This window comes from Agelaius phoeniceus, chromosome 18 (assembly GCF_051311805.1).
Source record: "Agelaius phoeniceus isolate bAgePho1 chromosome 18, bAgePho1.hap1, whole genome shotgun sequence".
Taxonomy (NCBI): Eukaryota; Metazoa; Chordata; class Aves; order Passeriformes; family Icteridae; genus Agelaius; species Agelaius phoeniceus.
The window spans coordinates 3989974-4243956 of record NC_135282.1 but is presented as its reverse complement, the minus strand read 5'-3'; the positions used below and the strand labels follow the sequence as shown (position 1 = coordinate 4243956).

The following is a 253983-nucleotide window of genomic DNA, read 5'->3' as shown; positions in this document are numbered from 1 at the left end:
AGTACTGCAGAATTTTCCCTGGAAGTTTCCCTAAAATCTGATGAGAGAAACTCATCAGCAGAAACCAAGAAACCTGCAACTTAATTATAATTTGTTATAAACCTTCCCATTTCAGTATCTCCTTGGAAAAAATAAAAATGTAGCTGGATTGATCCTGGAGTTCCATCTGTCATCTCCTCTGTCAAGACTTCATTACCATGCAAGTGAGATGTCATCCCAGTCCCAGCTTCCAAGATATTTCTGTGTTGAAGTCCAAAAATGCCATTAGCCAGCAGAGAAGGAAAGGGAGCCTTTAGCAGCACACAGGAATCGAGGAGAAAAGTTGCTCTTACCCCACATTGTCCAGGATAAACCAAATTATATTTCTGCACCAGGAAGTTTGGGAAATGAGTCCTGATGTTTGTGACTGAATTGCATCAGTTGTGCGCTTTATAAAAGTACAATTTTCAGATCATTACCCCATCATTTAATCTATAGAAATGCACCACTCAAATACACAGTAAAACAGACAATAGAAATCTTAAAATACCAGAGTGATTGGGTTGGAAAAGACCTTAAAAACCCTCCAGTTCCAACCCTCTGCAGGACATACCCCATGGAATAAATCTCTCTGTTAATGCATCTCCCCCTAGAGCCACGATAATTTAAGTTACCTGGGTGTCCATCCTGGCTGCTGTTACCAATTATTCCAGGGAAACCATTCACCGGGGGCTTTGAACCTGGGCAAGGTCCCTCAGAACTCTGGGCAGCTGGGCAGGGACAACGTCCTCACCCCAATTGAGCACCTTTAATAATTTACTGGGACCAGGGACTTGGACCTATGGCACTTGCATCCACTTAGTGGCCACTTTTCCAAGATAAGAACCAGAAACTTTATCTTCCTCCAGGTTAGGTTGCACCTGGGATCCTTGAGGAGTCAGGGTGAGCGTTCTGTGTTAATTACAAACTACCCAAATTAGGGAGGGCATCCTTTGGGTGTGTTGAGCTGGAGCCATCCCAGGTTGATGCCACCTCGTTGCAGGTGGTGGGTGCTCAGCTGCTCCTTCAGAACCCACAGTGGCTGAGGCTGCAGGAGCTGCCTGGAGCTGGGAGCTTTAAGGTTAATAATGTATATTCCCTTGGTTATAGGATCTCCCTTCCCCAGGCTAAGACATGCTTAAAAATTAACAGTGCAGATATCCCACAAAGGAGGAGCAGGTGCTAAGACTCCACATGAATCTTTCATGTGATTCCAACTCACAGAGGCAATTTTAGCAGCTTCCCTGCATTGCTGCAGCCTTTGGCATCTCCCCACCTCACTGGGACAGGGCCTAGGGTGGGTACAGATTACCCTGAAGGAATTGGAATAAAACTCTTGTGGAGGATGAGGGCCCCACTCTCACATGCAGATATTGAATTCTGCCTTTTTTCCTCCCCGGGGTCCTGACGTGCTGTAACCAGATCTGGGGAGAGGCTGCTCCTCCTGCACCTTGCCAGCCTCACTCAGCATCAGCTGCTGAAAAACTACACCCCGAGCTCTGAGCCATTCCTACAGCTGCTTCCACAGGGAAAATATTCATTAAATTCACTCAGGACTTATCCCATTCATTCCTCTGAGGCGTGGGGACGCATTGCTGTGGGTGTTTGAACTCAGAACACAAGGCAGGGAGCATTTACAGGACTGAGCAGCATCAAAGCTTTAGGGTAAAAATCCCAGGGATGAACTGGGAAATGCATGTTAACACTGCCAAGCCACTCAGTTTAGATCCTGGGCACCTTCCAGGAAAAGGGAGAGGAAAATAGAGAAATTAATATAATATGAGATGGTGTAACACAGAGATGGAAAGCATATAAGTGTGTTATTGACTTTGGGGCAGAAACACTGAGGAAAACCCATTAATTCATTTGGGGATGTGTTGGAGCAGAGCTGAGGGTGTCACTGAGAGTTACAAGAAATGGAAAACAAAGGGTGCTCGTGGCCACTCAGACTCTCCAGGCAGGTCCAATTTATCCCTCCCAATCCCTTCTTTTGCTGACAGAAAATCCCAAAGTCCCTGTCTGGTCACAGGAGCAAGGAGAATCTTTTCAGTGAGCTGGCCTGGACTCCTGGATGTGTCATGGACATCCCTTGAACCACCTGGCCTGTTGGACATGCCAAGAAGGTGTTACCCTGTCCACCAGAACAGCTCTGCTCTCTCTTACACGTTATTTCTCACAAATTACAACTGGAAGTTGCCACCAGCTAAAACAAAATCCCGAAGAGATCTTTCCATGCCATCAGTGGAAAGGGGATTACTCAGAGAATTGCAGAATCATTTGGGTTGGGAAAGACATCCAGGATTGAGTCCAACCTAATCCTGACCTTGTCCCCAGCCCAGAGCACTGGGTGCCACATCCAGTCCTCCCTTGGACACCTCCAGGGCTGGGGGCTCCAAACCTCCCTGGGCAGCCCCTTCCAGTCCCTAACCACCCTTTCCATGAAAAAAGTACAGAAAAAACAAATTAAAAGGAATTAAAAGAGAGACAGAAATGTTGTTCTTTGCTGACAAATGCAAAATGACAACTTTGTAGCTGGAGCCAGGGTGTTGTGATGGACACACGGAGCTCTTCAAACACTCCTTGCAGCTCAGAATCCTGCTTTCCTCCAGCAAAATCTTTTGTTTCCAACCCACATTCTTTCTCCAGCTGGCTGAGAGGAAACAAAAACAAAGCAGACAAAAAAAAAACCAAAAAAACCAAAAAAAAAACCAAACCAAACCAAGACCCCAAAACAGCATGGAGGGAACAGGAGATCATTTGATCCTGGTAAAATCCATGAAAACAACAACCTGCTCATTCCTATGGACGGCTCCTGGGATGGCTCCCAGGAAATCATTTCCCTGTGTCCTGCTCTCCCTGGCCTTCACTCCAGCACAGCCCCAGCTCCTGGCCTGCTGGCACAGGGACATTTCAGCAGCTGGCAGTGGCTCCCTGTGGCAGCTCCTTTGTGTGCAGGGATCACCTTCAGCGATTATTTATTGCAGGAGTTCAGATTCCTGCCTTCCTGTGACATGATGAATGACTTTTAAGTAACATAATATCTGGTTTCCTCCTCTTTCACACACCCATTTCATTGCCAGGTGTCTTCAGTGACCAGATCCAAAGGGATTGGTTGCAGTCAAAAGGGAAAGAGAAATCCTTTACCATGTGTCCAGCCTCCTCTTGTTCATATTTAATGGAATTCTTGCTTGGGTTGAAATGATTATCAATTATTCACCCTCGATCTCAGTAATTCCAAACATCACAAGTAATAAATAGCACTCCTCTACTGCTGGTCAAAATCCCCAAATATCTTTGTTTTCGTTTTTTAAGCTCTTCTCCAGGTAACTGCAAGCTGTTCAGTGAATTATAGAATATAAATGTATATATTAATTAAAGAATAAAGCAGGTTAGCAGGCCAGGAGTGTCAGGAGGCAGATCCCTCAGCTCAGGATCCGAGTGTCTCCCATCACTGCTGGGAACAGCACTGGGAACAAAGTCCTGTCCTTTCAAAGCAGCCCTCAGACCTCTCTTTCAGCCTGTTTTAACATTTGAAAAGAGTATTTTTTGTCTGGCTAAATTAAATCCTTGACATCTTTTGTTTCTAACCCACATTCTTTCTCAAGCTGGTTGAGAGGAAACAAAAACAAAGCAGACAAAAAAAAAAAGCAAACCCAAAAAACACCCCAAAATAGCACAGGGGGAACAGGAGATAATTTGATCCTGGTAAAATCCATGAAAACCACAACCTGCTCATTCCATGGGCCTCTCCAAACCCTGCTGCACCTCTGGAACACAACAGCCACATATGAGGAAATTCTGCCATTGTAAGGTTGGAATTTGAGATTTTTACATTGCATTTAAAGCCCAGACAAGGTGGGGAACAATCACAGGTTGGACTCGATGGTCTGGGAGGTCTTTTCCACTCTCAGTGATTCTGGGATTAATCCAGCAAAGCCATAGTAATCCATGAGCTTCATGTAGCACCAAGGTGGTTTTGCACACATAAAATCATGTATTTATCCCATTAAATGTTCATATTCATGAGGCAAATGAGGAATCAGAGAAATGTGAACTTCTCTTCAAATGAACAAATCATTCTCTGCCCTTTAAATTGGGATAAATTTCTCAGGATGAGGATTTAAATTTTCTTCCTAACAGGAAAACTTCATGGAGCCAGCAATGCTGTGTCCTGACTGGGTAGCTGCAACTTATAGAAGTCAATTACTACAACAAATATGGCAGTAATATTTTTGCTAACTCAGCAACAGAAGGGGGGACACTGAAACCCTTTATTGCTGGTGTGAAATTTCCCAAAAAAATGCTGTGGAGAACAAGTACAGGCATAAAACCCAGCATCCAAACCACTCCAGTCTCCCTCACCACAACCTCCCCACAAAAACACACCCCCAAAACTTCAGCTCCACACCCACAACGTGGCTGACCATTGAAGGATGGCAATCCTTCCTCTCCCTGGTGTGGCTGCAGGGAATATTCCCAGCAAAGCCTAAATCCTGATGTGCAAGAGGCTTGAAAATCCCAAATTTAGACCTACGGGATGATGGAAAGATGTGATAAATCCCAAACACTGGTACACAGAGGTGTGGAAAGCTGTAATAAATCCCTTTCAGGCTCACTCCTCACACAGGTCACTAAATCTGGGCTGTGTTTTTGGGAGTGTGCTGCTCACTGGACAAAGGCCTTTTCTCTCCAAGTTCAGTCAAAAGGACAGCAGCACATGACAGAGCCCTTGGGTCTCCTGGGATTTTAGGGTCACAGCAGGGACCTCCTGCAGGGCCAGGGAAGGAGGGGGGTTCTTAGCCAGGATAAACCCAAAAAAACCCCAAAACACCTAATGAGTGGAAAAGCTGGGAAGTTCATGCAGTTGGTGCTGTCTGGCTGGTATAGCACTTCCAGGCTGGCTGTGGGCATGGAAAATCATCCCCAGAGGTGTCACCACATCAAATCTCAAGTGAGTGGTTGGGCTGAAAAAAACAAAAAAAAAAAAAGCAGTTTTGGTGCTATTTTTGGAGCTATTTTTGCTCCCCCAGAAGTGACAGCCTCTGTGTGCAGCAATAGCAATGCCAGGAGAAAAGCTGGAGATCCAGCATGGGCGGGCAGCAAAGGGCTCATCCAGGAGCTTCTCCAGGCTGCAGGAATTCCCTGCTCCAGAAAAGATGCCAGAGGCAGCAGGGGAAGGGAGGCACCACTGAGCTGGGGCTGGGAAGGGTGGCTGACACCAAGGAGAGCAGCTGGGAAGCAGCAGGGACTGGGCAAATATTGGGTGATCCTTGCTCATTTTCTCCAGGACAGTCCCAGCCTCCAGGCCTGATGTCACAGAGTTTCCATGATTAAGTGTTTAAGTTAATTAAGCACACAATATATAATTACTAATGCAAACTGCCCAAACTCCCAAGAGTAGAGATCCCACTGTTCCAAACTGAAGGGTCCTTGTCTTGGATTCCTCAAGACATTTTGGATGTGTTACTTCTCAAGGGAGAAGTGCTGTAGTTTGTTTATTTGACCTTCAAGCAAAGCTGAAGAGGAAAGTACAGAAAACATAAATATATTAAAGGAAATGTCCTTTGAAACGAGTGTTTAACCTCACCTGTGCAAAGGAAAATCCAGTATTTAATCAAAGCCTTGGTTCCATGAGTAATCCAAAGAGTTTTGTGAGGGATTAACTACTCTGAGAACTCTGGCAAAGTTAAAGCTTCAATAACAAATGACTTGGTCTTGCAGCTGACTCAAAGAAAGAGCACAGGGAATGATTTACCAAACTGATTTTTATGGCTGAAAACCACCAGAAGAGTGAGACAACTCCTTCCTCAGCACAGACTGAAATGTTCCTTCCCTAAGAAAATCCAAGACCTGAACATTTATAATATTTACAGCAACAGGATGGTTCAATTCCATCTTTATCCAGAGGTGTCTTCACTGAAAAGCCCCACCTGATAGTGTTAAAAATGTTGCTTTGTGGCAGAAAAAAAAGCTGTGAATGGAACAGTAAAAATGCCCTTGTTGAGGTATTGAGAGGAATCTTCCCTTTAAATTCCGAATAAAACTTCCCAGAGGAATTTGGGGAAAACTTTCAGCAGTTTCTCTGTTTGCATGACACCCCTGCAAATCTGTTTAAAGCTACCTGAACCATGTGAAGCTCTCACAGGCAGCCTGGGCTGATTAAAGAGATTTTTCATCACCACCCTGGGCCCAAGTTTGGATTTTTGGTATAAAAGTGTAGAGAAAAGGTCCAACAGGTGCAGGGCCAGGTCAGGTTCTAATTAACAGGAGTGTCCTCACACCCCAGGCCGGTTTTACACAACACAGAGCTCAAAGCAGCAACACTCAGCAAAAAGCAAAGCCTGCAAACAAACCCTGTTGTTCCACGAAACTTAAAATACAATTTGACTCTGTCATAGCCATGTAGATGAGCTATCTGCATTAAATTGTGTTTAATTTAACTCTAGAACTATAGGGCCCAATTAAAAATAATGAGGCCTGTCTCCAACTGTCAGGCTTAATTAGAGATAATGGGAAGTGATAGTTCCTGGAATAGATTCATTTTTGTCTGATAGACGAACTGGGGCAGGGGTCTTGGCAGGGGTCAGTGGAATAGACCTGCCAACAAAACACGGGTCAGTCAAGCTTAAGGAGTCTTAAGGAACCTGGTTATTAAATAAGGAAGTAGGAAGTAAATCAAATCCAAAGGCACATGAATAACCCCAACAGATTCTTTTTTGTTGTTGTTGTTGTTGTTTTTCCTGTTACATCCCCGTATATCGAAATTCATCTGAGCATTAAAGTGCTCATTCTGAAACCAAATATAGGAAAAATAAAGGTTAAAGCTGTTTGGCAGGGCTGAGGGGAACTCAAAAAAGAAGGGCCCAACTTCATGTCCCAAGGCAAAAAACTGTAGCAAAGCCACTGAGCTTTTATCTATAAAAAACAACCACCAGCAATGATGATTTGCATGTAGAAAGAAACCAAGGTGTTGAAGTAAGAATGTAATAAGAAACCAAGCAAGGTGTTCTGTGGGAAATGGATTTGTAGAGAGTTTTTAGGGTTTGATAGAAAACCCTAAAAACTCTCTACAAATCCATTTTAGGGTTTGATAGAAAACCCTACAAACTCTCTACAAATCCATTTTAGGGTTTGATAGAAAACCCTAAAAACTCTCTACAAATCCATTTTAGGGTTTGATAGAAAACCCTAAAAACTCTTTACAAATCCATTTTAGGGTTTGATAGAAAACTCTAAAAACTCTTTACAAATCCATTTTAGGGTTTGATAGAAAACCCTAAAACCTCTCTACAAATCCATTTTAGGGTTTGATAGAAAACCCTAAAACCTCTCTACAAATCCATTTCCCACAGCATTCTGTGTAATTAATTGATTGCTTCGGGCAACAAAAACCGGAAAAATTTGCCGACTTTTCCTTCCAAAAACGCAGCAGAGCAGTCAGAGCAGCCCAGAAGCAAAACCATTCACCCTTGAGGAAGCTCACATGGGTGACAGCTCTTGGTCACCAGACAGTGGCTGTCATTTTGGATGAGTAATTGATCCTGAGTGGGGAGGCAGCCACAAGCCCAGGGCCCGTGTGGGACATTCCGTGCGTGTCCGCACTCCAGGCACTGCAGGAACAGAACCCCGTCCTTGTCCTCGTCCCAGCAGCGCCTCTGGGGCTCGTGTTGGATAATCCTGATGCTCCCACCCAGCCTCTCCTTTTGTCTGTGTGGGAAGACACTTTTTTAATCTAATGATATCTCTCTCCATGTCCAGCGCCGCTCGTGCACCGTGCCCGCGGCTCCTCATCCCTGCTCCCCTCCCCGCTGTGCAGCCCGGCCTGCAAAGTCATGCTTTGAATTTAAATCTCTGCTCTGGGGCTTCTGAGGAGGGAAAGAACAGCTCAGGGACTGAGCTTCTGCCCAGCTGTTCTGAAAAAAAAAAATGGGCAAATTTCTGATTAGAGCCGTTGGTTTCTCCTCGTCCCTCCCTTCTCGCTCACCAAGAACCTCAGGAGGGGACACAGAATGACAAATGTGTCGCTGCTGAAATACAGCAAAGGGTCACTGGCAATGCACAGGATCAATGTTATTCCCTTCCTGCAGGGTTTTATCAGGTTTGAAGGCTCTGACAGACCCTCACCCCAGGTCTGGGGGAAAACCTTCCTGAGCTGCCCCCGTGGGAATCACCACAGGCAGGAAGAGCTTGGGAGGCTGGGCCACGACTCTGCAGCTGTGCAAAACTCAGAAAAACAGGGAGTCAGCTTCCATCACCATTCTTAGGTGTGATCTAGTTTTAAAAATCCCTATAGAGATGTCTCAGTTTTCTCTGAAGGATATCCAGCTCCTGGCAGGCAGCACTTGGGATTTGGAGAATTCTGAAGTTTGAACGCAGTACAGAAACTGCTCCTGGGATTCAGGGATGAGCTCCTGGTGGGAATTCAGGTGTGTGAGTGCAAGGCCCAACCCCTGGAAGTGTCCAAGGCCAGGCTGGATGAGGCTTGGAGCAAACTGGGATAGTGGAAGGTGTCCCTGCCCATGGGAAGGGGTGGAACTGGAGGAGATTTAAGATCCCTTCCAACCCCAACCATTCTGGGATTCTCCAAGTACAAGAATGTGTGTCCTTAAGAAAACCCTCCTGATTACTTCATATCTTAAAATGTTAAGCTTGGAGCACTACATAAAATCAACTGAAATGTTTTAAACTGTACTAGAGACAGTTCTAGACCCTGACCTTGTGTGTCATGGGTGTGGCAAAAGGAGAAAAGCCAGGAAAATCAGATTTAATGTAGGGATTTGTAAGGTTGACCAGGGAAAACGTTTTGATGATGAGTAGAAAAAAATAAAATCAATTTTTCCATGCAGCTTCTGAAATGGTAGTAAACCCCTGTGTTTACAGAGCAAATAAAGTGTTTTTACTGTTTTTACTGAAGTAAGAGCAAAGAGCAAATTCTCTTCTACATGGAAGAGAATTTTATTTATGGTTAATTCTGCCTCCCTCATGAAGCCAGAGATTGTTTTACCTTCAATGGCCAGGAGCAGACTCTTGTTTCCTTTGGAATCTCACAATAAAATCAACTTCATGGTGAGACCTCTCCAGAAGGCTCAGAAGGTTCCTCCAGCAGGTGCATCCCACTGCTCCAGAGAAAACCCTTAATTTGCTATAAAGACTGAGATGTTGCCATCACTTAAATCTGAAGACTGTCACCACCACAATAATCAGACGTTTATCTTGCGGGGAATTCCAAATACAAAGAAACCCAGCGGGCAGCCAAGGAATCCCCACCCCCGGGGTTCCTCTGATTAAAAAAGAACCTTATGGGGAGGAAGGGAAAGAGACACACCATTCATCCTGAAGATACCGGGGGGTTTTCCTGCTGAGTGGGCCTGGTTTTGCCCAGGAGCCCAGGGAAGCACCAAGGTCGTTCAGTCGCCCCTTGGTCACTTGTTACTGTAGCAGAAAAATCAGTTTATTCTCTTGTGACAGTAACCCAGGGAACAAATCCATGATGACACCGTTCCATGCATTGGTGAACTTCGTGGCCTCGTAGGTCACTGGACAAATCTCTCTAAACTGAACTGTTGACAGTTCTTTGCAGGGCTCCCCCCAGGAAACTGAAGGTTAATTGACCATTCTTTCAAACCATGAAATGCTTTTGAAAATGTTAGTTTTAAGTCTCGTAGCCTAAAAGCTGATGAAGCAGCATGTTCTGTACTGGGGTGTCTTCTAATTACTGGAATGAAGAGTTATGGCCAGGGAAGGTGCAGAAATGGTTTAATTAGACTTGTGTGTCATGGAAGCAGGAAACAATATTCACAAAATCGTGGGGCTGGTCAGGGCAGAAGCTGCTGAGGGAGCAGGAGGAGCTGCTCACAATGGAGCTGAGGATTTCTTGGATACGTTAATTTGGTGATGGCCTTATTAAGAGAAGGGCTCTTAACTTTTCACTCTTAAAAAAAAAAAAAAACTCAGAAAAATACTCACAGGCTTCTCTTTGCTCACTGGCTCCAAGGGAATGGCCACTGCTGGATTCTGATGGATGCTTCCACCCAGGAATAGTTACACAAACCCTCAGAAACAGGGATCCCTGAAAACACCCAACACCCTGGAACATGAGTAGGGATGATATCCCTCTTTTCTGAGGGATGATGCATGGGTAGAACCAACATTCACCCAAGATTTACAGAAACCAGGAAGAAAATGGAAATGGAACCTTCTGTCCCTTCTGAAAGGATTTGGGCTGAATTTGGGCCGTACACACTTGGATGTTACTCTGACATCCTGCGGGTGCTATTTTTTATTTGAGGTAAAATGTGTCTGTGATACACTGAAAATATTGCAGAAACAAAAACCAAGGAGGAAAAAAACAACAAACCTGTGTGTTTGTTACTAACACTTCTCCACAAACCTTGAAGAATGTTCTATTGAGCATCTCCAGTCATGGCTGACAACCCTGATGCCATCGGGAGTTTTGAGCTCTGCAACATTTCCAGTCCCAGACCAGACTTTGGCATTCTCTGCCATCTCCGTGGTTCTGTGTCGGAAATTCCAATTTAACCATGGCCAGACTGGGATCCTCAGAGCACCCCTGTCCCCGTGCCAATGGAATTCCCTTGCTGGGAAGCAGAATGGGCTCTCTGAAAGTTGGGCTCCAGCTCTGGGTGCAGCAGCTGATTGGGTTTTTCATGAGCTGTGCCTGCAGCTGAGGCCACCTGAGCCCTCAGGGATGAACTTCCTAAAATATTTCTGTAATCACTCAACATTCATTGCTTGCATTTGCCCAAAGATGGATGCAAACAGCTCCAAAATCTCCTTTTTTTCCTTCTTTCCTTTTCACCTACTAAGACAAAAAACTTCACGTGAGCACAGAGACAGAAAAAGCACTGATTGCCATTATCTGCATGACACAATCCATGGGGATTTGCTGAAACAAGGAGGGATATTAATTAAGGAAAAGCTCATTAATATGATGAAGGAATAGGTGAGACCTACACAGGATTCTCAGTTCCTCAGCTGTAAATAAACCACTGGCTACAAAAGAGCAATAAAGAGATCAAAAGTGACAATTTTGTGTGCTCTGGGGCTGAAGTTGTCTCCTTCCAATGACAAATTAAATTAGAAATTACATCCATCAGCCAACAGCATATTGATAGCCCTCTGGTTTTGGAGAAAAAAATATAATTTCAGAAGCATTTATTTCATCCCCTAAATGAAAAATAACAGTATTCATTCTATGCTGACATAATACACAGATTTGTTCTAATTTCATTGCTTCATATTATTGTACACAATAACCACTGCACAATTATAGCACCTATAAACCCATTTTGCCCCAGACTGGACATAAATCAGAGCAAAATATTCTTGTAGTGCGCTCACAGAGGTAAAAATTGTGCTAAGCTCAGGTTTAACTGGCTAAATAATAAATATATTGTCAGGCCTTGTGTGTCTTTGTGGGTTGGGTTTGGGGTTCTGCCAGCTCTTAAAGCACAAACAACTCTGGCTCTGCAGGATTTCTGTTGCAGGGGCATTTTAGAAGCCCCAGGCCCATTTTTTCCAGGTAAATCATGGAATCCAAGAGAGGTTTGGGTTGGAAGAGGCTTAAATCTCCTCTTGCTGCACTCCTGCCATGGGCAGGGACACCTTCCACTGTCCCAGGCTGCTCAGAGCCCCATCCAGCCCAGCCTGGGGCACTTCAGGGATGGGGAATTGCACTCACACGCCTGAATCCCCACCAGGAACAAGCAGCACGATGGATTCTGCTCCTAAGAACAATTTCACATCAAAATCAGGCAGTAGCTCGGCTGGCAGTTGGAATTTTCAGGGCTGTGCAGGGCAGCAATGTCATTTCACAAGGATAAAGAATAATTTCTTCCAGGCCAGACTTCCAGCACTTCACAGCATTTTCCCTGTGGGATAGGCAGAATTAATTTTGGGAACAAGAAGCTGCCAGACTCTGAAAGGAATCCCCCATTTGCTGGTGTTCGCAACCTAAAGATGCAAGAAAACAAAACAACGAGGGGGAAAAAAAAAAAAAAAGGAATAAGAAAAGTAGCAACAGCATTAGGGAGCAAAAATGGGATTTTAAAGGGAGTCAGAGCAGGTTTCCCTTTGTTTGGGAAAACTTTTCCAGGGCAGATTTTCCAGGACAGCTCTCCCAGCAGGAGGCAGGCCCCAGCACCTCCGGTGTTTGCCTCACCTTGGCCATGAGGAAAAGCTTTCTGTCCGTTACATCCACGCATCTCATCAGGGACCGTGCCTTTTGTCACACTCCCAGGCACCATCTGTGTGCTCCCAAGTGGCCAGACGAGGGCTAAACCCCCACCCCGGTGGGATTAATCTGCAATTTCACACCAAATGATTTTTAAGGATAATTTGTTAGGATACAGTATCCCGAAATAAAACAAACGGTCGGTGCTTTTGCAGGGGGATAAAAGGAGGGAGCTTGTGGAGTTTCCTGTTTCCAGTGGCTTGGACAGAATCCATTTGCACATTTTTATTCCCGTATGAATGCACAAATCCTGGGAAAAGAGCCTGTGGGTAATGGGAAGAGCTGCTTTTGATTTTGGGGGGTGAGGATAGAACCCCAGATCTGGGCACTGAAAAGGGGATGCAGCGTAACCAAATCCCCATCTCCATCAGGGACTGAGAATCTGAGCCTTATCTGAATATAAGATCTTAATATATTAAGATCTGAATCTTATTTCAGTTCTCCAGAAGTGCCTGATAAAGGCATTGATTCATAGAAGTATTGATTAATCTCCACTTCTATTGAGAGCAATTAACAGAGAGAGATTTGATGCTCATCAAAGTGAACAGTTGCTGTTTAAAATGTGAATAGAATATTTTTACTTCTGTAGGGAGGGGACTGGAAAGATAAATTAAATTTGGTAAATAAAGGAGGAGCTCAAAAACCCAACCTTTCCCATAAAACAAAGCCGGCTTGAAGTGTGCAAGGAAATTATTCCCTTTTAAGAAGCACTAAATGCTTTCAGAGCTGAATTCACATCAGTATGTCCCCCACATGTTTCAGGTACTCTGGAGGAGAGAGGTGAAAACCACAACCAGAAAAAAAAGTGAGGAGTAGGAAGATCCAGGGTTGGGACACCCCAATGTCCTTTCACATAAAACAACAATGAATAAACATGAAGCTGCTTTTCAGCCATTCTGGGTTCACCACAAAAACCACAGGTCCCAGTCCAAACTGCCTGAGGTGGGGGAAAAAAGTTGATTTTCCAGCCTGATGCAGAGGTCACCAAAATTTTCACAGAGTTCTCATCAAACTCTGCTTTTGAAGGTTTCTCAGCTCTCTCTTGCTTTTTCTATTTTCCCCTGTTTTTCTTCTAAAGCAGTGGAGAGTGTGGAAAATAAACCAAACTTGTTTTATGATGACCTCAGCTGGTAGCAAAATGAATTCAGTTTGTCATCCAAAAGAAATTCCTACAGTTTAAAAGAAAATCTATAGAAATTAAAGATATTTCAGAAGAAATTCATACAAAAGAAAGAGAATGGCTTTGAAAAACAAATCCCTATTTTACTTCTGTTGTTGTACTGCATTGTTTGTTTACTACAAAGCTGTTAGTCCAAAAAAAGAAAGAAGTTAATTGCTGAACAATGTTAATTTAAAGGCTATGTGTGATTTTTCATGCCACCAAATGAATCAGACAGAAATTGGATCAATAGAAAAACCTAATGCACATTTCTCTGCTAATATTCACTGTAAAAAATAACATCAGTTGTGACAGGTGAATTTGAACCCTTCCCTAACTGAGATAAGCATAAATACAAATACAACCAGAAATTGTCCTTATCTCGTGTTCTTGCATTTTAAATCACAGAAAGAAACAGAGCTGAAGGATAACCAGGAGAAAATACACCCCAATATTCCTTTCCATGCCATTCCCATGATGGACAGCATCATTTCTCCAGCCTGACAGGAACTGGTGAGAAAAACAACAAAGGGAAAAACTCAATTTTTTTAAAGTCCAACCATCAGCCTGCAGTTCTGCAGCTCCAGCTTGGAGCTGGCCTGATGGAACATGGAACAGCTGGAGCCCCCTGGGCTGTGGAAGGGACTGAAAGAAGCTGAGTTTTTAAGGTCCCTCCCAACCCAAACTGTTGTTCTGTGACTCCATTAACTCCTCAGTTTTGTCCTGTGCAATCCCAGCACCTCCGAGGGCAGGGACCCAAAACCTCCCCAGTGCCCGTTGCAGTGCTGGACTTCCCCCATTGTGAAAAAGCTCCTTGCACCAATTAACTGGAATTTTCCTTGTTGGAACTTGCTCCTGCAGGTTTTGGACAGCTAAGCCCTTGATCCCTCCCCGTGGCAGGTGAGCAAACGGGGCAGGAGCCGCCCTTGGCTCCTCACCTGCTGCAACCCTGCCCGTCCAAGGCTTGCAAATCACCTGAGAGGGGAAACCAGCTCGGGCAGGGAATGTGTCCCTGCAGGAAAGCAGCCAGGGGAGAAGCTCAGCACAATGTCTTGAACAGGCTCCAAGGAGACCTGGAGGGAACCTTGTGTTTTATCCTCACCCCTCCTGCAAATATTCAGGCACGGGAACTCATTCTTTAAAGTGTTCTTTGAGTTGCCAGGTAAGGATCTGAGATGACCTTTTAATAAGTTACAGCCCAACGTTAATTAATGCAGCCTGTAATTAGGGGAACCCTTGCAACTGTGCAAACTCCATGCCTGAGGCTCTGTGACTCCTCTTATTTCAGCTCTCCAGAAGTGCCTGATAAAGGCACTGATTCATAGAGGTATTGATTCATCTCCCCTTCTATTGACAGCAATTAACAGAGAGAGATTTGATGCTCATCAAAGTGAACAGATTCTCATTAAGAGCAGAAAAAAGGATCTGTCTTCACATTTCATCCCCTCCATACTCTGTGGTAAACTGGCAAGCACAAGGAAATACATTTATCATGGATCTTGTGGGTTTTCCTTGTGCAAGGATATTGGGAGTATTTCCACATTTCAGCTTTGCTGTGCAAAGGGGCCAGTGTCATCACAGACTTTAAACTCTTTCCTGACAGAGAAGGTTGGTCCCTGTTTTGATGATGAGTCTATAGGAAATACAATCTGGTCTCAAGAAAAGACCTGGACAGTCCAAGTCAGCATTTCCTGGGCCTGGATCTGTGCTGGTGTGGGATTTGACCTTGGCTCTGATGTTTGATCCATGTCCTCCTGGTCCTTGGAAGTAACACTGTCCCAAATTCATGCCATTATCATCAGACTTCACTCTCTGATGGCTGAACCACGCTTTAAAAGCCTCTGGTGAAAGAGGAGGCAGAATTATGATGCTCAGAATGAATGATTCTCTTTCCAGATTGCTCCAAACCCTGTCCAGCCTGGCTTTGGACACTTCCAGGGATCCAGGGGCAGCCACAGCTTCTCTGGGCATCCTGTGCCAGGGCCTCAGCATTCTCCCATCCTCATCCCTTCCATCCTCATCCCTTCCATCCTCATCCCTTCCGTCCTCATCCCGCACCTCCCGCAGCGCTGAGGCTCAGGCCGGGCGCTGCCTGCCCGGGGCTGTCCCGGCTCCGTTCCCGCGGCCATCCCGGTACCGGGGACAGCCGGGGACACCGGGGACACCGGGGACACGCGGCTCCGGCCTCTGCCTCCGCTCCGCTTCCCGCAGCGCCGAGCGGGGCACCGGGTACCGAGCATCCGCTGAGCATCGGGCACCGAGCACCGGTACCGGGCACCGCGTACCGGGCACTGAGCACCGGTACCGGGCACCGCGCGTTGAGCACCGACTCCCCCGAGCCGCCCCCCCGCCCCAGCTCCGCTCTCCTCCCGCCGGTGCCCGTTTGAGCGGGCGGATCCCTCCCCCTCCTCCCCGCGGAAAGTTGCACAAAGTTCGGTCAATCCGGGCTTCTCCCCCTTTCCCATTCGCCGCTCTCCGCTGGGACGCGCTGCCCGCCCGCGCTGCCCGGTGCGGCGGGGCGGGGGCACCGGGGGCGGGGGCGGCTCTGCCCGGCCCTGCCCCGGCGCTGACCCCGGGCCGGGCCGCGCATGCTCGGGGCTGGACAGCTCCGGAGAGGGAAATTTAAACCGGGGCCGGAGCGCGGCCCCGCCGCCGGCCCCGCGCACCGAGCGCCCGCCGAGCTCCGGGCGGCCCCGGGGCCCCGCCCGACAGGTTGGTGCACGGAGCGGCGGCAGCGCCGGGCGGGGATGGGGGGACGGGGATGGGGACCCCCGGGCTCCCTCCATGCCGGGGCAGCAGGGATGGGGACCCCCGGGTTCCCTGCATCCATCCATGCCCGGGGCAGCGGGGTGGGAATGCCGGGGTTCGCTCCAAACTGAGGCACCAGGGCTCGTCCATCCCCGGGTTTGGGGTGTCCCCCTGATCCCCCCTTCCCGAGGCTGCGGGTCTGGGGTTTTTCTGGGCTCGCTCCATCCCCGTGGGTGCGGGGCTGGGGTTCTCCCCGGCTCCCTCCATCCCTGGGGCAGCGGTTTGGGGATTCTCCCGGATTTGGGATTCCCCTTCCATCCGCGGCGCTGGGAGCCACCAGGCTCCCTCCATCCCTGGGGCAGCGGCGCTGGGATTCCCCCGGGCTCCCCTTCCCTGTCTGGGCTTCCAGGGCTGGGGTCTCCCCTCATCCCCGCGCCCCGGCCGCTGCAGCTCCCGCAGCTTTTTCACCCAAAATGCGACGGATGCTGTTCGGGGGGTAAGAGCGGCTGGCTCGGGGCTCCCGGTCCCCTCAGCCCTGTGGGTCGCTGTCCCTCCCTCAGGGGTCCCTCTCTGGGCTGGGATCATCCCCGGGATGTGTTTTCCTGCCTTTCCCGGTGCCAGCAGCGCACCTGGCGGTGCCGGGGCCCGGGCCGGGCCCGGTGCCGGGGCTCGGGCGGGGTCGGTGGCTCCCGCCGCTGCTGAAGTGCTGGATAGCTACTGCTGCTGACCGCTGCCTTCTGCTGCTTCCCCAGGAGATGATAGAGAGCGATATCCCGTCCATAATGTCAGGAATCATTAGGAATTCAGGGCAAAACCACCACCCCTCGCAGGAGTACAGGTGAGGTTTGATCCGTCTCAAAAACGTGCACTGCACTGGCACAGCTGCCAACTCCTGCTGCTTCCTCCTTGCTTCCTAAAAAATCCTTTTAGTACGTAGAAATCCACTTTTCTTCTTCTTCTTTATTTTTTTTTAAGCTATCTGAATTATTTCTCCTCTCTCAATAAGATTTGTAAAGCTGATGACCAGTTACAATGCATTCCTTATTTAGAAACATTCCTGTTTAAAGTATTCACATTGGTGGGATTTGGATGAAGGCTGGACTTGATAATCTTGGAGGTCTTTTACATCCATAACCATTCTGTCATTCTGTGATTCTCTGATTTTGATACTAACCTATATTTGATAAATACACCTCCAAAACCTTGGGCTGACCTCTCTCTAAATTCTCTGTCCTGTGTGAGCCTTGCCACAGAAGGAGATTCTTGTTAAAATATAATAATTTAAAAGTTCCCTTGCAGATCACTTTTTTGCATTGTTGTGGAGCAGTCATGGAGAGACTAAACAAGAGACACTGGAGGAGTTTTTAATTAAAACAAGCACTTGTGTAGCCCTCCAAAGCACTGACAACCTGTCAAAGGGCTTTTAATATGGGTGGGAACAAACCTGGCTTTGCCAAGAGCCTTTCATGATTTAATTTACCTGCACCACCGTGCTTCCATTTATCATTTCCAAGCATTGTTGGAGGTTACAGGAGGGTTCTGCATGAGTTACAGAGCCCTGGGTTATGTTAGGTTACATTTTGTCACATGATGCAAAGCTCCAACAAATACAGAGCACACACAACACGTCCCAGTTCTCACAACAAAACAGAAAGCAAACCAGAAGAAAATTAATTCCTTTTTTTTAAAAAAAATATATAAAATGAGCATTGAGAGACTCCTTCCTCCCAGCCTGAGGGGTTTGCAACCTCTCCTGGGGCTGCTGCAGGTATTCTTCTCCTGGCCTCTCTCTATTCAAAATGCACAGGCTGCAGCTCAGCCTCTTGCAGCTCAACAAGGGATTTGTTTTAGTCCCTGCAGCCTCTGGGGAAAAGGTTTGTGCCTCTGCTTTTGCTCTGCACCGAGGCACTGTTTGCTCGGGGCATTTTTCTTGGCTACGTAAATATTGGTGAAGAAATTATTGGGGATTTAAGGAAGGGTGTGGGTGAGAGGGACTTGTGGGGACGTGGATTTAAGGCTGGATCTTCAGTGCCCTGCAGAATTCACCACCTTAACAAAGCCCCTTTTTAAAGGAGGGAACTGTTCTTGAACTCAGAGCTGCAGGAAAAAAAAAAGGCTTTTTGGGGGAGAAAGATAGGATTTCTCTTACTGCAGTAAAAAAAAATCATAACTTTCTTCTTTTCCTCTTTTTAAAAACCAGCTTTGGGTCCTCTGTGAAACGTTTTGAACTCAGTTCCCTAAAGTTTTTCACCCACTTGTGATTTTTTTTTTACCACGGCTTTAAAATGAATTATTCAACCTGGTTTAATAGTGGCAAATTCTGATAAAAATGCATAAAATCTGAACTGCACCATAAATGCAGAGCAGTATTTGTCCTACTTCATGAGAAAACACTTTGGATTATGTAAAAGAAAATCTTTTAGACTGAATGATTTTAAGAAAAGAATAGACCTGTCAAATTCTATCAGCTCTGTTTACTCTCCTGCTGTCACCACAGTCCAAGACTGGAACCCACAGTCCTGAGTTCTCCATGGGGGAGCATCAAGGCTCCACAAAATGGGGAATGGCCTCCAATTAGCGAGAGGGAGGCTGGGGCTGTGCTGAGAATACTCTTGTGTCTCATTTGGAATCTTTCAATGGGACAGTTGGACTTGGAGGAGCCCCGGCTCCGCTGGGAAGGGAGGGGATCAAACCCCCAGCCACCCATCAGTTTGCAGGCAGATTATGCTTGCAGCTGGAAAACTTGGGATTTTGGAGCTTTTAACATTTTTAATAATTTTTTTTTTTTTTTTTTTTTTTTTTTTTTTTTTTTTTTTTTTTTTTTGTAAAAGGAATGTGGCAAAAATCTGATTTTAGCAGATCTTTGAACTGTGCAGCTCCAAAGCAGCTGCAGTAAATTTGCTGTGGCTCGGGGTGGTGATGAGGTTTTGGCTGCTTTTGGCTGCTGTGTGAAATCCCAGGACTTTTTGCACCCCAGTAAAATGATTTTAGGCAAACATCTCTCCCAGCAGAGCAGCTCTGGGATATAAAACAGCACGGGGATGATTAAGGGCCATCAGAGCTCCTCCACTGCCTGTTTTTATGGTGCTGTCACTGCCTGGCTGCAATGCAAAGTAATTCGTTATTTTAGCAGGAAACTTTATTTTAGCAGCTGCCTCTCTTAGTTTCCTACAGAAAATGCCACCATATTCAATATATTTACCCTTGCAGAGCTGACAAATATTTCTAATAATTCCATATCACATTTAAGGGAATGAAAATAGAGAGTTGTAACACACCAAGATTTTTTAACCCTTAGCGCTTCATCCTTGTTAATCATAATTAATAATTAACATGTTTTAGTGCCACTACTTTGATTTTTAAATCACAGCACAGGCAGACCACGAGTTTTCTATGCAGTGGGGGGTCATGGTAGCTCCAGCACAAAGCTGTGCCAATTACAGGAGCCAGCTCCAGGCTTTTCCATGGAGTTTATGGGCTGTTTCCTGGGAATGCAGGTTCGTCAGCTCCTGGGTGCTGTGGCCTTCAAGCAATATTTTGAATTGAAATATGGAATCTGTCATTTTGATTTTAAGATCTGATTCAACAATATTTGGTGTGAGGACCACATTTCTATGTTTTTGTTTTATTATGTATTTCCAGTTGACAGAAGCCTTGTGGAGAATTCTGAAGGCCTTGCAATGCATTTTCTATATGTTAAATGGGAATTAAGCTTTAAATTTTTGATCAAAAGGTGTCAATCATTAATAATTCAATATATTAGTAGATTATATTGTCCTTTACCCCATTTTAATTATCTCTTTGATTCTTAAAAAATTGTCTACATTCTACAAAAATCCATTACATTACCTCATTAGTCTGATCAATTTTTTCCTTCATTACTTTATGTTGCCATAGTTTAGTGTAAAATCAGATTAAGAAGCGCAGTACTACTGTACTCCATAAATTCCACATGTGACAGCATTCCAGTGTGGAAAAAGATGGCAAATCTGTAATTTGAGCACATTTGTTGTCCTCTCATGTTTGGGGTTTCTGGAGAGGAAGTGACACCTCTGTCCCCTGGGATGGACGGACGGATGGATGGACGGATGGATGGATGGATGGATGGATGGATGGATGGGAGTGTGCACACAAAAGGTTCCAAATGCATTACTAACAACACCCTAATTGTTCCTGGAGAAAACGCCAGTGTCCATTCCTGTGACACTCCCGTGCTGTCTGATGGGCAGTGAGATAATGACTCCAGAGTGCCCCAGGAATTCCAGCACGGGAGTGGCTTCATTCTTTCCAAAAAAAAAAAAAAGAAAAAAAAAAGTGAGAAACCTCCAAGGAATCAGTCAAACTGGATTGATTTAAGTGGATTAGCACAACTGTTTCCTCAGCACTCCTGAAATGTGCTGATCTGGAGGAATAAAATTTGTGGCCTTTTGCTTCTGCTGGAGCTAGAGGGGCTGGTTTGGGGCAGCACCTCGGGGTCCTGTGAGAGCAGAAGGGGCTCATCCCGTACCTCAGAAAGGCCAAAACAGGGAAAGAGGAAGGGAATTGGGATTTTTCCAGCATTCCTGGGGGATCCCAGAGGCTCATGTGCAGGAAGAGGAGCTGCTGCAGGCCCAGAGGCTGAGGGGGTTCTCAGAGTCCTGCCCAGGGACAGGTTGTAGAGCTGATATCCCCTCCACACTGCTCTGACACCTACACAAGGCTCCAGTGCTAATGAACAGCAATTCCCAAGGAAAAAGCAGCTTCCCAGTCTGACCATGGTCCTGGTTTTAATCTAAAACATCCCTTCAGTGCCTGGTGCTTCAGCACGTTTTGCTTGTTCTGACATCGATCAAAGGGCTGATTTTTGAGTGGTTCGGTTCGAGATTTTTTCCCAAACAGGTTCCAGAGTCAGATCCCAGCTGTATTTGGCAAATCCCAGCCTAGGGATGGTTAGGGCAGAGCAGGGAATGAGTGGCTGGGGGTGCAGCGCTGCTGTCACTCATTTCCTCTTGTGTTTAAGCACTACACATTTCACTGTAATTCAGTTTCCACTGATCCCACAGCAAAGTGGTGTAATGGGGGTTGTGAAATGGGGAGCTGGGATGGATAAAAGGCTCCAGGAGTGCAGCTGTAGCCTGTTCTTAGTGCCAAGTACCTTTGCAGGAGATTTTCAGAGGGTCCAGCATGGAGCGAGGAAAGGAGACCATCACCACCTGCCAGGTTCATGATGATATTTGCTTTTTCCTCACTAGTTTTTGTTCTGATAAGACAATGTTTCTTGAGTTATAGATAAGGAGGGACCCTCTTAAAGCTTAATTTCTGTTCTGATTTCCAGCAAGGCCAGAAATAGCTCAGAGATCTTGAAGACAGAGAGAGGGGTGGGACTGGGTGTGTGTTGTGCCTTCAGGGAGGAATCACAGACCAAAAACTCTGGGAGCTGCTGGTAAAGCAGGAGAGGAGCTGGGGCAGAATCAAGTTGGAAGAGGCAGCTGGTTGTGAGTGTGGAAAGCAGAAAATAGTGGGAGGAAAAGCAGCTGGGAGGCAGGAAAATGGAGGGGAAGGGCTTAAAGGGAAGGGGCAGAGCAGCTGGAATGAGGAGCTGAAGGAGATGGGGAAGTTGAATCCTTCAGTAAAACAGAGGACACTTCACCATGGACACAGCTGGAGAGTCACAATACAAATCTTTTCCTTGTCTTGCACATAAGAACTCTCTGTGCTTGCCCTGAGGGTTTTGTGTAATCCCAGACAAAGGAAAACACCACTTCTAGAAGAGGTTTCCTTTGGACTCTTCCTGTCCAGTTGTCTCTGACTGGATAAACCATTGCAAACAGTTAATTAACAACTCATCACCCAGTTGCTCCTGCCTGTTGAGCAGTTTTGGCACCTCAGCCTGGGCTAAAATTTCAGGTGGCAGTGCTGAAAATGGGAAAAAACCCTGTCCACTGAGTGAGACTCAAAACCCTGGAATATCCCAAATGCAGCTGAGGGGTTTTGGCCTGGCTGTGTTTCAGGTGGAGGTGATGAGTTGTTGAGATGATCCTTACGGTCTCCAGGCCTGAGTTCACCATCCTATGCAATGTGGAGGTGGATAATTCATGGATAATTCCCCTGGCAGTGGTTCCCAAGGGGAGGAACCGCCCTGAGCTCAGCCTGAGGGAAGGTGGCAAAGCCCCACTGGTGAGTTCAGGCTCAGATCCAGCTCTGGTGTTAAACTCCTGCAAGGCCGGGCCAGGAATGACTCCAATTCCACCTTGTGCCAGCAGGATGCCCTTGATGGTGGGGAGAAAAAGGTGAAAATACCTTTAGGTAGCTGTGAGTGAGGGTTTTGTGCTGCTGGCAGGCTCTGGTGAGCTTTGCCACGATCAGATCTGGAAAGGGGTCTCATTCCAAGGCGTTCCTGATCCAATTACGCTGATGGGATAAATACTTTGGGCAGATAACTCCAGAGCAGATTGTAAAGACTAACAGTGCCAAGGAGCATTTCTGTGTCACACCCAGTGTTCCAGGCACTTTTCCCAGGATCAGCATCCTGGGATACACGTGAGAACTGGGCTTTAAACCCTCAGCACCCTCTGGACTCTCATCCTTGCAGGTGCCTCTCTAGGAGAGAAAGAGAAGCACGGGATATTTTACTGCAGAGAGTTGAAAGCAGAGGGGTAAAAGTGGAGTTGCATCATTTTACACACACTGAAAAAAACACCACCACGTTTGCAACACCTCTGGTGGGGCTGCAGCCTCTCCCTCCTGGGCTTCAGTGACTCCCTGGCTGCTCCAGGAGTCCTGGGAATGAGCAGGGGAGGCTCAGCAGTGCATTAATTACAGCCTATCACTATTTATCTCATTTACATGCACTGAAAGGCTGCTTTTACCACAGTGCCCCATTGTGCCAGGGGCTGTGAACACCCAGCCAAAGGCAGGAGCTCTGACTCCTGGAGTTTGTCCTCCTGGAATTTATCCTCCTGGAGTCTATCCTCGTGGAGTTTGTCCTTCTGGATTTTATACTCCTGGGGTTTATCCTCCAAAGTGAGATGAGGTGGGGAACTGAATCCAATCCCACCTGGTATTCCAATTTATGGATCTGCAGCTGTCTTGGCACAGGCAATTCTCAGGTCAGAAAGATTGGACCCCAGGAGATGACAGTGTTGGTTATTCCTGTGCTTGGCTCTCTCTTTTTTTTGCAGTTAAATTAGAATTTCTTCACTGGAAGCAGGGCACACATTGAGCCTGTGGCCTGGAACATGTGCTGGGTTTATGCTACAGAATATCCCCAGACTTTTAAAACTCCTCAGCCAGGCAGCAATGGAAATTCTTTAAAATTTCACATTCTTTAAGACATGAGAGATCTCAACATTGGTTTTGAAGGCAGCCTGAAGAATAATCCTTAAGCTTGAAATCAAATTATCAAATAATGGAGTTACAAAATCATCAAATCATGGAATCACAGAATCCCAGAATGGTTTGGGTTGGAATGGGCCTTAAATATCTTGTTTCAACCCTCTGCCACGGGCAGGGATGTAATTCCGATTGAATTTGCTTTTTCCTTCATTTTTAACAGGATGTTAATCTGATAACTAGCAAATCCATTTTTTTAAAAAAAAAACCGTAGTGAACAGGCTGTGGTGGTTTTAAAAGAACTGGGGAAGGGAAGGGAAGGGAAGGGAAGGGAAGGGAAGGGAAGGGAAGGGAAGGGAAGGGAAGGGAAGGGAAGGGAAGGGAAGGGAAGGGAAGGGAAGGGAAGGGAAAGGAAAGGAAGGGAAAGGAAGGGAAGGGAGACCATTGACTTAGAGAAAGAGCTGTCTTGCACGCTTCTCTAGTTACTAAATCTATTACATCTTCATATCCACTTAAAACAGAGCCTCATACGGTAACTACAATTTCCCAGCCGACACCAGAGCCTTTCCTCGCCGCTATCCGTGTGCCTGGCGCGGATGCTGAGCGGGACACGCTGTCCCACCTCCCCAGGGCTGGGAGCATCCCGGGTGAGGGCCGGGCAGGAGCCGCGGCTGGCCGGGAATGCGGCCCGGCAGGGCTGATCCAGCCCGGGGGAAGGGCTGATCCCGCAGATTCTCCGCGATGCGCAGCGCTGACCCCGTTAGTGCCGGCGGGGCGCGGGGTGCCAGATGGCGAGGGGACGTGTGTTGTGTGTCGCCTGTCACTCGGGGCAGATTAATGGGAGGTTTGTAAAGAGGGAGCGGGTGGGGGGGGGTGGGACAATTAAGCGGGGTCCCCAAAGACAAAGGGGACACGTGCCGCGGGCGGCGGGCGTTGGGCGCACAAAGGGCCCGCGGCTCCCCCTGCGCCGAACCAACTGTTGCGAACGACCCCCGAGCCTGCCCCGTTTTCAAATAATTTCATGCCCCTGTTTTCTTCCAATCCAGCCAATCTCCGAGCCGGGAGAGCCGTCACCTGATGGGGTTTGCTTTTTTTTTTTGGGGGTTTTTTTTTTTTTTTTTTTTAATGGATGGAAGTCCCCAAGCCTGGCGAAATAACGGCGTAACCATGGCAATGCTAATTATTGCCCTATAACTACAGTAGGAGAGAGAACGCGGGGTAGGCTGAGAGGGAGATTTGAAGAGGGTTTTTTTTTTTTTCCTTTGGCTCTTGGTCCCGTGTTGATTTCTTTTCCCCCCCTTTTCTCCTATACAAAATCTTTTTGCAAACAAGTGGCGTTTTGCTTTAAAGATCTCCCCGACAGTGGTTCAGGGAGCCTTGAAAGGTGTTTCTGGAATTCCTGAATAGAGGAGCTGAAAGCTCCAGGGCAGGCAGGCACTGGAGTTCTGCCTTGCTCTTTTAAGCTGATTTAGAGTCGTGTAAAACATAAAAGATGCTTCAGCAAGAGACCAGATTTATTTAAGGTTCCTGCAGCATCACTTGGCAGCAAACACGCATCAGCAGCAGACACCACTTTAACACATCTCTGAGAGCTCTTGAAAGCAAAAGGGTTTGAAAGCAAAATCAGCTGCATCCAACTAAATTACGTTCTTCTGAGAGATAAAGATGTTTTTCTGGATCTGAATCCCTTTAGGTTTACCCTGGGTGTCGAGTGACAACTTCCTGACATGTCCTAATTACTGCTTTACTCCTCAAGGTACCAGTGACTCCTGTAATACTGTTCCACATAAATTAATTAATTTAGCCTTTCATTTGCAAGAGTTCTCTTATCAACTTTAACGGGGATTTGGACCACACAGGAATTTTTGAGTACTGTAAACATATTCCAATATTCCTGTTTTGTACCACATGCTCCATCAGAAGCAAAGCAAAACGGGTGATCTGGAGCATGTAAAAGGTGTCAAAAGCAGAGCTTTAAACCAAAAGCAGCCCGTCACAGCTGTGCCTGCTGTTGTTGCTGGTGCCTGGCAGATATGGTGCCAAAACCTCTCAAACCTTTCATTCTGGTCCTTTGCTCTGTCAAAAACTGCCTAAAAATTGGTTTTTTAAGTACCAATAACTTCATGTATCTGAATGGAAGATATCAGCAGTTCAGGCTGTGGAGTTCTTTTTATGCAACTGCTGATCTGTCACTACTGACAGGATCCAGGGGCTGGGAAAAGTTTTTCCAGGCGTTCCAGCAGCAGCACACACGTTCCCCAGGAGCTGGGCACAGAGCTCCTCCCAAGGCTCTGGATTGCAGGGTTAATGCAGAATGATCAGGTTCTAAGTCCTTGTTTCTCCCCCATCAAAGCCAAACAAGTGCAAATTTCTGACAGATGTGAAAATAAGGAATCAGTGTGGGTTTGTTTCCAGGCAGTTTCTCTGCTGGGTTCCTGGGCCTGCTTCCCCTACAAATGCTCCACAAGAGGTTTTCTCAACCAAAATGTTCCAGACTGGACAAAGGAACACAAGACCAGGTAAAGGGTGTCAGTAACCAGCTGTGAAACCACAGGGCACATCTGGATTTGGATACAGAATTCCAGCCTGGTGGTTCTTCCCCTTGACCTGCAGGATCTTTGGCACCCATCCATCTCTTTCCAGGGACAATGCAGCAATTCCTGCTCCCTGTTAACCTTCCCTGCTGCTTTGCAGGCTCCTGGCCTCAGACCCATCCCAGCTGAGTGAGGATGAGCTCCCAGGGGATTTGCAGTCCCTGTCCTGGCTGACATCCGTGGATGTGCCTCGGCTCCAGCAGATGGCCAGTGGGAGAATGGATTTCAGCCTGGGGGCCCCGAGTGCCCTGCTCCAGCAGACAGGTACTGTGGGATGGGACATGGGGATAACTGCTCCTTGAACAGCACAGCCTGCCCCTGACACCCCCCCTCAGGCTCCCTTTTCCTATCCTTTTACATTTTGCTTCCTGTCCAAGGACCTGGAGCCTGTTGGCTTCTCTTGAGGGCTCTGCTGGTGCCTTCCCCCATTCCAAGAGGGAGAGAGCTCCAGCACTGGTAACACTCAGATCCCACGGGAATTTCTGCTCAGTGCAGCTGCTGGTGCCCTGTTGGGCTGAGGTATTTTAAGTCCTGGCTTTCAGAGGTTTTCAACACCTCTGAAACGAGATAATTAATCTTTTTTGCTTTGTTTCAACACTGATAAAGCAAAGGGCACCTCATTTACCTCACGCCTCTTTGCTTCTTGCAGCCTTGCAGCATGTGTTGGTCAAACTCCTTTCTTTCCCTTGTGAACATTCTTTAGGTAAATACACATCACAGAGCACAGAGTGTCACCCTGCCTGCCTGAGAGCACAAATCCAGCTGATGCTGAATGTGTTGTTTCTCTTTTGTAAGACACAGTGTCTGTGTCACCACCGTGGGCTGTTAAACAGCTGCCGCCTCTCATTCCCTGCCTAACGAGTTTTGGGAGCAGCTGATGTCGTCTGGGCAAGCTGTGAAAAGCCAGAGAGGTTGGATTCTCCACTCCAGAGCTTCCCTGTACTCAGCTGCATCCATTAACCCCCTTCCTTCCTTCCTTCCCTGCGCTGTGCTTCCATGGGAGCATCCCTTGCCTTCCTCTCTCCGCGCCAGGTGCTGTGGGGAACGCGATGCACTCGGCGCCCGGAGCGATGATCCACGTCCAGGCCAGCCTCCCCCAGGGGATCCTGGGCCTCAATTCCATTTCCACACATGGAGCCAATGTAAGAGCAGGCCCTGGTGGCTCGTTATTGCCCCAGCTCCTTGGATAAGGTGGTGGAATTCCTTGACTGTTGTGTTTCTCTCGGCAGATGAGCCCCTACGCCGTGGGTGGGCAGCTGTCCCCTGGTTTGCAAACACAGCAGCAGCTCTTCCCTCCTCCTCCTCCTCATCCTCCTCCTCATCCTCCTCCTCCTCACTCCCAGCAGGTGTTTGCCCTGGCCCAGAACCCCCAGCAGGTACTGGTATGTGCTTGTTGTCTGTCTTGAAGTTCCTGCCAAGAACAAACCTAGATGTCTTTTAATAGAAAACCAAAATATCCCTAAACCCACACACCCACTGGACATTTTGCATCTGTCACTTCCCTTCTTTTCCCTGTGCACACAGTGTAACCCAGCAGCAATCTACAACACATCCTATGGGACACAGCCACACTATTCCCAGCCACGCCTGGCTCCCCACTCTGCCCAGGAACTGCACCCAAAGCATTATCCCAAGCCCATCTACTCCTACAGGTGAGTGGGGAGCAGGAGGCACAGGCCTGCAGCCTGTCCTGGGATAGCTGTGACACTGCAGGGGTGTCTGAGTCCTTTGGGAGGGAACAAAAATCCCCTCATCCATGCAGGAGTTGTGTGGAAGCTGCCTCTGAGGGGTAGCAGGAGTGAACAAGCAAAGTAATTCCTGGAGAGCAGTGAGAGAGTAACAGCACAGAGGAGTAAAATTTGAGGATCATGGGGAAGTGGTCACAGCACCAGGCCTGGCAGAGCCCAAGAAGAAGAGTTTGGACAATCCTTTTGGGAATGTGGTGTGACTCCTGGGGATGGTGCTGTGCAGAGCCGGGAGCTGGACTCGGTGATCTTTGTGGGTCCCTTCTAAATCAGCTCATCCTGTGATTCTGTGACTTCTGAGCCCTTGGGAGCAGAAATCCCAGGATCCCACTGTCTGTGTCTGAAGAGGTGGGTCCAAGGTTGCTAGACCAGAAGGAGGTATGGAGTGACAGGACAAGAGGAGTGAGCTCCCACTGCCAGAGGCAGGGTTAGATGGGATATTGGGAAGGAATTCCGCTGTGGAAGTGCCCAAGGCCAGGCTGGACATGACTTGGAGCAACCTGGGCTAGTGGAAGGTGGCAGGGGGTGGAACTGGATGAGCTTTAAGGTCCCTTCCCACCCAAGCCATTCCATGATTCCAAGCCATTCCTGGGTTTCCTGCCCGCAGCTGTTTGATTGCCATGGCGCTGAAGAACAGCAAGACTGGGAGCCTGCCCGTGAGTGAGATCTACAGCTTCATGAAGGAGCACTTCCCCTACTTCAAGGTACCTGGGCATTCCCCAGCTTGGAAATGCCACATCCCAGCCCCCTTTGCCCCGTGGTGTGGTGTTGTTGGGTCCCCAGGACGAGGTGAGAGATGAGAATTTGACTCCAAGTTCTCAGAAGGCTGATATGATATGATATGATATATGATATATGATATGATATATTAAAAGTAATGATAGACTAAAAAATACTAAAGAAAGAGAAAGGATACATGAGAAGGTTAGACAAGAATGACAATAAAATCCCATGACTGACCAGAGAGTCTGACACAGCCGGACTGAGATTTGTCGTTAAGTAAAAACAATTCACATGGAACCAATCAAAGATGCACCTGCCACATTCCAAAGCAGCAAAACACAGGGAGAGGCGATCAGATAATTATCGTTTACATTTCCTTTCTGAGGCTTCTCAGCTTCTCAGGAGAAAAAACCCCAGCAAAGGGATTTGTTCAGGAAATATCATAGTGACACCTGTGGGCTGCTCCCATTAACCCCTTCCTGCCACTTGCAGACTGCCCCTGATGGGTGGAAGAATTCCGTGCGCCACAACCTGTCCCTGAACAAGTGCTTTGAGAAGGTGGAGAACAAACTGAGCGGGACCTCCCGCAAGGGCTGCCTGTGGGCCCTCAACCCCGCCAAGATCGACAAGATGGAGGAGGAGATGCAGAAGTGGAAGAGGAAGGATTTGGCTGCTATTCACAGGAGCATGGCTAACCCAGGTAGGGCCGACATTCCCCGTCCTGCACATCCGTGGCATTCCCTGCACGGCTCTGCTGCCTCCAGGGTTACTGTTTGGGGGAATATTTTAATATTGAGTCATATTTAATGCACTTTTCAAAGAGAAGCACTTTAATGCTGTTTCTTGCCTGTTCTTCTGCAAAACTCTCCCTTTTCTAAGACATTTTCTTATTTATAAAATAGAATTTAGTATTATTTATACTGTAATATTATAAACATTATGTAGCTATATCTATTATCTATATTATCTAATATATAGATATATATCTAATATATATCTACCAATAAAATATTATATTATATTATATATTATACTTATAAAATCTATATTATCTATGTCTATATCTATAGATATATATTATATATCATATTCTCTATAATATATTTATTATTTAAATCTTATTTATTTATCAATCCCCCCCCTTATTTATGACATTTACTATTTATAAAGAAACACATTTTCGAAGCTTTCAGGAGGTCAGTATTGACAAAATCAACTGGAATTTTTTTGCTACAAAATCAGTAACATGCAGTCAGTAATAAATTACATGTTATTTGTTTAAAAGCAAAAGGGCCACTGCAACAGTCAGGAGTTTTTTGTAGTTATTTGGGAGATAAGCAGAATTTTTTTGTACTTACAGATAAGCAGAATTCTGAGCGTTTCTCTGACCACAGAGTTCTGCAGCTGGGGCTGAGCTGCCATCAGGGGTGGCTGGGCTGCTCTGCAGTTTCATGATCATTTCTTTAGCTCAGTCAGGGATAACCATGGAAGTTATCCCTGACTGAGCTAAAGAAATGATCCTGAAAGCTAAAGAAATGATCCTTGGGGTAGGAATTAGGTGCCGTTTCTTTGCTCCCTGCACAGTCACAGCCTGTGCTGGGTCTCACACTGTGACAATCAGTTCACGCCGTGAACGCAGCTGTTCTTTGGGCAGTCCCCGCTTGAACAAACGTGTTAAAGCATCTCTTTTCCTCCTTGGAATGGGCAGAGGAGCTGGACAAGCTGATCACCGACAGACCCGAGAGCTGCAGGCGGCCCAACAAGCAGGCAGAGCCCGAGGGGCCCCCCCTGGGCCGGATCCCCGTGTCCCAGCTCCAGCCCCAGCCCATCATGACGCTGTCCCTGCAGCCCCTCCCGCTGCACCACCAGCTCCAGACCCAGGCTCGCCTCGCCCCCAACTCTCCAGCACCTGCACAAACCCCTCCTCTGCACACCCTGCCTGACATGAGCCACAGCCCCCTGCCCCACCACCCCATGGGACGCGCCCCGGACTTCCCCAACGTGGCGCTGGACATGAGCACGGAGGTGGACGCTCTGGATCCCAGCATCATGGATTTCGCACTGCAAGGTACAGGGCAAGGCGCTGGGGCAGCAGAGCTGGGGTTTGTGGATGGGTTAACGCTGAATATCCAGCCAGGATCCTCAGTGGGATGTTGTGGAATGGGGTTGGGTGGTGGCATCTGCAGGGTGACTTCCCGGGTGGCCCTTAGTGGATTTTTGTCCCTGTGCCAGGTGGGACAGCTAAGCACATTCCTGGCTCCAGTGGGGGGAAGCAGGGGTGTCCAACCAGCCGGATCTGGGACACCACATCTCTCTGCCCCTGGGAAAGCAGAGCTCTGCTTGTGCTTTGGGGTTCTCCTTCTGTGCAAGTAGAACTTCTCTTGTTTGTGGCAATGCCTGACATGGTCCTGGGTAGAGCACAGGTAGAGAGGTGCTGTCTGGAAAGGTCTGGAAGCAGAGGATTTGGGAGATAGACACACTTGCTTCCCATAAAGATCGGGAATCATGGGAACTGGGGGGGGATCAGACACACTTGCTACCCAGAAAGGTCTGGAATCACAGGATTTGGGGGATCAGGCACTTGCTGCCCAGAAAGGTCTGGAATCACAGGATTTGGGGGATCAGACACTTGCTGGAGAAAGGTCTGAAATCACAGGATTTGGGGGATCAGACTTGCTGCCCCTTGCACCACCGTGGTCCCACCCTCTAGCAGTGAATGAAGCCCTTTAGCCCCAGCCCCAGGGGACCTGGGGATGTGCTGCTGTGAGCTTGATCCCATCTTTTCCAGGGAACATTTGGGAGGAGATGAAAGACGACAGCTTCAGCCTGGACACCCTGGGCGCCTTCAGCAACTCCCCCCTGCATCTCTCCGACTGCGAGCTGGGCACGCCCGGCCTCACGCCCGTGTCCAGCGGCAGCGACCGCTCCTTCTCCGACCTGCAGGTCACTGGCCTTTACACCACCTACACCACCCTGGACAATGTGGCAGCTGCTCAGTACATGAACCCCCAAGGCAACAAACCCATCCCTCTGCTCTGAGCTTGGCACCGTTCCACGGATCCCGAGGGAACGGTTCTTCCCCGTGGTTAAAATTCGACCGGGAAGCTCCAAGGGCTCGTCCAGCTTTGGGATATGTTGGCTGCTTCCAGCGTGTGAGGCCAAAATAAATCAAGCTGGGACTTGTAAAACCACTTTCCCCCATGGCAAGGGCATGGACATTTGTGTTGTGGGACTGGGGAGCTCTCCAGGAGGACCTGGAAGGCAGCAGGAACTTTCACCGGAATGTAGCTGAGCTAAAAATCACCTGGTTAAGGGAATTAAATTTATTCCACACCGTGGTGGAGCTGCTGTGTCACCACTGCCACAGAAGCCACCACAAGCCAAGGGGCTGGCCAGCCCCAAGTGTGTTGATTGTGCCCCCCCTGGTGTGTCATTTTTTCTTAATTTGCCAAATTGGACAAAGACCTCCCCCAGTTCCTGGAGATGTTTGCACCACTAACACTTTCCTGATGTAACTGTTGTTAATTTATTATTAGGAGGTAGGAAAAAGGAGCAAAACCACTAAAAAAAGGAAAACTCACCTCCCTAGCAGACCACTGTTATATCTAGATTTGTAAAAGTCCTCATCCCTGAAGGAAGTGGTACTACTGAACTATTAAACTGATCACTGGCTAGAGGATTTTAGGAATTATGTCAATTTTTAGGATTTTTTTAAAAAAAATAGATTTATAGTCTTGTGTATTGTGCTTCTGTCTATTCTTGTGCTAGGCAGTATTACTATTTGTAAATTTATTTATATTTATTGTTATGAAAAGAAATTATGTGAACTGAGCACTGTTCAATTTGTATAATGCTGCAGTAACCTTTCTTACAGCCACTAAATTATTCATCATCAGAACCACAACCATCTTATCAGTTTTTACACTACATTTCTTTAATAAGCACTTTTGATACTGTGAAACTCATGCTTTTTAAAAAATTCAGAGACCAAATATTGTCACTGTACCTTTCATAATAGTCTTTGCTAATTAACTAAAAAACCTGATTCTAATGTTGCTTTTAAAAAAAACTTCAAACCCTGTTTTGTACTTGTTAACATACATTGAAAATAATGTGATGAAACATCTGAAATATGTTGGAATTTAGCATTTAGTCTACTTATACCTCTGTGAGCAAAAAGTGATATTTATATCTTGGGTTTTGTCTGTTCCTGTGCATTCAGAGAATTTCCCGGTGCCGTATCCAGGTGCTCCCAGGCTTTTCTCTCCCACACCCATCCATGGATGAAAGCTGGAGGGTGCAGGATGCTGGATTGGCCCCACAGGGCACTTCCTTGCTTGAAAAATATGAAGATTGGAAACATCTGTGCTTGTATCCTCCTAGTGCATCCCTCCATGGCAACCTCTTCCAAAGGGCACCGTGATGCTCCACGTCATAATTTATTGCCCAAGGACAAAATGTGATGAATGATCCTTTGCTGTGACTGGTGTCACCTACAATGTCTTTGCTTTTTTAAATAAACATTTCTTAGCACTATGCCTGGGGCATTCTGGATGTGCTGTGTGGTGCCTGCTCTGGTGTCATGCTGGGTTTTCCCCATGCTTCATTCCCTTTACAGACCCTATGGCCAAGTTGAAGGTGGATCCTTGGCTCAAATCCTCCAGGAGAATAAGAGTTTACAGGTGTTTACTGTAAGAGTTTACAGGTGTTTACTGTAAGAGTTTACAGATATTTACTGTAAGAGTTTACAGGTGTTTACTGTAAGAGTTCTTCCTCTGTGGTGTCACCCTGTTCCTGAAACCCTCTGAAATGCCTGGAAAAGCTCTGGAGTGGGGACGGGGGCTGGCAGGAGGGATGTCAGAGCTGCCTCACCCCAAACAGGTCCTGTGCCACAGAAAAGGGGCTGCCCAGTGCCAGAGACACCAGGCCCTGCTCAGGACAATGACAGAAGGCACAGAGATCAGGGAGTTCTTTGGGAGCTGAGCTCAGTTTATTGCCTGTCAGCAGTGACACCTTCCAGCCAGGAAGGGACCCACAAGACCATTCCCATCCCCATCCCAGGACAGGGAGACCTCCTACAGACTCTGTGGGATCCCCCAACCCCAGGAGGTGTCCAACACCTTCACCCCAGGGCAATACCAGCACTGCACTTGAGCCAGGTGTGCCACCTCCCATTGCCATCCCACCTCCTCCTTTTGAGCCCAAGGTAAATCTGTGCTGGGGAAATGACACACCCAGAGGCACCGGAAAACTTCAAATTTCCCCTCCATGACCGAGATGATCAAAGGCTACCTGAGCAGCAGGGTACAGGTCCCAGCAGGTGACAGCTCCCCCTGGCTCTGCTGCTTCCAAGGAGGAACCAGGTCACTGGGGCAGGAGCACCTGGAGCCATCCTCCCTCCTCTCCATGCTCTGCAGGAGCCAGAAGGGACTCGAGATGGGCGAGAGGCACAGCCAGGTCAGCCAAAGCCTGGTGGATCCTTGGACATTCCCATGGGAGCAGCTCCCACATTAGCTCACTGAGGTCTTTCCTGGACCATCAGCTACTCATGGCCACATCTACTCTTTGCCCCCTAGGGAGGGGAAGGATGACAGAAATTGCTCCTCACAGTTTATAAAGCATCACTTGGAGGCTGCTTCTCATTTCCTGGTCTTGGTGCCTGGTCAGCTTGAACCCAGCCAGCTGGACACTGGCCCTGGCCAGGGGTCTGTGCCTCCAGCTCTGTCCAGTCTCATGAAACGTGTCTGACCTGGTGCTTGTCTGAAAGACCAAGGGCTGGCAACTAAAACAGGAAAATATTTTGGATTCTTTTTAAAACCAAGTTCTGCACCAGGTCCAGATTCCAGGCTTGGCTCAGGACAAGTTCATCTTCTGCCAATCTGCCCCTCTGGCAGCACTCCCAGTGCCAGAGGGGACTCTGCATGGATGGCAAGACCATCTCCATGGCTTAAAATACTTTTAAAAGCACTGGTGTCCTTTATTTAGGCACATGAGCAAGAGTCCAAGGCTTCAGTTCAAGGGCTGTGGAGCCAGGTGGGCAGGTGAGGTCTGGCTGTGTCCTGGTGCTTCTCCTACCCTGTGGTGATTGTCCAGCTCAGGAGGGATCATCAGTGTCCACCCTGGACAGGAGATGGGCAACCTGGGCCTTCTGTGGGCCGGTGATGTGCTGAGCCATCTGCACGATGCAGTCCATGGTCAGCTCGGGGTTGGCCTGGAGCAAGCTGCAAGGCACAGGGCAGAGAGAGGTTTCCTGAGAGGCTGCAGTGAGAACTGCCTGGTCTCCACCACCTGCTGTTCCCATGCCAGGGACCCCCTTCTCATCCCAGCTCCCACAGGCTCTCACCTCCGGATGTGTTTGAGGATGTAGTCCCGCTTCAGGTACTTGATGTTCTCCCTGATGGCTGACTGGGTGCCATCCTCCTCCTGCATGTGCTTCTCCAGCCACTCCACCACCACCTGGTTGTTGTCCCAGAGGTAGCCCTGGAGAAAGCAGCCCTGTGGGCAGGGGGTTCTGCTGCCTGCACAGCCCAAGCCCTTCCCCTCCTCCTGGAGCCCCAAATCCAGGCCACAGGATTTTTCTTCCCTGACCTGCACCTATTGGCAAACCACTTAAAAAGCAAAAAGCTAAAACATTGTTCCTTAGCAAGTCCTGCTTCCTGAGGCAGGCACAGCAACCTGAGTGTCATTTGAGAACAGCTCAAATGCTAAAAACACCATTTTTGCCCTGGGAAGCCCTGTCATGGTAAAAAATATTTATCTGGGGACCATTTTGCCATCGCTGAGCACCAGCACCCAACTGGAGTCACCTGATTTGAAGAGCCAGCCCCAGCCTAGGGCTGCTTCACCGCCCATCCTCACATATTCCCATCACACATTGAAACACTCAAACCTCTGAATGGTGGCAGAGCGAGGTGAGATCCCTCGGGATGCCCTGGCTGTGGAGGTGCCTCAGGAAGCCGGGGCTGGGGGTACCTTCTCAGCTCCCTCCGTCTCCATGAACCAGCGCCGCAGCATGGACTGGATGTGGATGTGGCTGAGCTCGCTGTTGGCCTTCAGCACCTCCCCCTTCACCATCTCCTCCAGCAGCAGCCGCCGCAGCCTCCAGTAGAGGAAGGAGCGGGCGCTCTTCCACTCCAGGATGTCCTGCGTAAAGCGGAGCACAGCCCGGGTTTGCCGGCGGTTGCCGGCTCCCGGCTCCGGCGGGATGGAGGGCAGAGGGCAGGGATGTCACAGCGAAGGGACTTTCCCCCCACCTTTGCCTGTCACCTCGGAGCCCCTCCCCGGCGCCCGGCTCACCGTGATGACCCCTTTCTCCTGCATGCGGCCCGGGGTGTCGTGCAGGTCTGCGAAGCGCACGGCCACCTGGTGGTACACGGGCAGCAGCAGCTCCTCCCGCGCCTTCAGCTGCTTCTCCAGCTGCTTGCGCTGCGCCTCCGACAGCTCGGGGGAGCCTGCGGGACACAGCGGGCTGAGCAGCCCCCCGGTGATGCCACCAGGGCGTCGCCTCTGTGCTCCCACATCGGCCACCACGCCCAGTGCCACGGCTCTTTCCTTGGCACACCGACACCACAGCCATACAAGCCATGGCCACAAGGAAGTCACACCACACTCAGTGCTTGCTACATGAGAGGGGAGAGGGCATTTGCCAGGGGGACCACGTTGTAGCAGGCTGGAGGGACATGGGGGAAAGGAACTCTCAATGCAGCAGGAACCAGTTGAATGCAGCCATGGCCATCCTTCATCTCAAAGCATGGGAGAAGACCCCAGCCCCATTTAACCCACTGACAAAGCCCCCAGGAGATACCAGGTGTTCTAAAGTACCACCACATCCTCTCAGCTCCATCCACAGGAAAGACAAAAAGAGTTTTCCCAGGACACTGGTGGTTGCCACCAAAGTGCTTGAGCCTCATGTTTAACTTACCACCCTCAATGTCCACAACCGCAAACCCCCTTTCCTTACCCAGCTGTTCAACAAGCTTGGCATAAACTGTGTCAATCCTTCTCATGGTCTTCACCAAATCCTTCTTTCTGAACTTGATCTCCACTGTTCCTCCAGGCTCCAAAATGCCTCCCCTGGAAGGGAAATTTGGTAAAGCAAGGACTGGTGTGCATAGGAGAATAAATCCTAGGACAAGGTGTCCAGGCAGCTGACACACACGGGTATTTTGGATGACACACAGAGGTGTCCAGGATGCTGACCTGCTCTCCTTGTCAGCGTAGAGCTCCACGTGCAGGGGGTTGATGGTGGAGTCGATGACCACCCAGGAGCCGCCGCGCAGCTCGGCGTGAGGGGGGATGTACACCAGCACCGGCTGCTTGAAGTCCCGCAGGCTGTCCACGATGAAGGCGCCGAACTTCAGCATCTGATCGTACATGTCTGAAAGCCAAAGGGACTCAGGGGATGGGTGTCCCATTGCCACCGTCCCAGCCTCCTCCCAGCTGCCCAAAGCCACCTTGTCTATTGGAGACACAAAGCAGCCTGCAAAACCAGCCAGCAGGAAGCCACCAAGCCCTGGGACCTCTGCCCTGTGATTCATCCCCCATGACCTCCCCAGCCCAACCCAACCCCACATCCCAGAGTGGTGCATACCCTGGTAGGCTGGGCCATCTCAGGACCCTGTGGGGTGGCAGAGGTGACAGAGTTTTGTCACACACCACGGGAATGTGGGCATCCCAAGCACAGGTACCTTTCATGCCGCTGGAGAAGCCTCTCCAGTTGGCAAAGATCATCAGTGGGAGGTGCTCCCGGTTGAAGTCCCGAATGGCCTGGGCTGTTTTAAAAGCAGAGTCTGGGAACCAGACCTGTCCAGCCTGCTGGATTATCTGGAAAAGACAGAGAGCAGCTGAGACTGTGCCAGTTCTTCCTGGCATGCCGCATGAAACAGCTGCAAGAAAACCAACTGCCCTAGCATCCTTGATTTCATCTGAATCAAGGAAAATTATGCCCAAGGATCATGCTGAGCTATTACTCCTCCCTTCCCTCCAGCTCCTCTCAGATGCCACCTGGCCCCAGCTGTACCCCTCTCACCTTTGCCTCTGAGTCCAGGTTGGCAGGGTCAGCAGGTATTGTCACCTCCACGGTGCGGGTCTCAACAGCGATGACACCCACGGGGAGACCTCCCAGCCTGTGGCAGGGCAGGGCGGGCTCAGCAAGGCCAGTTCCCCTCCACCCCAGCCCCACCAGAGAGCTGCTCCATCTCCACCATCCCAAAAGCAGTGCCACAGACAGGGATTGAAGGTGAGGGGCCACACATGCAGGATCCCAGCTCCATCCCCTGCTCCTGGCAGTACCTTGCTCTGCCAACCACCACAGTCTGAGCCCACGGCTTCATGATCTCCATGAAGCTGCCCTGGTCGAAGAAGCCGCTCTGCCAGGTCCCTTTGAGAGCTGCAGAGCACAGGAAAACATGGAGTGGTGCAAGGGCAAGCCCTGAAGGGTTCCTGAGCACCAACCCACAGCCAAGAGCATCTTCTGCACCTAGAGGATCATTTGGGAGCAGTGCTGCACAGGCCTTGGGTTGTTCTCACTTACTTGGATGGGGTCTCCCTGCCAGCATCCACCTGGGGTCATAGGGGACTTTAGAAGGGACAAAACCAATTTCTCTTTCAACAGGGTCAACTATGGCAGTGACAGGCACCGGGCTCTGGTTATCCTGTAAGGGAGACCCCGAGGGCAGGTCACCAGCCAGGTATGGGTGACATCCCCCTCCTCCCCCCCTGCAGCACCCTCCTACCTTGGGTATGTATGAGAGCCACTGCAGGATGGTGTAGACCCCCTCAAAGTCATCTGGGACAGTGACATGAGAAACACCGTTGTTGTGCATGATCTGCACTCCTCCCAGCTGGTTGTTGGATGTGTAAACCTCCCGTCCCAGCACCTAGGGAAACACATGGGGCTCTGCTGACACAGGAGCTGCTCCCTTGCTCTGTTTGTCAGCCCAAACCTCTGCACAGGCAAATTCCCTCTAGGCTGAGGCTGAATTTCCACCTCTATCCAGGCTGATGTTCCATGGGACAGGGAAGGAGCCCACACAGGTAGTGGTGAGAAGGACAGTGCCATGGAGGACATGCAGCCAGAGCTTGGTACCTTGTTGAGAGCTGTGACACCTGTGAGGATGATGTGGGAGTTCTCCACCTGGATGACACGCTGGCCCAGCCTCACCAGGTAGGCACCGATCCCGATGGCACGACAACTCACCTGGGCACACACAAAGGGACACCTGGGGTCACTGGGGCTGCAGCACACACCTGGAGAAGGATGCTGTGAAGGGCTTGTTGCATCCTGTCACCCCTCCCATGGTGACTTTAAGAGCCACAGGAGAGAGGGGAGGAGCAGAGAGGGGAAGGGCCCCACTGTACCATGCTGATGGTCACTATTTCGTCATAGGCACGGGAGGATTCCCCAGCAATGGTACCAGCAGCTCTCAGGTTTTCTACCCCAAATCCATTGTCCTTCCCAATGATGTCCAGCAGGACATACCTGCAGGGAAAGTGGAGCTGTGGTGTGGGAAGCACTCACCTGCATGATGTGCCTGGCAGGATGCTGAGGTGGGAGCTGCATCCTGGTGGGGTGTAGGGCAGAGCTTGGGGTGGCTCTGTGTGTCTCATGGGATACAGGACTCACCTGGACTCTCCACCTTCCTCCACGTGCTCACAGCGCACCGAGTTCATGGCACTGATCCTCGTGTAGTCCTGGGGAGTCAGGTACAGGTACCTGAACCCCTGCAAGGAAAGAGGAGAAGGATGACTTGTGGAGCCCTCTACACACATGCTCACGTGGAACATGGCCCTTTCCCAAACCTATCCCAAACCATGCCGTGCAGCAGCTCAGGGACCAGAGCTGGACAGAGCAGCCATGCCAGCACTGACACCTTCACCTCCACCACGTGGGAGAAGCCAAAGGAACCATCCCCATGGTGCTGGGTGCAGGTATGGCCTCACTCCTGCTCTAATCCCACAACTTGACATCCCAGCTTAACTCTGCTCATCCCTTCCCCAGCTAGACCCTCTGTTGTTTCCTGTGTTGCAGAAGGGGAGGTGCCCACACACCTTGTAGGGCTCGGCTGGGTCCACCCAGGCCACCTGGAACATGTGCTTGATCTCGTCAGCGAAGCCGATGCGGGCGCCACTGTTGGCGGCAATGTAGATGCGGGGGATGCCCTCGGCCCGCGCCAGCTCTGAGGCCCTCAGGAACACCAGGTCCTCCTCAGGCCCAAAGGAGCCAATCTTGTGTGTGATGTCGTTGCAGATGAGCACAATGTCCCGGCCTTTGGGGTACTCGGGGGTCTTGAGATTCATTTTGAAAGCAACCATCCCCACCTGCCTCGAAATGGCACAAGGTTACAAGGAAGAATTTCCAGAGAGTCACAGAGTCACAGAGTCATTTACAGAACCACAGAATTAACCAGGTTGGAAAAGACCTCCAAGATCATTGAGTCCTATGCTTGACTGATCACCACCTTGTCAACCAGACCAGAGCACTGAGTGCCACGTCCAAGAGACACGGGGGCTGAGCTGCAGGTGGCATTTACCAACAGACAAAATGGTTGAGGAGCATCCCGCAAGCTTTAAACACAGCCAGACTAAGCCACCAGCCATCCCCACCTGCTTCCTCTGCCCAATTCCAAATCATTCCCTGCTACCTCATTCCCTCCAGGGACCCTGTTCATCTGCACAAGGTGCCCCTGAGAGTCCAGGACCAGCTCAGTGTAGGTCATGATGTCCTTGGGAAACACGTCCGAGGAGCCCCACAGCTTGAAGAGAGCCTGTGAAAACACAGCACATTGCCTGGAATGGTTTGGCTTGGAAGAGACCTTAAAGACCATCTAGTTTCAGGAATTCCAAGAGCTAGGAATTGGTTTAGAAATGTTTCATACAACCAAAAATGTTGGAGCTTGGGTTCTTTTTGTTTTCTCATTCAACAGCCCGAGGAGAGGGACCTTTTCCTCAGGTGGGAATATTTGGGGATAAAGAGCAGTAATTTGGAGCCTCTTTCTGCTCAGCCAGACTCACCTGCCTGATCATCTCTGGGAAGTCGTACACGTAGGTGGTGCCCAAGGACTGTGCCTGGAAGCGCTTGGCCTGAAGCAGGTCCTTGGTGACATAGGGGGTGTTGATGAGCATCCCATGCTGCGGCCCCTGCTTGTCCCCATATGACTGGAACATGATCTGGGAAGGAGAGCAGAGCATTGGTTGCCTTCCCTGGATGTCATGGTGACTCTTCTTCCAGAGCACTGCTGAGCCCTGCTTGGTCAAGGTGATTTTCCACCCATTTTTTTGCTATTGAGGGGACTGCCACACTGATGTGCTGCCAGTACTAGTGACACCCCAACAGTGACCATCACCTCCAGCATTCAAAACTGCCCAGCTCCACACCAGCATCAACCCAAGGAACCCAACTGGATACAGACAGATGGGATGAAACCAACCCAGCTGTGGGAATGCTGTTGGAAGTCTAGGGTGTCTGGGCAGACCAGCACTGCAGGTTCACAAGGAATTTTGCAGAAGCCTCCCCAAAGCTCTGCTGGAGCTGGCAGCACTCGGGCAGCCATGGCTGGGTTCCTGCAGTCACTGCTGGGGTTACTCACGCTGCCAGTGCCGGGATCCCTCACTTCCTTGTACAGGCTGATGTCCAGGTAATATCCGGACTCGTTGGTGAGGAAGAGGCGGATGGGGATGGCGGTGGCAGTGGGCGTCAGGCGGATGTTGATCTTCACCTCAGCCTGCAGCACCCGCAGCTTCCAGAGGCGGCTGCCGTAGCGCATCACCATGGAGCGCACCGACTCCTCAATCTGCACGGGGATGGCACAAAAAAGGGGTTGGTGACCTCAGGGACAACACTGAGCACACAATGCCAAGGCTGGAGCAGCCCTGTTGCATGTCCACCCCAAACAGCCATTTTGGATTTGCTTTGGGTGAGCCCCTTCTGTCTCTCCATGCCTCCTGGTGGGGCCTGGTGCTGATATTCACCCTCTCCATTGGGGACAGGGAAAGATGGTGGGGGGTGGTTGCCCATCTGTGCAGTGGTCCTGAGCATAGGAGGTGACAGAGCAACTTTTCCAGGACAGAGGAAGCAGGACCCCAAGAAACACACCTTGGACGGGTCCATGATGACGGTGGGCACAAAGTTGAGGAAGATGTGGTTGCAGTCAGTGCGCACGATGGTGTTGTTGAAGGCCACCTCCAGCTCATCCATGGCCTCCAGGAGCAGCCGCTCGCCCTCGTTCTGCAGGTACTCGAAGGAAGCCTCCTGTGATGGAGCAGGTGGCTCAGCAGGGGCCAGGCCACCCCTGCACCCTCACTGTGCCCCCGGGTGCCACCCTGCCTTGGTGATGAGGTCGGAGTGGCGCACGATGGCGCGGATGAAGAAGCGGTAGTCGGTGGCCTCGGTGCCCGCCTGAACCTTGGCAGCCCCCAGGTACAGGTGCATCTTGTGGTTGGCACAGGGGATGGCCGTCAGGTCGAAGTTGCGCATGCGGCTCAGCTCCAGCTGGAAGGCGAGCGCCGGCTCCAGGTGCCGGTAGATCCGATCCTCTGCGAACTGCCAGGCACAGCCGTGAGCCAGGGCCGCGCCGGCGCCGCGCCGGCACCGCTCCCACGGGATCTTACCTCGTCCCTGGCTCTGAACGTGAAGAACTTTGGGAATTCTCTCTGCAGCAAAAGGGAGAGAGAAGCAATGTGAATAGGCCTGGCCCGCAGAGGTTTGTTGATTCTCCAGATTGATTCTCCATTAAAAAAAAAACCTTGCAGGCTTTGTTCTGCCCCAAAGGGAAAAGAGCTGGGAGGGATTGATTAGATTGGATTTTAGGAAGAAATTGTTCCCTGCGAGGGAGGTGAGCCCTTGGCACAGGCTGCCCAGAGAAGCTGTAGCTGCCTCATCCCTGGAAGTGTCCCAGGCAAGGCTGGAAAGGGCTTGGAGAAACCTGGGAAAGTGGAGAGTTCCACCCCATGGCAGAGAGTGGAACAGGATGAACTCTAAGGTCTCTTCCCACCCAAACCACTCTGGGCTTCTATTCTGTGATGGCTTCTAAAGGCAACTCAAAGCTATGGAGTGGCTCTGCAGGAACCACGTTACTGGAAACATGAGCAGGATAAAGGATGATACAGGAATCTCTCATTGAATTGCTCATTAATTAATTCCCAGCTCCTGAAGCACAGTGGGTCCATCCATCACTCAGTGCTGTGCCTGTAAGGTATTTATAGATGCCAGAATCTCGGTTGCACTCACCTGCTGGGCAATGAGGAATGTGATTCTCCGGAGACCACGTTCAACAAGGATATTTTTCTACACAGAAACAGAAAATGCCACCAGTTAAGAGAGCTTAAACATCTCCACCAAGGGAGCAAACAAAACCTAAACTGCAGCATTTTGGGGTGCACTGCGTGGAGAGGAGGCAGTGCCTTAGGTACAGCGTTCTGGCTTGCAGGGTTTACAAAAAGAGGGTCCAGCCCCAGCAACAGACCTTGGACTGGGCAAAGGCTCTGAAGATGGGCACCAGCTTCTCATCTTCCACGTGGTCAGCTGAGCAGAGCGCGATGTTGAGGATGTGGATTGGCTCCTCACGGATGTTCTGGCAACAAAACCCTACAGTCAGCCCTGGCCAGCAGCATCAGTGCTGTCCCAACCCCACCCGGGGGTACCAGCAGCAGCTTCACGCCCACCTTGGTGTCCTCCTCATCGTAGGTAGTGGCCTTTGCATCACTGAGGAGCCCGCTGTCCGACGAGGAGTTGGAGAAGCACGAGATCACTTCATCAAAGTTCCTGCCCAAACAGCAGAGGTGGGGTCACAAGCCAGCACATTGTACCCACCTCCTGCCTGAAGGGACAGCACCAGGGACCCACTGTGACAGTGTGACAGGGACACAGGTACCAGCACAATGGCCCCACCATCCCACAGCAAACCCACAGCTTAAGAAATGCAGCTCTGAGCTCTGCTGCATTAATGTTCAAATGTAAGCTGTGCATGTAAGCTTTCCCCACGTTCCTCATGTCCCCACAAGGTAAGTGGTGTACTGAGAATACCCAGTCTGTAGCTATGCTGGGAACTGGAGCTGCTTCTAGCACGGCCCAGCTTCCCCCTGTTGTGGCTCTTCCACCCCAGTTTGCTCTCCAATGACCCAAAATGCACAAACACTGTGGCCAGGTGTGTCCCTGCACCCCCACCTTGTGAAGTCCTCAAATCTGCGGAAGGCCACCATGACTCCCATCCTCTGGCTCGTGGGGGAAAAGCCACTGTCCATGAAGAGCTCAGTGCTGTGCCGGGCCAGGTCAGGGTTGGTGATGCTGATAGGGACGGATATCCTGCCATGGGGAGCAAGTGTCAGCTCTGGGGAAGGCACCATGTGGGACCACACAGCTCCCAGAGGGGACCTTGACCTGGAGAGGGCTCATCCTGCTCCACTGGCAACAGGACAGTGTGGTGGCAGCACCCACTTTGCACAGAGGGGATGATACAAACCCCAAAGCTTTGTGAAAAGAAAGGCTTTGTGTCCAGGGGAGCAGGACAGGTGTGTGGGAGGGACTCCTGTACCTGTTGGGGTGGGAGGAGGGCAGCATGAACTGGAACTCCACGAGGCAGGTGCCATCAGAGAGCTGCTGGTGCTGCAGGCTGTGCAGCTCGTAGGCGATGTACCCCCGCCGCACGTACACCTGTGAGGGGACACAGGAGGTACCACCTTGCCCCTGCCACCCCTGGGCTCCCCATGCCACCCTCAGGCCCCCTCTGTGCCCCCCAGGCCTCACCTCCAGCGCTGCCATGCGCACCACCTTGTTGGTGTGGTAGAAGAACACGGGGAGCACATCAAAGATGGAGGTTTCTGACAGGATCAGTTTCTGCGGGAAGAAAGCAAAATTTAGAGCAAGGATGAAGTGAGATTTAGGGGGTCCCTCAGTGTGGAGGGACTGGTCACTAGGGTGCCATGGAACACCCAGCCCACCATGGGGGAACCACTAGAGCCAGACATGAATCCACACATCTGTTCCCTCCCAAATGGAACACGGAGCAATGGATAGGGACTGGCAGCACTGGGGTGCACCCCCTCCTCTGCTCAACACAGCCACTACAACAGGGCTTTGAGTGATTTTTAGCTGTTTTTAGGACTAAACCACTTGCAGCCAGACCCCTTCCCCAAAGCCACCCAAATTCCCTCTGGAAAAACACATAATTCCCAACCTTCAGGTTCTCAGGGCAGTACTCATGTCCGTACATGTCGATAGCAGAGATGAAGATGGACTCAACCTGGTTGTGCCGCAGCTCGTAGGAGGGCATGTGAGAGGCAATGAGCACCTGCCAGGGGAGAGAGGAGCTGGGAGCCTGGGGGACAGGGATGGGGACAGGGATGGGGTGGCACTGCATGGTGCTGGCTGACCTGCCGGGCTCTCAGTGCCACTTTGGAGTGCTCGGTCTTGCTGAGCTGTGTCAGCTCATGGAGGATGGTTGTCAGCTCATCTGTCAGCGTGGGGTCACGGCCACACAGCTGGTCCTGCAATGTCACAACCACCATGGCTCAGCTCAGGCTCCTCACGGTGTGGGATGGCTTCGTCCTGCATCCCAGCCCCATGCAGCCAAAGGGGACAAGACCCAAAGCACAAAAATGGGCTCTCTCTGACCCAAGAGTAGCCACACAACACGACAGAGGGAAGATAATTAAAATAAAGCAATAATGAGGCAGGAATGGACACTTAAGCAGTGCAGAGCTGCCTTGACTGTTCCCTGCCACCAGCCTTTGCTCCTGGAGTCTCAGGCATGGGCTGTACTCACAATTAACATGATGACCAGCTGGTTCTTCTTGGCCACCTGGGCATGGGAGAAGATGCTCTCCAGCACAGGGGTCATGTTGGGTTTGCACTGCTCCCTCAGGCTGATGACACACTTGTCGTAGTGAGCTGTGGGGCAGGGTCTGGTGAGCCCTGCAGCTCCTCCAGAGAGCCCTGCAGCTCCCCCAGAGAGCCCCGAGTCCTCACCATGCTGGAATTGGGTCTCCACTTGCAGGTAGCGCCTGAGCAGGTCCAGCACCACTGCCTTCATGTAGCCCCGGATGCCACTGCGGTACCTGGGGAGCAAAGAGCCCATCATGCTGTGAGGAGGTGCCCCTGGGGGGACATGGGGGTCACAGACAGCACGGGGCTCACCTCTGCACCAGCTGCACCAGGCTCTGTGTGTTCATGAAGAAGACCTCCCGCTCAGCCTTCCTCTGCAGCGTGGCTGCATGGGTGTCCAGCACGTTGGCGATCTGTGGGGAGAGGGGACAGGGTCCAGGGTGGCTCAGGGGCATGAGGCTGCCATCTCCCCCTTTGCTTACTCCACCCAGAGTGGGTGGAGTTTAGTTCCCCTGTTTGTTTAGGTTTTTTCCCCCCAAAGTGAAAAATGCAAAGTGACAAATGAATATAAAAAAGAAAGGCACACATAGAAGCAAATACACATACAAAACCAAACACACACACAAAATATAGACCTCCACATATTTCCCTCACTCATTTCATTTGTTATAAAATCCTGGCAGCACAAATTGAGGCAGGAGCTCCCATCTGGCTCCAGTGAGGAGGATGTGAGCCCCCTTTGCCACTCACCTGCTGGCTGGGGAAGCGGCAGAGCACGGAGGTGATGTTGCTGGCGTACTGCGCCATCACCTTCCGGATGGATTTCTCCACAGCCAGCGGGATCCGTCCCGAAATGCTCGTCATGATCTCCTGCAGCTCCAGCAGGGGCAGGGCAGGGTCCCGCAGGGTCTTCATCAGCTGTGCCACCCACTCCTTCACCTGCAGGAGCAGAAGCTGGTGCTGCTGGACTTGCCCTCGTGGCAACTGGGTGGTACCCATGGTGCCTGGCACCCACCTTGGTCTTGAAGTAGGGCTCGGGCAGGCAGTAGCCGTTCATGACGTTGGTCAGGTTGTCCAGAACGTTGCGCAGAACCTGGTGCTGCTTCTCACCAGTGATGGGGAGGGTCTGCTGGGCTGGGAGCCCCCCTGTGAATGGCTGTGCCTGGAGAGGGCAGAGGGAGGTTGGCTGAACTGTTGCTGTTGGCAGAAACAGAGCTCCTGAGAGCTGCAGGTGACCCAGAAACCCAGCACAATCCATGCCTCGGGTCAGATATGAGCAAGCACTTGACATTGAGCATAATGGATCTGCCAGTGTCTTATGATGAAAATAACATGGAAAAACTGGAGATTTTAGTGCTATAAATGCACTTTTTTAGCGCATCTGAGTGCCTGCACATGGAGGAAGCAGAGCAATCCATGTGGAGCAGCACTTGAACCCAAAGACAACCCAAGGACATGGCATGACCTTCACTGTGATGCCCCACCAGAGCATCTCCTCCATTTTGTCCCCTAGGGAGCATTCCCAGGATGCCAGCTGGGAGCTGGCAGGAGGCGATGGCCGCCCCTAGGAGACTCACAGGCTTCACTTTGGAGGGATCATCCAGCTGGAGGCGGGCGATGATACAGCCGGCCTCCAGCAGCGCTCCCGGCCGCTTGACGTAGTGCAGCTGCCCCGCCTCCTCCACCGCCAGCGTCATGATGATCTTCATCACCTGGCGAGGAAGGGACGCGGTCACCAAGCCAGCAGCACCAAAAACGTTGCTCCTCCAGCTCTTCTGCAAAGCTCACCTCGATCTCTGCATAAACCTTCCCCCCGTCCACATGGCCGCCGTCCTCCACCGTGTACTGCAGCAGCTTCCCCGCGCAGGGCGAGCGCAGCACCGTCGGGTCCTTCTCCTTCTCGAAGGTGCACGTTTTGTTGCCGATGGTGATCCGGTACCTAAGGGACAAGGAAAGGTGTCACCAGCCAGCTGGTGGCCACTGGGGAGGGGAGATGGCAGCCCTGGCAGGGGGTACCTGTCGATCTCCTCTTTCATGTAGGTGGTGTAGCTGCAGCCGTCGTAGGAGAGCAGCAGCCCCCCGTCGTTGAGGCGGTGCACGTCGATCTCGATGTGCGTGCGGTTCATGATGACCACATAGGTGGTCAGAGACTGGCGGGCCACCTGTGGGCAGGGGACACCCTCAGTGCAACACCAAAACACTCTGGACAGCAAGGCTGGAGGCTGGGGGCCACCTCCCCATGCTCAGTGCAATGGCTGCTGCCATGGGATGGGGCTGTACTGGGAAGGAAGGAGGCATAACCTCAGGCTGCACCCAGGAGCTGTTCAACTCTGCCCAGAGCTGGTTTAACTCACAGCCCAGAACTGGTTTAACTCAACTCACAGCCCAGAACTGGTTTAACTCACAGCCCAGAACTGGTGAAACACATGGCTCACCGGCCACTTTCATTCTGAGTAAGGAGTTTTGCATGAAGTCCAACTAATTTGGTTTAAAAGCAAGAAAATGAAGTCCCTTAATAAACTCAGGGCAACGGGGTGTATGAAAATGTCTGTCAGGTTAAAATGAGGTTATTAAGGTTATGAGGTTATTAAGCTCATTTTTATGCTGCCCATTTTTAAAAGACAGCTTTGTATTTATTTCAGTTTTCTCCCCTGGGACAGAAGCATGTCCCTGACCCCTTGAGAAGCACTGTGGCTGGTCTGGGGGGAGCACAGCCCTGCCCTCACCTGCAGAATGTACTTCACACCCTCATAGAGGAGCTCCACATCAACGATGTTCAGCAGAGAGGCTGCTGGCAGCACCTGGCCCCTGAAACACAATGGAGGGATCAGGCCCCAGGGCATTCCCAGCCTCTCCAAGCATGTGGGATGTCAGCAGTGCTCCCAGTCCTGGTGGGAGGGCACAATGGTGACCAGAGGGGACAAGTGTCAGCTTTAAGTGACCCACATGAGCACCTTGCACAGCCAGATCTGGAGGGAGGCCAGGCACTGGGAAAACACTCAGATAAGGCACATGGGAGAGCCCTGGGAGTCCTCCAAGGCTGGAGGAATAACCTTGATATTCAAAAACAAAAGCAAACTGCACAGCCAAGCCACTTCCCCTTGAAAACTGTTTTCCCAGCCATGGGAAACCTTTTCTACTGTCCAGACAAACTGATAGCTGAGGATCCAGATACCCCTGTCCCTGCCTGTCACTGAATTTGTAAAGCCAAACTGGAAGGAAGATGTCCCAGAAGAACAACACTCAGGTGTCCATTGTGGCTGCCCCAGTTCTGGAAATCCTCAAGGCCAGGAGGCTTGGAGCAACCTGATCTGGTGGAAGGTGCCTCCCACATGACTGAGCCCCCCCTGGGCGGCCCCCACTCCGCACCTCTCCAGCGTGTGCAGGAAGTCGCTCATGCACGTTCTGAAAGCAGCATCTGCCACGTTCAGGGCACCACAGACAACCCCCAGCATTGTGTCTGGCTTCTCTGCCTGTGGGGGCAAAACCAACAGGGTTTGGGTCCTAGCCCAAGGGAGGGGAGTGGTGACCCCGGGGCATCATCCCCACCTGCACTTTCTCGGCGATCAGGTGGTCCAGCCAGCCCGTGTGTATCTCGTTGTTCTGGAAGCTCTCTGTCTCCAGCAGCTTGATCAGGTACTCCACCGTGGTCCGGAAATCCCCACGGATAGACAGCTCCTTCAGGGCCACCACCATGTTCCTTTCAGGGAGAAAAGTCCTTCATTAATGACTGAGAAGGTGGCACTTGGCTCCCAGCAGAGGGAACTGGGGAGCTTCAGGGCGTAGGCTGATGAGCTCCTGAGCCCCCAGCACCTTTATCACCACTGCATGGTTTGGGTTGAAAGGGACCTTAAAAATTCTCTTAATCCACCCCCTGCCATGGACAGGGACACCTTCCACTGGATCACGTTACTCCAAGCCCCATCAGCTTGTCCATGAAACTGCTGCTCAGTTCCTGATGGACACTGCTGCTTGTGGGCACTAAGCAATGCTCAGCAGATGACTTCAACATGTCCTTGAGGACCAGGGGGATGAAGTGGGACTGTAGCACCACCACAGTCCAAAACATTTTGGCTTTGGCCAGACAGCCAGGTGCTTAGCACAGCAGCACCGTTCTGGTCCTGTCAGATAAAAACCACTTTTCCCAGCTCACACACCAACTGTGACTCCTCCCAAGGCCACATGCCCTCCAGCTCATCCTGCCACACTCACGAGGTGGCCTCCTCCCGGTTCTCTCCCCATGAGAAGCAGTGTCCAAACTGGGAATCAGCAAACTCGTGCAGCCCCCCGGCTGCTGCCACACTGAAATACCCCCAGACGTTCTTGCTGCTGCGGAAGTTCAGCTCCTGCACCGTCCCCGAGCTGGGCTTGAAACCCTGAGCCAAAACAGAGCAGAGATGGAGGAACCAGGATTGAGACTCGTGCAGCAAGACAGGGAAGGGGAACCCCCCATGGACTGCACTGATCCCATTGTCTGGCTGGGGAGGACCATGCCCAGTTCAACCCCACAGGTGGCAGAGTCCCCTTGTCCCCACCCCGAGCCCAGCTCACCTCCTCGGGGTTCTCGCTGGTGATCCGGGCAGCAATGACGTGGCCCCTGGGCACGGGGGGGTTGGAGGGGCTGTGGAAGGAGATGGGGGTGTCCCCCCAGGGGCTCTCCCCATACAGCACCCGGATGTCTTTTATCCTGTGCAAGGGGATGCCCATTGCAATCTGCAGGAGAGACAAAGGCCTGAGCTGCCAGGGAGACACCGCCAGAGTCTGAATGGAGAGTTCCCAATGGGAAGTCAGAGTAGAAGGAAAGCTGCCACACCTCTTTCACCTGCACCCTCCGTGGGATATGGGACAGCTTCCCTCTGCCAGGCTCCAGCCCAATGCCCCTCCCTAAATGCCCAAAGTGCCTCCTCTAACACCCCTGGAGCGAGCCCTGCGTGCAGGTACCTGCAGCTGGGCCGCCGGGAGGTTCACGTCCGCCACCATCTCCGTGCACGGGTGCTCCACCTGCAGCCGGGGGTTCAGCTCCAGGAAGTGGAAGCTCCCGTCCTCTCCGTACAGATACTCCACGGTGCCTGCACTGACGTACCCAACCATCTGCGCCAGGCGGACAGCGCACTGCGGGAGAGGGAAACCCCTGGGTCACGGAATCCTGGCTGGGAAGGGACCCGCAGGATCGGCATCCAGCTCCTGCTTGTGCAGAGGACACCCCCAAAACCCCACCGTGTGCCTGGAAGTCCAAACGCTCCCTGGACTCTGGCACACTTAGGGCTGTGATCGTTCCCTGGGGAGGCCGTTCCTGTACCCGACCACCCTGGACAGGGAGTCCTGCTCAGCTCAGGGGTCCCTCCCCCTCTTAAAACCCCAATAAACCCAGCCCAGTTTCCCATTAAAACCTCATGCTGCCCTTAGATCAGGCCATCCACCTTCTCCATCATCTCGGTGACAGCGGGAGCAGCGATGGTGGCGGGTGCCTCCTCAATGATCTTCTGGTGGCGGCGCTGGATGGAGCAGTCCCGGCTGAAGAGGGAGATGGCGTTGCCGTACTCATCTGCCAGGACCTGCACCTCCAGGTGCCGAGCGTGCTGCGCCAGCTGCATCAGGAAAATGGGGGATCCGGGCGCCTCCGCCTGCACCTGCAGTGGGGGAGAGGGTCCTGCTCTGGCATCACCCCCCAAAATCCATCCCAGGATGGAGGCAGAGCTGCGGCAGGAAGTGGGAGGTGCCCCGGCTGGGAGTAGGACCCTGCCGGGATGGGATGGAACAGAGATGGGGGTTCCAGGCACCTCTCACCTGCCGGAAACAGGCACTAAATTCCTCTGCTGCCTCCACTTTTCGGATGCCTTTTCCCCCACCACCTTCTGCTGCCTTGATCATCAGGGGGTAGCCGATCCTCATGGCCACCTGGGAGGGTCAGGGCTGGGGTGACTGTAGTGTTTTGGACGCCAGCACACCACCCTGACGGCCCACACAACTCCAGGCATCCCTGAGCAGGATTATCCCAAGTGACATTCATTCAGTGGGACAAACTGCTGCTGGCACAGCCTTGTGTCACTGTGGTGTGTGCTGGGAGGCCAGAAGGGCCAGGGCAGGCAGGCTCTAAGGAGGAATCATGGTGGGCAAGAGATAAGCAGCTGCCTACAGGCTCAGCTTTACCTCCAGGCCTTCCTCCACGTCCTTCACGCAGCCCTGCGCGTACGTCTCCAGGGGGATGCTGATGGCCTGCTGATGATTCTGGTCCTCCTCAGACCACTGAGCCACCAGACCTGCAGATATGGCCAGGGCTGTGATCACCACCAGGGTGGCACAACTGGGGTGGCATGCTGGGTGTGCTCAGGGAGCTGAGGCTTCCATCATTTCTCTTGTTTCCTTGCACTCCATCTCCAAAATCCCTCTCCCCAAATCAGCTGCTGCAATGGGGTCCCCAATATGTGTGGCCAGATGGAGCAAGGACCCCAATGCTGGTGCTTGTTTTGGGGGGAAGGAGAAGCAGGGAGGAGGGAAGAGGGGAGCAGGGAGAGTGTGGGGGCTGTGAGGAGGCACTCACCACTCCCACTCCACGGCAGTGTGGGGATCTCCAGGGTCTGAGCCACGATGGTGGAAGCGACTTTGTCCCCCAGCGCCCACATGGCATCACTGGGGGGACCTTTGGAGAGGGAGAGAAGAGCTGAGGAGGTGCCCAATCCACCAGCCCATCCCCACATCACTGAGTCGGCCCCACCAGCCTTCTGCAAGGACTGGGGATGCAGGAAAGGAACCTCCCCAAACCCACTGCTCAGCTCAGGACTGGGAATCCCACAAGGTCTGCTCCCACCCAATGTTCCTCTGTGAACTGCATCAGCCTGAACATTACAGGGAAAACCCAAAAAACAGCAGGATTCCTGGAAATCCTGGGAATTCCAGCCCCAGGAAACCAGCGTGAGGACTGCCACTCCATGGGCTGGGCATGCCAGAGGCACCAAAGGGGCATTCCCAGTGCAGTGTCCCTGGCAGTGACTGTGAGTGCACACACCAGCCCAACAGCCAGCACGGAGAAGCAGTGAGACCTTACCTAGGAAAGCTATCCCATTTTTCTGCAGCAGCTCTGGCAGCTTGTGGTTCTCTGAGGCGTGTCCCCAGCCAGCCCACACCGCCTGGCACAAGGAGAAGCAGCAGTGGGAGCATTACCCCTGTGCTGGCATCTCCCACCATGCCCAACTCCTCAGCACACAGGGACATCACCCCCTTTTGGGGTGTCCCCTCTGCCCAGGAACCGCCCTTGCAAGGAGGTGGGAGACACACAAATGGCCACTACCTGGACTGGGATCCGTTTGGAAATGTCCACGATCAGCTCCACGTTGGCGTAGTTGTTGTTGTTCGTACCTCCAGGGACTGGCACATAGTGATCTGCCATCTTGATGTACTCTGCAAGAGAGCACGGGGAGTGGTAGGAGCCAGATCCCCTGAGCCAGATCCCCTGAGCCAGATCCCCTTCCCAAATCCTCCATCCCGGAGCAGGGAAAAATTATTTACTCCTGCATTTGGCTGTGCGGGAGTAAACTGTGTGACTCCAGGCTGTGCAGAACCCTCACATGCCAGGCAGGAAAGGGCTGCCCCAGCTCAGCTCCAGGTAGGGAACTTCCTTTTTGGGGATATTTTCAGGAATTACCTGCATTAGCCTTGAGGTCCTCGGGGGTGACCATGACCACGAAGCGAATGGCGCGCTCGTTGCGGAACATCTCGTAGGCCCAGCGGCGGATGGAGCGCATGCACTTCACAGCAGCAATGCCATTGTTGGCAATGAGGACCTGGGGGCACAGGGACAGGGGCTGAGGGCAGGGTGAGCCCTGTCCTTGCTACCTCAAGGGATGGCAGTGTGTGGTAATGTTCCTCACTCGAGGTCACCAAATCTGGTAACGTTCCTCACTCGAGGTCACCAAATGTAGGAATTGCGGGCATCCCCGACATGGGAAGAGATGAGAATCTTGACTCCATGTTTCAGAAGGCTGATTTATTATTTTATGATATATATTATATTAAAAGAAAATGACATATTAAAACTGTAATAAAGAATAGAAGAAAGGCTTTCATCAGAATGCTTGAAAGGAATAGAAAAGAATGATAATAAAATATTGTGACTGCTCACAGCCTCGACACAGGTGGCTGTCATTGGTCATCAAGTAAAAACAATTTCACAAGCTGGGTAAACAATTCTCCAAATCACACTCCAAAGCAGCAAAACATGGAGAAGCTGAAGCTTCTCAGCTTCTCAGGAGAAAAGATCCTAAAGAAAGGATTTTTCATAAAATATGTCTGAGACAGCAGTGCAGGGGCAAGGGGTAAGTGTGGAGCAAAGCAGGGGGGTTGTGCTAATCAGGAGATTTCCAACAGCTGGTTGTACATCCCAGCAGAGCATGAGACTCCTCAATAACACTGCTGATGTCTGGCACTGGAGATAACCAAGGATGGGATTTTCACCATCGTTTGTGCCAAGCTGCTGCCTGGGGTTCCCTCTCCCAGCCCATGAGAGCGAGTGAAGCCATGGAACGAACAGCTCTGGGCTGCCATTTCTACAAGCCTGGCAGACACAGGACATTTGGGCAGTGACCCCCTAGCCAGGCACAAGCAGGGATGTGTGGGGACAGACCTTCTCGATGACACGGTTGCCCCCAAAGCGGGTGACGAACTCGGCTGGGGAGGCAACGGAAAAATCCCGCTGCAGGTCCATCTTCCTGTGGCTCCTCTTCGCCAGGCTCAGCCCCGACATGCTGGGCCTGTGGTGGGATGTGGTGGCTGTCACTGAGCCCAGGGCCACCCCAGAGAGCCCAGAGCCACTCCAGCGAGCCCTCCCCCAGCCCCTGCAACCCTGCAAAGCCTGTCCTGAAAAGGTCACCAACCATATCTACAATGTGACTCAAGAAATTCTTTGTGGAAGGATGGAAGAGCAGCACGGATCCTGCTGGCAGCACCACCTCAAACCCTGTGTGGCAAGAGCCACCATCGGGCTGTAGAGTGTCACAACATGTCCCTGCAGCTAAAGGTTTGTTATTTTTAGCCAGAGCAGAGCAGCTGGAGGAGGCAGGCAGCAGCATTTGGCTTCCAAGTCGTTTCTTCTGGATATCATCTGTGCTCCCATGGCAGCTGCCCAGTGCAGCCAGCAGGGAGTCAGCTGCCCCACATCCAAACTACAGATTTTGGAGAGCACCCCCTGCCCTGGTTCTTGCAGGTGGCACTGCTGTCACACAGCCAAGGACACTGGCTCTCCTCCCTCAAAGGGAGCAGGACTGGGGGCATCACCTTGTGGTTCCGAGGAGCACCAGCACATGTGGACCCCAATTTTACCAACAGCAACGTACCCACCACAAGCACCCGCCCTCCCTAACCGGGACATCCCTACCCGACCACGCTCCGACCATCGGGGGTTGCCATCCGTACCTGATGCCAGCACTGGGCTCCACAATGGTGCTCACGGTGGGCGGCTCGGGGACGGTACCCGCCACCCCGGCCAGGCTGCTGCGCCGCCGGCCCACCCTGAAGGCCGTGGCCATGAGCTCATCATCGGAGGAGTTGTCGTCGAAGGAGCCCAGCACGAACTTGGCGAGGGCCGGGCGGCGCAGCGCCGCGGGGTTGTACACGGCGAGCTGCTCCTGCTCCGCGCCTGCCCGCCCGGCCCGCGGCGGCGGCGGCGGCTGCGGCTGCTGGCCCGGGGGGCTCTGCTGGCCCCGGGGGCTCGGCCCGGCGGGGCTTTCCTCCGGCTCCTTCTCCTGCTCGCACCGAGAATTGGACATTTTGGCCCAAAGAAGCAGCAGCAGCAAAGCGAGCAGGAGCAGCGCAGCCGGCAGCATTCACGGGCCCTGGGGGAGACGGAGCACGGCGGTCACGGCTGTGCCGCTGAAAACAACGGCCCCGTCCCAAACGCTCCAGCACCGGCCGCCCTCGGCCGGAGCGGAGCTCCGTGAGGAGCCGGGGGTGACACGGCCTGGCCTGCCCGGCCCTCACAGCACCCTCACGATGGCGGCCCCCAGCCCGGCCCTCACACGGGGGGCGTTGAACGGGACCCCCGAAGCGCGGTAAGTGCGGGCGATTATCCTCGTCAGAGCAGGGCATGGGGGTGAGGGAAAAGCGCCTCCCCTTCCCCTCAGCCCCTCACCTTCCCCTCAGCCCTCGCCCCCTCACCATGGCTACCAGCCCCGAGCCCCCTCCTCGCCAGACCCCGCCGGTCACGCAGGGCTCCCGGGTGGCTGCGGTGTCAGCGCTCAGTCCGTGTGTCCATCTGTCCCTCCCCGCTCTCCCCGGGCCGGAGCCCACGCGGTGCCAGGGCCGCCCCCGAGGGAAGCACGGGCCCCCCCCCTCTGCCCGGCTGTTCCAGTTTGGTCTCGCACGTGACGGTCACGTCAAGCAGAAATATTTCCCTGCTAACGTGTCTGGAAAACTTCTGCTGGAGATGAGGGTGGAGGGAGGGAGGGGGACACCCGATCCTTGGGGGACAAAGGTGCCCTGGCCCCGTGCCTGGTCACGGGGACGGGGACAAGGACATGCTCATGGGTTTGGCTCCTTGGGGGGAACAGGGACTCCCCATTCCAACCCCCCTCCCTGCCCGAGTTAAAATACCAATGCAAGATCACGTAAACAAAGTCATTTTTATTTTAAAAAACACACTGGGGGAAAAAAACCCAAGCAAACATATACAGCAAGGCCACAGCCAGTGTAAATTCACTGGTGATAGTGTCAGCTCAGAGAGAACACCAGAGGAAGGGTTACAAGGACATTCTATAAAAACTGGTGTCATTTCAAAAACAACAAAAGGGCTTTTCACTTCCATTAAAGTAATTACAAAGTCAAAGATGGGCTGGAAACCCAGGAGTAGGAAGTCAACACCTCTCCCTCCTGCAAATCCTAACAGTTCTTGCCAACAGTAGGTGGAAACTTGAATTTGCTCCCAAGGTGGCAAAGCACAAAGTTCCCTCTTTGAAGATCTTAAAAAGATCTGAAGTAATTTGCAGCTCTCAGTCCCTGAATTGGGAGATGTCAATGAACAAACCTTTGCTGCTGCCCTCAGCAAATACCCCCAGGTCCTTGCTCAGCACAGCTCACCTGTCATCCAGGTGATTCCACACCCGGGAAGAACCTAAAACCTTTTGATTTTCCTGTCTAAATGCCAACAAAAAATTCAAAAGCATTACCAAGGGTCTTGGTCACAGCCTCCCTGTGGCCGAACAGAGGATTTATCCCAAATTCTTGAGATCATGGATACACCAAGCAACACTCCAGACCCTGTATTTTCTTTACAGCCTTCAGAAGCCATTTTTGTAATAAATCTGTAGCAAAAAGCTAAAACCAAAAGCCTTTTCCTCCCATGGAGACAGCTCCATTCCCCCTAAATAGGCAAACTGGATTTGTGTGGGATGGAGGAAGCAGAGCATGCACAAAAGCTGAGCAGCTCAGTAAGAACTGACATCCCTTCACCAGAGTCTGAAAATAAATTCCCATTGCCACAAAGACCACAAATTAATACAGAACTCTGGTGTCTGGGGTCTTTTTTTTGGCTTCAAACCAGGCTCTCTCTACTTCTCCTTTCCTTCTCCCCGTATTCGCCTTCTCTCGCTCCCTTTCCCCCATTCCCTCTCCCCCCACAAACCCGGCTCCTTCCTGTCCTGTCCCTACCCCGCTACTCCTTTCTGTTCCCCCCTCTCTCCCTCCTCTGTCCACCCTCCCGGGCTTTCCCTTCCCGTCCCGCTTTCCTGCACAGCCCGAGCTCCCTCGCCGCCCTTTCTCATGCCCTGCTCTCGCTCCTCTCTTCCCGTGCCCCCTTTCCTTCTTTGCCCCGCAGCCGCGGGGCTCGGGCTGCCGGAGAATAAAGCCCCGAGGGCCGGAGGCTCCCCTTGCGGGAGTCCCCGCGCGGGGCCGGAGGCTCTCGGCGGATCCCCCCGTGCCGCTCAAACACCCCCTGCCCGACAGCGCCGGAGCTGCGGCTTTGCCGGCATCGCGCTGAGAGCGGCCCCCGCTCCGTGCCGGGCCGTCCCCGCCGTCTGTGCCGCTCCCTCTCTCGCTGCCCCTGGCCCGTGACAGCGAGGCTGGGCAGGAACCTCAACCCTTCTGGGGGCTGCCCCCCCTTTCTTGTTGCAGCAGAATCCCTTGCTGGGGGGATTCTGTCGAAAGGGCTTGGGGGAAGCGCTGCGCTGCTGTCCAGGGCAGTCGGATTCGTTCTGAGCCTTCTTTGGGGGTCAGGAAAAGGGGGGGTGAAGACTGGGGGCTCTGATGCCGTTGGGGGCACCCCAAGGTACCCAGGAGAGGGAGCCCCACGGCGGTGCAGGAGCAGGTGGGGGGCGGGCGAGGGGCGGGGGTCACGCTGGGGGCCGTCCCCAGAGGGACCCAAAGTTGCCACAAAATTCACAGGGAGGGGTGAGTGAGTGTAGAATGCTAAAACCTGTCAAGTTATTCGGTTTTCTAGGTATTGGTAAAGAATAGGAATTTGTCTCTAAATTCATTTGGGGAGAAACCTTCTCTATCCACTCATTTGTTTACAGGAATGTAGGAAACTCTGACTGGAGATGGGTAGTAGTTTTGAAAATATTGCCCTAGCGTTTTTATCTAAGAATGGACCAAGCTGTGCCCTGAAACCATCAGAACAGCTGCAGGGGCTGAAGGCCATAGAAAGGGCTCTCTGGCACCTTTTGCCTCCGTTCTCTGCCAGTCCCCAAGTCGTGTCGCAGTCCTGGAAGAGGCGCTTGTCATCCAGAGAGCCAAAAGGAAGACCTGTAAAATCCCAGCTCTGCATTGTGGAATCAGACGGACTAAGAAAAGCCAACACGCGTAGCAGATTCTGTTTGCTCTGTGCCTGGGAGAAGCGGGCTGTGTGCTGGACAGGGAGAGGCGCTGTTGGAGAGTGGCATCAGCCCCAGCTGTGAGTGTGAGGATGATGGGGGGCTCAGAGCAGCCCCAGGTGTGAGTGTGAGGATGATGAGGGGCTGGCTCCTGCCGGGGGGAGGCTGTTTTAGGGGGAGGGTTTGCCTCTGCTCCCTTTTGCATGGAACCAATTCCATCACCACTCCAGGTTTATCTCTTGACAAACACTTCCAGCCCAGCAAAACCAACCCTGTAGGGTCAGACCTGTGTCCCTTGGCTTCTCAGGGCCGCCTTGTGCCACCACCAGGTGGCTGCAGGAACCTCCCAGTGCCCACCAGCTGTGCCCAGGCCCTGGGAACTTCCCTGGGACCCACCTGGGTGGGTTGGGCAGGGAAATGCTTCACTGGGAAGGGGGATATGGAGGAGAATACAGCTGGACATAGAAAGGTTGAGGGTGGAAGGGACCAGTGGGGGTCATCCAGGCCACCCTCCTGCCCAAGCAGGGTCTCCAAGAGCTCTGTCCAGGCCCTTCGGGAGGCCTCCCTGGACAGCCCGTGCTGCAGCACGCTCACAGGGCAGGAATATACCTTCGAAATACTCCACCTCCTTCTCCAGCTCCTGGAAGATCTCGTCCGCCTCGGCCTTGCCGAAGAGGATGCGGTAATCACAGCTGAGCCCCTCGGCGCGGATCTCCCGCGGCGGCGGCCGCTCCGGACCAGGCTTCTCCAGCCGCGGCCTCTTCCCGTCGCTGCCGCCGCCATCCCCCGCCGGCCCGCGGGGCAGTTTGACCACGAACGCGTCCATGGGCGGACCCGGGACCGGGAGCGATACCCGGGAGCGAAGGAACGGGAGCCGCGATCCCGCGGGAAATGGGTGCACGCGAAGCCCCGCCCCCTCTCCAGCTGGCCACGCCCCGGAGCGCACGCGCGCGGTTTTAGCGCCAAATCCGAGTCCCGCCCCCCCCCTCCGTTCCGCGCCGCTGCCGCCCCTCACTCAGCCCCGGCCGCCCTCGCTCGCTGCCTGCCCCGCTCCGCCGCAGCCATGATCGGGCAGAGGACGCTGCACTCCTTCTTCAGCCCCGTGCCGGCCAAGAAGCGCGGGCGCTCCCCGGAGCCGGGCGGCGATTCTGAGGTAGCGGTCGGGGGGCTGAGGGGGCCCGCGGCTCCGGAGGAGGGGAGAGCGGAGGGAGGAGAGGGGTCTGGTGGCGGCATGTCCGTGCCTGGCTCTGTGTGGCGCTCTGAGAGGGCTGGGGGCGCTGCCGGCCTTTTCTGAGGGGAGTTCGGGGGGGCGGGGGGGCACAATTTCCAAACTCCCGCGCCTCTCCACGCGTGGCTGAGCTGCCAATCAAGCGGCCATGCTGTATTGCCGCCCAATGGAGGCTGAGTCCCTCCGTGACGTCACAGTTACTAGGTGAAAACCTCCCCTCCAGCCGCTGCGAGCCAGTGGAGAGACGCGAGCTTTTTTCCCCGGTGACCAATAGCGAGCGGGCGTTTGTGCTCTCGGCTGCGGGCGGCCAATGGGGGCACGTTTTGTGTTTTGCCGCGCAACCGCCGCGTACGGCGGGGCCGCCCCTTGGGTGGGGCGTGTCCCGCTATGGCCGCGAGTTGTGCAGCCGTGGCCGTGGCCGCGGCCGCGCGTTCTGCCATGGCTGGTTCCGCCGCCGCCGCTGCCGCACGTTGTGCAGCCGTGGCCGGTGCCGCCGTGGCCGCGCGTTGTGCAGCCGTGGCCGGTGGCGCCGTGGCCGCGCCGCTCTCCCGCCCCGGGCCGCTCCTCCGCCCCAGGCTGCACTCCCGCACCAGGCTGTCCCCGCTGCCCTCCCGCACCCTCCGCAGCCACCCCCCTGCCCGCTGCTTCCAGGTGAGCGCCGCCAAGAAGGCGAAGGAAGCCGGCGGTAACGCGAGCCCAGCGCTGAGCGCGGAGCAGCAGGAGCGCATCCGCAAGAACAAGGAGGCGGCGCGGCAGCTGCTGGCGGAGCGGAACGTGCCCCCGGGCTTCGGCGACAGCTGGCGGCGGCAGCTGGCCGGGGAGTTCTCCAAGCCCTATTTCGTGGAGGTGAGCGGCATTCCCCGACCCCCCCACACCGCCCCGAGCGGCCGCTGAGCCCCCCTGAGCCCCCGCTGCCCCCGCAGCTGATGGCGTTCGTGGCCGAGGAGAGGAAGCGCTACACGGTGTATCCGCCCCCCGAGCAGGTCTTCACCTGGACACAGATGTGCGACATCTGGGATGTGAGTAGGGCCGTGGTGTGGGGGTCTCTGAGCTGGTCAGGGCAGTTTAAAACCCTGGAGGTGCAGGGTGGGTGCACAGACTCGTTCCTTACGTGTTTTGTCCCTTAAACTTGGATTCCATGGGATGGGGACGTTGTTGTTTGGCTCACCTAACTCATAAATCCACCCTTCGCTTTCATGTCTGCTAAGAAACCGTGATTTTATGGTTTTATTACCCTCACAAGCCACTGAACGTCCTCTGGTTCTTTTGATCTTTTTTCTGGTGTTAACAGCTTAACCTAGCTCATAGCTTTTTGATCTTGCACATCTCTTGTTCTTAAGGACTATTAAAGAAAATAAGAGGACACAAGGTAATGTTATTTCCAATAAAAGCTGTCAAAAATATCACAGCAAGTGTGGCATAAAGCTGAAATGGGATGAAACTTACTTGGAAAATAACAAGGTGCTTTTTTGTGACTGTGAAAGTGTTGGTCTTCTGCTCTCAGATTGTACTAGTTGTATTCATTATTTTGGCAGCAAAGCCATAGGAATATTAATCCCTAGTGTTAGGTGGGCTCTGTGCTCTTTAGCAATGAGATATCTGGGGTTTAACTTCAGTTTCTTGGAGGGGTTGGTTTGTGGCAATTTTTGTCTCTATTTTAGGATAAAGCTCATTTATAAACCGTTTTTTCCTCACACTCTGGGGAATAATACTGATTACAATTCAGTGCTAAGCAAGGTCTGCTTTCAGGTGAAGGTTGTTATTTTGGGACAAGATCCATACCATGGACCTAAGCAAGCTCATGGGCTCTGCTTCAGTGTCCAGAAACCTGTTCCACCTCCCCCCAGGTATGAACATTTACAAAATCCCTTTTGTTATTTAATGATTTGCAGTTCTGTGGTGCTCAGGGCTGGGCAAATTGATGTGAAGCGGTTTGCAACTACTTAAATCTGAGTTGTGCATCACCTGGAAGGATAATTCTGTGTAGTTTTGGTGATATTCTGGATGTAAATTTTCATTTCCAGTCTCATTAAAGCTTCCAGGCAGACACACAGAGTCCCTGCCTCTGCAAATGGCTTTATTATCTTAAATAATAAGCTTAAAATCAATGCTCTTCTTGCCTGCTTAGAGCAATAGGTGGTGCTGCTTGCTCTTGTCATATTACAAATCTTCTGCTGGTTTGGTTTGCAGCTTGGAGAATATTTACAAGGAGCTCTCTGAGGACATTGAGGGCTTCACCCACCCTGGCCATGGGGACCTGACGGGCTGGGCCAAGCAAGGTGAGCTCAGAGACACTCAGTGATGTGCCCCCTGTGGAGCAGGAAAGAATCTTATCCAAACACCAGCCCTGTGGCTGGAAATAATCCACCTGTAGGAGAGAAAATCACTTCTGAGCGCCTTAAAATGAAAATTTGCTTCAGCAGGAAAAAAAAGAAGCTTGAATCCCAGAATGGTTTGGGTTGGAAAGGAGCTTCAAGCTTATCCAAGGGACACCTTCCACTCTCCCAGGTTGCTCAGAGCTCCCTCCAGCCCGGCCTTGGGCAGTGCAGGGATGGATTAAGCCTTGTTTCACCCTCTGGGGGTGCTTTGTTTGCCAGGGGTGCTCCTGCTCAACGCGGTGCTGACGGTTCGGGCTCACCAGGCCACGTCCCACAAGGAGAGGGGCTGGGAGCAGTTCACAGATGCTGTGGTGTCCTGGCTCAACAAGAACCTGCACGGGCTCGTCTTCATGCTCTGGGGAGCCTATGCCCAGAGGAAAGGCAGCTCCATCGACAGGGTACACCTCCTTCTCCTCAGCCCTTCCCTCTCCCTGCTTTTCCCCGCGGGTTGGTGGACACTAGAGGGCACTTCCCTTACAGAATTGGGAATTTTTCCTGCCTGAACTCTGTCAGATTGAGCTCTGCTTCTGCTCCAGCTTAGCCTTTGCCAGAATTAAGCAAGAAAAGTGGAGCAAGTGTAAGCTCCTGTTGTCAGCAGTGTCCCACAAGGACAGAGCTGTTTTGTCCTAGCTGAGGGCTCATGAATCAATATGAAATCTGCTGGTGGCTTGACAGCAATTGGGAAATGCCAGGGCTTTTGTGGCTTTGCTTAGTGGGACAGAAGTCTTGGTCCTTGTGGCTGGATCTTTGGGTCTCAGGCTGGAACAGGAGGGCGTGTAAGGGGAGATCCCACCTGCCCAGGAGGAGGAAAAGGAGGAATGGGGATAAATCACACCTGTCCTGGAGCAGGAATGGGGGTAAATCACAGCTGCCCTGGAGCAGGAATGGGGGTAAATCACACCTGTCCTGGAGCAGGGATGGGGATAAATCACCTGTCCTGGAGCAGGAAAAGGAGGAATGGGGCTAAATCACACCTGTCCTGGAGCAGTAGGAAAAGGAATATGGGTAAATCACACCTGCCCTGGATCAGGAATAGGAATGGGGCTAAATTACACCTGTCCTGGAGGAGGAGGAATGGGGCTAAATCACACCTGCCCTGGAGCAGAAAGAGCAGGGCTGGGGGTAAATCACAGCTGCCCTGGAGCAGGAGCAGCCAAAGCTTGCAAATCAAACAAGTGGTTTCCTCTGCTGTCCCCAGAAGCGCCACCACGTCCTGCAGACGGTTCATCCCTCACCCCTCTCTGTCAACAGAGGGTTCTTTGGCTGCCGGCACTTCTCCAAGACCAATGAATTCCTCAGGAAATCTGGGAAGAAGCCCATTGACTGGAAAGCACTCTGAGCAGGGGCTGAGGCTTGGGAGCAGCCCCTGGGCCATTTCTGAGAAACTCCTGCTGACCTGAGAATTGCTCTTTGAGTCTTGATCAATTTCCAGACTTTCTGAGATGGTTCTAGTTTTGTTTGAAATGTTTATTTTCTGAGAGCAAGTGGGAGTGTTTGATGGAACAAATCTTAGCCTGGTTTGAAGCAAAGACCCCAGACACGAGAGTTCTGTATTAATTTGTGGTCTTTGTGGCAATGGGAATTTATTTTCAGACTCTGGTGAAGGGATGTCAGTTCTTACTGAGCTGCTCAGCTTTTGTGCATACTCTGCTTCCTCCATCCCACACAAATCCAGTTTGCCTATTTAGGGGGAATGGAGCTGTCTCCATGGGAGGAAAAGGCTTTTGGTTTTAGCTACAGATTTAATGCAAAAATGGCTTCTGAAGGCTGTAAAGAAAATACAGGGTCAGGAGTGTTGCTTGGTGTATCCATGATCTCAAGAATTTGGGATAAATCCTCTGTTCAGCCACAGGGAGGCTGTGACCAAGACCCTTGGTAATGCTTTTGAATGTTTTGTTGGCATTTAGACAGGAAAATCAAAAGGTTTTAGGTTCTTCCCGGGTGTGGAATCACCTGGATGACAGGTGAGCTGTGCTGAGCAAGGACCTAGGGGTATTTGCTGAGGGCAGCAGCAAAGGTTTGTTCATTGACATCTCCCAATTCAGGGACTGAGAGCTGCAAATTACTTCAGATCTTTTTAAGATCTTCAAAGAGGGAACTTTGTGCTTTGCCACCTTGGGAGCAAATTCAAGTTTCCACCTAGTGTTGGCAAGAACTGTTAGGATTTGCAGGAGGGAGAGGTGTTGACTTCCTACTCCTGGGTTTCCAGCCCATCTTTGACTTTGTAATTACTTTAATGGAAGTGAAAAGCCCTTTTGTTTTTATTGAAATGACACCAGTTTTTATAGAATGTCCTTGTAACCCTTCCTCTGGTGTTCTCTCTGAGCTGACACTATCACCAGTGAATTTACACTGGCTGTGGCCTTGCTGTATATGTTTGCTTGGGTTTTTTCCCCCAGTGTGTTTTTTAAAATAAAAATGACTTTGTTTACATGATCTTGCATTGGTATTTTAACTCGGGCAGGGAGGGGGGTTGGAATGGGGAGTCCCTGTTCCCCCCAAGGAGCCAAACCCATGAGCATGTCCTTGTCCCCGTCCCCGTGACCAGGCACGGGGCCAGGGCACCTTTGTCCCCCAAGGATCGGGTGTCCCCTCCCTCCCTCCCTCCCTTCACCCTCATCTCCAGCAGAAGTTTTCCAGACACGTTAGCAGGGAAATATTTCTGCACAGCTGTCATAAAACTGCCATAAAGCGTGACTGTCGTAAAAAAAATTAAAAATAAAAATGAAATAAAAATAAAATTAGAAAAATAAAATAAATACTTTAAAAATAGAAAAATTAGAAATAAAAATAAAATAAAAAATAAAATTAGAAAAATAAAATTAAAAGCTTTAAAAATAGAAAAATTAACAAAAATTAAATAAAAAATTAAAATTAGAAAAATAAAATGCTTTAAAATTAGAAGAATTAGAAATAAAAATTAAATAAAAAATAAAATTAGAAAAATAAAATGAGAAGCTTTAAAATTAGAAAAATTAGAAAACAAAATTAAAAAAAATAAAATTGAAAAAAAAATGAATGCTTTAAAAATAGAAAAATTAGAAATAAAAATTAAATAAAAAATTAGAAAAATAAAATCAGAAGCTTTAAAATTTGAAAAATTTTGAAAAAATTTTAAATAAAAAATAAAATTAAAGAAACCCCTTTAAAAATAGAAAAAATAAAAATCAAAAATTAAATAAAAAATAAAATTAGACAAATAAAATAAATACTTTAAAAATAGAAAATTTAAAAATAAAAATTAAATAAAAAATAAAATTAAAAAATTAAATGAAAAGCTTTAAAAATAGAAAAATTAAAAATAAAAATTAAATAAAAAATTAAAATTAGAAAAATAAAATGAATGCTTTAAAATTAGAAAAATTAGAAATAAACATTAAATAAAAATTAAAATTAGAAAAATAAAATGAAAAGCTTTAAAAATAGAAAAATTAGAAATAAAAATTAAATAAAAAATGAAATTTAAAAAAAAATGAATGCTTTAAAATTAGAAAAATTGGAAATAAAAATTAAATAAAAAATTAGAAAAATAAAATCAGAAGCTTTAAAATTTGAAAAATTTAAATAAATTTTAAATAAAAAATAAAATTAAAAAACCCCTTTAAAAATAGAAAAAATAAAAATCAAAAATTAAATAAAAAATAAAATTAGACAAATAAAATAAATACTTTAAAAATAGAAAATTTAAAAATAAAAACTAAATAAAAAATAAAAATTAAATGAAAAGCTTTAAAAATACAAAAATTAAAAATAAAAATTAAATAAAAAATTAAAATTAGAAAAATAAAATGAATGCTTTAAAATTAGAAAAATTAGAAATAAACATTAAATAAAAAATAAAATTAGAAAAATAAAATGAAAAGCTTTAAAAATAGAAAAATTAGAAATAAAAATTAAATAAAAAATGAAATTTAAAAAAAATGAATGCTTTAAAATTAGAAAAATTGGAAATAAAAATTAAATAAAAAATTAGAAAAATAAAATCAGAAGCTTTAAAATTTGAAAAATTTAAATAAATTTTAAATAAAAAATAAAATTAAAAAACCCCTTTAAAAATAGAAAAAATAAAAATCAAAAATTAAATGAAAAATAAAATTAGAAAAATAAATACTTTAAAAAGAAAAACTAAAAATAAAAATAAATAAAAATAAAAAATAAAATGAAAAACTTTAAAAATAGAAAAATTAAAAATAAAAATTAAAAAAAATAAAATTAGAAAAATAAAATCAAAAATTTTAAAATTAGATAAATTAGAAATAAAAATTAAATAAAAAATAAAATTAGAAAAATAAAATGCTTTAAAAATAGCAAAATTAGAAATAAAAATTAAATAAAAAATTAAAATTAGAAAAATAAAATCAAAAGCTTTAAAATTAAAAAAAATTTTAAAAAATTTAATTAAAAAAAAAATGAAAACCTTTAAAATTAGAAAAAAAAAAAAAATTAAATAAAAAATGAAATTAAAAAAATAAAAGAAATACTTTAAAAATAGAAAAACTGAAAATAAAAATTAAATAAAAAATAAAATTAGAAAAATAAAATCAAAAGCTTTAAATTAGAAAAATTAAAAATAAATATTAAATTAAAAAAATTTAAAAAATTAAAAATAGAGAAATTAAAAATCAAAAATTAAATAAAAAATAAAATTAGAAAAATAAAAAAAACTGTAAAAATAGAAAAACTAAACATAAAAATTTAATAAAAAGTAAAAAAAAATGAAAAGCTTTAAAAATAGAAAAATTAAAAATAGAAATTAAATAAAAAATAAAATTAGAAAAATAAAATAAATACTTTAAAAATAGAAAAATTAAAAATCAAAAATTAAATAAAAAATATAATTAGAAAAATAAAATAAATACTTTAGAAATAGAAAGACTAAAAAAAAAAAAGAAAAAAAAGAAAAGCTTTAAAAATTGAAAAATTAAAAATAAAAATGAAATAAAAAATAAAATAAATACTTAAAAAATAGAAAAACTAAAAAAACAATTAAATAAGAAATAAAATTAAAAAAATAAAATGAAAAGTTTTAAAAATAAAAAAATTAAAAATAAAAATTAAATAAAAAATAAAATTAAAAAAAAATTAATTAAAAATAAATGAAAAACAAAATAAAAACCGTAAAGCGCGACTGTCGCAAAAGGTGCCGTAAAGCGCGACTGTCGTAAAAGGTGCCGTAAAGCGGGACTGTCGCAAAACTGCCGTAAAGCGCGACTGTCGTAAAACTGCCGTAAAGCGCGACTGTCGTAAAAGGTGCCGTAAAGCGCGACTGTCGCAAAACTGCCGTAAAGCAGAACTGTCGTAAAAGGTGCCGTAAAGCGCGACTGTCGTAAAAGGTGCCGTAAAGCAACACTGTCGTAAAAGGTGCCGTAAAGCAACACTGTCGTAAAAGGTGCCGTAAAGCAACACTGTCGTAAAAGGTGCCGTAAAGCGCGACTGTCGTAAAAGGTGCCGTAAAGCGCGACTGTCGCAAAACTGCCGTAAAGCGCGACTGTCGTAAAAGGTGCCGTAAAGCGCGACTGTCGTAAAAGGTGCCGTAAAGCGGGACTGTCGCAAAACTGCCGTAAAGCGCCACTGTCGTAAAACTGCCGTAAAGCGCGACTGTCGTAAAAGGTGCCGTAAAGCAGAACTGTCGCAAAACTGCCGTAAAGCGCGACTGTCGTAAAAGGTGCCGTAAAGCAACACTGTCGTAAAAGGTGCCGTAAAGCGCGACTGTCGTAAAAGGTGCCGTAAAGCAACACTGTCGTAAAAGGTGCCGTAAAGCGCGACTGTCGTAAAAGGTGCCGTAAAGCAGAACTGTCGTAAAAGGTGCCGTAAGGCGCGACTGTCGTAAAAGGTGCCGTAAAGCAGAACTGTCGTAAAAGGTGCCGTAAAGCGCGACTGTCGTAAAAGGTGCCGTAAAGCAGAACTGTCGTAAAAGGTGCCGTAAAGCGCGACTGTCGTAAAAGGTGCCGTAAAGCGCGACTGTCGTAAAGTGACGTAAAATGAGCTTTTAACGACAGTTTTGCTTCACGGCACCACCATTTATGGAACTTTTATGGTACTTTACAGCACTTTACGGTTTTTAGTTTGTTTTTCATTTACTTTTAATTAATTTTTTTTTTATTCAGTTTTTTTTTAGTTTTTCTATTTTTAAACTATTTTTTTCTAATTTTAGTTTTTATTTAATGTTTATTTTTAATTATTCTATTTTTAAAGATTTTCATTTTATTTTTCTAGTTTTTTTAATTTAAATTTTTTTTTAATTTTTCTATTTTTAAAGCTTTTCATTTTGTTTTTTTAATTTTTTTTAATTTAAATTTTTAATTTTAATTATTCTATTTTTAAAGCTTTTTATTTTATTTTTCTAATATTATTTTTATTTACTTAATTTTTCTAATTTTAAAGCTTTTCATTTTATTTTTTTAATTTTATTTTTTATATAATGTTTATTTTTAATTTTTTCTATTTTTAAAGATTTTCATTTTATTTTTCTAATTTTTTTTAATTTAAATTTTATTTTTAATTTTTCTATTTTTAAAGTATTTTATTTTTTAATTTTTTTTACTTTAATTTTTCTTTTAAATTTTTCTAATTTTAAAGCTTTTCATTTTATTTTTCTAATTTTTATTTTTATTTAATTTTTATTTTTAATTCTTCTATTTTTAAAGCTTTTCATATTATTTTTCTGATTTTATTTTTATTTATTTTTATTTAATTTTTCTATTTTTAAAGATTTTCATATTATTTTTCTAATTTTATTTTTATTTAACTTTTTAAAATTTTTCTAATTTTAAAGCTTTTCATTTTATTTTTTTAATTTTTTTAAATTTTTTTTCTATTTTTAAACCCTTTCATTTCATTTTTCTATTTTTATTTTTTATTTAATTTTTATTTTCAGTTTTTCTATTTTTAAAGTATTTATTTTATTTTTCGAATTTTTATTTTTTATTTAATGTTTTTTTTAGTTTTTCTATTTTAAAGATTTTCATATTATTTTTCTGATTTTATTTTTATTTTTTATTTTTAATTTTTCTGTTTTTAAAGATTTTCATTTTATTTTTCTGATTTTATTTTTAATTTTTATTTTTATTTTTTCTATTTTTAAAACTTTTCATTTTATTTTTCTAATTTTATTTTTATTTAATTTTTTTTAATTTTTCTATTTCTAAAGCTTTTCATTTTATTTTTCTAATTTTATTGTTTATTTAATTTTTATTTCTAATTTTTCTGTTTTTAAAGTATTTATTTTTCTAATTTTTATTATTTATTTTATGTTTTTAAAAAATTTTCTATTTTTAAAGACTTTCATATTATTTTTCTAATTTTATTTTTATTTTTTATTTTTAATTTTTCTACTTTTAAAGCTTTTCATTTTATTTTTCTAATTTCATTTTTTATTTAATTTTTTTTAATTTTTCTGTTTTTAAAGATTTTAATTTTATTTTTTGATTTTATTTTTATTTAGTTTTTATTTTTATTTTTTCTATATTTAAAGATTTTCATTCTATTTTTCTAATTTTATTTATTTAATTTTTATTTTTAATTTTTCTATTTCTTAAGCTTTTCATTTTATTTTTCTAATTTTATTTTTTATTTTATTTTCATTTTTAATTTTTCTATTTCTTAAGGTTTTCATTTTATTTTTCTAATTTTATTTTTTATTTTATTTTCATTTTTAATTTTTCTATTTCTTAAGCTTTTCATTTTATTTTTCTAATTTTATTTTTTATTTTATTTTCATTTTTAATTTTTCTATTTCTTAAGCTTTTCATTTTATTTTTCTAATTTTATTTTTTATTTTCATTTTTAATTTTTCTATTTCTTAAGCTTTTCATTTTATTTTTCTAATTTTATTTTTTATTTTATTTTCATTTTTAATTTTTCTATTTCTTAAGCTTTTGATTTTATTTTTCTAATTTTATTTTTTAGTTAATTTTTATTTTTAAATTTTCTCTTTTTAAAGTATTTATTTTATTTTTCTAATTTTAGTTTTTATTTAATTTTTATTTTTAATTTTTTTTACGACAGTCGCGCTTTACGGCAGTTTTATGACAGCTGTGCAGAAATATTTCCCTGCTAACGTGTCTGGAAAACTTCTGCTGCAGATGAGGGTGGAGGGAGGGAGGGAGGGAGGGGACACCCGATCCTTGGGGGACAAAGGTGCCCTGGCCCCGTGCCTGGTCACGGGGACGGGGACAAGGACATGCTCATGGGTTTGGCTCCTTGGGGGGAACAGGGACTCCCCATTCCAACCCCTCCCTGCCCGAGTTAAAATACCAATGCAAGATCATGTAAACAAAGTCATTTTTATTTTAAAAAACACACTGGGGGAAAAAAACCCAAGCAAACATATACAGCAAGGCCACAGCCAGTGGAAATTCACTGGTGATAGTGTCAGCTCAGAGAGAACACCAGAGGAAGGGTTACAAGGACATTCTATAAAAACTGGTGTCATTTCAAAAACAACAAAAGGGCTTTTCACTTCCATTAAAGTAATTACAAAGTCAAAGATGGGCTGGAAACCCAGGAGTAGGAAGTCAACACCTCTCCCTCCTGCAAATCCTAACAGCTCTTGCCAACAGTAGGTGGAAACTTGAATTTGCTCCCAAGGTGGCAAAGCACAAAGTTCCCTCTTTGAAGATCTTAAAAAGATCTGAAGTAATTTGCAGCTGTCAGTCCCTGAATTGGGAGATGTCAGTGAACAAACCTTTGCTGCTGCCATCAGCAAATACCCCCAGGTCCTTGCTCAGCACAGCTCACCTGTCATCCAGGTGATTCCACACCCGGGAAGAACCTAAAACCTTTTGATTTTCCTGTCTAAATGCCAACAAAACATTCAAAAGCATTACCAAGGGTCTGTGGCTGAACAGAGGATTTATCCCAAATTCTTGAGATCATGGATACACCAAGCAACGCTCCTGACCCTGTATTTTCTTTACAACCTTCAGAAGCCATTTTTGTAATAAATCTGTAGCAAAAAGCTAAAACCAAAAGCTGGAGACAGCTCCATCCCCCCTAAATAGGCAAACTGGATTTGTGTGGGATGGAGGAAGCAGAGCATGCACAAAAGCTGAGCAGCTCAGTAAGAACTGACATCCCTTCACCAGAGTCTGAAAATAAATTCCCATTGCCACAAAGACCACAAATTAATACAGAACTCTGGTGTCTGGGGTCTTTGCTTCAAACCAGGCTAAGATTTGTTCCATCAAACACTCCCACGTGCTCTCAGAAAATAAACATTTCAAACAAAACTAGAACCATCTCAGAAAGTCTGGAAATAGATCAAGACTCAAAGAGCAATTCTCAGGTCAGCAGGAGTTTCTCAGAAATGGCCCAGGGGCTGCTCCCAAGCCTCAGCCCCTGCTCAGAGTGCTTTCCAGTCAATGGGCTTCTTCCCAGATTTCCTGAGGAATTCATTGGTCTTGGAGAAGTGCCGGCAGCCAAAGAACCCTCTGTTGACAGAGAGGGGTGAGGGATGAACCGTCTGCAGGACGTGGTGGCGCTTCTGGGGACAGCAGAGGAAACCACTTGTTGGATTTGCAGGCTTTGGGCTGCTCCTGCTCCAGGACAGCTGTGATTTAGCCCCATTCCTCCTCCTCCAGGACAGGTGTAATTTAGCCCCATTCCTATTCCTGCTCCAGGGCAGCTGTGATTTACCCCCATTCCTGCTCCAGGACAGGTGTGATTTATCCCCATTCCTCCTTTTCCTCCTCCTGGGCAGGTGTGATCTCCCCTTACACGCCCTCCTGCTCCAGCCTGAGACCCATAGATCCAGCCACAAGGACCAAGACTTCTGTCCCACTAAGCAAAGCCACAAATGCCCTGGCATTTCCCAATTGCTGTCAAGCCACCAGCAGATTTCATATTGATTCATGAGCCCTCAGCTAGGACAAAACAGCTCTGTCCTTGTGGGACACTGCTGACAACAGGAGCTTACACTTGCTCCACTTTTCTTGCTTAATTCTGGCAAAGGCTAAGCTGGAGCAGAAGCAGAGCTCGAGCTGACAGAGTTCAGGCAGGAAAAATTCCCAATTCTGTAAGGGAAGTGCCCTCTAGTGTCCACCAACCCGCGGGGAAAAGCAGGGAGAGGGAAGGGCTGAGGAGAAGGAGGTGTACCCTGTTGATGGAGCTGCCTTTCCTCTGGGCATAGGCTCCCCAGAGCATGAAGACGAGCCCGTGCAGGTTCTTGTTGAGCCAGGACACCACAGCATCTGTGAACTGCTCCCAGCCCCTCTCCTTGTGGGACGTGGCCTGGTGAGCCCGAACCGTCAGCACCGCGTTGAGCAGGAGCACCCCTGGCAAACAAAGCACCCCCAGAGGGTGAAACAAGGCTTAATCCATCCCTGCACTGCCCAAGGCCAGGCTGGAGGGAGCCCTGAGCAACCTGGGAGAGTGGAAGGTGTCCCTTGGATAAGCTTGAAGCTCCTTTCCAACCCAAACCATTCTGGGATCCAAACTTCTTTTTTTTCCTGCTGAAGCAAATTTTCATTTTAAGGCGCTCAGAAGTGATTTTCTCTCCTACAGGTGGATTATTTCCAGCCACAGGGCTGGTGTTTGGATAAGATTCTTTCCTGCTCCACAGGGGGCACATCACTGAGTGTCTCTGAGCTCACCTTGCTTGGCCCAGCCCGTCAGGTCCCCATGGCCAGGGTGGGTGAAGCCCTCAATGTCCTCAGAGAGCTCCTTGTAAATATTCTCCAAGCTGCAAACCAAACCAGCAGAAGATTTGTAATATGACAAGAGCAAGCAGCACCACCTATTGCTCTAAGCAGGCAAGAAGAGCATTGATTTTAAGCTTATTATTTAAGATAATAAACCCATTTGCAGAGGCAGGGACTCTGTGTGTCTGCCTGGAAGCTTTAATGAGACTGGAAATGAAAATTTACATCCAGAATATCACCAAAACTACACAGAATTATCCTTCCAGGTGATGCACAACTCAGATTTAAGTAGTTGCAAACCGCTTCACATCAATTTGCCCAGCCCTGAGCACCACAGAACTGCAAATCATTAAATAACAAAAGGGATTTTGTAAATGTTCATACCTGGGGGGAGGTGGAACAGGTTTCTGGACACTGAAGCAGAGCCCATGAGCTTGCTTAGGTCCATGGTATGGATCTTGTCCCAAAATAACAACCTTCACCTGAAAGCAGACCTTGCTTAGCACTGAATTGTAATCAGTATTATTCCCCAGAGAGTGAGGAAAAAAAGGATTATAAACGAGCTTTACCCTAAAATAGAGACAAAAATTGCCACAAACCAACCCCTCCAAGAAACTGAACTTAAACCCCAGATATCTCATTGCTAAAGAGCACAGAGCCCACCTAATACTAGGGATTAATATCCTATGGCTTTGCTGCCAAAATAATGAATATAACTAGTACAATCTGAGAGCAGAAGACCAACACTTTCACAGTCACAAAAAAGCACCTTGTTATTTTCCAAGTAAGTGTCATCCCATTTCAGCTTTATGCCACACTTGCTGTCATATTTTTGACAGCTTTTATTGGAAATAACATTACCTTGTGTCCTCTTATTTTCTTTAATAGTCCTTAAGAACAAGAGATGCACAAGATCAAAAAGCTAGGAGTAGGTTAAGCTGTTAACACCAGAAAAAAGATCAAAAGAACCAGAGGATGTTCAGTGGCTTGTGAGGGTAATAAAACCATAAAATCACGGTTTCTTAGCAGACATGAAAGCGAAGGGTGGATTTATGAGTTAGGTGAGCCAAACAACAACGTCCCCATCCCATGGAATCCAAGTTTAAGGGACAAAACACGTAAGGAACGAGTCTGTGCACCCACCCTGCACCTCCAGGGTTTTAAACTGCCCTGACCAGCTCAGAGACCCCCACACCACGGCCCTACTCACATCCCAGATGTCGCACATCTGCGTCCAGGTGAAGACCTGCTCGGGGGGCGGATACACCGTGTAGCGCTTCCTCTCCTCGGCCACGAACGCCATCAGCTGCGGGGGCAGCGGGGGCTCAGGGGGGCTCAGCGGCCGCTCGGGGCGGTGTGGGGGGGTCGGGGAATGCCGCTCACCTCCACGAAATAGGGCTTGGAGAACTCCCCGGCCAGCTGCCGCCGCCAGCTGTCGCCGAAGCCCGGGGGCACGTTCCGCTCCGCCAGCAGCTGCCGCGCCGCCTCCTTGTTCTTGCGGATGCGCTCCTGCTGCTCCGCGCTCAGCGCTGGGCTCGCGTTACCGCCGGATTCCTTCGCCTTCTTGGCGGCGCTCACCTGGAAGCAGCGGGCAGGGGGGTGGCTGCGGAGGGTGCGGGAGGGCAGCGGGGACAGCCTGGTGCGGGAGTGCAGCCTGGGGCGGAGGAGCGGCCCGGGGCGGGAGAGCGGCGCGGCCACGGCGCCACCGGCCACGGCTGCACAACGTGCGGCCAAGGCGGCGGCGGAACCAGCCATGGCAGAACGCGCGGCCGCGGCCACGGCTGCACAACGCGCGGCCACGGCGGCACCGGCCATGCCTGCACAACGCGCGGCCATAGCGGGACACGCCCCGCCCAAGGGGCGGCCCCACCGTACGCGGCGGTTGCGCGGCAAAACACAAAACGTGCTCCCATTGGCCGCCCGCAGCAGAGAGCACAAACGCCCGCTCGCTATTGGTCACCGGGGAAAAAAGCTCGCGTCTCTCCACTGGCTCGCCGCGGCTCGAGGGGAGGTTTTCACCTAGTAACTGTGACGTCACGGAGGGGCTCAGCCTCCATTGGGCGGCAATGCAGCGTGGCCGCTTGATTGGCAGCTCAGCCACGCGTGGAGAGGCGCGGGAGTTTGGAAATTGTGCCCCCCCCCGCCCCCCCGAACTCCCCTTAGAAAATGCCGGCAGCGCCCCCAGCCCTCTCAGAGCGCCACACAGAGCCAGGCACGGACATGCCGCCACCAGACCCCTCTCCTCCCTCCGCTCTCCCCTCCTCCGGAGCCGCGGCCCCCCTCAGCCCCCCGACCGCTACCTCAGAATCGCCGCCCGGCTCCGGGGAGCGCCCGCGCTTCTTGGCCGGCACGGGGCTGAAGAAGGAGTGCAGCGTCCTCTGCCCGATCATGGCTGCGACGGAGCGGGGCAGGCAGCGAGCGAGGGCGGCCGGGGCTGAGTGAGGGGCGGCAGCGGCGCGGAAGGGAGGGGGGGGTGGGACTCGGATTTGGCGCTAAAACCGCGCGCGTGCGCTCCGGGGCGTGGCCAGCTGGAGAGGGGGCGGGGCTTCGCGTGCACCCATTTCCCGCGGGACCGCGGCTCCCGTTCCTTCGCTCCCGGGGATCGCTCCCGGTCCCGGGTCCGCCCATGGACGCGTTCGTGATCAAACTGCCCCGCGGGCCGGCGGGGGATGGCGGCGGCAGCGGCGGGAAGAGGCCGCGGCTGGAGAAGCCTGGCCCGGAGCGGCCGCCGCCGCGGGAGATCCGCGCCGAGGGGCTCAGCTGTGATTACCGCATCCTCTTCGGCAAGGCCGAGGCGGACGAGATCTTCCAGGAGCTGGAGAAGGAGGTGGAGTATTTCGAAGGTATATTCCTGCCCTGTGAGCGTGCTGCAGCACGGGCTGTCCAGGGAGGCCTCCCGAAGGGCCTGGACAGAGCTCTTGGAGACCCTGCTTGGGCAGGAGGGTGGCCTAGATGACCCCCACTGGTCCCTTCCACCCTCAACCTTTCTATGTCCAGCTGTATTCCCCTCATTATCCCCCTTCCCAGTGAAGCATTTCCCTGCCCAGCCCACCCAGGTGGGTCCCAGGGAAGTTCCCAGGGCCTGGGCACAGCTGGTGGGCACTGGGCGGTTCCTGCAGCCACCTGGTGCTGGCACAAGGCGGCCCTGAGAAGCCAAGGGACACAGGTCTGACCCCGCAGGGTTGGTTTTGCTGGGCTGGAAGTGTTTGTCAAGGGATAAACCTGCAATGGTGACTGGAATTTTCTGGAGATGCAGTGGTTGAGGGATGTGATGGGGGAGGACAAGACAGAGTCCAGCTTTGCTGGGACACAAACCCTGGGAGCAGGGATGACAGCTTTTGGCTTGACATGAGCCTCCTCACTCCTATTTGGAGATTCCCAGAAGCTGCAGATCCAGGAGAATCCTGGACTGTTCAGACACAATACAAACCCCAGGTTTGATCCTTCCCCCAGATGAGATGACAAAGCTGCAGGTGTTTGGCACATGGCACAAGATTCCCAGGAAGAAGGTGACCTATGGAGACCCCGGCCTGTCCTACACTTACTCAGGGGTCACGTTCCACCCCAAGCCCTGGATCCCGGTGCTGACCCGGATCCGGGAGCGCGTCACCTCAGAGACAGGACACACCTTCAACTTCGTCCTCATCAACAGGTACAGCCCCTTCCCAGCTGCACCCAGCGGCTTTTTCTTCAAATATAACAAAATAACCCCCAAATGTATATGTTGGAATCTGAAATGCAGGCAACTCTCAGGGCTTTGGGCCTGTAAGTTAAAGCTAAGAATTAAACATAGAATTTAAGACCTTAGGAAAAGGCTTTCAAACTTAAGTGCTAGAAGCAAGAATGTGGACTTGTGGTTTAAAGCAGAGACACTAATAAAACTAAGTAAAATTAAGTTTAAATTAAGGAAAAGGAAGTTGAGAATTTTAGAGTTTAAAATATAGAAAATATAAAAGTAGAAAGATAAACAAGAAGTTTGGAATGCAGCACTATAAGTTAATTATTCTTAAATAATTAATTTAAGAATTTGGTAATTATTAATGAAATAAATTATTAAAGCAATTTAATTATCTATTATTAAATTAATAACTTATATATAGTATATATTTATATGTTATATAATTAAGTATAAAATTCAATATAAAATGTAAAATTAACATATATAAATATATAAAATATATAAATATAAAATATTTTAAAAAAAATATATTAAAAATATATTAAATATAAATATATATTTAGATATATATATTTAAATATATATATTAAAAATATATTTAAATATTTTTATTTTTAATATATTTAAATCAAATAATTAAAAATAAAAATATATAATTAAGTATAGAGTTAAACTTAAAATATTAAGTTTTTATATTTATAATATATAAATATACAAATATAAGATATAAATATGTAACTATATAAAATTATAAATATAAAATATATTGAAAATAAAAACATAAGTATAAAATTAATATATATTTATAATATAAAATTATATATAGACTAATACGTGTAATACAGAAAGATAAATATTAATTTAATTATAATTATTAAATTAATGATGATAAATTTAATAATTAAAATTAAATCAATGACAAACCCGGAGTTAATTCCCAGGTATAAAGATGGCCTGGACCACATCGGGGAGCACCGTGACGACGAGAAGGAGCTGGTTCCGCTCAGCCCCATCGCCTCGGTTTCCTTCGGGGCCTGCCGGGATTTCGTGTTCCGGCGCCGGGGCCGGGCCGGGGCTCGGGGCCCGGGCAGGATCTGCCTGCAGCTGGCCCACGGCAGCCTGCTCCTCATGAAGCACCCCACCAACGTGCACTGGTACCACAGCCTGCCCCCACGCAGGAGGGTGCTGGCCCCCAGGGTCAACCTCACCTTCAGGAACGTCCTGCCCGTCTCCAGGAGGGGAAATGTTCAGCCAGGGGGGACTCTGGGCTCTGAGAAGTGAATTTAGCTCCTGCTGGAACTGTGGATTCATCTATTCCAGCAGGTGAATTCTGGATTCACCCCTGGTCCATCACCTAATGGACAAAATTTAATAATTTTGCTGCTGAAACCTGTGACCACTGATTTCAATGGCAAGGTTCTTCCCTCTGGGAATTGTTGCTCTGGTCCTGCTGATCCCTATTTTTGCTGATTGTTCCCCTTGTTTTGCTCGGGGAGAAGTTTCTTCTGAGCTGATCTTTATCTAAGCAGTGTTCCAAGAAGATGAAAATGCTCCGTGGCCTGGAGGCAGCAGTTTATAAACACTGTGAGCCACAAGCTGTGGTTATTTAAAGCTGATATTCTACAGGTGGCACTTTCTGTCAATGAGCTCTGGTTTGCTTGGGCTTTTTTTAAATTAAAATAAAAGCAAAATGAGCCTGACATGGAGAAGGGGAGTGCTGGGGTGTGAGGACTGGGTGTGGCTGGATGTTTCACTCCTGTCTGCTTGAATTCCTCTGCTCCTGAGGGAGGCTCCTCTTGCAGAAGAAGCACAAGATTTTCCCTCTCTCAGGTCCTTTAAAAACCAGGCAGCAAAAAATGCCCTTGTGGGGAATAACTGGGTTGGTCCCATCTCCGTTGGAAGGCTGTCACTCTGAGAGTTTATTTTCCTAAATAATTATCCCTAGGGATCTCCTCCTGACTGCCTGAAAGCCACCACCTCCCACACCCACAGGGAATCCTGCTGGAAAGGAGGGAATTCTGTCCAGTCCCCAAGAGATCTTGAACCATCAAGGAATGGTAAGTTCTGGGTGAGAATGGGAACCAGGTTACCAATCCTGTGTAACCTGGCTACAGCCACTGGAATTTGGGCTCTGGCCTTCAGTGGTGGGTCCATTATTCCTATGGAATTAAGGCCTGGTACTTCCCACCCTCTGCCACTCTGAGATGCTCTGTGGAGCTTGGAAATCTTTCTTATCCAGGGCCTGTGAAGTGTTGTTTCAACCCCTTTGGCTCCCAGCTTGGTGTTTGTTTCAAGACATTCCCACACTGATTTTTCTACCAAGTTTGTTCTTTTATTGCTACTGTACAGTTACAAAAATACCCTGAAGTGGAAAAAAAAAAAAAAGCAACTTCAAACAGCAGTGCAGTGCTTGGACTGGAACAGACATTTTTAAATTAACACACAAAATAAGACAAGAATAATCCAAACACAGAAATGTCATCTTGGAGCTCTTAATTCTTTACAATTTATTAACATCTTCTCCACCATGGCAGCTTGGGAGGGACGAGTACCAGAGTTTGAGCCTTGTGGCTGCACAGAGCCCTCCCAGATGGGAAGTTTGGCTGGAAAACAGATCCCAGTGACCTCCAGAGGGGAGGTTTGGCTGGAAAACAGAATTCTGTGACCTCTGGAAAGACAGATCCCAGTGACCTCCAAAGGGAGGCTGGGCTGGCAAACACAGAGCCCTGGGACCTGCAAAGGGGAGGGCTGGTTCCCAAACACCTGCACAAATTCCAGTGACCTCCACAGGTGTGGTTGGCTGGAAAACAGATCCCAGTGACCTCCAGAGGGGAGGATGAGCTCCCAAAGCCCTGCACAGATCCCCAGCTCACAGGGGGCTGGCAGGACCTGGCACAGCTCAGGGCCAGGACTGAGGTGCTGGGCTTTGCTCCCTTCCTCACCTGAGGGTTAAGCCAAGCTCATTTACTCCTCCCCACCAAGCAAAGCCAGAAAAAAGGCTCAACCCTCCCCTTGATAGCCCTTGAGGGAGATTCAGAGTCAGTCCACAGCCCAGGGGAACAGCTCTTGGCAAAGAAAACCTGCTGGTCCCAGCTGCCAGATTTCATTCCATAGTGTGCGTGTCCTCTGCCCCTCCTCCAGCACAACCAAGAGGCTGCTCAGCTGAACCCCCAAATCCAAGAGAAACCCCCCAAATCCAGGAAAAACCCCTAAGCAGAGCATTGAGCCTGGAGAATGCAGGACAGCCACTGCTGGCACTGGGAATGGTTTCAGTTCTGAGGTGCAGGGGCAGATGTGCTGGAGGGAGATGTTGGGGTGATGGTTTTAGATGGGAGGGCTGGCTCCTTCTCCAGCTCTGTCAGCTCTCCCTTCAGTGGCCAGAGCAAATTTTTGGCATTTTGCATCCTTCAAGGTTTTTTTGTTTGTTTTCTTGGTTTTCTGTAAATTAAAGCAGGTTAAAACCAAGCTACTGCTCGTGCAGCACAACCAGGAAACCAGGTCCCAGTCCAGCAGTGGATTTATCAATATTTATGTACTGTGAGCATTACCTGGGCCAGGAATTGTGCTCCAGACTCTGGAATGATGAGTTGTGTAAATAATTTTGCATATCCACCCATTTTACCACTCCTGCTTTGGCTGGTTTGGAGCCTCTCCTGAGGAAGTGTGAACACCCCCGAGCTTTGGGCAGCACTATGAATTCATGAGGTACAAAGTTGCCCTAAAAAAAAAGCTATTTAAGACAGTTGTTCTTTGAAAACTTCACACTGAAAAAAGCTTGTCTGATGAGGGATTTTTCTCCTCCAAGCTTACAAGGACAGAAAAGAGCTAAAAACAACCTACATATTTTATTCCTGGTCATTTAAAAGCAGGTTTTTAAAGGAGGATTTTTGCTGCTTCTCCCTCTGTGATTTGGGATTTTTTTTTTTTTTTTTTTTTTTGCACATCAAACAATCCAGAGCAGCAGAATTCCCCTTATTTCTATTTACAGGGCAGCTGATGCAGGATTCCCAGATTTCTTCATGAGACCAGTAAGTGCCCACCAGTCCTGGCCCTCTTGTTCGTATTCCATTTAACAAGGCCAGGGGCTGCTCTACAGCTGAGCTGCAAGCCAAGAGCATGGATCCCAATGCTGGGAATAGCAGATTCCAGCAATAAAATGGGAAGGGCAAGTCTAGAACAGTTACAGCAGCTTGGAAATCACAGCATTAAAAGTTGTAGTTGATGCTACAAAACAACTGGATTCAACAGTGCTGAAGGAAATGACAACACTGAGCACTAGCAAACACTTCCATGTGCTGATTCCAGCTAGATTCCAAAGGTATGGAGCAATAAATTAAAGTTTCAGCTCTTTATAGATACAAAATTATATCTCCTGGATAAAGCAATTTAGATCAGGAGAAGGACTTTATATTATAAAGTGGGAGGAAAATTGTGTGACCAGGGAAATCTTTTGGATGGGGGCAGTTTGTGGAGATGCCTTGACTTGATGGGTCAGGAGAAATGGGACTCCATGGGTTCATCCCATGGGTGTGAGGCATTCCCAGGACACAGTGGGCATGCAGAGGGCTGGGCCAGTGGCAATGCAGCCGCTCAGGGAAGCTCAAGGCACTTTGTGTCTCAAATCATTGCCAACAGCAGCTTCCCATCACCCCCTCCCAGGGCTCCCCACTGGGAAACATTGGGAATAGAGCCTTGGGATAAAATCCCTGCCTGACAGACAAAGGCTGCTCAACACACACTTGGGGCTGGAACAGCTCTGGGAATTTTGGTACAAAACACAATTCCCAGCCATTGCCACGGGAAGGGAACCTGGAGGGGCTGGTGCATCGTGGAGAGGTGCCAGGGGAGGGATTGGGATGGGGGGGGACTCCTCAACAGCAGCTTGACATCAACCCTTTCCAGGGCTCCCCCTTGGGAAGTGAAATGTGTGGGATAAAGCATCTCCCTGGGAAAAGTGCGGTGTCAGGACATGGAACAGAGCCTTGGCACAGGCAGAAAACACTTCTCAAACACACACCTGGGGCTGCACGGTGCTGGGACAGCAGGATCTGGGTACAAACCACAACTCCCAGCTGCCCCCACCGGCAAGGGAGCCTGGAGAGGGGGAGGTTTGCATAATGGAGAGGCTCCATCCGAGGGCTGGGACCATCCCAGGGGCTGGGACCATCCCGGCAGCGCTGGCTCAGCTCTGGGCCGGGCTCTGGGGCTGGCCCCGGCCGTGCACGCGCTCGTAGAACAGCAGGTAGGCGCTGGCTGCCAGCACCTCGTGCAGGCTGGCCCTGCGCACGGACTCGTCCGAGATCCAGAGCCACTGGCTGCCGCGGGCGCCCGGCGCGCGCCGGAAGGTGACGAAGTGTCCCGAGTGCATGTCCCCGTGGTGCACCACCACGGCCATCAGGCGGTACAGGTACAGCGGGGCCCTGCGGGGACACGAGTCAGCCTGGCCGCACACACACACACAAACGCCAGAGCAGCCACAGTTCCTGCCTGGAGCAAGGGCGTGGCTCCCTGTGCGGCGGCTCTAATGGAAGGTGTCCCTGCCCATGGTAAATGGTGGGATGGGATGATCTCCAAGTTCCCTTCCAACCCAAATCATTTTGTGATCCAAACTGCTTTTTCCTGCTGCTCCATCCCTGGAAGTGTCCAAGCTCAGGCTGGATGGGGTTTGGAGTGACCTGGGATAGTGGAAGGTGTCCTTGCCCATGGTAAGTGGTGGGATGGGATGATCTCAAAGTTCCCTTCCAACCCAAACCATTCTGTGATCCAAACTGCTTTTTCCTGCTGCTCCATATCTGGAAGTGTGTAGGGAAGGCATTTTGTGCTGTTCTTGTGAGCCAGCAAAGGCTTCCTAAAGATAAGGAAAGCCCCATATCTCTCTCGAGGAAGACACCAAGGCTATCCCCATGACAACATGATAGAAGAGAGGAAGTTAAAAGATACAGACTCCAGCTGGCTCACAGAATGACATGGCTCCTTGTTCAACTATTGAGAATTTGTTTCTTTCTTATGACCAATGGGCAGTGAATGTGTCTGTTAAGTAAATGTAAATATCTTGGAAAACTATAAAGGCAACATGTTGCTCTAATAAATGATGGAGTCTTGGTGCTTTGCACCATGTCACGCTCTATAGTGACATAAGTGTCCAAGGCCAGGTTGGACAGGGTTTGGAGCAGCCTGGGATAGTGGAAGGTGTCCCTGCCAATGGCATCTCCAAGTCTCCTTTCAACCCAAGCCATTCTGGGATTATGGGATTCAAACCTGCTGCTCCATGCCTGGAAGTACTCAAGGACAGGCTGGATGGGGTTTGGAGTCATCTGGGATAGTAGAAGGTGTCACTGCCCATGGGAAGGGGCCTGCACTGGATGGTCTCTAAGTCCCCTACCAACCTAAACCATTCTGGAATTCTCCAGAAAAGGGTTATCAGCAGAAGGACAAGGACAGAAGAAAAGGAGACAATTTGAAGGACAGAATTGAACAGACAGGGTACAAATCTCTAACTTACCTGCACTCAGGGAATGCAGCAAGTGGGAAAGTTCCTGGGGACATTAAAAATGAGGGAGAGGAGGAAGAAGAGGAGGCACCATTCATGAAGAGAGGTTTGGTACCAGCTGGTTGTTCTGCATCTGCCAGAAGAAGGAGAAATTCAGGGATTTAATTTGAATGCTGTTGCTAAGAACAGAATCCCTGCTCCTCAACATGGGATATGAAGGTATTTTATTGTTTTTTACATCCAAGGCAATGGATATTTTATTCAAATTCATTTTACAAGACAAATATGGAAATTGCCATGTGTCCAAAATCCCAATTAAAGGAATATTCAGCTGCCTAAGGACAGACTTCTACTGCTGGATTTTCCAACTGTTTTTGAAGAATTCACCATTCCCAGCATTCCCTCTCTGCTTGTCCTGAGGCCTTGGAAGAGATCTCTAACAAGAAAAACCCTGGGACATCCCAAGTTCAACACTACTTTGGACTTAACCTTTTTTAAAATATATATATATATTTAGTAGGATCAAAATGAAATTTTCCAAGCTGAACTGTAAATTTGGGAATGGCAAAGGGATTTCTGTCCCCTTTGCAGAGCCCCGCACCAAGATGCCGCTCATGGCTCGATCCTGCAGAGAATGTTTGATCCCTGACATGCAGAAAGAGTTGCACTATTTTATTGGCAAAGGAGGTACCTGAAGGTTTCCCTGCTCTCCCATCCTTTATTCCAGGCGTTGTCTCCTCAGGGTTTTTCTGGCTGAGCTGCTCCTGGCAGGATTTGGCACCAGGAACTCGATATTTGTAGATGTCCATGACCAGGAACTCGTTGAACTGGACGTGTTCGTGTCTCTTCAGGGGAGTGCCTTGGTTTGACCAGCTCAGCCTTTGCAGGTGGATGCACAAACACTGGGGCAGCTTCAGGAAAGGAAAATCCACATTTTTCATGGAAAGAAACAGCTGGTAAGTCCAGGGAATAAGGAAATGCATTTCCCTTATCTCTGTGTAAGCTCAGTGGCAACACTGTCCTTAAAATGTGACAATAATTCTTGTGATATTCCTGGTATCTCCTAATCCCCCAAAATTAATGGCTTTGCACAGGGGAAAACCAAAAACATTAATTGTTATAAAGAGCTGAAATTCAAAATCATTGCTGTAGCAAGAAGTACATTGTTATTATTATTATTATTATTATTATTATTATTATTATTATTATTAGCACCTAAGGCTCCTAATTGCCCTGGTGGCCTCTGCATGACAGGATTACAGAGCAAAAAAACATGAGTTTTCTCTAAGAAATCACACCTGATGTTTACTCACCAGCTGTATTCAGAATATTTTAATTTCTCTGAAATGGGGAATTGCTAAGATGCTACAAACCCTGTCAATATAAATCAATTTGCTCACTGAAGAGCAAATGTAAAATTAATGTAAAATCTAAGACATGACACAGAGCCAAATTCACATTTAAGTGTTTTTTTCTAAATAACAGGAGAATATTCACATCCTGTAAGTGTTTAATGTGGATGTTTTGCTGAGTTGAAGCCTCAATGCCCACAATTATTTTCCAGGTGAGTTTACTTTGAAAAATAAAACATTTGTGGTCTAGCAGCAAGAAATGGGCACAACCAGCTCCAAGAGAGAAGTTACTGTGACAGGATTTAGGAGATTTGGAGGGGTTTTTTTTTTTGCCTCACCTTTCCTAATTTTAATTGCTTAACAAATGTTGTTCTCTGGTTTTCTATGCTCTGTCCATTCAGAATTCCTTGTGCCTGGATCTGGAATGAAAAGGGGAAAAAAAAATGAAGGCACCTGCAGACAGGAGCAGTCAATTGTCTGGTTTATGCTCAGTGCATTAATCACACCCAGGAATGCTCTTCAGAATTCCTAAAGGGTCAAAATTCTAAACCAAAACCAAGCAGAAATGAGCATTTGGAGAACTCCATCCACTCAGAACTGCACTCATTTGCCTCTTCTGTTGATTTTTAAACAGAATTGATTTTTAATACCAGAGTAAAATAATTATCCCTGGTGATAATTATCCCTGGTGATAATCCCTGGCAACTACAGAATAAAATATTTGTAGATTTTTGTAACAGCAGTAGTAAGTAAAGTAAAGTAGTAAGTAAATAAGTAGTGCCAATACTTCGTGAGGTAAGAACTCCTTGTGAAATATCTGAAATCCCAGAGTCTTTCCCCAAGTCCTGAGGAAAAAAGAGGTGGAAAATGAAGCCAGGGTTTTGTCAGCAGGCCCAAAACTGAGCAGGGAGGTGACAGGAATTAAAGTGACAAGAATCAAAGGGGACCTACTTTGGTGCAGTTGTCACACACAACATCCTTGACAGACTCTGAGGAGATGAAGTGATGGAGGCAATGGTCCAGTGTCATGGGACGACCCTGAGTGCCAAGAAAAACCAGAATTATTTGCAGGAATTTTAGGGTGCAATCCCACTGGATTTTGGGAAGGGATTTTTAATAATTCCTTCCATAGAAAAACTACAGAGCTGCGGATTTATTTCATGAAAGAACTGAATAAATGGCTTTGGGTGATCATGGAACTGTGGGGATTCTACTTTAGCCTGGATTAAACATGAAAAACTTTGCAGCCTTTTGATAACAGCAGCAGTGATTCCCTGTGTGAGCCCTCCAGTGGGGTTTTAAACCACAGATTTCTGTCCTATTCCTATTTATCTCTCATTCCAGCACTTCAGGGGTCACTTCATGCTCTCTGGCCCTCTCCATAGGACAGATACAGCTTTTAATGGGATTTAGGCCTCTTTGCTGCCCTTCCTCATATCCTGCCCTGCCAAGGATTGGATAAAACAAAACACAAAGAGCAGAAGATGTGTCCAGATTTCAATCCTGCCTGTCCAGGAGGGCACTCTGCAAACAGGAATCACAATTTCCATGAGCTGTGGAAAGGAATCACTACCAGACATGAAGTAACAAACTCTTACAGTCCAAAAATATCCTGCAGATGTTGCCCTAAAAACCCACAATGTTTTGTCATTTTGAAGTTTTTCAGAGCCAGAAAGAAACGGAAACAATTCCCAGTTGAATTCAGCCCCTGGAAAAGCCTGGATGGGGTAAGGTGTGAACTGCCAGCTGAAGGTCACCTTCCCAGCCCTTGGGATATGATCTGGGCTCTTCAAATTTGTGGGATTTGTGCAAAAGACCAAATTCTCCACCAGGAGAAACAGAAAGCTCTGGTGGCATCACCAAGTTCTGCTTGTTGGGCTCATCAGAAGCTCTTACACCAGTTAGGGAGAAGGAGCACAGGATTGTAACAGAGCAGGAAAATCAAGTCCTAAAGGAGCTCTGAGTGTTTCCTGCACCTGAGGAAGGGCTGGGAAGGGCAGGGAGGATCAGGAGCAGGGGGATACGTACCCACACAGCTGCTGGAATGCTCAGGGAGAGGCTGTCAAAGGTGTCAAACCTCACAGGGCTCTGCAAAAGAACATTCCAGAGCCAGCATTTATGTCAGTGATGCCTTCACTTTTAGCTTTCATGTTTTCCACATTCTGCACTGCACTAGGATATAACTCTGCAATTCACAGAAAGTGTTAGCAAGTTCTCCTCACAGCTCAGACAAAGCAATCCTTCTCCAGCCCCAGAAGCAAGGACACTGCTGCAGCTTCTAAAAAGTGTAAACAACAAAAAGACCCCAAAAGTTCAAAAAGTGTAAATTGAGGCGAGCAAACTGGGAGGATGGGACTTCATAACCTGAAGTTGTAATTGGACAATTAACCCCAATATGGAAATGGACAAAAACTTATAAAAAAGGGTGAAAACTCCTGACCATCTTGGGTGTAGCCCTGGCCAAGCTCTTGTACTGCCCAAGGCGTATCCTGTCAAGGCCTTTTTAATAAATATCTACTTTATTCTTTAACACTGTGTAGCCTCTGTTCAAAGTAGCCTTCAAGGCATCATCAGTCCCCAAAAAATCCAACCCAGCTCTCCCAAGGTGAGCCTGTGCCCTGTGCTGTCCATAATTCCCTGGAGGAACAGGATCCAAACCCCTCAGTTTCCCAGCCGGGCCAGGGCACATCAGGAATGTTCTGCTCAGCCTCCTCCTCCTCACTCCCATTTGTCTGGGAGGTTTTGAGAAATAAAATGCAAAATTTTTCTTGGTTTGGGCTATAAATGAGGTTTATTTTCTGTATTTTTTTCCATTGTTCAGGTTATCTGCATCTCCTTGTTTGGGATAAGTGGATTTTGCAAAATGTGCTGAACGAGCAGCGAGTCCTAAACTCACCCCGGTTGAGTGGGTTTTCAGGTAATATTATTAATTAATTAATTGTTAATTCAATGATAGAATAAAACAACCATTATTCTGGTTGAAGAAGCAGCTGTTACCCCCACAAGGTGCATCACATGGATTTTTTTTTAGTCTATTTAGGGATAAATCCTTGTTCATCACCAAGGGATGATGGTTCCAGGAAGCACTCTGAGTGTTGGAAATCCCTCCTCACATGACACAGATATTAATAATAATAATAATAATAATAATAATAATAATAATAATAATAATAATAATAATAATAATAATAATAATAATAATAATAATAAAAATATTATCTATTTCCCCACCTGGTGCTCACAGTGTTTGCAGACCATGTTGCTGGTCAGCCTTCCATGGAAAGGGTGCTGAGATTTCCAGTGGTTGGACACAGGGGGAAGTGATCCTGCAACAAAAAAATTGTCCTTGGATTTTCCATTCATCCACTTTCATCACTCCAATCCCACACTTTTGCCCTTCAGTTACAAAATTAATGCATCCAAAGCACATTTTTGTCTCAGTGATTAATAATTAATTGAGGTTTATTTGTATTTTTGATTTCTATTTCAGTTCAGTACAAAGATCAATTAATATTATCCCTTTAATAAATAAAACTACCCTATGAATATTCAGAATATCCAGAAGGGATAAAATCCTACCTCTTGTTCTGCAGCTTATTTGCTTTTGGATTATTTCTGGTTGCTACAGAGGGAGATAAAAACATTTCATTAACCCTACCTCAGCAACATTGAAAAGATTCAGAAATTTAATACATGAAGTATTAAATGTGCTCCTATTTCATCCCTAGTTGGCTTTTCTGCCATTAGAAAAATTGTGGCTCTTTTTTATTTGTAAGAACAAAAAAAAAAAAACTGGTACAAAACGAATTTATAATTGACAATTGTTTGAAAAAGGAATCATTAATCTGCAGAACTCTCTGCCTCAGAGTATTAAAATAGGAGATTTTGTCTTTTTTTTTTTTTGGTCTATATTTTAGGCAAAACCAGATTTTGCCTAAAATTTTCCATCTGCATCAAGTTTATCAGCAAGCTGGAGGATAAGATCTATTTTACCTCCATAAAACTCTTCCAGAAATGCCCTTTTTTACAGTTTTCAACTCTTTTTCAGGTAGGAACTACAGATCAGAGTAACTAAATTAAATCCCTACATCCCATGGATTTAGGGATGCAAAACCCTCAGGAAAGCAGGAACACTGGAAATTCAAAGATATTTTATTTGAAAAACCTGAGAATTCTTTAAATTTGACTTATTGACGAGTCCCTATCAAAGGATTAAAGAACAGCTTTGGGAACAGAATCAAAATATCCTAAATATGCACTTTCTCCTTGGGAATCTGGGCAGGTGACAGGAATTTCTGAGAAGAAAATGAGTGGGATCACCTCCAGGGAATGCACATCAAACAGATGGGCCACACGGGGCTGCCGATCCCGCTCGTCCTCCAGGGAAGAGGTCAGGACATGGAACAGCTCATGGGCATCCTGGAAACGGAGTCAGGGGAAAAAAGACATCAAAAAACCACCCCAGGAAGGCTGGAATTCCACAGGAAATTCAGGAAAAATTACAGCTCAGAGCCTGGATTTGTATTTCTATTTATGCCTATATTTATATTGATACTTCTAATTTTGTATGTATAATTTTATAGAAATATAAAACATAAAATAGAAAAATTTAAGCACATCTAAAATGTTTAATCTAGATTATATCATATATAATATTATATATAAATATATAAGTACATACTAAATATAAATAATCATGAAAAATAAAGTTTCTAAAGAAATGTATTAAATATAGTTATTCAATTATATATATTAAGTATATATTATATTTTATATAAGTTTTATATAGCTACTATATACAATTACTATTGTATATAACTTTTATATAGATATATTATTTATATTATAATATATTGTAATAATTATATATCTCATATATATTATTATTACATATATATTATTATATACAATTACTATTATATATCACTATTATAACTTCTTCTTCTTCTTCTTCTTCTTCTTCTTCTTCTTCTTCTTCTTCTTCTTCTTCTTCTTATTATTATTATTATTATTATTATTATTATTATTATTATTATTATTGTATTTGTGTTTATATTGAATTCATTTTGTTGTGCCCAAAAGCTCCCTAACAGCACAAGGTACTCAAGACATTCTGGGCCATATAAACTCACAAAAAAACTAAAACACTTGGGAGGAAAAAATAGCCCCCAAATGAATTCCCAAATCCCTGTTTTTTCTGGATTCTGAGGGAAGCATAATTGAAATCTATCCTTGGAAATCAGGAATATGTTTTAGGAGTGGGATAACTGATGGAGTGCATTGGAAATACTGACAAAAATTGCAAATAATTAGGATTACTGAAAAAAATGGGAACAGGTCCATTATCCAGAGGGAAATCAGGGATCTGCTCTGCTTAAATCTTCCTGGCCCTGCTGGTAAGGACAAGGTTTGGAATTCCCTGAGGAACTCCCAGCCCACTGAAAGCCCCATTCCCAAGCTGGGGAGTTTCCCATCAGTTTTTGGAGCAGGATCCAGCTCTGACACTCCAGCCCTGGGCGTTTTCCATTTTCTCAGCTTGCTGCACTCAGCTGCTCCTCAAAGGAGGAGATGTGCTAAGGACAAGGTTTGGAATTCCCTGAGGAACTCCCAGCCCACTGAAAGCCCCATTCCCATTCCCAAGATGAGGAGTTTCCCATCAGTTTTTGGAGGAGGATCCAGCTCTGAGAGCCCCAGCCCTGAGGGTTTTCCCAGCTTGCTGCACTCACCTGCTCCTCAAAGGAGGAGATCTGCCACCTGTTCATCCTGAGCACCTCCAGCAGGCAGCTGGCATCCAGGACATCGTCCTCTGGCACCTCCTGGCACGACAGAGCTGGGGAAGGGAAGGCAAGAGTGTCAGGAGGAGCCAAAAATGGGGAAAAATCAGTGGTTTGTGGGGTTAAAGCACCACCAGCCTCACACCACTTCCACAGGAATGTCCCAAGGCAGAAATTTCCTTTAAAAACAACCTGTGAGGGAAGCCAGGGGGTTGCTTGAGGGTGTCAGAGATTAATTTAGACCAAAAATTAATCACCTTGAGCTTAAAATCTTAAATATTTTACAATAATATTTTGTATTTTACATAATATTTATTATATAAATTTATTTATACAGATATTTATTTATTAGTTTATTCATCTAAATAAATAAATTACAGTTAAATTACATAAATGTATATAAAATTCTGTTATTTATTTTATAAGAAAATTTCATATTTATATATTTTATAACAATATTTTGCATATTATATAATATCTATTATATAAGTTTATTTATATAGTTTATTTATCAATTTATTTCTATAATTTATTTATTGTATAAATTTGTTATATAGAATTATATTATTTCTTTTATATTTTATAGTTTATAGTTTATATTTTCTAATAATATTTTGTATGTTATATAATACCTATTATATAAACAGGTATTAATATAAATAATAATTATATATAATTAATACATATAAATTTACTTATATAGTTTATTTACTAATTTATCTATTTGCAGAATGTATTTCTTACATGAATTTATTATATACAAGTATATTATTTATTTTATAATAATATTTCATATTTATATTTTATCTCTTATAATAATTTTTAATATCCAAAACCTTGCAAAGTGAGGTTGAATAGTCCTAGGTTTTTAGGAAAATAGTAAGCTTGGGGAAAACAAAAAAGCTTAAATTATTTGCTAAGATTTTTTAATAGAATTCTAAATTTCTTGAATCCTGTGGAATTCAACCCTTCTGTGAAAGGTGCCCGAGCTTTGCCCAAGGCATTTCAATTAATCTGTAAATTAGAGAGGGAAATAAAACGGGGAATACAACCCCCACGAGCTTCTTTCTTTGGGAAAAGAGCCTAAAAATGACAACACTTCTCCTTAAACATTTAACCCTTGCTTTGCCACAAGAGGAAATGTCCCAGTACCTCTGAGGAGCTGCAGCAGAGTCACTGAGAGGTGCTGGGGCTGCTCCTGGGGCTGCTCCTGCTCCGTCCTGTACTGGGCTGTGAACTCCTCCAGCCACCTGATGAAGGAGGGGCAGGAGGACAAGCCCTGCAGCAGGGAATTCATGAAACACGTGTTGCCCAGGTTCAGGAGGCCTGGCACGAGCCCTGCAAAGAGAATTGTGAGAGTTTCCACCACGAAATCCGGGGCAAACATCCTGGTTTTCAGTAGGAATGCTGTGTAATTACAGAAAAAGGAATTTCAGTTAGTTCCGTTTTCAGTTTGTGGTGTTTCAGTTGATTTTTGGTCCTCCAAAAATTTCACAATTTTTTTCAGTATCCATATAATTAATATATGGTGCATATATAATTAATATGGTGCATGTTTGTATAATATGGTGTATATGTGTAATATGTGTATAATTACTATGGTGTAATATAATTAATATATGGTGGTGTTATATATTAATTAATATATATAATTAATATATATAATAATGTGTGAAATTACTATGGTATATATATAATTAATATATGGTGGTATTATATATTAATTAATATATATAAAAATATGTATAATTAATACATGGTGCATATATAATTAATACAATGTATATGCATATAATATGGTGTATATGTGTAATACGTGTATAATTAATATGGTGTATATATAATTAATATATAGTGTATATATAGTTAATATATGGTGGTATTATGTATTAATTATTATATAACTTATATATATGAATGTATTAATTAATATATAATTAATTAATGTAATATAATTAACCCCAGCCCCCCAGTACCTCTCCGCCGCCGTTTCCTGCCGCTGATGGGGCCCCACAGGACATAAATCCCGGCCGCCAGCGCCGCCGCCGCGCCCCCGAGCACCCCCCAGCTCCGCATGGCTCGGTGCCTGCCTCGGGAAAAACGGGAATAGGGTCAGGAGCTGCGGGAATAACGGGAATAGGGGCAGGAGCTGCGGGAAAAACGGGAATACGGGTCAGGAGCTGCGGGAAAAACGGGAAAGGGAAGGGGTCAGGAGCTGCGGGAACAGCGGGTCAGGCTCAGGAGCTGCGGGAACCCCGAGAGCCCGCAGCCCCCCGGGCCTGCCCCGGGAACCGGAGCGCAAAGAGAATGCGGATATGGGAAAGGGGAAATGGAGCAGGGAAAGGGAAAGGGAGAAGGGAAGAAGGAAAGGAAAGGGAGAAAAGAAGGGGAAAGGGAAATGAAGGAGGTGAGCGAAGAAAGGAGGCGCTCGGCCGAGGCTTCGCCCCGATCAGCCCGAGCCCCCCTCCCCCCGCCAGCCCTGCCCTCGGACCCGGCACCCTCTCGGCTCATTCCGAGCCCCTTCCCGCTCCGTCCCGACCCTCTCCGGTGGCAGCCGCCCCCTCCCCTCGGACCTGGCCCCCTCCCCCGCCCGCAGCAGCCGCCGCACCGGCCCGTCCGCCAGCATGGCCGCGCCGGAACGCGGGCGCGCGGCCGGGCGGAGCCGGGGGACGGCAGCAGCGCGCGGACCGGCCGGGCGGTGGTGCCGGAAGTGGTGCGGGGGGGGCCCATCATGGAGGGGACCGGCCATGGCGGCGGGCGGTACCGGGGGCGGCACCGGGGGCGGGCCCAGAGCGGTGTGGGCGGCCCGGAGCGGGGGTAACCGGCCCGTTCCCGGTGTGACAGCGGCTGTGCTGGGCAGCCCTGTGGGGCTCAGGCCGGTCCCCGTGTGACGGGCCGGATCCCCGCGCTGTCTGGCCCTCACGGGGTGTCTCAGGGCCGGGGCTCAGCGCTCCGGGAGAACAGCGGGACAACACCGCAGTCCCGCCGCTCCCGTGGCTCCCTGGTTGGGATACTGAGGGCAAACCCTCCTGGAAGGGTTGTGCAGCCCTGGCAGCGCTGGGTGCGGTGCCCGGGGATTGCCGGTGCCGCTGGATGTGACCCCCGGGGACACGGCCCGGGCCGGCCCCGGCAGCGCTGGCAGCGCCCGGGCTCGGGGATTTACCCGGTACAGCCCCGCTGGGGCAATGGGGAAACCGCGGCTGAGCCGAGCTCAGCCAAACCGAGCTCAGGCAAACGCTGCAAGCCGAGCCGAGCTGTGCTGAGCTGAGCCGTGCCAAACCCCGCTGAGCTGAGCTAAGCCAGGCCCAGCCATGGCCAGGGCGGGAACCGAGCCGAGCTGAGCTAAACCGAGCCACGCTAAACTGTGCCAAACAGAGCTGAGTTAAACCGAGCTGAGCTGAGCCGAGCCGTGCCAAACCAAGCCACGCTGAGCCGAGCCGAGCCAAACCATGCCGAGCTGAGCTGAGCTGTGCCAAAGCAGCCGAGCCGCGCTGAGCCGTGCCGTGCCAGGCTGAGCCGGGCTAAGCCGAGCCCCGGCGCGGCGGTTCCTGCGGAGCTGTCCAGCCCTTCCAGCCCTTCCAGGCGCTCCAGCCCGCAGCCCGAGCCCGCCATGCGGGAGCGATGAGCGCAGCCGCCGCCCGGCCATGGAGGAGGATTTGTTCCAGCTGAAGCAGCTGCCGTGAGTAGCTCCGGGGGGGCTCCTGCCCCTCCGGCCGCGGGGATCCCGCCGGGGAGCGGCCGATTCCGCCGGGGAGCCGCTCACAGCCCGGCGGGCAAGGCCATTTTCCCGCTGGAGCTGCCCGGGTGGAGCATCCCGAGGGATGCAGGAGCTGTTTGTTACATAAATTCACTCGTCTCGTTTCGTTTTTTGGTTTTTTTTTTCCTGTTTGTTTTGTGGGGTTTTTTTGTTGTTTGTTTGTTTTTGGTTTTTTTCCTCGGCGTGGTTTTTACCACCATTTTTTTGGTGGCAGTAAAAAAATCAGCAAGGGTTGGGATAAAATCGTGGGGATTTTGGGAGAGGAGACGTTGGGATCGCCTCTGCAGGGGGGTTTGGCTGTAAATAACGTTGTGCTTCCTCGCCATCCTCCTCCTCCTCGCCAGGGAGGAATCGCAGAACAGAACCTGCGCTGCCAAGGTGGGGTGGGGGGGAACCCCAAAAACCCCCTTGGGATTGGCAGCGTTTCTGGAAAGCTGCACCAGGAAAATGCTGATTTTTGGGATGTGGTTGCTGGATCTGTGCAAAAAAAAAAAAAGAAAAATTAAAAAAAAAAAAAAAAAAAAAAAAAGGCAAAACCCCAACCCCAAACCTGATAAAATCTTTAACCCCAGGAATTCCTTCCTTTCCCCTCAAATCCTTCCTTTAAAACCAACCTGCTTTTTTCCTAATGCTCCATTCTCAGGTGTTTTGCAACATATTTCCTATTTATAAATCATGGGCTCCGCCAGGCAGGGAAGGAATGTTTCAAGTTGGTGTTAAATATTCATGAGCTCGTGTCAATGACAGAGCACCCTGTCCCAAAACATTCCTGCTAACTTGGACAGGAGCTCCAGCTCTTTTCCAGCCCTTGGTTAGGACTGAGCTTGTCAGGGAAAAGAATCTGAGGTTATTTTATCTGAGGTTATTATTTTGTCAAGAGCTTTTTTTTTTTTTCCATTTTTAAGACCAAAACCTGGGAATACATTCCAAAGTACCTTCCAGTGCAGCTGTTTTGGTGCTGTGAGATTTTGCAAATAAATGCAGCAGCTCCCTGAGATGCCCCAGATGTGAAAAATTTGGTAAATATGGAACAGAAATTTTATCTGTGGAGCTTTTTCCTTTGTTTGTATCAGGTTTTTTTTATCTATCCCTAAACTATACACCTATATTTTTATTTTCTGTGCTGAGGAATGTGGCAGTCTGGATTTGTGATTCTCAGATTTTGTAGGATCCATCACCTCCAAAGCTGGAATGATCTTTAAGGTCCCTCCCTGTGATTCTGGGATAATTTAATTTATTTCCAAAACTATTTCACTTAAATCCAAGGGATTTCCACTTTCCAAAGGGAGAAAGCTCTGCTGTGTTGCAGATAAAGTGAAGGAACTTTGAGGGATCTGTTCCCAAATCTTTGGCCACAGAAAACTTCATAAATGGGAAAAGAACCTTCTCTGTGGGAAGGGAGCAAATCCCTCTGACCAAAACATCAAAGCTGTGTCAATTTAGCAAATTCTGGTCTTAAAATACAGATATTTCATTAATGACATGATATTAAATAATTCTGTTTAAGATGCAAGCAGAGTCACAGAATCATCATCCTGCTGGAAAAAAGAAAATTCCATCCATTCAGCTCATCCAATGAATGAGCTCAGTAATTGTATTTCACTAAATAACATTTCAAATTCTGGTGCATTTCTGGAGTTTCTGATCACAGAAACAACTCAGGAAATGGAATTTGGGCTCTTCCTGCCTGGACAAAACCCCTGAAATTCAATGAGACAGCAATGCCTAATTCCAATTAAATCCAGTTCAATGACACAGCAATGCCTAATTCCAATTAAACCCAGGCACACCAGACATGGATCTCATTAAATATGCATCATTCCATCATATTTTTATGACCTCAGTGGTTTTATAACTTTGTGGATAGCACAATAACAACCTCTGTGTCCAATCCCAAGGATGAGGACACCTCAAACCAGACCCAAACCCAAATCCCAGCATTCCCAGTGGAGAATGGAGACAGGGAATGAGGAGAAGCCTCGATGCAAAAAGGGTTTCAATCCTCCCCAGCTGGAAAATCCTCCTGGAAGGATCCATCCCGGTGTTTTTTTGTGCTTTCAGGGTGGTGAAGTTCCGCCGCACGGGGGAGAGCTCGAGGTCGGAGGAGGATGGAATTTCAGGAGAGCACGAGGTGCAGATCGAGGGGGTGAGGACGGAGCTGGAGCCCGTGGAGCTGGAGGATGGAGCTGCGGTGCCCAAGGAATTTGCCAACCCCACGGATGGTGAGCAGGGCTCGTTTTCCTGCTGGGAGAACCTTGTGGGGTCTCTTCATCCCAGTCAGGCTGGGTGCAGGGGGTTTGGAATTTTCCAACCCCATGGACGGTGAGCAGAGCTCATTTTCCTGCAGGAAGAGCCTTGTGGGGTCTCTTCATCCCAGTCAGGCTGGGTGCAGGGGGTTTGGAATTTTCCAACCTCACCCATGGTGAGCAGGGCTCGTTTTCCTGCAGGAAGAGCCTTGTGGGATCTCTTCATCCCAGTCAGGCTGGATGCAGGAGGTTTGGAATTTTCCAACCCCATGGACGGTGAGCAGAGTTCATTTTCCTGCTGGGAGAACCTTGTGGGGTCTCTTCATCCCAGTCAGGCTGGGTGCAGGGGGTTTGGAGAAGTTAAGGATGCCCAGATATAAATAATAACTCATGGAAATTGTGTTAGAGCTGGAAATGGTGGTTTGATCAGCCCATTCCCTGGGGGGTGCTCTCTGTGCTCCTTTTTGTGTCCCCAGTGCTGGATGCTCCTGTCAGGGAGTTGTGGATGCAGCTGCCACACTGCAATTTGAATTCTGAGTTCCCTCTGGAGCTGGCTCTCCTTCAAGGCTGAGATGAATCTGCAGAGTTCTTGGCTCCTCTTTTCCTAGAGGACATCAGGAATGTCCATCTCAGCCTCTCTTCCTGCCTGGAGGCATCACTGCTTTAGGAGAGAGGAGAAATTTGAGTTTGTCTTAGCACAGTGTGAAAATTTGGTGTTATTATTCTTGTTTTTGTGCTTTGTCCCTTGGATTTTGTTTTATTTTCTCTTGGTTTGTGTTGTTGTTGTGGGGATCTCACAGCTCTGAGCCAAAGCTTTTCCTGAGGAATGTCCTTTCCAAGCTGATGCAAGTGTTAGAACTGTGAGACTGAAATTGATTTAAACAGCTCAAATATCAAAATGTGCTTTTCTTGGTCATTTCATTTTGCATTTGAGCAAAAGAATTTGAGGCACCTCAAATTTGAGACATCTTTGAGCACCTTCAGCTAGGAACAAACTAAAGAGCTTCATGGCAGTGGGTGGGAAACAACCAGCAGCATTTTGAACAGAAGCTGGGTTCAAGATTTGTGTGTTTTGGAGAAATTATTGATTTAAATAATGAGAGGTTGCACTGAAATATTCCCTGCAGCTCCCAGCCCTGCTGTGGGCTGGGGCAGAGCTGTTTCTCTCCACAGAAAGCTGCACTCCAGTGGCTGCAGGAGTCACTCCCAGGAGGAAGAGGCTGAACATGGGCTGGATTTGTGGGTGCCACACTGATTTACCTCCATGTGAATAAAATATTCTAGGAATAATTCAAATTATTTTGGCTTTGGAAGAACACAAAGATTTTCCTGAGTAGGAATTGTATAATTACAACTAAGTAGCTCTGTTATAGATTTGAGATCTCAGCAGATTAGCCAATTAATTAGTAATTAAACCAGAAAATTCTCTCTCAAGGGCTGGCTTTTCTCAGGAAGAAATCCACTGGAATTTTTTTCTTTGCAGATACTTTCATGGTGGAGGATGCAGTGGAAGCCATTGGATTTGGGAAGTTCCAGTGGAAGCTCTCTGTCATTACTGGATTGGCATGGGCAAGTAATTGGGATCAGGATCAATTCCTGATCATCCCTTAGAGAATCTCAGGGATTTCAAATAATGGTGGCAGAGAATCTCCAAGCAGATAAATGCACAGTAAAGCAGGAATTTCACTGGGAATTCTAAACCAGCAGCAGCACCCAGCCTTGCTGTGAGGGGTAATGATGGATTTCTTTGTCTCTGAAGTTCTTAGAAATCAGGGTTTGGAAAACCATTCCAATTCTGCACTTCAGTTTGGTTTCAAATGAAGGAGGTTCCAGGCTGCTCCTGCAGAACCTGAGGTTTCCTGCAGTGATTTTGCTACATTCCTCTCATCAGCTGCCACCTCAGTTGTCTGTAGCAGTCAGGATTGCTGTAATCTCAATTTCAGAGGAGCAGCAACTCAGCACTTCCACTTTTAACTTTGATATCAACAACAAAAAAAAGTCTTGGTTTGCATTTTTCTGCTCTCTCTGAAGCTCTGTGTTCCATCTCCTGTGGTGTGTTTCAGGATCCTGATACCTGGAGCTGTATTAACTGGCTTTTATCCCTGTAAAAGCTGGAATCTGCCATGGTTTAGATCCTAAACCAGCTGTGGAATTTGGTTTGCAGGTGAAAAATGCAAACCCAGGAGTGTTTAAGGGAATAAGTTACAAGATATTAAACACTCTTGACTGAACCCATGTGGGAAGGAGCTGGAAGCTGGAATTTGTACTATGGAAGTGACTGAACTGTGTCACTGACCAGCCAAACCTCCTCAAAACCTTTGCATTCAGCTCTTTGAATCCTCTCTGCCAGAGTTACTAAAAGTGCTGACAATCAGAAATGACTTTAAATGTTAAATATTCAACATTTTCTTCGACCACAAGCTGGGAACATCACGGAAATGTCACCAAGGCTTATGATTGACTCCTAAATCCACCTGATTTGCAGGCACTTGTTGATTTTTGCTTTCTCTTCCCCCTGCAGATGGCAGATGCCATGGAAATGATGATTTTAAGTATCCTTGCTCCTCAGCTGCACTGTGAGTGGCGCTTACCCAGCTGGCAGGTTGCATTGCTCACCTCGGTAGGAAAAATACCTGACAGCTCCTGTCTCCCCTGAGCTTTTGCCATCATTGTTATCCAGACATTTTGCTTTGTGTCCCCCAAAATTAAATCTCCTCGTGGCCTTTGCGGGTTGCCTTCAGCTTGGAAGTTTATAGGAGGTTTTAAAAAAAGATTTATAGGAGTTTTTTTTAAAGATTGACGTAATAAAATTCAGTGAGAACTGAGGGCATTTTGCAGGTTTCAGGCTCAAAGTTTTATGTCATTTCCAGGAAAACCTATGAATTCACTCAGATTCATCCTAAAATTCAAGCCATTTGATGAATTTTTTAAAAATTGGTAAATTTTTAATATCTTGCTTGCAAATCTTTCTCTCTCCTCACATTTAAACTTTCTGACATGCTGAGAGCTGTGAGAGAGAACAAACAGTTGATTTTTGAGGTTGGACTCAATGACATCAGAAATCTTTTCCAGCCTAAATAATTCTGGGATTATCCAGTGATCTTTGGAAGCAGAGATCTTACAACACCACCTCCAAGGATGGTGCTGTGATATTGGAAACCTGCAATGCCTTTAGGGATAAGAAAACAAATTTGGGAACCCTTTTCTGAGCACAGGCCACTGCTGAATGCAGGGACTTTTCCCCCTGAATTTCTCTTTCCTTTAGCTTTTAATGCCCTTTCTTTGATTGTGTAAAATCCTTCAAATGCTCAGCAGATTGAAATGGTGTCCTTGAATCCCATGAATGTCCCATCCCTGAGTGCAGCTCAGCACAAGAGTGTCACCTCTGAAAAGGCTTCAGGGGTATTTTCTTTCACACTTCAGACTTTTGTAAACTTTTAAGGTGTAATTTTATCTCAGTTCAAACCTGGGAGCTGCTGAGGATGGTGGTAGGAGGCTGGAGGAGAGCTCTGTCCTGCAGATCTCAACCAACAGCTCCTCAGTTTTTATTCAGGAATATTTTCCTTGGAGCTGGAGAGCTCTGTGTCTTCCAGGGCCGGACTCACAATGGGACAATACCAGTGTTCCCAGTCCTGCCAGACTGGGATTCTCTGGGTTGTCACTGATGGATTTTTTAATGCAAAGCTGACTTGAGGAGGGACCTTGTTGCTTCCCTGCTCCAGCCCAGAGAGACCTGGATGATCTTTAAGGCCCTTTCCAACCCAAAGCATTGTCTGACCTCCTGCCCATCTCACTCTGTTGTGGGCTGAAATGTTCTGGTTTCATTGGAAATTTGTGTTCTGTGTTTGTCACACTGGAATTTCACTTGTTAAGGGAAAGATTTTTTTTTCCTCCTGTTGTTCCACAGGTGGTGTTTGTGGGAATGATGTCCAGCTCCACACTCTGGGGAAACATTTCAGACCAGTATGGGAGGAAAACAGTAAGTCTGCAGCTCCTGCTGGGACCTATCCCAATATTTCTGCAGCATGGACATTTCAGTGCAACTGGCCCAGAGAAGCTGTGGCTGCCTCATCCCTGCAAGTGTTTGGGGCCAGGTTGGAGCACCCTGGGATAGTGGCAGGTGTTCCTACACCTGGGATGGGATGAGCTTTGAGGTCCCTTCCAACCCAAACCCTCCCAGGATTCCATATTCCCAAATGTGCACGTGTACAAAGCAGCACTAAGCACATCCAGAACTGAGCCCCTACGAAACAGAAGGCATCTGAAGCTCTGTTTTACACTTTATTTTAATTAAATGAATTTGTGTTACAGTGATTTTTAACTCTTGCTGAACACAGGGCCTGAAGATCAGCGTGTTGTGGACACTCTACTATGGGATCCTCAGTGGATTTGCTCCCATTTACAGCTGGATCCTGGTGCTGAGGGGCCTGGTGGGCTTTGGGATTGGAGGAGTGCCTCAGTCGTAAGTAAATACTCACAACTCCAAACTTCCTCATTTCTCTTTCTTTCTTATGAGATTGTCCTGTAGGACTGAAGTCTTGCTTCTGTTCAGCCACCCCAAACCTTGGTCTTGTTGCAGGGCAGGTCATGCCTTGAACAGAGCAGGATTTAGAGGCAGAGCTGAGCCCTGAGTCTGATTGTAAAACCCCAGATTGTTGCTCAGTCAGAGCCTGAACTTCCCCATCTCACCCTGAGCTGGAATTTCAAACCCACACAGCCCAGACCTGAGCACTGGAGATGCTGGGATGGCTCAGAAGGAAAGGGAAGTGCCAGGATATTTCTCTTATCATTGTGTGGTTCCTTTCACTGAAGAGAGGGATCCATAAATTTTCCACCTGCAATAAATAACCCTGCTCTAGGCTTTTAATTATAAATGTAAAGAGAAGGGTGCAGCCATTCTCTCTCTCTCTGTAGTGTTTTATCCTTACCAACAATTGATTTTTTTGCCTTCTGGAGGTGCTATTTTGGAGCAGGAGAGCCTGGCTTGCATTGATGGCTCACAGATTCCTTCCCAGTGGCTTTTCCATGGCCACTCCCAGATAAAAACCCAGAGCTGCAGGTGCAGCCCAGCCAGGGCCACTGGACTGGGCTCACTGAGGTTCTGTGGCTTCATGAGAGAAAAGCCAGAGGCAGTTAAAGATCTCCAGGTGGATCCCATCCTCCCTGAGTCTGTTTCCTGCTCTGACTATAAAAGGGTTTATTTGACAGAGGGGTAAACATGGATGAAGCAGGACAAGTAGCTCCTTTCTAATATCCTTAAGCTGTGTGATTTTGGAGGTGAGTGCCTGGATCTCCATGGAGTGAGAGTCATTCCCTCCTCTGGATTGGCTCCAACAATTCCATGTCCTTCTTTTGCTGGGGTCATTCACCAGCTCCTGTTTTCTCTGCACTGCAGAGGGGCCTGAGCCACACTTCAAGATGTGATTTGAGTTCTCTAAATCTCTGCTTGAATGAAATATTGTGTGAGACTTCCCGCTTTCCACAAACTGGGCAGCTCCTCAGAGATCAATCCACTCTTTAAGCTAGCAGGAATTTTGTCCCAAACCTCAAAGGAAGCAGGAACAGACTGAGTCAATGGAATGCAAACAGAGCAAAGCCAAACCTTTCCAGTTTGAAAGAGATGACAGAGCCTGGACTGGCTGCTGCCTGAATTCCTCCTCAGGAATTCCTCCTGGAGAAGCTTTGCCATCACTCCTTGGCACAGGCATGAAACAAAGCCTCAGTGGTTGCTCTTTGAATCCCACAGTAAAAGAATGCAAATTATTTTATATCAGTGACATGAAAGAGAAGAATTGAGAAGAGAATTGGAGAATTGAACCCTGGCACAGGAGATGGATGGGAATTCTCTGAGCCAGTTGTAAAGCCCTGAAGAAATTCTTTATCCAGCAAGAGTTTGTGTTGAATTCTGATGGACCACACTGAATATACCAGATAAAATGGTATTTCCAATGGGCTGTGAAAACATGGGCATCAAGATCTGCATTTAACTGATGGCCATGGGGTCACAAAACCACACAAAAAGAGCAAACTGTGTCCTCTCTTGCAATGTTGAAGGGTTTGTTCAGGGTGGAAGGGGGATGTGACCCAGTGTCACAGCCTGGCTGGCTCTGGGGACAGGGTTTGAGTTGCTGCTCTGAATTTGGCAGTTTTATTAAAAGGCAAAAGAACTGTTTGAACCTGTGGCATTTCCCTCTTTATGCTGACATTTTCCTCTCTGTTCCCTCTTTTAGGGTAACTTTATATGCTGAGTTCCTTCCAATGAAAGCCAGAGCAAAATGCATTTTATTAATAGAGGTGAGTGGGTGCATCCTGATCCTTGAGGGACAAATCCTCTGGGTGGTCACATCCCTTCCATCCTCCTGCCTGGAAATTCCCTCAGAGCTGCAGCCAGGCCTGGCCTGTCCATCTTGGTGGAGCTCCTGAGCTCTGCTACCAGCCCAGCTCCAAAAGCAGCAAAAACTTTTCCTGTCACACTCCACTCTTGGTGTTGAATTTGCCTTTTTTCCAAATTATTTTGCACCCAGGGCTGTAGAGTGAGCACAAGAGGGGCATTGGGTGTCCATGATTTTGTGGTGAAATGCATCTCAGTGATGGATTTGGAGAGCTGACAGCTCCACAAAGTCAGTGCTAAATCCCACCCCACATCTTCATCCAAACCTGTCAAAGTCACTCAGGGCAGAATTTTGCCCTTGGAATATTTTAAGACAGAATTCGCACCCCTGGAATTTCTCCCTCCAGCCATCCCTGCTGAGCACAGCCTGGAATGTTCCAAAGAAGAGGCTTTGGGAGCACTCCATTCCTCATTTTTTCCTGTTGCTTTTCCCTCTTGCAGGTGTTCTGGGCCCTTGGGACAGTGTTTGAAGTGCTCCTGGCAGTGGTGGTGATGCCCACGCTCGGCTGGCGCTGGCTCCTCATCCTCTCTGCCCTCCCGCTCCTGCTCTTTGCTGGCCTGTGTTTTGTAGGTATTCCTCATGGGTTCATGGAATTCCTGCGATTCCCATTCCTCCACCCCATTCTGTGACCCAGCTGAAGGAAATCAGGGCAGATTTGAGCTCTCTGGTGGTGTCTTCTGTGAAATAACTGAAATAATGACCAAAAAATGCAGTTTCAACAGGGTGGTGGGAAAAACATTCCAGGGAGAGTTGTGTTGATGTGACTGTAATTTCTGCAGGGCTGGAATTGGGGTGAAATCAGACCTGGAACCCTCTCCAATTTAATTATTTTGTTTCAACTAAGCTCAGTGGAATTAACATTTTATCAAAAGCTGTTGCTATTTCCCTAAATTCTCTTTAGATTTTGTCACTTCTAGAATCAATTTCCACTTAAGAATCCTCCCAAATCAGGGATAGAATCTGCAGAGTGCAGGCCAGATTCTAAAATAAGTTAAACCTGAGCTTCAGTGATATATTTTATTATTTATTAGGTGATATCTTTGCCAATCACTCAGTCTCCTCAAAGATAAATGTCCTTGTCAGGTGGTTTAGCAGCCTTTTTTATTCCTTAGTTTTTCAGGAATACTTCCAGTTTTCTAGGTGATCATAAGCTTGTTCTAAATTAAAAGGAGCCTAAACTCATAAATTTTATTCCATTTTATTCCAAAAATTCCATAAATTTTTGGAATGCCAGGAGCATCTTGTTATCTGACTTGGATGCCTTGCCATTCCTGCACAGAAGGGATAATGTAAAAAACCTGCAAAAATTCCCAACAGCTCTCAGGGCTAAACCCAAAGGAATGGAAGGGAAAGAGTCCTGAGTGATGGGAAAAGTGGGGGGTTGCAGTTTTTAAAGCCTGATGAGACGAGTTCTGTAATCCTTTGTTAAGTGAGAATCTGCTGGAGTCGCTGAGATTCCCCCCAAGGAAAATCCCAGATTTCTTTATTTCTGGTTGTGACACCCTCCTGTGTGTGTGACCTGCTCTGCTCCCTTAGTGGCTGCCAGAGAGTGCCAGGTATGATGTGTTATCTGGGAACCAGGAGAAGGCTCTGGCCACTTTGAAGAGGATTGCCACAGAAAACGGAGCTCCAATGCCCTTGGGAAAACTGGTGGTTTCCAGGCAGGTATGTCCAGGTCACAGAGCAGTGAAACTGAGGGGGTTTGTAAGCAAATAATCAATGTGCTGTTCAATTTTAATGTCTCAGGCAGAAAAAAAAATAGTTTGATCATTTAGGCCTCTTTTCCACTGAGGAAGAGTTAATTTCTCATTTGGAAGTGAAAAGCAGCTTTAAAATGGGCATTGAATGTTATTTAACCTCACTGTTATTAAAGAAAACCAAACCTTGAGGTTGTTAAAGAGCTCAGGTTGGAATTCCTGCATGTGAATGCATGAAACAAGATGAAATTTGACACTTCAGCTGTCCCTCATCACCCACCTTCTGCTTGTTTCCAACAGGAGGACCGAGGCAAAATGAGGGATCTTTTCACCCCCCATTTCCGCTGGACCACGTTGTTGCTCTGGTTTATTTGGTAAGAGAAAACCTCAAGGTTCAGTGTCAGCACAGCTCTAAATGGGTTTGACTGAAGGGATTTTACTCAATACAGCAACTTCCTCCTCATAAAAATACCAACCAAACAAAAAAAAACCCCAACTTGTATTGATTTGTAATTTATTCAACCACCCAAGCATTCCAAATCAAATTTCCCTTTAATTTTCTGAATGCTGAAATAACTTTGAGGTAGGACTTTTGATTGGTGGTGTTTCTTTTGAGTTGGACCAGCTGAAACTTCCTCTCTCATTTGCTTCCTTGCAGGTTTTCCAATGCTTTTTCATATTATGGGTTAGTTTTATTAACTACAGAGCTCTTCCAAGCAGGAGATGTTTGCAGCAGTGAGTATTGCTCCATCTTTTCTTTTTGAATATGTCCTGTTAAAACTGCTGGAATATCTTTTATTAGATCACCTTCTGCTGGTGGTTTGGAAAGGGAACATGGCTGAGTTTTAAGTTTATTTTATTTTAAATATTTCCTCATCTCTGCCCAGTGCAGAGAGGTCCTGAAGTGGTTTTGAGCCCAAAATGTCAAACAGGAAGACAACCTTCAAGGCAGACCTGTTATCTGTTCCTCTTGATTAAAAAAAAAAAAAAAAAAGTTATTAAATAAATAGAAGTTTGCAGATTTGACAGGTCTAATTAGTTCTGAGAGAAAGAAACTGCTGCTGTGGAGCTCCTGGGTTCTCAAGATGGGAAAACCTGCTGAGAAAAAAGATAATGGTGGGAAATCAACAACCTTTGTGTTGCAGAAATTTTTTGGGGGAAAAAAAGAAGGTGCTTTGACTGAGTTAAGAAGAGGCTTGAACAGTTTGATTCCCCAGGGGAGAAATGATTGCATTCAGAACATTTGTAATTAGGGAAAACTGCCTGGAAGTTGGGAAATGATAAAAGGTGGATGGGGAGTGTTGGAGCAGCCCCAGAATCCAGGGCTGAACAGCAATGATGAGCTCTGAGAGCTCTGACTCAGGTTTGCCTCCCCAGAGGAGGATGTAGCCCTTAAAAACCCTTGTTTTTATAAGGACATGGGGTTTTTCAGTATTCTCAGAGTGTAGGAAGTGTTGGGATCCCAATTTGTGGTGGGAGAAACTGAATCATTAGAGTTAATTCTGTCCTGAGCCCTGGACTGGAAAATAATTCTGGCTGTGCAGCTGATAAGGAGGTGGAATTTTCACCGAGCTGAGACATCCTGCCACAGAAAATATTACAAATGTTCAGTGTTTTCAGGCAAAATCACCCAGCATTGCTCTTCAATGCCCCTCTGACTCTGAATTTCATCCCAGCAGCACTGCAGGCACTCAGAAGAGGAACAACAATTAAATCAAAAGGGCAGAATCACTTGAATTTCTATCCCTAAACAACTTCCCAGAAGTATTTTAAAGGATGCTGGGTGCAGTGAATCCATACCAGTCCTTCCAGCCCAGCCCTTCCTAAATTTCAGCAGTAAAGATGAGAGACCCAGCAGGAAGGGTAAACAGGGAAAAATTTGCTTAAAATATATTGAATATTTGTGCTTTTTTTTTTTCCCTGCAGTATCCAGCAGAAGGCAGGAAGTAAAAGCCAAATGCAGCCTGACCTGTGAGTACCTGACAGAGGAAGATTACACTGACCTGCTCTGGACAACCCTGTCAGAATTCCCTGGTAAGGAGCAATGGGAAGCTCCAGTTTTTTTCCTTGGAATGGCTCAGGGTGTGGAAATGAGCTCTGGAAGCTGCAGTGGGACTGGGATTTCTGGCCTGATGCTTCCCACAGCACTCAGAGCTCCTTGCTGTAGCTGTGGATTCTCCCTGCCCAGGGATCACTCCAGAAAAAAAATCAGTCATTGCTCTGGAATGGCCCCTCTGTGTGTTCCAACCCAGCAACACTTCAGGAGGAGGAAAACCTCAATCAAAGGGGCAGAAACACTGGAATTTCTATCCATAAGTGACTTTCCAGAAGTATTTTCAAGGGATGATGTGTACAGTGAATCCATGGAGAACTTGCTCCCTAAATCCCTGTGTCCAGCCTCAGTCCTGACCCTGTGATTTTTTCAGGCAATTCCAGCAAATTTCAATGGACAGTCTGGCACAGGACAAGCAAAATAGTGTGAAACAGCCATTGATCCTTCAGATGGAGGGGATCTCCCAGTGTTAATCTGATTGAAACAGCACCAGAAACAGGGATCAGGATATTTCCACTCTCCTGGATCATCATTTCAGGGCTAAAAGCTCAAGGAGAAGCCATTTAATGAATGATAATTTCTGAGAAATATGCACAGTCATTCCCAAGAGGAGTGTGCTGCCAAACAGGAATTTTGGGAGGGATACCCAGGAAAAAAGAATGGGTGCCTGGAGTGGTGCTGTGGCTGCAAGGTCTGGTTTGATCCTCACACACACACACTGAGGTGGGAGTGAGAAATATTGACAGGGTACCTCTGGATGTGACACTGATGCTGGAATAATCCCCACTCCTGCTGGGCATCAGCTTTCAAAAGGATCTGGGAGAATTGCAGTAGAGGGAAGACCTAATAGTGAGATTTACTGAGCTTGATCTATTTCCTATCAAAAATCAGGGGAAAAATGATTTGGTGAAACATCTAAATAACAGAACCGAAAGAAAATACCACATTCTAAAGAGCCTTTAAATCCAACAGGGAGCAATGGCCAGAAGTTGAGCAGAAGTTATTTTCTTCCAGTGAGCCATGAGCAGGTGTTTTAGGCATTCCCATCAGTACTCCTTGGATGGGAGTGGGGATTTGTGGAGCAGCTGGGACACAGAATTCCTGTTTCCACGTGGCACCAGCAGCAATTCATCCCACAGTCTGCCTGGGGCCAGCAAAGGACTGGAAAGAGAGCCCAAAATTTCCAATCTAAACCACCCAGGCTGTGTTAAATCTACTGCAACCCCTCTTTTCTTGATTCCCAAGGGTTTCCTGGTCTCTTCCCACAGGTGTGTTGGTGACTCTGTGGATCATTGACCGCATCGGCCGCAAGAAAACCATGGCCCTGTCCTTCCTTGTCTTCTCCTTCTGCAGCCTCCTGCTCTTTCTCTGTGTTGGAAGGTGAGTCCAGCACAAGGAACAGCTGGAGTAAAGGATTTCTCCATGTCCTCTCTTGGTTGTGGTGGGAGAACTGGTTTGAAAAGCTGTGGGATGGTCGTGCTCAGCTGAGAATTTAAGGCTGGGGTTGGGTTTTGTCACCAGATTTTGGGAGGGAAGTAAAAGTGAAATCCAAGTGAACCCAAGCTCTGCTCTCCTCTTTCTCCTCACAGAAATGTTCTTACTGTGCTGCTCTTCATTGCAAGAGCTTTTATTTCAGGAGGATTTCAGGCTGCCTATGTTTACACTCCTGAGGTAAGGGGGTTGTTGTGGTGATGGGAATATTCAAGGGGAGTGAGAACAGGGTGGGAAAGTCATTTTGATGACCTGTTCCCAATGGACCTCACCCCAGACTGGAGCTGTAGACCCCATTGTCATTGTCTGACAGAACGTGCTGTAGCACCCTTTATTAATTCCCATTGATTTAGGAATGGAAGGAGGAAAACTTCCCACTGGGATTGATGGGATGATTTTTTTTTTTCCACAGGTTTATCCCACAGCCACACGTGCTTTGGGCCTGGGAACGTGCAGTGGAATGGCCAGAGTGGGAGCCCTCATAACCCCGTTCATTGCACAGGTAAATCCCTTCTCCTCTCAGACTGGACACACAGGAAGCTTGGACTGATGATCTGGGAGGTCTTTTCCAGCTTTTGCAATTCCATGATTCTGTGAAGGTGATGTAGAACCTGCTTTTCTTCCATTATCCCAGGTTGCTCCAAGCTCTGTCCTTGGACATTTCCAGGGATGGAGCAGCCACAGCTTCTCTGGGCAACCTGTGCCAGGACCTCCCACCCTCACAGGGAAGAATTCCTTCCTAAAATCCAGTCTAATCCTGCCCTTTGAGAGTTTAAAACAACTGTCCCTTGTCCTGGCACAATCTGTAAAATCTCCCTCCTTTCCAGAAACTTCAAATTGAACTTTATTCCCAATACTACGATTAAAATTCCTGTTGCTCCACCAATGTGTTTCCATGCTGAGGTGCTGTTTTGCACTCCCTGCCTTTCTCCTGCAGGTGATGTTGGAATCTTCAGTCTATCTGACTCTGCTGGTTTACAGTGGCTGCTGCCTGCTGGCTGCCCTGGCCTCCTGCTTCCTGCCCATCGAGACCAAGGGCCGTGGCCTGCAGGAGTCCAGCCACAAGGAATGGGGCCAGGAGATGGTGGGCAGAGGATCTCATTCCCCAGGGGAATCACAGGAATGAGGGGACATGGAAACCTGCTGGAAAAAATGAAGGATAGGAGCAAGATGTCTCACAAAACCTCCGAGCCTGAAGCATGGAAAGCTGACCACCATCACTGCCATCCTCACGTGTCAAACTGCAGGAGTTTGGGGTTGAACCTCAGCAAATTGTGTTTTCTGCTGCTCTTTGCTCACACTCATAAAAACTTTTTTGGATGGAGAGGCCTTTGATCCAGATATCCTTGGAAGTTTAGCAGGAGGGGTTTCTCTTCAGTCTGTCGTGCTTGCATGGTCAGCTCTTCAGCTTAAAATGTCCTGTGCCAAGCAAATGCCAAGTGACTGCAGCCCAGCATAAGCTGTCATTAAAACACTGAGCTCTTGATGCCTAAAACCAAGAGGTTCATCTTTAGTGTGGCCCTGGCCTGGCACAGGGTGGATTCCATCCCTACCACTATGGATTAAATGCCTGCCTTGCACTTTTAGCCATCAAAACCATCACCAAAATGTGATCCTGTCAAACCAACCCAGGCTTTCCAGATGGGTTTTGTTTCTGGAGAGTGGATTGTTTGGAAATTGATTCCTGACTGTTTCTCCCATCCCAGGTGGGTAGTTGGAGCAGGGAGGGTGGTGTTGCTGCAGAGCTGGGGCCTTGTAGCAGAAATGTAAACCACAGAGTCATTAAGGTTGGAAGAGACCTCCAAGCTCATCGAGTCCAATGCATGAATCCTCGTGTTTTGGAGCAGAATTGGACTTCTCTGGTATTGCCAGGGACCTTGAGCTCTCTGTCTGTTGCTTGGAGTGAGGAGGTTCTCACTCCTGGGGTTCTCTGTGTGGATCCAGGTGTGTCCCTGCTCCATTACCTGGGCACATCCTCATGGTGGGGTAGCCCCAACTGCTGTTGGGATGGAGCCACTCCCTGACAGCTGGGCAGGACCTCTCCTGCTGATTGTACTGGTGACAGAGGAATGTAGCTGGAATAAATGAACAAAACCATGGGAAGAGCCCATCTGCAGTGCCCTCGGATGAGGAACATCCCTCCTTCAGGTGTGGCTCCTCAAGGGATGATCCTGCTCTTGTCAGGGAATGTAACAGAGCTCAGGTGAGGACAAGGTGAGGACAAGCTCATCTGGTTTGTCACAAACCTGTCCCTGGGCACAGGTCAGGTGGCAGAGTCTGTGGGAATGTGTAGAGATCTGAGATGTACCTCAGTGGATGTTCAGGATTCCAGACCTTGGGACACACAACTAAATGTGGGTGAGATGGACTTGGTGAGGCTGTGGGAGCAGTGAGGGTTTGTGGTCTGTCTGACAAGTGACTCACCTGAACACAGGTAAATGTGCAGCACATTTTTACACTTGAACATTTTAAGTATCCTGGGAAGCAGGTCCCATTCCTGGGGTCGGGAATGGGTCTCCAAGTCCATGTTTGGTGCAGTACAAGTGAGCACTGTGGGGCACAGCTGTCACTGAGGGTCACAGCTCTGAGGTCACTCAAAGCTCCACCACGTGCCAGGCTGCTTGCTTGGAGACTGAGGGGAAAACAGGAGTGGAAAATTCCTTAAAGAAAGCCAGGAAACTCAGGCTGATGGAAAAGGCCAAAGAGGTTGAAATTGGGTGAGGGGGATTTCTGCTGAGAACTGAGTTTGCCAAGGCACCAAGTGTCCATCCAGTCCCACTGGAGGATGGTGACTCAGTGAAGGATTCCAGGAATGGTTGGTGGAAACAGGCAAACTTGGCTTTTCCCAGCGAGATGAAAATGAATTCAGCTCCCAAGGGATCCCTGGGATCCCTGGGCTCAGCTGTGGGTGGTGGCACAGAACCCTCTGTCCCTTCCAGCTGGGTTGGTTCCCTTTGTGTGCCCTGTCCCTGTGTCCTCATGCTGCACCAAAGTCAAGCTCCAGCTGATCCCAGTAAACAGACAGGGCTCTCGTGTCACTGACACCAACCACAGCTCATCTGTTCCCCTCCTTCTGCCAGGCTGGAGTTGGATCCTTCTCCCTGTGGGCCTGGAGCAGCCTGGAGCAGAGCCAGAGGGATTTGTTCCATGGAATACCAGAATTCCAGAGGGATTTGGCTTGGGAGACACCTTAAAGCTCATCCAGGCGGGGACACTTTCCACTAGACCAGGCTGCTCCAATCCCCATCCACACCTGACCTTGAACACTTCCAGGGATGGGGAACCTCCCTGCTATCACTTGGAGTGGCCTCTGATGTGCTGGATATGGGACACAGCAGTGAGGAAGCAGATCCTGGGTGGGTTTAATCAGATATTACCCCACACGTGTGGCCAGAGAGCTGGAAAAGCTGCTGGAGCTGGGTGTGCCTGTGCACAACCAGGCTGTTCACCCTTCAGTGGCAGCTCTGACATTCCATCCTCACCCTGCTGCTGCTGGAGGCCCTCAGGCCATTCCAGTCCCCCAGGTGTTTCCATGCTTCCTTCCCTGGCCTTGCCATGGGCTGTGTTTGCATCCCAAAACTCTGGAACTGAGCCTGGGGTAGAGGTGACAGAGAATCCAAAGTGCAGGACAGGCCTGGCCCAGTTTGTTAATCAATGCCTTGAGTTAAAATTCTGCTTTCCCAGGGTAATGTTCACATCTCACTCCATTTTTTTTAGGTGAATATTCAGCAGTTTTAAGGAATTGCATTCAACGGCCTTTAGAGAGTTTTAGGTGAAGTTTCTCTGTTCATGCACACCTGGATCCTACAGATAAGCCACTTCCCAGGTAAAGATTTATAGGGGATGCAACATTTTCCATGCTGTTGAATAGATCAGTTTTAACCTGTGAAATTTACAGTGTTAACCAAAAAAATGGAAGGCGTTTTTGCTTTTCACTTTTTATGAATTCTGCACTAAAAAAAAAAAAAATCTATTTAAGGATAGAAATACCAAGATTGGTGTTGCTGGATTTTTGATTTTTTTTTTTTTAAAGCTTGATCCAAAGCTCACTGAAATCTGGGAAAATCTCCTGTGGATTTCCATGGGCTTTGGATCAGCTGAATGAAAGGGAGAGGTAGGAGCCCACCACAGCTGATCCCACCTGGCTGAATTCAGCAGGAGCCCATTGGGCACTGCAGAAACAGAGCTGGAATTGAGGATTTGCAGGAATTTGCATGTAATTAATAACAGAAGGCCATTTTAGCTTGTTCACTGAGAACACTGGGGTCGACACACACCAGTTCTAAACCACCACCTCTAGATTTTATCAGTAGGGCAGCACCATTTAGGTACAAAATAAACTTCCAAAGAATCCTTTTCCACACTGGGTATTTCTCACTGGTAAAGGAATTGCTGCAACTGCTTTGTTTCAAACAGGAAAGTGAGGTCCTTTGGAATTCAAACAGAATTGTGGGATTTGGTTTTGCCAAGCTGGTGTGGGAATGTAATTCCCCAAGTGTGCTTGGATGGGATGATTTGTTATTCCCAAATACTTGCTGAAAGAGCAGTGAATGTTTCCATGTCTGAATGTACAGTTTCTAAGCTGGATTTACATTTTAATGTTGAAAAACTTGGTGTATCTCAAGCTTGTTGTAAAATACTCCTCTGGTTCCTGTTCCTGACATGGCATTGGAGAGTTGAAGTCCACATTAGATATTTTATGTTAAACAAATAAATAGTTTTTTCAGGAAATAAGTTTTTGGCTCTTTTGGGGGATGTTTAGGAGGGGTCATAGCTTTGCTTTCTTTTTGGTTTTTGTGTTCAGAGGTTTGATCTACAGGGCTCAGCACTCTGCAGGTCTGACTCATTTTCTGTCTGTTTTGTGTATTTAGATGTAAAGAAAAGTCACAGGATTCCTGTTCCCATTGTAAGTAACCTCACTACAGCAAAATATTGTGGATGCTGCATCCCTGGAAATGTTCCAGGCAAGGTTGGACAGGGCTTGGAGCAACCTGGGCTAGAGGAAGTTGTCCCTGCCCATGGCAGGGGTTGGACTGGATGAGCTTCAAGATCCCTTCTCACCCAAACCATTCTGGGATTCTATAATTTTTAAAATTTTCTTAAATCTTTAATTGATTTTCATATTTAATTCAGTTTGGACACTAAACCCCAGCCAGTTTGGCCTCTTCCCTGGGTGTGCTGGCATCAGGTGGCTCCACATGTGTCTGGACTTTGGGGCAAGGAGGGTTCCTTCTACTCATTTCCATTTCAGTATAAACCCTTCATTTCCCTATCACTTTTCTAAACCATAATTAAGTGCCCAAGCCTATTTTCCTCCACCCTGTCACTGATATTCTTATTTTGATGCCCGATTATTTACAGGCAGGAGGTGGTTGAAGGATGAGTCAAAATGACTCAGGAGCTGCAAATCCTTCTCATGCTAATGCAGGGTGTTCTCATCCCAGAGTGCTTCCATCTTCCTTCTCCCAGCCTGGGATGCAGAGCCTCCTTCCTGGGAATGGAAATAATTGGGAACTGGAAGGGTTTGTGTGGCTGAAGCAATGCTGGGGGGAATATTCTTTCATCTGTGGTTAATTTTTGGCATCCTCGGGCATTTCTAAAGCTCATACTCAGGATTATGGAATATCCTGAGCTGGAAGGGACTCCAGGGATCATCCAGCCCAACTCCCCAATAGTCCCACCCTGTGCATCCCTGGGAGTGGTGTCCAAACACTCTTTGAGCTCTGGCAGGAGTTTTCCCAAATGCCAGAGCTGCTGTTTGCTGACTCTCCTGATACTTGATGTGCTTCCAGCTTTGTTCTGGGTCACGGGAGATCCTTGTGGAGTTTCTAAAATGTGCTGACACTGGACATGGGAGGTATTGCTTTGTGTGTGTCAGAGGACATGCAGGAATTGTCCAGGTCCCATTCCCTGACCTTCCCTGGCCTCAAAATGAATTTTAATCCCTCTGATCAAAATCGATTTTGATAATTGATTAAAATTGATAAAACTGATAAAAAGTGGGGATTTGCCCAGGGAAGCTGTGGCTGCCCCATCCCTGGAAGTGTCCAAGGCCAGGTTGGAGGAGGCTTGGAGAAACCTGGGATAGTAGAAGGTGTCCCTGCCCTGGACTGGATGATCTTCAAGGTCCCTTCCCATCCAAATCCACGATTCTGTGATTTCTGTGACTTCTTTATGCCCTGGGGACTGTCAGCAACCACAGACCTTCACAGGATGATATTCCAGGTTCCCTGGTCTGCTTGGAATTTGGAGTGATGACTCCTACTCCTCCAGGATGAAATGTTTAGGAAAGATGTGTGTGGAGACATGGAATGGTGATCTCCTGGGACATTTCTGTGGAATTGGCATTTGAGGCCTTTCCTGTGCCATCACTAAGAGGAAGAACCATCATGCACAAGAGATTTGAACATTCCCTTTATTGGTCACACAGATCAAATTGAGGCCTTTAGAAAACAAACAGAGTTAACTTGCAAATAAAATTACAGATCAGCTCGTTCCTGTTTGCCAAGAGGCCACGTGAGATCACAGGGCTCCTGCAGGCTCTGAGATCAAAGAATCAGCTGCTTCTTGTCAGGTGTACAATGATTTCCTACACCCCTCTTTGTCCAGTGGAATTTTCCCAAAATCACCAAAGTGGGGCTGGATTTACAGCAGAGGATGTGCTCCTGAATGTCTCACACTTGGAATAAGTGAAACCAAGGGGATCCAGATCCCCTGAATGGCTTTTCCTGAGGTGGGATCACAGAGCCTTGAGTTCAGCATTAATCAGCAGGGAATTTTCTCCAGCCTTTGTTTTCCTTTTCCTGACTTTACCTAGTGACTGCAACATTTCCAGGGAAGCTGGAAATTCTTTTGGACAGTGGCTCCCAATTTCCCCAGCCCAGCTGTGTCTGCTAAGCCCAGCAGGGAGATGCCCACGCTGCTGAGCTATTCCTGGCACACAGAGTCAGCAGGAGAGAGGAGCTGCACCACGGATGAGTAAGGAACACTTGGCTTATCCACACAGGAGAGTGAGCCAGGCTCTGTGCTGGGCTCACAACAGCCTTTGGATTTGAGGCTTCCTCACCATCCTGTCTGGGATTGGTTTGTAAAGCAGGAAAGACACGTGGCATGGGAAGGTCAGCCAGGCTGTATCTTCAGAACAGTGTGTTGGGTCCCCAGCAGCATCCCTTAACACCCCAAAAAGTCCTGCTCCTCCTCTGAGAAGCACAACCTTCCCCAGGCCAGGCCCTCTCTCTCTGAGAGGGAGAAATGGGAAGCTGAGGGGCCCGTGGGAGTTTTAGGGACAAGAAGAGCTATTTTCTTATGCTCTCTGCTATATATAGAGTCTGGCAAGCCAACAGGGCTGGAACAAGTTGCTTTTGTTGCTAAAACATCGTTTGGAAAGGCCATTTTAGGCAAGTGCTGCTGTCTGGTTCCAGCTACACTAAGCAGGTGCTGTGGCCCGAGCTTTGTCCTGGCAGGAATGTGAGGAAGACTGGAGTAAGCCAGGCACGTGCTCCCAGAGCTGCTGTTACTTCCCTGGGAGCCTCAGAGCTTCTTCCTACTAAGGAGCTTTTACCTCCTGGGGGGGAGCCTGTAAATCTAATTACACACTGGGTGTTGGAGCGGCCAGCAGAGACCTCAGGTGTCCCCAGCTCTGTTTCAGATCCTGTCCCCTGGTGCAGATGAACTGCAGGACTGCCCAGGGTTCAGCTGAACCCAGCCTGCCCTTTGCAGCCTGATCCCAGACAGCCCTTGGTGCACTTTGCCACGGATGATTAGTCCATATTTGAAAGCCCTTCCTCCAGGCAGGTTGTGGAGGGAGTGGAGCCACCTGGAAAATGGCAGCGACCTGGAAATGAGACACTGAGAGCCAGAGCTGGGTCAAGCCCTGTGTGGATCCCTGTGCTGTTCCCATCCTCCTGCTGTGATCCCTAAGCCACTGCTGTCACCCATTCCAGGGGAGCAGTGCTCACAGGCGGGGCCCTGGGGGGGTGGCCAGCTGCTTCTTCTCCTGCAGGATGGTCCCCAAGAGCCGAGCTGCTGCCATGGCACAGCCCCAGTGGATGGTGAGCCCAAAGCCGCCGTGGCCGTAGTTGTGAATCACCTGGGGGAGAAGCACAGAATCCCAGCATGGGCTGGGGGAATCTCAAAGCCCTTCTTGTCCCATCCCCTGCTGTGGGCAGGGACATCTCCCACAAGCCCAGGTTACTCCAACTGATCCCTGAGCCCTTCCAGGGATGGGGCAGCCACATCAATCATTTGTTTCAGTATCTCTGACATTTATCCCTGGACTCAAAGATTCCCTCGCTGTTGGTGGGGAGATGGAGAGAGGGATGATCACAGGAACAGGCCTTGTTTATCACTGCCCCAGGCACAATTAACACGGTGATTAATTACACTCAACCCCGGGGCTGGGCGGGTACCTCTGCCTGGAGATTGCCGAGCCGGATGCTCTCCCTCTCCAGGCGGACCGAGGGCCGTGCTGGTCTCAGGCCGCTCCACTCCCCGACGATCTTTGCCTTCTGGAAGCAAAAGCACGTCAGCACTGCACAGCATTCCTTGGAATCCCACCAGCCAAACCTCACGGCACCTGCTGAGCCCTGAGATGAGCAGGGACAGGGGGCTCCCCATCCTGCAGCAGCTCCAGGCAGAACGGTTTGGGATGGCAGTGCCAGCTTGAAGCTGAAGAAAATCCCTGTGCCCAAGCCCCACACCACCTTTCCTGCTAATCCAGGGAATAACAGCAGCACTGGGAGTGGACACAACCCAGCCTCACCCCACACAACCCTTCTCTAAAGGTGTGGGGACAATGGGCTGGAACCTCCCAAAGCTCTGGTTCTATACATGAGTAATTATTATCCCTACAAACCTTGTCTCAGTACCAGCCCCAGCCCTGCCTGTCCCTCAGCCAGGTGGAAGAGCCCTGGGTGGGCACACAGAAACCCTGATGATGGACACAGAAACCCTGACTCATGGAAACAGCTCCTGTGGTTTGTCCCAGCACTCATTCCTGCATCCTGAGCCCCCCAGCTCCCTGTGCCCCATGCTGGCAGTCAGGTCACCCACCTGGAGAGCTGGCAGCAGCTGGCAGCAGCTGTCCCAGATGGATTTGTGGTCCTTGGCACTGTTCTCCTCGCTCCAGTTTCCGTGCTGGTAAATCCCTCCCAGCACTGTGAACTCGCTCCTGTACCAGGAGCCAAAGGAGACACACGGTGGTGGCTTGTCCCCAGCTGTCCCCTGTGGGGCCACCACGTAGAGGGACACTGTGTGAGTGTGGTGATGGATCCTGCTACACCCTGAGCCTGCAAAACATTCCTGTGGGAGAAACTCCCACATGGAGCAGGCAGAGAGAGGAGCCTGCACATCTGCTCATGAGCAAGTCACTCATTAAATCCTGTCAGCCCTTCTTTGTCTAGGCAAAGCAGACAGATAATTCCATCCTTATCAAACAGGTCTGCCCCTGCCTGGCTCAGGAAGAGCTGGAAGGAGCAGGATGGCTCTGGAGGGAGCACAGAGATTGGTGCAAACTCCTGTGGAATAACAGAGGACAAGAGGCAGGTTAAGGCTGAGGGGGTCCTGGAGGGGTTTGTGCTGGCTGGACCCTTCCAAAACCCTGCTTGATCATTGGGAAGCACGGAAGCAAAAGGAGGGACCCTCCAGGGCTGAGCTGCCCAGCAGGAAAGGGGTGCCCTCCACATGAGAACTGGATCCAGCTCTTCCTTTGGGATGGCCAGCCCTGACAGCTCCAGCTAAAACAAGCACAGGCAGAGGAATTCATCTGGGACTGTGATCAGGAATCACTCAGAATGTGCTGCATGGGGGCTGCGAGCCTGCAAAGCTCCTGTTTGCATCCTGGCTTACTGCCTAAGCCTGAAATGTTAGAGGACAATAGGAAGTGTCAGAGATGCAGCATTCAAATTCCAGCTTAAAGACCCCTCTCCACTGCCAGAGCAGAGTTGCTGCAGGCCCTTGGGAGGAAGCAGAGCTGGGATGAACAGCAGATGGATTTATTTATCCCACAGTGTAGCTCTCTGGGCAGAGCCAGGAGCTGGATTCCATCCTTGTGGTCCCTTTCAGCTCAGGATATTCCATGATAAACCCAATGAGATGCCCCCAGGCTCACCAGCAGCTCAGGGGACAGTGAGGGGAAGGCTGAGCTTTCTCAGGGAGATTTTGTTGAAGTAGAAGAATTCCTGCCTTATTTTTATGGGAGCATGGATCAGCAGTGCCTTTCCCCACCCTGAGCTGCAGCACCAGTTTGGTCCACTGGTTGATGATAAAGATGGCTACAGATGTGAAAACAGAACATCTCCCCCAAAATATCCACTCCACTGTCCGTGTTTGGCTGGTTTGGGGACTTGGCCAGGGTGGAGTTTGCCTTGGTGGGGTTTGGTCCTTGGAAAAGGACAGGACATGGAAGCACTGTGGTGCTGGGTGCTCTCTGTGCTGACTGGGAGCTCCCTGGCTTTGCTGCCCACGTCCTCCTCCCACACAGCCAAGAACAGCACCAGGGATGAAGCCAGGCCTGGCAGACACAGCAGGAGCCATGTCCCAGGCCAGGCTTTGGGGACAGTGACAGAGGAATGCCACTGGTGCCAGCCAGGCCTGGTCACCTACCCCGGGATGACGTAGGGCGAGTTGTAGATCCCGGATTTCAGGTCGTGAGTGATGATGAAATGCTTCACCCACGGGGCCAGCACCTGGGACATGAAGGGAGGAAGTCAGAGCTGGAGAGTGGGTGCCAGGCTCAGGGGACAGCAGGAGGGACATGAGGATGCAGATATGGGACCCTCCCTTAGCTTGGTGTTCCCTGTGCTGGCTTCCCTGGGAAGATGGGAAAACAGGAGTGCAGGTGTTTCTCCAAATAATCACCATCTTCCCCCAAAGATTTTATCTTTTCATTATCAGCATTGTGCCTCTGAGCTCACCCAGCCCTCACCCTATGGGGAAACAGAAACAGCTAGAGGGCATTCCCACAGCTGAACCAGGAATGGGATCTGGTTGGTTCCATGTGAGCAGTGTTCACTGGGAATCAGGACCTGATCCCAGTGTGGGCCCAGCCACAAGCCCATGGTTTTCCCCAGAGGGCACAGCCACTCCTCATGGTACAGCTGGGTTTTTGGGAAGCCCCAGGCCTGCCCCAGCTCACCCTGATGACCTGGCCCCGGCCAGGCTGCAGCTCTGGGTCAGGCTGCAGGTCCCCTGAGCGCATCCCACTGCAGTTCAGCACCACATCCACGCCCTGGGAGAACAGCTGAGGAGAGAGGGAGCAGCACACAGGGATGTTGCCACAGAGGCACAACATTCCTGCTTCCAAATGAGCTCTTTCCAACAGTCAGGAAATGGATAAACCATAAGGGGCAGATCCAGGGCACAGCTTCTTCCCCAGCCAGCTCCTGCTGACATCCCATGTGTGCCACCAAACCATTCCAGGGAAAGCTGCCAGTCCAGGCTGGATAAATGCTCTACCCCATCCTCTGTCAGCCGTCCCTCAATACCCAAAACCTTTTATCTTTCCTGGTAGAATTTATTTCCTGGACTTTGGAATAGTCTTGCTGCTGTTCCCTGTCCCATCATTCCTGCCAAGGAATATCCCAGAGCAGCCCCTGCCTGCTGGATGCTGCTTCTCCACTCTGGGATGGGGCTGTGCCCTCTGCCCTGGCTCCACATCCCCACTCACCTCCTGGAAAGACTCAACCTTCTTATGGAAAAACTTCACTCCCCTCTGCGTCAGCCTGGGAAGCACAAGTTCATTTGTTACTGGCAAATTAAAAGGAAATGTTCAATACCGGGACACCTGCTCAGCATTAGAAATTACAGGAATAAAATCAAACCCCAAATTCTTCCAAAGCCAAAAGCACTTGGATGCAGCTCCAAGTGCCCCCATTACTTTCATTTTTGCCATGCAAAAAATACACTCCTGGGCTCACTGTCAATGTGTTACCCCACTGGGGAAATGAGCAGGAATTCCAGAGCCTCTTCCCAGAGATGCATCTCTGCCCACCCTATCCTGATGTGCAGGATGAAAATCCACACCTGCAGCCAGAGGAAGCAGGAGCAGCTGCACTCACCTGTTGGTGAGCCAGGGCAGGTAACTCCTGCCCTCCAGCATCAGCGCCGTGTTGAACCAGCCATGGCTGAAACAGGAGGAGAGGAGGCTGTGAGGACCTGCAGGAGCCTCCTGCCCCAACATTCCTGACAGCCACTGTGGATCTGGGACCCCAATTCCCCTTGGGAGCCTCCTCACATGAGTGCGTGATTTTTCCTCCCTTTTTACGGCATAAAACACCTTCTGATTTTCCTCCCCTGTTTTGACATTGAGGTAAGGTGAGGTAAGAGAGGAGCTGGAATGGTTTCTGTGCTGTGTTGCTGCTTTTTTGGCCATTTGAGCTGTTTCTTACTCATTTGAAGAGAAGCATTTTTAAAGAAGTGAGGACATTTCTACGCCCGCAGTTCCTTGTCCCACTGCCTCATGCCAGAGCTGTATTCAGGAGGTATCCAGGACTGTCCTACCTGAGTCTCCAAAAAAACTCACTGAAAAATACCTGTAACCAGGGAAGAGTTCGAGTTCTTTTGGGGTCAAGTTCCTGAATCCCAGGACAATGTTCTTCCAGGATGGATCCTGAAGAGAAAGAGTTGAGATCATTAATGAGCCGGGAAATAATGTCCTGAGATCATTAATGAGCCGGGATCACCATGGGACAGGAGCTATGGGGAGTTGATGGGACACACCCCATGGGACACAGCCCATCCCAGAGGGACACAGCTGGATGTGCAGCTGCCAGCACAGCTGGACAGGCTCTGTCACTCCCCTATTGGATCCTCACACCAGTATTGCCTCGGGAGCACAGAAAACACCATGTCCCAAGGCAAATTTGGAAATATTGGGAAGCGCTGGCTGGAAGGAGCAGAGCCCCTGAAACCCTCCCCAGCCCCAGCTGGGACCTGCTCCTTCCTTACCGGCGGCGGCTCCCTGAACAGGTTGTAGCCAGAAATGAGAAAAAGTCCCATTTCCTTGGCTGCTGGGGAGTGCAGCTGCCCGAGGAGGTGATCGAACGTCTCTTTATTCCAGAGCCTGGGATGAGAATGGGACAGTGGTGGCTCTGCCAGCCCCATGGAGCTGTGCCAGGGCAGCCCATGGCACACAGGGAGAGGGACAGGCACCATCCTCCTCCTCCTCCTCCTGCTGCTGCTGCCTTACGTCTCCTGCAGGTTGCCGTGGTCACTCAGGTAGGGCTGCCACAGCCCGGCTGCCCCGTCGCTGGTGGTGTGGGGGGTGAAGTGGTCGGCGTAGACCTCCAGCTGCAGGGAAGGCAGCAGGCTCTGGAACTGCTCCTGGATGCACAGGGCGCTGGAGAGCCCGATCACCCCGGCCCCGATGACGGCCACACGCATGGCTCCGGCTCCAAGGGACAGCTGGGGCTGCTGGACAAGCTGGGGACACCACGAGGGAGCATCAGCTCCTGCAGGAGCTCAGCTGCTCTGGCAGTGGAGCTGAGCTCCTCACGGTTCATTCTTGTAAAGCCTCCCAGCCCTCCTCAAGAAGCTCTGATCCAGGAATCATGGATGGGGCGTTTGTGGTTCCTCCCAGTGGCTGGGGAATGTGTCTCCACCCCTGGCTGTGCCAGCAGAAAAGCTGCAGCCCAGCTGGCAGGGCGGCACTGCTGGCACAAGGAGCTCCAGGTGTGTCCTGCCCCAGGGATCCTCCTCTGTGTCCCACCAGCCACAGGCTGAGCAGCCAGGGAGATGCTGGAGCACCCACCACAGCTCCATCTCCCCAGGGACACTGTGAACCCCCCATTCCCAGTGACCCAACCCTGCTCTGAGCGGGCATGGATGAAAAGGATGGGAAGCAGCAGTTGTTTCCCAGGGAGCAATGCCAGCTGTGATGAGTGCAAGGTTGGACCCTCACACCACTGCCACCCACAGGGCTGCACAGGAGGGTGGCTGTGCCACCACCTCAAACCCTTCCAGGAACAGCTGGGAGGATGGCTGCGGGTGAATTCTGGCTGCAAATCACAGAATCTCAGAATCCCAGAATTCACAGAATCTCAGAATCACAGAATCCCAGAATTCACTGGGTTGGAAGTGACCTTCAAGACCATTGAGTCCAACCCAGCCCCAACACCTCAACCCTGGCCCCCAGTGCCACATCCAGGCTTTGTTAAACACATCCAGGGATGGTGACTGCACCACCTCCCCGGGGCAGCCACTCCAGAACTTTATCACTCTTTCCATAAAAAAACTGTTTCCTAATACCCAACTTATATTTCCCTTGGTGCAGCTTGAGACTGTGTCCTCTGGTTCTATCAGTTCCTGGAGAAAGAGCCCAACCCCACCATACCAAAAACCATCTTTCAGAGAGTTGTAGAGAGTGACAAGGCCACCCCTGAGTCTCCTTTTCTCCAGGCTAAACACCCCCAGCTCCCTCAGTTGCTCCTCACAGAGTTTGTGTTCCAGGCCCCTCACCAGCCCTGTTGCCTCCTCTGGATGTGCTCAAGAGTCACAATGTCCTTCCCAAACTGAGGGGCCAGAACTGGACACAGCTGCAGCCCCTCTCCATCCTCTGGTTCCCTCCTGACAGAACTTTCCTGCCTTGGAAAAGCCCTGTGGTCACTGCCTGTGCATAGAATGGACAAAAACCAGTATGGGGAAGAGCTGGGAGTGCAGATCCTGGGCTGGTTCTGGGAGCAGGAATAAATTCCAGCCTACAGGGTTTTTTTGGGCAAGTCCAGCATCTCTGCTGTGACAACAGGGGGATGACATTTGCCAGGACGGAGGGATGAGTCATTGGAACAGCACAGTGGGAGCTGTTTCCCATCTGCCATGGTTTTAAAACCCTCAGGAACCAGGGTCACCTCCTCCACCAGGGACAGGGACTCACCCCAGCTGTCCCTGCAGTGCCAGCTGAGGAGGATCTGCCAAAAAATAATGTGAATACACATTTTCCACCAGTTTACCTGCAGAGTGTGGGGTCCCTGGAGCAGTCAGTGCGGTGTCCGGAGGCTTCAGAGTCAGAGTTGTTGCAGCTCAGCAGGGCAAGGTCTGAGTGTCCAGGGCAGCAGGGCCAAAGTCTGCTCTCGCTCTGGGAGGTGGAGCTCCCACGTGATGCCACTGGCAGGAGGCCCCAGAGTCATGGAAAACGGGGTCACCACCATTGGTGGCAAAGTGCCACCCCTGCCTCTTGTCTCCATGGTGACCACTGGCAGACCAGGACACGGGGATGTGTTTATGGGCATGGTCCTGGAGGTCCTTTCCAGCAGCAGTGATTCTGTGACTTCCTGGGGTGTGGATTTGCAGAATCCCTTAGACTGGGTAAGACGACTGAGGTCAACCTTTGACTGATCACCATCTTGTCAACTAGACCACAGCACTAATGTCACATCTAGTTGCTTCTTGAACACAAGATTCCTTTGGGATCTGGAAAAATTTGAGTGCTTCTGGCTCAGTTTTTGAGTAGGAAGAGAGGCTGAGGGCATCAGGATTGTTCAGCCTGGAAAACAAAAGGCATCAGAGGGACCTAATTGTGGCCTTCCAGTACCTGAAGGCAGCCTGATGGAAAAATGGAGAGTGACTATTTACAAGGGCCTGGAGTGACAGGACAAGGGGGAACAGTTTCCCACTGCCAGAGGCAGGGTTAGACGGGATACTGGGAAGAAATTCCTCCCTGTGAGGCTGGGGAGGCCCTGGCTCAGGCTACCCAGAGCAGCTGTGGCTGCCCCATCCCTGGAAGTGTCCCAGGCCAGGTCGGATAGGGTTTGGAGCAACCTGGGCCAGTGGAAGGTGTCCCTGCCATGGAATGGGATATTGGGGGCGGGATTTGGGGGGTGGGATGGGCCGGACAGCCCCGCCCACCACATCAAGCCCCGCCCACCACCGCAAACGAGCCACGCCCATAGAGAGACTCCTCCCTTTCCAGGCCCCGCCCTTTCCCTCGCAGGCCCCGCCCCGGGCCCGCCCCTTCCCGGCGTGAGGGGGAGGCGGCCGCAGCCCCGCAGCTGCAGCCATGGCGCTGGTCACCCTGCAGCGCTCGCCGACCCCCAGCGCCGCCTCCTCGGCCAGCACGAGCGAGGTGAGCGGGGACGGCATGGGCAGGGACGGGGAGGGAAGGGGAGGATGAGCCCCGGGGACGGCGGCGGCGAATGGGGAGCGGGAGGGGCGGGGTGAGGCCCCGCTCGGGGCCAGGCCCCTGCAGCCCCCCCAGCATCCCGTAACCCAGAGCTTCTGGCTCCATCACCCTCATGGTCCCGGCCTCACAGCTCTGGCCCTTCACAGCTTTCCCCTTCCAGCCCCTGGTTCCACCCCCTCGCGGCCCCTTGGCCCTCCACAACCACTTGTCCCCTGTCTTCATCCCTGCCTGTCCCCATGGCCTGACTTCCCACAGCCCCCTGGCACCAGCTCAGCCCTCACAGGCTCCCCAGCCCCTGGTTTCATGCCCTTCACAGGCGCTGGTCCCTCATGGCTGCCAGCCCTACAGCCCCCTGGTCCTCCATAGCCCCTTCCCCTCAGCATTCCTCCCTTACAGCCCCCATGGCCCTGAGCCTCACAACCCCCATCAGTCCCCGGCCCAGCTCAGCTCCTCACAGCCCCCACCATCCCAGTCCCCTCTCTTAGCCCCCGATGCTGCCCAGCCCCAGCCTTTTGATGCTGCCAGGCTGAGCCAAGCCTGGTTCTGTCCTGCCATCCCCCCACACACAGCTCCATTCCCCTGTGGATGTCCCCCATTCCAGCCCTCAGCTGGCAGGGAGCCTGAGCTCCCTAAACCCTGGGGCAGCCTGCTTCACCTCTCTCTTGGCAGGCAAATCTCTGGGCAGAGTGCTGGGCCTGTCTTCATGGAGCAGCTGTGCTGGCCCTTGTCCCTGTTTGGCATCCCAGAGCTGCCACCACCTCCTGCCCCAGGGATGCTCTGCTTTGCCCTGTGTTATCGCTCTGTCCATGGCACGACCTTTCCCCACACCTGCCCCTGCATGCAAGAATTCCCCCCAAGGTGTCCATTGTCAATTCTCCAGGAGCAGCTCCCATCCTGCTGCACCCCATACCTGTGCCACTCCTCATACCTGTGCTGCTGCCCTTTCTCTCCTTCCCCCAGCTCTGCTGCTCCAGGACCTGGACCTGCCACTTCACCTGCCCTATGGTGCCATCCGTGTCCTGCTGGCCTGGCTCTCTGTGTGTCCCAGCTCTGCTGCACACCCCCTCCACTCCTGTGCCCCAGGAATGTCCTCTCCTATCTCTGCCCAGCCTTGGACTTCTGCTTTCCCCCTCACAGCTCCCACGTGCCATCCAAACACAGCTGCACCTCCAGTTTCTCTTTCTTCTCACCTTTTTCCCTCCTAACCCATCTCCTTTGTCACCCTCAAAGACAGGCCTGCTGTTTCCCTGCACATCCTCCCCGTGCATCCCTCTCCCCCCAAGCTTCTTTCCTTTGATGTTCACTGCCCTTGGCTTCGCTCTGTCCCCACTCCTGCCAGGTAAACAATCCTATTTGTCACCTGTCAGGTCCCTGTGACTCCCCCGATTAGCTGGGCTGAGGGGGGAGCAGGAGGGGGGAGCCACAAAGCTCCCGGGTTCTGCCTGGCCCCAGGGGCTTTGGAGGGGGTCCCTGGCTGCAGGGACCCAGTTTGGGCCATGCTGTGCCAACTGTGGAACTTGGAGATGTGAGCTGCACTTTTTGAAGGAGTTTTCAGAAGGAATTTTGTAGGATCTCGTTTAGACAGGGTCTTAAACAAGACCTAGTGGCCTCCCAGTCTAGAGAGATGAAAATGAGCTGTAACCCCAGAGCAGGCAGTGGAATTAGACTGGATTTAACTGCTGCAGGTGGGAGAGGAGTCAAAGCAGGCCTTGCCATGTACATCTGTCTTAGGCACTGCTTTGTGGCAGAGCTGCTGCTAGTGATTGTATTTTCTGTGGGGTGACCATACAATTCTCCTTTTTCCTCTCAAAAATGCTGCCCCAAATTTGCCACCAGGTGTTGTCCATGGCAGGGCACTTCTGCCACCAGCACCCACAGCTCAGCAGTGCTGTGGTGGCTCCCAAAGGAAGACACTGAGTCCTGATAGAATGATCTTTTCTGGCATGAAATAAAATTATGATTTCCAGATTCTTTTTCCAGGTTCAGCATGTTGTTTTTAGCAAAGTTAATTTAAAGAAAAATCCCATCAAAAACTGCCAGCCTGCTCCTGTTCTTTTAGGATCTTTCTTGCAAGGAAAACCAGGGGTCATTTGGACTTTTAGCTGAATAATTACTAGAAGATCTTTTAATGGGAATTGATGGCCACACATCCTTGCTAATTGTGACTGTGCTGTTGTGGCCTCTCCTAACTCAGGAGCCCAAAGGAATTTATAAAATGGATGCTGCTGCAAATTCTTAGGTGAGAGTGGTTCACACACACGTGCAAACTTGCACTGCTTGTGCACCTGCCTTGCACACACCTCCCGCTCCCCGTGGTCCTTCAGAGTGGCCACGCTCAGCACAGTCCCCAGGGAGGGACAGGCAGTGCCTGCTGGGGTCTGCCCATGCTGGGATGAGCAGCTGCAGCTCCAGAGCATCACCCCAGTGTGTGGTGCACCCCAAACCCTGCCAGCTCCCAGGGCTGCTCTCAGCAGGACAGGCCAGGCCAGGAGGGCTCGGCGTGGCAGCCTCGCTGATGCCTTCCTTTGGTTTTCCTGCAGGTTTTAGTAGAAAATACAGGGAAAATCAGCTTTGGGAACAGCTCAGCTCCTGCAGAGAGGAGCCCACAGCAGCTCCAGGCCCAGCCCTGCTGCCGAGCCCCAGCTGACGACATCCAAGAGTCGTCATCCTCACAGTCACGTTTGTTTAAAAAGGAAAAAAGTTTTTCTCCCCTTTGTTGCTACGTGACGGCCCCAAACAAACAGGAGAGTGACCCTGCAAAGGTCCCAAACCTGCCAGACCTCCAGAGCTTCCCAGGGCTGGGGGATCTGCCAGTGGGGGCACTGGGACTTGGGGTGCTCTGGGGCCCTGCCTGCAGCCCAGCTCTGCACTGTAAACAGACTAAAAATAGCCATGGTATGCTCCTCACCCTCTGCTGGGTCAGTCGGGACAGCCTTGTGCATCTCCCCTCCTCCAAATGGCCACAGTTCCAATATCAGCCTCTGCTCTTGCATTTGCAGGATTTTTTTTTTTCCCCCTGGCTTTACTTGGTTCTCACAGATTGTCAGCAGAGCAGCTCCTGTGCCCTCCACCAGCCCAGATCCTAACTTGAGAGGATGGGGAGCGATCCAGGTCCACTCATCCCTCCAAAGCTCCAGTCTTGAACATTTGAAATGATGCAATTTGCTTGTTTTTAACTTGTACAAAACCACCTGGAAACAAGTAATTCCCAGGGGGATCCTTATTTGATGTGGGTTCTGAGCAAGGCTGTAGGAAATACCAGGATGTTCCCCAAGAGTCAGCACTGATGGAGCCTGATTCCTGCAAGGCTTGTGTCCCTCCAGCTTTGTCAGGATCAGGTGTGTTGTGAGTGTGAAGGATTTTCTGTAAGGCCCCTGCTTTGCTTTTAGGGCCCAAATCTTCTCCCCAGCACAGCCCTGCTCTCCAAGGGGGTGCTCCCAGCCCTTTCTCCTCTGCACTCACTCAGGACCAAAGCAGAACTATCTCAGAGCCTGTTGTTTTGGTTGCTTTTTTTTTGTCAGCTCTGGATGCAATTAGCCCCAGCCCTGCTTTTCTCTAATAAGGAATTTTGTCTAAAAGCTACTAGGGAACTTGAAGGGGATGACTGCAAAGCATGACTCTGTGAAAATGCTTGGGTTTGGAAGCAGGCTGAGGTCACACTTCTCTTTTGAGGAGACTCAATAAAGTCTAGTGTCACCTGAGCAGCCAGATTTGCTTCCAGGGAGGCTTCCTACAAGTGCCTGGTGCAGAAGTGCTCATTTTAATCCACTCCTGCCACCAAAGCAGCGTGTTCCCCTGGAAGGCAGCAGGCATGGGACGTGCATTGTTCCATCCTGGGGACGTGTGTGCCAGCACCGGCTGGAGGTGGCCTCCTTGTCCTGGCAGTGTGATCATCCCTGGAGCTGCACATCAGGGACAGTCCCGGGGAGCACTTTTGGCTGTGTCCTGGTGCTTGGGACATCCCCAGTGCCAGTTATTTGTGGCTGCCAGCTGCTGCCCTCACGTGTGTGCGCGGCGGCAGCGAGGTGTGCGCCGGTGACGTCGGGGCTGGCGCTCTTCAAAGCGCTCTGCGCTCCAGGACCAGCTTGCAGGATTAGGACCTAATAGCTTTAAAATCCCCCTGAGCCCCTTTGTCACCCGGCGCCGGGTGCTGGTACCGTACAGGACTAGGGCGTCTCATTTATCCCTGGCTCCAGGAGGAAAAACCCTGCAGAAAACAGCCCCTCACTCCCTGTTGGTGCAGGGATTTTAGTTAAAGGTGTCATGTGCAAATAACCAATGTGTGACTCTTGTGTCCTTTCCTCCCCTCAGGCGGAGGCCGGCAGTGATGAAGAGCGTAGACTGAATGTGAGGTAAGCTGAGCTTTTGGGCTCTAAGTTTGCACTGTTGTTAATTGTCTGCCCAGCATCTGAGCCCTGACCCTGCAGAGATCCCCTTGCCTAAAGGATCCACTCCAGGTGCTTTTTGCAGAGAGCTGAATGTGGGGATGCTCTCTCCCTCATCAGTTTTAAGATGAGCATTGAGCCAGGTGAAAGAGTAAAAGAGAGTTTGTGATCCTTTTTTCCACTCCTGAGAAGACACTGGAAAATTACTGGTCAGCTCTGGCCACAGCACTTTAGTGTTATCACAGCATCTCTGGCTCTGCTGCTGCTCCCTGAGGCTGGGGCTCCACTCAGGAAGGGGCTCTGCTCCCAGGACAGAGGAGAACTCTGCTCATTCCTGCCTATTATCTACCAGGAATTTGCCTCCTTGGGGTCATGCAGAGCCACTGTGTTCATGTGAGGCTAAGAAAAGGCTGAGCTGTCCTGCCAGAGAGGAGAGAGGCTCCTCTTGCTGACATTGTGCAGATCTAAAGTGGTGACACGAGCTCATGTGCCAGGGCCCTGGATAATGGGCTCTGAGTAATGCTGTGGATGGTTCACTCTAAGCCTGGCTCTTGCAGGCAGCTCTTACCCTCTAACCTGTAAACCACAGCCCAGGGGAGCAGTGTAAAGGCACAGCAGTGGTTCAGCACTCAGTCTCTTCTCCTTGTCCCTCCTTCCTGCTTTCCTTAGCCTGGCTGCAGGAAAAGCAAAGCTGCTCGTGCTGCTGCTTGGACTGTGTTTGCCCTGCAAGTGAAGTCAGAGCCCAGAAAGCAAGGCTGCTCGTGGACAGAGGAGGAAATTGTTGGACTTTTTTGTTTCTGGGATGGTGTCTCCTGGCTGCAGCCTGCCTGGGAGGCCTGGAATTCCATGGCTCACACATGGATTCCATGCACACACATGGATTGCAGACAGAAGTGCTGTGTGTCTGCTCTGTGTGCTGTCCTGTGTGTATGGGCATTTCATGGCTGTCTGTAATGCTATTTGAGAGCTGACCCTGTGGGGAATGGATTTTGTATTGGTAAAATCAAAATTCCTTGTTCTGCTCCTTGTCCAATGCAAGGCCCCAGCAGGAACCTGCTGAAGCCCTGAACAGCCACAGAGCCCTAATTCTTGTGCTTTTCCTCAGGTGGTATTAAACAGTTACATGTAACCAAGCAGGATGGCAGCCTCCTCTTTTGGGTATACAGTTCTGTGCTAAAAGAGAAAATACAGCTTTATCCTCTTCACTGCAAATGTTGTCACTGTTCAAACAAATCCTGGTGAGATCCTTGGATTTGTGGCCACCTTTGGTCTGTCTGGCCTCTTTGCAATCTGGGCATGTGCATCCACCACTGACCAGAGCCACCAGGAGTGTAGATGCACTTAAACCAGGCTTAAAGGCCGATGCTTTTCTCCTGGCTGTTGAAAAATGCTGCAGCACTGACGTTGGACACTGAGATCCCATGAGCTTCCTCTGTCCTGCAGTCTCCTGGGGCTGCTCTTCCGTATACGATTGTCAGGATAAGAATCTGGTAATTAAATAGCCAGACAGGGCTGGAGAATCAGATGGCTCTCACGAACAGCCTCTGCTGTCCTCAGGGGGAAACACTGCCAAGAGCTGCAGGAAATATGCAGACATAACTCAGATGATGAATGGAGCTCCTCTTGGTTTGGTGGGTTGATCCTGTCCCCTTCCCACTGGCTGCTGTCCCCTTCCCTGCTCTGCTTCGATCTGCTGAGACTCTGCCTGGTGCCCAGGGGGTGGCAGAGTTGTTCAACTTCATTGTGCTCTGAAAAATCCCTGCAGCATGGCCTGTGCTGGTGTTTGTGCCTCCTTCAATCCTGGTCTAGCCTTGGTGACAGCTGGGCTTTGTCCCACATGCCCTGAGCACAGGGGTCAGCAGTCCAGCCCCTGGCTCTGCAGACTTTGGAGATCTGAGGGTGAAGGGAAAGGAAGGATTGTTGGAAACATGTCCCCAGCGTGCTGCCAGCTCAAGCTGTGTCTCATCAATACAGGATGGCTGTGCTCGTACACGTTTATGACATTATGTATTCATCTGCCTGCTGAACAATTATTTTTGTTCATTCCAAAACATTCCGGGATTTTCTTTTGAGGTTGCATAGTTGGATCTGGTTCCATGAGCTATCTGATTGTTTTCTTGGAAGAACAGGTCTCTATCATGGTTTTGCACCCAGCCATGTCTTGCTGCTCCCTGATCATCCTTCCTTGTGGTTTCTGTCATTCCAAAATGCTTTTCTTTCTCCCTGGAACAGCTTCTACCCCAGAACAGACCTAGGGGACATGGTTTAGGTTCAAAGATATTGCTGCTATCTGCATTTTCTTAGACATTAATCTGCTTTTAGCTGTGTTACCAAAAATTTTGTGGAAGCTTTGACAATATAACATCCACACTGCTCCAGGCAGCAGGCAGCCAGGGGTTTGTATTGCTCCCTGAGGGTAAAGAATCAGAGCAGAAGGAAAACTAAGAGATCTGAGAGTCCTGTTGGGCTCAGTGGAGCCAAAAGCTGCATGTCTGAGCTGTGTTATCAGTGTCTGCTCAAACCTCCCCTCCTGGATAAGCATCAGGGAGATGCTGTGGCTTGATCCCTTTTCCCCCTACTGGTGCAGTGCCCCTACAGCACACCCAAATCTTTGTAAAACTGCTGTCAGGGCTAGGCCAAGCCCGTGGGAGGATGTGTTAGCCCAGGCTTAAGCACAGCCCTAAGTCCTCTGAGATCGAGTTCCGTGCAAGCCTCATGCGTGCGGTGCCTGTGGCCTTATCTCAGCCCCAGATCCTGCTGCTCCAGAGCAAACTCTGAGGAGATGCTATCAAGGAGGAGGCAGAGCAGAGCCCAGCTCTTTCCCAGCTGCCTGCTCTGGCACAGGGCTGGATGTGCAGTTTTTCCTTTTTGGTGTGACCCGGTTGATTCTCACTCCTGGCCCTGTGCTGGCTCTGTCACAGCGAGGCACAGGAGATGTTGTACAACCCAGATCGCTCTGTGAGTGTTGGCTGGTTCTCAGATGTGGTTGGCAAACACAGCAAGATAATCACTGGTTTTAATTACAAATATAAATAGGTTTGTTTAGCCAGTCATTCTGTAATCTTTGCCATTATTGGCTTTCCAATCACAGCCTGAATGCAGGGCTGGGTGAATGTTTTCAGGCACCTTCTGCAGAGATAGAGGTTGAACCACTGCAGAAGGCCTGGAAGTTGGTTATCTGCAGGCTCTGATCAAGCCTGAAAATGGTTATGCAAAGAATTGTTCTTGTTTGGCTCCTTTAAACCAAATTTTAAGAGCTGGCAAGAGCAGCTGTGGGAGGTAGAGGTTTACAGGGTAGGGCTTGTGTATATTTGCAGATCAGTGATCAACAGGAGGAGTCATTGGTGCAGACAAACTCCTAACAGAGCAACTGCAGGTTTAGATTGGATATCAGGAAAATTCCTTCATGGAAAGAGTTGTCAAGCATTGGAACAGAGTTCCCAGGACAGTGATGGACTCCTCATCCCTGGAGGAATTGAAAAGCTGTGTGGATCTGGCACTTGGGAACATGGTTTAGTGGTGGCCTTGGCAGAGCTGCAAGAACAGCAGGACTTGATCTTGGAAGTCTTTTCCAACCTAAATAATTCCATGATCATCTCTCTGGCACACACCACAGGACACCATTGTATCTTATATCACATATGTACATATTTTACACACTTGATGGATATTTGATGTTTATTATATTTTAGTGCACCAAAAAGATATTTTAACACCTTAATCCTTAATTTCTTTAGGGATTTAGGAGCATGTTTCGCTGGAGCAGCACTGAGTGAACACCTTGTACCCACAGTTGTGTCTACGATGCTGGGCAGGCACTCAGGGCAGGGGGGAACACGGGGGCAGCTGCCTCGAGGATTTATTTGTGGGGCCAGCAGCTCATTACAGCCTTGACAAGTCCTGCTGGCTGCAGACTGATTGTGTCCCGGGGAGCTGGTGGGAGATCTCGGGGCAGAAGTTGCTGACTTCATGAAGTGTTCAAAACAGGACGCTGAATCACATCCTGGCCGGCGGCAGCATCCTGCCTTAGCGTGCTCCGTACAATGGGGAGGCACCGGCCCAGCCCCCGGCCCTCGGGAGCTCTCAGCCCGGAGGTGTGGCCCTGGAAGCTCAGGAAGGTGTAATTAGACCTTTCCATTTTGTGGTGGGCTGTGTGTGGATGTTCAAAGGCCCCAGAGCTGGGGAAACGTTCACTTATTTGACACTTATTTAAGATCTGGCCTTTCCAGGAAATTGTTGCTGACTTGAAATTGAGCAATATGAGGAGTTTACTTGGACGTAGGTAGAGGAACAGCAGGGAGCTGCCAATTTAAAGATGTGATGATCAGACTCTTTTGGAATTATATCTAAATCTTTTGGGTTTTTTTTTTTTTTTCTTCCATGAAACCTCAGCAGTTTGGCAGAACCCAAATCATGAGGCCCTATTATCAGAGGTGCTGGCTGTGCACTGAGCACTTGTTCCTGTAAAAGGCCAGTGTGGTCACTGTTTATTTAGGTGTTAGAGCTGGGTCAGAACAATATTTTGGTTTCAAATGCCTCTAGATTTTAAATATCTTAATCTTTGATAATTGTCTGCCAAGATCTGTGAGTCAAGCATTTCTCATACAGATCAGAGCTGTGCTCTGCCTGGCAAATACTCCTAAAATGTTTTTGGAATGGGGAATGGACATAACACCTTCCCAGGCCTGGTTTTAGTTCTAATGAAGAGTGTTGAGATTATTTCCTGAGAGCACTGATTTTTTTCCCAAACATTTACACATCCCTTTGCAGCATTTAAATCCCTGACACAGAATCACTTTACCACTGCACAAAAATAAGCCCAGATTTGAACAGATTAGGGTGCACATCACATCCATCATTTGTTTAGGTTTATCTGGGATCAGAACTCTCCTCTGCAGGGCTTGTCTTCCCCCTCTGAAAATTTTAGTTTCTTGAAGAAGTCCTTGCTGCAAGAACTGCTGGTGAAGGAAACCTTCATATCAGGGACCAAGTCAGCCAGAAATGCAGAGAATGGGACAAAACGTCCCGTTCAGATTTCCCAAAAAGCTGCCAGGTTCCTTGTTTGTTCTGTCTGCCATCCAAATGGTCACATCCAACCGTGTCCAACACTTGCATCCCAGGGGAGACTGCTGCCCATGGCTTGGCATCTCCCTCCCAGCCCTGCAAAACCTCCTGACCTCCAGCTGTCAGCTTCCCTCTGCAACACCACCCTGCTTGGAAAAGATGCCTTTGGAGCGGAGGGGGAAAAGAAGGATGGTCCTGGGGTTTTTACCACCACTTTTCCATTGTCAGTGAGCTTTGCCCCTGCCTGGCACTCTCCTGATTTTGAGAATGCTGGCTGTGTACCCTCAGGGGGTGCAGTCCAGTCAAACACTCGAGGTGTCAGGGCTGAGCCAGAACTTTTCTCACTCTGCTCTCACCGCGCGTGATCCGCCTGGATTTATTTTGTTTTGTTTTTTCCACATTACCAATGTGTCAAGTACTCCCTGGTCTCTGCTGCCTTTTTTGGAGCCGTTCTGAAACCTGGCAGCTCAGCTGGGTTTTTGGGTTGCTGTGCCACCAAGATTCCCAGCCATGCTTCCAATGCCATTGTCTGAGTCCTGGCTGAACTTTGCTCGCACCGCTCGGGAGCTGCTCCCTTAATCCTTCAAGCTGTTCCTCACCTGCCTTTTCTTTTCCAGCAGCGCCCTTGGAGAGTTTCTGCTTGTTTCTCTGGGAGACACTGAGTGGGTGAAGTGGGGTGACTTAATAAAATAGTTTCAAGGATTAAAACAATGGGCTGACAGGAGGAATGCAGGAGGATGGGCCCATGTGCTGACAGCTTGGCTAGGGAGGAGGACAGGAGCAGGATCAGCTCCTGCAGGGAGCGTGGGTGGAGCTCTGCCTCTGGTGTGCCCTCCATGGTGGGCATCATCCCACCTCTCCTTCAGCTCAGACACTGCTCTGGGACAGCTCCAGGGCTTGTGGCCTGGCTCCCCCCTTACCTGTGGTCATGGAACAGCAATGGCAGGAACGTGGCAACACCCAGAACAGTGACTTGTAGGAAAATACAGGGAGCCAGTGTTTTGGGAATAGTCAGACCACCAGGGAAATCCATATTGGTGCTGATGCTGGGATCTCTGTGTGTTCCCCTCTGCCAGCTGCTGCTTTCCCAAGCCTTGTTCTCCAAGTCCATGACTCCAGGTGAGGGTGAGCTGCTGTGTGGAGCAGCTCTGGCCAGCCCCCATGGCAGGGTGGGTGGCCCTGGGACTGGCACAGCAGGCTGGGGACAGTCCAGGGCATGCACTGGGGACACCAGTGCTGGGGCACTCATAGGGTTAATACTCCTCTTCCTAGCATCTCCTGCAGGCTGAGGTTAGAGAGGATCTGGCCTGGCCTCCTGAGACAGTGACTGTCACCAAAATGCCATCGTGTTCCAGTGGGAATCTCAGAAATGCTCCTGGGGATTCAGAGCGAGTTCCAAGCCCATGGTGTAGCTGGGTGATGCTGGGATCAGCCTCGTGCCTTTTTGAACTCTGCAATTAATGGGATGAGCAGAAAGGATTTCTTTTTCCTTGTGAAACAATCTCTTATTTTATTTGGCTTTTCACCATCCAAGTACTAGGGATTCCTAGAATTTTCTCATTCCTGGCTGTTTGGGAGCAGTTCTGTCAATTTACTTTGTGCAAGTCTGCTGGAATGGGGAATGATCCATGATCCTGCTCATTTGTTTGTTTCCCTCTTCCTGCCCTTTCTCTTGGAGGGTTTATCCCAGCTGCTCCAGGCTTGTCTGCAGGCACAGCCTGGATCCTGGGATTGTCCCCAGGGTGGGATACTCAGAGCTGAGCTGGTTCTGCTCTGTGCAGATCTGGATCTGTGCTGATCCCCGCTCCAGCCCAGTGCATCCCAGGAGTGGCTGGAGGGACATCATCACCAGTCTATTTCTGTTGGGAAATTGGCTTTTGTGGGCTTCATGATTGATTTCATTTTTGTCTCTTTGCCCTTTGTGCCAGAGGAGCGTTTGTGTGTGAATGGCCTGCAGTGTCTGCAGCCCTGTCAGCATTCCTGCTGGGCTGTGGCCCACGATCCCCACGCCTCCGAGCCCAACAATGCACACTCACACTCCCCTTGCTCCCTGCTCTGCTGACAACAGCAAGTTGAGGTTTTTGGTCTCCCCAACATCTCACTTCCTTCAGAATAGAGGGGGGAGATGTTTGCTCCTGCAGGGAGGCTTTACAACCAACACCCCCCAGCTGGAGCTGCTGCCTGACCCCTTCCCAGCACAGAGATGCCCTGGCTGTGTCTGAGGAAGGGGAGATGTTCTCCTTGTGAACCTGCAGCCCACATTTTGCTTTTCTTCTGGGGGTGACTTGTCTTCAGCTCAGGAGGTCTGGGAATGATGACTTTGGGTGTGGAAGTCGTGGGTATGGAAAGAGCTTTCCTGCCTTGCATTTCTGATAATAAAAACACCTCAATCCAAGTGGTCCTGAGCAGATCTCTCTGACCTTGCCAGGTGTTTTGGGCCTCTGCAGTCCTGACCACGGGTCAGTTTGTCAGCATATCCCAAATCCTACACATGTGCAAGAGCTCTTTGTTCTAAACCATCTTTGCAGTGTTGGAACTGGGCTTTTCCAGGTGCTGCTCCCTGGGGAGCACACTGCTCCTGTGGCAGCCCTGCTCCACGTGGGGCTGAGCTGGGATGGCTGTGCTGATATTCCCACCTCTGTTTGTCCCTTTAATCCTTGTGTGACACGGAGCAAAAGCCACTTGGACACACTTCATTAAGAGCAGGAGAAGGGACTTGCTGCTGCTGGTGTCCCTGGGGCTGTGCAATGCCATGGGAAGGAGCAGCTTTGAAGTCCCTTTTTCCCCTCTGCTGTTTTGTGTTGCTCAGGGCCCTTCCAAAGGCCCCTCTGGGGATCAGGAAGTGTTATCAGATGTGCCTCTATCAGCCCAGAGCAAGCAGTGCCTCCGCCTTAACCGTCGGCTTTTTTGGGGAGCAGGAGCCACACAGCTGCTCTCAACTCTTCCTGTTTCTCTCCTTTCTCTTTGATGTGCTCCTGCCCAGCTTGGGTTGTGCTGCTGTTGTGGTGTGGCTGTGGGACGATGCCAGTCTCCTCTGCTCGCTGCAGTGTCCTGCCTAAAATCCACCCTTGGGATATGGAGGGTCTGGCTGGGCTATGGGAGCATCCAGCAGGGCTGGCTCACCCCTCTCCAGGGTTGGTTTTTGTTCTTTCTCAGTTGCCTTGAGGTGGCCAAGCTTGTTCCAGACCAAGCAGCAAAGGAGGGAAGAAAAAGGAGAAAAAAAAATCAGTTCTCTTCCTCCTTATCAACAGGGCTATAGAAAAGGGAAGTGTGTTCCATTCTGTGGTGCTCACAAGGCCTGTTTTTCCATCACCTTATCAGTTTGGAAATGTTTTGAGTCGAAGATGCCATGAAACCCAAAGAACTGGGAGGCATTACCATGTTTGCCTTTGTAAAATCATTACCAATTTTGAGAGAAGTGAATATTCTTTTTCCTGTGGGAGTTGGGGTTTCTTTTCTTCCTTAAACACAGACCTGGTTTCAGGAGGCTGCTCACTCACCTCAGGCTTGCCTGGGTCTTCCCAGGAAAAGTGGCTTTCTTTCTCCAGACTCTGTTTGTGGATCTTTATTTTGAGATGAGTTCTGTAGCTATAAGATGTGTTAACAGAGTGTTTTCTTATGTCCTGCAAGATGATTATGGCTTATGTGAGATTCCCCCATTAAAACATGCAACTCAGGCACATGAGGCATGCAAGGATTCCTCCTGGGACACCCCACAGCTGGAGCCACGATGGCAAAGCAAACTGCCCGGGGAAAGCTCTTGTGGGACTGGCATCTGCCTGCCCAGGAGCATGAGCAGCTCTGTCTCTTTTCCCAAAACGCGGTGTTTGTATACGGGATTGCTTTCTGGCATTCCTGGCCCCGGGGGGTGGCAGTTTGTACCGCCGGGAAGGCGCTGCCTATTGTGTTCCTCAGCCACTCCAAGTGGGGCTGATGTGTGTTGTAGCCACGCTCCTCTGCAGCTTTCCCAAAGGGGAAGAAATATTTCCTTTTCAAGTGGAGCAGCACGGAGCCAACGGATGGAGCAACAGCCTCTGGTGCCCTCTCAGGCAGGGCTGTGGCCAAGAGCACCCTGTCCTTGCCAGCCTCTGGGGGCAGCAGGGACTGTCACTGTCTGTACCCTCCTCCTGACACTCCTGGCGTTTCCCAGGTGTTGGAAGTGTTGGTTTTTCCCTCTTTTGGGGTAATAATTTCCTGTGTTTGGTAAGCCGAGGTCAAGGAGTGGGAGGAGAGCTGGCCTGCAGCTGTATTGGAGCATCGGGGTCCTGGGGCTGTGAGTGGGCTCTGTGTTTATTCGAGAGCCTGAAGTGACTCCTTGTAAAGAAGTTGTGCTGGTCAGGATTCCTGGAAGGGCATCCAGGGATTGGGTGGTTTCTGTGGTGTGTGCCAGTCAAACTGGGTGAAAACTGGCTGAGAATGCACAGAGAGCTCCTCATTCCCCTGGTCAGGCTGCTGGGACCTGAGGGGCCTTATGGTGTGTGCCTGCAGAAAGAATTGGGGTTTGTAAGGAACAAATATTCAGGGAATTCAGTGCTCCCCATCCCCTAACACACAAACACCGAGCACTTGAGAGACTCCTTGTCCAGCAGGAGCTCAGGAACGGCTCTGAAAATCCAACGGGGGAGCTGTACACTGAGGGAAGGACCATTTAAATGTCCTGTATCTGTATTGAAGCATTGCTTTAACTGTAAAGGAACGATCAGGCACCAGTCCCTGGGATGCTTTTCCTCTCGTCTGTCCCTCCTAGGGAATGTGGACTTCCCGCAGGCAGGGGCTGTGTGGGTGCTGATAGGAGCCTCTGGAGCACGAGGGGGGAAGCAAACAAACAAACAAGTCTGGAGGAGGGAAACGATTAGCCGAGCCTCAGCTGCTTGTTTCCCCTCTTGAATGGCTCTTTCATCAGGATGTGTTGGGACAAGTGCTTTTTCAAGGCAGGATATCAGTGGAAGACACAGTGTTCCCTAAAAGCCATCCAGTTCCCGGGGAGCATCGGCAGCCGCGATTCCTCTGCTCCACACAGAAAATACGCTTGACCTTTTCTTTGCCATCTGCTGGTTTGGGTTTTTTTATGGGTTTAGAAGCAAAAGTATGTGAGTTTTCCAGCTGGTTATGAATCTTTTCGATTTTGCTGACTTCTGTCTGACGCTGGGGCCACCACGATGCTGCCGCCGTGCAAAGAAAACCAGCCCGAATTAGTATGTATGGGTTGTGCTTCGGGGCATCTGTCACCCCTGCCGAGGGGCAGAGAGGATGGGGATGTTCTTTAACGCCAGGATTTGGGTGCTCTTTAGGAGTTTAAAAAAGAAAAAATGCTCGGAGTTTGTTGTTTACTGGGATTGCAGGATTTACAAGGGAGTTGAGCCTGGCCTTTCTCACTGAGCTGTGCCCAGAGCAGTTGTGAGAAGTGGCAGAGCGCAGACAGTTCCCGGAGCGGAGATAAGGGCTGGGCTTGGGTAACGTTGTAGTTACAATGTGGTGTAAACTGTGAGCAAAGAGGCGTTTGGGTGTGTTCCCTGTGCCTGGCACCGTGCTGGGCACATGGAAAGCGGAGCTGGTGTGGAGATGGGCAGCGCTGGGGGGACGGGAGGGTTTGTGCAGGGCAGGAACGGGGATCTCAGTGGGAATGGAAACCTTGCTCTCAGCAGGCTCCTGGCTTTGCTTTCTGGTTCATTTCCACGCACATGGATACACGGGAACAAATATTTTGCTCTGTGAATTGTCCTTTTCCTGGACCACTCTGCTCCAGCAGCACAGCTTTCCCTTTTGCCTGCAACTGGGAATATTCTGCTTTATTGTCACAGATTTCCTGACTGCAGGAGAGGAGAACATCTGTCAAGATGTATCATCAGAGCAGGAGATCCTGATAACTTTGGGAAGGAGCTCTGCTTTTTCCAAGGTTTTTCGTGCTGTAGAAATCCTAGGCAGTACTTTGAGATCAAAGATCCTTTGGGGTAAAACACTGGAGTAAAATATCCTATTTCAGGATATTTTTTTGCTTTCCCAAAGAAATTTTCCCCCAGATTCTCAGGGTGGGAATGCTGTGAATTATCTCCTGGTGCATGATCCAAGCATTCCCTGCCTCTTGTGAGTGCTGAATATCCCATACATTGTGTGGGGGTCGCTGCCTTTGTGTCACTTCTGGCCTTTTTTAACGCTTTCCTGTGAGGTCTGGGGTGAAAAGGAAACAAGGCTCTTCCTGGCTGGCTCTTGGAAGGAGCCACATTCCCATTTGTTCCCATTTGCAGCCGTTATCCTGAGCCAGGCTGAGCTTGGATCCTGCTCACACCCAGCCAGTGAGGTGAGGGGGGAGTGCTGGAACCCTGTGGGAATGGAGGTGGAGAATTGTTGGAATTAGAGTGTTCTTCTCCTGCTGTGCTTTACTGATCTTGTGGAGCCTGAAGTTCAGGCAAAAATTTTAGTTCACTTTTTAAAAGCAACTGAAATCTCTAATTTAAACCTGATCCATATTTTTCTGGGGAATTCTTGAAATTCAGTGGAACAGGAGGAAGCTTTTCCTGGGAACTTGGGCTGTGTTCTTAAGAAGTTAAAAAATCTGAAATTATGTGGATTTCATGTCTGTCCTCACAAAAATGCTGAGGTAGAACAGAGCATTGGGAGCATTACCACTCACTCCTGCCCCAAGGCAAAGACCATGGATAAAATATGGGATAGATGAGTGCTGGGAGCAGTGACTCCAGTGGGATCATTTGCTGGAGCATAAGGAGCTCCTGTATAGCACAGTCTCATAATGGAGCATTTCTGTGTAGTGGATGCAGACAGTAATTGATGGTGATCTATGGCTGCAAGCGTGGGGTGGTGGAAAATTGGGCTTTGGAGCTCTTGTGCTGTTTGGGGAGCAGAGCAAACACATCCCAGGCAATTCCTGTGCAGCTGAAAGGTGTCTCAGGAGACAGGGATTTCCAGCTATGTGGGAAATGCAACTTCACTGCTTCTGGCCAAAGCTGCTTCTGAAGGATTTCTGAGGTTCTTATGTGAAATCTGACTGTGACAGTGCTGTTCTACCTTCTCCTCCTTTATGCTCCTGGGTGTCATTTCCCTCTGGAAATGTCACTGTGTTTGCCCAGACTCTATCCCAGGATGCTGATCCAGCCACAGCACAGCCAAACCTCTGCTCCTGTGCTGGTTGTTTTTCCCTGAGGGTCCAGAGCTGTGTCCTTTCCCTTGGGATGTGCAGCTTCCATCTCCCTTCCCCTTTAAATCTACACAGTTGCAGGTTCTTGTTTTTGCATTCCAGAGAAATGTCAAGAACTGCAATCAGCAGGAAGTGATGGGCTCAGAACCTGCTCTCCAGTCCATTACAGGTCTCAGCCTGTAAAAAGTCCAACCCTTTGCTTCTTTTGAGTTGCAGAATTCTAGAATCAAGTGATAAAGTCATTTCCAGCCCATGACAGCTCAGGCAAGTATCTCCTGCAGGGGCCAAGTAATAAAACAGTGCTGGAAAATGACAGATGAATAATCCATGAATAATCCCAGAGTCATGCTGTGCAAGTGGCTGTGGCAAAATCCTACTATTTTAGTGAGGAAAGCACTTCCTTTCCCAGATGTGCACATTTTGCTGCTCGTTCCTTTCAGCTGACTCCTGTGTGTTTTGTTTTTTATTTTCCAGCCTCAGTGAGAGCTTTTTCATGGTGAAAGGTGCAGCTCTTTTCTTACAGCAAGGAAACAGCTCCCAGGGCCAGAGAAGCCTCCAGCATCCCCACAAGCATGCAGGTAATGATTCAATCCCCTCTGGAGATCCTTTTTCCCTCCCATCCAAAGGGACAGGCTGATGGCACAGGTGGGTGACACCCCAGCTTGTCCTGGAGAGCCTTGTACAACCTGCTGAACAAACCCAGGGTTTCAAATTCCTGAGTTTTTTATTGGGATCATTGAGTTTTGGTTTAAACTTTTATCATTCTCTTGAAACTGTGACTGGAATAGAAACTTATTCTCTGTGAAAACCATGGCATTTTGCATGGCTTTCTTCAGGCAGGGAAGCCTGTGCAGCCAGAAGGGCTGTGTGGAATATCTCTCCATTTCCCTCAGCCACAGAGGAGGAAATGTCACTTGTGCTTCAGTGAGTTAATCTCTGCCTCCCCTTTGGCTTGTGGCAGGGCTGAGTCACAGAGCTCAGCACCCCTTGGGCACTTGGGGATGTCCTGGACGTTCCTCCAGGGGCTCTCCCAGCCTCCAGTCATCTGAAGCTTGGGACTTTTTGCTTTGGAACTTCCTGTTGCTGGTTTTGTCTGGATGTTGCTGGTCAGATTAAGGGATGTTTGATCAGGATTTGGGTATCTGGACAGATGTACATTTGATAGCTCCTCATATCCTGGTTTCAGGAAAACCCCCTTTCCTGTCAGCTCACCACAATCTGTTGGAGTTTATCATGGTTTAAGAACAGACTGTCCTGCTTCCCCCAGGCCCTTCCAGCTGCCAGCTGGTGGGAAGAAATGGCAGGGAGTGGTGTGGTGAGTGTACACAGAGATTTGGATGCAGATAAGGGCATCCAGGGAAGTTGATTCTGCTTCCCCAGATTTACACCCTCTGCCTTTGGCACTTTGGGAATAGGTGGGTACTGGGCAAGAAGAGCTGGGGTTTTGGGGCATTTTGAGGGCAGGAGCCTGTGGGAAAGGCACAGTGTGGTACTGTGTGGTGCTGCTTAGCAAACACTCCAGCACAAAGGGGGTGTTTGAGTGCCAAGCTTGGCTTTGGGTTTCTTTAACTGTCAGCAATTCCACATACCCAGCAAACAGCCTACGGAAGGAATTTTATCTCCCATGGAAAGTTATGAGTGCATTACTGAGTTATTAGATGGGAACTTGGTTTGTTTTCCTGTAGATTCCTTGTTCCTTTCGTCTGCTTTCCCCAAACAGAAATGTACCCACAGGACTGGAGCTGAGGGGACTCAGTGCACGAGCAGAACTTGGAGACAGAAGGGCTCCATCACCCAAGCCAGGCCATTGCTGCAGCCCTTCCCTCTGGAGGTCACTCATGCTCAGTCACACCCTCTGCAGGGCTGGTGGGGCTGATCCCACCACGCTGGGGGTGATTCACTGCTCAAAGTTGTTCTTTTCTCCTTTGTTCCTGTTTTTTTAATCAGAGTTTTTCCTTCTCTTCTTCCTCACCTGTTCTCATGGCCAAACTTTTCTGTCCTCTCTAGGGTGCTGTGACAGGAAGAGAAATCCTCCCTTGTGCCAGGCACTGGTGGTTTCAATTGATTTGGTGGCTTCCAAATTCTGTAAGGTTGGGTTCTCACCCATCCAGGGAATGCCCATCCAAGAATCTCATTGCTCTTAGTGCTCTCTGGGACAGCAAAGCTAATTGACCTCCTTAATTAGTATTTGTTTTGACTCAAAACCATCTAATTTCTTTAAAGGTCAAGACTCTGCTGATTCCTAGTGCAGCAGGAGCCCCTTTGTGATGATTGCTGTGCTTTCTGTGCAGGTGACTTGCCCCAGCACCTCCAGGTGATGATCAACCTCCTGCGCTGCGAGGACAGGATCAAACTGGTAAGAACAGGTGCATTTTCCTGCTCTCTTTTCTCTTGGAAGTGTTTGCAACAGACCTGTAGAGGAGCAGGAAAAGCATTGGCAAATCCTGGATTTCAGAGCTGCTTTAACTTTGTGCTGGTTTCCAGCCCTACCCATTTTCCTGACCCCTCCTGTTGTCCTGGTCCTTGTGTCCAGGTGTGAGTTGGCTCAGGGAACTGCTCTGCCTGAAATGGGTTGTTGTGTTAGATTTCATTTTCCATCCAGCTGACAAACAGTAATGCAGGAGGAGAGACAGGACCTTGCTGATTCTCTTGGACACTTTTAAGTCAGCCTTGAAATTGCTTGCATCAGCTGGGCTGGGCTTTCTTTTGAAGAAATCTGCAGATAAAAATCTGCTGTAAAAGTCACTTCTCTGCAGAGAAGTTGATGCCAGTTGTGCCTCCTGCAGGACTGAGCTATTTCAGTGAAGGTTTGGGTGTGGGAGAAGCCTGCCTGTTTTCAGTTCAGTGCATGACCAGTATTTTAACACTTCCTGCTTGAAACTTCAGAGCAAACCTTTGGGTTACATTCTGTAGCGTTTCCCCAACCTGTAATCTCAGCTCATCTTCCCCTCACCAAAACAGCAACAAGCCTTGCTGTATCTTCCATACTGCACTAAATAAAGCTTTTGGGGGTAGTCAGACCTTGCAAAGCCCTGTGGCAGCACTAATGAGGCAGAGGGGCTTTGCAGGCCGTGCGTTTGGAGAGCGTGTGGAGCGACCGCGTGCGCTACATGGTGGTGGTGTACAGCAACGGGCGGCAGGACACCGAGGAGAACATCCTGCTGGGAGTGGACTTCTCCAGCAAGGAGAGGTAGGTCTGAGCTGGCAGCCAGGCAGGATGGGCTCTCTGGCAGCACCAAAATGTCCCTGAGCAGTTGGGTTACCTGCATCTGCAGATTGCAGCGAGGGAAAGGACACGGAGATTGTCACAGACACATTTTATGAAAAATCCTTTCCTTAGGATTTTTTCTCCTGAGAAGCTGAGAGGCCTCAGGAACAAAATGTAAGCAATGGTTATCTGCTGCTGTGGAATGCAACAGGTGCATCTGGGATTGGTCTCATGTGGTTGTTTCTAATTAATGGCCAATCACAGCCCAGCTGTCTGGACTGTTTCAGTCAGTCACAAGCCTTTGTTATCATTCCTTTTCTATTCTTAGCCAGCCTTCTGATGAAATCCTTTCTTCTATTCTTTTAGTATAGTTTTAATACAATATAGATCATAAAATAATAAATCAAGCCTTCTGAAACATGGAGTCAGATCCTCATCTCTTCCCCCATCCTAAGACCCCTGCAAACACCATCACAGGGGATGAGTCTCTTTCAGCCTCTGTGGAATCAAAGGCTGTGGCATCCACCTCACCAGTGGGAGTTTGCTGCCTGTTCCCTACAAAATGCTCTTGCAGACACATTTGCAAAACTGGAACTCATTCTCTCCCCCAGACTCCAGTGTGTTGATGGAATGATGCAATGGAGCTGCTTTTGTAGTAGCTTTGTTGCCAAATAACGTCAAAAAACAATACTGCAGAAGTGGCTCCAAAACCAACAAACAACTGTGTCAGCAACGAGCTGTTCCTTTTGTCTGCCTGATAAGAGCACACAGTATTTGGAAAAGCAAGTGAAATATTTTGTTATTGCAGCCTCTCTCAGATTATTCCAGTTCTGGTGAGTAAACCAAGGCAGAAAAGCTCTTGGCTCAGGGAGAAGGGGCTGGTTTGGCAGAACTGGAGTCAGAGGCTGGAGCTGCCAGGCTGTTGTGTGTGTTCTCCCAGGATTTAACAAGCTGCCCTGTCCTTGTGGTGCAGCTTCTGTGAGCTTTGTTTCATTCTGGAAAACCTTAGTGGTGGTTTCCCCTGGAAGGTAGGAAGGGGAAGCTCTGTACAGCAGAGGGATCTGTAGGGAAGCTCCCAGCCTTGTCAGATTATTGTCATTGGCTTTGATGCTGCCTCTGTTCTGCTCTGAAATTCCCATGTGGCATTCCCTTGGTGTGCCACAGCAGGGGAGGTTTGCCATGTCACCCTCCACTCTGAAACAGCCTTACATTAATTGGCTCCTGGTGATTATTGATGTGAGGCAAGAGGAAGGATGGAGTTCTGTTGCTGTCTGCATCCCAATTTCCTTTAAAACCTGAATATCTCAGTAGCTTAATTATTTATGGCTAGGAAGTTCCTGGCCTTCATTATAGCAAGGTTTTCTTGCCAGATTGCCTGTCTGAACTGAAAGTGTTCTTTTGGGTCAGATAAACCCCTAAAATCCATTTTCATCTGTTCCACCTGTTAGAGTGATCCCATGGAGCAATCACCACGAGTTATCACCTTGTCAGACCTTCAGACTCCAGCTTCCAGTTTTATTTAATGGCCTGAAATATTACAAGAGATTACTAGAGCAAGGCTTGAGGATTTTAAAATTTAAAGAGTATTAATAATTTAGGCTATTGGCATGACCACATTGTGGCCTATATTTAACTTCCTGTTTCACCATCTCTCTTCCAGTAAAAGCTGCACTATAGGAATGGTTCTTCGCCTGTGGAGTGATACTAAAATCCATCTGGATGGGGATGGGTAAGAAACCACATTGAAAGGATAAATGTGAATGTCCTTCCCTACCTGGGGGCTGCTCTGGGAGAGATTCTCCATCACCTTGCAAATGAAGTGCCCATTTTGGATTCATGGCTGCAGAGTCCTCTTATTCAGACAGTGAGTTCTTGTCTTGCTGCCCTCACACTGCTCCTGTGGCTCCAGGGAATGCTCTGAAACCCCACTGAGGACTGGAGCTCCCCTTCCTGGCAGCCTCTTGCCATTCATACTTGGGAGGTTGGAAAATCAGTGAGAGAAATTCTCATCCTGATTCTTTTGGCCTTTGTGTGCAGTGGCTGTTTGTGGAGGGCAGGTTGGGGTGCAGAGAAAAGCAGTTTTTGACTCAATTTTCCCTCTCTCCATCAGTGGCTTCAGCGTGAGCACTGCAGGGAGGATGCACATCTTCAAACCTGTGTCAGTGCAAGCCATGTGGTACGTGAGGGGTGGGCTCAGGGAGACACTCTCCTTTCTGTCAGTAAATTTTAGAAAAATCAGCTGCATTTTAGCCTTCTCCACAGTGGGTATTTAGTGAGCTGCAGCAGAGATCTGCTTCCCTGTGTCAGCAGAGGGGCTGTGGGAATCCTGATCCCAAAGCAGGATCTGCTGCTTCAGTTCAGAGCAACTCTGTGTCCTTCAGCATGGGAGAAGTGGCACCAGGGAGATGAATAAATATGAAAGATGAGCTCGAATTCCAAGAATTTCCCCTCTCTGCATGTTTCTCTCACTGGCTGACAGAGGAGGTTCAGGGCCCATTGCCAGCCTGTGGCATTCCCAGTGTCCTGCCCCATTCCTGGGGTTCCTGCAGCCCCAGGTGTCCATTCCCCTTCCAGCTCCTGCCACCCCTCCCCTGTGCAGGGATTCCAAACCCCTGAGCCAGCAAATTCCTCCCTGAAGAGGCTGCTCCACATGGAACTGCATCTCCCTCTGCCTGGGCAATGCTGTGTCCCCTTGGAGCCTGGAGAGATTCCTGTCCCTGCAGCATCTCCTAGGGAGGAGATACAGCTGTGCAGCAGGATGTTGTGCTGGGGATGGTTTGGTACAAAAACAAACAAATCTCCTGTTCCTGTCAGTTTTGAATTTGGCCCCTTCTGTTGCCAGCCTTGGATGTGGTTGATGTGTTCAGTGCAACAACTTCAGAGTAGAGCCTTAAAGAAAGGAAAAATTGAGGAGGGAAGAAAGGAAAAAGTAATGTTAGGATTTGCAAAAACAAATGACCCAATCTGGGCCCTGTCCCTGGAGCCTGTCAGGGGCCAGGAATGCTGGTAAATATGCATCAGGCTCCTTGCTGGAGGTGGTTGGAAAATTGTCCCTGTTCTTTATCTTCCTTTGGCTGTACAAGCTGGTTCATGATTAGATCCCAGAGCGACTTGTGCCTCCTTCTTCCCTATTAATTAGGAGAAGATTTCAGCCCCTGACTCAGCCCTGCTGTGAGAAGCCCCCAAGGTGCAGTTTGTGCCTCTTTGAGCTCTGGCACCATAAATTTCCTGCTTTCAAAGAGCAAACTGCAACAACGAAAGCTGAAAATCACTTTTCTCTATGAAACTCTCTCAGCTCCTGCTTTGTCTGCTCACAGCTGCCCAAATCTCTTCTCCCACCGTGCAGGTCTGCTTTACAGATCCTCCACAAAGCCTGTGAAGTTGCCAGGAGGTACAACTACTTCCCAGGGGGGGTGGCCTTGGTGTGGGCCACCTACTACGAGAGCTGCATCAGCTCGGAGCAGAGCTGCATCAACGAGTGGAACGCCATGCAGGACCTGGAGTCCACCCGCCCCGACTCCCCCGCCCTCTTTGTTGACAAGTCAGTGCAGCATTTTATTTGGGAAAGTTTTCTTGGCTCATGAAGGAAATCTTCCCTTCTCCCTGTTCTTCCTGGCCTGGTTCTTTTCTGGGGCTACAAAAGAGAATTTGTGTGAAATAATCAGACCCGAAACTTTAGCTTGTGATATAATGTATAAGCACCAACAAACTGCTTTTTTTCTTTTTTTTTCTATGATTCCCATAAAGATTCCCTTTAACCCAAGCCTTTCCCCTCACTCCTCAGTGCTGTGCAGGTGCTGCCAGCCTGGATTCATCCTCTCCTCTTCCTGTTCCTCCCCAGGCCGACAGAAAGGGAACGAACGGAGCGGCTCATTAAAGCCAAGCTCCGGAGCATCATGACCAGCAAGGACCTGGAAAATGTGACTTCCAAGGAGGTAAATACAAAAAATTCTCACTCTTCTTCTTCCTGCCAGACTCCCTCTCTAGAGAGTGGTGAGCAGGCACCAGATGCCTGGGTGTCCCTGGCTTTGGAATGTGCATTTCAACCGTTCTGTAAAGGCTCTGCTCTGGCTTTGCTGCAGCTCCCTCCTGAGAAATCAGGATAATCCCAGCATCACAACTGTCTGTCAGGACCTCAGTAACAGCTGTGTGACTTTCAAATTAGATTTGAAGGTTTTATTTCCTTTTTTTTTTCCTGGACAAATGTCAGAGGACCTTGCAGACAGCATTTTGCTGGTGAGTTTATGGATGGAAAATCACAAATCAAGGCTAGAGCTCGTTGGGATCCATCCCCCAGGCTGGTGTAATCCATCCACCCACGGTGCAGACGTGATCAGAATGGGAATGGTTCTTTTTGGGGTGGTTTTTGGTTTTTAAGGCAGGTTATTAACATGCAAGTGGTAGGAGGAAGCTGAGAACGTGTCTGTCTGTGGATGTGTTCACTCCTCCTGCAGACAAGCTCTTGTTCTTTATCTCTCAAATTACTATTTTTAAGGAGCAGGTACCCCAAAATACTTCTTTTCCCCTCAGATGTTATCTGAAGCTTTATTTACAGCTCCATAGTTTGGGGATTTAGGATACCAGGATGCCAGGGCAAAGGACAGTGGTTTTAAACTGGCAGAGGGGAGAGATAGATGGGATATTGGGAAGGAATCCTTCCTGGTGAGGGACTGGGATGGAATTCCCAGAGAAGCTGGAATCCCTGGAAGTGTCCAAGGCCAGGTTGGACAGGGCTCGGAGCAAGCTGGGATAGTGGAAGGTGTGGAATGAGATGAGCTTTAAGCTCCCTTCCCACACAAACCATTCTGGGATAATTGGAGAGGTGCCACATGCTGAAATTCCTGGTCTCCAGAAGGTTGAGTCCCTGTTGCTGTTTTTAATGAAAAAGTGAAAAGTGTTCTGCAGGGAAGTGCCCACAAATATTTGTGTTGGACACCAAGATTCCAATGCCATCCTTTGCGTTTGCTCTGCAGATCCGAAATGAGCTGGAGAAACACATGAACTGCAACTTGAAGGAATTCAAGGAATTTATAGACAATGAGATGCTGCTGATCCTGGGTCAGATGGACAAACCATCCCTGATTTTTGATCATTTGTACCTGGTGAGTGGCAGGAGCTCCAGGAGAGCTCTGCTGTGCTGTGTCCAATCCTTTGCCACTAGATGGTACTCCAGGCAAAACCAGGCTCTGCCTCTGGAACAAAGACTTCCCAGAGATGAGCACTTTGTGCCCATTGGGTCTTTTTGTTGTTGTTCTGGATAGAGTCAGAGGAACTGCTCGTGTTTCAGGGCAAAATCTGCTTTTTAAAAGTTTAAAGCTTTCTCTTGTGAAGGTCTGGGGAGAATCTAAGATGTAACTACGCCCAGGGTTTCAGGATTTGCCTCACTTCTCATGGGTGGCATGTCTGGGATCACAGGTGCATTCATTTCATTTCCCTGAATTATTTCTCCCCGTGTTTAAAACTGCAGAGTGGCCAGGGGCAGTGATTTGGGATGAGCTCAGTCTCACCCTGGCCTGGAACTAACTCTGTGGGTGAGTTGTGCCCTGGTCCCTCCTTCAGCAGGACAGGACATCAATGCCCTATTTCTGTCTCAGAGGCTCAGGAGGATGGCTGGGGCTGGGGGATTGCAGAACCTGAGGGAAAAGGGGCTGTTTTGGGGTCCCTTGGGAACGTGTTTTTGTGGCTGTTGCAGGGCTCCGAGTGGAACGCTTCCAACCTGGAGGAGCTGCAGGGCTCGGGGTGAGTACTGCTCCTCCCAGCTCCAAACCCTCCCCTGTGTGCCTGCAATTCCCCCAGGACTCTGCAGAGGACATTTGCAGGCTCTAAGGATGATTTTACCCCTCAGCCACATGGTAACTTCCCACCAGCAGCTGTGTGGAGAAATCTCTCCAACCTCAGAGAGTGAAAATAACAAAACTTGTCATTGCTGAGGTCCATCAGGATCTCCATCCCCCAGTGTTCCCAGTGCTGTGCCAGGTGTGAATTCCTGCAGGCTGCAGAGGAGCAAAGGTTGCAGCACTAAGGAAAAAAAATCTCCATTCAGATGGAGCAGAGCTGCCTGTGGATGAGCAAACTCCTCCTCACCTGCCTGCACAGGCAGCTCCAGGTGTCCCTCCCATCCCCATGGTGCTGCTTGGCTCCATTCCCTGCCACACTTTTTGGATCAGGAAGAATTCTGCCCATAAATATTTGCTGGTCACTCAAGGCCTGCACCAACCTTGCTGTAAGGAACTGAAATTCTTCACAATTTCAGCACAGCTGAAAATGTTTCATTTGGAGTCCTTGGGAGCAGATGTCTGCACATCTTGGGACAAGGAAATCAAGCAGGGTATTAATGATTATGTCTTGCATTGGGATATGCAGTGTCCAAAGGCAAAGCTGGACAAATTCTGAGACAAATATCCTGTGTCCTTGATTTTTCTCAGTGATAGGAGGTGATAAATCAATCTGGACATTCATTCTGGGATACCTTGTTATCCCTGCTGTGATATTTGGCAGGAATCAGGAGATAGCATGTGGCTCTCATGGTTTTGGTCAGAAAGAAGGGGAAGGGATGGGATTGCAGCTAAAACCTGCAGCTGGAGATGGTGATTCCTGGGCTGTGGTCCCAGATGATTCACTTCTTTCTGCATCCCCAGAGCTGTGTAACTCAGCAAGGAGTTCCCGGTTGGGTTACACAGACTCAGAGACAATAAATGGGATAAAATAAACTTCTCCCAGGGTGTTTGGACACTTGGGATGTGCTGGCAGTGAGAGGTGGCAGAACAGCCCCTGTGTGCCCTGTGTACCAGGAGTTTAGGATTAGGGCTTAGGCAAAACCTTACAGCTCGTGTTGGGTTGGATAGCATGGATTCACAGTGCCCCTCAGGGCCTGTTTGGTGACCATGGCAGCTCAGGGTGTCTCTCCTGGTCCCACAGCATTGACTACATCCTGAATGTCACCCGGGAGATCGACAACTTCTTCCCGGGCCTGTTCGCGTACCACAACATCCGCGTGTACGACGAGGAGACCACGGACCTGCTGGCACACTGGAACGAGGCTTATCACTTCATCAACAAGGCCAAGTGAGTGCTGGCACACCTGGCCCTGGGGGAGGGCACATCCCAGCTCTCTGTGCCTCATCTTGGGCCCTCACAAAGCCACAGGAACTGCAGGGCCTTGCATCATTCCAGTTCCTGGAGCTCCCTCGTGCCCTGTCCCTTCCTGGACTGGCATTAACCTGTTCTAGCCCAGCATTTTTGTCACTACTTTGTTTTGCTTCCGAAAGGAAATGAGGATGTTTCCTCTTCTGGAGACATTCTGGAGCTGCTCCAGCTGTGTCTGTGTTGGATCTGCCCCAGCTGTCTCTGCAGACAGAGCCTATCAAACCCTGTTGAGCCTCTACACTCAGTCTTTTCCCAGTGATCCCAGTATCCAAAGACTTGGATGGAGGCATGGTGGTCTCTGAAATGAGTGAGGCTGCCCATCTCTAACTCCCAGCTTTTGTGGACAGGGATTCTTCTCCTGGCCCTCATCATCCCGAGTGTTCTCCCCTCCAGAGCCGTGGTGCAGGGTGGGCAGAGCAGGGAGCGCTGTCCCTCCTTCAGTGAATCCATAACAGATCCATAACCAGTGACATGGGATTTATTCTCCTGTTTGTCCTGCTGCAGGAAGAACCACTCCAAGTGCCTGGTGCACTGCAAGATGGGCGTGAGCCGCTCGGCATCCACGGTCATCGCCTACGCCATGAAGGAGTTTGGCTGGTCCTTGGAGAAGGCCTACAACTACGTGAAGCAGAAGCGCAGCATCACGCGGCCCAACGCCGGCTTCATGCGGCAGCTGCTGGAGTACGAGGGCATTTTGGATGCCAGGTAAGGCTGGGCATGACTGGGAAGGAAAGGAGCTGGTTGTGGATAACATCACAAAGGCTCTGTTGGTGTCATGGCCACAGATGTGTGAGGGGTGTAGCCTGAAGGGTCCCTTGAGAAGGGACCCTGGGCCAATCATGCTTTTCTTAAACCTTCCCTGTGCCAGGCTCCCTGTGTGGAAATTAGCTGGGAGAGCTGCTCTGGTGTAATTCAGGGAGGGTTTCTCCGTGCTTGGGAAGCACGTTGGATTTCTCAGCAGTCAGGGCTGCTCAGCACAGCATTGTTCTTGTTTTATGAGGCAGAACTGAGCTCAGGCCATTCCGGAGGCAAAGTGTTCGTGCTTCTGTGCCAACCCCAGGGCTCTGTCACTGCAAGGGCCGTAGTATTTATCTGCTAAATAGAAGGAGAGAATTCTGTCCCCTGGTTCAGCAGGAACTGTGCCACGGGACGTGCAGAGGGGTCACTTTGGGCTGTTGTGCTCTGAGGGGGCTTCTGTGCCCTGAGGGGTCTCCCAAGGTCTGATCCCACCCTGGCTGCACTCAGGGAACTGCTCTGGAATGGGCAGGTGGGGGCAAAAATCCCAATGGTGAAGATATTTTGTGCAAGTGGGATCTCAGGTCTGGGCCCAGCCCCTGTGTTCTGAGCTGTGGAGACAGAAGGAAGCTCCTGGCACTGGGCATCCTGCAGGGCAGTCACTCGTGTCCTTGTCCTCTCCCCAGCAAGCAGCGCCACAATAAGCTGTGGAAGCAGCAGGCAGAGAGCAACCTGCCCCAGAACACCGATGGCACCACAGGCTCGGGAGACTTCCTACTGGAGAGCTTGGACATTGACCTGGAAAACCGCCTGGCTGACCTGGACATGCCTTCCCAGTCTGCCTACCTGGACAACCGGGCCGGCTCCGAGGGCTTCGGGTACTGCTTCCGCCGCCTCTCGGACACGCTGCTGGAGAACAAAATTCCCGGCGACAGGGAGGGCTTCTTCCACATGGAGCAGCTGGAGCGGGATGCCCTGGTGGGACAGCCTCCATCTGCACCTTCCCAGGGGAGGCTGCTGGAGATGGAAAAGGCCCCAGAGAGAGCGGAGCCACTGGCAGAGCTGGGCGGCTTCTGTGAGAAAGAGGCAAAGAAGAAGCTGGACTTCAGCCCCAGGAAGGGAAGGATGGTCCTTGGGGAGCCAGGGGAGGACGGTGTGAGGGAGGAAAATCCCATGGAAAAGTGGAAGCGGCGTTTGTCCATGCACAAGGAGGAGAGCAGGCTCAATAGGGAGAACTTGAATAACAACAACAGCAAAAGGAGTTGCCCAGAGGATTTTGAGGTGCGTATGGAGGTGAGATGGAGGGGATTGGCATGGCTGACTCTGCTGCAAGTGAAACTGCTCTTCTCATCCTCATAGCCCAGTTTCATTTGACTTGGATAAAGCCTTTCATTCCATGATGAGCTTCTCCCCTTTCGAGGCGCTTCTCACCAGGGCTTTGCTTGCCCGAGCTGTGGATGTAGATGCCAGAGAGTGCCCAGTGAGTGCCCTGTAAAGTGCTGTGGGCAGCTCGCTTGCATGACCCTCGCTTGGCACGGTAGGTATTCCTTGGAGACACTGTCTGCTGGGAAAGCACGTGGCTTTAGTTCCTGCTGCAGGGCCTGAGGTGGAAATGGGCTTTGTTCCAGATCTCTTTGGCTGTCCCATCCCTTGTGGGCTGTGCTGGTGTCTGTTCTGTGCTCGTTGATCTGTCCCTGTTTTCTCTCCTGCAGCACGATGCCGTGTTTGGGATCCTCAGCAAGGTGAAGCCTTCCTACCAGTCCTGCACTGACTGCATGTACTCCTCAGCGGGGTTGGCCCCCGACCCCTTTGGGGAGCAGTGCGAGAGGCTCGGCGCCGGCGCCGCGCGGCGCAGCAGCACCATCTGCACCCAGCCCCCCCTGCTGTCCCACCTGCACTCCCACCTGATGGAACACCTGCCCAGCAGGGCACCCCCCGAGGAGCCAGGCAGGACTAAACATAACGAGGCTCCGCTCCCTCTGGCACCAGGAGCCGGGGCTGCGGAGGTTGGCACGTGCAGGTCCCTGGATCAGCACTGCGGCCTTTTGGAGAGAGGGAAAGATGCGCCAAAAACCCCCGAGAAAACTCTGCTGCCCAGGAGAAACTCCCACTGTGACAGGAGCCTCCTTCACGCAGAGGTGGTGAGGGAAGAGTCTCTGGCCAGAAAGGACCCCAGACCTACCAAGGACCTGAAGTACCTGTTGTTCAGCAAAGACTTGGAAAAGCCGAGCGCCAACAGTTACTTGATGCAGCACCAGGAGTCACTGCTCCAGCTGCAGAAAGCAGGGTTGGTCAGGAAGCACACCAAAGAGCTGGAGCGCCTCAAGAGCCTGCCCTCAGACCCCTCAGCACTGCTCAGGGACAGCCCCCTGGGCAGGGTGGACTCCAGCATCGTGGAGGAAAGCGAGGACTTGATGGCCCATCCTGGCCTTGTGCCTCTCCTGGCACCAGCCCCGCTGGTGCCTGGAGATGCCGAGAACGACATGGAGAAGCTGGGGGTGAAGCGTGTCCTGGAGGGGATCTCCCAGAAAACCTCCACACCAGCCAGCTGCCGCCTGGAGCACACGAGCAGCTTCACCAAGGACTTCCTGAAGACCATCTGCTACACCCCCTCCTCCTCCCGCAGCTCCAACCTGACCCGGAGCTCCAGCAGCGACAGCATCCACAGCGTGCGGGGCAAGCCCGGCCTGGTGAAGCAGCGCACGCAGGAGATCGAGACCAGGCTGCGCCTGGCCGGCCTCACCGTGTCCTCCCCCCTGAAAAGGTCCAACTCCCTCGCCAAGCTGGGGTGTCTGAACCTGTCCTCCGAGGATTTGTCGAGTGACGTGGACGTGGCCACCATCACAGACTCCAAGGAGGCCGTGTCCAGCGAGTGCTCCGTGCTCTGTGAGCCCCCGCCGAGGAGCGCGGACGGCACCTCCAAACCAGGGGTGAAGCCTCTGCCTGGGAACTTGAAGAACACGCTGTGGATGGGCAAAAGTTGATGCTTTGCAGGGGGAGGAGGGGGCTGGATTTTGGGGGTTTGCAGCATTTATTCATTACACCAGTGCTGTTTTATCATCTGACTTGCAGCAGCTCATCTGGTGCCACCTCCTCGTCCCCTCTTTGTGCTCCAAGAGAGGAGGAAAGAACCATGATGGGTCACAATGAAGGGCACAAGGGAAATAAAATGTGTTGCATGGCTTAGAGGAGGATTTGGTGTGTGACTTGCCTGTTGTCCTGCAGGATACTCTTCCTAGTACTGTTTGCCAAGTGTAATAATGTGGATTTGTGTGTGGTTATGGATAGATATTTGTATCTCTATCTATATCTAAAATGCTGAAATATTCTGTTTCAAAGACTCAAAATAATTATTCATGACGTTTTTTTACAGAACAAACACAAGTCTCTGTTTAAACAGGGCACTTGTGGAAAATCCTTAAAATGGTGACACGCACACTACCTCTGTTCTCGCTGGCTTTTTGTCCTGGTTTATTGTTTGGGGCTTTTATCCAAAAGGCTTTTCCCAGAATTCTTGCTGTTGTTTGAAGGAATTCTTTTAGCTGTAAAGGCCTGGAGGAGTGTGGACACAGAGGCTTCCCCAGGCCTTGCTGGGAGGTGACAGAGTGCTGAGCTGTGGGGACACTGTGGCCTGATGTCACCCTGGCTGTTGCTGTCACAGGTGTTGTGTTCTTGGGGTGTTTTGCTGTCGTTGTGGTTGGTGTTGTCCCAGTGCTGACAGAGCCTGGCCAGTGGTTGCCTGTGGACCCTCGTGATGTGAAGCTGTGTCAGTGTCGTGGGTGCTCTGGGGACCCTCTGTCACTGGGCTGGGGGTGACGTGAGGTGGCCGAGCAGGGGTGGCTCTCCTGGACCCCGGCAGGTGACAGAGCGTCTTTTGTGGTTGTGCTGTTGGTTTTGTAGGATGGTCCCTGTGCCCAGGGAGTTGCTGGAGGAGTCCTGGGTGTTGTTTATGGTGGGCATCAGGAGTTTGGGTGCCACAGCCAGGCTGGGCCTGTCCCAGAGCTCACAGGGCTGTGAGAGCCACATGAACCCTGCTGGGGGGAGCAGTTGGACGGAAACACGGACACACTCTGAGAGAGGAATGTTGGAGCAAGGATGGGCAGCCAGGGGCTGTCCATGCTCTCAGTCCAGTGTTACCCCCTCCTGCCAGGGCTGATGCTTGGATTCCATAGGGAATTCACATTTTCTTTGAATCATTTTGGCAACCAGCGTGGCCGAGAGCTGCTCCATGTAAGCCCTCGCTGAGTCCAGAGGGAAGAGCCTGGGAAGTGAGCAGTGGATGTGCTCCAAACCTCTGATCCCATGTGAGGCCTTGTGCCTTTGGGTGATGTTTTGAAGTAGATTTGGGGGGTCAAAGAGGTGGATTTGCTCACCCTGGCTGCGAGTGTGAGTATTCCCACATTTTAAAATCTCCATGGAAAGGCTTTCTTGCAACTCCCCTCTGAGGTGGGGCAGAGCAAGGCTGCAGCAGCTGCTCTGAACTCTACTGATTGAAAATCCAGTGTCTTGAGGAAGGGAGCTGTGCATTTTCCTGCCCTAAATGCCTGGAGTTCCCCTTTTCCCCTTAAGCATAAGATCCTGCATGTTTCATTTGTGTGAGGAATTGTAGGGACAGGCAATCAGTGAATAATTGTCCCTCCTGAAAGAGTCTGAATTTGATTTGCACTTGCTCCACCCGGGAGTGCTGGTGTGGAGCAAAAGCTGCTCTGGAAGTTTTGGAGGAGCCTCTGCTTATTTGGGCTGAGGCTGCGCTGGGTCATGCTCAGGGCAGGATGAAACCCCACAAGCCCAGGGCTGGATCCATTCCCTGTGTTTGGATCATCTTCATTCTCCTTTGCACCCAGATTCAGATTTGGGAAGGGGCAAACGGCAAACCTGGGGCTGTTGGGTACCGCAGGGTCGGAGCAGCACCTGGGGAACCTCCCTGTCCCCTCCCCGGGACAATTCCACCGTCACCCTCGACTCGCCAGGGTTGCCCACGGGTTATTGTTCTGTGTGTGCTGCCGACCCTTCCCATCACTGCCTGCCTGAGGGAGGAGGTGCTGGGAACGGTTTTGAATGAATTTGGAAAATTCCGTGAACTGATACAAGCGAACATCTGATTTCCTTCCTGTTTCTCGAGTGCCTGCCGGGTTCTGCCGCGTCCACCCCGCCGCGTTCCGGGCTCAGCTCGGCACCCGCCGCCTTCCCCCGCTGCTGCTCCCGCCTGGCTCCGGCTGGATCAGCCCCAGGCTTCGCTCCGGGCCCGGGGCTCCCTCCCCGCGTGCCCGGGATGCGGACACGGCTTGGTGGGAGCTGCTCCGGGAGCTCCGCTGTGCCATTCCCGGGGGGCTGTAGCCAAACTCCCCCGTCCCGTCGGGTTTGTTGCATGACAAGGTTGATGTGCTTGTCCTCCCCACGTGTCGTACGTGTCCTTACGATGGAGTGCCTTACTCATAGTTTACAAACACTGTGTATCTGCTGAGCTGTTGGACTCTGCTGTTTGCTGTTCTCTAGGGAGTTTTTGGTGCTTTTGGTGTTTCCGATGGCAGTGAGGCCGTCCCTCCTCCTGTCCTGCCCTCCTGTCCCCGCCGAGCTCGGCCCTGCTCACCTGCTGCCGCTTCCCTCTGCTCTGGGCATGGCAGAACCGAAGGGCTCCGTGACAGCCGCGGTGCCAGCGGCTGCTCCCGGTGTCCCCATTTTTCCCATTTATCCCATTTATCCCATTTTTCCCATTTATCTATGCATCGCTGCCGGAACGCGGGCGGGGTGTGCAGGGACACATCCCATCACCGACCACGCTTTGCTCGGCAGACCCAAACCCTGTCCCGTCCTGCCAGAATTCCTGAAATGCACAAGCCGGCACCTTATTCCCGGTCCAGCTGGTGTCGCTCCGTGTGGCAGCAGTGCCCGACCTCCGGAGCCCTTCCCGTGCCGGCGGGGTTGGTCCCGGCCGTGTCACCGAGCGGTGGGGACAGTCCCGGTCAGGCCCTGAGGAGGGGGTGAGTGATGTGTAGCTGTTCTGTGCATTGCTGTACTCCATAACAACGTTCCTTTATTCCATGGTATTTCTTATCCCAATTTTATATGGAAATCTGCAGGATTTTTGTACTGTATGCCCGCGGGAGGGATGCATCATGCACTTTTTTTTTTTTTTTTTTTACTTTTGTTTGTAAAAATGTCCTGGATATTTTATGTTCATCTTGTGAGGAAAAACAAATAAACTTTTTTTTTTTTTCCTTTTACAAATGAGTCTTGTAGCTTTGTTTGGAGGTGGGGAAGGAACAGATGCTGAAGGGGTGGAAAGAAAAGAAGGGAATGGAATCTATCCCAGGAGCCACTGCCTGCCCTGAGTTATCATTGCCCATCTATCCTGGCTCTGCTTCCCTCATTTTTGGGTCCTGGCTGTTTTCTGATGCTCCTGAAGGCTGGACCCAGAGGAGCAGGATGGAAATCAGTCATTCTCACCTGGTTTCTTCAGAGACCCCAGCCTGGGTTCAGGAGAAGCTGCTCACCTTCTGGAAAGGATGCCAGCCGTGGAGCAGTGGCACATGGAAAAGTGACACCTGCACCTTGCTGAGCCTGGAAAATCCCACCTGGGAGAGGCCTTGCTGCTGCCACAGCAAGGTGGGCTGTGGGATTCCACAGGCCTGTGCTGCTCTCTTCAGCAGAGCCTGGTGCCAGGTGTGCAAGCCCAGGAGCTCCCACAGGGCCTCGCATGGACAGCAGCTCCCTGGCTGGGGAAATCACCTGCAAACGATCCAGGGCACTGCCCTGGGTCACCAGGGGTGGGTTTGGAGCATTTGGGCCTCCTTCACCCGAGGATATCCCCAGGGGAGGGATGGATCTGCAGGTGTGGGAGCAGCTCTGGCACGGCCTGGGCAGGTGAAGAGCAGCTTCCTGCTGCTGTTTGAGATCCTGGAGCACAGCCTGCCCCTCAGCCAGCACTGTTTTGGGGGCAGTGTTTGTCCCCAAACTCACACATCCCTTGGCTGGGTCGACAGAGGCATCACTCCCTGCTCAGCTCAGCTTCCTGAAGATGGAGCCTCCCCACGGAGCCATTCCTGGCTCCAGAGGTGGGTGTGAGTTGGGTATGGGGAACCACAAGCTGGGACTGTGGAATGGCTGGAGCATGCCCAGGCTGCCAGTGAGTCCCTGGCTGGTTTTTTGTTCTTGTTAGGATTGGAAATTGGTCCTTTTCGGAGCGGTTCCTCACGGCTGAATGTTACATCCTGTTGTGATGTTGCCATGGCAAAACCAGGCAACATCTGGAGCAACACAAATTCTCTCTGGCGACCAGGGAGGGTTTATTTATAGCCTCGCTGACCAGAGGAGATTCCTGAGCCTGGAGCTGCCATGGGCAGGGGCAGCCTGGCACTGGGTGCCCTCCTGGCTGGGATCTGGGAAGGTGCAGGGTCCAGCTGTGCCCCTCGTCTCTCCCCCATGGAGGAGCTGCAGGTGCTCCACAGCTGATCTCAGGGACCCTCTGATGGGAGCACGGTTCCCTGGCAGCATTCCCAGTTCCATGTGGAGTTGGGGTGGTGAGCAGGTACTCTAGTGGTGGTTTTGGGTGAAAAGATGAGGTTTAGCAGGAGGGTGAGGCTGATTGCAGCACACAGAGAAGCTGCAGTAAGGACTCCGGGTGGCTGTGGCTGCATCTCCACTCTGGCACAGGAGAAGCTGCTCTCTGGCAGTGGTTCTCCAGCTGCCTGCAGCCCCAGGATGATGCCTCTGCATCCATTCCTGCTTGGCTGTGGCTGAACAGCCACTCTGGCCCCTGGAAAGGTGGAAATGTAAATATTTTTCTAAGCAGAAGCTGCAAGTCCGTGCTGCCAAGGCCAGAGGAGCCGGTTCCCGCAGCGGGCACAGGCCAAGCTGTGCTGCCAGTCAGGTTTGCTCCCGCCTCAGTGTGTATTCCCTAAAAGTCTCTTCCTCCCTCTGTTTGAAGGACAGGACAGCAGCAATGCTGCAGCAGCTGCCATTTCCTTTTATGCAGAGGGTTCAGGAGCAGAACCACGTTGGTGCTGTGTCAGAGTTCTGAGCAGCTCCCTGGAACGTGGGACACAGCACCCAGGGCAGGTCCCAGGACATGGTTGTGTCCCTTCCACACCAACCCTGGGCTCTGCAGTCCCCACGCAGGACAAGCCCACACCACCACAATATCCCCAAATCGTGAGGGTTTGTGAGAAGTATAGAAGGAATTTGGTTTTGTCACGAGGCCTTAGGGGAACACCCAGAATTACTGATCGGGTCACAGTGCAAATGGTGAGTGAGTTCATCCCATGGGAGAGGTGACTTGGCTGTGAATTTCCTCACTCCTGCACCTGCCAGCACACCTTGCTCAGCATTTCTCTACCTGTCAGGACTGCTGCTGCCAGGTGCTCCTGTTGCTGTTGGCAGGAGCAGCAGGAGCCCGGCCACCAGCCCTGATCCCACTGGGAGCTGGTTGTGTTTGCTCTGGGCAGCCTCGGCGGGGATTTAAGACTTCCATTGGAAACAAACAGGGTTTTGTCTGAGCAGAGCAGCTCTGCAATGTGCACTGATAAAGAACAGTCCCAGCAAGGGGCTTGGCTGCCTCCAGGCCGATAAGGGCTGGGATAACCCTCATCCCTCACTCCTTCCCCTCGAGAGTGGCCAGGACTCACTCCTGGCATGGGACACAGGATGAGGCAGTGTCATCGTGACCGTGGTCCAGGTGTCACCCATGCAGCTGCTGTGTGTCTGTGGCGCTCAGAGTTGTCTGGGTCCTTGAGGTCTCTTGATGAGGCCCTGCAGGATTTTCCTCATGGAATATCAGGGGACGCCTTTGGGCTGGGGCCAGGCTCTGTTTGCCAACTCTTTAGGTGACACTGGGGTAACTCAGCCCCAACAATGCAGAGGTGCTGTGCAGGCACCTCTTTTGGGATGATCTAGGTGTTTTCCTGCATCCTGCCTCGGGATGCTTCCCAGCTCGGGGAACCATAAAAGGCAAAGCACAGGGCAGCGGCTGGGCTGGGAGCTGAGCTGGGAGCTGCGGCTCACTGCAATGCCAGGCATCCCAGCTGTGTACAAATGGATTAGAGCCCTCCAGCTCCCCGGCTCCACCGCCATCCGGAGGGGTGTCCAAAGGGAGCAACGTTCTGCTCAGAGGGTTATTTAGAGAAGTGCCCAATGCATTAGTAGGGATTTTTGCTAAGTTGTGTTTTGGAGTTTCTACAGGGAAAGTTGTGTCTCAGGCTGCTGTCGGGCTCCCGTGTTTATCTCGGGCAGCCGGTCTCTGTCACAGCAATTCCCTTTTCCATAACGTATTCCCACAGATCATTCCAGCTCTCCGGCTCTGCCCCGCGCGCTCTGTGCAGGCAGCATCTCTCCCTCAAGCTCTGGGACGCAGCCCAAGGCTGACTGCTGCTTCCAAGGAAGGAGCACTGGGGGAGCCGCTCCGCGTCCCACGGCGCGGGGCAGGGAGGAGGGAACAGTGCCAGGGGAATGGATACGGGTTCCCTTCTCTCCGTGGAACCCACAAGGAGCTGGCAGAGGTGATTCTGCCCAGACAGCCTGGCAGAAAATCCCTCTGGAAGCTGCAAAATTGGAGGCAAGCCAGGATTGCTGCACAGGACTGTGGGGAGCTGTTGCTGGAGTAGGTTGGGGAAAGAGGAGAATCCCTGGAGAAGGATGCAGATGGGAAGCAAGTCCTGACTGTGTAAGTGCCATGGACCAGCAAATTAGCAGCTGGAGGGGATTTTTCCAGTTATCCAGGTGGGATGTGTTTGGGTAGGGACCAGCTGTGCTGGGTGTGGTGTCAGGAGTGGCAGAGCACGGGCTCCATCGTGCCAATGGGATGTTCCTCTCCGCTGGCCGTGAGGCCAAGGAACGCCGGTTCACATGACCCAGGCTCCGACGCTTCCAAGTGCCGCCGTCTCCCAGAGCAGAGCGAGGAGGAGGCGGTGCTGAAAGCCCGCCGAGACCCAAGGTGGGAAAAATCTTGGCTGGCCAGTCCCAAAGTATTTGGAACCAGGAATTATAGTGACAGATCTCCCGGCCATGGATGCCTCCACCTGGCAGTACCGTGGATATTTACGGGATGACACAAGTAAGGCGAGGGGGAGAGACTGCCCAGCTTCCCGGGGAGACTCTGCAGGCACCTGTGAGGATTATCCACTGCTGCAGCTCAGCCAGGAGGGCCTGGGACACAGCCGGGAGCGGGGGGACCGCCCCGACCTCCGCAGCGACACCGCAGGCCTTGCCAAGAGGTCAGAGATGAGCAGCAGCGGGCAGAGAGGGCAGCGGGGGCCGGCAGGGGAGCTGTGCCTGGAAGAACATCCCGTGTCCAAAGGGTGCCAGAGAGGGCGGGAGGGAGAAGCCCCTCCAAAGGTGTACGAGCTGGAGGTGGTGCCCAGGCGGGTGGGCACGGGCAGGACGGTGAGGCCGGTGGTCTACAGGCTGGAGGAGAGCGAGTACCGGCGCCTCATCCAGGAGGCAGAAACGGAACCTGAGGAGGAATGGGAAGAGGCAGAGGACACGCTACCCTTGATTCAGGAGGGGTATGCAGGGGATGGGAAGGTGGCGAGCCCGAGCCTCAGCAGGCTCAACTCCTTGGAAAGAGTCCTGAGGAGGCAGATGAGCCGCTCGGACTCGGAAAGCAGCGTGGAGGGCAGGCAAGCGACCAAACTGAGCCCCAAGGGCCCCTCGGAGGGGAACAAGCCGACCGTGCCCGTCAGGTCCGACAGCTTCGAGCTCATGGATTACATCCTGCAAAGCAAGCAGGACGCAGGCACACCTGTCTCCTACATCCCCAGGGACAGCAGCAGGGACAGCCTGAGGCAGGCACGGAGCTTCGCCCCCCAGCCCGATGGAGCACTTGAGCTGTGTCAGAACGGCCAGGCCGGTGAGGAGGATCCAGCCAGGAAGCCCGAGCCAGAGCAGCAGGTAGTGAAGAGCCTCGAGAGAATGGTCCCTGCGGTCACAAATTATCATCCCTCGGTGGCCAGAGACACCGGGAAGCTTTCGAGACAGAGCAGCAGCCAGCTCCCGGACAGCAGGGAGCAGCTCGGAGGTGAAGCCGATGAACTCGATTCCTACATCCCGAAAAGAACCCCCCCGGCCCCCCCTGTCAGGACCCACAGCAAGGAGTGCCTGGCTCTGAGTATGAGCAAGGCTGTGGCGCTGACGGAGGCGCTGCTGGAGCCCCTCGGCGATGAGGCCAAGGCTGGCAGGGAGCAGCGGGCAGCGGCGGGCACGGAGCTGCTCCCTGGAGGCAGGACTGCGGGAGGAGGGGGCTCGGAGGAGCCGGAGCGGAAGGGGAGGCAGAGTCAGGAGGATGAGAATGTGCTTAAAGTTGCCGATGCCAAGAAAACCTTCGAAAAGCCCAAGGCGTCGGAGGGGACGGCAGCAGCACCAGCGCCCAAAAAAGGTGAGGAGTGAGGGGTCCCAGCTGTGCCGTGGGGCTGGGGGGTCCTGGAGGTGGCAGTTCCAGGGGAGGTGGGAGCATTGCCGTGGGTGGGAAATAGCTGCCGGCAACAGCCGGGTGACAGACGGGATGTGCCCAGGGCACACGGAGTCTCCTAAGGAGGCAGGATGGGAATCAGGTGTTGGTTCAAAGTCCTTTGTGCAGTGAAAGTGTTTTGGGGAAAGATTTGTTTTGTCAGACTCCTGTGCTGTGTAGGAATAAGTACAATTTACTGCTTCTCACAGCAGCTACAGTGCAGCAGCGTCCGTAGGGTGCATCCTCCCACTGCCATGTGGGATTATTTGCCTCTATCTCTCCAGGCACTGGGTGAGCCATTGTAATTTTATTTTAGCTATAAAAAAGCAGCATTATTTTCTCTAAGTTCTTTTTCTCCTGCACCGTGACTTCACTGAATAAGCCATTCAGGAGAATGACATCAACTTGGAAACCCTTTCACTGAAAAAAAATATGGAGAAGTGAACTCTGTTGAAATTTTCCTGGTAAAACAGCAGTTCTGCAAAAATAGGAAGGATAGAAATGAGTGTTTGTGTGAAAGTTTGCATCCTGCAAGGAGCCACCCGACCCACACTGCTTAACTCCCATCCTCTGTTCAGTGACAATCTGCAATTGTGCATTTCCTTATAAGGGAAAATAAGTGTTTTAAGGCACAGGAAATCTGTGGTGGCTTTGAACTGAGTTTGCTTAAAAAATAGGTGTGATGTGTTATGGTCACGACAGAGTCGGAGCGAGAACGTGGCACAGTTTGTGCGTGTCAGGGATGACAAAAGCCCTGCAGGGATGACAAACAGCTCCTGTGCCTCAGGAAGCAGCTGAGGACACACTGCAGGATGTAAGGAGATGGAGGTGGGAGATGTTTGTCAGTGCAAGCATTGCCAGGCTCAGAGCACGGAGCAGAGTGGTGGTGTCTGTGTGGATCTCCACACCTCTTGAGGTGGAGGCTCTCTGGTGTCACCGGCACAGCTGAGCTGGAGCTTCCCCGCAGCCACACCGGGCACGGGGGTGTTTGATCAGCTCATCCTTCCCGGGATGAAGGAGCAGGTGGATGGAATAGGTCTGGCAGAAGAAGGGGTGAGAAGGGATACAAGGAATCAGCTCCCTCCCCAAGGCAATACCAGCTGCAGCCCAATCCCTCCTGACACATTTTTACCTCCTTGTTCTCCAGAAGAAACAGGGAGGAAGGGTTGAGACAATATTTCAGTGCTGAACTGTGGAAATGTTGCAATAAAAAACCACAGACTCACGGAATTGCTCTGGTTGGGAGGGACCTCAAAGCTCATCTCGTTCCTCCCCCTGCATGGGCAGGGACACCTTCCACTGGAGCAGGAACAGCTCCCATTTTGCTCTATCCATGGCAGCCTGTTGGGGTTTTAAAAACTGGGTTAAACATTGATCTTCCCAAATCTCAAACACCTCACCTGGATGTACCCTTATGTGTTTCCTTTCTTATATCTCTGATTTTTCCAGCACCTTTGGTCCAACCTGATCCTAGACAGCAGAGAGAGAAACAGAAGGAGATGGCAAAAGAATTCCAAAGTGCTTGAATAGTGAGGCTCTGTGATCAGTGCCCAGGAACCCAACACCCAGCCCTGGCTTCTTCCCTGATTTTTTCCTGCTGTTCAGGATGATAGGAATTGTCAATCCCAACATATTCATGTTGTAAATAAAATACAGCTTGCTTTTTGCTTTTTTGCTTTTTTTTTTGCTTTTTTCTTTTTTTTTCTCTTTTTTTTTTTTTTTTCAGTTCTGCTTTCTTGTCTCTCTCCTCCTCGTTAATCATCCGGAGACATCAACAAAGGAAATCCCATCTGTTGCAAGCAATTGCTTTGGGTTTATTTGGTGGCCCAACATTTTAATTAGGTATTGGGACCTACCTCCTTTTCACTGCAGAAATAGAAAAGAAATTAAAATATATTTCACAATCCTCTCTAATGATACATGGGGAAATAGATTAGCTCGAAATTAGAGGTTTCTTTTTGCTGTAAAATCTCATTTTTTGATGCCTTTCTTCCAGCTGAGTTGGGAGGGACGTGTTTGACACCGATATTGCTGCACAAAGGTGTGAGAGTGGGGAGATGCAGTAATAGATGTGCTGGATGAAATCTATTGTAAATCATTAATAACAATAGCATTAATTATTAATGCACATCCTGGCCTAATGTTCACTCATTCCTTATCCATCTCCAGCATCCTCCAGCCTTTCCCGTGGCTCAGGAGCGATGTCAGCCAGGCCCTGATTCCCCACAGTGGATTTTATTGTCCTTTGGGGAGGGGGCTGTGACTGACCCCAGTTCTGGGGTCTGGAAGTAGCCCAGTGATGGTTCCACGTCACACAGAGCTGGCAATAAAGCTCAGGGGTGGTAGCTCCCAACCCTGTCCTTTAACCCATGATTTCCTCTTTCCTTGTTGCCACACTCAGACACTTCTCCCTTCCTGGCTGTTGTTTCAAAGCATCTGATGGAACGTTTTGCTCTCCTTATCTTCATTCCCTAATTCTACAGCTCCCCTTTCTGGCCAAGGATTGAATAGGGCCAGTCCAAAGGGATTTTGCTCTCCCTGTCTCTCCAGCCAAACCCCCTGCAGGAGCTGGGGAACACTTCCCTGGGCACAGCACATCCTCCCAGCCAGACACAGAATCGATTTTCCATTATCCAGAGCCCTTTTGTGGTGCCTCTGAGGACGATTTCATCTTGGCAGCTGCTCAACAGTTGATGATCATGGAAATGTCTCCTAAAAACCAGGATTGGGAGTAGTTTCATAAAGCTGCCCCTGGCACTTGCTCTGTGCCCACACTCATGGAGGCATCAAGGCAGAGAAAGGAAATTAATGCTGAGAGTAAATCTAATTCCACTCAGGGAAAGTGAAGTGGGGAGGATTTGTCACTGCAATCAGTCCAGAGATTCTCAGAATGGTTTGGGTTGAATGGGACTTTAAAGATCATCTTATTCCAACCCCCTGCTATGGGCAGGGGACATTTCCCTGCACTAAATCCCAGTAATGTTCAGTGAAAGGTAAGATCACATTCCTGATTTCAGCAGGAGCAGCTCTTCCCAATGCTGCTGGGCCTGGCCTTGATGGGATCCCTAAATTATGGAAGCCATGGAAGAAGAAATATAAAAAAATTCAAATTTCATGTGGAATAACCTAGTACTTCCCGGTAAATAAATATTATGATAGAGTAAATATAATAATAATAATAAATCATCAAAAAGCTTCAGGAAATAAATAGATACATAGGGACATAAAAGTCCTTGGAAAGCTGTATAACTTGGATATGTGCAAAACCAGGGTTCAAGACTGTCCTGTCTGGCATATTTTGCTTGATTTAGAAGTTAAGCTGCAAAATAACAGGACTTTAAATTGCTGATCTCTCTAAGCCCTCCCTAAGCCATTTCCCTCCATTTAGAATATATTTAGCAATGAGGATTTCAGCAAAACGAAATGTTTGAGACAAATTCATCCCTCCAGCGACCTCGCTGGTTCCAAAAATGGGGTTTGTCACCCCTTTGGGATGGCTCAGAGACACCAAACGGAAGAAATTAATCAAAATTTCTCCTTTAAAAAAGGTGCTCCGGGTGTTTCCTTTCCTCTTCCAACTACAAACACGGCCTTGGTGGGGAAGGCTGTGGGACACACCTGACCTGGGCCTTGGGGAGCACATCAGGCTCATCCCAGGAGCAAAGCAGGGGGATTTATTGCAGGGATGGAATTGATGCATATTTGCAGGAGGCTAAATTTAGCAGCTGACATAAGTTTCAGAGGTGGAGTCTGTAGCCACGGTGCTGTTTCCCTATAAAGGCTGTGAGATAGTTTGCAGCAATCCTGCAGTGATGTAGCTGAGGGGAAAATATGTGGGATGGCTAAAAGTGGATTTATTTTTTTTTTTTTTAATAAATCCTGAATTTCTGCAATATGTGCTAACCAGGTGCTGGTAAAATGGGGTAAATTTTGGTGTGTTTCTCCTTGTAGCTGAAAGGGTTTGGCGTTTTTTTCTGTAGAAAAATTAGGATTTGTGGCATATTTTGACAAGTTGTTTCACTTGCAGCACTGTGGATAACATTTAAATTGTTTGTTAGGGTGGTTTTACTCATCTGAAGTGATGAAAATTAGTGGTTACAGCAGAACCCAAGAGCACATGTAAAACCTGAGCTGTTTCTTCTGTTTGTTGGAGAATTCAGCCTAAAATTCCTGTAATTTCTTCATCACTTTGTCATCTAAACAGCTCATTAATCCCAGACAGGATCTGGGTGTTCTTTGGAGTGTTTCCATCCAGCTGTTTTAGGAAGCTCAGGTAAAAATTCCCCAGGTATTATTTCCACCTGAGTCCATCTTTAGCTGCTCTTCCAGCACTGTGTCGAGCAAGGAATTTTCATCTCTGCAGGATCCACCCTTCCCAAGGCAGCTCTTGAGAGGATTAGGCTTCAATCAGATTTCTCAGGACAAATTTCACTTTTGTGTCCTCTGTGCGTCACTTTCTTTTCAGCTGGAGGCCAAAAATCTTCTTTGGTTCTCTTTCTGAGCTGGTGGGCAGTGCTGGGTGCTGCTGCCTTTGTTCCTGTTTTCCAGCCCAGGCTTGGTACATGATTAAAATGTTGGTTTTATAAAATTTAATTCCCACACACAGTTTTGAGACTTCTAATAAATTAAGGATGGGCAAGCAGGACTCTCAGCTCTATCACTGACTCATTCTGTGACCTTCAACACATCATGTACGTACGTGGAAAATGTGAATCACAACCTAAACTCCCTAAACTCTGGGTTACCTTCAGCTCTGGTCCAAAGCTGCTTTCGTTTTCTCCTCTTTTAGCTGTAAAGGGATTGTTTGAGGGAGCAGAGTGGTGTAATTGTGCTGGGCTGGTTTTCAGAAAGAAGCTATAGATTAATTTCAGGGCAATTGTTGTCATGGGCAAGGGTGCAGCCTTGTCACTCCAATCTCTGTTTGTGTAATTTTTTTATCAAGGTGTTGCTCAGTAGGTGAGAGAGGTTTTCTCCTTTGTTGGATCAGCAGTGACATTTAGTGTCAAAGGTTAATAAACGCAGGATAACATTTGTTTAATCTGTAGCTACTGATGTTTCCATCAGCTGTGACACTCAGACCAGGACAAATGTATCTGGGGGTTTAAACACCAGCTATCACTCACAGGGGGTAACTCATGGTCCTGTCGCTGCTCCATGGGGGAAGAGCAGGGCTCTCAGCTCAGCTCATCACCACACATATTCCTCCAAATTCTGAAGGATTAGAAGAGAAATTAGCGGGGTGATGCTCCCCTGAAACATCACCTCCCCCCTTAAGCATCAAACCACATGCAAATGAACGTGCAAACGTCGGCCCAAGCGGATGAGGAAGCTCGAGGAGTTTTGGTTTTGGCCATGTATGGTAACACTGAGGGCTGTGGGCTCTGCTCGGGTGTTGCTCACCCGCCCCTCGGGCTCCCTGAGGCCGCGATGGCCCCGAGTGTGGCAGCGTCACCTGTGTGCAGCCAGGTGTGTGTGCAAAGTGCTCGTCTGACCTGTCACAACAGATACAAACCTTACACCTTGAAGAGCAGCATCCCCAAATTGCCACAGTGCAATGGGGAGAACCTCTGGTCTCAAAGCTCTGCCATGGGTGTCTCGTTGGAGTGTGGTTCTTAGCTGGGATCCACCTCTGCAGTCTTTAGCAGGGGTTTTTGTCACTGTCCTGTTTTTAACCACAGCCACTGTGATTTGGTGTGACAGCGTGAGGTGACGTGGTTGTTTTCTTGTGGAGCTCCTGGTTCTCCTCAGCATTGCCTCTGAGGACAGCAGGCTCATCTCACCCCTCAGGGCAGACACGGCCGATCCCTCAGGAAGGACACGATCGGTCCCTCAGGGAGAACAAGACTGGTCCCTCAGGGACGACATGACCAATCCCACAGGGATGTCATGACCAGTCCCTCAGGGAGGACATAACCGTTCCTTCAGAGAGGACATGACCGTTCCCTCAGGGAGGACACAACCGGTCTCTCAGGGAGGACACAGTCGGTCCCTTAGGGATGAGGCGATCCGTGCCTCAGGGATGACATGATCGATCCCTCAGGGCAGACACGGCCAATCCCTCAGGCATGAGATGATTGATCCCCAGGGATGACATGACGGGGTCCCTCGGAGCGGACAGGACTGGTTCACAGGGAGGGCATGGCCGGTCCCCAGGGCAGACACTATCGACCCCTCAGGTCCCTCATGACCTCCCGCCCCCACTCGCCGCTGAGGGGCGGCGGGGCGGGGCCCGAGAGCGCGCGACCGCGCGTGGTGGCGAGAGCCGCACGGCCATTGGCTGACCGAGCCGTCACTCACACCTTCGACCCGCCCCCACAGCGCGCGGCTGGAGCGGGCGGGGCCAGACTGAAGGGGCGTGGTCGTTTGTGGGCGTGGTCACTGGAGGGGCGGGACCCGCGGCCGCTCTGCCCCGCCCCGCCCCGCGGCGCTCAGTCGGGCGGCGGCGGCGGGCGGAGGAGGAGGCGGAGGCGGCGGCTCCGCCGGGCTGAGGAGCGGACGCGGGAGGCGGCTCGGGATCGCGGTGCGGCTCGGGGGCGGTGAGGGCGAGCGGGGAGAACTGAGCAGCACCGGCCAGCGGCGCTGCGGCAGGGCGGGCGGCGCGGTGCCCGCGGGAGGGAGCCGGGCAGGGCGGGGGTCTGGCCGGGCGGGCCCTTCCCGCGCGGGGCCGCCGAGCCCTCCGTGAGGCGGCGGCCGCTGTCAGCGCGGGGCCCGCGGCGGCAGCGCCTTCCCCGCACCGCCTCGGCCCCGGCCGCTCCCCGCTCCCTCCTTATTAGGCAGCGGCGCGGGGTCGCCGCCGCATCCGCATCCGGCCGGGGCCGCCGGGCAGGGCAAGCCCGGGGCGGGGCGGCGGCGCCGGGCGCTCCCGCCGCGCACCTGATGCCGCGGCGAGGACAGCGCTGGGGGGCTTTTGTTCGGCACGTTTTCCCCTTTTTTTTTTTTTCCCCTTCCTTCTTTTCCGCCCGGCAATGCCGCAGCCGCTCGGTGCCACCGGCGTGTGCCGCCCCCGGAGCGCCCGTCCCCGCCGTGCTCCATGGCAGAGGACAAAAGATGAGCGCCCTGATGGGGATTTAGTTTGGGGTTATTTTTCGGAGGCTCCTGTAGAACAGGTCCTTGTCACGCTGTTATTAGGGGCTCTTTGGAGGCTGTGCAGATGTGTGGACTCCTCCTGGGCTGTGTGACATGTCATTGAATCACCAGGGCATCCCAGAATGGTTTGGGTTGGAAAGGACCCTAAGGACCATCTCATCCTATCCCTTTCCTGTGGGCAGATGTCCCTGGGCTTTGTTTTCCTATGCAGGAAGCCACGTTGTTTAACAGGGATATGCCAAAGGTTGGAATTTAAATGCTGGTCCATACCTGTGCTTTATCAAATTCCCATTGATTCCGTTAACAGCACGAGGGAAGATCTTGGACACATGGGCAGGTGTCTGACACCACCACACAGAGAGAGGTTCAGCTGTAGGACATTGTGATGCCTTAACTGACTGATTGCACAGGAGACAGGTCTGAAAAAAGCAGAAAATAAAAAAAGGCAGCGAAAGGTGCCAGCAAACAAAAGTGAACCCGATGGAAGCAGTTTTATTGTTGAAGATAAGTGAGATGCGTTAGGGTTGGGGTTTTTTTAGCAGCTGGAGTTGGTCTGAGCACGTCTGTTCGTGCAGATGTGCGTGGGGATTCCTGGAGCAAGACCAAGGACGGTGGCAAAATCAGAGGGGGATGTTCTGAGCACACCAGGCTGCAGTTGGTTTTTCAGTCTGCTGCTGAATTTCCCGATTTTGTTTTAATTTTAGGCCAGGCTGTTCCTAAATTACCTGGTGCCATCCTCTCCCTCTGTGTGTGCCTCGGTGGCAGGCATGAGGGAAGCTCTGGAGTGTGGGAAAATGGTGTGAACTGGCACAGCACGTCCTGGGAGCAGCGAGTTTGGATGTGGGGAAAGCAGCGGGTGTCGTGTGCGGGAGGCAGGAGAGGGTTTATTCCATTTTCATTTGAATAACCAGCATTGAATCATCTTTTCTGCTCGAGGAGGGGAGGGAAAAATCCAGATGGCTGTGTGCTTGCAGGAAGGTTTTATTGCAGCTAATAGTGGTGTTTGCTAAGGACTGTGTACACAAAGGTAGAAGATCAAATACTTTTGTGGCAATGCGTGTTTATTTTGGGTCTATGTGTTTTTCTGTGTTTTCAGTAGCCCCAGTAAGACCTGACATACGTGGGGACACGTCAGGCAGCATTTGCTTGGTGTTTGTTTCAGTGCAGGACTTGATAATAGTAATTTTTCAATGGTCACTTGTAGCCTTTTATCCAGATTGCTTTAATCAGCATTTGTGCTCTCTGTTGGCATTGCTCTGTCTTCTCCTGAGCTGTCTTTTCAAACATCATTGGATTTTTTCAAGTGAAATCTTCATGCTTATTGCATCTGTCACTTCTGGGACTCACTCCAAGCGAAAGGCAGGGATTCAGTTTAATGGCAATGAGGAGGAATGTGCAGAAGGGGGAAATATCAGCTTTTCTCTGGGTGATGCAGCACAGGGTGCCGAGCTCTGCCCTCGGTGGCACCGTGCTGGCCACGTCCAACATTTGACTTTAATGGCTCCTTAAACCAAAATGTTGTGTTGTGATGGGGAGGGAATTTCTGCTCCTGGTTTTCATTTGGTAATCAATTCCCAGGAATATCCCTGGGATGCCAGCTTCCTATTCTGAAGACACGAGCAAAACACTTCCTGGCCTGAGTCTGCAGCTCGGTGAGGTCATCAGTGCACCACTCCCAGGGCCAGGAATGTCCTCTTGGGCAAGCTCACAGGCACATTTTCACTTGACTTTTAAAGTCTGGGTTTGTTTGTTTTGATTTTGTTTTACTGAGGTTTTTTGTGATAATCTCAGCCCTTCTCCGAGGATGTGTTGGAACAGAAACTCACTGAGGATTTGAAGTGCCCCAGTTTAAGCCTTTGCAGGGCATAGGAACAAGAATTAAATGTCTGTGTTCTCCTCTAGCTTGCTCCCTGTAGTCTCCCCCACTCAGTATTTTTTGGGCTGGCATGTTCTGGTGGGTAACTCTGAAATTGGTATGATTAGAAACTGCTTAGAGCTTCATTTTGGGCAGCTCCTGGAGCCATGTGTGAAGAGTCAGGCTGCTGGTGGCTCGTGGCTGACGAGATGGGAACTGCTGAGTTTTTCTCACATTCTGCACAGTTGCTGGTGGTCATGAACACCAAGTTAAAATGAAGCAGAAAAAGGTTTTGGGCTTAGCTGAGTGACTCAGGAAAGCAGCAGTGAAAGTTCATTTTTCTGGATGCGTTGGCCCCACCAGTATGGTTGCGAATTGTTTACTGGGCCCTTTCTTTTTATCTGTTAATGGGATTGCTTTGTTCTGCTTTTCCTCCTGTGAGTAACTGTGCAAGAAAAAAAAAAAAAAAAAGATTATTTGTTTCTTTTTGAGGTTATAATTGTTCAGTACATGACTTTTTGTGGCTTTTCTCATCTCAAACCACACATAGGCATGTGAAATACCAGCGTGACACAGAACTGCTCAGCTGCTCCCAGGTTCCTCTGGCAGCTTTGCAGGGCCTGTCCTTGGAGGAGCAAATTGTCTGGAGAGGATCCTAATGGAATATACCAGCCATTAGTTGTGTTCATGGGGTTGTGTAGGGAATATAAATCCAATCAGGATTAATGGCTGGAGATAATGATGTAGCTGGGAAGTAGAAGGTGGCTGTTGGTGTGGCAAGTGGATAATTTAACTTTATTCCCCTCCCATGAAATTCCTGATGCCAGTAAGACAGGAGGAATCCCTTGGAGCAAACACCTTCCTAAGGAGTCACAAAGTGCTCCTCAAATGGAAGAGGATTTTGTGATGGAACATCCTGAAAACTTCAAAATCCTGCTCTGTAGGTCAGGAAATTGGCAGAGAAATACTGAAAATAGCAACTGCTGCTCCCTCCAGAGGGGAAAACCTGTTTTGAAGGTCTCTGATGTGCCCATGGTGGATAGAAGAGATCTCCTTGGTCTGAAAGTGACAAAATGTGGCCTTTTGGACAATTTATCCTCTGTGCTGATCGTTTGGAGAGAGAATCAAGGCAGAATCACTGCCCTAGGGAAAGGACAATTTCTTCAGCATGACCACTTTGCTTCTTCAGCACCCCTGGCTTTGTTGGTGATAACAATAAGTGATCTCTAATCTGCTTTTTGCTGAGCCTGTGGTGATGTTTGAGGTCTGGCTCTTGGTGGGAGAAGTTGCAGTGACTCTGACATTGAGCCGGGCCTCTCAGCCCAGCATAATTAGGTTTGTCTTGTTTTCCTTTTTTAATAATTGAATTTGAAAGAGCAATGGAAATAAACCAGTGGTGGGATCTGACTTAAAGTGATTAAAGCTCAGCCTGATGCTGAGATGAGCTCACAGCTCTCCTTGGGGTGTTGCTGAGCTGTGCTTGAGGCCAAATGTTCCCCTTAGGAAGGACCAGGCTTTCCCTGTGGTTTTCCAGATTTTGGCTGCCATCTATGTAGGAACAAGCACATAGGTAATAATTCTTCTGAGCTGAGCATTAAGGCACATTTCTGCATTTTTAGCAGATATGCCTGAGCAGGATTTCCTAAAACTCCATGGGAATGTTGTGCCTGAAACCATTCCTTGTTTGCATCCCTGTATGAACCTGGGCAGTGCATTGCACCTGCAATTGCTGGTTTAAGTAATCCCTGAAAAATGGAGTTCTGAGTATTTGGGAATATGGGAACTTCCCCTCCCTCCCCCCTGGTTCTGCATATAGTTGCCATGGAGACCGTGTTCCGGAGCCCTTGAAAATCCATTGTTTCTCCCAAATAAACATAAAATCTGCAGTATTAAAGCAGCACATTTTGCATCATCCTATTCCTAAGCATTCCTTCATCTGGAACTGTTGTGACAGAACAAGGAGCAATGGACTCCAACTGAAAAAAGGGGAAATTTGACTTCAATTTAAGGAAGAAATTCTTGCCTGTGAGGGTGGCAAGGCCCTGGCACGGGGTGCCCAGACCAGCCCCATCCCTGGAAGTCTCCAGGGCCAGGTTGGATGGGGTTTGGAACAACCTAGGAGCATGGAAGGTGTCCTTGCATGGCAGCAGCTGGAATGGGTTGGGCTTTAAGGTCCCTGCTAACCCAAACCAGTCTGTAAACCTGATGGGGACTTGACATTTTACAGTGTGCCAGAGCTGGATGCTGGACAAACTGATAATGGGTGTAATTAGCAGCTCCAGGGATTAGCAGGCAGTAACAAATTCAATCCCTGGGAAGCAGAGTGTCCCTTGGGAACTGGGCAAACTGGCCATGCTGGGCAGACCATGGCTTGATAGGGAAGATTGTCATCAGGCACCTGCTCAGGCCTGGAATTACCTCCTGGAGTCACTTTTTTTCCTCCCCTTTTCACTTGAAATACTTAAAAATCCCTCATGCTTTGTTGCTTCCTGCTGGAATCTGGATCCCCCAGCTGACTCAGGGTGTCTGCTTGGCATTTCCTTGGCATTTTTCATCATACCTGTGTGAAACAGATTGCTGTTCTTCCTTCCAAGCTGGGAATGGGAAGTGACACGTTTTACTCAGGGTCTGGCAGGTCCTAGGCTGGGAATACTTTTAGCATGTACTACTTGTAGCATGTACTACTAAGTGGAGTTGTTGTTTTACACACGCTTCAGGTATTTGCCCCAGCACCCATAGTGGGATGGGTACATGTGGAAAAATGACCATTGTTACACTTTAAATTTCTTAATTCCCTTCTGCAGTACTTATATAATGATGCCATATCTTGGAGGCTGGAGGCCCCAAAGCTGTCTCATTCACAACAGGAGGTGTATTGCATTTTTTTTTAAAGTTTTCAGTGATACTTTTTAAAGTTATTTGAATTTTTGGATCTGCTGAGATCAATCTGCAAGGCAGGAGAGAATCCTGAGCCAACTTAGGCAAACACAAGTTGCCAGACATTCCTCTGCAATATATTCTGCTTTAGCACAGCCTGAAGGGTGGGCACAAAAACTCTTCTAGCTCAGTGTTGCTGTGCTTCCAGCATCTTTTTCCTGGCCACTGCCAGGAAAATTGCTCCTTTCTGGAACTATTTGTTCTGTGTGGTGTTTTAAGGTGCTGCTGTTTAAGGTGGGTGCCCCTGGTTAGGGTCAGGCTACCCTGGGGTTATCTCTCTGTTTTTTCCCTTGGCTCCCTGATGTTTCTTTGGGGGTAAAGGTTATCTTTTTGTTCTTTGTATCCCTGCTTTGCCACATCCATCTTCTGCTCTACTCAAAGTGCTCTGCAAGCTCCCATAAAAACCAGCTGGGCTTATCTGGGTGTAATTGTGTTGTTTTGGCTGGGCTCCTCTGGAGCTGCTGGAAATGCCACAGGGATTCCCAAAGGACTGGAAGTGTGGGCTGCACGTGCAGCAACGTGACTGTCAAACCAACAGGTAAGTAAAGCTTAAAGGTCATCAAGGCACAGGCTGTAATTCTTCTCTGGAAACCAGTTCTCCAGCTGAGAGCAGCCAGCTGAAGGTCCAAGAATTCCCCAAGGAATCAGCCTTTGCCCAGTGCTGGGGTGGGTGTGATTCTCCTGTCAGGGAAGCTCAGAGGTGGATGTGGGGCCACAGAGGTGTCAAGGACATCTGAAATCTTGACGGCCTAGAATGTTTATTAAAGCTCCTTAATAGACTAAATCCACCTCTCTAAGTTAATTTTTGGTTTCTTGTCTGCCCAGAAAAGTGAGAAAGGTGCTTTGTGTCACCCTCATAGGGTTGTGCCCCCTCATTGTCATCCCATGACAGGTCAGTGAGAAAGAACATCTGTAGGACACAGGAAATGTGTTTGAACTTGGAAGCCTCTGCTAAAGCAGATGTTTTGGGGGGGCTGTAATTGGCACCATGAGACAGGGATTTAAAATCAAGTGAGCAGATTGAACTATCTGGATTTGAGTTTCAGCCTCCTCCAGCCCCGTCCTCCCTCCCCCGGCCCTGATTTCAAATTGCACGTTACGGAAACAGGACGGAATGACAATGGTGCTCTTGGAATTATAGGCTGCTTGGCCAGAAGAGCTGGCAGGGCAGCAAATGGAAATGTGGAGAAACACACGCCAGTTCCAACAGGGAGCACTGAGATTCATTTTGCAGCTTGTTTGTACTGCATTAAAATCTGAGATGTTGGCATTGTCCAGCCCAAACCTCCCACGTCCTGGGGTGAGGATGTTGTCTTGTCTTTGACAATTCACTGTTGTTTGGGTTATTCTGAGAACATTAAAAGCAGCTCAGTGTGGGGCCTCACCTGTTGGGTGGGTGTTGTTGAGAAGTGTTACTCAGGGTGTGCCAGCCAAGCTCCCTGTCACTTTTTGGAGCAGAGTGTGTCCCCTGGAGATTCCAGTGTGATGGACCACGCTGCTCTGTGCTGTACCTCCAGTCTTCCTGAGATGTTCTCCATGACTCCAGCCCATCCTGTTTGCTGTTTCAGCAGGAGATGTGGTGTTATCCATTGCACTTGGTCATCCTGCTGCTCCCAGCTCACACTGCCCAAGGCAGCTCTGGCTTCTCCCAGCAGGGCTGGAGCTGAGCTCGGTCCAGCAGAGCTCGGAGCCGCTGTGGTCAGGCCAGGTCATGTGGAGAACGCTGCTCCTCTCTTGGTCAGTCTGACTCACTCTTGGCCAGGCTCTTTGGGAGCCTTGGTTGTGCTGATCTGTTGTTTCTGCCTTATTCTGGAGTTGGGAGGAATTTTGTTAATTTGGTGTTTGGAGCAGCGGGTTCTGCAGGTCCTGGTTCCCTGATGGTGCAGTGCTCTAGGAGAACTGGGAACCTGCAACCTTTTATCTGTGAGACTGTCTATCTCTTAAAACACCTTTAATGTTTAGAATTTTTTCCTATGGATGCCAAGGGATGTTGCAATTGAGGAATAAAAAACAGTTTATCTATTCCTTTGGGGATTGGGCTGGAGGCCCTCTGCCATGGAGCCAGGCTGGGACAGCTGGGGTTGTTCATCTGGACAAGAAAAGGCTCCAGGGAGACCTTAGAGCCCCTTCCAGTGCCTAAAGGGGTTCCAGGAGAGCTGGAGAGGGACTTTGGACAAGGGACAACATCTTTTCTGTTAGAAAAAGGTGCTTGCTTGGTTGATTGGGAATGCTGGGATCTGGTGCTGATTTGGTGAGAATTTCATGAAGCTGCGCTGGGGAACAGCTCTTTTTCTGTTCATAACCACCAACCTTTGCCCAAAAGAAAGAAAAGCCTCCAACGTATCTCAGGAATATGGTCTGGAAAACGTTGGCATGTAACCTTTGAGTGAGAGAGGAATCCAGCGGGCTGGGGCAGCAGCTCTGACCAGATTGCTACTTCCCTGTTAGCTCTGATAACAGAACTAGGTCAGTGCTGGGGAGAAGCATTTTATCACTGGATTCCCTTTGCTGGAATCCTGGGAGAGCCTTGCACTCCTGCTTGTGTTTCCCTTGGGATCACAGCGTGGTCTGGAGCCCTCTTCTTCCCTGCTCCCCATGGGTGTCAGGAGCATCCCTGGGGCTGCTCTGCGTCTCTGGCTGCAGCTCCCAGAGCTGTTGTTCAGGATATTGCTCTGTCTCTTGGCAGTGGATGAGATACAAGAAGCTTCTCTGGTGTTTATTCCAGTGGAAAAGAAAAGGAAGGATTTTTGCAGGGGATGATGCGAAAGGCCACGACCTTCTGTGGTCGGCTGCTGGAACGGCGGTGTCGGAGGTGGGAGTGTGTGGGAGGCTTCCCTTTCCTTGTCCAGCAAAAAGCTTCTGTGGTGTCCAACCACTGTGCAACTGTCTCTGCTGGCAGCACGAGTGGAAGCTGAAATGCAGAGATCACAGAATCCCAGAATGGTTTGGGTTGGAAGGGACCTTAAAGCTCATTCTCCTTCCCCCCCTGCCATGGGCAGGGACACCTTCCATGAATGCGCCGAGGCACCTGGAATGTTCAATCCCTGCTCTCTTAGCCCTGTATTTTGTATGCTACTTGCCTTGATGAGGTTTTGTCCTTAGTTTTAGTCCTTTCTTTTTAGCTCCACTTTGCTCTCCTCTTTTCATTTTAACTCCCTTTTTTGTCCAGCCTGTGGTAACATCCCCCACCACCTCTGTGGTGCCAGCTGCCAGAGGATGCTCTAAAAGATATAAACCCAAAAGAAGAGGTTGTTTGGAGTGCAGCAGAACTCCCATTCCTGCTGGTGTCTCCCTTTGCTGGTTCCCCATCACTCTATGGCTCCTGCTGAATTATTTTGTGTAATGATTTTTGTGTGCATTCATTGCTCTGCCTTTCTGGTAGATGACACAGATTAAATGAAGCCAGACAACGCTCTCAGTTCAGGGTAATGACTTTAACTGCAGCGTCCTTTTGTCACTGCAAATTATGGTCAATGATGTAATGCTGGATGTGGAGATACAGTGACAGAGTGTGGGAGTGGTAAGATCATCCCAGAAGGGTTTGGCTTACAAGGGAGCTTCAAGCTCATCTCATTCCACCCCCCTGCCACAGGCAGGGACACCTTCCACAAGCAGGTGATTCCCCAAGAAGATGAATTCTATATCCCTGGAAATCTTGAAGTGAAAATAGCCCCGGGGGGGAGATGTGAGATGAGCACACACAGGTAAACCCTCAGGAAATAACGAGGCCTTGGTGATCCTGGGAGATTTGAGCTCTACAGGCACTTCTGACTCAAGAGTTCTTCATGTTCTGAAGGTTTTCATATGATCATTTCAGGTTACAGCTCTGAAATCCAGAGTTGTATCAAGTGTTTCACAGGTTGCAGCCAACACCTTGCGCTTCGTCCAGAACAGAAATTTCAGAGTATCCAAAGTTTGGGTTGTGTTACATTTTTGAATGTGCTGGGCTTCCCAGTTGAGATATAATCAAATTCCCTGGTAGTTTGTGGTTTAGGTTCCCATCCCAAAATAGAATCTTGCCAGTGGTAGAACAGCTGGAAATTTCAGTATTAAGTTCATATTCCAGCTTTTTGTCTTTAAAATGAAGTGAAATCAGATGGCAGGGTCTTGCTCAACCTAGGCTCAAATAACCAAAGACTGAAAATAATCTGCACACAAATATGATGTGTTTTGGAATTGTGACCATCTGTAGTAGTGTTCACCTTTGTTTTAAATAACTCTGAACAGCTGAAAACAACAGTTCTGTCAGCAATGGACTGGATATGGATTGATTGGAAAAGGGATACACAGAGGGAACAGAATTGTGTTTAAAAGCACAGAAACTGCATCAAGGCATTTGCTCTGTTCCCTTTTTCTGCTGAGCTTTCATGTGAAGTCGTGGGGTGAGCTGAACTTTTTGTGGCCATGTGACATTGCTTCCCCCCACTTCCTTCTTTGCCCAAGTCTTGCAAGACTTCGAGTCACGAGACTGAGTTCTTGGGTTCCATGGATTCTTGTAGAGGGAGATGAAATTTTCCAAGAGCATGGGGTGACAGGACAACTGGGAATGGGTTCAAACTGAACCAAAGGAAGGTTCAGAGGAGATATTAGGAGAAATTGTTCCCTGTGAGGGTGGTGAGGCCCAGGCTGCCCAGAGAAGCTGTGGCTGCTCCATCCCTGGAAATGTCCAATGCCAGGTTGGACAGGGCTTGTGGAACCTGGCACTGGACATTTCCAGGGATGGTGGAAGGTGTCCCTGCCCATGCTAGGGGGTGGAACTGGGTGAGCTTTAGTGCCCCTTCCAACCCAAACCTTTCTGGGATTTTATTACACGGATTCCTCCTCCAGCCTTGCTGGTGACAGTGGTGGTAGGATTTCCCTGGAACAGGTGGGCAGCTGGACTGAGCCCAGGGCACCGTGTGTCCCTGTGGCTGGGCATGGCCCTGGGTCACTGAGAACCCCAGAGCTTGCACAACCAAGGCTCTGGAGTGAAAAAAATGCCAGAAGGGAGGGATTAGGAAATAACCTGGAGGTCTCTGTGCCTGTTCTCAGTGGGTGCAGCTCTTGGCTCAGTCCCTGCTTCCTTGGGCCCACAGTGGTGGAGCCATCCTTGCTGTGAGGAGCACGAGGGGATGGAGGTGTTTCCATGGCCTCAAACCCCCTGAATGCCTCTGCCCTCCCTTCCAGTGTGGCTCTGTACTTCATCTTCCATAGGATGTTCAAAGTACTCCGAGGAAGGAATTTGCAGATTCCTTGTGGGCTTCTCTCTGGTGCTTATCTCCATGATGGCCAACTGCTCTGCAGGTGTGGCTCAGCCCTGCTCCCAGAGGGTGTTCTCTCCATGCTAGGGGCAGCTTGGAACATCCATGGCCTGGTTTGGGGTTAGGATTATAACACACTTCCTAGGTTTTTTTGTAAAACCGGCTCTGAGCACAGAGCTGGTTTGCTGGTGAGGTTTTGCTGATGAGGCCACTGAGGCCTCACAGTTGGTATTTGGGAATCCTCTGGGCTGTCCCATGTTGCAGTTTCACCAGTGAGGCCATGCCCTGTCCCTGCTGACCCCAGCACCCCATCCATCCCATAACATCATTCATAACTGCTGCTGGTGCACTGCCTATAAAACCATGGAATTATTGGAAAACACCTTTAAGATCATCAAGGTCAACCACTGACCTCTTAATTTTTTTAATTTTCCTAATCTGCTTCTCATTTTTTAACAACTAAGACTGGACCTTTATTCCAAAGTTCCTCAGCAAGGCTCAGACTGGGAGTTTGGGGATTCACCATCAACAGCTGCAACTTGACTTTTTCCACTTAAGGAAGAGCCTTTCTAGTCCCAAATACCAACCTTTTTTAAATGCTGCTCTCCCTATCCACTGGATTTGTATCTCCTCACCCCCCTTAACAGTAGCCTCTGGCTGTCTGAGTTCAACTGGCCTTTTATCCCAATGCCTCCCCATCCAGAAGGGATCACAATCACATGGGCTGAGCAGGATTTTGCCATTAGTGGGGGGTTTTCCTGTAAGTGTTCCCTAGCAGGATGCATTCCTCTTGCATAAGCAGGCTGCAAACCCTCCGAAGCCACAGAAATCCATCTGTTGGATTCTTGAGACAGATAAATCCTTTATAAACAGGAAAATGGGCAAACTCATGGCAGCTCTTGTGACACATCGTGATGGGAGATCAGAAAGGAGTGGGATGAAAAGTGTCCCTGTGTGAGCATGGCCAGCAGCATCCAGGCTCCTTTCAAAAGCTGCCACAAGGGCTGGGCTCTTCAGAGGGCACACACTTGGCAGATGAACCCCAAGTTTTGGTAGAATTCAGCTGGAATTCACTCAGGGAGGGAATGAATAAGAGGTTTGCTCTGTCCCCACCAAGATGCCGTGTGTGGCCGGGCGGGATCCAGGAGCTCAGCAGCTGTAGATCTGTCAGCACATCTATTGTGGAGGCCTTTGCAGGGTGTCCAAAGCTTCTGTTTTAATTTTGCTGAGGGTTGTAACTCTGGCAAAATTTAAAGGCCTTTCAGCTCCCAGTCAGGAGGTTTTAAATCCTCTAATTTTGCACTTTACCCCCCAAAAATATATTCTGTCTAGCAAGTGGGTAGGGAGTTCCTTAGCCAAGGTTTAACAGCATAGATAATGATCTAATTAACTCCTTTTTTTAATGCTCATGTTCCAAGTCCACTTCCTAAGAGAAAATCCCCAACACAGCCCCGTTAGCCATGGATACATTTCCTTACCCATTTGGGTATTTCCAAAGTCACTTCCCAAGGGTTCCCTGAACCACCCAGGTCATCCTTCTGCAAGTGTGATAGAGGCTGAATCAGCCTTTCCTTAGGGTGAATCATCTCAGGTGTTGGTGTCTCGCTTGATAATCCTAAAAGTGGCACAAAAAAGACACGGACCTGTTAGAGCAGGTCCAGAGGAGGTCACAGAGGTGCTCTGAGGGCTGGAGCCCCTGTGCTCTGGAGCCAGGCTGGGGGTGTTCACCTGGAGAAGAGAAGGCTCCAGGGACACCTCAGAGCCCCTTCCAGTGCCTAAAGGGGCTCCAGGAGAGCTGGAGAGGGACTTGGGATAAAGGATGGAGTGACAGGACAAGGGGGAATGGCTTTAAAACAAGAGAGGGTAGATTTAGATGGGATACTGGGAAGAAATTCCTGACTAGGAAGGTGCTGAGGCCCTGGCTCAGGTTTCCTGGAGAAGCTGTGATCCCCCTGGACCCCTGGAAGTGCCCAAGGCCAGGCTGGGATGTGTCCCTGCCCATGGCAGGGGTGGAATGGGGTGACCTTTCAGGTTCCTTCCAAACCATCCCATGAATTGGCCAAGCCTGGAGCTCCTGCCCGTGACTCTGCTGAGAGAATTTGCGGGAACCAAACTGAGCTGTGGATTTTCTTGGAGATGGATGAGGAGGAAGAGGAGAAGGGAGGGCATCCTCTGCACGGCAGGATTGAGAAGCAAAAAGGAAACAGAACACTCTTCCCATTTCGGGACAGCCTGTGGCAGGGCTAGGACTCTTTTTTGGGGTGCTCAGCCCCCCTTCCCCCTGTTGGGTTTTTCACCTGCTCTCCCTGGTGAGCTGAAAGAGCCACAGTCGCTGCTCCTTCCTACCACAAGCAGCACATTCCCCCCTCCTTCTCCTTGGAGAGCTGCCAGATCAAAATGGCTCTGATCCAACGCCAAGAATCGCTCCCTTTGCTATGGAAATGAGCACTTGGAGGCTGCTCACCATGTGTTGATCAGAGAGTTCCTGCTAAGGATGACGAGCTGTAGGTGGGGAAGAGGGCAGGGAAGGTGTGTTCCAACAGATCCCTTTGGAACAAATAAGGATATTTTTGGAGGCATCTGAACTCTCTGCATTTTTAAAAGGTAATTTATAGAAAATCAAATGATTACCCTTTGCATCAGAGGGTGAAAAATGAGGGAAATCAAATACTAGGATTTCACCATGGGGTAAAGAGTTTCTCTTCTGGGAAATTGGAAGGGGTGACAGATCTCCAGCATCTGATATTTGAAATTTAATATTTTTTCCTGCTGTTCTGGTATTGATCAAGTGAAGAAGTGATACAATTATCCAAGTGATACAAATAATCCTTTGTAACCATCACACCTGAACTGCCAGCACTGGAGCAGGCCCATTCCCAGCCCCCTGGCTCTGTGGGATGTGATTCCAGGCAATTTGCTGTGCTGGCTCAGCACGACAAGTTCAAACCTTCACTTTACCTTCTTCCCAGCAATCTGATTTTAATCTGGATTCACAGCAGGGTGGGAATGCTGCCAGGGGGTGAACACTCCTGGAAATCCACCCTGCACAGAGCAGGAGCCTTTTCCCTGCTCCTGGATGAGTTGTGCAGGCAGATGAGGAGAAGGGTTTGCTGCAAGGGGTGGCAAAGGGCTGAGGGGTCACACTGGGCTTGGGAGAACATTCCCAATGTCCTGGGGGTGGCCTGGGGTCACCTGCAATGCTGGGGAGATGGGGGAGATGCTGCTCTTGCATGGTGCTCACTGCCAGACCTGGCCATGGCCTCAGAGGTTCTGCTGAGCCTTCCCAGCCCTGGGAGGAGCCCTGGGGATGGAATTGTATGAGAGGGCTCGGAATGAGTCGACACAAATCAGTAACTGGGTGTGGAACTGCATTTTTTATCATGTGTCTTATCTGAACCTTGAGACTTCAACATTTCTAGTCATTTGGGCATCTTGGAGTTGAAATTCAACTTTTCTTTGTGCGTGATTTGGTGAGGCTGGGGTTGTGCTGGAAGTGTCCAAGGCCAGGCTGGACAGGAGCAGTGCAAGGTGTCCCTGCCCATGGCAGGGGGTGGAACCCAAACCATTCCATGGTTTTGTTTAGTGCTCTCACCTGCTGGCTGGGGCTGGAGAGCAGCTCCTGGTTCATGACTTCCCATCACACTCTGGTGTTTCTGGGTGTGCCCAGCGTGGAACAGGCCTTAGATTTGTGCTCTGAGGGAAACAGTTGGCAGAAAGTTCATTACACAATTCCAGTAACTGGTGGAAATAGGGAGGGAGCCCAAGTTCAGCTGCAATAGGACAGAAATCATTAACAATTTCCATATAGCTCTTTTCTGTTGACACCTTAAACACCTCAGTTCTTCCCAAAATTTTATATTTAAAACCTATTTTTTTCCTTAAATATTCTTAATTCTCTTTAAAATATCAGCATGGAAGAGGTACTGTGGGGAACCCCTACCTGTTCTCCATGGCTGGGAATGACCATGGAGCCCATGGAGCATGAAGGTGTTTGGTGGCCTCCACCCCACACCTGGGACAGGTGTTCCCAGCACACAACTGAGCCCAAATCTGCCTTTACTGGGCACACTGGTGACTCCAGTGGCACTGGTGCCTCCCTGTCCCAGCAGCTGAGCCACCATGGAAGTGACCAGTGCCAGTTCCCAAATGGGCTCTGGTGCAAAACAAATCCCCTGCTCCTTCTCCCTTACCTCTGCAGAAGTGGAGAGTTTCACTGCAGAGCTGTCTGTTTGGTTAATTGGAACATTTGCCTCCTCTTCAAACACATTCCGTGGCATTTCCCGCCTCTGATGAGCGCTTCCCTGCAGTTATCCTGCTTTTTGTCGTGGTTAATTTTTTATTTCACCTCCCAGACTACAAAACAGCCATCAGCACTCACTCAGCTCTTCCCTTGGAAGCCTTTGCAGTCACAGACAGCCCTGGGAGCTTTCATCACGTTTGCAGCAGACAGCCTGGGAGCAGGGATTTGGGATAGAACCACATTCCCGGTCTCTCACTCTGGAACATTGCACTGGAGTGAGCAGCTCCAGGGACTGGGCAGTTTTTCCCAGCCTCTCCATGTGCTTGGGGACCTTCTAGGAGGAGAGATAGGAGGTGGATTCTGCTTATTTTTATTTTTTTCCCTTTTTTTTTTTTTTTTTGCTATCCCTAGAGACTGGGGCAGAAATATTTTTCCCATATGTAAAAGCAAGATGCTGTATGGAGGCTCCTCTTCTGCTCCATCATCTCTGAGGGAAAAAGTTTGGGATGATGGGAAAAGCCCTTCCCAGATGTGAGGGCTCCATAGGTCATATCCCTATTCCAAGAGTTGTGCCTGTGTCTTCTCCCAGGTGCTGGAATTTTCCACACCAATTCCCTTTCCCTCTATTCTAACTCCAGCATTCTTGAAAATAATTTTTCTCAAGAAATGCTACAGACACACCAAGTTAATTGGAGTCATTAACTTGTTTCCATTACTCCTTTCTGCCTAGGAAACAATTTTTTTTAGGGTGATTTTGGAGTTAGAAGAAAGAACTGGAAGCTAGGGAACATGTGGAACCACTTCACAGGAACACCGGATTTTGAGAGCTTGCATTTTTATTTACATCTTCTGGACCCTGTCTGACTTGAAAGTAAACAAGTTCAATCCAAGACTAGATTTATCCCTGAAAATATGTGGAGACTTGTCTAAAAACTGCTTTTGGGATTAGGAACTTCCTTTACTGCAGTCAGGGAACACATTTACAGTGGGGAAATTAACGCTTAACTGGCAAATTCTGTAAAAGCCCCCTGGAAATACAGTTGGGTTGGGTTGGGTGCAAAACAACCTTAAATTTTAGTTAATAAAAGAAGGAAAAGGCAAAGCTGGCTGAGAATTTGGCAGGTCTTAAGGTGGAGGTGTCCAAGGCCAGGTTGGATGGGGCTTGGAACAACCTGGGATGGTGGAGAGTGTCCCTGTCCATGGCAGGGGGTGGAATGGGATAAATTTTAAGGTCTTTGGTGCCAAGAGGACAGTGCCAGACTCTTTCCAGCAGTGCCCAACAACAGGATGAGGAGCAATGGCCATAAACTAAACCATGTGGAATTCCACCTCAACATGAGGAAGAACCTCTTCCCATGGAGGGTGGCCAAGCACTGGCACTGCCCAGGGAGGGTGTGGAGTCTCCCTGTCTGGAGAAATCCCAAACCCACCTGGATGCATTCCTGTGTCACCTGCTCTGGGTGACCCTGCTGTGGCAGGGGGGATCTCCAGAGATCCCTTCCCACCCCAACCATTCTGGGATTCTCCCAACCCAAACCATCCCACGAACAGCGAGCGAATCTCCGTTTCCGCATCGCCAAAAGCGCGGCCGCGGAGCTGCTGAGAACATCCAGCGCTGATCCCTGTCCAGGAAATCTCCTGGACAAGCAGGACATCCCTTTCCCTGGAACTGACCCTCTCCTTTTGCAGACACCATGAGGCGGGTGGTACGACAGAGCAAATTCCGGCACGTCTTCGGCCAGGCGGTGAAGAACGACCAGTGCTACGACGACATCCGCGTGTCCCGCGTCACCTGGGACAGCTCCTTCTGCGCCGTCAACCCCCGCTTCGTGGCCATCATCGTGGATGCCAGCGGCGGGGGAGCCTTCCTGGTGCTGCCTCTGCACAAGGTAAGAGCTGCTGGAATGTTTCTGGAGTTCCCTGCTCGGCTGTGCTGTCACCCCAGCGTTTCTTTGGGGATAATGAAGGCTGTGGTGACAGCGGGTGCTCAGTGGTGCCATGTAGGAATGTGTTTAATGTCTGTAATCAGTCTGATGCTTTCTGTACGTTAAACACAACAAACAAGCTGTTTGCTTGACTCATCTGAGCTGATTCTGGCAGAATTTTCCACGTAGAATCGTGTTTTAGAAGCCTTTTTATGATCAAGTCTGGTTTTTCTACTGTCAGGGATTCAGCTTTTTTTTGAACCACCTGAATCAAATGGCTCCTTACAGATTTAAACCAGGAGCCACCTGAGCCCAACTGCTCCTTGCAGAGTTGAAGCAGGAACCACCTGAGCCCAGCTTCTCCTTGAGACTTAAACCAGGAACTATCTGAATCCAGCTGCTCCTTGCTGAATTCATTCAGGAACTATCTGAGCCCAACTGCTCCTTGCAGATTTAATTCAGGAATACACCTGAGCCAAATTGCTCCTTGCAGCCCCACATTGGAGGGATGCAAAGGAATGAGCTGGTTCCAAGAAGGGCATTCCTGGTGCCCCTGGTCCTGCATGGAAAAGTCACATCCATCCTCTAGAGGAGATTCTTCTCATCTCTTTCTGTAATGCTTAACCAGCAAATTCTTGTGATCAAAAGACTTTTTTTTGCAACATCCTTTTCTCTGTGACACTCAAACTCCTCTCTTAAGCCTGTGGTTAAGTTGTCCTCAGTCTGTCATCAGTTCCCAGCTCCGCTTCCAGATCTGCCCTGTGGAACACAGAATTAGTGCCCAGGATTGAGCACAACTTCCCTCCTGGCCAGGGCAGAGCGGGGGCAGCGACGTCTCCATCGCGTTCAGCAAAGCCAAACCCCAACCTCCCAAAATAGCTCAGTTTGCTGCTCTGATGAGCAGCCCTTCCCTGCTTAGGGCTCATCCTCAGGCCACGTGTCCTCCTCCTGCCTGGACCACGCGTGGTGGCACTTGGTGGCACTGCCCTGGATTGGGAGTTCCTGGTTCAGCTGCATCACAGCACAGATGTTGACAGCTGGGGATGTGCATCCCTCTTTTCCTCTCTTAAATCCCAATGTTTGGAGCACAAATCTGATGAGGGAGACTGGGGGCTCAGCCTGGAAGAAAGGAGGCTCTGGTTCTCCACAACTCCCTGACAGGAGGGGGTCAGGCTCTGATCCCAGGGAACAGGGACAGATCCAGAGGGAACGGCCTCAAGCTGTGCAAAGGGAGGTTTAGATTGGATATTGTGGAAAATTTCTTCATGGAAAGGGTTGTCAGGCACTGGAACAGGCTGCCCTGAGCAGTGATGGAGTCCCCATCCCTGGAGAGATTTAAAAGCTGTGTGGATGTGGCACTTGGGGACACGATGGCCTTGGCAGTGCTGGGGGAACAGTTGGACTCAGTGGTCTCAGAGGGCTTTTCCAACATTAATGATTCCATGATTCTGTGTTTTCCCAGTCCCTGGCAGAAATTCCTGTTATCTCTGAGTGCCCTTTTGCATTTTTAAGTGCCATCTTTGGCGTTATGTTCTCATCCATTCTGTTCTTCCTCCCACCCTCTTATTTCTCACTGCCTGGTGCCCTCAGCTCCATTCCTGCCTTCCACAGGCATTAATATCCACATCTGAGGAGGTTCCATGGGAAGCTGGAGGAGCTGTGGCCCTCACCCCCAGCCTGACACGTTCTTTTGCAATGCAGTGCTTTGCTGGCTCTGCTCTAACCAGTTCCTGTGTTCCGCATTTATTTTTATAGCCTGGGCTGATGAAATTGTTCCTTTAGTTCCTTCAACACCCTAAATAACATTTGGATTTCTCTTTGAGCCTGTTTAGCACAGATACTTATTAAGCTCCCCGCAGCAAAATCTTTGTTGTTATAGTCAAAAAAAAAAAAAAAAAAAAAAAGGCAATTTTAAACCATGGGATTGGGCCGATTTTAAAATTGAGCCATAAAAATACACTTGCTGCATTTCTGCAGGGGAAAAGTCCCATAACGACATCGTGGCTGCTCAGACCCAGCGCTTTGCGGCTCACTGGGAATTACCTGGAACGTGGCTGACCCTTGGTGCAGGGTGAGCACAGAAAAGGGGCGATTTTACTCCTTTTAATGTGCTTTCCTTGCCAATTCTCAGTGACATTACAGGGTGTTGTTACGGCCGGGGTTTGTCGCTGCCGGGCTGGTGGCTCCCAGCTCCCTGCCGGCGCTGAGCGGGAGCTCCGGGGGTGTTTTTGGGGCGGGATGAGCCCCCCGGGACCCCGCTCCATGTGCTCGGGGCGGGGGGGGGGGGGCGGACACCGGCGGGATGGGAGGCCCCGCCCCTCGGCGCAAGCCCCGCCCCTCCGCGCGCGCGCACCCGCGCTCGCCGCAGCGGCACTGCGGCGGCCGCGGCTTTTTACCTTATATGGTCATGGCAGCGCTCGCGGCCGCCGCGCTGATTGGCGGGGGCGGGGGCGCGGCGCGGCAAGTGCGCGGGAATTAACCCGTGTGCGCGGGAATGCATTAACCCTTGCGTGTGTGTGCGCGGGAATGGATTAACCCTTGTGTGTGTGCGCGGGAATGGATTAACCCTTGTGTGTGTGTGTGTGTGCGGGAATGAATTAACCCGTGTGTGCGCGGGAATGGATTAACCCTTGTGTGCGGGGATTCATTAACCCGTGTGTGTGCGCGGGATTTAACCCGTGAGCGCGGGATTTAGCCAGTGTGTGCGCGCGGGAATTCATTAACCATTAACCCGTTTGCGGGAATTAACGCGTCTGTGTGCGCCAATTCACCCCTGTCACCCACGTCCCCGCCGCGTCCCCAGCTCCCCCGTGCTGCCGAGGGTCTCTCCGTCCCCCCGCGCCAATGGGGGACGCAGGGGCTGCATCCTCTTTGCTCCCTGCATCCTCTTTCCATCCCCGCAGCTCCCGGAGCAGCCGCAGCCGGCGTGGCCGAGCCGGCTTTGCTGCCTGTGGAAATGCTTTGTCTGAACTTCCTGTTTTCTTGCACGCACATGTGCAGGGGCTTTGCCAGGAACTCGCCATTCCCATGCTCCGGCAGGAGCTGCTGAGCATCAGACAATCTGATTCCCACAGGTTGCTCGGTCTGGGGGGGTTGGCCTCTGTTGGAATGAGCCACATAGTTTGGAAAAGCTGTAATTCCTCCCGGTCAGGGTTGTGGAGGTGATAAGAGCCAGGGTAATCAGCGTTAACTCTGCTCACCAGGGAAGGAGCTGGAAACCTCACTGCTTGTTCTGGGCTCTGGTTGTAGAGTTGGTTTTCTCCGAGGCTTATCCCAGGGAAAGCTCTGGGTACACAGGGAAGGTACCAGATAAAAATTGTCTGGGTTTTCTGGTATGTTGGGCAGGATGACTTGGAAACACCTGGGTTCAGGGGTTGGTTCTGATGCTGGATGTGTGCTCCAGCAGAACTGGAGAAAAATTTCTTTTTTCCCCTCCTCAAAAACTCTTTGCAGTTTTTATCTGCACAGAAAAACCTGCTGCAAATGTTCCTTTTTGTTTGAGTTCATGCAGAAAGATCCATTCAGCCACGAGTTGTGTTACATAAGGCCTTTACCAGAGGTTTATTCAGTCCCTTTTGGATATAGCTTTTATTAGATTTTTCCATTTTCCTGATCCCTTCCTGCACCCCCTTCACAGCAGGATCTGGGATCAGATGGTGCCCTCAGAGGCAATTAGCATGTGGGTGGGGGCGTGCACACCTCGGGAATGATCTTCTCCAAGGAATATGTTGTTCTGCAAGTGACAGGCCTTGGTGTTCATCCATGGCATATGAGAGCTGTTAAGCAGCTCTTCTCCAATTCCTATTCCACCAGGAAGGATTTTAGGGAAAGAAAATCATCCTTTTCTGAACTGTGTGTAGAATAAAATCAGGAGGTTTTTGCTGTGATGGGTTTATTGAGCCTTTCCTGCCATTTTAGGGGGAGTGTGATGGATTTTGTCCTTTTATTTCACCTTGGATTTTTCTCTATAAAAAGAAGTTTATATTTATCACTGTCAGCTTGATTCCAATGGATCATCAGGTTCTAATGCAGTAGGGAAGAGAGGGCAGCAGAGGGGCTAATGGATCTCATTCCTCCAGGGAAAAAAAGCAGCAAATTCCACCCCTGTCTTACAGCCAGAGGTTTGCACAAATATCTCTGCAATTTTAAGGTTTTGTCCAATAATAAAAATGGAAGTTTTACTTGGTGGAGCTCTGGATTATCTGTTCCCAGCTCGTGGAGATGATCCCTGTGGATCCCTGTGGATCCTTGCCCAGCAACTCTGCTCTCTCTGGGTGGATGCTCATCCTCCAAACAGCAGCAGGATTTTTCCACTTTATCCAGAGCCCTCAGCTTCTGGGATACCCACTGGCTTTCCTGCAGTTGGGAAGGAGCAGGGGGATGAACTGCTCTGGAAATCATATTTTAGAGAGGGGAAAAAAGCACTGACTCTGTCTCTTTTTAATTGTAATGTCATTTGTGGGACAGATATCCATGGAAATGCTGGAGCTGTGCTGCACTCCCAGCTCCTAGAGATGGGATTTTGCAGGTTGGGTTGGTTGTGAGGGCTGTTTGTGTTGGGGTTTTTGGTTTTTTTTAACTATTTAAAGCCAACATGTGTCCATTCTGTGGCAGCCTGGGATAGAATCACAGAATCATGGAATCCTTGAGGTTGGAAAAGCCCTCCAAGCTCATCAAGCCCCACCTTCGAGCAAGTGAACCACATCACAAAGTGCCCCAGCTGCTTGTGTTTTAACATTTCCAGGGATGGTGACTCTCCCACTTCCCTGGGGAGCCTCTTCCATGCTTGCCCACCCTTCCAGTGTGGAAATTTTCCCCAACATCCAATGTCACAGCCCTGCAGCTGCCAAAGTGACAACAGGAGCACTGCTGGGGGATTCTTGGAGAGCACAGTGGCCTCTTATTGCCTGACTTTCCAGTGGATCTCTAGGGAATAACACTTGCTAATCTTCCAGATTAGTTCAGGATGCCAGGACTGGGCTGTGATGGCTGCTGGGCATGGGCAGGAATTTCCATTTCAGCCCAGTTCTCTCCCAGTTGCCTCCTCCAGGCCCAGCTGCTGCAGCCAGAGATGGAGGCTCAGTGCTCAGAAGTTCCCTGGATGAAATTCAGGAGTTTTTTTTTTTTGAGGAAAATCCACAATCTAAAGAAAAGAGGAGCATTTTCTCTAGCAGACAAAAGGTGCAGTTGGTTGGGGTTTCAAACTTTGCAGTTGTGACCTGATTTCCTTCCTCAAACTTGTGCAGAGTGAGGGGGGGGAGCTGCTTTGGCTTGTGCAACTCGATGCCACTTCCCTAATTGAAATGGAGATTTCAAGGAGCACAGCCATGGGCTGGGGAAGCAGCTGTTCTCCCTGATATTTTTACCATAATCCATGAGCTGTTTCCTGCCACCAAATGCCCTTTTCTGGCAGAGAAACGATCACAAGACACTCAAATTAATTCATAAAACTCCCACTTTTAGGAACAGTTTTCTTATGTTGCTTATCCATCCCTTTTGGATTTAATCATATTTTTTTCTTCTCATCTCTCACTTTTTTTCTGGTCTGGGTTTAATATTTCTGATGATTTAACTTCTTTTTTTTTTGTTTTTGATCTGGAATACATGAAATACATTAAAATTTAATTTTAATAACTAAAATTTATTTAATAAGGGAAATTTTCCCCTTGCTGAAACACCTGAATATTGAGTGTGTATTCAGACAACACCAATTTTAGAAAAAAATCCTCAAATTGCATCATTTTATAAAATACAACTCCAGATTTCAAAAGTTATCAGGGATAACTTTTGTTGTCAAACCACACAACCCCGGTGGATTATGAGAAGGATTGAATTTCTTGAAGTTAATTTTAATCTGTGTATCAGCACTTGAGATTTATTTTAAATCCTCTCCTAATTATAAGATTACATTTTCCAAATAAATAAATAAATCCCCAAACCTGGGAGCATTAGGGTCGCATGGAAACACACCCAGCTGCCAAACCTCGTGGTGTGTCCTGCTTGCAGAGGAATTGTGTTGAAAACCATGGGATTGGTGATTTTGCAGCCTGGTGGGTTTTCTATAACCCTACTGCAGCTTTCCCTTTTGGCAAATCCCTTAAAACACTGATTTTTCTGAGCACAGTGCAATGCTGGGAGCTGGGGCTCCCTCCTCCAGGGGGCTGAATCTGATGGAGGAACCTCCGGGAGGAGGAACCTGGCAGATGGAATTGGCCAAAGCGATGCTGAGAGGTGGTAAAAACACAGCCCTGAGTCCCAAGCTGCTCATGGCTCACTCTGAGGGGTCAGTCCTGGCGTGGTGCTGTCCTGTGCTGTCCTGTGCTGTCCCCTGAGGGGGTGGCAGGGTCCCTGCTGGAGGTGACGAGAGGCGGATGCGGCGCCGAGCTCTCGGGTGCTCAGGAAGACACCGTGGTTTCCTCTGCCCTGCAGAGACCGTTTGGTGCCTCTGACCACAAGGCAGGAGCTTCTCTCCAAGGGTTGGGGCTCGTGCTCGCCCTGCTGGGGCCTCCTGCAGCACTTTTATGTCCTTATTTAGTCTTGTTTTGATGTTTGCTGCTCATTTTTGTGCATCTCCAGAGGCGGCCAAGGAAGGGCCGGACGTGGCGCTCTGGGTGAAAAGGTGGGGATTGCTCACAGGTTGGATGATCTTGGGGGTCTTTCCAACCTGAATGATTCTGGGATTATTCCCAACCTGAATGATTCTGGGATTATTTCCAACCTGAATGATTCTGGGATTATTCCCAGCCTGAATGATTCTGGGATTATTCCCGACCTGAATGATTCTGGTGTTATTCCCAACCTGAATGATTCTGGGATTATTCCCAACCTGAATGATTCTGGGATTATTCCCGACCTGAATGATTCTGGGATTATTCCCAGCCTGAATGATTCTGGGATTATTCCCAACCTGAATGATTCTGGGATTATTCCCAACCTGAAGGATTCTGGGGTTATTCCTGGTGAGCAGCAGAGTCTCTCCTCTCATGCCCAAGTGAAGATGTTGATGCCCCTGGGCTCTTTATCTCCCTGGGATTGTCTTCCTCTGCCAGATCCCAGGGAGCTGCTGTGTGGGACATCTCCTGCTCTGCTTTGTCCTCTCTTCCTTGGTTTGATAATTCTTTGTGCATAAACAAGCTTGAGGTTGCTGCCTCTCCCCCACTGCTGCTAAATAACATCTCCTTTCCCTGTTTTCCCTGTCTGTTCCCTGTTGGAAACGGGGTTTGGTGTCACTCTCCTGGTGCAGGCAGGGACAGGGGGTGTCTGTAGGTGATGCACAGGGAATTCTGTCCCTCTGCCCTGCTCAGGTGAGACCCCACCTGCAGCAGCTTTGGAGTCCCAGAACAGGAAGGATGTGAAACTGTTGGAAAGAGTCTGGAGGAGGCCAAGGAGATGCTCTGAGCCAGGCTGGGGGAGCTGGGGGTGTTCACCTGGAGAAGAGAAGGCTCCAGGGACACCTCAGAGCCCTTTCCAGAGCCTAAAGGGGCTCCAGGAGAGCTGGAGGAGACTTGGGATAAAGGATGGAATGACAGGACATGGGGGAATGGCTTTAAGATAAAAGAGGGTAGATTTAGATGGAATTCTGGGAGGAAATTCCTGACTGTGAAGGTGGTGAGGCCCTGGCTCAGATTTCCCAGAGAAACTGTGACAGCCCCTGGATCCCTGGCAGTGCCCAGGGCCGGGTTGGATGGGGCTTGGAGCAGCCTGGGATGGTGGAAGGTGTCCCATGCCAGGGACTGGATGATATTTAAGGTCCTTCCATGATTCTGGAAGCTCTGCTCCTTATGGAAGTGCAGGATCCTGGTTTAAGAGCCAAGCTCCATCACAGGTGGTGGGAAGCAGCTCCTGGGTGTCACTGCTGTCACAGGCTCTTGGCTGCTCCTGCTCAGGCTGTGCAGGTTCATTGTGATCAAAACTGAAAGGTGAAGTTTGGGGGTTAATTTGCTGAAATTATTTTTTTTTTTGCCTCCCCACAGTAATAAATGACTGTAAAAGCCCAAAACTGACCTGACAAGTGCTTGTGCAGCCTGGAAATAGTTACCAGGAGCTCCTCCTGGAGGATCCCACTGATTCCTGCCAGGGAGCCAGAACAGGCAGTCCCTGACATTTTGCATTATTATTCCTATTTTTCCTTTTTGGTTCAGGCCTGTATTTGTCTGTGGCCTGTCATGTGCCTTCTGCAGTTCATGTGCTCTGCATGGTTCTCCTTTTAATTGGGTAAATTAAAATGGATGAATTCTACATGGCAGTTGGGTGTATTAATTTTTTAAATCCTATTTCACATTATGGCATCCAAGAGGGATTACACAGGCTTTAATTTTTGAATGGCAGGTTTATGGCTTTTCATCTCCAACTCTTCCCCTTTTAATAATTCCAAAAGCAGCTGAATCACTGAGTCTTTTTTTACTTTTGAAGCCTAAATTTGGCCTTTTAGGAGCTAGTGGGATTTTTTTGGGGTCAATATCTTGTTTTGCTGTTTGTGGAGGGCTCCAGGTCAGTCATCCTCTAAAGCCAATGTCCAGCATTATTCTGGTTATCAGCCTTGAATAGGAGCAGCCTCCCACATGAAGCAGGGTGGGAGGCATAAATTAAGGAATGTCACCTCCAAGGTTGGGGAATGTTCCCATCCAATGGCACAAGTGAAATTCCAACCATTTCTTCTGCATGTTTAAACACAAAAGAAGACGACCCCATCCCAGACCTCTCCCTGCTGTGTCTCTTCTCCCATCACTCATCATGAAAAGGTCATTCCCTGGAAACAAAACCCCATGGAGCAGGACCAGGGCTGTGGCTGTGGCTGTGGAGGAGTTTTCCTCCTCACCCTGCTGTTGCTGCTGTGCATCTTCAGTATTGTAAATATTGCTTCCCTTGTGGCCAAGAGAGAGAAGGATGATGAGAGTGATTTTCCTTTTCCTTCTTTGTGGCATCAGGTGCTTCAGGGGCTCCTCAGCAAAATGTAGGCCCAGGGGCAGAATTGGTGTTTCAGCATCACTGGATTTGTGCCAGTTCAGGTTTAAGTGGCTCATGAGCTCCTTTTCTTGGGAATGTTATCCCTGTAGGGAGCTTGGCATTGGTGGCCTCGGTCCTCTGGCCATGGAGAGGCAGGTGTGGCTACCACAGTCCATTTTGGCAGCTTTTATTCTTCAAAACAATATTTTCCTCTGCTCAACTGCATCCTAAAATCATCCCATCCAAGCAAGATCCTTCTGTTTTAAGAAACCAAGCAGACCTGGTCAATTCAGTGACCAGCAATGCCCTCCGATGACATTTTTAGCTTGGTTGTCTTCAGCCATCTCCATTGGGAAGCAGATGAAACCAGAGCTTTGCTCTTCCCAGAAAGCTGGGGTGGAAAAAGGGATGGTGTGGCAGCAGGTGCTGAGATGTGGGATCACAGCCCTGCTGTGCTGCATCTCTGAACCCTTTCCTGTGCTCCATGGGGAGTTTGCAACTCATTGATGCTGGAGAGGAGCTGCTGGTCTGTTCCTCTGCTGGTCCATGAGTTCAAATCTCATGGAACTGTGGATATGAAAAAGCAAACCGAGGGATGGGAAGCACCTTCCTTCAGGATATCACAGCTCTCTTTCTTCTTCTTCCCTCCAGACAGGCAGGATTGACAAGTCCTACCCCACAGTGTGTGGCCACACGGGGCCGGTGCTGGACATCGATTGGTGTCCCCACAATGACCAGGTCATCGCCAGCGGCTCCGAGGACTGCACTGTCATGGTGAGTGTCCCTTCTGGGGTGGGCTTTGCTCCTGCTGCAGCTCCTGCTCCTAAGGACACTGGAATTCCTGGAGGTGTCTCCAGGAACCTTCTGTTCCAAGGTGAGGTGAGGGCAGAGTCGTCGTGGAAGGGTTTGGGTTGGAAGGACCTTAAAGCTCATCCCATTCCAACCCCTGCCATGGGCAGGGACACTTTCCATAGACCAGGTTGCTCCAAGCCCTGTCCAGCCTGGCCTTGGACACATCCAACCTGTGCCAGGGCCTCATCACTCTCACAGGGAAGATTTTTTTTCCATTTTTCCTTCCCCTGGGCATTTGTTTGCTGTTTGGGAAGAGGAATGAGAGTGCCAGTCTGTGGTGAGGTGTTCTGATTTGTTGAGCTTTGAGAAGACAGGTGGTTCCTAACCTCAAATATCCCAATGGATGTAGAGGTGTGTGCTGGGAGAAGGAAGGGATTGGAAGGGAATGAGCCCAGCTCATTGGTAGGAGCAGGGCATGGATGTGAGGAGCCCAGGGATCCAGGGTTGGAAGGTTCCAAGATTCCTTCAACCCTTGATTTAAGGAAGTGAATTTTTTCCTGTATCTCCAAGTTTTGGGCAGGTGTCAAAAGGTCTTTTTTTAATAAATAAATAAAAAAATAATAATTTCACAAATTCTGCACCTGCCAACCTTGGATTGAGACCTGTTTTAAGTCAGGGATGGCCCAGCCGGGCTCGCTCCGTGACGGATGTGGAATCCCACGTATGCAAACACAGCAGAATCAGTGAAAGAAAATCCTTGGAAGATGAAATAATGCCAAATAACTCCAGGGATCTTTGGCCATATTTAGAAATGCTGTAGGCTGAATGTTATATTGAAATCTTATTATAGATCATGTCAGATAAATGCCTTTGCTTCTGTTCATCGTTAAAATGTTTGGGAGGGGATTCATCCCAAGAGGCTTTTCCTGGGACAGCTCTTGCCTGTGATCTCTCAGTCTTGGAAGCTGAAACATGTTAACAAAATGGGCTATATTTAATATTAAACAAAACAACAACTTCTATGTTAGCAACTCTCACTACTGGGCTGGAACTGAGCTTTGGAAGGATGCAGGAATGTTTCTCCAACCAGAATGCAGAAGGGCTGCACATGGGGAATGTTTCTGAAATGTGAGCATCAGTGAAGGGCCAGAGCTGCCTCCTTGGAGGCAAAATAAGTCTGTAATCCAAGTGCAATGAGAAATATGTTGGGAGGCTCCAGAGGGACTGAACTGTGGAGAAAAACTGACAGAGTTCAGTTACAAGTTGTCCAAGTGGACAAGCTCTCTCCCTCACACCATCCCAAATCCACTCTGTCCCTCACACCGTCCTGATGGGGACACAAACTGCAGGAATCTGCACCTCCTGCTGGTCTCTGGGGCTTCTCCACACATCCCAAGGTGGGGATGAGCTTCCCATCCATCCCTGGAAGCAGGAACCATGTGGGAAGGAGGGTGGAGCAGGGTGGAGCTCTCTGGGGGTTTTGTGTTTGATGTGACCTGTCTGGAGTGGAAGGGGAAATAGGTGAGTCCTTGCTGCACTCCCAGGATCAGGGATGTGCAGGGTTTGGGAGATGCTGGAGGTTTGGAATGGGGAGATGATGGATCCCAAGTCATTCAGGACAGCTGGGAACTGCACTGGTGTGTGAAGAGCACCCCTGGCTTGGACTTTTGGGAGTGAGCTAATGAACTTTCCCAATTTTAATCGCTTTTCTGGCCTGGCATGGACACTTCAGTGTCCTTCTTTCCTGGAGAAAGGGTTTGGGTTCTGATTCCTGAGCAGAATAAACCCAGGGAGCTTTACAGGACACGTGGCTGCTCACGGGCTCTGAGCTCTGCCGGGGGGAGACACAAAAAGTGACGTGGGGGATTCTGTGCAACTCCAGCTGCTGGAGAAAAGAGTTTGTTCTTAAAGACCATCTGTGCCCTGGCACTCAGGGATTTAGGATCTCACCCTCTGCCATAAGAAATCTCAGCTACGTCAGCCAGACGTGTATTGAGGGAGAGAGTGTGGATTTGGGATGGTGTGAGGGAGAAAATGTGGATTTGGGATGGTATTGAGGGGGAGAATGTGGATTTGGGATGGTATTGAGGGGGAGAATGTGGATTTGGGAAGGAACATAGATTTGGGACTGTGTGAGGGAGAGAGCATGGATTTGGGATGGTGTTGAGGGATAGAATATGGATTTGGGATGGTGTTGAGGGATAGAATACGGATTTGGGATGGTATTGAGGGATAGAACACAGATTTAGGATGGTATTAAGGGAGAGAACATGGGTTTGAGGTGCAAACCACTGTCTCCAGGTGGACAGGGCTGGTTCCCTGCAGCCATAACTCTGCAGCCCCCCTGTGGCACAAGGAAGCTTCACTTGGCCCTATCCAAAGCCAGAAACCTTTTCCTCTAAAGAAATTCCTGGATTTTTACAAAAGCTGTCCATAAACCTTGAACAGGTTTGGTGTTAGGAATACCAGACAGCATTGGAGAGGGGACTGGGAAAGAGAGGACCTGGATCCCTCTCCAAAGGCTTCCTTGCAAATACCTTCTGTGGCCTCTTCCCTTGGAGGAATTGTTTCCTTGTGCCAGCAAATGAGGAATTACTTAAATATTCCTGCTTGATGTTGTGCTGAATGGCTTTGATGTACTGCAGGCTTTTTGTTCAGCTGGAAAATGTTTTCGTGGATAAAGATTTCTAGATGGTATCGAGGCCCTTGCTCAGATATGGAAAATTTTCTTCATCAGAAGGTGGATTTTAAGGAATTTGTGTGGAAAGGCCAGAGCAGAGCTCATGTGATGGAGAAAATTCCTTTAAAAATCAAAGAGAGCCCTGGCAGTGACCTGAGCCACCAACCAGGACAGGGAGAATGAGAAGGTCTCACCCTGCAGAAATGATGCACCAAGAGCCTCTTCCTGCAGGGCCATGGATAAATCCAGGCCTCAAATTCAGTTGCTTCCTTATTTAAAGTGATAAAAATTGATATGTCTGATGCAGGAAGCAATGTTTTTTATAGACATGGATTTAATCTTCTTTTCGACTTGTGCAGAGCCAGAGGAGGCTGGTTTTGCTTCTCTTTAAACGGGGTGAAAGAAAAGTTTGCTTTGTTTTCTTTCTCACGTGCTGTTTGTGCAAAACCTCCCCCTCCTGCCCTTCCTGCAGCCCCAAACCTCTCCCTCAGCTGTGCCACCACTCCACTTCCTCCTGCACAAACAAACAGCCTTGATAACATCAAACCCCCCCAAAAAACACTCAGACGCCCACGGGAGGGAGAGCTGACAAACCCTTCCTAAAGCCCAGGCAACCCTGCAGCAATTTAAGGTTTCCTTGGAGTCATCCTGAGTCCTCCCCCTCAGCAGGGTAAGTTCTGCATCCAAAATTCTGTAATTTCCCTGTGAACCTGATTTGATCCCAGGCTGAGGCCAGACCCCCACCCTGTGCAGGAACGAGGGGCTGGGCCAGCTGGGACCATGCCCTGACCTTCCACATTTGTTTTTTTATTCTTTTTGGGAAGAGCAGGCAGGATTGTTGGGTCAGTAGTCTGAAATCTGCCCAGGATTGCAGTGCTCTGCAGCTGCTCCCAGCTACCAGGGCTTTACCTGACAGAAAATTCCATTTGTCCTCAGAGGCTTTTAAAAAAACCCTTTTTTAAAAAAAACCCACTGGGATTTTGCCTCCCTTTCCATTCCCACCCCCTGCACTTGCTGTCTTATGTTTAAATTTGATCCTGGAGTTTTCTGGCTCCTTTGCACTTGCTCGGAGGGATCTCAGGATCCTTCCTGGCTGAGATGGTGCAGCACAGAACTGAGTCCTCCCCCTTGGCAGGGTAAGTCCTGCATCCAAAGTTCTGTAATTTCCCTGTGAACCTGGTTTGATCCTGGCCCTGCACAGACAATCCCAACAATCCCAGCCTGTGCCTGAGAGCCTTGTCCAAAGGCTCTGGAGCTCTGGCAGCCTTGGGGCTGTGACCATTTTCACCCCTTGCAGTGGAATCCTCTCCTGGGGAAGTGTTCCCATTGTGGTCATTCCTCCTGGGAGCCTGAGGGTGCTGGGAAGGATGGGAGCTGTGTCCACGAAAAACTAAATCAATTTTGGGTTATTTAGAGGTGAGCTGGTACCTACTGAGAATCTCAGCATCTTGCTGGGTTTTTTTTCCAGTGCCAGTCATTCCTTCGAGAAGGGAAAAAATGGGATTAGCACGGAAATCCACATGTCCATCTCAGTCTGCCTCACTTCCTAAATCCACTCCCTCACATCCCACAGCTTGCTGGGCATCGTGGGCAGGGGCTGGCCAGCCCCATTCTCCCAGCTCCAGGAAAAGCAAACAATGGGAAGCAAAGCAAACATGCTCTAATGCTGCCACCTACCTACAGCAGCTCCAACTGCTCCCCGAGGAGCTCTCCCTGAATTCCATGGCATTTTTTAATACGCTCTATGTAGGTCAAATTCAACGCCAAGATGATTGTCCAGTGCTGAATTGCAGGAATAGTTTTGGTGGGGCTGATCCTGCCCTGGGGCTTTGGGGTGATGGGTTTGTCTGTCCCACCCCTGGTCGCTGCCAGCTGCAAAAGCCACCTCCCTCCTGCTGGAATTCCAGTGCTCTGGCATCCTTGGGGGGCTGTTCCTCCTCCTGGTGGCCCTTCCCTGAGGAAGTTTGCAACAGAAGGGTTGTGTAACCAGGCAAGAAGTGAACAGGCAGTGCTGATTTGGGCTGCTCTGGCTTCTTCTTTCCTGATTAAATGGGATCAGGAAGAATCTTGAATCTAACAGGAAAATGAATTGCTGGTGTTCCTAAAGTAATCAAAAGTAGGCAGTGGTAGAGCTGCAGCATCATCCCTGTGAGGCACAGGCATAGTTTGGAAAGACAGCAGCTTGTTCCCATGGAATTGGAGCTGCAGGGGAGATTTTCCAGACTCCCTGGGGAGCAGGAGCAGAGTGGGTCTGTGCACATGGAAATACAGGGCTTGCACCGTGAGGAGCTGTGGGTTTGTGCTGGTGCATGAGTGAGATAGGACGTTCCTCATGGATCAGCCAAGGGTGTATTGACAGCTGGGAGTGATTCCCTCCCTGATTCCCTCCCTGATTCCCTCCCTGATTCCCTCCCTGATTCCCTCTCTGATTCCCTCCCTGATTATACAAGAGGTGACAGCTCTGGCGGCTGCGGGACGCGGGAAGCAGCCAAGCTCTCCAGAGGGGCTGCCCTTGCCTGAGCATCTTTCCTTTGCTTTCCTGTCCCTCCCAGGTGTGGCAGATACCCGAGAACGGGCTCACCCTGTCCCTGACAGAGCCCGTGGTGGTGCTAGAAGGGCATTCCAAGAGAGTTGGCATCGTGGCCTGGCACCCGACGGCGCGGAACGTGCTGCTCAGCGCAGGTAGGAGCACAGGAATGGGAACAGCTCCTCTCCCTGCCTTCCTTCCTCTCCAGCTTTTCCTTCTTCCCTCTCCCAGCTGCTCAGATCCCTGGGAATCACAAGACCTGTGGCAGTAGCACGTGGCTCACAGCCCCCTCTGTATCTCAGCCTTTTTCATCTTCAGTTTACAGGGATAAGCACCAAGGAATTGTCTGGAATTGGAGTATGAAAGTTGTTCCAGACTTTATTTGATCTGCAAGAACAATTGACATCTGCATTCCCTACATCCCTGTTCTCATATACTTTTAGAACAGGCCCAAGTGTTTCTCTTTTCTTTTGATTCCCTGCAAAGTATCCCAGAGTCCAGCTGTTCCTCCCACAAGCTCTCATGGTCAGCATTTTCCAAATTGTCTCCTTGGCTGGTACAGTCCATGGTATGAGATTCCTTTGACCACTAAAAATCAGTCACATAATTATGGAAATAAATTGGATAATTCATTATCCATTGGTACCATCTGAGACTTCCATGGGTTGGGTCCCAAGGAAAGAATTGAGTCCTTTCAGCTGGATTGTTGGATCAGCTGGGTGTTTTCCATTGCTAAAAATCCCTCCTGAGCTCCCAGTCTGCATTTTGGTTTCCCCAAATAAACCTTTGGAGCTGCAGGGGGTTTATCCCTCATTCCACACCTCTGGCTTTGCTCCTGTGTCCCCCAGTTCTGTGACTGGAGCTGTTATTTCCATTTTAGGCTGTGACAATGCCATCATCATCTGGAATGTGGGAACAGGAGAAGCCCTCATCAACCTGGATGACATGCACGTGGACATGATCTACAACGTGAGCTGGAATCGCAATGGCAGCCTCATCTGCACAGCTTCCAAAGACAAAAAAGTCCGAGTTATTGACCCCAGGAAACAAGAAATTGTTGCTGTAAGTTTGCTTAATCATTAAAGAGACAACTGAATTCACTCCAGCAGGGAGTGAAGAAAATATGGTAGAAATATGTGGGTTTTACACACCACGTTCAGTCGCTTTCTTCAGAAATTACAGGAGGAATAGTAGGAGTTGGAGGATTTGTCTGGGTTTATTGGGATTAGTGTTTGAACTGGGATTTTAGGGCTCAGTTTTAAACCTGCAGGAGTGTAATTCCACATCTAATCCTTTTGTATAATTACAGTTCCAGAGTTGTGCATGCAAGGCAGAGCTTTAGTTGTAGCTTACAAAGAGGTTTTCCTTGCAAGAGGCCGATTGGCAAAGCTGGAATGAGCCAGGAATGTCCCCTTCTCCCGTGGCTCAGTGTTTGGGCTCTTCCCTCAGGCAGCAGGGGAGGAGGAGAGTGGATGTTGGAGGAGCAGTGTGTCCAGAGAGGAGCCACCACTCCAAGGGTTTTTCTGTTCACTGCTGATCCTGACCTGCTCCTCTCTTCCAGGAGAAGGAGAAAACCCACGAGGGAGCCCGGCCCATGCGAGCCATTTTCCTGGCAGACGGGAACATCTTCACCACCGGCTTCAGCCGCATGAGCGAGCGGCAGCTGGCCCTGTGGAACCCGGTACGAGCCCAGCCCGGAGCCCTGGGCTCCTCACATCCCTGCCCTGCTCCTGCCAACCCAGCCCTGCAGCCATGGAATCCTGGGATGGGTTGGGTTGGATGGGGCATTAAAGCAAACCCCGTTCCAATCCATGGGCAGGGACACCTTCCACGAGCCCAGCCCCGTCCAAACTGGCCTTGGGATGGAGCAGCCACAGCTTCTCTAGGGCTGCCTTCTTCAGGGCTTCACCACCCTCAAAGGGAAGAATTCCTTCCTAAATTCATAGTTTATATACTTGAGGTTATTCCCACTCCATCTGCTGCCTGCTCCTGCTTCCATGATTTTGGCTGTGTGGTCACTCAGTGAAGGAACTGAGCAGGAGCTGCAGGTTGGAAGTGCCTGGGAAGATGCACAGGGAGCAGAGGGGCTGTGGGAAGGTCACTTCTCTCTGTGCATTGTGGAGAGCAGGCCAGCAGCAATCCCAGGAGGGTTCAGGGTGGAAGGGACCACCTGGATTGTGTCCAGGTGGCTTCTGAGTGTCCCCAGGGAAGGAGGCTCTGTCCCATCTCCCATCCTACTGACACTAACTCACTGTGTCACATATTTCCCTTGACTTGGTGAATTTTCCTGGCTCCTGTTTTTATTTAATTTAGTGATTAAAATGCCCTTGGGGAATGAATCAGTTCATGAACATTCCCAGCATTTGTTGTAACACACGGATCCTTCTGGGTGGTGCAGACACCGCTGGGAGCTCACTGCCTGCAGAGTGTTAATAATTTAGACCCTCCCTCTATGAACAGAAGCTTTTCCAGTCTTTATTAACATTCCTGGCATTTTTATTTCCAGAAAAACATGGAGGAGCCAATAGCCCTTCACGAGATGGACACCAGCAACGGGGTCCTGCTGCCCTTCTACGACCCAGACACCAACATCATTTACCTGTGTGGGAAGGTAAGGAGAGGCTTTGGAGGCACCTGGAGGGAGTGGGGCCTGTGAAATGTTCTCCAAAATATCAGTGCTGCAGTGAATGTGGGGCTGCAGAGAGACCAGGCTGCTCTGGAATGGGTTTGATCCTCACTGCAGAACCTGGGAAGGACCTGGATGTTTCTTGGAGATGGATTAGGTAAAGCTGCTCCTAATGCAACAAGTCCCACACTGTTGCCTAAACATTTCTTGCTGCTGTTGAACTGGATGATTTTACACTGGTATGGGAGGAAGGTGCATTTTGGGTGTTGTCCTCCTTGTCCTCGAAGATACTGGAGCATGTGGTCTCTCTGTAATTTTATGGGGTTAAAGAATAGAAAACTGGAATTAGGTGCTCCTTTCTAAAAGCAGTTTGTAGGAATTTGGTGCCCACATGTGATGGACTCCTACAAATAGGAGCCCAAGCCAAGATGAGCAAGGAATTACAAAGGAAGATCCATACAAGTACATTCATGAATCCCATCTTTGTAGCAGCTGATGAGGAACACTTGGTTTCCATCTGCCAACCCTCCTGCAGTTTCAGAGACAGCAGTGTGGTGGAATTGCTTGGAATTAAGGATAAACTGGTTTATAGCCTTTCTGCCTGATTGTGGCAGGAGGTTTTTCCACAAGAAGTGGGGAAGAGGCCACTCCCAGCCTGGAAGCAGAGCTCAATCCCTGTCCCACAGTGTTTGGAACAGGACTTGGAGGAATTGTTCAGTTGATGGACTCAGATCGTGGAGGGCTTCAAAAACAGCTGTGAGCTGTCCATGGCAGCATTCCTGGAAGGAAATGGGAGCAGCAGTGTGGGCACAGGGAACACAGGTGCTGCAGCTTCTCCTGGGGTTCCTTGCAGGGTGACAGCAGCATCCGCTACTTCGAGATCACGGATGAGTCCCCGTACGTTCACTACCTCAACACCTTCAGCAGCAAAGAGCCGCAGAGGGGCATGGGGTTCATGCCAAAGAGGGGCCTTGATGTCAACAAGTGTGAGATTGCCAGGTGAGGAGAGCTCATCCCAGGGCTGGGAGCTGGGGCTGGGGATTTCAGGAGTGGTTAAAGCAGCAGAGCAATGAGCACAGGGCAGCCATGGATCAGAAAACCTGGGAAGGGCAGGAAACATCTCAGGATGTCACTGTAGTGGCTCCAGGAGGGAACCACTGGCTGGGAACATGAGCCATCTCTTCTCCCAGGAAACAAGTGATAGGACAAAGGGAAATGTCCTCAAATATTAGGAACAATTTCTTCATGGAAAGCAGGGTCAGGCATTGGAAGAGGCTGCCCAGGGCAGGGGTGGGGTCCCCATCCAGGAGGGATTTAACAGCACTTGGGGACGTGGGTTATGGTGGTCTTGGCAGGGAGAATGGTTGGACTTGATGGTCCCAGGGATTTCTGTGGTTCCTTGGGGTTGCTCCTTTCCCATCTCCTCCATCTCCTGATCCTCACTCCCTGCCCCACCTCTCCTTTTCCACCAGGTTCTTCAAGCTCCATGAGAGGAAGTGTGAGCCCATCATCATGACGGTTCCCCGCAAGGTGAGCACTGCCCTGGGGCCAGGCTTTGGAGTGAGCTCCTGCCTCCCAGAGCTCCTGACTGATCCATGTCTCCTGCCTTGCAGTCTGACCTCTTCCAGGATGACCTGTACCCAGACACAGCCGGCCCAGAGGCAGCTCTGGAAGCAGAGGAGTGGTTTGAGGGGAAGAACGCTGATCCTCTCCTCATCTCCTTGAAGCACGGGTACATTCCAGGCAAAAACAGGGATCTCAAGGTGGTCAAGAAGAACATACTGGACAACAAACCTGCTGGGAACAAGAAGAGTGATCTCATAAACGCTCCAAAGAAAGCAGCGGATGCCTCAAACTCCGTGAGTAAACTCCAGGAATTGTGGGGGTGATGGCCTCAGGTGGGAATGCCAGGGTGGGACCAGTGACAGGACCTGTGGGCATGGCTGGAGCTCTGCCAGGGGAAGGTTAGGTTGGATATCAGAGGGTGCTGAGGCACTGACCAGGCTCCCCATGAGATGTCACAGCCCCAAGGCTGCCTGAGCTCCAGGAGCATTTGGAGGGGACAGCCTGGGATTGTTGGGGTGTCCTGGGCAGGGCCAGGAGTTGGACTCGTTGATCCCTGTGGGTCCTTCCCAACTTGGGATATTCCATGATTCTGTGACTCTAATGCTTCTGTAGATATGGAAGATTACTTGAAATTGCTTTTTCTAAATCACAGAACCACTAAATGTTTGAAAAGATTTTCAAGATCCCCCAGTCCAACCCTAACTCAAGATCCCCCAGTCCAACCCTAATTCAAGATCCCCAAGTCCAACCCTAACCCAGCACCAGCACCTTGTTCACCACTAATCCCTGTCCTTTGGGACAGAGAGGAAAGTATGGCTTGAAGAGCAGGTGCTGCTCCTGGATGGGGGCTGCTGGAGATGCTGCTCCATGCCCTGAGCATCCCAGCTGCTCCAGAGTCTGTCACACCCTCATCCCTCCAACAATCCCACTGGGAGGAGCCCTTTCCTTGGAGAACCCCAGAGCTCTCCCAACTCATCCCTTCTGATCTTCCAGCAAAACGACGCCAAATTGGACGAGATTTTGAAGGAGCTGAAATCCATCAAGGACACGATCTCCAGCCAGGACGAGCGCATCTCCAAGCTGGAGCAGCAGATGGCCAAGATCGCGGACTGACGGGGCCCAGCCCAGGCACATCCCAGCTCCCAGTTCAGCCAGCAGCAGCCTGCAGCATTCCAGTACGAGCTTTCCTGTTCTCCTAAATCCACGTCAAGAGAGCCGATGATTTCAAGCCAAGCTTTTTAGTGAAAGATCTTTTTCGTTTCCCAATGTTCCGATGAATTTCTGTGACTGTGTCAAAAACAAGAAGTGCTACTTTTACAGGTTTTTTTTTTTTTGGGTTTTTTTTCCCAGATGTTATTATGAATCCTTGAAAAACGAATCCATTCTTGACTTCCAATGTTATGCCCAAATATCTTTTTCTAGATTTAGGGACCAACGCCACATTGTTCTTAAACTTTTTTTTTTTTTAGAGTTGCCAAAAAATAGAAAAAAAAATCGCTTTTATTTTTCTTATTTGCCACTTTTGCAGTATTTGTGTTTCCATTCCAAGGGACAGGGGGTGTGGGGGGGTGTTTACACTGTGCAGAGAACAAAGCTGAAGCTATTTTGTATAAATCCTCCATTTGGAACAATCAGGTGGGTTCCCTTCCTTTTTCTCTTCCCTGTGGAATCCCCTTGGAGATGGGACCAGCTGCCTTTCCTACTCCACAACATGTCCCCAGCCCTGTTGGCTGACAGAAAAATACAAATATATCATTCTGAATGAGGGGATTTATTTCCTACTGAAGTTTTAAGCCAGCACCATGTTCCCATTTTCCTACAATCCCAAGGTTTGTCTCCATGACCAAACTCACCTGTTTTACTTGCTCATTTTTATTTCCATTTCAAGGCAGAAGTGACTTCCATGCAGGAATGTTTTTATCCATGGAGCATGGAGTTCCAGGTGAGCTGTGGGATGCCAGCACTCATTGCTGTAAATCCTTGTTCTTGCCCCCCAACACTCCTGAGCTCATGGATTTTAAGGAGCTTTTGGAATCCATCAGCCCTTCCCACCAGTGCTGATAATAGGAATTTTCTGTGCTTCCAAAGCAGCATTAGCAGCAGAAAAGTGATTTTTCCGTGATAATTCTCCACAAACAAAATGCCTCTGTTGTTACTTTTTTATCATTTGTTTTCTCCTGTCCATCATTCCCGTTCCTGCCTCCCACCCTTCCATGCAGGAAAGGATTTGTTCCCAGATCAGATCCAACCCCAAACCCCCCCCTGCACTCCCAACCCTTCAGAGCAGAAGGGACTGGGAGGGTGGATTTGATCCCACTTTGGAGAGCTGGTTTCTCACACAGCTCCTTTGGGATCCTGCAGGGAGAGGCCCTGTGAGTGCTCTAGGCTGGCGAGCTCCTCCTGGAATCCCATGGAAGCTCAGCTCAGCCAAGCTGTGCTCAGGCAGGCTCTGCCCTGTGGAGGAGCTGTCAGGGATGATGGGGCAGGCTGGCTCCCTGCTCCCAGGCTGTGTCCTTGTGCTGGGAATGGGATCCAGGACACCCCACAGAGCTGTGCCAGGCGGGATTGGTGCTGCCATTCCTGGCACAGCCCATCCCTGCAGTGCCAGGGAGTGCTGATAACCCATCCTGAATCCAAAGGTGGGCAGAGACCATCAGGTGTCTGAGAGCTCTGGATCCCTATCCCAGCTGGGCTCTGTCCCTGTGGCAGCTCCGTGTGCTCCCACCCGGAGCATCCCAGTGGACACGAGTCCCTCATCCAGGCTGAAGTCATTGATTTTTTTTTTTATTTTCCATTAGTTTAGCTAGGAATTCCCTGATTTTCCATTTTTCCCAGTGTTTGCATGTTCAGAATTCCAGGTTAAGGATTCCCTGTTGTGGAGGGATGTGTGTGTGGAGGCAGAATCGGCCGTAGAGGGGACGTAGCTGGAGAGGCACGAGGACGGGATGGAGGAGACAGAGGATGTGGTGGGATTGCAGAGCAGGAAAGCTTCAGAAAAGTGGGATTTCTGTGTTTTAGGGACAAGTGGCATCCCCTGCCCTGTGCCCGTGGATCCACAATCCGGCTGCTCCAGGTTCTTTGGCTGTTTGGTGATGTTTCTGTATTGCAGTAAATGCCTGAGATGTGTATTTTTATGGATTTTTTTTTTTTTCTTTTGGATCCCAAACCCGAAGGTTGTTCTCCCCACAGTGGTGATTTCTGTGTTGATTTGTACGTGTGACTTCAGGGTTGTGTGCTCGGGGACCTCGGGTTTGTTCCTAACATTGGAGGGAAATCAGTTTTGGGAGCCGCTGGATTGAGGTGCCCGGGGGTGGGGGTGTGGGAGATTTTAGTTCCTAGCCTGTATTTTATTTAAATGAACTGATGCCTCGCCAGGCTCAACCGGAGTCAGTGCCTGAAGCTTTTTGTAGCCGTGATATCCCGGGAGAGAACCAGCCCAGTCCGGAAAGACGCGCTCTTATAGAGCGGCCAGAGTATCTGTCCAAATATTTGCTTCCATTTTCAAAAGATAAAAGTCATTGATTATAAACTGCCTCTGCTTGGCTTTTCCTTTGGCTCTCGGCATTCCAGGTGTGATTGATAACTGGGATATGGGATGATGGACGCTTCAGTGGGGGGCTGTGGATAATGGGGTCCTTAAGGACCTTCTGCTCTTGTCCCAGGAGAGCCAGGGCCCGTTCCTGGTGTCACCCATGGAATCCTCCTGGTGATTCCCAGTGATGAGCCCAAGAGCTTGGCTGGGTGTGGGATGTGATGGGATCCCGGGGTGGAGGGGGGTGATGTGTTCCCAGGAAGGAACAGCCCTGCTTGGGAGCTACCCTGGAGCTGCGGGGCTCATTCTGCTCTTCCCCAGGTGAAATTTGTTTCCAGGCTGCAGGAAGTCTGAAATGACACAGAGCACGGGCTGGAAACAGCATCTCTTACTCCACCCAGGTTTGAGTTTTCTCAGGGCTGTGAGGCATTTCAGGGGATGTTGCACAACCGCCGCCCGAACACCCTGACCCCGGCGCCGCCCCAAAGCCGGGCAGGGATGCTCCCAGAGAATCAGTGCTCCCCGGGCACCATGGATCCATCCCAGGGATGCTCATCCCACATCCTGAGCCCCTTTTCCTCCCTTTTCCAGCCCCCTGGCCAGGTGTTTCGGAGCGGGGACGGGCCGGGGTTTCCGAGGGCGGGGGCTTGTTGACACCCCGAGCCCGTTCCTGCGGATGTGCCTCTTGCAGCACCTTCCTGCGGCTGCGGCTGCGCCTCCCGCCCGAGCCTGCGGTTGGGGCGGGGGGTTTCCTGTCGTGCCAATGCCACGAGGCCGGGACAACACCCAGGACAATACCAGGCAGCCCCCCCCGAGAGCCCCTCCGAGCATCCTGGGGATGGTGCAGAGAGAAGGAGCCCTGCGCAAGGGCCGTGCAAAGCATCAAGTCAGGCCCTCACCCTCCTCCACCTCGTTTCCGATACCCTGAGGTATCTCAGGGCACCCTGGCCCCCTCCCTGGCCATGCCCACACCGTGCCCGCGGGGGTGGCAGCCCTGGCACCAGGTTTGCCGTCACTTCTGCTTTCGGAGCGACGCGAGCCCCGGCGCGCAGCTGCTCCGGTGAGGCCGAGCCCTCCGAGGAAGCCCCTTTGTGGCGTGCAGCCCACACCCTGCCACCCTCCCCGGGGGTGCCCGCAGCCCCCAGCCCTCACTGGCCCCGCTCTCGGCGTGACGTCCTTCCCTCCGCGGGCTCGAAACCGCAGCCGCTTTTCCGCGCTCCCTCCCTTCCCCGCCCGGACGGAGGTGCAGGCGGGGGGTGGCCCACGACGCCCCGCGGGTGCCGGTGATAAGGCTGCCCCCGCCCCTCCGTGCCAGCCCTCGCCGGGGATTCCTGCAGTTGGGATCCCACCGCGCCCATCAGCACAGGTGAGCCCTGCTGGGAAGGGGCTGGATCGCGGCTCGGCCCTGGGGATGCTCCGGGTGCAAAGGGGATGCTCAGGGTTCCTGAGGGTGCCACGCTCCGTGCTGGTCCCTGGGGGTCTGGGTGCTTTGGGGGTGTGGGAGCCTCCCGGGGATGCTCGGAGCATTCAGCCGTGTCTGGATGCTGGTGGGTGCGGATCCTCGGGGACCTCGGTGGCCGCCACCCACCGGGGCTGCCGAGGGAGCTGGGGGGGGATTGGTGATGGAACAGGGGGATTTGGGGTGAGTTTGGGCTGGATTTGCCTCTCCTGCTCCAGCACAGAGACACAGGCTCATGGTGGCCTCAGCCCTGGAGGCCTGTGCCAGCCCGGAGGGTGGGCGGGGGGGACGGGCACCCTGGCAGGGGGTGTCTGTCAGAATGAGGGTGACATCCCTGTGCTTTCATTTCCACACGGACACTCATCCCGCAACTGCCCCGTCCCGCAGCAGCCGCCTCCATCACGGCTGATTTCCCATTTCCAGACACTCAACTTCCTCATCCAAACTTGCTCCTGGAGCAGAGCCGGGCTGAGCTCCCGCAGGTGGGAGCTGTGGCAGGATACTGGGTGCCTCCTCCATCCCCCAAACCCGAAGGGGAAAGGAGGATCCTCGGGTGGAGTGTGATCCCACACTGGGGTTCAGCATCTCCTGCGGGGAGCGGGACCCCGATGTCACCTGTCCTCTCTGTCCCCTGCAGGTCCCATGGCGCTGGGCCGGGCCCTGCTGGTGCTGCTGGTGCTGAGCCCCCTGTGGGCGTGTGGGGCTGAGCTGCTGGAGCCAGGGCTGCCCTGGGGCGGGCAGTGGGTCTGGGGGGAGGCCAAGCCCCTGCCCCTCTCCCGTGGGAAGAGGGATGACAGTGGGCAGGAGCCCGGTGCCACCACGATGATCAGCAGTGACAAGAGCAATGGTGTCTCTGTGCCAGCACCCAGCACCAAGGCCAGCCTGCTCCAGGTGCCAACCACAGCCGATCCCATGGATGATTCCCCCGAGCCTGAGCTGCTCCTGAGCTCTGCAGCACCAGTGCCCGGCACCAACACCAGCCTGCCCCAGGTGCTTGCACTGTCCACCACAGCCGAGCCTATGGATGAGACAGATTCCCCTAAACCTGACTTACTGGAGGACTCTGTGGCACCAGCAGTGCCCAGTGCCACCACCAGTCTGGTCCGGATGCCCACCACAGCCGATCCCATGGATGAGACAGATCCCCCTGATCCTGATCTGCTCCCAAGCTCTGCCCCACCAGCAGCTCCCAGCACTGAGGCCAGCCGGGCACCCGTGGTGCCAACCACAGCTGATCCCATGGATGAGACTGATTCCCCTGCTCCCGATCTGCTGCTGCCAGGCTCAGAGCCTGGCACACCATCAGCAGCCCAAAAGAGCATCCCCACCACCACCCCCAGCTGGCTCACGGCACTCATCGAGGAGGACACAGTGACCGATGGCCTGGACAGCGACTCCTCCACGGGGCCACGCTCAACAGCCCGCCCAGCCTTTGTCCTCACCAGCACGGGCTACAGGAAACCCAAGAAATCCGGAGCTCCGCCTGCATCGACCCTCCCGGCCACTTGGGACACGACGCCGGTGGGCACCGCGGTGCCCTGGGAGCCCAGCGGGGTGATGAGCAAGTGCCTGCTGGCCATCCTGCTGCTGGGGCTGGTGGCCGCCACCTTCCTGGTGAGCACGGGGGTGCTGGGGACGCTGCTGTGGCGGCGGGCGCGGACGGGGGAGCGCCGCTTCAGCCGCACCGAGATGGTTTGTATCTCCTCGCTGCTGCCCGACGCCGAGGCGGCCGCCGGCCCCCGTCCTGTCCCCGCCCGGCGGCACAAGCTGCTGCTGCCCGACGGCAGCTCCGAGGCCGATGGAGACAACCTGACTCTCAGCAGCTTCCTGCCGGAGCACTCCTGAGCCCCAGGGATGGCTCCTGCATCCCGCAGCGCTGCGGCCATCCCCGTTGGAGCCGCGGGCAGGGCGGGCGCCCCTGTCCCCCGGTGTTTTAGCTTGGACCAGTGTGACAGAGCTGCTCCCCCGCGGCCAGTTCAGCCTTCGAGTCCCACCCATCCCATTAAAGAGTTACCCGGACATGGTGGTCTCTTCCTGGCAGGGACCCGCCAGCCCCCTCCCGGCCCCGCCGCCTGCCCACATCCTGCTGCCAAAATTTCGCTTCTCCATCCTCCCCCTCAAGCCCCTGGGGGAGCAGAAATGAAACCCGCGGCCAGGCAGGGACCAGAGCCCGGGACCTTGGGGATGGGACCGCAGCCCCCGGGACCTCCTGCTCGGCCTCGTGGGAGCTGGAAGGGCGGGGGGGACGGGGCGGAAACGGGGGGGACGGGGACAGGGACAGGACGGGTGCGCTCGTGGCACAACGTGTTCCTGCCTGCGGTCGCTGCAGCGAGGCGGGGACGCCTCCGGGGCCGCCGCTGCCTGTCAGGTGCTCGGCTTCGGGGGGAACGGTGGCCGCAGGGGCTCGGCATCGTCCAGCTGGGACTGGGAGGGATGGGGAGAGCAAATCCATGAGAGGCCAGCAAAGGTCCCAGCGTTTCACCCGCTCAGGCAGGTGTCAGTCACCCCTCAGGCCACCAACTGATCCCTTCCTTGGGGGAGTGAAAATAGCCCGGGACTCTCCTTGTCCTGCCGGGCTCAATGTCCCCATTTTTCCATTTTGCTCCGCCCAGGCTCCCCATCCCCACATCCCCACATCCCCATTCCTGCTGTGACCAGCTTCAATGTCCCCATCTCTCCATCCTCACCCCTGCCCCTCCAGATTCAGCATCCCCATTCCCACATCCCCTTTCCCACATCCCCATATCCCCTTCCCCACATCCCCAAGCTTGCAGCCTCCTCGAAGGCCACTCTGGGCTGGTTATCCAGGAGGAATTGCCAGCGTGGTCATTCACCTGCATCCCAGCCCTGCTGCCTGTTTACATTCACCCTGAGCTTGGGATATTTTCCATCTGGATCCTGGCAGCTGCACAGCCCCGCTCTGGCTGTGAATGTAAATGTTTATGGGTGAGTCAGCCGGGCCAGGGGACCCGCAGCTGGTGGCCATGGCCGGTCCCCATGCAGGACACCCTGGGTGTGGGCTCCTTGCTGATGCCACCCTGCTCTGTCCCACTGTGTCCCCCCGCCAGCCAAAGCAGCCATGGGGGAAGAGGGATGCTCCCATCCTCTGGATTCACCCCACAGCAGCTCATCCAGCCTCTGCCCCCGCTGAGGATGAGGCGGGTGTGTCCCGAAGAATAGGATGGGGGCAGATCCGAGGGATTGCTCCCGTTCTCCCGGCCCTGTGCCGGCTGCTCTCCAGCAGGAGCCCAGCGAGGAGAAACTTTCCTCCACTGAGGGAGCCGGGAATCGCCCTATTTGGCGCAGTCAGCAGCTCCTGTCGGGCTGCCATCGCCTGCCTCACGGCACAGGAATTCACGGGAAGCCTGCGCGGTGTCACAGCAGGATCCTCAGGGCAGGGTGTGGTGGGGTGGCACCGGGCCGTGGTGGGTGACAGGGGGCCGGGGGTGGCACCGGGCTGTGGTGGGTGACAGGGGGCCGGGGGTGGCACCGGGCCGTGGTGGGTGACAGCGGACAGAGGGTGGCACCGGGCTATTGAGGGTGACAGGAGGCCATGGGTGGCACCGGGCTGTGGTGGGTGACAGGGGGCTGGGGGTGGCACCGGGCTGTGGTGGGTGACAGGAGGCCATGGGTGGCACCGGGCTATGGAGGGTGACAGGAGGCCATGGGTGGCACCGGGCTGTGGTGGGTGACAGGGGGTCGGGAGTGGCACCGGGCCGTCGTGGGTGACAGGAGGCCATGGGTGGCACCGGGCCGTGGTGGGTGACAGGAGGCCATGGGTGGCACCGGGCCGTGGTGGGTGACAGGAGGCCATGGGTGGCACCGGGCTGTGGTGGGTGACAGGGGGCCGGGGGTGGCACCGGGCTGTGGAGGGTGACAGGGGGCTGGGGGTGGCACCGGGCTGTGGAGGGGGACAATCCCACGCCGCACATGGAGCCCCACGCGCCCCGTGCAGCTCTGCAGGACGGGCGCCCTCCGGGTATTTTGCTGGCACAGCAAAGCGCAGCCCGGAGAAGAAAATTAGAAGCAGAGCAAGGCTGCAATGCCTCAAATTGCCGGTTCCCCGGGCGGGCTGTGCCGCCGAGCCCAGCCCTGCGCGGCCGCGCGTTCCTGCTGCCCCAAATTACACGGCGGGACCGGGCGGTCCCGGCCCTGCCCAGCTCGGAGGGGCCGGGCCCGCGCCCGCTGCAGGCAAAAACGGCATCGTAATGGGATGGTGGGAGCTGGCACCGGGAACTGGGCCGGGGATCCCGGCTGCGAGGGTGGGGACGCTGGGCAGGGAGGGATGAGGAGTGTGAGCAATGAAGGGTGGGAAGCGAGGACACGGTGGGATGTAGATCCTGGACAAGGAAGGATGGAGACTCTGGGCGAAGCAGGATGGGGATCCTGGCTGGGGTGGGATGGGGCTCTTGGATCAGTGGCAATGGGGACTCTGGACAATGTGGGATGCAGTCCCTGGGCAGGGTGGAATGGAGACGCTGGACAAGGAAATTGAGCCCAACACCGGCATCACTGGGTGCGTGGGGGGAACTCAGCCCCATCCCCACCTGGGCTGCAGGAGCAGGGCCGGATGCTGCTGGAACTCCTCGCCCCCGGTCTCCCCTCGCCTTTCCCCCTTCCCCTCTAAGATTTCATCACTGAGCACTTAAGGCCGGGAAAAGCCGCCCGAGCAGCTGCAGGGAGCCGCCGGGGCAGCCAGACGGACGGAGCCTTTATTTCGGGGAGCGGCGGCGACGCCGGAGAAACCCCAGCGGCGCCAGCCCCACTCCGGCCGAGGGGACAGAATCCCGGCCCCTCACCCCGCGGGGGTCACGGTCCCCAGGCGCTGGCCACGGCTTTTTGGGGGGTCTGGCAGGTCCCCAGAGAAAAATAGCAACGGGATGAGGTCACACAGCGGCTGCAGCCTCTTGAGCAACTTCAGGCCAGGCCGAGGGGACCAGGGCAGGGGGAGAGAGAGATTGGGGGGGCTCAAGAGATGCCCGCAGACCCCAAGACTAGAGACCAGGACCCAGGGAGCTGAGCAGCTGCTGTGTTTGTCTGGGGAACCAGGGGGACCCCTGCCTGTGTCCCTGCCTGCACCCCAAGGCAGAGGTGCCCAGGCCAGAGCATTTCTAGGCTGGGATTTTAGGAAATGTTCTTCTGAAATTACGGGGATGATCCCAAGCCATGTTTGCACCACTGCCTCAATAATGCCAGGGCACTGAGCCCACATCTCTCACTGTCCCCCTCGGGTGTGCATTACCCCCACCTTCGTGGATAAAAACAACATTAAAAACAACCCCCTGTGTGACTCTCATGCCACTTGCACCCCAAAATGTGGCCCCTTTTTGATGATGGGGTTTGATGATGGGGGGCACCGTGGCTCCTTTGCTGACAGGATAAGCCAGGAAACACCCCCAGCCCCAGCTGGATTTCATCTGGGAGGGGGCTGGGGGCTGCCTGCCTTTCCCTGGCCTCCCACACCCCCTCCCCATCCCGGCCGTAATGAGAACAAGCTGGTCCCGGGCTGCGACGCAGGAGGAGGAGGAGGAGAAGGAGGAGGAGAGGAGGGAGAAGGAGGAGGCTCCATCCCAGCAGGCTGCAGAAAGGGGCTCGAGGTGTGTGGGACAGATCCCGTCTTCCCGGCTGCCTCCCGCCGGCCGCGGGCAAGGTGAGGATCCCACTGGATGTGCCCAGCTGCTCCCCAATTTTCGGGGGGCTCCGGAGCAGGGCACAGGCTGTCCCACAGCTAGGGGTGCTGCAGTGAGGGCAGGGCATGGTCCCCACAGCGGGACACGGGATGGAGTCGGCCACATGGCTGCATTCCCAGGCGGGAATCGGAGCGTGCTGCCTCTGGACAACACCAAAACCCTGAATTTCTGGAGTGGTTGGGAAGCGGAGCTGGGAAGGAGCTGTGGGTCTGGGGGTGGGCAAGGAAGGGACTGGAATGGGATTGGGATGGGGTGGAGGGTTGGCAATGCCCGCGGTGCCAGGCCCTGCTGTTGGCGCTGCTTTGGGCTTTGCTCAGCCCCTGCGTGGCCACGGCTGCTCCTCAGCTCTGATGGCTGCCGGGGAATCGGTGCCGTCCCCATCCCGGGACCCCTTTCCAGCTGAGGGGCCCCTGTCTGGGGAGGAGAGGAGGATGAAGGCCCTCATCTCAGCCCCTCAAACCCTTCATTCTCCTGGTGCTGGTCAGTGCTGTGACCCCAGAGCCACAGCAGTGCCTATGGGGAGCCGGGAGGGTCGGGGTCGGGGCACCTCCCACCTCTGCTGCTGTTTTTTTGCACTGGATTAATGGAAACCAGATTGTGCAGCCAGGAGAGAGCCTGGAAGCTAAATCCTGCTGCTGGAGTCCCTCTTGTCCTGTAAAGCTGCTGGCTTGGGTTTGTTTGGGGGGAAAATGGGATGTGGGTTGGGATTTGGGGAGCCTGAGGTTGGGGAATTGTCATGGGGGGGTCCCTGCTGATGTACCTGGGAAGCTGTTTCCTGAGACCTCCCCATGGAGCTGTGTGGAGGGGAAGAGCCCTGGGAATGGCTCGATGGCGTTACGTGGCGTGGCACGCGTGGATCCCTCGGGAATGTCTCGCGGTGGAGACGGTCACGTCCCTGTCCCAAATCCCAAATCCCGTGGGGTGCAGAGCCCGGCCAGGGGCTCACCCCGGTCATCGCTCCGGGCTGGGAAGCGCGTGTCCCGTGTCCTGCAGCGCACTGTGGGCTGTGGAATGGGGCAGATCCAGCCCCATCTGGGCGAGGAGCACGGCACAGGGACAAAGCCAGGCTTCCCCCCTTCCCAGGGACTCTCGGGCAGCTCGGACCCCATTCCCTGCTCCCCAGCTCTGGGGCTGCCCCTTTGTCCCACACCCCATCCCGGCTCCACTCAAGCACATGGTGGCACCAGGGTGAAATCCTGCCCCAAACTATTTTTAGCCGTGTTCCAGCTGGGAATTAACGGTCTGGGACGGCGGTTGGGAAATGCCTCTTGCACCAGGCCCAGCCCCTTTGTAGCGTCGCCTGTGTCAAAGTTTCCACTGCAAACCTCCATTTTTCAGGAATTCTCTAATCAGCCAAATGACCGTTGTCTGGAGCCGGGCGCTGGCAGCAGCCCCGGTCCCCAGCCTTGAGCAATCCCACCCAGCTGGCCTCCAGCTGTGCCCTTGGAAAACAAACAGAGCCCCCTGCTCTGTCGGGGCGAGAAAACCGGAGCTGCCTTTCCACTTCCATAAAGAAATTCAGGCGGGTGAGGGCTGGCTTGGGGGGCTCGCTCTGTTGGGGTATTAACGTGTCCCTCACCTCTCTGCATCCCACAGGTTTCCTGCAGGAATCCTGGGAATGGGCTCAGCCATGGGCACGTGGTTGCTGCTCTTGGTGCTGCTGGTGGCAGCCCCGGCTGAGGCGGCAGCGCCCCGGCACCGCCCGGTGCTGCCGGACACGGCGGGCAGCGGGGACGGGGACGAGGCGTCGGCCACGCTGCCCGCCCAGCCCGTGACCCCCCGGATCAGCCCCACCGTGGGGGAAGCACCGGGGACCACGGTGACCAACAGCTCGGCGCCGGGCGTGCTGGACGGGCTGGTGGACTTCTTCAAGGAGTACCTGCTGCTGGTGGTGGTCGTGGGCTCGCTGTCCTTCGTCCTCCTCTTCATCATCTGCGCCGCTGTCATCGTCCGGCAGAAGCACAAGGCCTCTGCCTACTATCCCTCCTCCTTTCCCAAGAAGAAATACGTGGATGAGCGGGACAAGTCGGGGGGAGCACGGGATTTCAGCGAGGTGCCGGACAAAGCCCTCGAGGCCGGCGCGGAGGAGCCGCTGGACGGCGGCCGGCAGCTCCAGGCTGACATCCTGACTGCTGCCCAGAACCTCAAATCCCCCCACAAGGCACCGCTGGCCAACGGGGCCCAGGGCGAGCAGAATTCCCCTCAGCAGGAGGAGGAGAAGGAGGAAGAGGAGGAAGGAAAGAAGAAGCTGGGGGATGAGCAACCCAAGCCCCCTGCCCAAAATCTGGGCACGGAGGAAGTGGCGAGCGCAGGAAGCAAGGATGGAGGATGCACCCCTGATGTATCCCAGGATGGCTCCAAGGCTCCCTCTGGAATCTGAGGCAGGGACACGGTCCCGGGCAAGCCTGAGGAGCTGCTGCCTTGGGACACACGATGGACAGGGTGGATCAGGCTCCATACGTACGTGGTGGCTCAAGGAAGCCCCGATGAAGATCCCGTTCCCTCCCAGCTCTCCCGACCCTGGTGCTGATGGGATGCTCATGGGGGGGATTTGCCAGCTGGTGGCTTTCCCCAGCATTGGAACGCTGTCAGCCCCAGCTCCTGCTGCCCAAGGGGCTTCTCCCGCCCCAGGCACTGGGTGGGTGCTTCTCCCCAGCTGCAGCTCTGCTCCCCCTGTGCCAACAGCTTCCTCCCAAATGTTATTTTAATCAGCAGCAGTGGCCTGGTCCGTGCCGGGCTCCTGGCTGGGAGCTGTGTCCCTCTGGGAGAAGGGATGGGACCAGGGCTGGAGGTCTGTAGGACACGGGTCAGCTTTGCCCAAGACCACCCAAGGGAAAGAGAGATGAGGATTTAGGGACAAGGACCCTCCTTTCCTTCTTCCACCCCAGAGCCCAGCTGGATTTTTGCCTCACTTCCTGAACCCCTTCAGCTAGAAATAAACATTTCTTCCGCACAGCTCCTCTCCCGTGTGTGTCTCAGCCGTGGGGCGGCCAGGGGACAGTCCCTGTGTCCCTGTGCTCCTCCAGGGGCACAGCTGGATTGGACTCCAGGGCCAGTGGAGCCCTGGGCAGGGTGTTATCAATCCCCACATCAGCACATCACGTGTCCTTCCAGGAAACCTTTATCTTGTACCCACAGCTGTGGGGCTGAGGAGGGGCTGTGGGGACTCAGCCACAGCCCTGGGGTGCAGCTGCTGCAGTGGGGACAGCAGGGAAACCTGGCAGGTGAGTGAGGCTGTTCTGCCTCAAAAGCAGCACATCCCTGTACCCCTGAACCTCCTGCAATCCCTGTGTTTTATCCCATTATGTCCTTGCCTCAGGACAGCCTTCCTTCGGGAAGCGTGTGCCACCACAAAGAGCTGGTTTTGCCCCAAAGCAGATGTGAGTGGGTGAAACTTCTCTGATTTTTTTTAAACTGGGAAATAGCAGGATGGTTCCATGAGGGAGAGGTACATTCCTCACTGCTGGAGGGTGCCAGGAGCTGAGGAACCACAAGAGGGACCTTGTGAGTGACAAACTCACAGCAACGTGTGACCCTGTGTTAAAAATTACAATTATTGTGCCCGGATGGAGCAGGATGAGACAATTATTTTCTTTTTTAAATGTGGTTTTAAATGTTTAACAACACCCTCAATATGAAAAATGGGAAGTGATGTGTCTTGTGGGGGGGTTAGAAGGTTAAAAAGTGAAGTCTGCCAATGTGTTGTCTGCTTGGTTTGGAAATACTCCTCCAGAAAAGAGGAACTCTGGGAGCTCCCCCTCAGCTCTGCTATTCCCCACTGGGGCTCCAGTCTGAGGGTGTCCTTTAGAGAATCTGGGAATGGTTGGGGTATGAAGGGATCTTAAAGGTCATCCAGTTGCAAACCCCTTCCTTGGGGTTTGTAAATCCCTTGGGGGATTTACAGCTCTAAGAGAGCACCTGGTGAGTGAAGAACTGAAATTCTGAGAGAAAACACCCTAAAATTCAGGCTGTTCCTCAAACAAGAGCTTCAAAAATTAAGTGGTGACAGGATGGGAGCAGAAACCACCAGTGTTTCCTGATCACTTTTCCCTTTGGCACCAGCAAAAGGTTCCCAGAATTCCAAGAGCAGGAATTTGCCCCCGGATTACGAAACCAACCCTGACACAGCCGGAGCCAGGGACGGCCCCACATCTCTCACACACACATCCAAACCAGGGCAACACTTCCCACTAAATTCCATAAGATATTAGGCAAAACTAGACATCTTCCCAAAATAAAAATGAAAAGTGCAGCCCTTGCAGTACCGGACAGCGGGGTTTGGTCTCCGGAGCGGAGTCTTCCCGCGGCATTCCCGAGGGGACAGCAGCCCCATCCAGGTGAGCACTAGGGGGTGCCTGGACACCACAGGGACACGTTGTGCGTAACTTGTGCGTATCTTACAGCTTGAGTAGTGCACAGGGTCCTACAACAGCTCGGGAATTGCACTGCAGAGTGAGGAGGGAGTGAGGAGGGGAAGCTGCGCAGGCAGTTCAGGCATTGTCGGCTTTTTTGTCGGCTTTTTTGTCGGATTCTCTGTTTGGATCCTGCTTCAGTTTGTAGTCGGCCAAGGCGGCCTTGATGGCGTCTTCAGCCAGCACTGCAAAGCAAAAAAAAAAAAAAAAAGATTTAAAGGACAATTCAATGGCTTTTAGGGCAAGAGATGAAGTAAAAACAAAAGCAGGCAGCGGGGAGCAAACAAGACCAGCAGCGTAGACTGGTATTAGGAGTAGAATCTGAATGGAATTCCTAAAATATTGAATTCCTACAATGCTGATTTCATGTAATTAACTTCAGATAATAACAGAATTCAGAATCTGATTGTTTATTATCAGTCCGCTGAGCCACAGGCTCCAAACTATTGAAGTGCTCTGAAAATTCTTGAATTAACCCTGAAATCTGAACATGTTTTCTCTTAAGGACAATGTCGTACAAAAATTGTTTGGAAAACAGCATCCAGAAGCATCTGTGCTGTTTCCAGAGTATCTGAGATGCAGGGTTTTTACTTACTGGAGCAGTGCAGTTTGACAGGGGGAAGGCAGAGTTCCTTGGCAATATCTGTGTTCTTGATTTTCAGCGCTTCATCAACCTGAAACACAGGCAGAGGTGGTCAAAGGCCCTGTTGTTTGTTGTTTGTATCAGTGTCACACACTGTCCCCACTTGGCCTGTTTCAAGTCTGTTCATCTTCTATCACAACACTGAGGTGCGTTTGCTGCTGGCAGAAATGATCTACAAGTTCTCTATACTTAAAATTTCTGCCATCAGCCTGGTTTTGCTCATTGCATAAGACACAAAGAAATTTCCTGGTGGAATTGTTCCATGTGGATGTGACACTTGGGGACATGGTGAGTGGTGGAGTTGCCAGTGCTAGGGGAACAGTCAGACTAGATGATCTTAGAGGGCTTTTCTAACCTTAATGATTCTCTGATGGTTGGTGAAAAAGACAATTATTGCCCTAAAAGTGAAACCCTGACAGTGCTGGCAGTCACCCCTATAGCACAGAGCAGTGCAGGGACTCCCTGGAGAGCATTTCACCATGATCCCAACAGAGAACACAGGCACATGGGAAGCCCTGCAGCCTTCCCGGAGCTCCCTCACCGTTTTCCCTTTGACCCACTCCGTGGCCAGCGAGCTGGAGGCGATGGCTGAGCCACAGCCGAACGTTTTGAAGCGAGCGTCCACAATCTTGCCGTTCTCGTCCACTTCCACCTGCGGGAGCATTTTGGGGACACTTCAGTGCCCGGTTCAGCTCAGCCAGGTCCCCCCAGCCGGGCCCGCGGGGAGCGGGACTGGCCCTGCCCCAGGCACAGGACACGGGCAGGGCGGGCATGAGGGAAGCCCATGAGGGAACACGGGCAGCTTTAACCCTGGCAACAGCCCCGTGTGACCCCACCCAGGTGCCAACGGGTCCCCAAGGTCACCTGCAGCTTCATGACGTCGCCGCAGGCCGGAGCGCCCACCAGGCCGGTACCCACGTTCTTGGAATTGCGGTCGAGGGAGCCGACGTTGCGCGGGTTCTCGTAGTGATCCACCACCTGCCAAGACACAGCGTCAGCGAGGGTCACCCCGCTCCCCCGTCCCTCCCCGCGTCACGCTCGCCCCTCACCTTCTTGTGGTAGCCCAGCACGGCCGGGGCCGGCCCGGCCCGGGGCCGCAGCAGCGCCGCCCCCGCCGCCCTCAGCGCCGCCATCTTGACTGAGGGGAGGGGCGGTGTCTGCGTGCCTTTTATAACCTCGGGTTTGGCCACGCCCCCTAGCACGCCCCGACCACGCCCCTTCGTCTCCGGAGCTCGCGTCTCACCCCGGTCATTCGTTGGCCGCGCAGACCGCGCGAGCGCTGGAGGCCGCGCTGCGGCTGAAACGATCAGTAAATAAATAAACGATGGGAACGGCCTTTCGGTCGCGCCAGGGTTTCCATCGCGACACACGGCGCGCGTGCGGCACGCGGCGCCACACTCAACATGGCGGGCGAGCGGCGCCGCGCACGCCACGGACCCTCTCGGAGGCCCCCTGATGGCCACACAGCGGGGTGCCCACGGCGCTGCCTGCGCCACGGACCAGAAGACAAAGGGTCGCGCCGCGGCCGCACTCGGCGCAGCGTGGCCCCGGTGCGCGGGCGAGAGCGGGGCGGGGCGGGCTGAGGATCCCGGTTCTTCCCGGCCGGTTCGGCTGGCGGTGGGGCGGAGCAGCGGGACGGGCGGCGCGGGGGCAGCCGCGGCGGCCGGCGGAGCGCGGCAGGCGGCGAGCGGAGCTGCATAAGATGGCGGCGGCGGGAGCTGAGGCGGCGGCCGAGGAGGAGAAGCGGCTGCCGGAGGGAGACCCCGAGTCGGGCGGGGACTCGGACGATGAAGGCGACTCGGATTCGTCTGGGGACGGCGAGGATGAGGAGAAGGAGAACGAGGCCGAGATCCAGCGGCTGGAGGAGCAGGTGGGCCCGGTGGGGAAGCGGGTGTGGCGGGAACGGGGATAATCCGTGTCTGCCCCGGCAGTTCGGTGCTGGCACCGTCAGGGTGTGAATTTCCCTGCTCCTTGTGAGTTTCCTCCAGCTCGGGATATTCATTGATTTTATGCCGTGAATGTTTGGTGTCTGAGATGGAGATTGACCAGCTTGGGATTGTTTTGAGAGGAGGGAAGTCCTCGTAAGCAGTTGGCGTTCATTGAGAAATCTGAGCCGCTGCCCGCGGGTTTTTATTGCCTTTAAAAAAATTAAAGCATAATTCTGTGGCGGGACCCGAGGGAGCGGCCGGGACTGTGTCAGGTTTTTTATTAAATCTGAGAAAACTCTGCGTTGTCTGGTTCTGTGATCACACCACGAGAATTGTATGATTTGTTTTCTGACTTCTTCGCGTCCATCACTCAACACGGCTTTTAAAATGGATTTATTTTTATTTGTTTTAAGCTGTCCATCAATGCTTTTGATTACAACTGTCACTTGGATCTGATCAAGCTGCTCCGGCAGGAGGGAGAGCTGGTGAAGCTCCGCAGAGCTCGGCAGAAGATGAGCGAGCTCTTCCCCCTCACTGAAGGTACGGAGCATCCTCTCCACAGGTGCAGGATGTTTCAGCAGTGAAATAAAATATTTAGGCCAATTTTCAGCATCCTCAGTCAGGGAATGTGATCCAGACCTCAGCAAAGTCCTGCTAAAAATTTCATAGGCGGGCAGCAAAGAAAATTCCCTCTTGGTGGAAATTGTGGGTGCTTGAAGTGGGGATTTCTCTTCTTGCTCATAACTCAGAGGTGATGGAAATATTGCAGAGGCTGTGGGATTTTATTTTTGGGAAGGGACGGGGAGGCCCTGGCACAGGGTGCCCAGAGAAGCTGTGGCTGCCCCTGGATCCCTGGAAATGTCCAAGGCCAGGTTGGACTGGGCTGGGATCAGCCTGGGGTAGTGGAAGGTGTCCCTGCCTATGGCAGGAGGTGGAATGGGATGATTTTCAAAGTCCTGAGAAATTCCAACTTCTCCCTTCAGTAAAAAGGTGCTTGTTTAGCACCAATTTAAGAGGTCTCTGTCCCACTTTTATTTGAAATTAATTAGGAAATGTGGAGGTTAAAATTCCTCTCTTTGCCTTGCTCCCCTTCCTTTGTTTTAAGTTTGTTGTAAAAACTCACCAAGTGGACATAAGTTATTATTTCTGAATATTAGTGATATGTTCTAAATTTTTTTTCCCTTTTAGAAATTTGGCTGGACTGGTTGAAGGATGAGATAAAAATGGCTTCAGAGATCTCGGAGAGAGAGAAGGTTTATGAGCTGTTTGAAAGAGCTGTCAAAGATTACATCTGTAAGTCGCCCAAAAATGCTCTAAAATGGCTTTTGTTGCATCCAGATTTGGCTTTGTAGAGAACTCTTTTGCTTCTGTTATAGTGAAGAAGTTGGGGGAAATTTCAAATTAATTTCCAAAGTCTGAATGTGAAGTGATGCAAGGAAAAGCTGTGGTGTCTGGTCTCTCCATTCCTCAGGAGATGCTGCAGCTGTAGCTTAAAATTTTGGGGATAAATCCCTGAGTTCTTTGGGGACTGGGGTAAAGAGCTGGAAGAACAAAGCCCGAGGAAGTGCAGGGAATATGGAGGTAAATCCCCCACAAAAGCTGTATACAAAATGTCACATCAGTGACATGGTGTTGGTGATCCCTCAGGGAGAAGGAATGGAGGTGAAGAAGTGAGGAATTATCCTCTGGATCTGCTGGATTGTATTTGGGGTTTGGAGGCACCTCTGGAACCCAGGGCAGTCCCAACCTGGGGGTCCCTGAATGGAATTTGGTGTTGGCGGGGATGGTGCCAGGCAGCCAGTGCTGTTCTCCCACCTCCCCTTCACCTGCAGGATTCAGCTGCTTCAGGAGATGCTGAACAGGGAAGTTCAGGAGTTTGAAAGAGGAGGAGCAGCTGCTTTAATCTGAATTATTCCAGAGTGTGACAGCTCTGTGGTCCCAGCTCAGGAAACAGGAATCTGCTGTTCAGGCATCTTGGTGTGGTTTGTGTGGCAGAGGTGACAGGCAGGGCCAGTCCCTGTCAGCAAAACCACAGGAGTGACACCATTCAGAAGGAAACTGGGACTGCTGCTGCTGAATCAACAGCATAAATACAATTCCCAAATATTTTTTTAACTTTTTAGGATAAAAAAGAACATTGCTACTTGCTTTTCTATTTATACGCAGCACGTGAGGCATTTGGGGGAAGCAGAGCTACATTTCCTCGTTATTATTTTTGAAAAAATCAAATCACCTGGTTCTCCTGACCTCGTTTAGGTCCTGAAATCTGGCTGGAATATGCCCAGTATTCCATTGGGGGCATTGGGCAGGAGGGAGGCATCGAGAGGGTCCGGTCCATCTTCGAGCGGGCTCTGACGGCTGTGGGGCTGCACGTGACCAAGGGCACGGCCCTGTGGGAAGCCTACAGGGAATTTGAGAATGCCATCCTGGAAACAGCACAGGTGAGCCCATTCCCCTTTGCTCCCATCCCCAAAAAAAGCTGTGGTGCAGCTCCTGGAGTCACCTGGAGCTGTCTCCTCCCTGTCATGTCCCAGCTGTTCCTTCCCAGCTGTAAAAACCAGCCTTGTTCTCCAGGAAAACCATTCTGTGGATTTGGCTGATAAAGTAATGGATTTGTGTTTCTGTAAAATCCTAAAATCATCTTGAATCCAGGAGCAAAGTTTGGCTCTGCTGCTGACTGAGGTGCCAAGAACAGCTTTAAATTGAAATGTTCCATTATTAAACAGTGTTCTGTGGCTGTTTCTGCACAGAGTCAACCAAGTTTTAATTCCTAGACTGTTCAGCTTTTGACTCATTTGTTATTCCACAATTTGTGGAGGAGGGTATTTTATCCACAGTGTTTTGGATGAGGGTATTTTATCCACAGACTTTTGGCTGAGAGTATTTTATCCCTGGAAAGTACAGTTTGATATCTGTAAAAGTCACCTTTCCAAGATGGCCAGAATGGAAATATTTCCTTATTTTTTATAATTTGCTACGTAAGAGATGGAAGTTTAAAGATGTCCCTGCTCATGGTGGCAGTGGGAACTACTTGGTCTTAAAAGGTCCTTTTCAACCCCAAACAAAGGAGTAACAGGAGGATGTTCTTTCATTCCCAAACACAATTAAGGCTGGAAGTTTTAGATCCTCTCCCCACACCCCAGGGATTTACTGAAACCCTCTTTGGCAGCACAGTGGGGTTGTGAAATGGCACAGTCACCTGCTGCTTCCTTGTTCTCAGGTGATCATTTCCCTGTGCTTGTGTCAGCTTTCACTCAGGAATGCTTTTCCCATTCATCCACCTTCCAAGGGCAGCAATTCCCAAGTTTTAGCTTTCCTGACAATGACTGAGGTGCAGCTTGGCCCTGTGTGCCCTTCAAGGATCGGATCTCAGTTCCCTCAGCTCATAAACAATTCCCTCTCATGCCCATCAGCTGGGGCTGGAGGATGGATTGAATTTCCCTGGTTTTTTTTTTGCTTGCAGCCAGCTCCTGGCAGCATTCCATCCCCGGAGCAGCAGCAGGTGCTGTGCAGCCAGCTCGAGAAGATCCACACGCTCTTCCGGCGCCAGCTGGGGATCCCACTGCTGGGTAAGGGCTGCACTGCTGGGACAGGAGCCTGGAGCAGCTGGGGGATGCTCCTGGATTCTCCTGGCACAGCCTCACCAAGCGCAGCTGGAGGTCTTGTGCTCCCTTGGATGAGGCACAGATCCCTCCGGGTCAGGAATGTTCTGAGTCGTTGGGACTTGGCTCACCGGGTTGGGAGTTTGAGGATGTTCAAAGTGCAAGCAAGGAGTACAAAATGTGACTGAAAAATGAGGAGTTCAGCTGTGATTGCTGCATGAAACTCCCTTGGTAGGGAGTATCTGGCAGCTGGATTGTTGGAATTCTGCCTTCTCTAGTTCCTGCTTTAAACTCCTTGAGTCCCTTTTCTTGCTCATGGGAGAAAGCTAAGCACAGTTCTTTTGACTTCATTTCCATCTGGAAAGAATTTGGGTTCTCTTTTCTCTAAAGCCTTGGGGAAAATTTTGCCATTTTGGTTTTCTAATTCCAGTTGAGCAGCTTTAATACAACTTGCCCTCTGAGTTTGTTGTAGGGCACTGTGTGAGATGAAAGGTCATATCCTTTAAGAATGCAGCAGTGTGACAGTAAGGACCAAAAGAGAAGAAAAATTTAAATATTTGTTCCAAATAAATTATAAATATTATTTATATAAAAATAGGAATTTGTCTTAAAATCTGAATTTTTTTTCATAAATGGATTATTGATGGGATTTCATGTTTTAATAGACATGGAGGCTTCATATGCTGAATATGAGGAGTGGTCAGAAGAGCCCATTCCAGAAACCACAATAAAGAACTACAAAAAAGCTCTACAGCAGCTGGAGAAGTGTAAACCCTACGAGGAGGCACTGGTAATGCTGGCACTTACACCTTCCTTCAAAACTAAGAGGGAATTGCTTTGGGGGGATTTACTTTTTTTTTTTCCAAATTTAGTATTTTTCTAGTCCCCAGCTGGGGGACTTGGTCAGCAATGGGAATACTGACAATTATATACTGGGAATACTGGAAATTATGGGGTGCATTGAGTGTGCCAGACCACTCTGAGGTGCACATGAGGACTCTGGGTGTGTGGGTTAAAGGGAATAAACCCAGGATCTGGTTGATTTCAGGCTCATTCAGAGGTGTATGAAAATCAACAGCTGCTGATACAGAGACAAATCTCTTATGTGAAATCTTGCACTAGAGCTGCTCTGAGGAACAGCTGAACTGTTGGAGTCTTGCTTTGTTGAAGAGTTTGATGTTGTGTCTCCCTGGTTGTTTTCCAGCTGGGTGCTGAAACCCCAAAGCTGGCAGAATACCAAGCTTACATTGATTTTGAAATGAAAGCAGGTGACCCAGCTCGGATTCAGTTGATCTATGAGAGAGCTTTGGCTGAGAACTGCCTTGTCCCAGACCTCTGGGCACGCTACAACCAGTATTTGGTAAGGAAATAAACCCAGGAATGTTTGCAGATTTGTTTTCCTGCCTTTACTTTTGTTTATTTTTAATCTCAGTTGCTGATAAACAGGCATGAACTTCTACCTCAGTCCTGTCCTTTAATCTGTAAATCTTCCAGAAAACAGATTTTCACCTCACCTTTGGTTTCCTCCTGTTTTCAGGGATGTGTTTATTCCTCTTGTGAGCATTTCTCACTTTTCTCTGCCCTAGCTGTGTTTTCTCTGCAGAATAACAGGGTGTGGGCACTGAAGCAAACCCAGATGTTCAGCCCCTGTTTCCAGGGGGGTTTCTTAGTGCAGTTTGAGCTCCAGAGGCAGGACAGAAGGTGGCTGGATTAAGGGATCAGGGTTGACTCCCTGCAGGAGCTTATCCAGGCTCAGTTTTTCCATCATCTCTTTCTGTTCCCAGCTGGACACAGCAGGTTGCAGGTGGAACAACACCTGCACAAATAGGCTGGGGTGTGCTCCTTTGTATCCTTGACATTCTAGGAACAGTTGGGAATTCACTCAATGCCTTTATTGTATTTATTTATTTGGCAGAAAGCACCTCACTGTTCCTGGTAGTTCTTTCATGAGCATATTCTTCCTCATGGGAAGGTGTTCACTGGGTTTTTAGGAACACAATTTAAAATACCCATCTGAGCTTTTTAAATATAAAATGAAAACGCTGGGGTTTAGGTGTTGGCTCTTGATAAGCTGAGGATTGTCTCAGGTGGTCTCTGTGGCTGACAGGAACTTCACTTTTCTTGTGTGATTCTTTCAGGACAGGCAGCTGAAGGTGAAGGAATTGGTTTTATCCGCTCACGACCGCGCTGTCAGGAACTGCCCCTGGACTGTTGGGCTGTGGATTCGGTACCTGCTGGCCATGGAGAGGCACAGGGTTGAGCACAGCATCATTTCAGGTGAGGAAAGAACCAGCAAATTGCAGTTCAGAGCTGCTCTCTGCCCCCAAACAGCCTGGGACAGAAATGGGACTTGCAGGATCTGTTCTCAGCCCGCAGGTCCTGCAAGGGCAAAGCTGCTTTGGTTGAGCAGCTGCACCCTGAGCAAACAATGAACAGCTTGGGATGAAGATCCCTCAATTCAGCTGCCTTTAAATTCACTTCCCAAACCAATTTATTGTGTAGGATTTCTCTTCCTGTCTTCCTAGAAACGATTGGTGTTTGTGTAGGTATTTCTTTGTGCTATCACTGCAGCTTGCTAATTTTGACTGTATATGGGAAGTAACTGTTTTATCCCCATTTTTTCTTTCAGAAATGTTTGAAAAAGCTCTGAATGCAGGTTTTATTCAAGCAACTGACTATGTAGAGATCTGGCAGGCCTACCTGGATTACCTGAGGAGAAGGGTGGATTTTACACAAGGTCTATATGATAAATACAGAATAAATATCTATACCATTTTCTTTGTACTTCTTGGATATTGCTTTTTTAAAAGAAAATTAACAGCATTTTCATCTTTCACAAAAATTATTTTCTGGCCAGTTAATGTCTATAAAAATAGAGGAATTTGGTTGGTTTGCTATTGCAAAAATGCCCTGTCTTATATTTTTGATAATTTTAAAAATTATTCACGTAGTGAGTTTTACTCATTATAAAACCATAAATTTAAGCAATAATAACAACGAGAAATAATAAATTTAATCTCCCCCTGCTACCCAATGAAATCATTGTGGGTGTTAAGGAGATGGTTTTATTGGGTGGGAAATGAAAACTAAATTATTATTTTAAGGCTGTTCTTTCTTTTTTTCCCTGCAGACTCCAGTAAGGAGCTGGAGGAGCTGCGCTCTGCGTTCGCACGAGCTGTGGAGTACTTGAAGCAAGAAGTAGAAGAAAGTAAGTGAAATAATCTCAAGTATTGTTTTCTCCTCTTCAAAATCATTTTTATAAGATCAGTTCTCCACACAATATTTGTCTTCAAGAATCTTGAACATTTCAGAAAGCTGCAGATAAAGATTTCATCTCTGTGTGGGACCTGTTTAATAAACAGTTTTATTTCTGAGAGCCAAGTGCAGCAAACAACCCTTGTTTTTCTTCCTAGGGTTCAGTGAAAGTGGAGATCCATCCTGCACCATCATGCAGAACTGGGCAAGAGTTGAGGTGATGTTTCTCTCTGCTGTATTTAAATTGCTGAACCTGATGAAATGGATTTAAAATAAAATATTTTAACATTCCAACCGTGGAATGCATTCCTTTCCCAATCCATTTCCCCTCTTCCTAAACACAAGCCAAGTTCTCAGTCTGAGACGTTATTAGGTATATTAATCAAAAACAAAAGGAAGAAATTCAGAAAACAGCTCTCTAATTTATTTTATAATCACCAAAATCCAATGGATGTGGGAGCCAGGACCAAGACTAATGGGAGAGGTGGGCAGGGAAGGATTATTCAGTAGTAGGATTGTGTCAGGTGTTTATTTTCACCACTGTAAGGGTCAGATGTGTCTTGCTGGGTCTGTCTGCAGCATCTGTGGGGTGTTTTTGGTTTGAAATTAATGATATTGAACAAATCATCCTGAAGGATATTTTGGATGCTCCGTTGCAGGCCCGCTTGTGTAACAACATGCAGAAGGCCAGGGAGCTCTGGGACAACATCATGACTAAAGGAAATGCCAAATATGCCAACATGTGGCTGGAATATTACAACCTGGAAAGGTAATAATTCATTTTTTAGTTTTCTCATCTGTGGGAGAAAACAGTTTAGAACAAATGTGTTTTGTTCGGGTTTACAAAACACCTTGGAGCTTCTTGGGGTGGCTCCGCTGTGGCTCCCAGGAGTGTCACAGCAGCTGGGGAAGGAGGGGGAACGTTTGCATGGCTGGAACTGTGTGTGGTTTGTCCCCTCAGTGCCCTGTCCCCTCCTGCAGGGCCCATGGGGACACCCAGCACTGCAGGAAGGCCCTGCACCGGGCAGTGCAGTGCACCAGTGACTACCCCGAGCACGTCTGCGAGGTGCTGCTCACCCTGGAGAGGATAGAAGGTACCTGGGCACTGCCAGGGGGTGACTCAGTGACAGAAGGTCACTGGGGGACAGGCAGGGGGTAATTAATTAACAGAAGGTAACTCAGTGGCTGGCAGAAGGTGATTAATTACTGCATCTCTTAGCCTGGTTAGGCAGAGGTGGCACACGGGCATTTGATCCTGTGTTTTGTGCTCCACTGAAGTCTCACTTTTCTCTGCTGTCAAATCCACAGACAGCTCTTTTCTTCCTTGCTTTTCTGAAATCACTGGATTTTTCCATGCCTTTTTGGAGTCTTGCATTATTAATGAGAGGTTTTTGCTCTGCTTGGCTCTTGGGTTTTTTTTTTTACCTTGCAGGCTAGTTGTTATAATTAGAATTTTCATGTGGAATGTTAAGTATGAACAAGCAAGTGCCATGAACTCAGTGACTCTTATTTTTCCAGAATTGTATCTTTGAATTATGAGGAAGCTAAATAAAAGGCTTTTAAAATTTATTTTAATTTTATCCTTTAGGAACGCTGGAAGACTGGGATGCAGCTGTTCAGAAAACTGAGAACAGATTGGCTCGAGTGAATGAACAAAGAGCAAAGGTCAGAACTTTCTGTGAGCTACCAAAGCATTTTATACCCCTAAATTAAGTCCATGCTTCTCTGAATGTCACATTTGTAATGTGGCTTCCCCCCAGATAAGCCTGACATGCCTTCAAGCCCTAGAACTATTGATTTCTACTTTAAAACTATGATTAACAACCTCTTGCTGCTTTTTATCTTTCTCCTTTTGCCACTTGGATGGCCACAAGAGTGATGTGCCGTCCAGGAAAGCTGTGAGAGCACAGAATTGGGATGAGCTTTAAATGATGTCCCCGTTAGCGCTGGGATTAGGAGAAAACCCTCTGGACTCAGTGCTCTGGAAAATGCTCTGCAATCTGCAGCCAGTGGGAGAAAAAAAAGAAATAAATCTTGTGTGTTTTAGGCTGCTGAGAAAGAAGCTGCTCTGGCAAAGCAGGAGGAGGAGAGAGCTGAGCAGAGAAAGCAAGCAAGGGCAGAGAAGAAAGCTTCCAAAAAAGCCAAAAAAACCAGGACTGGGGACAAGCGCAAAGCAGACGAGGATGATGAGGGTGAATGGGGACAAGAAGAAGGTAAAAATAAAATTAAATTGAAACTTAGGGCTCTGGCAATAGGGTTCTTGGTTGTCTTGTGGTAGAGGGAGCTGAGGAATTGCCAGCATTGGTGTCTTTCCAGGGCTGCTTTCTCCTGGGAAGTGTTCAGTGTGGGAGTGAAATGCAAACAAGGCTAAATGGTTTTATACCAAGAGAAAAACAGGTTTATAGGAGCTTCCAGAGTTTTCTTGGGGTTTCTTATTTTGGATATTGTGATTTTTGGTTTTTTCTTCCTTAATTTTCCTTTAAAGTAATTTTTCTGACTCATCCTATGATACTGAGCCATGTGTCTAAATTGGGTTATTCAGAATTGTAGCAGCTTCTTGGAGGTGGGAACAGAAGACTTTAATAGGTTGCTTCCCCTGGGATTTTTGTGAGCTTTTAGATTTCTTTTTTTTTTTTTTTTTTAATAAAGAACCATTAGACAAAGAAAAGAACATGAATCAGCGACTGTCAGTTATGACTGGCTGAAAAAAGGAACAAATATTCCAGTTTCTTTCATCTAAAGCTGTCTTGGTGGAATAATCTGTTGTTATTTGTTCTTTTAAAACCTGAGGGAGGTTTTTTTGTGGTGTCTTTAAGACCTGTCATTGTATTTGTGCTTCCATGTGCCATTTCCAAGCTCCACAGTGGGAATGGAGGGCAGAGGAGTTTCAATGAGGAAGGGAATGGGGGAGTGGGGGGGAAAAGGAGGACAGAGTGAGGTGTTCCTGTAGTTAAATTTTGTAACAGTGGTTTCTCAGATCTCAGAGAGAGGCCGAGTAGGAATTTATGATAGAATTTGTTTTGTTTTTTGGGTTGTGTTTTGCTTTGGGGGGTTTGGCAGTTGCGTCTAACCCGTCTCCTTATTATGGGGTGTTAGGGTTGCTTGTAGTGGCTGTTGCAGGGTGTGGTTGATTGGTGAGTTTGGGGGTTTCTTTTGTGTCTTTGGTGCTTGTTATGGTTTATTTAGGGGGGATGTTGATGGTGTTTGTTTATTCGGTGTCGTTGGCGGCGGATCCTTATCCCGAGGCTTGGGCTACTTGGGGGCTTCTTGGTTACGGTCTTGGGATTTTCTAACAAGGGATTTTCTAACAATTCCATCAATCAGAGCTGCCCAGCAAGAGGCAGAGGGGAGAGGGTGATGGAATGCTCCCTGAAGAGGACATGGAAGTGGAGACAGGGCTCTTTGGCAGGAGTGAGCAGCCCGATGGCCCCGCAGCCCCGAAGGAAAAGGCGTCCACCAGCCGCAAGGACGTCCCCAAAGTGTTCCACGACAGCAGCAAGGATAAAGTCACCGTGTTTGTCAGCAACCTCTCCTACACCATGGCAGAGCCTGAAGCCAAGCTGAGGGAGCTCTTTGGGAGCTGTGGGGAGGTCGTGGAGGTCCGAGCAGTGTTCAACAACAAGGGCACCTTTCGGGGCTACTGCTACGTGCAGTTCAGGGAGGAGGAGGCTGCTCGGCAGGCCCTGGCCTTGGATCGCACGGCCGTGGAGGGCAGGCCCATGTTTGTGTCTCCTTGTGTTGACAAGAACAAGAATCCCGACTTTAAGGTAAAAGTTTTGATGGTTCCTGTTGGACATTGGATGTGGGGAAGGGAGTTGGTGGAATCTGTTGTGTCCAATCAATTCGTGTTGTGCCTTTTTAAAATTTTTTGGGACTTTTTGCATCTTGTTACTCTACCAGACATCAGGATTGACATAATTTTTTTACTCAAGATTTTCAGAAATCTGCTGATCTGAGCAGTTTAGTGGTGGGACCTACCCAGGTTCAACCTCTGAAGAGCTTTCTTGGTCAGCATTTGTTACCCAATCCCCTGGCTGGGGATGTTCTGTACCAGAACTCGGTTGTGTAACCAGGAGATTTCTGCATTCTGGAGTTTCTGCACAGAAAAATTCAATGTTTCCATAGTGATAGCTGAGTAAGAAGGCAATATTATAAATACATTATTATAGGAATTGGGCTCTGATCCTTCTGGATGCCTCCCAGCTCAGGATATTCTATGATTCTCAGTGTCTTTCCTCATTGGGAAGGGGTTTAGTAGCATTTAGTTGCAAGTCTTTGGTGTTTATATGCAAATATCTTCCAAAGCACTACTCATGGCTTTGAGGCAGTTTTGGATCCCACAAACAGGAATCACTTTTGGGGTGTGGAATTGAAATCCTTGGCGTTTCTGGCTGGTTTGTGAACCAACATCCTTTTTGTTCCTCCAGGTGTTCAGGTACAGCACTACCCTGGAGAAGCATAAACTCTTTATATCTGGTTTGCCATTTTCCTGCACTAAGGAGGAGCTGGAGGAGGTGTGTAAAGCCCATGGGAATGTGAAGGACATTCGACTGGTCACCAACAGAGCTGGAAAACCCAAGGTAGGCATCCATAATGCACTCCTGGATTTAAGGAATCCTTCAAAAAGAAGCTTCTCATGGAGTCTGGAGACAGAATTTGGGTTTGTTAAGTTGCCAGTGTGGTGGTGTATTAATACTTGTGGAAGAGCTTGGATTTATACAGCCCAGTGTACCTTTGTGCAGAAAACCAAAAGGAATTTCTCCAAAATGCTTCTTAAATTGCGTAAGAAAAATGGGATGGAGGGGGAATTGTTTACAGTATTTTCAGTATTGTAAAAAAAGGCAATCTGTAAAAGATTGGTTTTTAAATAACTGGCTAAATGGGGTTTATCTGGTGCAGCCAATTCCCATCCTCCTTTCCTCAATTTCCTGACGCTTTTGTTCCTAACATCTACTGCAGGAAAGGATTTGCCAGTGAGAAATGATCCCACTCTCTGAGAGGGCTCATTATTTCCATCCCTGAATAAATGACTCCTTGTTAAATAAGGGATTCTGAACCAGCTGCTGCTCTGCCAAAACTCTGTCTGACACCTGGGCTGCGTCTGTGTGGTGGGTCCTGTCCACAGGGACATCCTGGGAATGGTGGACATGGATTTAAATTGAATTTTCTTACCCTCAGGTGAAGTTCCTGTTGTGTGCACACCTTGTAATGAGTGCTCTTGGGAACCCCAGCTCTTGTTCTGAGCCTCGTTTGAGCTGGGATTGTGTATAAACCACAAATAAATGTATTTTGGGAAAGTTATGTAAAACCTGATGCCTCTCCTGTGAAAGTGGATAATCCAAAAAATGCAGCTTAAGGCTTTGAATGTCATTTAAAAGAGTAACAGCAGGCAGAGGTGATGCCCTTCTCTGTGTGAGCCTGCCATGGTACTTCATTATATTTATTTTATAGCATTTTTAGAGTGGTTCTTCCCTTTTTAATACACTTTTTCTATACATGAGGGCATCAGGAGTGAGAGACAAGAAATACAGGTTGTAAGGAGAATGATGATTGCAGTGAGCCACGTTGAGTTTCCCTCATTTACAAACTCCTCACCAGCTTTTACAGAAGCACTGAAACCCCAATGTTGGTTCTTTCTTTTCTCAACTTAGGGCCTGGCTTATGTGGAATACGAGAACGAAGCCCAGGCCTCTCAGGCTGTGCTGAAGATGGATGGGCTGACAGTGAAGGACCACGTCATCAAGGTGATGATCAGCAACCCCCCTGTCCGGAAGCTTCCGGAGCGGCCCGACCCCAGCAAGGCCTCCCTGGTACCACCACGGCAGATCTATGGAGCGTGAGTGAGGGACGGGTGCCTAAAACTGCTTGGAAGGGAAATACTTTGGTTTCTTTATGTGCTGAAGTTGAGGAATCTTAGCTGGAATATGGGGGTTTAGGAAAAGGAGGAGAGGGATTTTTAATATGGGCAAGGGGGAAGGGCTTCCCGCTGCCAGAGGGCAGGGTTAGATGGGATATTGGGAAGGAATCCCTGTGAGGGTGGGGAGGCCTTGGCACAGCATGCCCAGAGAAGCTGTGGCTGCCCCTGGATCCCTGGAAGTGTCCAAGGCTGGCTTGGATTGGACTGGAGCAGCTTGGATAGTGGAAGGTGCCCCTGTCCATGGCAGGGGTGGGACTGGGTGATCTTCAAGGCCTCTTCCAACCCAAATCAGTGGAGGACCCTGTGAATCTGAAAGAACATTTAAAAGGTGCACCATAAAAAAAATGGGTTGTTGGATTGATGAGGAAAAGCAAATCTTTTCTCTTTACATCTCTGTAGCAGTGAGAGGATGAGGCACTGGCCATCCCCTTGGATCTGATGTTGGCACTGATCCCTAATAACCTCCACATCCTCTCCCTCTGGAGCAGTAGCCATTGTTCCCAGTGAGCATTAAAGCTGCTCCTTCATCTTTTTAGTGTTCCTGGATGGGATGAGCCCCTGTGGATAAACAGAGCTTGGGCCCTGGGGACCGTGGGGCAGCTGTTGTCTGCCAGAACTCAGGGGTGCTTCAAAGACACCCATGGAAAGCTTTATCCCTGAAACAAATGACAGGAATGATGTTAAAATGTGCATTCCTCATAGCAAACAAGTCCTTGTTGTTCCCCCAGGCTAAAAGAGTGTTTTTTAATGGGAATTTTTTCCCTTCCAGGCGAGGGAAGGGAAGGACCCAGCTCTCCATGATGCCCCGGGCACTGCAGCGTCAGAGCAACCCCGTGGCCAAGGCTGAGAATGGGATGGTCCAGAACTCACCAGCAGCGTCCTCTGAGGCCCCTGCAGAGCCTAAAAAGATGTCCAATGCTGATTTTGCCAAGATGCTCCTGAAAAAGTGAGCGAGGAGTGTGTACTCAGCGGGTCTGGTCCAATGTGAAATGCCTTTCTGGAAGCCATGTTGTGTCCTTAAGCTTTGCAAGGAGAGAACACCCGTCCCAATCCCGTGTAAATACTGGACTGCTGCATTCCTCGGGATCAGTGGAGGATGGCACAAATCCAGGTGGTGGTTTTTTGGTTTTTTTTTTTTTTGGTTTTTTTCTTTCCTCTAAGAGCAAAGAGTTACGCTTTTGTTCTGTTGAAACGGCGTTAATGTGATCCCTCATATTGAGGGTAACGAGGGGGGAAATATTTCCTGCACAGCTCGGATGCCACATGGAGTTTTTTGGAGTACTTTCCAACAATTTTCTCTTTCATTAACGAATGAGATGCCATGGGAGGACCTCAGCAAGCTCCACTGGTCAGCTCAGATTGGGATTGCAGACATTCTCTCTGCCAACAGCCCCATTCTTCACCCAAACCTACGCACGCAGGGACTGTCATCTCCTTCCATGCAGAATCCAACAGCAGATGCTCCAACTTCACCACAATGGCCTCTTTTAGTATTGGGAGAGTTTCTATACATATGTGTGTATATGTAGATACACAGATATACATATATATGTATCCAGTTCCTGTTCTGTTCCAGTTGACCTGTTTTTTATATGGTGTATTTGTAAAGGACATTGAGATGATTCTTTTTAAGTGTCAGGAGCTGATCCTTAGGTGGTTATTTTTGTTTCCCATGAAGCTGGACGTGCTGTTGCTGAGGACCAGGTTTTTTGGTTGTTTTTTTTTTTGGTTGTTTTACCTAGCTAGCTCATGTCTTTTTGCAGGTGGTTTCTGTATGGTTTTGTACAACTGTGAAGTGCAAGCTGACGTTTCTCGGTTTATTAAACTCAAGTTCTCAAAGGTTTTCTATAAATACTGTTGCTTTTGTTTAAGTGTGGGTGTTGGAACTGCATTTCTCTGGCAGTTGGGTGATAGTGATGTACCTCACCTCTCAGGTGTGCTCAGTGTCCCTCAGGCCTTGAAACAGCTCATTCCATCTGCTCTGAATATCCTGAAATCACCTCAGTCATCACCTCAGACTTTCCAACAGTGGTGTGACCCTGGCTAGAAACATCCCTGCTTGTCAAATACCCTGGAAATCACCCCCCAGAGGGGTGGGTGTGAGGGGGGACCCCAGTGCTGAGTTCACTTGGACCACACGAACACTGCTGCAAATAAACACTATTTTCTGTGCTGATTTCACTTGGCTTTGCTTTGCAATGATGACTCTGCTCGTGTTGTCATGTGGCTGAGGGAACCAGGATCTCTCCCGTGGCTTCTCCTCCTCCACAACCACTTTGTTCACTGCAGCCAAGTGTGCTCTGACAACAGCCTCTTCCAAACAAAGACTTTCATATTAAAATAGTTTATTAATCTGTTACTAAAATAACATTTTTCCCCCCCCACAGAGCTCTAAAGTGCATTATTTATAGTCAGGTTGCACTACAAAAATAACATGCTTTGTAAGGACAGGACACCTTGCCTCCTGTATTGTCTGCTTTCCCTGGCATCAGTGCTCAGAGAACTCCCAGTCTCATCCTGGTTTCTGCTTCTCTAAAACAGGTTCTAAGCTCCCTGTCAGGTAAGAGAGAGTTAAAAGGGGAGAAAACAAAGCCTAGGGCAACCTGGCAGCTTTTGTCAAGGGGTTAAATGCTCTAAACTGGGATTTTAAATGGAAGTTTTGTGAGCTTGGAGGTGGTGGTGTCAATGATGCTGTTACAGACCTGGCAGGTTTGGGGTAGGGAGATCTGTGGGTACTTTTACCTTAAAAACCAAGGAAAAAGGGATTCTTTGAACTGCTCAGCAGCTCCAGGCACTGCACTGCCCCTGCAGCACACAGAGGCTTTGAGTGATTCTTGACACATTTATCAGAGTAATGACATAACCAGTGATTAATTGTGGAAGTTCCCTTACCTAGACGTAAGAAATGGAAGTTTTTGGCAAACTTCCTGTATACATTCTTCCCAAATTGGCACAACTGGTGTCTCCTGGCTCTGCCTGATGACCTTTTCTACCCACAGTTCTGCAGACAAGCTCCTTCCAGCCCCTCCACTGAAATGTCTAAGGACAGTTGTGCTTTCCCAGGGCTCCTCTTGGCTGAGATTTTCTGAGTCCTCCCTCAAGTAAGTCAGAGCTTTTCTCCTCTTGTTCCACTCCTATCACCTGTAATCCCAAACCAGACACTTCCCACTTGTACAAAACTCACCCCAGGAAAGGCAGCTGAAAGTAAACATGCAAAGTGCCACAGAAAAACACAAACGGGAGGGGAGAGATGCCTTTGGGCTGGAGTTCAGCCTCCTTTGTGGTCAGTACCTGTGTGAGTGACACCAAAGTGTCTGGTGGACACAGCTGGGAGCAGGCTGTTCCTTCAGGGATGTGTTTTGGAGCTACAGGGAAGAGGCCACACAGAACCAACTCAGTTTAGGCTTTGCTGAGGTCAGACAGTAGAGTTGACTGCCTGGGTGAAGGGTTGTGATTGAAGCAGCTCCTCAAAGCTTAGTTCTAAGGGGAAATTCAATTTCAGTTCATCTTTTTGAGCCCTCTGACATCTCTCCCCACCTCCTTCCAGTGCACGGCCACCATCCCCAGCTCCATTTGGCATCATGTATATAAATAAATAATATTAATTTAATCAAATTTAAATAAACAAAAATGCTCAAGTGACACCTCCCGTCCAGTCACCTCCCAGCAGGAACAGCTTGGAATTCTGCTCTCCCACAGCTCCTGAATTTGCCCAAACCCCTCAAGTCTTGACGGGGATGGTTTGTTTGCAGCCAGCCTCGGGCAGGCCCACGGAGTACTCGGTGGTGGCGATGAGCAGCATGTCCAGCGTGGTCTCGGCGCACTTGGCGATGAAGCGGATGAAGGGCCGCACGTCGCCCTCGTTGGCCACCTCCAGCACGTGGTAATACTCAGCCCTCTGCTCCTTGCGGATGGTGATGGGCGGGTAGCCCGCCTGCATCAGGATCAGGTTCATCAGCAGCCGCGAGGTGCGGCCGTTGCCGTCCACGAAGGGGTGGATGTAAACCAGCTTGTAGTGCGCCAGCGCCGCGAACTCCACGGGGTGCAGGCTGCTGGCGTCCTCCGAGTTCATCCACTGCACAAACTCCTCCATCTGCTTCTCCACGTCCTGCGGGTGCGGCGGGATGTGGTGGCCCACGAAGACCTGCGTGGCTCGGAAGCGCCCGGCCTCCACGGGGTCGGCGTAGCCCAGCACGCGCCGGTGGATGTCCAGGATGTCCCTGCTGGTGACGGAGCCGATGCGTGACACCAGCGTGGTGTTGACGAACTTGAGGGCAGCGTGCATGCCCAGCACCTCGTTCTGCTCCGCCAGGCTCTTCCCGGGAACGGCGTACCTGTGGCACACATGGGTTTTGTGAAAAATCTTTTTGGTAAGATTTTTTTTGTTCTCCTGAGAAGCTGAGAGGCTGTGGGAATTCGCAGGCAGACCCGACATGGGAAGAGACGAGAATCTTGACTCCATGTTTCAGAAGGCTGATTTATTATTTTATTTTATTATATTATTCTAATCTTATATTATTTATTTATATTATTGTATTATTTTATTATATTATTAATTTTATTATTTGTTTCTATTAGTTCATTATATTATTATATTATATAATTTATTTTATTATGTTTTTAAATTTTATTGTATTATTCGTTTATATTATTTTATTGTATTATATTACATTAATTATTTTTATACTAGTTTATTATATTATTATAATAATGTGTTATTTATTTATATTATTTTATTATATTATTTTATTATATTATAGTTTATATTATTTTCTATTATTTATTTTATTATTTATTTCTATTATTTTATTATATTATATTATATTATTTATTTTATTATTTTTATATATATATATAAAATATATTAAAACTATACTAAAAGAATAGAAGAAAGGATTTCATCAGAAGGCTAGCAAGGAATAGAAAGGAAAATGGAATGATAACAAAAGCTCGTGACTCTCAGAGAGTCTGGGACAGCTGGGCTGTGATTGGCCATTAATTAAAAACAACCACAGGAGACCAATCACTGATGCACCTGTTGCATTCCACAGCAGCAGATAATTATTTTCTTTTCCTTTGAGGCTTCTCAGCTTCTCAGGAGAAAAATCCTGGCAAAGGGATTTTTCAGAAAATATCATGGCTACAAGAGGCCTCAGAAACGAAATGTGAACAATGGTTATCTGCTGCTGTGGAATGCAACAGGTGCATCAGTGATTGGTCTCCTGTGGTTGTTTTTAATTAATGGCCAATCACAGCCCAGCTGTCCCAGACTCTCTGAGAGTCACGAGCTTTTGTTATCATTCCATTTTCCTTTCTATTCCTTGCAAGCCTTCTGATGAAATCCTTTCTTCTATTCTTTTAGTATAGTTTAAATACATCATTTTCATATAATATAATACAATATCACAAAATAACAAATCAGCCTCCTGGAACATGGAGTCAAGATTCCCTTCCCTCATCCTGGGACCCCTGCTAACACCCCCCCGTACCTGGTCTCGATGATGTGCCGGATCTCAGACAGCGTCAGCGTGTTCCCCTCGATGGCCACCGTGTGGTAGATGTGGTGGTAGTAGGATTCCTCCATCACCCGGCGCAGGGCAGAATTCCCCTTGGGAATGGCCATCACCTTCTTGACCTTGCTGTCGATGATGCTGAAGTACCTCTGGTCGATCTCCTCCACCAAGGGCAGCGTCCGGCCGCGGTTGCTCAGAGCCTTCTCGTTGTGGGGGGAGATGGTCAGAGCTTTGGAGTACAGGTAGTCAGCCTGCAGGATGTCCTTCTCCTCCTCTGAAAAGATCCCAAACTCGTTCAGGGCATCCACGTAATCCGGGTCCATTTTGAGGGCGTACAGGAAGAGTTTGTGGGCCTTCTCCCGCTTCCCTTGGCGCTTCATCTCCAGGGCTTGATTCAGAGCTGCTCTGGCTTCCAGCTTCACCTCTGGAATGAAGTAGTAACAGAAAAAGAGTGGTGAGTTTTACTGGAAACCTCTGGAAATCTGGATTCCACCATCCTCCCTTCCCACTCAGGATATTCTATGACTGTCCACTGATATAAAAATTGAACAAGAACTGGAACAGAATTTGTGTTCCAGAGGTTTATGCCACGTTTCCAGACTGAGCATGAGGCAGCAGAGTCATTCTTGGCAGCAAGTGTGGGGAGGGCAGGACCTGTGGGCAGCAGGCTCAAGGTGACCACAGGTGGCCACCAAACTGCTTCATGTGGGAGGAAACAGTGTTTTAACAGTGTTCCCTTGGCTTTCTTTTAAGTGAAATTATAATGTTAACATTATTATCTTGGCTGCCAACAGCACTTCTGGTTTTCCACTGAACTATCCAACGTTTTCCCAGCAGTAAGAGCTTTAATGCAAACAAAGATACAGTGCTGGAATTGTAATAATTCCTTTAAGTGTTTTCCAAATTAATGTCCTGGCTGATACTGGCCATGGCTACAGCCTGACATTGCCTGAAAGGCTGTTCTGTGCCAGGATTTTGGGATTAACGCTGTGTAGCCCAGATTTCTGTGCATTAAACCACCTCTCTGTGTTCCAGTCGCCTCCACTGAAGTTCCTAGTACTGAAAACACGAGGAAAAACTCTGGAGAGACAGAGCAATGCCAGCACAGGGTCCTGGAATGCAGTCAAGGAGCTGGTGAGGGCCTGCCTGACCGCGGGGGCATTTACAGCCAGTGTTAATTGCAGTTAATTGCAGTTTGTTGCCATCAGAGTACGCTGTCACTCCCATCAGGGGTACAGGACATGGTCAGGAAGGGGGTGAGGATCTCTGGGTTGGTGTCAGGGTTGGAAGGGCCCTCTGGAAATCACTCCAAGGCAGGGTCACCTGGAGCAGGAAGGTGTCCAGGTGGGTTTGGAATGTCTCCATGATGGAGGGAGATTCCACCACTCCGTGGGCAGCTGTCCCTCGTGGAAAGAGGGACAGCTCCCATTGCTCCTCATGTTGAGGTGGAACTTGTGTTTTAATTTATTGCTCCTTGTCACCACTGAACAGAGCCTAGCACCATCCTCTGGAGATGTTTGTGTGGATTGCTGAGATTCCCTCCTCCAGACTGACCAGGCCCTGCAGTCTCCCCTAATCACAAAGATGCTCCAGACCCCAAATCGCCCCTGTGACCTCTGCTGGACCCTCTCCAGCACCTCCTTAACCCGAGGAGCTCAGCCATGCCCACCCAGCACCTCTCACCTGGGGATGCTTTTCCCTTCAGCACCAGCAGCTCCAGCCCCCGGGAGGTGACGCTCAGCTCGGTGCTCTGTCCCGTGAGCCTGCTGATTCCCGAGGAGGAGCCCAGCCTGTTCCTCAGCAAGGACAGGCCCTTGAGCACAGCCTGGCACTGGTTGTCCAGCGGCAGCAGCAGCATCACCAGCGAGCTCAGCAGCAGCACCAGCACGGCCGCCCAGCGCACACGGAGCCACAGGGACACCCACTGGAGCTCGGGATCGGTCGCCATCGCCACGAGATTCATCCTGAGTCCAGCACCGACACCTGGGGCATCTCCCCTGTCACTGCTCCCGCCTGGGAATGCACAGATTTAGCCACAGCTCTGTGCCGGGTAAGAGTGGGTCTGAGTGATGCGCTCTGTGTCTGGGTGATGTGCTGTAGGTCAGGGTGATGTGCTCGGGATCTGGGTGATGTAGTCGGGGTCTGGGTGATGTGCTCGGGGTTTGTCACAGCTGTCCCTGCCGTCCCCTTCCCTGCCACCCGCCAGCCCCGTATGGGATCCGCTCTCGCATTCACTCCCACGGATGCCCGGGAGCAGCGTGGGCACGGGGCTCTACCAGTCGGTTCCGCGGGCATCACGGAGCTTCCCGTCCCTTCCCCATCCTCCTCCAGGCTTGTGCCCCCCGCCATGCCAAGGGTTCCTGGAACCCCTCCCCATGCTCCGCTTCTCCTGCAGCCACCGCTCCTTCCTCGAGCCCGAAACGGCCGGAATCCCCCCCAGCACCCCGGCTCCTCTCTGCCCGGTGCACCCCAGGCTTTCCTCCCGATCCCCTCTGCCCAAGACCCTCCGGTGCTGTCCCGGCCCCCTGCCCGGTGTCCCCCCGATCCCCACTCACCTTTGCCGCCTCCCGGAGCCGCCCGCTGCCGGCTCTTGCAACCCCGCCCCCAGCCCCGCCCCCGCGCGCTCCCATTGGCTGAGCCGCCCCCCGGTTCCTCTCCCATTGGCTGCCGCAGCGGACGCGTCTCTCGCGCTCCTCCCCTCCGCTTCCTGCACCGGCTTCCGGGTAGCGCCGCGCCCCGGGCGCCAGAGAGGCTCGTGGAGGGTGGGGATTGGTGAGTATGCACGTCAACCACGCGGCGCGCAGCCAATGAGAATTGAGGATGGGGAGTGGGCGGGCGCGGTTGCCATATAGGGCATGGCGTGCTGTTGCTAGGCGATAGGAGCGCGGCGGGGCTCACAAAGGGTTAAATTCCATTGCCTTCAATTTCTGGCCATTTCCATGGAAAATCACCTCGTTCTGTTGATACAGAGTTCCCGTCGCCTCTCCGTGGCCCTTCTGGATGTTTCGCTCTTTATGTTTGGGCTTAAGCAGCAGCTGTTCCACACCTCTGCCTCTCCTGCTGGAGGCCAGGAATGGGGAGAGAGTGGAAAAAAGTTGAGGGAAAAGAGAATGTTTTAAATAATTGCAGGTAAATCCCTCAGAATCACTGTCTAGCAAGGTGATGAGGTGGTTTTCTACCAGGTGGAGATCATCAGCAGGAGGGAAAAATAACCTGGTTTGTCAGAAATGGATTCAGGGTATTTAAACTGTGTTCCAGAGGAAGCTGAGGGGAGACCTCCACAGATGTGCCAAACAGATCCCATTCCCTTTAGGGGAATTTGCATTTGGAGCAGCGCTCCTGAGGGATCCTGGGAGCTTCAGCGGGGGGCTGGGGTTCTGGTCTTCCTTCTTCTGCCATTTTACCTTGATTTCACTGACACGTGCCGGGTTTGAGTGCAGCAATAAATGCGTAATGTCTCTTTTTCTTTAACCATCCAGCCTTTGTTCAGTCCCCCTGTTGCTGTCTCCTGTCACTTCAGACTGTTAAGTTTCTCTTTGTTCTGCCAGGAAGACTGAAACAAGTAATTCACAGACAGTTTCTTAGCAAGACTCTCCTCTGCACTATTTATCTGTGTTATTCCACGTACGTGGAAACAGTTCTGTTTTTCTTCTCTACCCTGTTCTTTTGCTCTTCATAAGCCACTTCTGAAAGCGATACTTAAAAGAATCAGCCAAAAAATAGTGGTTAAGCAGCTCTGTAATAACAACAATCATTATTTATTAATTTATATATTATTATATTGTATATTAATATATATTATTACATATTATTATATTCTATATTATTATATATTATATATTATTACATATTATTATATTATGTTAAATATTACAATTAATATAATAGAATATAATGTTAATTATATAGAAAATATATAAATTATAATATATTGTATATATGATATATTTTATATTATATATTACAATACATTTAATATTATATAATTATATTATATTATATACTGTATAAATTTATATATAATTTATATAATGTATAATATTATACATATTATTGTATATTAATTTATAAATAAATTATTTCTTGATTTACAAATGGATACTTGAAAATTATTCCGAATCATCAAGCTGTGTCATTACTAACCTATGTAATGACCAGGAGCCCACTATTCCTGTGCACCCGGTGGGTTGGGGAGCGGCGGGGTGGCTGCAGCCGGCAGATGGCACTGACTCCTCTCGCTGCTCCACGGGAACATCCCAGCCTGCTGCATTCCCCCGCCAGGACCTGCCCAGCACCGATCCTGGAAAACATATCTGGAGCTTGAGTAAGGCCCTGGCTGCCTTCTGGAACTGTTTGTGCTGGGGTAAAATTCCCTTGTATGTGCGCTCAGAGATTCCTGGGTGTACCAGCAGCTTGGAGCTTCCCAAAGCTTGCACATCCTTGGGATGATCTTCCCTGGCCTCCATGTGGAGGATGTGATTGGGCAGATACACCAGTGCTGTTGATTTCAGGGTGTGCTGGAGCATCCTGGGGTAGGGAAGGTGCCCTGGGATGATCTGGCTTTGGGATCTTTAGCTGCTCAGAGTGACCCTGAGATGTGTTGGGAAGTCTCTTTTCCCAGCCCTGTGGTTGAAGAAGGAGTCAGGGCTCTTCATTTCTCGTTCTCAAGGTTGTTTATTGTATCTTATCTATAAAATTCTTTCTCCTGTCCAGCCGAGGTCTGCTCAGCACAACAGTCAGAGGCACTCTGCCTGCCCCTGGGGCGGTGTTATTTTTTTTATACTAAAAATGGCATTATTTACATTAACTTCCCAATACCCATCACCTGTGTTAGACAGTGAGCTTCTACTCTAAACCAATCTAAAAGTGCCAACATCACAGCAGAAGATGGAGGCCAAGAAGAAGGAGAAAGGCTGGGCAGGCCCAGATCCCTTCATCTTGCCCCCTGAACCCCTATTCTAAAACCCCCAAAATCTACTTTTTCACCCTGTGATAAATTCACTATCATTCTACTAAAACTGTCATGGCTTGTAATCCTTCACATAAAGGTTGGTAATTGTTTTTTTTTCCAAGGGCTAAATCAAAGGCACAGGGGTCTTGGGCTCTGTGCCAGGGTCTCTGACTGGGCAGGGGCTCGAGCCCTCCAGGGCAGCCAGAGGAATTTCCTGGGTTCCCACACCAGAGGAGCAGTGGGAGCAGGGTGGGCGCCTCTCCTGCCACAGCCACACGCAGAGGGGACACCACCCCGAGCGCTGCATCCTTGAACAGCCACAATTCCTCCCATCTCCCACCCCCAGGGCTCCAATGTGGGACAGGGAGGGCTAAAACGGGCAGGGGGGTGGGAGTGCTGCGGCAGCAGGTTACAAAAGGAGCTATTTTTCCTTTCAGCTTCTCAGCTCGCCCCCTGCTTAGGTCCTGGCAGCTGTCAGAGCTCAGCAGGTGCCAGGGGAGATTTGCGGGGTGGCACAGAAGCAGCTTGGCACACTCGGGGGTGGCAGTGCTGGTGGCTTCCCTGGTGCTGCCAGTGCCACCAGCCATGAGGACACTGCTGGCCCCAAGATTTTCTATGCTCAAAGAGCCTCTGCTGGTCTTGGATGGCCTCAAGCTCTTCCCTGCTTGGATTTCTTCAAACTCCCCCGGTTTAGGTGTGAATTATCCTGGATTTTTTTTTTTTCCTTGGGGATGGTCAGCTCCAGGCTGGAGCCAGCAGGGAATTCCTCATGGGCTGCAGTCCCTGTCCTGGGGAATGTCCTGGGGGCAGGAAGGGGCTGAGGCCACCTGGGAGTGCTCTGGGGACAGCCCTGTGCTGTAGAGGGACATTTTTTCCTTAAAGGTGGCAGGAGAGGGGACAATGCTTGGTCACCATGGCAACAGCAGTGCAGGGATGCTGGGGACACAGCTGAGTCCTGGCAGAGGTGTGGGGAGCTGCTGGAGCTCTCCTCTCCTGATCCTGGGCTGAATTCCAACATTTCAGGGGGTGTGAGCTACCTGGGAGGGGCTGTGCTCAGCCAGGATGCCCTGGGCAGGAGTTGCAAACAGGAATAATTTTTTTTTATATATATATATAATATATATAATATTTATAATATTTATATAGTATATATATACTATATTTATATATACATATATAGTATATATATTTTATATATATGTATGTATAGTATATATATTTTATATATATGTATGTGTATATATACACAATATTTTTATATATATATATATATATATATATATATATATATATAGTATATAATAATAAAAATCCTGAGATTCAAGAGCTATTTAAATTTTTAAATAAAGAAAGAGAAACAGCAGCTCTGGAGCAGAGGAGGCCTCAGGAGCCACCTACCACTCACATTTTTTATTCTCCATGGACACAAGTTTCCAAAGGCTCCCAGAGCCTGGGATTTGCAAATGACTGTTGATATGTGCTGATTGTGATAAATGGGAACCAAAGCAGGTGGGTGATCCTTTAGGAATCATAAATCCCCTCTGTGGTTGGTGCCATTGGCCTTGGAATTCTGCACCACTCTTTCCTCAGCACATTCACTCAGGAACAGGGCAGGAATTGGGAAAAAATGGGTTTGCAAGTGGAAGAAATGGATTTGCAAATGGAAGAAATGAGTTTGCAAATGGAAGAAATGGATTTGGAAAGCTGTGCTGTCCAGCAGAGCTCAGAGAGCCCCTTTGGAAACAAGGAGACAGAACCTGTGTCATTCCCAGCTTTCCAGGGTGCTGTGTTCATTTTCCTGCTGGATAAAATGGATCCTCTGAAATTCCTCTAAACTGAAATCCCCCCTCTCCCGCTGTCAGCAGGGAGCAGCCCCTGTTTGTGGAACTCTGCTGTTATCAGGTGCCTCCAGCACTCTGCAAAAACTCAGAGCTGGGAAATATTTCCCTTTTTAAGGCTGGGTTTTGATTCCTCCAGAGCTGGAATGTTAAATTCCCCCAGCTGGGCTTTGCTTCCCGCAGGAAGAGGCTGAGCTGGAGCAGGGGCTGGGTGTGATCCTCCCTGAGCACTGGGAGGGGGCAGTGCCAGGCTCCCTGTGCCTTCCCAAAAGGAATGCCCCTGGTGCTGTTTGGCACCTGAGTTTGGAAATAAACCCAGCAGATCTGGGGAGAAGCCCCAGGATCTGAAGCAAGCAAGAGAAATCTCATTTTCTCCTGGAATTTCAGGGGTCTGAGCAGCAAACAAACAATGATTTCCCTGTGCCTTTGCTGGGTAGGTCCATAATTCCTGAGAGACAGGAGAGCAGTGCTCCAAACATGAGCTGCTGGCTGGTGGAAAAGTGGGATAATGGCCCAGATAAATTGGGATGATGGCCCAGATAAATCAGGAGAGGCCTGCAGGGCCTCCAGAGGTGCCTCCAGCCCTGCTCTGGGAGCCTTGGGAGAGCAGGGCTGAGCTCTGGCAAGGCAGGAGGGAGCAAAGCTGGGAAGGGAAGGAGAAGAAATTCCACGTTCTGCTCCCTTGATGTGAAATATGATATGTTGGGGTACAGGAACTGGAATTTTGGCTGGTATTTGGGCAGGGCAGTGCTGCTGAAGAGGAATCAAAAGGAACTGCTGTTTCTTTCCGGCACATCTTGGATTTCTCCCTATTCCCATGGCACAGAGGAATTCAAATGTTCTCCTGTTGGGAAGGAAAATTCCCTTTCCTTCACCTCTCGCAGTCATTTCACAAATTGGAGATAAACCAAGTGATTCCAGGAGGCTGCTGGGGGTGGGAAGGGGCTCAGACCTGCCAGGGAATGGCTCCAGCTCCTGCCTCCAGCAGCCTGTGGCAATTTCCATTCCCATGGAAAACCAGCCCAAGCCTTCCCAGCTCAGCTGGCATTTTTTCTGGTATCCCAGTGATGTTCAAATCAATTCTCTGCCTAATTAGCTCGTAAATATTATTCCAAGGTTTGTTTTTTTTTCCCCCCCCTTCTTTTTTGGTGTGTTGGGCTGTGGAAGGAGAAATGCATTAGGAAAAGCACAAGGGAAAAGTGTCTGCATCTCCCTCTTGCATTTCCAGCACAACCTGCTGCTGAAATGGGATCAAGGCACAGCTCTGGAATTGCCTTTCCTTTGGGGAGGGCAGAGACTCTTGGGGGTGTTGAAACTGAGATTTTTCTGAAGGATTGGAGTTCCCAACACCAAAAGTGTTGGGAATCAGAGGCAGAGGGGAGGCTGTGGATGCACAGGGCAGGAGTGGGAGATGCATCAGCCTTGGGAAAAGTGTCTGAGGGTCTCATTCCAACAGGAATCAGGGAAGTGTCCCAGCATCAGCTGAGTTCCCTGTGCCTGGCATTCCTGGAGAATGGATCAGGACCCAGAGCCAGAGCACAACTTTTCTGGAAAAGGCACCCAAATAAGGGCAGCTTTGACAGCAGCATTATTTTCTTTGGCCAAGTGTTTGTGGAAAATCCATCAGGAATTTGCCTTTCACTGTGATTTTTTTATTGCACCTTTGGGGTCTGAGTGAGCTGTGCCCTCTCTCCAGGACCTGCCTGGGTGGGATAAGATCCAGGGAAAGCTGGAAACTTGGCAAACTCCAGCGGCAGAAAGTGAACCTGGTGTTGCTTTTTAAAGGCTGAGAGTAAACACATCCCAGGAACTGCCAGTCCATGGAAAACTGAGATAAGGGAGTCTCTGGGTGCCTCTCCTGGTTTCCCATATTTATTTGATAACTGGTGAATGCAGCAGGCACGGGTGGATAAAAATAAATGAGGGAGCTGCTCCGTGGCATCTGGGACAGGCTGGATTGGGAATGCTCCTTGGTGCCAGCTCAGGAATCCACATTCCTGGTTGTTAGTGTGGATTTGCAGCAGGATCTTATCCCAGGTCAGTGTGGGTGTGCCCCACCATGCTGCTCTTACTGGTGTTACTGGTCCAACACTCCTTTTGGGATCCCTTTCCTGGGATTGCTGCTGTGTTCCCTCTTTCCCTGGCATCCTCTGGAGCAGCTCATGGAGCCCGCCCAGCCTCAGCACCATCCTGGCACTGGTTTGTACTGGAAGCACTGAAAGGGGGCGGCTGTGGCCACCTGGGATGGGGAAAGGGCTGATCCCTGAGCCTGGATGTACCTGGGGGATTCATTTTCCCTGTGGGAGTGATCTGGGTGTTGGGGACACCCAGGAATCCTTGGATCTGCCAGGATGAGCTCTGGATCCTCCACCCACAGCACAGACCCCTGGATGGGGCCAGAAGCTTTTTCCCCATTTTTTTATCAATTTCTTTCCATCCTGGAGCAGCTCTGGGCTCCGTTTGGCCGCAGGATCCTGCACTTTTCCTTGGCAAGGGATGGGAATTTTCCCAAAGGAAGGGGAAGGGAAGGGAAGGGAAGGGGAATGCAGTGCTGCCATAAATCCCAGGAATGCCAGGAGCCATGCCAGGAGCTCTCCCATGGCCAATCCACTGCCAGGGCTGTTCCCAGTCTGAGCCCAGGGCTCCTGAAGGAGGAGCTGCACTTTGGATGTGCCAATGTCTAACGAAGGAAGAGCCTCCAGGCTTCCGTTAATTAACAAATTAGCTCATCAAGAGGCTCCCTAATTTGTCGAATATAAAGCTGCCCTATTAATTAAACAAGAGGACAGATTTTAATTTGCCAGAGCACACATTTAATTGATAAATGACTCGTTTAAATCCTTCATGGTGGAATTTTCCAGGAGCAACGATGGGAGACGAGCAGGTGGGGTCCTCAGAGCAAGGAGGGATTTGGGATCTCCAAAATCCAATCACCTCTCTCTTAATTGGCCCATCCACTAATTGGCTCTGCTTACATCCAACCTCTCATTCCTCTTCCCCTAAATCCCATTAGCTCCCTGTTTTCCACAGGGGAATTGTTTTGCAGGTGGTTGGGGATTTGCTGGGTTGGGAAGATGCCAGGGTGAGGGATACCCCACATTCCAGGTGGGATATCCAGGGAAATGCTTTCGTTTTAATTAGTTTTTAGTTTTAATTCCTTTTTGGGGATTGTGGCTCCTTGAAGGCAGCTTCTGCTGGTCTTGGGAGTGACCAGAATTCCATGGCCAGAATGAATTCCTGCACTTGAAGGCCAGGGATAAATCAGGGGTCCCCTGACATTCCAATGATCTCCACACTGAATCAATTCCTTGGACATCCTCTCCCCAGCCAGGCGTACCAGGGAAGCCACATCCAGCCAGGGAATCCCAAATTCCCTTTTCCCAACCTGTTTTTTTCCCCAGAATTCTTAAAGGGAGAGTGGGTGAATTATGTGAAGTCCTGCCTGAATTTTCAATTTATCCCAATTGATTTGTAAGGCATTCCCAAGGCGTGAATCCTTCTGGGAGCAGCTGGATGTGAGCTTCATTCTCCATCAGCCAGGGACAGAGCTGGGGACCTTCTGCACCCACTCCAGGCCATGGATAACAGGGATTCCCTCTGCACTGTTCAGGGAATAAAAATCAGGAATTCCTTGGAGTTAGTGGATCTGGCTTCCATCAGCAGCACCCTCTGGGTAGATCCCTACATTTCTGAATCTATTTAAATAATTCTGAGGTAACAGCTGGGTTTGGGACTGTGCTCCTGTGTGGGAAAGGGTTGTATCCAGCACAGGGCTGAGCTCTGGGTATTGGGATCAGTGATCCAGATCCATCCGAGGGAGATGCTGTGGGGAACCCCAATGAGGGCACAGGTACCCCCACATCTCCCTGGCACCGCTGAGTGCTCCCTCACTTCAGAAATAATCCCAGCCTGGCAAAGGCTCAGGAATAAAACATATTTTGCTGTTATTTTAACAAATTCCAGGGCAAATGGAGCGCAGGGAACCTGCACCAAGGCCACCCCCAGCCAAAAAAACCCCGAAAAAGGCATGGATTGCTCAGAGCTGGCAGGAATGCTGAGCCTTCCCACAAGGAGCTGCTTCCCAGCCCAGAGCTGGGCTGTCCCTGTGCCCATCCCAGTGATGGGGAGCAGGATGGGGCCATTGGCAAAGCCAACTTCAGAAATACCTGTCCCTGCAAAGCTCAGCTCCATGGAATGGTGAGCTCACAGATGTTGATTGCAAGGAAAACTGGGGTTAGGAATTTAAAAAAAAAAATCATAAATAAAGCAGGTTTCCTTATGGATGTTTGAGAATTTGAAGGAATCTATTGTTATTAAGTCATTGTGATTAGACAAATGACAAATCCAGTTGGTGCCTTAAAGGACTGGGAGTTTCCTGAGGGGTTTTATCAAGCAGATCCCACTGATTTTTTTTTTTTTTTCTGGGAGATTTCAGGAATACTCCCCTCTATCCATGTTTGGTGTCCTCTCTCAGCACACCAGCAGCAGGAACAGCACATGCAGAGGATTTTAGGATGATGCTGAAGGAGTTCAGAGTGAAAGATGAGCCTGAATTCAGCTCCAGCAGTTCCCAGCACAAGGAATTGAAACCTGGAGTCCTGTAGGCATTTTAATGGATTTTTTTATTTTTAATTGATTTTTTTAAAATGGAATTTCTTTTTTTTTTTTAATGGCATTTCTTATTCCAAGGCCAGGCTGGATGGAGCTTGGAAGGTGTCCCTGCCCATGGCAGGTAATGGAATGGGATGGGTTTAAGGTTTTTCCAAACCCAACCACTTTGGGATTTGATGCCACCTCTGCTCACAAACCCCATGGCAGGTGACACATCCTGTCTGTCACCTGCTGAGGGGCTCCAAGGCAACAGTAAAGTGCCCATGCCTGGAAATTCCTCATCCCTGCTCCAGGAGCTGTCAGCGGCCTCTGACAGCTCCAGCAGGAATTGGAAATCATGGACAAATCTCCCGATGTGGCACTTCCATCACTCCTGGGGAGCAGGATGGGGATGGGAGCAGGTGGGTGATGCCACAGATGGGGGAATCCATGGAACAGGGCCCAGCTGTGCCCTGGGAATGTTCCCATCAATCCTCCTCTGCCAAGGGTGGGGTTTGGGAGCTGAGAGCTGGGAATTCTCCCCTGGCCTGTGGGTGTGCATCACTCACACCCAGCTCCTGGCACAGCTCTCAGGGAAGTGGAAAAATGGGAATGAGGCAAGACTGGAGGTAAAGAGAGGCTCTGTGAGGGTGTGTGGGGTCTGAACTCGGTGGAGATCCCTGCCCTGCCCATCCCAGGGGTGGCATGCAGGGGGATATGGAGCCAGCCTTAGGAGCACAGATCCAGCTCTGGCACAGCTCTCAGGGAAGTGGAAAAATGGGGGAAATTGTGCAAGATTGGAGGTAAAGAGAGGCTCTGTGAGGGTGTGTGGGGGCTGAGCCAGGTGGAGATCCCTGCCCTGCCCATCCCAGGGGTGGGATGCAGGGGGATAAGGTGCCAGTCTTAGGAGCACAGCGAGGTTTGGCCACCCTGTCCCTGCCCCGCTGTGTTTCTGGGGCTATTTATAAACTCGAGTTGCACAAGGTTGGGACTGGGTGTTTTTATTTTTTTCCGTGGTTGTATCAAATCAGCGAAAAAAAGGGAACGGGAGCCGTCTCCTGAACATCCTGTCTGTGGCTGCTTTATTTGTGCAGGGAGTTTGCGCTCGGATCGGGAGGCGGTGACGGGATCCGGAGCTCGGGACCGCAGCGGGTGCGGAGCCAGGGATGAGCTCTCTGGGGAAAGGCAGGGCACAGTTATCCCTGGGCACGAACCCAGCTCTAAAGCCCGGGGTTTGGAGCTGGGATATGCAGTGGGAGCCTCCTGCCTTGTCCTCGTAGCTGAGCTCAGCTCCTTTTCCAGCCATTCCCCTTTATCCCCACGGCTCTGCCCGGGGCGAGGGAAAGTGCTGCTGGATGCCTGAGAAAGCTCCCCCGGAGAGGGAAAACTTCCAAACTTCCTCCAATTTCTTCCCCATTGACTGCCACATCTGTTTCGGGATGAGTCAGGCGGGTTCCCAGCGCCTGTGTGGGAGGGAAGAAGGGCGAGAACCGGAGGGGTCGGATCGGACCTGCCGGGCTCCGGCCGCGCGTCCCGGCCCCACCCGCTCATCCCGGCCCCATCCGCACATCCCGGCCTCATCCGCGCATCCCAACCCCACCCGAACTTCCCATCCGCGCATCCCGGTTCCATCCGCGCATCCCG

The 253983-nt window shown here is 49.9% G+C and overlaps 15 protein-coding genes across 29 annotated transcripts; 9 read left to right on the top strand and 6 right to left on the bottom strand.

Annotated features, from left to right (window-relative positions):
• Positions 1-16021: 16021 nt before the first annotated feature.
• Positions 16022-33071, top strand: FOXN4 (forkhead box N4). The gene is made up of 10 exons (XM_054646048.2): positions 16022-16142; positions 16931-17016; positions 26184-26347; positions 27116-27225; positions 27313-27459; positions 27608-27735; positions 28436-28532; positions 29044-29251; positions 30260-30619; positions 31340-33071. Exons 2-10 carry the CDS (start codon positions 16934-16936, stop codon positions 31588-31590), a joined length of 1548 nt encoding a protein of 515 aa, XP_054502023.2. The 5' UTR covers positions 16022-16142; positions 16931-16933; the 3' UTR covers positions 31591-33071.
• Positions 33072-33557: 486 nt separating this feature from the next.
• Positions 33558-56989, bottom strand: ACACB (acetyl-CoA carboxylase beta). 4 transcript variants are annotated; one of them, XM_077187813.1, is made up of 52 exons: positions 56662-56989; positions 53991-54119; positions 53013-53151; positions 52659-52768; positions 52416-52497; positions 51912-52010; positions 51521-51630; positions 51158-51268; positions 50791-51000; positions 50312-50482; positions 49922-50083; positions 49583-49746; positions 48920-49070; positions 48740-48843; positions 48097-48178; positions 47387-47532; positions 47159-47309; positions 46948-47082; positions 46386-46532; positions 46121-46309; positions 45683-45783; positions 45515-45603; positions 45312-45436; positions 44920-45033; positions 44724-44837; positions 44294-44383; positions 43992-44200; positions 43715-43804; positions 43213-43312; positions 43014-43121; positions 42732-42835; positions 42160-42199; positions 41876-42091; positions 41645-41800; positions 41139-41342; positions 40564-40719; positions 40194-40316; positions 39601-39870; positions 39176-39273; positions 38911-39031; positions 38639-38749; positions 38286-38429; positions 38084-38204; positions 37843-37939; positions 37580-37676; positions 37239-37374; positions 36751-36928; positions 36512-36624; positions 35848-36002; positions 35524-35694; positions 34895-35031; positions 33558-34772 (listed from the first exon to the last, which is right to left on the bottom strand). In XM_077187813.1, the coding sequence occupies exons 1-52, from the start codon at positions 56764-56766 to the stop codon at positions 34646-34648; spliced, it is 6912 nt and encodes a 2303-aa protein (XP_077043928.1). In that variant the 5' UTR covers positions 56767-56989; the 3' UTR covers positions 33558-34645. The 4 variants fall into 4 exon arrangements, with proteins under 4 accessions (XP_077043928.1, XP_077043927.1, XP_054501511.2 ...); XM_077187812.1 differs by lacking the exon at positions 56662-56989 and adding an exon at positions 54779-55277 and having other exon boundaries at positions 36512-36657; positions 36745-36928; positions 42160-42201; ... (2 more) ...; positions 44074-44200; positions 53991-54117; XM_054645536.2 differs by lacking the exon at positions 56662-56989 and adding an exon at positions 54779-55277 and having other exon boundaries at positions 42160-42201; positions 42779-42835; positions 43715-43852; positions 44082-44200; positions 53991-54117.
• A 1422-nt stretch (positions 56990-58411) lies between these two features.
• On the top strand, positions 58412-64455 carry LOC129128613 (uracil-DNA glycosylase-like). The gene is made up of 7 exons (XM_054646018.2): positions 58412-59320; positions 60047-60241; positions 60319-60414; positions 61145-61242; positions 61586-61674; positions 61993-62171; positions 62972-64455. The coding sequence occupies exons 1-7, from the start codon at positions 58607-58609 to the stop codon at positions 63110-63112; spliced, it is 1512 nt and encodes a 503-aa protein (XP_054501993.2). The 5' UTR covers positions 58412-58606; the 3' UTR covers positions 63113-64455.
• Positions 64456-70039: 5584 nt separating this feature from the next.
• Positions 70040-74859, bottom strand: UNG (uracil DNA glycosylase). Of its 2 annotated transcripts, XM_077187789.1 has the most exons (7): positions 74714-74859; positions 73797-73991; positions 73624-73719; positions 72798-72895; positions 72366-72454; positions 71869-72047; positions 70040-71257 (listed from the first exon to the last, which is right to left on the bottom strand). In XM_077187789.1, exons 1-7 carry the CDS (start codon positions 74801-74803, stop codon positions 71117-71119), a joined length of 888 nt encoding a protein of 295 aa, XP_077043904.1. In that variant the 5' UTR covers positions 74804-74859; the 3' UTR covers positions 70040-71116. The 2 variants fall into 2 exon arrangements, with proteins under 2 accessions (XP_077043904.1, XP_054502044.2); XM_054646069.2 differs by lacking the exon at positions 74714-74859 and having other exon boundaries at positions 73797-74497.
• Positions 74860-74937: 78 nt separating this feature from the next.
• ALKBH2 (alkB homolog 2, alpha-ketoglutarate dependent dioxygenase) lies at positions 74938-80212 on the top strand. Of its 2 annotated transcripts, XR_013184647.1 has the most exons (5): positions 74938-75256; positions 75867-76065; positions 77034-77415; positions 78038-78149; positions 80081-80212. XR_013184647.1 is itself a non-coding variant. In XM_054645680.2 (3 exons), the coding sequence occupies exons 1-3, from the start codon at positions 75040-75042 to the stop codon at positions 77371-77373; spliced, it is 756 nt and encodes a 251-aa protein (XP_054501655.2). In that variant the 5' UTR covers positions 74938-75039; the 3' UTR covers positions 77374-77801. The 2 variants fall into 2 exon arrangements, 1 of the variants encoding a protein (XP_054501655.2); XM_054645680.2 differs by lacking the exons at positions 78038-78149; positions 80081-80212 and having other exon boundaries at positions 77034-77801.
• On the bottom strand, positions 78569-92441 carry USP30 (ubiquitin specific peptidase 30). Of its 2 annotated transcripts, none has more exons than XM_054645514.2 (13): positions 92317-92441; positions 91685-91794; positions 90861-91046; positions 89661-89764; positions 88255-88353; positions 87514-87556; positions 87166-87260; positions 85963-86022; positions 84886-84972; positions 84273-84353; positions 83274-83493; positions 82595-82715; positions 78569-81512 (listed from the first exon to the last, which is right to left on the bottom strand). In XM_054645514.2, exons 1-13 carry the CDS (start codon positions 92439-92441, stop codon positions 81275-81277), a joined length of 1569 nt encoding a protein of 522 aa, XP_054501489.2. In that variant the 3' UTR covers positions 78569-81274. The 2 variants fall into 2 exon arrangements, with proteins under 2 accessions (XP_054501489.2, XP_077043903.1); XM_077187788.1 differs by lacking the exon at positions 92317-92441 and adding an exon at positions 92282-92300.
• Positions 92442-93254: 813 nt separating this feature from the next.
• SVOP (SV2 related protein) lies at positions 93255-112078 on the top strand. 2 transcript variants are annotated; one of them, XR_013184645.1, is made up of 17 exons: positions 93255-93387; positions 95527-95687; positions 97195-97280; positions 98233-98331; positions 99619-99690; positions 100049-100173; positions 101942-102005; positions 102544-102669; positions 103640-103768; positions 104101-104174; positions 104459-104535; positions 105727-105834; positions 107122-107233; positions 107443-107524; positions 107757-107846; positions 108282-109050; positions 111062-112078. XR_013184645.1 is itself a non-coding variant. In XM_077187787.1 (16 exons), the coding sequence occupies exons 1-16, from the start codon at positions 93353-93355 to the stop codon at positions 108468-108470; spliced, it is 1629 nt and encodes a 542-aa protein (XP_077043902.1). In that variant the 5' UTR covers positions 93255-93352; the 3' UTR covers positions 108471-112078. The 2 variants fall into 2 exon arrangements, 1 of the variants encoding a protein (XP_077043902.1); XM_077187787.1 differs by having other exon boundaries at positions 108282-112078.
• A 1667-nt stretch (positions 112079-113745) lies between these two features.
• On the bottom strand, positions 113746-122455 carry DAO (D-amino acid oxidase). 3 transcript variants are annotated; one of them, XM_054645630.2, is made up of 11 exons: positions 122290-122446; positions 120531-120763; positions 120290-120404; positions 119875-119951; positions 119401-119466; positions 119010-119064; positions 118479-118583; positions 117947-118029; positions 116396-116513; positions 115753-115851; positions 113746-115433 (listed from the first exon to the last, which is right to left on the bottom strand). In XM_054645630.2, exons 2-11 carry the CDS (start codon positions 120722-120724, stop codon positions 115299-115301), a joined length of 1047 nt encoding a protein of 348 aa, XP_054501605.2. In that variant the 5' UTR covers positions 120725-120763; positions 122290-122446; the 3' UTR covers positions 113746-115298. The 3 variants fall into 3 exon arrangements, 2 of the variants coding, with proteins under 2 accessions (XP_054501605.2, XP_077043905.1); XR_013184646.1 differs by having other exon boundaries at positions 115300-115433; positions 116396-116566; positions 122290-122452; XM_077187790.1 differs by lacking the exon at positions 113746-115433 and having other exon boundaries at positions 115449-115851; positions 116396-116566; positions 122290-122455.
• Positions 122456-123270: 815 nt separating this feature from the next.
• On the top strand, positions 123271-154590 carry SSH1 (slingshot protein phosphatase 1). 3 transcript variants are annotated; one of them, XM_054645582.2, is made up of 15 exons: positions 123271-123401; positions 127770-127810; positions 140535-140638; positions 142352-142416; positions 143129-143250; positions 144929-144997; positions 145379-145444; positions 146615-146809; positions 147110-147203; positions 148242-148370; positions 148961-149007; positions 150187-150333; positions 150919-151119; positions 151836-152430; positions 152862-154590. In XM_054645582.2, the coding sequence occupies exons 1-15, from the start codon at positions 123336-123338 to the stop codon at positions 154131-154133; spliced, it is 3213 nt and encodes a 1070-aa protein (XP_054501557.2). In that variant the 5' UTR covers positions 123271-123335; the 3' UTR covers positions 154134-154590. The 3 variants fall into 3 exon arrangements, with proteins under 3 accessions (XP_054501557.2, XP_054501559.2, XP_054501561.2); XM_054645584.2 differs by lacking the exons at positions 123271-123401; positions 127770-127810 and adding an exon at positions 137865-138102; XM_054645586.2 differs by lacking the exons at positions 123271-123401; positions 127770-127810; positions 140535-140638; positions 142352-142416; positions 143129-143250 and adding an exon at positions 143261-144101.
• Positions 154591-160494: 5904 nt separating this feature from the next.
• Positions 160495-208538, top strand: CORO1C (coronin 1C). 3 transcript variants are annotated; one of them, XM_077188079.1, is made up of 11 exons: positions 162384-162517; positions 185637-185836; positions 195470-195592; positions 200843-200972; positions 201698-201879; positions 202379-202498; positions 203324-203428; positions 204297-204442; positions 204916-204973; positions 205057-205302; positions 206003-208538. In XM_077188079.1, the coding sequence occupies exons 2-11, from the start codon at positions 185642-185644 to the stop codon at positions 206120-206122; spliced, it is 1425 nt and encodes a 474-aa protein (XP_077044194.1). In that variant the 5' UTR covers positions 162384-162517; positions 185637-185641; the 3' UTR covers positions 206123-208538. The 3 variants fall into 3 exon arrangements, with proteins under 3 accessions (XP_077044195.1, XP_077044194.1, XP_054501982.1); XM_054646007.2 differs by lacking the exon at positions 162384-162517 and adding an exon at positions 168955-169109; XM_077188080.1 differs by lacking the exons at positions 185637-185836; positions 195470-195592; positions 200843-200972; ... (5 more) ...; positions 205057-205302; positions 206003-208538 and adding an exon at positions 164039-164234 and having other exon boundaries at positions 160495-162517.
• A 435-nt stretch (positions 208539-208973) lies between these two features.
• On the top strand, positions 208974-212251 carry SELPLG (selectin P ligand). Its single transcript, XM_054646009.2, has 2 exons — positions 208974-209907; positions 210638-212251. Exon 2 carries the CDS (start codon positions 210643-210645, stop codon positions 211843-211845), a length of 1203 nt encoding a protein of 400 aa, XP_054501984.2. The 5' UTR covers positions 208974-209907; positions 210638-210642; the 3' UTR covers positions 211846-212251.
• Positions 212252-214273: 2022 nt separating this feature from the next.
• Positions 214274-219388, top strand: TMEM119 (transmembrane protein 119). The gene is made up of 2 exons (XM_077188081.1): positions 214274-215650; positions 217287-219388. The coding sequence occupies exons 1-2, from the start codon at positions 215331-215333 to the stop codon at positions 218068-218070; spliced, it is 1104 nt and encodes a 367-aa protein (XP_077044196.1). The 5' UTR covers positions 214274-215330; the 3' UTR covers positions 218071-219388.
• Positions 219389-219874: 486 nt separating this feature from the next.
• On the bottom strand, positions 219875-221951 carry ISCU (iron-sulfur cluster assembly enzyme). Its single transcript, XM_054646010.2, has 5 exons — positions 221795-221951; positions 221610-221723; positions 221287-221397; positions 220698-220776; positions 219875-220287 (listed from the first exon to the last, which is right to left on the bottom strand). Exons 1-5 carry the CDS (start codon positions 221876-221878, stop codon positions 220181-220183), a joined length of 495 nt encoding a protein of 164 aa, XP_054501985.2. The 5' UTR covers positions 221879-221951; the 3' UTR covers positions 219875-220180.
• Positions 221952-222094: 143 nt separating this feature from the next.
• SART3 (spliceosome associated factor 3, U4/U6 recycling protein) lies at positions 222095-237299 on the top strand. 2 transcript variants are annotated; one of them, XR_008535309.2, is made up of 19 exons: positions 222095-222615; positions 223087-223213; positions 223862-223966; positions 224930-225114; positions 226137-226242; positions 226941-227065; positions 227480-227635; positions 228414-228552; positions 228905-229012; positions 229406-229483; positions 229689-229747; positions 230190-230299; positions 230512-230624; positions 231119-231195; positions 231578-231743; positions 232855-233297; positions 233958-234110; positions 234490-234708; positions 235182-235268. XR_008535309.2 is itself a non-coding variant. In XM_054646003.2 (19 exons), exons 1-19 carry the CDS (start codon positions 222448-222450, stop codon positions 236395-236397), a joined length of 2784 nt encoding a protein of 927 aa, XP_054501978.2. In that variant the 5' UTR covers positions 222095-222447; the 3' UTR covers positions 236398-237299. The 2 variants fall into 2 exon arrangements, 1 of the variants encoding a protein (XP_054501978.2); XM_054646003.2 differs by lacking the exon at positions 234490-234708 and adding an exon at positions 236217-237299 and having other exon boundaries at positions 235182-235366.
• A 1734-nt stretch (positions 237300-239033) lies between these two features.
• On the bottom strand, positions 239034-242923 carry FICD (FIC domain protein adenylyltransferase). Its single transcript, XM_054646008.2, has 3 exons — positions 242644-242923; positions 240937-241384; positions 239034-239781 (listed from the first exon to the last, which is right to left on the bottom strand). Exons 1-3 carry the CDS (start codon positions 242921-242923, stop codon positions 239169-239171), a joined length of 1341 nt encoding a protein of 446 aa, XP_054501983.1. The 3' UTR covers positions 239034-239168.
• Between the last annotated feature and the right edge of the window lie 11060 nt (positions 242924-253983).

What these genes read in the sequence shown, in the direction of transcription:
- SART3 (XM_054646003.2), top strand. Translation starts at nt 222,448, where the DNA reads ATGGCGGCGGCGGGAGCTGAGGCGGCGGCCGAGGAGGAGAAGCGGCTG. An exon ending in GCTGGGGATCCCACTGCTGG is followed by an intron (nt 226,243 to 226,940) that starts GTAAGGGCTGCA and finishes ATGTTTTAATAG; the next exon opens with ACATGGAGGCTTCATATGCT. An exon ending in CCACGGCAGATCTATGGAGC is followed by an intron (nt 235,367 to 236,216) that starts GTGAGTGAGGGA and finishes TTTCCCTTCCAG; the next exon opens with GCGAGGGAAGGGAAGGACCC.
- ALKBH2 (XM_054645680.2), top strand. Translation starts at nt 75,040, where the DNA reads ATGGACGCGTTCGTGATCAAACTGCCCCGCGGGCCGGCGGGGGATGGC. An exon ending in GGAGGTGGAGTATTTCGAAG is followed by an intron (nt 75,257 to 75,866) that starts GTATATTCCTGC and finishes TCCTTCCCCCAG; the next exon opens with ATGAGATGACAAAGCTGCAG. An exon ending in AACTTCGTCCTCATCAACAG is followed by an intron (nt 76,066 to 77,033) that starts GTACAGCCCCTT and finishes GTTAATTCCCAG; the next exon opens with GTATAAAGATGGCCTGGACC.
- LOC129128613 (XM_054646018.2), top strand. Translation starts at nt 58,607, where the DNA reads ATGGAGGAGAATACAGCTGGACATAGAAAGGTTGAGGGTGGAAGGGAC. An exon ending in CCTGTTCCACCTCCCCCCAG is followed by an intron (nt 61,243 to 61,585) that starts GTATGAACATTT and finishes TTTGGTTTGCAG; the next exon opens with CTTGGAGAATATTTACAAGG. An exon ending in GACGGGCTGGGCCAAGCAAG is followed by an intron (nt 61,675 to 61,992) that starts GTGAGCTCAGAG and finishes TTTGTTTGCCAG; the next exon opens with GGGTGCTCCTGCTCAACGCG.
- FOXN4 (XM_054646048.2), top strand. Translation starts at nt 16,934, where the DNA reads ATGATAGAGAGCGATATCCCGTCCATAATGTCAGGAATCATTAGGAAT. An exon ending in AGCACTTCCCCTACTTCAAG is followed by an intron (nt 28,533 to 29,043) that starts GTACCTGGGCAT and finishes TGCCACTTGCAG; the next exon opens with ACTGCCCCTGATGGGTGGAA. An exon ending in CAGGAGCATGGCTAACCCAG is followed by an intron (nt 29,252 to 30,259) that starts GTAGGGCCGACA and finishes TGGAATGGGCAG; the next exon opens with AGGAGCTGGACAAGCTGATC.
- FICD (XM_054646008.2), bottom strand. Translation starts at nt 242,923, where the DNA reads ATGAATCTCGTGGCGATGGCGACCGATCCCGAGCTCCAGTGGGTGTCC. An exon ending in GAAGGGAAAAGCATCCCCAG is followed by an intron (nt 241,385 to 242,643) that starts GTGAGAGGTGCT and finishes ACTTCATTCCAG; the next exon opens with AGGTGAAGCTGGAAGCCAGA. An exon ending in CGGCACATCATCGAGACCAG is followed by an intron (nt 239,782 to 240,936) that starts GTACGGGGGGGT and finishes TGTGTGCCACAG; the next exon opens with GTACGCCGTTCCCGGGAAGA.
- SELPLG (XM_054646009.2), top strand. Translation starts at nt 210,643, where the DNA reads ATGGCGCTGGGCCGGGCCCTGCTGGTGCTGCTGGTGCTGAGCCCCCTG.
- TMEM119 (XM_077188081.1), top strand. Translation starts at nt 215,331, where the DNA reads ATGATGGGGTTTGATGATGGGGGGCACCGTGGCTCCTTTGCTGACAGG. An exon ending in TCCCGCCGGCCGCGGGCAAG is followed by an intron (nt 215,651 to 217,286) that starts GTGAGGATCCCA and finishes TGCATCCCACAG; the next exon opens with GTTTCCTGCAGGAATCCTGG.
- SVOP (XM_077187787.1), top strand. Translation starts at nt 93,353, where the DNA reads ATGGAGGAGGATTTGTTCCAGCTGAAGCAGCTGCC. An exon ending in AACCCTGTCAGAATTCCCTG is followed by an intron (nt 105,835 to 107,121) that starts GTAAGGAGCAAT and finishes CTCTTCCCACAG; the next exon opens with GTGTGTTGGTGACTCTGTGG. An exon ending in CCTATGTTTACACTCCTGAG is followed by an intron (nt 107,525 to 107,756) that starts GTAAGGGGGTTG and finishes TTTTTTCCACAG; the next exon opens with GTTTATCCCACAGCCACACG.
- ISCU (XM_054646010.2), bottom strand. Translation starts at nt 221,878, where the DNA reads ATGGCGGCGCTGAGGGCGGCGGGGGCGGCGCTGCTGCGGCCCCGGGCC. An exon ending in TGCTGGGCTACCACAAGAAG is followed by an intron (nt 221,724 to 221,794) that starts GTGAGGGGCGAG and finishes GTGTCTTGGCAG; the next exon opens with GTGGTGGATCACTACGAGAA. An exon ending in TGTCAAACTGCACTGCTCCA is followed by an intron (nt 220,288 to 220,697) that starts GTAAGTAAAAAC and finishes TTTGCTTTGCAG; the next exon opens with TGCTGGCTGAAGACGCCATC.
- DAO (XM_054645630.2), bottom strand. Translation starts at nt 120,724, where the DNA reads ATGCGTGTGGCCGTCATCGGGGCCGGGGTGATCGGGCTCTCCAGCGCC. An exon ending in GAACTCTTCCCTGGTTACAG is followed by an intron (nt 119,467 to 119,874) that starts GTATTTTTCAGT and finishes CTCCTGTTTCAG; the next exon opens with CCATGGCTGGTTCAACACGG. An exon ending in AGGTTGAGTCTTTCCAGGAG is followed by an intron (nt 118,584 to 119,009) that starts GTGAGTGGGGAT and finishes CTCTCTCCTCAG; the next exon opens with CTGTTCTCCCAGGGCGTGGA.
- CORO1C (XM_077188080.1), top strand. Translation starts at nt 161,149, where the DNA reads ATGGATGCCTCCACCTGGCAGTACCGTGGATATTTACGGGATGACACA. An exon ending in AGCACCAGCGCCCAAAAAAG is followed by an intron (nt 162,518 to 164,038) that starts GTGAGGAGTGAG and finishes TGATTTTTCCAG; the next exon opens with CACCTTTGGTCCAACCTGAT.
- USP30 (XM_054645514.2), bottom strand. Translation starts at nt 92,441, where the DNA reads ATGATGGGCCCCCCCCGCACCACTTCCGGCACCACCGCCCGGCCGGTC. An exon ending in CCATGCTGGCGGACGGGCCG is followed by an intron (nt 91,795 to 92,316) that starts GTGCGGCGGCTG and finishes TTCCCGAGGCAG; the next exon opens with GCACCGAGCCATGCGGAGCT. An exon ending in CAGGAAACGGCGGCGGAGAG is followed by an intron (nt 91,047 to 91,684) that starts GTACTGGGGGGC and finishes TTCTCTTTGCAG; the next exon opens with GGCTCGTGCCAGGCCTCCTG.
- UNG (XM_054646069.2), bottom strand. Translation starts at nt 74,249, where the DNA reads ATGGCCGCGCGTTGTGCAGGCATGGCCGGTGCCGCCGTGGCCGCGCGT. An exon ending in GACGGGCTGGGCCAAGCAAG is followed by an intron (nt 72,048 to 72,365) that starts GTGAGCTCAGAG and finishes TTTGTTTGCCAG; the next exon opens with GGGTGCTCCTGCTCAACGCG. An exon ending in AAGGCAGCTCCATCAACAGG is followed by an intron (nt 71,258 to 71,868) that starts GTACACCTCCTT and finishes TGCTGTCCCCAG; the next exon opens with AAGCGCCACCACGTCCTGCA.
- ACACB (XM_077187811.1), bottom strand. Translation starts at nt 55,188, where the DNA reads ATGCTGCCGGCTGCGCTGCTCCTGCTCGCTTTGCTGCTGCTGCTTCTT. An exon ending in AGGTTTATGCAGAGATCGAG is followed by an intron (nt 47,083 to 47,158) that starts GTGAGCTTTGCA and finishes CTTCCTCGCCAG; the next exon opens with GTGATGAAGATCATCATGAC. An exon ending in ATCCTCAAACACATCCGGAG is followed by an intron (nt 34,773 to 34,894) that starts GTGAGAGCCTGT and finishes TGTGCCTTGCAG; the next exon opens with CTTGCTCCAGGCCAACCCCG.
- SSH1 (XM_054645582.2), top strand. Translation starts at nt 123,336, where the DNA reads ATGGCGCTGGTCACCCTGCAGCGCTCGCCGACCCCCAGCGCCGCCTCC. An exon ending in GAGCGTAGACTGAATGTGAG is followed by an intron (nt 127,811 to 140,534) that starts GTAAGCTGAGCT and finishes TTTATTTTCCAG; the next exon opens with CCTCAGTGAGAGCTTTTTCA. An exon ending in GTGTCAGTGCAAGCCATGTG is followed by an intron (nt 145,445 to 146,614) that starts GTACGTGAGGGG and finishes CCCACCGTGCAG; the next exon opens with GTCTGCTTTACAGATCCTCC.